Source organism: Notamacropus eugenii, chromosome 3 (assembly GCF_028372415.1).
Source record: "Notamacropus eugenii isolate mMacEug1 chromosome 3, mMacEug1.pri_v2, whole genome shotgun sequence".
NCBI classification, from domain to species: domain Eukaryota; kingdom Metazoa; phylum Chordata; class Mammalia; order Diprotodontia; family Macropodidae; genus Notamacropus; species Notamacropus eugenii.
In genome coordinates this window covers 450,229,644-450,518,001 of record NC_092874.1, presented here as the reverse complement: position 1 = coordinate 450,518,001, position 288,358 = coordinate 450,229,644, and the positions used below count along the sequence as shown (strand labels likewise).

Genomic DNA, 288,358 nt, shown 5'->3' with positions numbered 1-288,358 from the left:
ATCTCCCTATTCAACCAATTGCAGTGACTCTCTGTCACCTCCAGGCTCAAATATAAAACCTTCTGGTTGGCTTTTAAAGGCCCCTATAACCTGACTCCTTCCTGCCTCTCCAGGTTTCTTACTTCCACTACACCCAAGTGCTCTGCACTCCAGAGACACTGATCTCCTTGCTGACCCTTGGACAAGACACTGTCTCTAGATTCTGGGTATTTTCACAGGTTCTCCTCCATACCTACAATGCTTTTCCTCCTCATCTCACCTCTTGGCTTCCCTGGCTTTCTTCAAGTCTCAGCCCAAATCCCATCTTCTGAAAGAGGCTTTTTCCTATCCCCCTTGGTCCTAAATGTCTTCTCTCTACTAATTATTTCCAATTTATCCTGCATAGAACTTACCTGCACACAGGCTTTTGCATGGCTTCTCCCCTATTGGATCATGAGCTCCTTGAGAGCTGGGACTATCTTGCCTTTCTCTGTATTCTCATCTCTTAGCACACTGTCTGACATACAGTAAGTCCTTAATAAATACTTAATAAATTCCTTCCAGGCCCTCCACATGGGGCATAGTAGCACTACTTAATGAATGTTCTTAGGGGCCTTTTTCATTCTGGTGTAACTCAAGTTCAAGCCTGGAGGATTTGCATAGAACTCTCATTGGCAGAGAGGAAGATGATTCAGTGTTGCAGGCCTGCTGGGAGGGCAGCGCTGGAGTGAGAACATTTGAGAGGCCATTGGTCTTCCTCCAGGCTTCAAGAAAGAATACACACAGTTCCAGACTCTCTCCAGGGTCAGAGAGACACAGAAGGACTGGAGGTGGGAGGATAGACTTTGGAAAGGCGAGCAGAGGATACAGGAAGAAACCAACTCCTCAATAAGCCAACTCTCTCTCTCTCTCTCTCTCTCTCACTCACTCTATTTGGGTGTCTGTCTCTCAGTCCTTTTGTCTCTGTGTCTCTGTCCTCTGTCTCTTGGTCTCTGACTCTCTGTCTCTCTCTGGCTCTCTATGTATATATCTCTGTGTCTCATTCTCTCTCTCTGTCTCTCTGTCTCTGTGTGTGTGTATCTCTCTCTCCTCTACCTCCTTATCTCCCTCCCTCTCTCTGTCTCTCCATCTCTGTCTCTGTGTCTTTTCTCTCTCTCCTTCTGCTTCTGTGTCTCTCTATCTGTCTCTCTCTTTCTCTCTCTCTCTGGCTCTCTGACTCTATGGCACTGGTTCTCTGTGTGTCTGTGTATCTGTGTCTCTCTCCCCCTTCCTTTATTATCCCCTCCCTCTTTCTGTCTTTCCATCTCTCTGTCTCTCTGTCTCTGTCTGTGTGTATGTGTCTCACCTCCCCCTTATCTTCCTCTCCGTCTCTCTGTTTCTCCATCTCAGTCTCTACTTTCCCTCATCCCTTGGTTGACATAAGATAACTCCCTTCCACTAGGAGAGTTCATTCACTTTGTATATAGTCTCCTGTGTTCTAATCTGTATAACTTCTCTGATCTCTAGTTGGCTATCTACTTAGATAAAAGGGTTTACTAGCTATTCATTATTCATGAAAGTTTTTTGTGTAACTGTGGCATTAGGTGAGAAGGGGCTGAACTTTTCAGATATAAGCTTGGGACACCCCTTCCTCTTCAAGGGATATCAATCAGGAAAGAGACTTGAGCCTAGAAAAAGAAATCATTCCGAGACTAGCAATATTAAGGGTGGGGGGAAATAAATATAACTTTAGTCCATTACCCTTCTCTCTTAGAGAAAAACAGCATAGTCAGCCTCATGGCCCCTTTCCCTGCTCCCCTCTGGATATAAATCAGTCTCCCTTGCAAAGGTATGGGAAAGATTCTCAAGGTATCAGGGAGTCCTGGGAACCAAATTTAGACCAAGTCATGTGAACATGAATATATATAACCTATGGGCAACACACACACATGCACACACACACGCACATACACCCTCTGCTGGCTTCCTGTGTCCTGAGTGAGGAAGCCTATGGCTCTTCCCTTGGAGATGATGTCATCAGCTCCTGGTCCCCACTATTCAGAAAGCATGATCTGTTTAGGCAAAGACATCCTGTTTAGTCAGCAGACCTACTGGAACTGTCTCTGAGAAACAGACTAACGTTTTTAGGAGAAAAATACAGAGATCCTATAATGACTAAAATAACCTTCCTGGGTTCCTTTCATGCTTCTTTATTCTCCATTCTCTCAGATGATGAGGACAGTGGCTAGACTCTTCCTGGCTTGGATCCCAGAAGGTCTTCTCCATGTCACCACAGACGCATCCTCAGAAGATAAGGGCTGCTTCTCCTTCCCTGAGTTCTAAGTTGGTTGGACTCTTTTCTATGCTTTTGTCTACTATTCCAGCACTCTTAATTCGTTCAAAGAAACATCAGAACTGTGGTTTCAGTTCCCTAACTGTGTTCTGCTCTGCAGAAGGACCTTGATTTATTTCATGTTCCCAGAGTGTTTTCTCTTTTATTTTTAATTCCTTTATTTCTTGTGTAAATCAGCACGGTCAAATTAAGTCTTTAGATAGAAAAGGGACAAAAAAGAACTCCCATCTGAGCTTGGGTTTATGCTGCTGGGAGGATCAGTCAATGGGAAGTCCTCAAGGAAATGTAAGGTTTATTCTGTCTTCTCATCACTTAAAATCCGTTCCCCTTTTTCTTTTTCCCTCCCACAGGGATATTTATTGAGGCATTTAAGAGATCTCCCTTCACTGGGCTATTCCAATGTCTTTGAATTGTTTCCAAAGACTAGATTGCTGTTCTCAACTTGAGTCCCAGGCAAGTGGCAGGATCTCTACTATTAGTCCTGGTTTGGGGATCTCAGAGTTAGCTTAGGTACTAATGGGATAACGCAGAACATCGGTTTGAGTTACCCTTTCCTAGAAATCATCTAGGCCTACCCCTCTTATTTCACAAATGAGAAAACTGAGATTCAAAGGGGAAATGACTTATTCAAAATCACACAGTAGGCAGCAAAGTTGTGAATGAGACACAGGTTCCCTGACTCCTAATCCAGTACTCCTTTACCTATGTGATAATTCCTCTAAAACAGTGCAGAAATTAAACATGGAGGTAACTTGCCCCCCTCCCCCAAAAATGAGGATCCCCTGAAAAATGTGCCAGATTCAAGGCATGCTTTGAGTCAGCATCTATTCAGAACCATATCATCAGCGCCTGTTAGCTAACAAGCACTGTACTCAGCCGGGAAATAGAAAGAAAGGCAAAAACAAAAACAAAACAGTCCCTAACTTCAAGGATCTTATAACCTAATGAGGGAGAGAAAGGCAAATAACTATGAACATACAAGAAATATATACCATGTAAATGGAAGGTAAGATCAGAGGATCAGGAAAACCTCTTCTAGGAGGTGGGGTTTGAGGTGAGTCTTGATGAGACAGGGAAGTTCAAAGGGAAAGGTCCAGGAGGAAAAGTATCCTAGGCATGGAGAACAGCTGGTACCAAGATTGAGTCAGGAGGTGAAAGAGTGAATGGGAATGATAACCACAAGCATAGCTAGATTATATAAAACGTAGAGGATAATAGATGAGAAAACTGGAAAGGCAATGTAACTCGGGTCTCAAGCCTAGGTAATTGTATAAGACACTCTTCACTGGTGAAGGGGATGATCATTTGAAGCTCTTTGCCTGTGCAAGCAATAGAGTTGGCAAGATCTTGAGAGAGAATTGTTCTGACTTTTGGCTCCTCTTTGAGAGAAGGAATACACAGTTCAAGATTGTCCTTGATGAGAGATTCCTGAAGGGAGAAAAAAAAGGACATACTGATGGCCCTATCTAATCTCTATGGTGATTTCTTCCTGAGTCTTTCCCTCCAGGACATCTCCCTGAAGAGAACCTGGAATCACTTGTCCTCTCTTGAAGAGAAAGGTAGAAGCCAGAAAGATGAGTCTCTTCTAAGCCCTTGCCAACTCCACCAACTCTGCCCCTCACTCAGGCACAGAGCTTTGAGTAATCATTCTCTCCACCCATTACGAGATTCTTAGATATGTAGGTTTGAGCACTGGGTTACACTAGGAAGGGTCTGGTTGTGAAGGGCTTTCAGTGCCAAACAGAACATTTGCATTTGAGTTGCTTTTGTGTAAGGGAGAAACAGTTGAGTGAGACCTGAAAGCTGTGGCAATAGTCTATGCCCAGGATGAGGAGGAGTACCTGTGCCAGGGGAAACCATGTCTATCTGAGTGTAGAGAAGGGAACACAGAGGAGAGAAATGATAAGATCGGACAACAAATTGGACAGGCATGACTGAAAAGATGATGATGTCACTAAGGTTTCAAGCCTGTGTCACTAGGACACTAGTGGTGGCCTTGAGAGTAAAAGTTCAGAAAAGGGGAAAGTTTGGGGGAAGTAATGGTGATTTCTGCTTTGAATATTTGAGTTTGAAATGCTTGTGGGAAGTTTAGTTTGAGATGTCCAGAAATGGGGCTTTGTGCATGCCTACATCTCCTAAAATGGAGGAACCTATGAGGGAGACAGCAGAGACCTGCTTCTGGGAAAAGGCATTCTAGGAGGAATAGCTGTAATAGGCTGTATCTTAAAACTACGAACTTGGGACTGTCTCTCTTTCCAGCTATATTCAGCAGTTGAAGGTCCTATTCATCCTTACTATGGGTACCAAAAACCAAGCTGCATATAGGGGGAAGGGCTACCACCCCTACTCCATTAGACCCTCTGGCCCAAAGAAATGGGCTTGGGGTTTTGGTCTGTTTTGTTTGTGCTCTTCAGTTCTAGGCACAGGTGGTGGAGTCCTAGACCTGGGGGTTCAAGCCATGCCAGCTTGGGAGGTGAAATTCCAAGCTGGATTTTGCCACCAGCCCAGCAGGATAGCCTTGATAAGCCAGGGGGTTGGGATTCAAGGGAAGAAGGAAGCTTTGGACTTGCAACTTGGTGGGACTGAATTAAGGGGTGAACCTAATTGTCTTCTCCAGAGAAGAGAATTCATAAGAGAGGATTATGCCCCCCAGATGTTCAGGAGAGAGTATTTGTATTTTCTTACTATGTCTGTGAAGTAAATATTCCCTTGTAAAATCTAATCTGGTAAATAATGACATGGAACCGCCACTGGGGGCTCCTAAAAATTGGGGAACACCATTGGCTTAAGCCAATGGCAGAAACTAAACCCTCCTAAACCCCCCTTAAGGGAGGTTTTAAGGGTACCCCTGGGGAGGAGTGAAATATAACATACCTGGCCATTAGGCAGCAGAGGCCAAGAGAGTCACTGTTAATAGTTGGAAAGGCAATGGATGATGGGATTGGACTTTAGGAGAGAGACTTGGGTTGAATATATAGACTCAGAAGGTATCTGCAAGGAGATGATCATCAAATCCTTGTGAGTTGATGGGGTCACCAAGAAAGACAAGTAGATCAGGCTAACCTGGTATCCATAAATCTGATTGCAAGGGTTCTAGAAACTCAAATGGAAGGGGAAAAAACTCAAAGCTTTATTTTCACTGTATGTATTCCTATTCCATTTTATTCCTTTAAAAAGTGCTCTGAGAAAGAGTCCATCGGCCTCTCCAGACCGTCAAAGGGATTCAGGACATAGAAAAGAAGCCAAGGACTCTGGGTATAGAGGGAGAGGAGAAGAGATCCCAGAACAGACCCTTGGAGGACAGTAACCACACCAACCAAAAAACACAAATCAAAATACACTCAAATTACAAATAGTAAAATAAATAACAAAGAAGGTGCTTCCCAGAAAGCCAGGCCCCATATTCTCCTACAGATAATTCCTCAAGCCTGCCAGTAAATAAAGAAATAGCAAATGATGACCACCACAAAGGAAGAAGGGATCAAGCATTCATTAAGTATCTACTCCAGGTGCCTCCATGGGCCAGGCATCGTGCTGAATTGTGTTGTGTTTTTACAAATATCTTACTTGATGATCACAACACTGTGAGGTAGGTGCTATTATTATCCCCATTTAACAACTGAGGAAACTGAGGCATTCGGAAATGACTTGCCCAGGGTCATATAACTAGAAAATGCCTGAGGCAAGATTTGAATTCAGGTTTTCCTGACTCCAGGCGGGCATTCTATCCACTGGGCCACCCAGCTGCCAAAAAGACAGGTTTTAGAGGTTGCCACTCTTCCCTATCTGCACCAACTCTAAGGCCTCCTAAAGCTATTCAGAGCTTTATCTGTACCTCCTAAACAAGAGACGGGGGACAAATACACCATTATAAATTCTCTTGATGCTGTAAGTAAAATATTCCTTTGAAATGCTTGATATAATGCTACATTTTAGAAACCTAGGAGAGCACACAAGAGAGGAAAAACATCATTCTATTTCAAATGAATTAGGGATGAAGCTTTGGGGGAGGGGAAAGATTTTTGTCCTTTTAGAAGGACTGGTAAATTCTGGCATTCACCCATGGTTCTGTATAGCCACCCTCAGCAGGGAGCTATCCCAGATTTCCCTCAGTAATATGGTTATTATGGCCACACCTCTTCTCCCTGACAAGCCAACTCTCAGGCTTTCCTAAACCACTTGTAAAAAAAAAAAAACAACCTCTCTAATGCCAGTTCCCAAGGTGCTGTCCACCTCAGGCAAAGGTAAATATTGACTGATAAAAGACATTATAATTTTGTGTTGCTTGGACTCCAAGGGGTGGAGTCAAGATTAGATTCTATAAATCCTGGAACTCAGGCAGGTCTCCGAAGCAGTTGGAACCAGTAAATTCCTAGGAGTGCTTTAAGAAACAAGGAGAGCTTAAAAAATCTCTTAAATGTCTTTTTTTTAAGGGATAGGGGAATACATAACACTTTTTTAAAAAAGAAAAATGGTTTTATTTATGCCTTCTGTTTCTTATATCAATCATTTTCTGATATCCCACACATATCTAATCCTCCTTCTTAATAAGCAGCTAAGCAAAAACAATTGATAAAGTCAGTCATCAACGAGCATTTATTAAGTGCTTACTATGTGCTGCAAGGGATAGAGTGCTGGGCCTGGAGTCAGGAAGACCTAAGTTCAGATCTGACCTCAGACATTTACCAGTCATGTGACCCTGGGCAAGTCACTTAACCCTGTTCATCTCAGTTCCTCATCTGTAAAAGGAGCTGGAGAAGGACATGGCAAACCTCTCCAGTATCGTTGTTAGGAAAATAGAGTTGGAGTCTAATGAAAATGACTGAACAACAAAAAAAGCACCAGGCTCTGCGCTAAAGCTGGGGACTTAAAGAAAAGCAAACAATTTTGTCCCTTATCTCACTGAAAGGAATGAAAACGGGAATAACTAAATACACAGTGTGGGTGAAATTCTACTCCCACAGATCGCCCACTTTCCTGCCAAGAGGAGGGTCATGCTTTTCATCAGCTACGCTCTAAGATCAAGATTAGTCATGGTAATTAACCTAAGGTAATTGATCAAAGGCCTTTTAGTGTTTTAGTTATTGCAGTCATTGTATATACTCATATTTCTTTCCCCAGGAATAAAAGTTTCTTGAGGGCAGGGACTGTGAATCTGTACATTTACCACAATGCCCAGCACCTAGTAAGTTCCAAATAGATGCTTGTTGACTAGTTGATTCAATAAATTCAATTTATTAAGTTCCTACAATGTGCCAGCCACTGTGCTAAGAAATAAGAAAAAGCATCCCTGTAATCAAGGAACTTACAATCTAATAGAGGATGATAAAACCCAGAAAGAAGCTGGAAGTGGGGCAGGGGAGGGACACCAGGGGATACCTGGAGTCAGGGCATCTTATTCCTTGGAGTTGAAAGCAGGAAGAGCCAAAGATACAAAGTGGAGTGATTGGTTGAGTGATAGCACCTTTTCCTGTGTTCCCTCGCCAAATGGTTGGTAAGATTTTAAAAGGCAGGGATGCTGTTTTCTCTCTTTTGAATTCTGACCCTGTCTCCCCTCATCCTCTCAACAGTGCTCTGCCCACAAAAGACACTCGTAAAGGGCTTGATGATGACTCTTGGATCACATCTAGACATATGGCATGGCTGGCGGCAAGGAAAATCAATTTGTGGGTTTCCCACATGGATAGCACTTCTATATAGCCCTCAACAACCAACCAGTTGATCACAAATGGTTGAACTTATTTGTCGGTATGACCAACAATGACCTGGTCTAATTTTTCAGTGTTAACACCCTGAGGAGATGGATCATTTGTAATCCAATACTTTACTCAACCATTAACTGGGGGGGGGGGGAGGAGGGAAAATTAATCCAGCCATAAATATAGATCAACTTCTGCCAAATATGAGTCATGCTCAAAAAACATAATATGTTTATGAAAAGATTTTCTGTTTAGCTAGAACACCAACTGGAAACCACTCCAAGAAAGCAGATCTCTTTTCCAGAGGAAAAGACAGACAGCCTGTAATTACTTGAAGAATCCATCCAGACCACACTAGGCTTGCCACCTGCTTAGGTTTCACCCATATGGTCTGTGGAGATGGTTGGGCTCTTCCCAACCTGGGCATGAGATGCTTTACCGCATGTCACCATAGGCAAATTTGAGTCCCCTGATGGTCATCCTGAAAGGCCATCTGGGGCGCAGCTTGTCTCCCTTCTACTGTCATTGAAGTCAATCCATTAGCCTCAGACACTCAATCTAGAGTCAAGTGGCCAAGATTCTCTCTGTAGGTGCAATGAAAGGAAAGGAGAAATATTGCCCTTGGTACCATCCAGTTGGATGGTTAATGTTCCCTCTTGCCAAAGAGATAACAAGCAGGGAGAAGACATTCCAGCAAAAACTGTATCTTGGGTTCCAGTCTTTCAGTTCAGTTCAGTAATTCAGTTAACATTTAAATGACTCCTACATATGAATACCCAAATGAAAGCTCTCTGCCCTCAAAAAGCTTACTGTTCTGAGGTGAAAGAAGGTGAAAGGGATATGAAATATATCCAGATAGTAAAGGATATATAGAAAGTAACTCAAAAGAGCTTCAAAAGATTCAGTGCTAACAACTCAGGGGACCAGAAAAGGACTCACAAATGGGATGGCAGCTGATATTTTCTTTGGGAAAAAAAATAGGGATGTTAAGAGGCAGTGGTGAGGAGTGAGGCCGTATCAAGCATATCAAAGACACAGTGGTAGGAAGTGGATTATCATGGACAGTGACCCACCATCAAGTCAATGTGATTAGAATGGGGAATGTCTAAAGGGAAGCAATATAAAATGATTGTGAATGTAGGTGGAGAACAAGATTTTGGAAGGTTTTAACTGCCAGTCTAGATCCCAAAGACAAAGGGGAAGTCATCTCACTGGTTTTTTCACTAATTCTCTGCCTAGTTCACTGTAATCCAGCACACAGAAATGGTTTGGTCCATAGCTGACTTTAACTTCGCTATGAGGGAATTTTATTTATAAATTATTTACAATGCTAGTGTCACAGATAGAATTCAGCCTTTTTCAGTCTCCTTCAAAGTTCTAAGTGACTGCTTCCACATTATCATGTTTTAATTTACCTTTTAATCCTTGAACGCCAGGTCCATCCTTGGGCTCCTTTTCAAAAACCACATTTATACAAACCCCACCTTCACCATTAGGTAGAATTGTAACTAGGGTAAGGCAACTGGGGTTTTGTCTCGATTTTCCAAGATTCGGAGGGGTGCTACCAGCACTTTCAGTCATTCTGCAACATAGAAATAACTGAGGTTAGCCCCTATTTGGCAAGAATAATTAACATGGTGTAATAGGGGAATAACTAGCCAGAGATGGCTCAGACCTTAGACCACACAGATACTCTTTCTAATAGGCCATATAGACATAAGCAATATTCCTTGAGTAGTCTCAGTCCAGCATGTAGAGGCGTGGTGAGCCTCCTTCTGGCCACGAACAATTAAGGGACTTGGTACAGTGGTGATGAAGATTCTTGTTATTGTCTGAGGAGCCAAAACAGAGTGTACTACAAAAGGATCACACATATTCTTTCCCTCTCTCCCTCTCCCTCTCCCTCTCCCTCTCCCTCTCCCTCTCCCTCTCCCTCTCCCTCTCCCTCTCTCTCTCTCTCTCTCTCTCTTTCTCTCTGTGTGTTTCTGTCTCTATATGCCTCTGTCTCTACCTCTGTCTCTCTCTATATGGCTCTTTTTGCATCTGTTTTTTTTCCTCTCCCTTTCTCTTTGGGTGTTTCTCTCTATTTATGTCTCTATCTTTGTCTCTTTTTTCTCTTTTTGTGTCTCTGTTTCTCTGTCTCTTTCTGTCTCAGTCTCTATATCTCTGTCTCTTTCTCTTCTTTCACCTCTGTCTCTCTAGATTCCTTGGTGGCTTTTTTAAGTGAGGAAGACCACTATAAGCTTCTGGTTAAGGGAGGGAGGGGTAGTATCAAGCCACCAGATGTCTGTGAATGCCACGTTGCTTATGTATCTTTTGTCTCTTTTGTATTTATTCTCCCCTGATCCTAGGTGAATGAGAATCTGTGGATGGAACTGATCTGACTGGGACCTTGTACTCTTCAAAAGGTTGAAAAATCCATCTGAGATTCCTACAGCTGGCAACAGGGTAGCAGCAGCAGTGAAGTTGGGGAGAAGACAGAACAAAAGTTGAGCAAGTTGCTTCCCCCTTCCCAGAGGTGTAGCAATTCCTCAGATGAGACACCAAGACCTAGAAGTGGCTAGCCAAGCTCAGCAAGGAGGATGACTCCTCCATTACCAACATGATGCCCTGAAACAAACTTGGCCAGGTCACCAACAATGAAGACAAGACCTTTGGGAGCTATTATTAGCTTTGAGTACCCCTTAACCCCACATCTTCCTTCCATGTGTGTCTTACTATGTTAGGGCCTCATCCACTCTCCCCAGGTCCCTTATCTGTCAAAGAGAAGGATATATTCCCAATCTGAGGTGGGTTTTGTAACTTCTGCCTTTTTCAATGGACATTTCTTTTTAAAAACTTCCTAATAACAACTGGTTGATTAAAGATCACACTGTATGGGGGATTGTGAGCAGCTGTATTAGAAGTCATATCAAGAACTGGAAATCAAGGGAATACCCATCAATTAGGAAACAGCTGAATAAGTTATAGTGTATGAATGTAATGGATTACTATTTTGCTATAAGAAATGACAAACAGGCGGATTTCAGAAAAACCTGGAAAGACTTCTATGAACTAATGCTGAGTGAAATGAGCAGAACCAGGAGAACACTGCACACAGTAACAGCCACAGTGTGTGAGGACTGTTTCTGATAGACTTAGACCTTCACAGCAATGCAAGGACCTAAAACATTCCCAAAGGACTCGATGCAAAATGCCATCCACATTCAGAGAAAGAATTATGAAATTGGAACTCAGAATGAAGTAGACTATTTTCTCTTGTGTTAATGTTTGTTTTCTTTTGTTTTTTTCATGGTTTCTCCCATTCATTTCAATTCTTCTATGTAACATGACTAATGTGAAAATGAGTTTAATAAGAATGTATATGTAGAACCCATATCAAATTGCATGCTGTCTTGAGGAGGAAGGGGGAGAAAATTTAAACTTTATGGAAGTGATTGTTGAAAACTAAAAACAAATTAATTTTAAAAAAAGAAAAGATAAAAAAAGAGAAAAGTATTATTTCAAGGAATTTGTGATTTCATGAATGAATTAATGAGTAAATTGAATGATAGATAAATAAATGATGCATTTAATAAAAAGAAGGAGGAGGAGGAGGAAGAGGAGGAGAAGGAGGAGAAGGAGAAGAAGAAGAAGAAGAAAAAGAAGAAGAAGAAGAAGAAGAAGAAGAAGAAGAAGAAGAAGAAGAAGAAGCAGCAGCCACAACCTCTCTGGGTTATCCCATCCTCTGGGAACCTAAACTGCCAGTGCCAGTGGAAGGTGGGAGAGTGAGCCCAGTAAGGTGCTATATAATGAGAAGCTACCGATTGGTGGCCTGACCCCAGATGCCTACTCCCCACACCCACACCGACTCCTCTGACTGTACCACAGGTGAACACCCCCCACCCCCCCAGTAAGCAGCCTCACCATGTCCCAGGGGCTCTGTCAACTAACATTTTGCTAAGCATCTACTACATGCTAGGAACTATATACCAAGTGCTGGGAATATGAAGGAAAGCAAAAAACTATCCCTCAGCTTAAAGAGTTCACAGTTTAATGGGGGAAACAGCATGCCAACAAGTGGACAAACAAGCTAAAAAAAGGATGAACTGGGAATAGTCTCCAAGGGAAGGCAATAAGTAAGACTAGAGGGTGTGGGAAAGGCCTCTCCTGGCCAAATCCTCCTCCTTCCCTTTCCCAACAAATGAAGCTGAGGCTCATTTTGGTCATCTTGCTTTGTATCTGACCACAAGGTGTGTCTGCCCCTTTAGCCCTGGCTCTGGGGATATCAGTTGGAGAATTTTTGAGTTAGAAGAGACCTCAGACGTCCTCTAGTCAGATCCACTTAATATACGGATAGGGATGATGAAGTCCAAGGCCACAGAGGCAATCACTGTTGGTGCTCCCCACTATAGTGAGTTCAGGTTGCCCAAGTCTCTCAGTCTCCAACTCTTTCAATTACTACCATACCATGCTCACCTCTGTGTTCTATTAATAATTCAATCCCATTTAATATAATTCAACATACAGATATTAAATAATGTGGAAAGCAGTGTGCCCTAGAGGTGTTGGAGGACGTACAAAGTTTAAATAAAACACGTTCATAGACTCAAAGATTTGGGGCTGCACAGGCCCTCAAAGGCTATTCAAACCAACACCCTCATTTTATAGGCGGGGAAATTGAAGCCCAGAGAGATTAAACAACTTGTCCAATTTCAAATCAATTGTGTTGGGGTGGGATCTTAACCCAGGCCCTCAGAACATTGTACCACAGTCTTGGCAGGTAGGGTGAGGGAGCTCAGACTATAAGACACACATAGATAACTGTATTATGCAATATTACATGATAAATGTTAGGGGAGGGGTGGCTAAAACCAAACACTTTGTGAGGACTGTGGGGTGAAAAGTCTTCACCGGTAGGGGGTGGCAATCAGGAGATCTTTCAGAGACCAAGCGACGTTTGAATTGGGTCATAAAAGATGGATAGGAATTCAAGAAGAGGCAATGTGTCCTAAGAGGTAGTGTGACCTTGAAATCAGGAAAATCCGGGTTCAAGTCTAGCCTCTGACATGTGTTGGCTGTGTGACCCTGGGTGAGTCACTCAATCTCTGAGTACATCAGGCAATTTTCTAAGACGATCCCTGCTGTAGAGCAGTTGCCAGCCTGTGTTAGTAAAGTGCCTCATTAAGAGATTATGCAAAAATGCTAAGATGGAGTCAGGCTATGGAGAGCTTTGAATGCCAAGCAAAGAACTTAAGCCTTATTCAATAGACTATAGGAGCACCCAAGGGTTGTTTGCTTTTGATTTGGTTTGGTTTGGGATTTTTGGACTAGGGATAGAAATTGCTCCTGTGATTGCATTGGTATAGGAAATTCCCTGGTAGAGCAATCCTCCCTATAACTCAGTTCAGGTTGGCATCTTTTCTGCAAGTTATAATCTAACAGAATTATCTCTAAATCATGGACACTTGCCCAAAATCGCAAACCAGGATGTGTCAGAGACAGGACTTGGATCCAGGTCTTGCTGGCTCTGAGGTCAATCCTTTATCCGTTCTACCATTCTGCTTCTCTATTTTTAAACACAAAAATGAAATAACTAGACATAAGGAATATTAATCTAGCAGTGACCTAAAGAATGGATTCAAGTTAGGAGAGAAGGAAGTTAGAGAAGTTAGGGGCTACTACAATAATAATCCAAGATGGTGGCAATGAAAGCCTGTATGGATATGGCAGCAGTCAGAAAATAAAGAAGAAGGCAGATGTAAGAAATATTAGGATTAGACTTGATGACTGAGGAAAAGGGATTGGCAGTGCCAATGGAGGAAAAAGTAATGTCAGAAGGAGGAAGACGTTTTGGTGGAAAGATAAATGGTTCAGTGTTGGACACATCTGAAGTCTTTGGGAGACATCTAAGTGAAGGTGTCTTGTAGGTGCTTTGAAATGCAGGTCTAAAGCTCGGAAAACAAATCCTGGCTAATAGCATGAATTTAGCAGTCATCCATGCAGAAGTGATGGCAGAAGCTACAAGAATGAATGAATATGCCGAAGGAAAGAACATGGAAGAAAGAGGATCAAGGACAGTCTTGGCGATCAAATAGCTTAAAAAGTTGGGAATAAGAAGGAAAGGAGACAGAGAAGGAGTAATTGGAGAGGTAGGAGAAGAACCAGAAAGATTTGTCTCCAGAGTCAGGGAAGGACAGAGTATCCAGGCGGTCAACAGCCTCAAGTGGTATAGAACAAATGGAGAGAGCAGTGTGGTACAATGAAAAGAGCTGGGGATTTTCATCCAGAGGATTGAGGTTCAAAGACTGCCTCTTCCATTTACTGCCTGTGTGAACCTGAATGAGGATTTTCACTTTGGAGTCTGTTTTCTCATCTGTTAAAATAAGGGGGTTGGCTAGCAGATCTCTGAAGCCATTTACAGCTCTAAACCTTGGGACTGTCTCTAAGGGAAGGCATGAAGTATAGACCAAATGATCTTCTTTCTACCTGTCTTAAATGACATACATGATTAGCACAGTCCATTGGCCCTTCGAGGTAGTCAGGAGCAGAGACAGTGTTTGAAACTTAGTCTCTCAGGTAAAGGGTCAGTGGGCATGCCTGCTGAGTGAGCTGTCACCACCAACCTGCTGTCTACACAGGTATGTATCATGCAGACTGTTACTTTTCTTACGTTTCAACTCATCTTTCTGATCTTCTCTGCCTTTGTCCCTTCTGAGGCTCTCTGTCTCCTGTTTCACCATTCTAGATGGTCTCTCTTGTCTCCTCTATGTTGCAGTCCTCCCTTCTGTTCCTTTTCTCATTTGGTTGGCCTTTCATGGACCCTCTAGCTTTTTCTTCCTATTTCCCCAGTGCTTCAGATATCACTCTTCTTAATTTTCTAACTTCTTTCAGACTTGAATAACATCATCTCCGTTGATAGACAACTTGGCCCAGTCTTTTCAAAATGACTCCCCCAAATTTCAATTTGAATCTTAAATCTGAAAGTCCCACCCTGATATTGAAACACAAACAACTCTGGCCCCTTTTCTGAGATGTCTCCCAAAAGTTCTACAGTCCTCTAGGGGCAGGGCACTTTTCATTCAATCTCTGGGAAACTCTGAAAAGAATTTTGGATGCAATCTCTTTTTGTGGGGAGTGGACCTCAGGAGACAGTATTGTCCTTATCTGATTTTTGTCTGACACTAAGTATGGAGCAGTAACAGGACTTTGCCAACAGATGCTAACATTTGGGAAGGGGCGGGGTGGTGCCTCCCAAAGGAGAGTGCGCTTCCTCTCCATAGCAACCACTAACTTAACTCCTTATCTCTTTGGCTGAAGTTGTCCCAACTGCCATCACTCACAGGGCCCCCTTGTCACGGTAACCCTTCTCTCAGGGCCCACAGTCCCACTCCAATCCCTACAGAAACCAAGGGCTGGCTCTCTGGAGGACTCATCACCCTTCTCTCCCCATGGCTGCACCCTTCTTCAGTCTAAGTGATCTCTTGAGCTTGGTTTTTTGTCGTTTTTGCTTTTGTTTTTTACTCTAAGTGAAAAAAGTCCTTCTTGAGGCTTTAGGTCTGGAGTTTTTCATCTGAAATCTGTAAACTTTTTTTAAAAAATCATCACTGTATTTCAACATAATTAGTTTCTCTTGTAATTTTTTGCCTTTTTTGCCTGTATTTTATGCCTTTACAGACATTATTCAGAAAAGGGATCCATGGGCTTCAACAGAAGGCCAAAAGACATTAAAAAAAAGGCTGAGTCCTATTATACATAAATGGATCCAGTGTACCTTTTGTAATTGAAAAAAAAAAGAATATACTGAAATAAAGTTGTTTTGTTTTGTTTTTTAAATGGGCCATTGATTAGATCTTCAGGTGATTTTCCTACAGTGCTACAAAAGCTCCAAAATAGGGATTCCAGCCCCAGTGGTCACTTAGTATGCAGAACCACCAGTTCTTTCCCATCTTAATTTTCCCCCCTTTTGTGATGGGTGGAAAGGCCAGGTCTGCCCTTTGTAATTACTTTAGACCATCTAAGTGAGGCTGTCTTTAATCTAATCACTCTAATGGATAAGTAATAGCAGAGTTTGATGGTTAAACTGACTGTCCCCTTCTGGAGTAGAGCAGCCTCCCACTCTCCTTGCAACTAAATCACTTTAGATTTGCATGAACCTTGAAGTCGCATCTGTCAAAGTGTATCAAGAGAATAATTAGGCATCTATATCCAGTCCCATGCACAGTATGAAATAAGACTCGGAGACTCCTCCAGTGTCTGGGCCAAGCCTTGCAGAGAACTGAGAGAAATGACTGGAATCGAAGTCCTCTCCATGTCAGCAATGACTTCAAGCACTTCAGTTTAGCCTTATTCGGTTTACTAAATGTTCTGGAGCCCAGGCTGCATACAAAGTGCTTTCTCCTCCACCAGCTGTGAACAGCTGTATCTGTTTCTCCAGCCAGCAATGGCTAATTCCTGGATTACATTTTCTAAATTGATGTAATGTAATCCGCAGAGTGTAAAAAAGACATTCCACTTTCTCCCAGCAGAAAAACATAGGGAAAAATCCCTGGGGGCAGAGGATCATATTTATATCATATTAGAGCATATCCCACCCTGCTAAATTCTTTACATGATATACAGCACCATGAAAGGTGAGTGGAAATTCAGTGCACGAAGCTGAACTTTATCGGAAAGGTTTTTCTCCTTCTGAGGATTCTAAAAACCATTTCTCTGAGTCACTGCTTCAATCCATTAATGTAGCACCCCTCTGGGGCTGTCCCCCCTTACTAGGAAAGGTTCAGCCCATTCTTCTGAGGGCTTCAGCCCCAGAGTATATTAAGGGGAGGAGACCTGAGGTTCAAGGAAAGTAGACAAGACCAGCAACATGAGGAAAAGAGAGTGTCCCATTTCCCTTGTGGCTCAACACTCAATATTAAATGCCTCATTCTACAGGCAAGACTTTTCTTCAGACAAAACTTTTTAAATCATATTTTTCCTTTTTTTAAGAGAAGCAATAGTATTTCTTTCTTTTTTAATTTAATGAACACTTAGAAAGGAAGAGAACATTTCCATAAGTAATGATGCTATGGACTAAGACTGTAATAGCTAAGTTGACTATATCTTTCCTGGGAGGGTAGAACACCAGTCTTATTATAATGTTGTTGGTTCAAGACCCTATTTTGGTGTATTCCCTTAGCTGTTAGCAGTAATTAACACCCCAGTTCCATTGAACTAACATCAATTAGATTTTGTAGTTGTTCAGTTATTTCTGTTGTGTCTGACTCTTTGTGACCCCATTTGGGGTTTTCTTGGTAAAGAAAATGGTTTGCCATTTCCTTCTCCAGTTCATTTTACAGATGAGGAAATTGAGGCAAACAAGGTTAAGTGACTTGTCCAGGGTCACACAACTTAATAACTTTTATAAAGGGATATTTATTGAGAAGATATAGCAAAAGCAGAAGTATACATACCTATCTCCCAAAACCTGGGGAGACACATTCTCCCTTTAAAAAGTTCAAGAGACATAATTTCCAAGTAATTCAATCATTTTATTCATAATGTATTAGCATACTTATTAATAAAAGGATAGTCATTTGGCTCTCTCTCTTAGAGTAAAAACAATCATGGCAAGCTGGGCTGAGGCTTCTCAGGCTCCAGCTCATATACCCATTGGAAGAGGGATGTTCCCAAGGATAGCAATCAACTCTGATTGGTTAACAATTAACAAGAGAATGAATATGACAATGAGGGGTCAAACCTATTCAAATGAACTTTGAGTATGTCATTGACTTCCATGTTACCCCCAGCCTTGGGCAATCTGTTCAAAGAATTTATCCCCACCCAAATCTGAATGGAGCACTCTGACTTTCCCACTAATGCCCTTTAAGAGACTGAACTTTTAAAATCAGGACTTTAGAAAAAGGGGGAGTTCAGGATCCCCCGAGATCATTGGTTATTAATAATCATTTCTCTCTCTCCTTCATGACCTTGGTCCCTGAGGACAGACCTAATACCATTTCTACATAACATTCACCCCACCAAACATTGCCTGACTGATGGATGGATAAGTCTGCATCTCTGCTACTGCCAGAAAGGTAAGTCACCTGGGACTTTGCTCTACACCAACTGGGATAGCCCCAATCTCCTTCAGGATTATTCAAGCAGAAAGACTAGATATAACAGAGAGGGAAATAATAGCAGGGCCATGTCCTCACAGGACACATTCCCCAGTGGGAAGAGAAAGGCCTGAGGCCTCACTCCCAACTAAAGGCTAAGTGTAAAGCCTCTCTAATGCCAGTCAGTTTAAGAGGAGGCAGAGAAGAGATTGGCCCTGGATAAATGTACCCCAGTTCCCAGCTATGGCCTCCTTATCACGTAGTCAGCAGACTTGAACAAGCTACAGAAGGTCTGGGTATGCATCAGATTGGAGAGCAGGATACTTCCATTGGATGTCATTGTGCTCTTTGCTTTCTGGCCTCTTCCCTGTAGGAATTGCATTCACCCTATTCTTCCCCCATTTTACATATACAAATTAGAAGAAAAAATAGAGTATTGTTGGTGAAACTACAAATACCTAAATGGTTTAATTTTTATTAAAAACATATAATAAATTTAACATTAAATTCAAAGTTGTCCTGCTTGTCTATTTCTCTCTGAAATTTTTTCTCTTTTGTGCATTAAAAAAATACTTTAATGATCTTTTGTTTCTTTTCTTTTTCCTTCTTCATCTCTTCCTCCCCAGAGCCTCCTCAGAAAGAAAAATAATACAGTCCTTGTAATAAATAAGCATAGTCTAGCAAAAGAAATTTATGTATTTGACATGTCCAAAAATGTACATCTCAATCTACCCCTTGCATCCATTGCCTCTCTGACAGGAAGTGGCTGGCTTGTTTCAGTGATGGTGTTTTTCAAGATCATAAGTGAACAGTGTCATGGGAAAGAAAAGGCAATGAATTTCTATTTGGGAAGTCTGGGCTCTAATCCCAGCTTACTGACACTAGCTGTGTGACCTTGAGTAAGCAACATCGTTTCTGTTACACCCATTTTCCTTCTCTATAAAATCCAAAAATTACACTATGTGATTTTAAGGCATCAAATGTGTTTTGTTTTTTAAATTCCAAATCCAGTGCTCTTTCCACAACACCATTGAAGTAAGCTAAGTACTGCTCCTGTCCTATCCCTCTGTTCTACTGTGATTTCCATAGGGCAGGGATCGCAGTTTTTCCTCATGCTCAGGAACTCAATTCAATTCAATCCAACTGGCAACTATGAAGTGCATCCCAGGTGTCACTAAAGATACAAAGACCAGCACACTCATTTTGGTATGAAAACGTATCTTACAATACAGGAAAGTGGGGAAGAAGGGGATAAACAGGGTGGGGGGGGGGGGATGATGGAAGGGAGGGCAATGGGAGGAGGGAGTAATTTGAAGTCAACACTCTTGGGGAGGGACAGGATCAAAAGAGAGAATAGAAGCAATGGGGGGCAGGATAGGATGGAGGGAAATACAGTTAGTCTTACACAACACGACTATTATGGAAGTCATTTGCAAAACTACACAGATATTGAATTGCTTTACCTTCCAAAGGGAGGGGGTGGGGAGGGAGGGATGAAGAGATGTTGGAACTCAAAGTTCTAGGAACAACTGTCGAGTACTGTTCTTGCTACTAGGAAATAAGAAATACAGGTAATGGGTATAGAAAGTTATCTGGCCCTACAGGACAAAAGAGAAGATGGGGACAAGGGAAGGGAGGGATGATAGAAGAGAAGGCAGATTGGTGATAGGGGCAATTAGAATGCTCAGTGTTTTGGGGTGGGGGGAGGGGACAAATGGGAAGAAAATTTGGAACCCAAAATTTCGTGAAAATGAATGTTAAAAGTTAAATAAATTAATTTTAAAAAATAAAAAATAAACTAAAAACAAAATAAAAAAAAAGATACAAAGACCAGAATGAAACGGAATTGTACTTCTAATGGTTTATGATGTAAGAGATGTAACTTGTCTATAGAGAATATAGGTATATAAAACTAATCTTTTCTGCAAAGTCTAAGTCTATCAATCAGGCATATGCCAGCGCCACACAGCACATTATTACACGGAATATATGTGTGTGTTTGTATACATCTACATACATATATGTATACAAATCATTCAGCATTGAAATATAACTAAAGCACTAGATATAACACAGGTAAGTGATTCTGTGCCCTAGTGTGAGAAAGGGATTTAATTTCAGCAAATTTGGCAGGTAGAGCAAGGAAGGGAACTGGACTAATGTCATAATGCTTACAAGTTTAATGGTAAATACGATAAATCTCATACTTATCTCATGGGTGTAGCCTAAGAAAGAAGGATGCATTGCCAGGCCTAGAGGCCTGAGGGCTACCCGAGTCTTACCTTACCTGTCCCAGGTCTTCGATTGGCCAAACCGGATAAACGTATGAGAGAAGAGACTTTCCGGAGTCGAACAAGGGTTAGGCTTTATTCAGGGTCCTGGTTACATGTGCAGGGGGAACTCTTCCTTAGGAGGGAGAGAGAAATCTCCCAAGGAGGCAAAGATCTTACAGTAAGAGATTGGAAGCAGAAGTGGAAGTGGGGAGAGAGGGGGAGGGGAGAGTGAAGAGAGGAAAAGGGAAGAGGCGCCTTCTGTCCTGTAAGGGCCCCTCCCGCGCTAAGAGCGCCTTCAGGCTTTCCTGACCCTAATTAAGCTCTCCTGCCTCGTAGTTTGCACCTGAATACCGTGCCTGTTAGATAATAATAGGTGTGCCCAGATCCGGGTCAGTCTCGAGGGCGGGGATGCTCCTCCCATCACCTTTCTCACGGGAAGAGGCGGAAATACACGAGATAGCTCGGTCTCACTCCTCGATTCCCTGCTGTTTTCTGGGGGGCCTCATGAGAACTCTAAGATTTAGAAGTTCCCACCTTTACCCGCCCGAGACTGTCCACATGGAATTGAGCTTCCACCCCCAACAATGCATTATTTAGGTACTTCCCTGAGAGTCAAGGTTCAAGAAGAGGGCAGAGGTAGGACAAAGTTGGGTTGTGAAGGGCTTTAAAAGTCAAACAGGATTTTCTCTTTCTACCTGGAGGCCATAGGGAGCCAGAGCTGCCCTTTAGAAAGATGCATTTGACAGCTATGAGGACAATGGACTGGACACTTGGTACAGAGACCAAGCTGCCAGCTATCACAATAGTCCAGGTGCAAGATGATAAGAGCCTGAACCAGGGTGGGGGCATATCAGAGGAGAGAATGTTATCAAGGCAGAATGGACAGGATTTCACAGCAAATTGGATATGAGGGTAAAAGAGAGTATACATACATGTGCACTCACCCTTCCCCTCCTCCAAATACAGTCGCACATGCCTATACACTCTTATTGTCATTGACACACACGTATCTATGTAGATCTCAACATATATGTATGTGTATTATATGTACATGTGTATGTATATGAAAATATACAAATATATACACATACATGCATGTATATATATATGATATATACATATATGCAATTGTATATATGTGTGTGTGTGTATGTATGTGTGTATGTATGTGTGTGTGTATATATATATATATCCCACCCCTCTCTCCAGCTCCTTAGTCTTCCTCTTCCAAAAACATTAGAGGAAGGCATTCTCAGTTTAACATCTTTAAAGTCCAAGTTTTCCCTAAAGGATGGGTCTGACTGTGTCACTCTCTGCCCCCATACACACACACACACACACACACACACACACTCACACACACACATTCACACACACACACATACACACATTCATTAACCTCCAGTGACTCCCTATTACCTCTAGGATCAAATATAATATCCTCTGGTTGGCACTTAAAGATCTTCACCACCTGACCCCTTCCTACCTTTCTAGCTCTATTGTACACAGCTCCCTTCCATGCACTCGATGGTTTAGCCAAACTGCCCATCTTCCTGTTCCCTGCACATCTCAGCCTTTGCTTTGGGGGACATTTTACTGGAAGTTCCTCAAGCCTGAAATTGGCTCCCTTTTCCTTCCCTCCTGTTTCATGGAAACCCAGATTTCCCTCCAGTCTCATCTCAAAGACCCCAAGAGGTCTTTCATGGTCCCCACCCCAACCCCAATGCTAACATGTCTCCCTCTATGATTACCTTGTATTTGTTTTACCTGAGTTTTGTATTCCCCTATCAATGTGCATGTAGCGTCCCTTATTAGAATATAAGCTTCTTAGGGCAAGAATCATTCCTGTATGTACCCTGCCTCTATAGCACACTGCCTGGCCCAGAGTAGAAGTGAAGTGAAACAAAAAATGGAGCTCAGGAAGATTAGTGGAAAGTACGTTGGATTTGGAGGTAGAGGGCCAGGGCTCAAGTCCATGGCTCATCTGATTATTAACCGTGTGGCCTTGGGCAAGTTAATTTCCAATGAGAAAAAGGAAGCTGAGTCTCACTTTCCTCATCTGTCAAATTAGCAGGTTGGATGAGATGAGTTTTAAGGTCCCTTCCAGCATTAAAACCCACAGTAAAGGGACCTGTCTTGGTAGCAATTAAGTCAGGGAATGGTATTGGAGGACCCAGATTTAAAGCATGTACAAATTTATACAATATCCTATAAGTTGCTAAACAGCATCCTTTCTGTCACAACATAGATCTTTCCTAACCAAGTCCCCTCTACCTATTTGTACAGCCGCCACCTTCCCTGAGGTTCTCATCACTTTTACCCTGAACCAGTGCAAAGATTTCCTAATTGGACCTTCTGCCGCAAGTCCAATACCAAAGTGATTTTCCTTAAGGGCAGGTCAAAATATGGCACTACTTACTCATAGGATCTCCAAATTTCAGAGGTGGGATAAACCTCTGGGACCATCCTGTCCAACCGAGAGAGAGAGAGAGAGAGAGAGAGAGAGAGAGAGAGAGAGAAAGGAAGGAAGGAAGGAAGGAAGGAAGGAAGAAAGAAAGAAAAGGAATCCTAACTATAACAATAAGGGCATTTAGGTAGCACCATAGTGCACAGAACGCCAGGCCTGGAAGTAGGAAGACTCATCTTCATGAGTTCAGTTCCAGCCTCAGATACTTACTACCTGTGGGAACCTGGGTAAGTCACTCAAGCCCTGTTTGCCTCAGTTTCCTCATTTGTAAAATGAGCAAGAAAAGGAAATGACAAACCACTCCAGCATCCTTGCTAAGAAAACTTCAAACAGGATCATGAAGCATCAGACATGATTAAACAACAACTATAACTCACCAAGTGGTTTGGACAAGTCAATCTGGCTTCTGTTTGAAGACTTTCTTTAAAAATAAATTTTTATTGATGCATTTTGGGTTTTTTACATCATCAAAATTTGCCTTCAGTGTCTCTCCCCCTCTTTCCCTCTCAGAAAACCACTCCATGATTCAAATAAAATTTTAAATAGGAAAAAAACTGATTGATATATCAAAAACATCTGAAAATATGTATAATATACCATAGTCATGAACCTCTCACCTCTTGTAAAGGGGTAGGGGTGGAGGTATCACTTGAAGAAATTCAAAGAAAGGCCAGCTAAGTGATACAGGGGATAGAGTACCTGGGTCTGGAGTCAGGAAGACTAGAGACACTTCCTAGCTGTGTGACCCTGGGCAAGTCTTTGCCTTAGTGTCCTCATCTATAAAATGATGATAGTACCTACCTGGCAGGGCTATTGTAAATATCAAATGAGATCATTGTAAAATACTTAGCACAGTGCTTGGCACATAGTAAGTACTATAGAAATGTTGGTTATTGTTACTCACAACATGTTGAGGTAGCCCATTTCATTTTTGCATAGCTTTATTATGAAATTTTGTTCAATAAATTCCAGTTTATTTATCCCTATTACCTTGTCTAAGATGGGTTATGCACCCCTCAATTTGGCTTTCATAACCTTTCACAAGCCCCAGCCTAGCTTTTCAGCTTTGTCCCCTTCCCTTATTCTACAGGAGTAAGCCCAGAGAACCCACTCTTTCTCTGTTCTTCACCTCCATCTTTCCATCTCAGTCCTCCAAGTCTTTGCCTCAGCTGTCCTCCATTCTGGTAATACATTGCCTCTCTGAACCCACTTCTTAGCAGTCACTCACTCTTTCAGAACTTGACTTAAGCACATACACTTTCTGGAATCCCCTCAGATGTGAGTTCCGTCTCACCATAACTACCTTGAATCTATTTCATATTTGTCCTGCTTAGGCACATGTCATCACTCCTGATACAATACAAGTTTCTGCAGAGATGGTTGTTTCAGTTTTGGACTTTGTATCTCCATCACCTAGCACATAGTAGGTGTTTAATAAATACTTATTATTGTTTGATTGATCGACAGCAAGGACCATTTTTTGTTCTTCAATTTGTGTCATCTGCATCTGGTTTAGTAGACATAGTAGGTGCTTATTACGTGCTCACTACTTGCATAATATTTTTTAAATCACATCTTAGTGGGAGGGGTGGGAATTAGGTGAGTGAAAACTGTTGAAACTTTTTATAATTGACCATCTCTTGACTGTTTTATGTTACTCAATTTAACAAATCACACAGGATTAAAAGTACTTGGGAAGGCTCCATGTTATGTCAGATAATGAAGGACAATATGACCAGGAATCCACAGGTTCATATGGCTGCCTTCTAGAGCAGAGAGACATATTGTAAAAGTTGCTCACGGTACCACAGATTCATTTTTTTCTAGATATCTTTCTCATTTCTGCCCAAGTTCCCATTTTCTCAATGTTTTTGAATAGTATTTGTGAGGAAATTAGGCCTTAAGGGTGGACAGATGGAGAAAAATCTCCTTTTCCATCAGAACTGATCACACTAATCTTTCATCTCCCTTAGGACATCCCCAAGCTACTAGCAGTGGGGTAGTGTTATTTCAACATTTGGCTTCGGAAGGCCTTTTTTCAGAAAACTGGTATGTTCCAGGTAGGCAGAGCCAAGTAACATCTTTATCCATTGCATCCAATAATATAGGCCCCAAGGGAAGGATCTGGGTGGGGCCTTGAGGATTATATTAGAGGTCCAGGAAGCTTAAACATGGGACCATAGATCAATAGATCTATCTATCTATCTATCTGTCTAACTATCTATCTATCTATCTATTTTTCTATCTATCTATCTATCTATCTATCTATCTATCTATCTATCTATCTCTGTCCATCCATTTATTTGTTTATTTCTTTATTAATTTCAACATTTTAAAAAATGTACTATTTTTAACATTCCTCTTTTTCATTTTGAGTTCCAGATTCTCTCCCTCTCACCCCTGCCCCTCTAGAAGGCAAACAATATGTCAATTATACATGTGAAATCCTGTAAAACACATTTCCATATTTGTCATATTGCAAAAAGAAAAAAGAAAGAAAGCGAGAAAATTACACTTCAGTGTACACTCAGAATTCATTAGTTCTCTCTCCAGAGATGGATTGCATTTTTCATCATGGGTCTTTTGGAATTGTTTTGGATCATTGTATTGATCAGAGTAGCTGAGTCTCATGATTACAGTATTGATGATCTCCTGGTTCTTCTCACTTCACTTTGCATCAGTTCATATAGGTCTTGCCATGTTTTTCTGAAACCATCATTCTTATCATTTCTATTATCACACTAGCATTCCATCACCCCATCACTCCATAGTTACGGATGTTGAAGGGACCCAAGAGGCCAGCCTAGTCCAACTCCTTTATTTTATAGAAAACTAAAGTCCAGAGGGGTCAAGCACCTTACCCATGGTCACAAGGGCATTCTCAGGGGCAGGATTTGAAACCAAGTCCTCTGACTCCAAATTCAATGAGGCAACTAGATGCTGCAGTGGACAGAGCACTATCCCTGGACATGGGAAGACAATTTCAAATTTGGCCCCAGACACTAGCTGTGTGACCCTGGGCAAGTCACTTAACCTCGGTCAAATGGGGACATTAAGATCTGCAGTACCTGCCTCCCAAGACTGTTGTGAGACTTAAATGTCATAAGATAACAAATGTGGAACAGTTACGTGAAGCAGTGGATAGAGTACCACCCCTGGAGTCAAAAGGACTTGAGTTCAAATCCAGCCACAGATACTTGGCACATACTAGCTGGGTGACCCTGGGCAAGTCATTTAACCCTGATTGCCTAGCAAAAAAGAAGTAGAAGATAATGAATGTAAAGTGCTTTTTACCAACTTAAAAGCACTATCTACAAATATATATATAGACACACATACATATATGTGTGTGTCTATACATATATAGACACACACACTTATACACACATATACACACACACACACACACACACACACACACACACAAACACAGGGTCTTTGATCTTGTCATCAGGAACTCCCTGAATGAGAATTACCTCTACCTGGGCATAGATCAATCTTCTCCATGACGTGGATCTATCTGTGACTTACAAAGATTAAGTTACTTGTCCAGGGTCTCTCTAGGTGTCAGAGGTGAGTTATGAACCCAGGTCTTCCTGACTCCAAGTTCAGTACTTTTTCTACTCAGTGCCATAAACAGAAAGGGAGGAAGAATGAACAGATGAGATCACCAGCCATCAGTGTAGACACCCAAAACCCTCCCAAAAATGGTAACAGGTAACCATTTGTCATTTCTGATAAGGCTGGTCCCTGGCAGCTTCCCAGTTGGCCCAATGGTGATCTGAGGCATTCAAAGACCACCTGAGATGGTGTCTCTCCATGTGGAGAGTCTGGGAGTTGCTTCTAGGAGAATTACGGCATGTATATTCTGCCCAGGTCTACCGTATGGTTGGGAGGAACCTTTTCCCATTGGCTGGGTAGCCAGAACAGTTAGCATCTCCAAAACTGCCAAATTTAGCACCCGCCACGGCTTGGTTACATGCATGATTAGGGGAGTGAGGTGACTGCACTGCTCACAGCAGTGATACCAGTGGAGTGACAAGGCAAGAGAGGACCGTAAAGCCTCCACCCCCCCCAACCCCCAAGGCCATACGCTTCCCTGAGAAATGGACCTGTGTCCTTGACCCTTTTATTTGTTCTTAAAGAGTGGCGTCTCCAGGCTAGGCTGGGAACATGAGCCATGGAAATCTGAGAGTTCAGGAATCCAGGCCAGGTGTTACAGCTAGCCAAGCATCTCCACCCTGAGAAGCAATGGTTCTGGACTCCAGCCCAAAAGAAGCTAGCAGTGATGCTGATGCTGGCTCTATTGTGAGTCTAATCTCCCCTAGAAACTGAGGGGGATTATGCTCCTGAAATGTTGAGGGAATATTTATATGTGTGGTCGTTTCTGCACCTGGGACAAAAATTACCCTTTGTAAAAGTCAATTGATATTTAAATGGAACAGGGGTGTGAGTTATTGGCCCCTCACTGCCAGTGGGGGCTCGAGCTGATGACAGACAGAAAGGAAAACCACAACCCTTTTTGGGGTACCTGAGAATCCCAGGGAGAAAATGGAACAGGCCTGGTCTTGAGAGAGTGGGCTCAGTCAGCCAGTTTACAGATTTTTTTTAAAAAGTTCTGAGTTGATGGAAAATATTATCCACATCCAGAGAAAGAACGGTGGAGTGTGAATGCAGATGGAAGCATACTATTTTCTCTTTTTTGCTATTGTTTTCTTCTTTCTTGTGGTTTTTATCTTTTGTTCTGATTCTTCTTTCTTGACATGACTAATGTGGAAATGTTGAATACAATTGTACATGTGTAACTTAAATTGCTTACTGTCGTGGTGAGGGGGGAGGTGAGGGAGGGAGAAAAAAATCTTATAACCTTATATATATTATATAATCTTATATAATCAAAATCTTATAAAAGTGAATGTTAAAAACTATCTTTACAGGTAATTGGAAAAAATAAAATACTATTAAGTGGAGGGGAAAAGTTCTGAGTTAGCTCAATTCTGCAAATTAGGAGGAAACCATGATAGTGCCAAAAGATTAATGGATTTGGACTAAAAAAACCTCTAAATCTACAGTTGTCTGATCCAAGAGTAAAAAGAGTTATTTACCAAGTGGTATCTTAAATAGTTTCTTACGCTGAAAATTAATAGGGAAATAATGCCAGGGCTGATCTCTAGCATTTGTAAGTAAGTTTAAAAAAAAAAAAAGAGCTGATATTGGGGCTTTTTGGTTTGGATTACGTTCTATTGTAGTGTTAGTGAGGGAACATTTTTCATAAATACTAAGCAGAAACTGGACTTTAAAGATATCCCACTTCAAGAATACCTCTATGATGAGAGCATCTTCTATTTGAAGAGAACTTTGAGGTCATCTGGTTTAACTCCTTCATTTAGAGTAGGAAACTGAGGCCCAGGAAAGGTTTAATATTTGCTCAAGATTGTATATAGACAGGAAGGAGGCCAAGGCAGGACACAAACCCAGGTCTCACGACTCTAAATTCCAATGTTCTTACCGCTCTCCCAGGCTGCCTCCTTTCCTACCCAAAGGACCTCTCCCCAGCTCTTACTGTGAAACAAGATTGATAATAATGATTTTCATGAAGAAACTGCAAAAAGCAGGGAAAACCCCAAAGTAACTGAATAGTATTCAGGCTAGATCCAAAGTATTTCTTTTTAAAATGACCATTTAGTAATTCAATGACATGAAATTGATCAGGTTAAAGGAGAAATAATTGGGGCTGGTTTAGTCTTCCCCTGCCCAATTCCCATCAGTAGACTTGGAAAGTCTTGGGAGGAGAGCTAATTGCCTGCTTTTGCATTTTTATAGAGTTAAGCCAGACACTCAAATGCCTCAATAAACCCAACAAAGATTAGAATCCAGTGCATCCAGTGGTAACCATGTAGAGAACATCATGCCCTCAGTGGTAACCCGGCAGAAAACATTTTACTTTATGAACACATCTAAGCTGTTATTGCGAATATGGGTCTCACAACATAGCACAAGGATAAGCTTGCATTTATCTAGTCCTTTAAGGCTTATAAAGCATTTTACAAACAGGATCTCAGTGGAACCCTGGGTAGGAATACCAATCCATTCAACTTCTGTGTATCAGATACCATACCAGGTCCTGGGGCAATACAAAGACAGAACCAGAAATAGTCCCTGTTCTCAACCAGTCAACAAGCATTTAGAAGTATCCACTATGTGCCAAGTCTGCAATAACCCCATAGAAAGGATCCTATCCAACCTCCTTATTTTACACATATGGTAAACTGAGGCTAGAGATTAAGTGATTTGTCCAGTGTCTGTTGTTTCCCTGAATTAGAGTGGGGATCCTTGAGAGCAGAGACTGTGAGGTTTTTCTATTTGTATCCCTGGGAATTAGCACAACGCCTGGAATATAGTAAATGCTTAAGTGCTATCATTCAGGCGCTGTGCTAGGCACAGAAAATAAAAGAAAAAAATTAAACAGTCTGCCCTCAAGAACCTTACACGTTTCCGTGGAAGGCACCATTTATTTATAAAAGTCTATACAACGAATATCTAGCAGAGACGTGTCCTACTGGAACTCCCAGGGGTTGGTGACCTGCCCCCCTCCCCAGTCCTGGCCAGCCATTCCTGTTTGCCAAGATTCAGCTCTGGGGAGCTTTATTCTAATTAGAGAGATCAGAGACCCCAGTCTTATACTCATTGGATTAGCTAATGACCTCCACCCACCCAGCCAGCGTTTCTGGCACTAGGCTAATTATAAGTTTGAGTTACGGTTCCTATCTGGTTCTCCTCTAAGAAGAAAATAAAACAAAATATATACCCCATGTACTATGAATGGGGTATGAAACAGCCACATGCAGGCCAGGTGGAGAAAGGGGACCAGCTGCCTCTCCCCCACTGGCAAGCAGTTCAAAGCAGGTCTCTTCAAAGCCAAAAAGAGAGAGAAGGAGGAATCAGGCGCTCTTTTTGCATGCCTGCTCCAGCCTGGGTCAGTAGCCACCCACTCAGGTAACTGTAACCAGGCAGGCTACATGGTGAGTCACAGTTGTCGAGACTAAGGCTCCCCCAATTTCCACAGTGTCTTCAGGAAGGCAAATGACATGCAAACCCACTATTGGCCGCTCTTCCCCAGTTAGAACTTTGTTGTCTTTAGAAAACGGGTTGAGAAATCATACATTTTATTGGCCATCTCCCCAATCCAGGAAAGTTCTGTGGAATCCCACAGATTTTCAAGCATTGTCTTTTCAGGGTTTTTTCTCCAGTTCCTTGAATTAAAGAGTCTTGAAACAATCTGTCGGGCACAGATCTTACCTAAAACTTACAGTTAGGCAAATTGAACAAAGGATATTTTACGAAGCTTATCAGAGTTTAGTGCTCGTTTAGTATTTAAAAGAGGCTTGAACAACCCAAGAAAATAGATAAAATGATAAAAATGTGGAAGTTAGGATAAAACAACTAACAAAAAGGGGAAAAACGGAAAAAAAGGGGGAAAAACCCCAAGCTTCCCCTCTCAGAGAAACTGTAGTTTCACTGAGTTCCCAGAACACACGGCATGTGGCAGTGGGGGAATAAGCATTTAGATAGCACCAACTGTATGCTAAGAGCTTTTGACAAATGTTATCTCATCTACTCCTCACAACAACTCTGCAACTAAGTGCTATTATTACCCCATTTTACAATTTGGAGAAACTGAGGCAGAGTTTAAATGACTTGACCCGGGTCACATAGTAGTGTCTGAGGTCACATTTGAACTCAGATCTCCCTGACTCCAGATCCAGAATTCTATCTAGTGCATCACAAGTTGCCTCTAACATAGGGTTTTCTTCCCATAGGAAATTAGGGACCTGGGACCTTCTGGAAGTCACCCCCTCACTCTTAGGTGAGGAAAAAATATATTGGGGAAAAATTATCCAATGATTCCCTGCAGCAGAAAAGGCATTCAACTGGAGGTTTATAATTCTTTCATTTCGCTGCATTTCTCCTCCTTTACCCACTCAGCTTATCCCATTTTGGGATTGCTTTAACTGAAAATTTCCCCTTGTTTTAGTTATTCAGTCATTTTTCAATTATGTCCAACTCTTCATAACCTGGTTTAGGGTTTTCTTGGCAAAGATACTGGAGTGGTTTGCCTTTTCCTTCTCCAGCTCATTTTACAGATGAGAAAACTGAGGCAAATAGGGTGAAGTGACTTACCCAGGTTCACACAGCTAATAAGTGTCTGAGGCCAGATCTGAATTTGGGTTTTCCTTACTCTAGGCATAGCAGTCTATCCACTGTGCCACCTAGCTGCCCAGTTCTCCCTTATCCTGAGCTAAAATAAACCTCCCTATGACTTCTATGGACTGGTCCCAGTTGCACTTTTTAGAGTCACAGGAGATATAACACAATGTTGAAAAGAGAGCACTGGAATCAGAAACTGTTCAAATCCTGCTATGTGACCACAGGCAATTCTTTGAACCTCAGTTTCCTCAGCTGTAAAATGGGGAAGTGTTACCTATAATACCGGCCACACAGGGATTTGGAGAGGCTTAAATAAAATGATATATGTAAGGTGATTTGCAGGATGCAACTCGATGTCAGTTATCATACAAGATAAATCTATTGTTTTATCTATATGACACCCCTTCAATATTATAGGATGCTGTGGTACTACCCTTCCCACACCCCCTACTTCACCCCATCCCTGCCACCCAAATGTGAAAAGATTTTTGTTAACATTTTTAAAAATTCTTAATAGATTTCCTAATCACAGTCTGACCATTTATATAGTAAAAATTAGGCACCAAAAGACAGAGTTGGATGTACTAAGGCTGCTAGGACTACTGAGGAAAGCCCTAGTCACCTCTGAGAGGGAGAGTAAGGAGAGCCCTGAAAGGGAAGACAGACAAGAAAAATAACTAGGGCAGGGCTACCAGGGCTTTGCACCAAGGCACCAAACTTTCAGCAGGGATGACAACACTGGAGCATAACTTCAACAACTTTAGCAGTATAGAGACAAAAAGTTTCTTAGGAAGCTATCAGATGGTACAAGGATGGCCACACCTCAGCTGAGCTCCCTCAGCTGAGTGTATCCCTTGCTAAAGTAGCTCCTCAGCAATACGGGAGAGCTGATTTGGGACTTTGTGCCCCCAGGGGAGTTGCATGCTGAGGGTCCCAGGCAAGGCTTGTTTTTCTGGCCCCAACTCCCAGAGGCAGTTCTTCTGTCTCTGAAAAGCACAGAATTTTAGAGGTGGACTTGGGTTCGGGGTTGGAAAGGTAAGAGAGGCATATTTATGAACATGTTCCTGTATAATGCATATAGACAAGAGTTCCAACAAAATTCACCTACACAGATACAAACCCTGAGTAATTCTCATTATAAAATTTACTAAAGAAAACCAGGAAATGAAATCTTATAAATAAAGCATAGATCAAAGAGCATGGGATTTGGAATGAAAGGGGGATGGGTCTAAGTCCTATCTCTGACATTCAGGTGTGTGAGACCCTATATGGCCTCACTGTACCACAAAAAGTTGACTGGATTTGGAACCAAAAGACTTCAGGTCAAATTCCAGCCCAGCTTCTTCTCGTCCATAAGATCTTGGGCCTCAGTTTCCCCACTGGAAAATGAAAGGGTTGGACCAAGTCACTTCTTGAGGCGTCTTCTAACTCTAAATCTGTGAATACTTACTTCATGAGGTTATTGTCGAGATTAAATGAGATAATGTATAGTACTGTGTACAAGTTAAGGCACTATATTTAACCTGTGGTCTGAATTCACAATACTTACTAGAAACAGCTTCAATTTTTGAGGCAGTACCAAAATATAAAAATAAAATAAAAAATAACCACTGTCTTGTTTTGATCTCATTCAGAATTGCCTCTAGGAAATCTCAGAACATAATTTATGAGTAAAGGGGCCCTAGCTCCTATGCAAGCACTCAAAGTAACAATGCAAATATAGTAAAGACAACTTTTATTTCACCCTATAAAATACATAAAGGACACACAGTACCCCCTAAATAGTTGATCCCGTTCTCCATTCTGCCCCCCACCCTCTAATTCTTTTCAGTGAGTTCTACTTCCCTCCTTAGGGAGCTATACAATCCTCCAGACTGATAGCACCACCTTGTGGTTTAGACTCCCTTCAGAAGAGAAAGGAACTGAGGATTGCTAGAAAGGCAACCTTCCACATTCCAGTGAGTCCCACTTTCACTCTGGAAACTCATCTAGGTCTCCAACCCTACAACACTAAGAGTTTGGGCTTTCCCCACCCAAAAAAATCAGTCAGGTCTGCTAGAGAGGTAACTTCCACTGTACTGTCAAATGACTCATGGCAATAACGGAGGGTAAAATGAGTCTTTTGCTCCCCTATATTGTGACTTAGCCCTTTGTTGCTCCTCAAACTTTGGGTCCATATATTTGATCTTCTTATCCTCAAGAGGCTAGTGCTGCCCAGCACCTCTGCCTTCTACAAGACTGGGTCCCTGACCTCTCCCAGGGTTCTCCAGTAAGTCTCCAATAAGCCAGGACCTCCCAACACTTGGCATATGATTTCCCTTCTTCTGAGGTCATGTGGCTGACAGGTTTTGCCACTACCTCTTGCTGCCATCTTTTGGGGTATGTGGGTAAGAGCAATGTGTCCCATATTCCACTCCAGGACCCACATCCATTCTTAGGACTGAAGCTTCCTGGTCTACAGAGGAAAAAGGTCAAGCCTAGCACAAAAGAATGACCCCAACCTACAACAGCTAATCAATTTATCTCCAGTTTATTCACAAGTATCTTAGTCCATTTTTCAGGTTACCTATGGGTTCCCCATCAGTCTGGTTTCCATCTTTCTCAAAGGCTGAAATTTCTACTTTGATGAGTGTCATCTAGTGAATGTAGGTGAACCCCAGAGACTGAGGATCCTACAGGACCTCATAGATAGCTGTACTCCTCCTCAGTACACCTCCATTCCATTTCTGTCACCCGCAGAGATGGTCATGCCCTTGACCTTCCCATCACCCACAAATCTAGCTTTACAGGCAGGGAAACTGAGGAACAGCAAGATTAAGTATGTTGCCCAAGATAAACCTGTTCTTGATGCCACAGCTGGGACTGGAACCCATGACTACTGACCTCAGATCGGGTGCTCTTTCCATTATAACACAATGCATCCCACATTACACTTACAGAGATGGCCATGACGATGAAACAGAAGCCATCCCTGTGTGTCAACCAGTTCTCCTTTGTGCCTGCTATCCATTCCTTTTCTCCTTTTGGTGAAATATAAATAGCTAAGCTGTAACATTGCTAGGTGCATAATTTCATTAGTCTTATTGTGCTTAATTAAAAGGATACTGAGCCTGTGTTGGTAATGAACTCTTCCCTCAGCTCCCTTATTTTCTTATTACTGTAACTTGTTTCTGCGCTCCATGTACAAACACAGGACAACAATGTTTTTAAGGTGGCACTGGTTTTTCCACCCGCATATTTGCTCTTCAGTGAGGCTTAGCTTACTTTGGAGATAGGTTTTAAACGTTGAATCTTGGAAACTAAAAACAAGTAAAATGAGTTTGCTTACTGAGTTTGGGGAACACTCCATCAACAAGAATTTATTAAGTGTCTACTCCTCTATGCCAGATACTCTGCTACATGCTGGGGCTTACAAACATGAAAAAGGTCCTGCCCTCAAGGATCTTATATAAGATGTGGGAGAAGCAGAGCTGGCAACCTGTAGTCCAGCAGGGAAAAAAGTTGGATCTCAATGTGAGGATCTTCCTTTCCTCCTGTCTCTTCTTATTACCTGGGTAACTTTGATCAAATAGCTTAACCTCTGTAAGCTATCTGTAAAATGGGTAGGGATGTGCTAACTGACCTCTTCTTGGATCCCTGTCCCCTTGAAGTCCTAGGATCAGATTGGCCCAGAGCACAATGTGCTGAGTGGCAAGTGACATCATCTGCCCTTCTCTGTGTTTTTAGAGAAAGGGAGAGGGAACCGAGAGCCCTAGAAACAGTGCCTAATGGTCTGGCACTGGGAGAGTCTGGTTCCCTGTCTGGAGGCACTTCTCCCCTATGCCAGGGCCGAGAGCCAGGCTAGTGGCATGGGCAGAAAGCCCGATGCCTACTCTACTTTCTCTCCTAAGCTGCCTCCCTGGGGAAGGATAGCAAGGAGAAAGGTCAGCCTCTGTGTCTCTCTAGGAGTCCATTCAAATAAGACTGGCCACATCCTGAAGCTAAAAATAATCACAATCCTCAACCTATCTCTGGGAAAATTAGGCCAACTCAGGATTTGCCAGATACCACAAGAGCCCTAACGCCGCTCATTAAAGGCAGGGGCTATCTGTTAGGATGTCACGTAAGGGAGGAAGTGCCCAGTCCATTTCTGTTTCACTTCATAGGGGCCTAGGTCTAGAGGCTGATGGGATGTAAAGAACCATCTAGACCAGGGATTCTTCACCTTCATCATGTCACAGCCCCCTCTGGCAGTGTCAGAGGAAGCCTGGGGACTCCCCAGAATGAGGTTTTCAAATATACTACATAGGATTACAATTGTTAGAAGTGAGCCCCTCTAACAAGCCCTCAACAGTGAGAAGCACGCTCACCTTAGATAAAGAACAATACCTGTTGTGAAATCAGGAAAGCTTTTACTAATCTTTACATCCATTCCCCCTGAATGGATGGGTAGCCTCCCCAGTAAGGTTACAGGAAGACTACAACAGGCGCAGGAAGATGGGGCTTCTTATACTGTTTTCTGAACTTTGGATCTCCCGTGACACCATCCCCTGGCTATATGACTCCATGTTCTCCTCTCTGATAGGCCCTTCCTCACACAGTTCCTTGCGCCTGAGCATTAGTTTCTGACCTCTAACTTGTCTATGCTAGGTCACAAGCTTTATCACCTAGGAATGTGGACAACAGAACTTTCTTATTTCCCTCAAAATCCCCCCTCTTTTTCTTTATTAAAATTTCTGTTTCCACACCTCAATCCAATAAATATCTCCTCAAATTCTTTCCCCTGTGAATTCTTCCCTTCATCTATCCCCCTTTATATGAATATGGGAAGGGTGTAAAATTGACCAATGCATTGACAAATTATAAGAGGGCAGTCCCCTTGTTATAAGGACAGATACAGAGATTCAAAATACAAAGGTAGATCAATGAATTGCCCATTCAGAGGTTCCATCTCATACAGCAGTCTGGGGAGGAACATCATCTGATGCAGTTTTCTGGTCTGGATGCTCCTTTAGGCCATCTCCAGCAGAGCATCTTTGCATCTTCTTCTCTTTATCTTCTTGTAGAAATTCAGATGTCCACTCTGCTACAAAACTGATCTTAATTGCTACAAAACTGATCTTAACTGCTACAAAACTGATCAAAACTGATCCATTTTAGATGACCATTCCTAAACTTTATACACTTATCACTCTTACAAAATCAAAATTGGGACTCTGGTCAACTGTATGTTTAAGAAATTTGCATTAGAACCCAATTTTTACATTTTACATCAATTCACTATTCATTTCCCCCATCAGGAGGATGAGATTTCACTAAGGAATCAATAACAGGCTCCAGTACTTACATAAATGCAATAAAGTCGCATCAGGAATACCACAGTTCAGAATTAGGTACACTTGGTGTGTGTGTGTGTGTGTGTGTGTGTGTGTGTGTGTGTGTGTGTGTGTGTGTGTGTTCATCCTTCATTGACGAAGAAGACCATGCCATCAGAGAAATGATGACATGACTTGCACTTGACTTTGTTTTGAATGAGGGAGGGCTGTGCAGGTCACCAGCCTCACTTCTCCTCCAGAGCCATCTGAATCCAGTGACCAGATATTCATCAGGATGACTGGAGATAACCCAGGATGAAGCAATTGGGGTTAAATGACTTGCCCAAGGTCACACAGCTAGTGAGTGTCAAGTGTCTGAGATGAGATTTGAATTCAGGTCCTCCTGACTCCTGCACTGGATTCAGACTGCTCTGGAGGAGAAGAGAGGCTGGAGACCTGCACAGCCCTCCTTCACTCAAAACAAAGTCAAGTGCAAGTCATGTCATCATTTCTCTGATGGCATGGTCTTCTTTGGCAACAAAGGACAAACATGATCCTGTAAGTAGATGCAGCTGACTGAATGCTAGCTGGGTATCTCACCTCCTCCTCTCCTGTCTGCCTCTCCCTCCCCTTCCTTCTCCTCTCCAAAGAAAGGTAAATTTGGATGACCAAAAGTTGCCCAGTTTACCTGGCTTTTACTGCCTCCTTTCCCTTCCCTTTCCCCTTTCCTTTTCTCCCTCTCCTCTCCTCTCCTCTCCTTCCCTCCCCTCTCCTCTCCTCCCCTCTCTTCTCCTTTCCCTTGTCCCCTCTCAAAACCCCTACTACACTCTGAAACTGGGACTCCGATGGGCCCCTGCCAAGGGCTCCTGTACCCCACTAACTTTACAGTGATTATCAACAGTAACTGTTGCTGTTTCCCACCCAGCCTGATGTCTTTGTTTTCTTGACCTCATTAAAGGGAAAATGCCCTGGCTACTTCTTAAACAGGCCTATTTAATGAATGGGCATTGCCTCACCCTAAGTGACTTCCTGCAAAGACCTTGGCCTAAAGGCCCCAAGGTCTCGCAGTGCATCCTGGGCCATCTCTAGTCATCATGCTTCTTTTAAAGCATTTACAATATAGACCACAAACCAATTTTCTTTTATCATTAACCAACTGAGACAAAAATAATAATACTATGTATGCTAGCCTCACAAACCCTTGACCTGATTGTCTCCACACTATTACCAAGAATTAAAGGACCCTAACTTACTATTGTTGAGTCTGAAAGCCTAAGCCTAATTGTTTAATTTTAGACAACTTCAGATGTTCCCCTACTAACAACTATTATTTAATAGATCTAGTATTAAGTTCACAAAACTTTTGATTATGGGAAATTGCCACTAAGGGTAGGGACATTTCAAGGAAACAACATCTCCCTTGATTCATGTCAATTCCAGGCAGGAATAGATTGTCAACTGACATTCAACCAGGCTTAAAGTCTTCCAGGTATTAGTGGGGAAATTAAGTCAGGATAATCCTACCTCAGCCCAGGCTGAACAGTCACTCTCCCAACCTTCCCATGAGATCACCTTTTTGCAGTTCATGCCAGCATCTCACAGGCTGACTGGCATCATGGATCAGTGGCTCAGACCACCTCTCTTGCTATCCATACCTGGAGTTAGACTCAGAAGAACAGTCAGTTAAAGTCCCACAAAAATCTTAAAATAGCAAGCTCCAATAATCAGTTTCAGATATGATTATAATTTCACATTGACTAAGGAACATTTTTTGAAGCAAGTCTTAAGTAACTTACATGCCTTTCTATACATGTTCTAGTTCCTGATTAAATAACAGTCTTAAAATCAAATTTACCACTAAAACCACAAAGTTATTGCTCTAATAGATTTACATTTGTTTCCCAAACTACTCTATCCCTTTCTAACCATGCTCAACCTAAAAGAATGAGCTACATGAACGACAAGTTCAAACACTTTTGTTCATAAAATGAATTCATATCAAAACAAAAACATTTAACTTTTCCATTAATGCAAAATATTATCTGCCTCTAAGAAACTACACAAATTCTTTTCACCCAGCTAAAGATGTCTTTGATTTAGTCTCAGTAATTAATTCAGCCAATTGTTTTTACCCAATTGGTCTTTGTAACATGTAAAAACTGTATTCCAATTTGGGATCTTTGTCCATTACCCCAAAAGAGTTTTAGTCCCATTTGTCTAAAAGGGCTCTGGAAAACCTCACCTGGTCCCACATGAACTGGATGTCTAGAGGCCCAAAAGCTTTTCCTTATCACTATGCCCTACAAATCCAAATCTCCAGGTTACTGGCCACTCCCATCAAGACCATTCCTGGAATCCCCAGACCTCCTAGGGCCACCAAGGACTCCTTCCTCAGTTCCTCCGTAGATAAGATCCGATTTCAGTTAACTTTAAGTCTCAATCTTGTTCTATGGAACAATGATACAACATCATACTTATACAATGGTTTCCTTTCCTTTATATAATTATTCCCATAAAATTCAGCAAAAATGTTCTCAGGGATTTTATCTTTCATGAGACCATACCAGAGTGCCCATTTACCCAATTAATTGAAAATAGCAAGATCCCACTACTTGCATTGTGCTTATATTTTAAATTATCTGCTTTGATTATAGAAACATGCCATATAGGTGAAAAGCAAAGACCTAATTAGATATTCTTTCCACCTTATAATCAGACTCAGAAATAGCCAAGGGGGAAAACATCCCTTTTCAAAGGAACACAATGGGGAAACTGAGCCAGAAGGATCCCATCCCAGGCTGAGGACACAATTGTCCCCTGAGGTATATTTCTGTAACAGTCACATTTCTCTCTGAGTAGTAGGACACAATAAGGAATGGTCCCAGAGGTTTTTACCAAATAGCAAGTTTCACTAATCAAAAATTTTACCAGGACTCACATCTTAAATCTTAAGTTTGTCCTAAAAACCAATCGCTAGAGATTATTTATCACCATCACAAATTCTTTGTTGAGGAACTCCATATACAAACAGTTTACACTTTACAGAAGAGATTACAACTTTAACAAAGTGAGGGGCCACACCACTTGTGTGATCATTTTAGACTCTCCGAATCTTAAGGGCTGGTGCCCCTGGGTGGGGCTGGTGTCAATCCTCTCCTTCAAACAATAGGAAATAGTTAACATCTCTTCTCTGAACATCTCTAGTTGAGATTAGATCTTAAGAAGTCCTTCTATAATGACTGGACTTCAAAAGGAAAGGGGGATGGGGCCAAGAGGCTTTTTGTCTTAAAATTATCACAGAGCTTCCTGGAGCCATAATATTCTTGGTCTCCCTTATCTTGTTCCTTATCTTCCAACTCCCCCCCCCCATAAAACCTGAAGTTATTAGAACAAATTAGCTTACAAATATAAATTTGGTAGGCAGGCCTTTCAAAAATAATACAAAAGATTTTATAAAACATTTCTTCATACAACAAATATTTTCCTCTTTTAAGAACAATTTACAATTTATCACAAAACCCTCATGAACCTAACTGGCAAAAATTACAAGATCTAAAACCCAAGGCCTTTTCACATTTGTTCATATGCTTCCTTTTACAAACATACTTCTGTAAATGCTTGATTCATAGCAAAAACAATTTTAGTTAAAACTTTCTTATTAGCAACGGAAATAAACTTTTAACATACTTAATACATCCTTAGATAGAACAGGCTTGAAAATCACACCTACATACAAAAATATATGAATTTTTTCTTAAGGATTCTCATTCTCTCAGCAGGAATTCTACAACACAGAAACTCTTTATACAGAATTCATAACAGTTTTTTTTTTAACTAATTCATCATTAATTTAACCATGCAATTCCTAATATAATAACATTTAGATTTACTTAAAAATTTAAACTTAAATTCACTTAAAACTTAAAATAAGCCATTAATGCATTCAGCTGAATGCATTTCCATGTCACCTTGCATAGTATTTCATCTCCTTACCATCACATGGACACACTCTATCACCTGATCAGATAGAGTCAGCTCAAATTTGATTGAGTTATTAATTATCAAATCAAGTTACATCATTTTTTTTATCTTCTTAAAATACTTCCTCACACCCTCACTCCTTACTGAAACCATCTGAAACTAACTCATCCAGAACTATTCAAACCTTATTCATCCTTCCAAGTCTCTCAATCCCATTACTCAGATTATCCAGTTCTTCCCCATCTTAACTATAACTGTCTACACTGGATTTTCACTCTAGCTTAAACAAAGTAAAAGTTAGCTCTACCATTATATAGCAAACATCAGCATTTTCACTTCTTATTTATAACCAAATATAAATTTCAAATTATCAAATTTCTATCACAACCTTTTAAAACCCCAATCTATAACAAACTCCAAATGTAAAAATTGTGTAATGTTGTATCTAACATATACCCAATCCTTACATTAAGCACTTTATAATCACAAATGCCAAATAACAATATCTTTTTACTGAATTCTGATAGGAAGAGCATTCTCAGAGACTGCTCTGCATTCCTTCAGGATAGATTTTAACTTGATTAGTACCAAACCTGGATTTATAATCACTAATGATAAACATTTTAGCCCTCCCTTTTTTTAATCAAATACTTTTGCTGCTTAAAAGAAAACTTAATCTATAACTTCCCATAATCTCTTTTTACTCTACTTCCTTAAAGAGCTGAAATGCTATCTTCCAGCTCCCCTGCCCCCTCAAAGGTCCACCAAACCAGGAGCTTTCCCAATTAACTCAGGTTAGGAGGGGATAACCTCCCCCTTGCTCCCCCTTGTCCACATGGTCTGAGCACATGGACAGAGTTAACACTTCTAAAAGAAACCACTGAAATTCTAAAGCAAATTCGCAATTTTAACACATTGTCCTTTGGTATCAGATACATTGACCCAATTCAAACCTAAAGTACAGATTTTAGCTTAGAGATCTCATCAAATTAAAACTCAACTTTTCACTCCATACTGCCTGTCTTTTACTCTGCTAATTTCCATTACAAAAGAGATCCTCCTTTAGGTGAGGTCTGCCACTCCCCAGAGGGAGACTTTCCCAGATTCAAAAAGTTTTGAACCATATTAATTAAAAAAAAAACAAACACCTCCTTGCCCAGGCAAAAGGGCCTAAATAATTTAATACTGACAAAGTATGACTTCCAAACATGAAGCCTGGGAGCTTAATAACTAATAGTAATAATTACAAATCACAATAAACAATTTTTAAATTTTTAAATCCAATAACCTTCCATAACTTTGTTTATTGGTTTCGCAGTCAGGCTATATATTTTCTTAAGTGGGATGGGGAAGGAGGAAGGGAGTACAAGGTCCAAGCACATGGAATACTCCACCATTCTACCCATATCCTCCCCTTCAAATAAACCAAATACTGACCATTTCTTCCAGTTTCTTTGTTCCTTAAAAAGAAACTTAGAGGTTAAGAGCGTAACAATTTAACTTATCAATAGAGCCACATTTTTTTTAAGTTGAATACTCTGCAAAGAGCAAAAACTTTTCTTTTTCACCTTCACAGAACCTGGCCAGGGTTCTAGAATGCAGAAAGAAAGATTTTTTTAAATAACTTCTTAAAAGTGTTCACACTTTCTATTAACACCATTATCAAGCCAAACAATATAACATCTTTCTCTTTCTCTCTCTCTCTCCAGTCCACGCACTCCTCTGAGGCTGCTGTAATCAGGTAGGGAAGGAGAAGGGGAGATTAAGACATAGCAGAATTCCAAGGGCAAGTCCAGCCACAGCCCTTGCTACTCAGGTTGGCTGCATGGCTGCATACAATTTAACAAAACACTTCACAAACACACAGATAAACACAGATCAGATAGAGCAATATCTCTATTCAATTTCTCTTTTTAGGAAATAAGCTAATTTTAGATTAGACTGGTCAAAATTCAAGTATTCATATCAATTTACTGACTGATTCCAAGCCAATTTCAAAAGAATCCTTCCCAGAATCTAGATTCTCCCTCCCTCCTCTTTCTCTCTGCTCTCTCTCTCCAAAGCAGAGAAAGGAAGGAACATAGCCAGCGGGCTTCATACGGGCTTCCAAAGGAATAACCAGAGGATTATTTATCTCCTCTCTGGTACCATTGTTTTAAGAGTGTTCACTCCTCATCTTAGGACTTATACTCTGAAAGTCCCTGAAGGACTGATTGTGCCTAAGATCCCGAAGCACACAAGGCAGTACTTAGCCACTAATTTTCCGTCTGTTGCTCAGGTCCCTGACTTACACTGCCTCCGGCATTCAATCCATTGTTTTAGCTGTATTCCTGAGTTCACAACAATTCCAAACAGTCCTGAAGAAGTTAGCAGTCAAAAGAGGGGAACCAAACCTGTGGGTGTCTGGGCCACTGAAAAATCAATGGACATGCTCCCATTCCCAACCAGCAAGATTCCTTCCTAACCTTTCTCGTGCTAAAGATCTAGCAGTGAGCTAGAATTGTTAGAAGTGAGCCCCTCTAACAAGCCCCCATCAGTGAGAAACATGCTCACCTTAAAAAAAGAACAATATCTGTTGTGAAATCAGGAAAGCTTTTATTAATCTTTACGTCCATTCCCTCTGAACGGACGGGTAGTCTCCCCCAGTAAGGTTACAGGAAGACTACAACATGTGCAAGAAGAGGGGGCTTCTTATACTGTTTTCTGAACTTTGGATCTCCCATGACACTGTCCCCTGGTCATGTGACTCCATGACCTCTGATACATCCTCTCTGATAGGCCTTTCCTCACATAGCTCCTTGGGCCTGAGCATTAGTTTCTGACCTCTAACCTGGTCATGCTACGTCACAAGCCTTATCACCTAGGAATGTGGACAACAGAACTTTCTTACTTCCCACACAATTCCAATTATATTGGAATTTGGCCATCCAAATACAGGGGGTCTCAAAAGGTGTGGTGAAGTTCTAAGCTATTTTAAGTTTTAAACTATTAAGAAAAATAAATTCATGGACCCCGGATTAATAACTTCAGTCTAGTACAACTCTCTTGTTTAGCAATATCAGGAAATTAAAGCCCAGAGAGGTGGATTCACCCCAAGGTCACAGTGGTCTATAATTAGCAAAGTCAAGGTTTGAACCCAGGTTCTCTGCTCCAAATTCAGGGCCGCTTTTGCTTTCTAGTGTGCTGCTGCTTCATTCATTTCAACAAATATTTATCAATCATTTAACAGTTAATATTTCTTGAACATTTATTCATCTTTTTATGCAGAGGCACTGGAGGAAGATAAAAAGAGAATTGAAACTGTGTCTCTGCCCTCATGGAATCTGTAATCTGGCAAAGAAACAACACGTACAAAAACAGGAACAAAAGCAAATAGAGTCTCATGAAAATATCAGAGAAATATGAAGTGGGACAGGTCACACATGAGCTAGTTCTTGAAAGCTGAGGAGGATGTCAACAGGCAATGAGCAAAAATATGTCTCCTCTCCCTCCTGCTCCAAACCCTGCCAACCAATTAAGAGGAAAAGAAAAAATAAACCCCCTGTTACAAGTGCATGTAGGCAAGCAAAACAAATGTCTGTGTTCACTGTCATACACACATGCATGTGTCATGAATGTGTGTATACATACATATATACACACATAGACGTGTGTGTGTGTATGTGTGTGTATCTCCTACACTCTTACTCCTTCCCCTCTGGCTCAAGAAGTAGTCAGTCCATGTTTTACTAGCCTACAACTGATAGGCTTTTCCCAGATCTTTTAGAAAAAGCCTGAAAACCAGTAAAAAACCTCCTTGAAGGTTCTCCTGTCTAGTTACTCAAGAGTCTTTGTCTATCATTATTCAATTGTGTCTGACTCTTCATGACCCCATTTGGGGTTTTCTTAGCAAAGGTACTGGAATGGTCTGTCATTTTCTTCTACAGCTCATTTTACAGATGAGGAAACTGAGGCAAACAGGGTTAAAGAACTTGCCCAGGGTCACAAAGCTAGTAAGTATCTAAGAATAGATTTGAACTTAGGAAGATGAGTCTTGCTGACTCCAGACCCAGCACTCCATCCATTCCACCACCTAGCTATCTTTGATTATTGGAACTTCCCATCTCCCCAGAAGGAGATTCTGAACCCCAGGTGCAGGGGCTCTTCCTCATTAGAGGAAAGAACAGGGAATTCCTGATGCCCTCAGGTTTAACTTTTAATGACACTTGTTGCTCCAGAAGTCTGAATCTCTCTATTATCCTAGTTTATAATGATCTTTTTATATATTCAGTCAGTCAACAAACATCGATCAAGTACCTTTTAGGCACTGTGCTAAGTGCTGGGAAGATAAAGAAGGGAAAAAGACAATCTCTGCGCTCCAGGAGCTCACTGTCTGATGGGGAAGAATGCATTCCCAACTTTAATTCCTGAGGGCTAGACTATAACCCATGTAATTGATATCTTTCCAATAGCTATCAAACAACTCTAGAATTTAGGGTCCCCCAGTTTCTGAAATCTAAGTACTGTGTGTTCTCTCATGCTTATAAATGTGCAAAGGAAAACTGCAAAGAAAAGCCATCTCCGGAGTCTACTTTCCTAACCATAATCCTGGCCTTTTGCTATGGAGATAGAGTAAACCCAAAGTTAGAAAATCCTGGAGCCCACTAGAGAGAGCTGGTCAGTTTTCAGTGTGAGCATTTACACCTTGGAAATTGACAAATGCTACAAATCAGAGATCAATTTGTTTTGATAATTGTCTAGACTTAAGAAAGTGATAAAAATGTTACTAATTCAGATTAAACATAAAAGTGTATCTTGTGTGCTTTTTTTTTTCAGAGATCTAAGTGTTAAACATTTACTAGTTTACACCTCTTGGCTCAACGGGCTTTGAGACACACCCTTATATAACAAGCTAATTGCTGATCAAAGGAACCTGAGTTAGTATCCTCTCAAGACAAAAGGCAAGAAGACTGCTAGAAAGAAAAAGCCTTCAGATTGAGTTGCCAGCGTGTGCTGAGAATCAGTGCTAGAAGCCAATAAGAACATTGAGGATTGTGCTTATATCAAGTATGGATGGCGAGAGGAATTTCACAACCTGTAGAGTGCAGTATAGATGCTTTTCTATCAGTGATGCGTTAACAGCTGGACATACATTGCATATATAAAATCTAGGTGGGCTCCCTATGAGAGGAAAAGGTAAAAGCTGGAAGAAAAGCTCTCAATCCTCTAGGTTATTAGGGAAAAATGAAATCTTCCTTGAAAGACTGAAAAAAAAAATACTTCAGAGAAAAAGAGGCTAGAGAAGAAAAGGAGAATCCTTGCCTGAGTATGGAGCCTGGAGGCTCAATAATATATTGGAGAGAGTAAAGGGAACCCTGGACGTACAGAGGGGCTTGAGGCTCTTCCAAGAGATGGTGGAGCTAGATGATCTAAGGAGGAATTTGCTTCTTATGCTCCAAGGAAAAATGATGTGACTCCACAGCTATGAGGCACTCAATAAGCATTTATTAAGTACCACTATGTGCCATGTCCTGTGCTAGGCATTGGGATTTAAGAAGAAAATCTAAAAATAGTCCTTGCTCTCAAGGAGTTCACAGTCTAATGGGGAGACAACCATGCACAAAAATGCTACATACAGGATAAACTAGAAATAATCATCAGAGTAAAGGGACTAGCATTGAGGGGTATTGGGAAAGGCTTCCTGCAGAAGGTAGGATTTTGCTTGGAAGAAGTTAGGGAAGCCAGGAGGTAGAGACAAGAAGGGAGTGAATTCTGGGCACAGGGGACATTGGGTGAAAATGCCCAGAGGTGAGAGATAGAGTCATGTTGCTGTGTTTGTTGTGTTTGTCCTTCGTACTTCAAGAGGACCATGACATCAAGATGATGACAAGACTTGCAGTTGACTTTGACTTGAGCGAGGGAGGGTTGGGCAAGGTCACCAACCTCACTTTCTTCTCCTGAGCCATCTGGGTCCAGGGACGTGATATTCATCAGGACAACTAGAGATGGACTAGGATGCATTGTGGGAGGAGGTGATTGTCACTGGATCACAGAGAATTTGGAAAAGGAGAGGGTTTGATATGTAAGACTACTGGAGAAAAAGCACAAGTTATGAAGGGCTTTGAATGCCACACAGAGGATCTTATATTTGATCCTGGAGGTAATAGGGAGCCACTAGAGTTTATTCAATTGGCAATGGAGAGATATTGTGGGGGAAACATATCATAATCAACTACATGTAAGGAAGATTAATTTAACAGCTGAGTAGAGAATGATTGGAGTAGGGAAAGACTTGTAGAGAGATCAACCAAAAATCTGCAAGAAGATCTAGCAGTAGAACGGATATGGGAAGTGAGAGAATGTGAAGATTCAAGGGTAACATCCAGGTTTTAAGACTGGGTGACTGGAAGGACAGTAATGGCTGCCAATTGTAATAAGGGAGTTCCAAATGGGGGAAGGGGGAGAGAGAAATAATGAGTTCAGTTCTGGACATGTTGGGTTTACGGTATTTATGGGACATCCAGTCTTGAGATGTTCAAAAGGCAATTGAATATTTGAGCCTGGAGTTTAGGAAAGAGGTCAGGGCTGGAGAAGAGGGTCTGAGAATCATCACTACAGAGATGATAATTGAATCATTGGGAGCTACTGAGATCACCAACTAAAGTGGTATGGGGAGGGGAGAGGAGGAGAGGGTCCTGGATAAAGAAATCATTAGTGGCATGATTAGGAGAGATGATGGAAAAAAAGAGGCAAAATGAGTAATGGTAGGAGTTGATTCTCTTGATGAAGACTGGCAAAATAGTCATTTGTCCACTTGATGACAGAGAAATTGGCTATCATCCCATGTATCTGATACATAGCAAAGAGCCTCCTGGAACTTGACAAATGTGAGGACCACTATGCAATTCATGTGAGGGACAAATAACCCATGCCATCAGAAGGAAATTAGAAATCATTGCATAGGGCTATGAAGTTGTAGGCAAGATACCAAAGACCTAAGGGGTACAGGTGATTTTTAAAAATCACTTCTGCAAAATGACAGCAAGGGTTCCAGCAGAGAGAACAGATTTGGGAAATGAACAACTGATTATAAAACAGTATCTGAAAAAGACAAGGACTTCTGAGAGAGGAAGGAGGGAATCCCAGGGTATAGATCAGGGTTGGAGTGTATCAAAAGAGGGCTGGTAAAAAAAAAAAAACAACCATATTTGTCTGGAGGCTTAGAAATCTAAGGAAAAGGACTTTCATCTAAAAATGAAGGGAGGAAAAAACCGCCCACAAATACCTATCTGCCAAGTTGGATACCACAGAAAGTTGTCCGAACAACACAAGAAGAATCAATACAGAGAAGACTAGTATTTCACAGAAAACAATATCAAGAGGACAGACAACAGTAAAACCCAATGTTTTAGATGTCTATACACCAAGACAAAATATAAATAACAAAAAAGATGATTTAGAGACCGTAATGGAAAGAAGGTGAGAAGTCAGCCAAAAAGAAGCAACTCCAAAGAGCTAAGTTTTGAAGACACAAAGAAAATCCATTCTGATAAGGATGAGATCAGTGGGGATGGATAAAGGACTCATCCACTGACTTAGATTTTATAAAGACCTATACAGAAGACGAGGGTATAACGGTAGGAGGCAACTGGCCATTAAGGGTCCAGTCCATGTGAAGATGCACAGCATGATTCTTTACTTGGAACCTGGGGGTTATTTTGCCTCCAGAAGTTCATAATGTCATGGAATAGAAGCTCCCCACTTCAGGCCACATGCAGGTATTTTCTAACTGCACAGCAAAGAAAAACTTTAATTGGCTGTTGGGCCCAACTTGGAGTAGTCAGAAGGCACTACCCAGCCATGCCAGATCAATCTCCCTGGCTTCATTAAAGTAAGGAGGATGAACACTATAAGCCTCCAGGTGGGCACTCATTGGTCAGTCCCCCCATTACAGAGACCAGAACAGGTAACAGAATGAATGCAAAAATGTGGCAAGGTACTGTAAGAACAGGGGTAGGGAATGCTAAAGCTCAGAATATGAGGCTGGTGAGGAAAGCTGAAGGGGGAAAAGGGTGGATTTTTTTTAAGCTTCATTGGAGAAAAGAGAAAGCCTGAGGAAGATGTGGGATGCTGCTCAACCTGAAAAAGATGATGGATGAAAACTGGCAACAGCAGGTGAGTAGAGTCGCTCAATTCTCATTTTGCTTCTTTTTTTCTCTGCCAAGAAGAATGACCTTTGGACTGGAAAGAACCGAACAGAAAGATCTAATAGGGAGTGAAAAATCAAGATAAGTAGGGAGCCAGTCAGAGAGCACCAACTGTCCTTGCTGGGTTCAGGGCCCAGATGAACTATATTATAGGATACTGACAAAATTGACAGGTGTGATTGCTGAACCTCTCTCAGGGATCTTTGACAGAAGAGAAGAGCAGCAGGATTAGGGGAGGGCAAATGATGTTCTCATTTTTTCTTAAGCGAACAGAATGGAAGCTGCAAATGATAAGGCACTGAGCTTGACATGGATTCCTGGCAGAATTCTAAATGTATTCCTAAGAAATGGGAAGAGAAATAGCGATCTCAAAGGTTTGTTAACTACCGGTCACACCAGATTAACTCATTCCTTTTTGGACAGAGGAATTAGATAAGTAGATCACAAGAACTCTGGTATCTATCCGTGCCTAGATTTCAATGAAACATTTGCAAAAGGCTCTCATGTTATTTTTGTAGGAAAGAAGGAAAGATGTGTGGTAGACAAATGCAATATTAGATGGACCCAGAAACAGTGGAATGTCCAGATCCCCAAAATTGTCCTTAAGGGTTCAATTGGAGAGAGGTCTCCAGTAGAGTGTTCCAGAGATTTGTACTGTGCTGTTTAAAATGTTTATATCAACTACTTGGCAAAGACCTAGGGGCTGTGTTTATCAGACTTGCAGATGACATGAAGTTTGAAGAAATAACTAACTGGTATATGACACTGAAAGGCATCAAGGTGGTGCAATGGATAGAACCCTGGGCTTGGAATGAAGATTCATCTTCCAGCTTCAGACACTAATTGTATAACCCTGGGTAAGTCACTTAACCTGTTTTCCTCACGTATTAAATGAGCTGAAGAAGGAAATGGAAAACCATTCCAGTATCTTTGCTAAGAAAACCCCAAAATGGGGTCATGAAGAGTCAGACATGATTCAACCACCACAGTAACAGCATGCTATCTAAAAGAATCTCAAGAGTTTAGAAAGATGAGCTGAATCTACCATGATGGCTCTGTGATCTCACTGTTATGGCGACCTTCTCCAAGGCTGCACTGTAACCCATCCAACACCTTCTCATGCTGAGTGAGTCTTATCCTTGGACTCAAGTAAATACACTACATCAAGTTCATTCAGTGATATAATTCACAAGTAAAACCATATGGTCTGGGGGTGGGTTCAGACTACATATACTAAAATAGATGTTTATTAGTATTTTTTGTTTTCACATCACCTAAGTCCCCCTGTATCCCTCCTTCTCCACCAGACAGCAAGCCTATATAACAAAGACTTTTCTTTAAGTCTAGTCTACAAGCATTCTTTTAGCACTTACTAAGTACTTAGCGCTGTCCTAAGTGCTAACTCCAAATACAAGCAGAAAGACAATTCTTGCCCTAAAGGACCTCACATTCTAATGGAGAAAAATAATATGTTAAAAGAAGTGAAAAGCTGGAAGGGAAAGGAGAATCAAGGTAGAGAAAGACTGGAGAACTGGGAGTTTGTTTTTTTTTAAAAAAAGGAAAAGGAAAAAAGTTAGCAAAACAGATCAATACATTGCAAAAAATCTGCTATATGAATGCTGCACAATCATGGATTCCCACTCCTCCTACCCTCACCACATCTGCAAAGAAGTTATGGGAGTTGTCTTCTCATGTCTCTTCTCTGGGACCAGGCTGGCAGGTTCCTTATAATTTTGTAGCATTGATTTTCAAACGATTTATTTGTTGTTCTTTCCATTTACAGTGTTGCAGTCATGTTGTGTCTGTTGTTTTTCCTGGTTCTGCTTACTTCGCTTTATTAACGTAAGTGTCCCATGCTTCTCAGAATTACCACTTTTGTCTTTCTTATAGCACACGATTACAGTCCCATACCACAATTTGTTCAACCATTCCCCAACGTAGGGACATCTACTCTGTTTCTAGTTCTTTCCACAAAAAGTGATGCTATAGGTATCTTGTTGTATATGGAGCTTTCTTTTTGTCAGTGACCTCGCTGGGGCATTGTATGTAGTAGCAGAATCTTTGGGTAAGAGTACATAGTTGTTTTAATGACTTTACATAATTTCAAAATGCTTTCCAAAATGATTGCACTAATTCATAACTCCAGCAACAGTTAGTGCATTAGCATTCTTGTTAGACCACATCTTTAGAGAGATGTAGAAAAGATGTAACAGCTGCAGGGTTTATTGAAGAAAGAAAAAAAGAAAGAAGGAAGGAAGGAAGAAAGGAAAGAAGGAGGGAAGGAAGAAGGAAGGAAGAAAGGAGGGAAGAGAAGGAAGAAGGAAGGAAGAAAAAGGAAGGAAGGGAAGGAAAGAAAAAGAAAGACATATAGATGTGGTCTTCTGTAAACTCTCATTCTCAAAAGTCACTTCTTATCAATCTTATCCTTTCATCAAGGATCCTCTTTTTACATTCTAAAACAGTACTTCCCTTAATTTCCATATCTCTCTCCTTGGAAAAGAGATTAAATATTTGCTTGCTGAAACAATTTCTAGGCCCTTTTTTTTTGGATGATTGACTGACTTTACTTAAACTTTTTAGGAAATGGTAATCATACTTGGTGTCTCCTCCTTTACCTGTTTTCCATGTTTCAGCCTCGATAGTTTGTTTAGATGAGTCTTGTTGGAGCTGCTTTAATGGCACATCATATCATCTCAGCTTTATTCTTCTTTCTAATTTTATGTTGACTTTGGGGTTTTGCTCTAACATGTCAGTAGTTTAACTATACCCAGAGAGACAGTCCAGAAATGACTCTTACAATGGTGACCAGTTTCTTCCTGTCTGTTGAGATATCAACTTCAATGCTTTCTGTATTTGCTTTAGCTGGTTTTAATGAACAGGATACCAAGACCCCAATCTTGATATGAATGTGCATAAAACACAGAGATGAATACTGCTTTCCCTTCAGGAACATTTAAAATAAGCAATACACTGAAAGGGAAAGTTTTCGTTAAATGAATGACTAAATTCTTTTCTAAAATAAAAGTGTTGATTTGCCTTCAGCATGATATGAAAAAGGGAAATCATCATTACTAACATACTTGTTTATCTGAAAAAAAAAAATTGAAATTGTTTATTCCAGGTTTGTGTTGCTCCCAAATTTTCCAGGTAATTGAACTTTCAAATGAGCTATATATCACAATCTTTTTGTAAATCTTAATTTTTTTTAAAAAAGCTGTAATTTAACATGACCAGTGCACCAGTGTTTTTGGATACACAATTAAATCAATTCTGTAACTCCTTTATTTTCCTCTCTAAGAAGGACTTGGGAGTCATTCTTTCATTTAGCTGCAAATTCCTCCTGTCTGGTGGTTTGCTTTATAGGAAAAAATCTTGAAGTGACTCAGTTCTGTCATATTATCATATTATGTAAAAATTATTATTATATTTTCATAGGATTATAGATTTAGGGCTGAAAGGGATTGTAGAGGTCATCTCATCCAACCCCCTCATTTTCCAGGTGAAGAAAATCAAGACCAGAGAGTTAAGTGATTTGACTGTGGTCAAACAGTTCATAAATGTCAGAAGTAGGATTTGAACCCAGATCTTCCTGGCTCTTCCTGGTCTTCAGACTTGGGCCCAGTGGACCAGGCTCTCATATGTGTAGGACTAATAGTAAAATTTCTATTTATAGTTGATGTAAAAACTGTTTGATTCTTAGTATGTGTGATTTCGATTTCTTTTCTATCTCTCTGTCACTGTCAATGAATGACCAGAAGGTGTAGACTATAAGAAGTTCTGTGGCCTTCTGCCCTACTCAACAAAGAAGCCAGAAGACGCTCAAATCCTCTGAGTCACCCTGTCAAAATATGGACTGCAGAAACTTCCCAGTGGCAAAGAGTTTGAACACCAACTAGTCATCAATTGTCCAGACATCCTCCCCATCATGAGTTAGCAATGGTCCCAGATCTTGACCTACCCAACAGGTCTGCGCTCCTCCATCCCTTTTCCTGATGCCTGGTCATGTTTGAAGCAGATAAGTAACCTTATAAAAACTCACCCTGCTTTTTTGGTTTGGGACTCCTATTTCTACCCAAAAGTCCATCAGAGCTGACCTGTGTCCATCCTCTCTGACTGCTTCCTATCTTATTATATTTCCCCCTAATAAAATTTGCTTCGTTCCCCTTAATAAAATTCTCTCTGCCTGCTCCCATGTTGGGTTATGTTTTCCTTTGTGGTACACAAATTTTGCATGCTACATGCCATGCAAATTTTCTCTTTAAAAGCATCAGCTGTTGACCAGCAGGGCTGGGAATAACAGTCTTGGTGGCCACCCTACGACTTGAGCCACAATTCAGAGAATGTGAAGTGCAAAGGAGGGTTTAGGAGCTTCATGAGCAGATGGTAGGGCCTCCTCCCTTTTCCCTGACCCTGGGGGCTGTAACTAGACACCCACCCCAACCACCTGCCCCTTGGGTATTTCCACTGCCACCATACTTTGTGCTGCCCTTTGGAATCTCAAGCCTTACTCAAACTACATTAAGACAAAAACTAAAGACCATTTTATATACATATATATGTATATGTATATATGTGTGCATGTGTGTATATATTGTATGTATACACACATACATACATGTATGTATACATACATACATGTATGTATACATACATATATACACATACATACATACATATATACCTTTGTTGATGTTGTTTAACGGGAAAGCAAGGCCAAAGAATGTATCCCCAAATGGCCAACCTAGTGTTGATGAGCCCCCTCTGTACTTAGCCAAACTGGTCCTTGGGAAAAAGGATACAGTCTCTTGCCAGAACCCTGATCAACATCTTTCTGGAATAGCAGAATCTGCCAAACCTTGTGTTTTGCTAGTATAGTCGTAGCTATTTCAGGGTCTCTACCATGCCACAATGAGGCATCAGAGAAGGATTGCCATGGAGAGCTGAATCTAAAAAGATGAAATTTAACAGGAATCAGTAAAGTCAATTGCACAATTACAGGAGGGTGGAGTGGTGTCTAGATCTCAATGAGTCAGCACTCTGACACCCAGCACTTTTTCTTTTTAAAAAGTGATCTTGGGTTTCATTAATTAAGGTACATTGTCCAGAACAAGAGAGGTGATAATCCCACTTTACCCTGCCCTAGTCAGATTACATCCAAAGCATTGTGTTCTGTTCTGGGAGCTACACATTAGTTAGGCGCTTACAAGCTGACAATCTTGCTAGAGGAGGGGCAGTTAAAGGAACTAGGGTTTGGGGTTTGGGGGCCTCAGGAGTAAGGAAGAGGAATAAGTTTTATTTAGGGCCTACTATGTTCAAAGCATGATGCTAAACTCTACAAATATCCTATTTGATCTTCACATCCACCTTGGGAAGTAGGTGTCATTATTATCTCCATTTTGCAGTTGAGGAAACTGAGGCATCCAAAAGTTAAGTGACTTGCCCAGGGTCATATTGCTAATAAGTCTCTCAGGCTGGATTTGAACTTAGGTCTTCCTGATTCTAGTCCCAGCACTTCCCCCATTGTACCTAATTAGCCTAGAGAAGAAAAGATATAGGAAGGAGATGATAACAGTCTTTAAGTATTTAAAGTACTATCCCATGGAATAGGGATTATTTATTTTGCTAATTCTCATGGAACATAACTAGCAGAACCTGTAGAGGTGATGAGAATTTTTTTCCTTTTTTGTGATAGCAAACAAGATAGAAACAAAGTGACTGCCCACTGATTGGGGAAAGGCTAAACAAAACAAGACAACTTGCATGTAACAAAATATTACTACATTGGAAGAAACCACAAAGAAGAAAAATTCAGAGAAGTTTGAGAAAAGTCTTATGAACTGATTCAATGAAGTAAATGGAACTAGAAAAACAACGTATACAACGACTACAGCAATGTAAATGGTAAGAATGATAAAAAGAAACCAAATTCTTTATGGTTATAATGACCAAGTTTGGCCCTGAGACTGAGTAAAGAAAATGTTCTTCCCTCCTTTCTTTGCACAGGTAAAAGACCACAGGTGCAGACTGTTGCACATGCTACTGAAATCTGTTGACACATTGGTTTTGCTGAACTGTTCTCCTCCTGTCTTACTTTTTAAAATCTCTGTTATTAGCATTGGATTGTTCAATAGGATAGTTGAAGAAATACATTCAGAAATGAATGTGGTGTAATGACAAAAATGCGTTCATAATTATTTTTAAATGTAGTGTGTATAGAGGGAGTGACATCAATCTTCAATACTATTTAGGTTCTCATACTTTTAGGTAGAGGTGATTCTTCAAAAGGAGTAGCCATGTGACTACAACTCATTTTCATGATCCCAGAGGTAACTCGGGTATGGGGAGAGGCAGATGAGAGAATATATATCTATTACTGTAGTAGCTCTGAGCCGCCATTGGTAGTCTTTTCATTTATGTAAATGAATTGCAATGACAATATTAACTCCTAAACATGAAACATTAAATAAGAAACATTTATTTAAACAAGAATAATCATAACATTTATCAAACAGAAGGCAAAAATGGAAATAATCAAAATATAATAATCCATAAATATGCCTGGGCCCTAATCTCCTACCAATTCACACAGTGTCCATGGGGGAACAATGAACTCAGTCTTCAAAAACATAGCAATGATCCCTACAAACATAGAAACCCACATGTCTGGGGACAACTCAAAATCATGTCCTGTCCCTTTATTAGTTGGTACTCTGGGTATCTGGAATGCCATGGAAAATCTGAGTGAGTAATTTACAGGAAAGGATATGAATGGGGGAAAGTATGTCCATTCTGGGACTTGGTGTAGTGCCAATGCAATGTTCACAGCACCTACAGTGGCCATGAATACCCTGGTGCATTTCTAAATCACAAAATACCACAGATTCTCCTCATAGAAGACAGAACCAAAACATTTATTCAGACAGCAGTAAGCCAAATCGATCATAGTAACAAAATTCTGTACATAACAACAATGTAGAGGACAAAACTATCCCCAAGCCTTTCTCCTGCTAGGCTTCCCACAAACCAGCTCCATTAAACTAATCACAGGTGGGCCCTCTTAAACAAAATCACAATCACAAAATCACTCATGCTACCCAGGAGCCTGCATCCTTCCTAGCTATGACTGCTTTCAAAACTAACTTCCTCTCAGCACTGCTCTCTAACTCTGCCTCTTCCTGCTCCACCCTGCTGAGACCTATTGTTGGTCAATCAATGAAAGCCTGGGTGATTTGGCTTTAAGGCATGGTTCTTAAGAATGAAATGTAGCCCATGAATCCAAAGACATCTTTGGGAGTTTCAGCAATCAAAATTTACATTCCTTTGGCAGAGCACTACAGGTAAGAGTATGATACCCTATGTGAATAGAGGGAGAGGAAGGAGGAAAGAAAGGCAAAGCAAGGGAAGTGGAGGGGATAGAAGAGACGGTGAGAGGAGGGGAAGAGAGGAGAGGGGAGAGAAGAAGGAAGGGAGGAAGGAAGGAAGGGAGGAAGAAAGGAAGAAAACATACTATAAACCAAAAATTATCTATTCCTTAATTTTGGCTAGATGTCCTAATTCAAATCTTACTTAAAGAGTAACTTCCCAAAGCCTAGGCAGGCTCTATCAATGTGATCCTACAGTTAAGCCTAAGCATGATACTGATGGGGTGCTTAGATGCCTATGCTTGGACCCCAATTCTAAAATCACATTTCTCTCTAAAAATAACATTTATCCCTAGCCTCAAAACACTATCTTAGACAGTTTCTCCTCAGCCCAAGGAAAGTCTGCCCAAGCAACAACCATTATCTCCCTTCCTGATACAGTAGCCATCCCCACCTATAGAATTGATCAGTCTGAACCAGCTGTGTACTGGATGAACTGGCTATGCACTGGGTCATAACAACATTTACTACTCACTGACCAATCATATGTATCCTAGACTTAGACATATGTATACTCCCTTACATTTATCTTGTCTAACAAGACATTGATGAGAACAGCCTAGTATTGCTTAGTCAGTTCTGACTGTTAGTTGACTAAGTAATGTTTCAGGCCTAAAACCACACCTCAATGTAGCCCCAACCTATTTCCTCATGAACTCTTGGTAAAATACCTGCACAGTAGATACCAAAAGTGCATGTTCCTTTAAGAACTAACCACTTCTTATTAATATAGTATTATTATTATTATATTATTCTCAATCAGGGAGTGGTTACTCCCTAATCCTTCCCTGAATCACCTAGTTAGCATATTTAGCACATGTTTTACTACAAAATATCCTATATAAACTGTACCTGCACCCCATTCAAATCACAGGTTCCCTAAGAACTCTTGCCCACTGAAAAGCATAATAAACCTTTACCTTGACCTCAAGAGTGCTTGAGTCTGCAACTTCAGTCCAGGTGACCTGCCCCTGTACTCTGGTCTTTTCAGGGGTGCCAGGCCTAGAGGCCTGTGTGGGCTACCCGAGTCTTTCTTACCTCACCTCCGAGGTCTTCGGCTGGCCATGCCGGATGCACATATGAGAGAAAGGACGTTCCAGAGTCGAACAAGGGTTGAGCTTTATTTCAGGGTCTAGTTACAAGTGCAGGGGGTCTTCCTTAGGAGGAAGAGGGGGAGATTTCCTAAGGAGGCTAAGATCTTAAGGGATTGGAAGTAGGCGGGGAGAGAGGGGGAGGGGAGAGAGGAAAGAAGAAAGCGGAGCCTACTGTCCTCTTGGCTCCTTACGTGCTAAGAGAGCTTTCAGCCTTCCTCAATACTACTTAACCTTCAGCCACACAGTTTGCATCTCAGTACCGTGCTGTTAGATAACAATAGTGTGCCCAGATCCGGGACCATCTCGAGGGCGGGGAGATCTCTCTCCCATCACGTTTCTCACGGGAAGAGGCGGAATTACTTGAGATAGCTCAGTTCACCTCTATTCCCTGCCATTTCCTGGGAGGGTCTCGTGAGAGCTCTAAGATTTAGAAGCTCCCACCTTTACCCGCCCGAGACTGTCCACACGGAATTGAGCTTCCAATCCCAACATCTCCCCTTCTTTGTTTTGCGCAGAGCGCACCTGGCTCTAGAGCAAACAGTGGCTGGAGGCTGAGTGGATTAAGAAGGCCTTTAGCATATGAGTACCCTACAACAAGACTTCATTCACACAGAAATCTGCAGCTAGCACAACTGACAAAGGGAGGCATCAAATAAAACAAAGATGAAACTAAATGGCTGAGTTACAACAGGGGAAGTGCAATCAACTAATCCCAAAGCATATTTTAAGAGGAGCAGCTGGTGTAGGCGCCTTACACATCACAACCCCCCTTAATCTTGCAAATGGATCTATACAGGTGGAAAATTGGTCACCCCTTCCCCCCCCAATGTCCTGGGTTTGTGATATCAAAGTCCTCCTTCAGCCGCTGAAAAAGATGCCTAGATGGGAAGCTGTCAGCAGCAGTGTCTGCGGTTGTGATGAGTGCTGCCTCCTCTCTGGGCAGCAAGGTTAAAGCTGTCAGCAGCAGGCTCAGGTGGTGTATGATCCTTCTCCGGGGTCTCCGGGCTCTCCTGCGTCTCCGCCGTCTCCGACATCGGTTCCCACTTACGGATCCTTCTAATGGGAATCCACGCATCACCTTTTCCTGTGGAGACACAAACATACCCTGGACCCCATATTAGTATCTTATACGGACCTTTCCATTTCCCTGAAGCCATATCCTTTACCATGGCCCATGTGTCTTTATATCCAGCCTGGGTATTACTTTCCTTGCGGGGTTGTCTTGGAAAAGTCACAAAATGTCTCATAGCTGGAGTAGTATGTGAATTTCTTGAGATATGCAAAAAATTGTGTGTATGCACAGCTGTATCAAGCTCTGATTGTGTTAGGCGACCTTTGATGTTGGGATTGGAAGCTCAATTCCGTGTGGACAGTCTCGGGCGGGTAAAGGTGGGAGCTTCTAAATCTTAGAGCTCTCACGAGACCCTCCCAGGAAACGGCAGGGAATAGAGGTGAACTGAGCTATCTCGAGTAATTCCGCCTCTTCCCGTGAGAAACGTGATGGGAGAGAGATCTCCCCGCCCTCGAGATGGTCCCGGATCTGGGCACACTATTGTTATCTAACAGCACGGTACTGAGATGCAAACTGTGTGGCTGAAGGTTAAGTAGTATTGAGGAAGGCTGAAAGCTCTCTTAGCACGTAAGGAGCCAAGAGGACAGTAGGCTCCGCTTTCTTCTTTCCTCTCTCCCCTCCCCCTCTCTCCCCGCCTACTTCCAATCCCTTAAGATCTTAGCCTCCTTAGGAAATCTCCCCCTCTTCCTCCTAAGGAAGACCCCCTGCACTTGTAACTAGACCCTGAAATAAAGCTCAACCCTTGTTCGACTCTGGAACGTCCTTTCTCTCATATGTGCATCCGGCATGGCCAGCCGAAGACCTCGGAGGTGAGGTAAGAAAGACTCGGGTAGCCCACACAGGCCTCTAGGCCTGGCACAGGGGTATCACCCGCCCCCTCTCCAGCCCTCATCAATACCAGGCAGTTGGTTGGCAGGGAACAAGAGAAGGGTGACCTAAGGAGATTCTTTACCAAGAGGTAGCATGGAGGAAATAGTAACCTGTACCAAGCACTTCTAAGTACTTCTCTTCTAGTTCTCTATTTAGCCCAGGATAATCCTGTCTTGGTTATCCCAGCTGTCCTGTCCTTTTCCATGGTGCCAGGAATGTTACATCCAAAGCTCCCCAATTAATACAGGCCATTTCAAGATTTCTCTGAATGGTTGACTTTTAATTCATATTCAGTAAATAATGAAAATGGATTTTCAAACATTTGAAAAAGCACTTGAAAAGGATGGCCTGTTCTCTGACATTTTGTAAAGTCAATGAGCACTTCTGCCCAGTGGCAGCTTGGTACATACTTTTGTCCATATTGAGCTTTCCTGGTGAGACCCAGGAGAAAAGAAAAGCTTTCTAAAATATTTTAATTGTAAGAGGAGTTCATTAGAGTAGATCTCATTACAATAAATTATCATTCACTGCTCTAAACCCTAACAAAATGGACACTGCTATCATTATAGTCTGTGGATGTTTGCAGGCGGACCCTATAATAAGCTGATCATAGATGACAAAGCCTGGCAATTTGTCCTCAGCCAAACCAGTTATTTCTCCCAAGGGGTAAATATCCTACCATTTGAAGGCTACAAAATTAAACTAACAACTCAGGTATAAAAAGTACAAATTCTGACTAGGAAACAGGTATATTTCCTTCTATCCATGATATTCCAATCCCGTGTTTTCACTTTTAGTCTGCTCCAAAAAAATCCTTTCTCCTGCTGGACACCAATTCCAAGTCAAGCTTTCCCTATTAGAACTATGACAGATTGCAGAGAGACACAATGGGATGATTGAAGACTGGTACTAATCACACCAATTGATATCAATTACTATGTCAGCTGTAGCATGCACAAGTCTGTAGGATTTACACCTCATTAGCTCAGCAGTGCTAAATGAATCAACAGAGTTCAGTGGTACCATTTTTAATTAATTGTTCCTGTAACAAGGCAAAAAAAAATTGCTAGCAGTAACTGAAAAGTGGCATCAAAACTTTCAGTGAACCAAAAAAGCACTTGGAGGAAGGGGAAACAACAATAATTAAATAATTTTTTTCTGATTTGAGTCAACACATTATACCTCTGTCAAACCCTCGGTGAGAGAATTATTCCAGGCAGGTGATTTAGCATGTGGATGGGCAAAAGCCAAGGAAACCTGAGACCTAATGAGCCTGTTTTCCTCCAGGCTTTTGGTAGGGTGGGAGTGGGAGTAAGAGGAAGGGGGTGTGGGGGATGGTAAATTGTGAAGGGATTCTTACTCATTGTTAGCTCTAAGTCCTCCCAAGAGGAATCAGCTCAGGGCCAGGGGAGCTCATTCTTTACCCAAACACCATTCAGGTAACCTCAAATCTGAAGCATAAACATAAGTCAAGAAGTTGGTACTTACTCAGGGAGAGAGGGCATAGGCAGAGGGTTGCCTAAAAATGAATAACAATTGGCCCTCCAAGGGAAAAAGTGTACATGGGACACATTTTTCAATTTAACCTGCATTATTAACATTTTCTCAATTACTTTGTTAAGTTTAGACAATTGACAGAACAATTAATTCAGCTCTGATTTGTAGCTTTTGCCGATATTTGATTTCTAAATGCTTACAATGAAAATTTAACAATCAAGTCTTGCAAAGAAGCTGGTATGAACTGGCTCCAGCACACCCCTGACTATAGGAAAAAGAAGGGAGAAAGCAGGGATGTAAAAAAAAAAAAAAAGTGCCTGGACAACTGAACTCAAAGTACTTGTAAGTGTCTTCAGTCCCAATCTCCAGCAGTTCAAAGACCATCAGCATCCCTTACTACATAATACACTTGACACTTGGTCATCCAGCATTTGCTTGAGGATCTCCACTGAGGGGGAAGCATCCTGTGATACAGCACATTCCCCTTTTTGATAACTGATAATTGTCAGGAAGTTTCTTCTGATATTCAGCTTAAATCGGTCTCTTTACAGCTTCCCTTAGTTCTGACCTTTGGAATCATGTAGAAAAAGTCTAACCCCTCTTCCCTGAGCCAGCACTTGAAATACTTCAAAGAGTACTTAAAGAAAGCTACCTTTCCCTTTACAACTTCACTTTTCCAGGATAAATACCCCCAATTTCTCCCATCAGTTCTCCTACAAGCCATTCACCATCTCAGTTACCCTGCTCTCCAGCCTCTCCAACTTCTCAACAATGGCTTTCCTCAAATATGTCACCTGGTACTGAGCACAATACTTGACACAGCAAAGCTCACTTCCCTGGTACTGGACAAATTGCCCCTCGAAGATTGTATTAGCATTTTTGACCACCAAATCATACTGCTGAATATTCTTGGGTTTTGCAATCCACTAAGATCCTGAACTCTTTTGCAAATGAATTCCTGTCTAGACATACCTTCTTCATCTTATACCCACGAGGTTGATTTTACTTTTTTCCCCAACTGAAGGCTTTACTTTTGTCCTTATTAAATTTCTTATTAGATTATATCCAATATTCTAGTCTGTTTAGATCTTTCTGGATTCTCACTCCTTCAATCAACGTGTTAACTATACCTCCGAACCATCTGAAAATCTGATAACCTTGCCACCAATGCCTTCACAGCAAACAACACAAGACCAAGCACATATCTCTTGAGACAGCTACCTGGAGACTTCCTACTAAGTTAACAATTCAATCCAATCCAATAAATAACTTTTAAGAACCTGCTATGTGCCAGGCACTGTGCTAAGCACTGGGTATAATTAATAAAAAGACAGTCCCTGCCCCCAAGGAGTTTATAATCTAATGAGGGAAACAACACACAAAAAGGGAAATTTAACATTAAACCAAGGAATGAAGGAAACATTTATTATGCACTTACCATGTTCAAAGAGCTATGCTAAGCACTGGGCACTACCTATAAAGACTGGGCTGGAAGCAGTGCCATTGGTCTGGGAGATACTGCCACTCCCAGGGCTCTGGCACCAATTTGAGTACCATTGGCAACTGATCCACAATTGTTACTAGTGTGATGAGAAATTGGGGCCCCTCTCTTCGATAATTTCTCTTTTCAATGATGGGTGTAGGAGCTAGGCATGAAGTAGGTCTGGTGGTTTGGGGAGTACTACCATTTCCAAGGCTCTTGGGCTTGGGATCCTGGGGTATGTCCATCAGGGTCTGAGGGGAAAAGGAGGTCAAGGTGCTGGTGGCAATTTGACATGGCTGGCATGGATACATTTATCAATCACATTAGTCAATTCTTTTGGGACCCAAAGATGTAATCTGGGTCTGATGATTTGAAGACTCATTAGTGGCAACTAGGTACTCCCTTATAGCTCCCTACTTATCGTGGATATTAACTCCCCATTATTGATTTGTTTTCTGTCCTTTCTAACCTAAAGATCCTTCTCTTTTTCAGGCAAAATGGAAGCAAAATAGGGGTTCAGCAGTCCTACATTGTCTCCATTGTCCTTTAGCACCACCTCAAGCAGTGGGTCTATCTTTCTTTTTTCCAGGATAGCTAAAAAACAAAACAATGCAACCCCCTTTTTTGTTTTCCTTAGTTTTCCTTGCTCATCTCAGCTCATTCTAAGCTTCAATGTTTCTAACACCATTATTTTTATCCATCTTCTATATAAGTTTTTATAAAAGCTGTTAATTACCCTATGCATTTACATCACTCTTTAGAACACTTCCCTTTTTCCTTCTCATTGGAGTAGTTTCTCTTTGTGTCTTCAGCATTTCATTTTTGAGATTTTCTCATCTCTCATTGGTTTATTTCCTCTGTAAAATTTTCAGACATGGGACCCTAGGTATCCTTTCTGCACTCTTAAAATCTGTGATGACAATAATGATAGGCAATGCATTCTCCCCCTTGGTGGCTCTGGAGGGGGGCCAGTTAGCTTCATTTGTCAGTGTTATCAGAGATACTGCCAAAATAGTCCATTAATCTCCTTCTGAGTTTCAACAGTCCCCCCTCCCAAATCCAGATTTCCCTCTTGACCAATCCCCCCCAAAGAGATTATTTCTAACATTAAAACAGGGTTTTAATGTTGTCTAGACATAGACTCAGGGCTCTAAAATTAAACACAGAACCCCAAGTTTCTTGACTTATTTGTCCTGAAATGCATGCTGTTGTTCAATTCATTAAATAAAATGTTAATGTGGCCAGAGCTAGGATACCTAATATCAACTGACATCTCACATAATGGTAGCAGTGCCAAGGACCCATCTGCTCAAAGATCTTCCCATGTCCTACACAATGGAAGTACTGGCCCAGAGAAGCCCTAAATAAATACTTAAGAATGAATGAGAGAATGAATGAATGAATGATAATCTTTTAAGAGATCATCTTGCAAAAGGGCTACTTTATAGACACATTCATCATATTGCAAATTCAAAATTTTCCTACCTGAAGGTACAGGATTAAAAATTTATCATCAATGCTGTAGAGAAGTATAAATTATTCCAAGGATGGCATTTCAGCAAACTGGGAGGAAAATGGTAAGTTCAATCTGCTGAAAACAAGATTCTTCCTGATTGTACACCCTTCACTGTCCTCCCCACCGAGGACTTCAGATATACATCCACCACCTGTTTCCTTCATAGATTTCAAGAAGGTCTTTTTTATTCAGAACTAAGAAGTGACTTTTTTTGTCATTGTCTTTACTGTTGCTCCATCTGAAATCTGCCTTCCTTCCCTTCTGGGCAGACAAATGCAATCCTCCTTAAGTACAAAATTGTGTATCTGCTGCATCAGCTCCTTAGAGGCCTGCGTCACTTGGGAAGCCCCTGAATGCCCAACATTAATTGTCAACATGATGGCTAAGAGTGGTCCACGGGCAAGTCAAGTAAGGAAGGGGAAGCTGAATGGCCCCTTCTTTGCCAGAAAAGTCACTTCATGTCCTCAATCACAGCTTCTGTTAACCACTTCAGATCTTAAGTATAATGTTTTCTCTGCTGAGAGGATACCATTAGCACATTAAGCAGTTAGACGGTGAACTGAATAGCACCAGGGGAAATCACCTCAAAGTGGGAACCTCTTAGACTTTTGGTTTCAGACCACTTTAAGAAAGAAATTGGTTCGGAACCATTTTTGATCTCATCATCCTTACTATTAAGGAGAAGTGCAGAACATAAATACATCTTTATTTTAAATATATATGTACATATACATGTGCATATAGAGAGAGGTAGAAAGATAGATGAACAGAGTGAGAGAGTGACAGACAGATAGACGGATATTTTTAGAAAAAAGAGCTGGAGGTCTCCTCCATATCATCCCTCAAGGAGGCCTACCTCTGCTTCTTGGAGACAGTAGTACAGCACTGGATGTGGAGATGAATAATTCAGAAAGCTTTAGCAAAGCTTTAAACAAAGGATGGATGTTATCCATGTCTTTACCCTATCCCCAGACTGCTGGAGGGGTCACTAAAGGTAAGGAACTTCAAAGCTTACCTCACTTGAAAGCTGGAAGAGAGGAAGGAGAAAGACCACATGGTACAATGGAAAGAGCATTTGTAGTCAGTCAGTCTGAATTTGTAGTCAGAGGCCAAGAGTTCAAAGTCCACTTTTCTCAATTACTGTTTCCTCACCTATAAAGTGAGAGGGTTGGACTAGATCAGGAGTGAGGGAATCTGTGGCCTTGAGGCCACATGTGGCTCTCTTGGTCCTCAAGTGTGGCCCTTTGACTGAATCCAAACTCCCCAGGACAAATATTCATTGTTTATATGTTTTCAAAGAAGACTGATAACACCACAGTGTTGGAGTTAGGGTACAGTAGGTTTGGCAGTGGCTGATCAGTCCAAAATGAGTTCAGAAGGCAACACCATAGATTGGGCACAAGTGGTCCATTAGAACATTTAGAGTGAAAGTGGCTCTAGATTTGTGCAGCTCACATCTCCTTTGTGCTTCTTGATTCTGCTTTGCTCATGGAGCACAACGCCCGCTTTGAGGTAGGCATACCATGCTGGACAGCGCTGTGCTGGTATTTCCCATGTCTCACAGTCAATACTAAAGTTCTTCAGATAAACCTTGAAAATGTCCTTGTATCACTACTTCTGACCACCATGTGAACATTTACCTTGTACAAGTTTTTGGTAAAATAGTCTTTTAGGTAAGTGTATGTTTGGCACTCAGGCTATGTGGCCAACCCATCAGAGTCGCACTCTTTGCAGTAGAGTTTGAACGCGTTACAGATCAGCTCTAGAGAGGATCTCAGTGCTTATTACCTACCTTGCCAGGTGATCTTCAGGATCTTCCTGAGACAATTCAAGTGTAAGCAATTCATTTTTCTGGCATGGCACTGACAGACTGTCTAGGTTTCACAGGCATATAGTCAGCATTTTGGCTCTGTAGACCTTCAGTTTGGTAAGCAGTCTGATACCTCTTCTCTTCCCAAACACTGAGCTAGCTCTGGCAATGCATGTGTCTATCTATGCGGACTGTCCTGGAATGGATATTGCCAAAGTAAGAGAACTTATTTATCCACAGCATTCAAAATTCAAAACCTATTTACTCTCACTAATGGTTCCACATATGGACGTTGTGGGACTGGTTGGTGGAGCACCTATGTTTTCTTAGTGTTAACTGTTAGGCCAAAATTAACATACATGGCAGAAGAATGATTCATACTTTGTTGCATCCCCATCTCAGAGGCTGCATTTAGTGTACAATTATCTGCAAATAAAAAATTGCACATCAGCTCTCCCTGCACTTTAGTCTTGGCTTGTAGCCTTTTCAAGTGAAATAGTTTATCATCATTGCAGTAGCTGGTCTTGAAGCCATTTTCCTCCTCATCAAAGGCATCTGACAGCATTGAGGAAAACATCATGTAGAGTATGGGAGCAAGAACACAACTCTGCTTCCTTCACTGGTGACGGGGAAAGCATGAGAGCATTCATCACCCAGAACCTGAGCAAGCATGCCATCATAAAATTGTCATTTAAGTAGCTAGGTACCTACAAGATATATACACAGTAGATGACAGTAATCTCAGAGGGCAAAGCACTAACAGATGGGGGAACAGAAAAGGACTTTTGCAGAAAGTGGGATTTGAGATTAGTCTTGAAAGAAGCCAGGGAAACTCAGAGGCCTAAGAAAGAAGGGAGAACATGAGGGACATAGACATGAGGGACAGTGAGTGGCAAGGGCATGGAGGAAAGAGATTCCATACTGGGAGTAAGGAACAGCAAATAGACCAGTTCAGCTGGATCTGAGAGAGCAGGGAGGGGATTAAAGTATAAGAAGACAGGAAAGGTACAGAGATTCCTGGGTAGGAAGAGTTTTAATTACTAAACAGAGGAATTTGCATCTGATCCTGGAGATAATGAGATAATAAGGAGCCACTGGTGTTTACTGAATGGGAGAGGGAAGGGCAGTTGGTCAGATCCAGGCTTTAGGAAGATCACTTAGGCAAATGAGTGGAGGATGGATTGGAGCTGGGAGAGATTCAAGGCAGTGAAACGAATTAGAAGCTTATTATAATAGTCCAGGTGAAAGGTAATGAAGTATTGAACCTAAATATTAGCTGTGCAAGTGGAGGTGAGGAGGGGACATATACAAGAGATGCTGCAAAGGAAGAAATGACAATGTTTGACAATGGAGTTGAGAATGATGCTAAGGTTGTGAGTCTGTGTGGTTGGGGGAGTGGTGGTGTCCTAACACCAAGAGGGAAAGGGGGAGATTTGAGGGAGAAATATAATAAGTTCTGTTTTGGACAGGTTGAGTCTGAGATGTCTAGGGTACATCTAGTTGAAATGTCCAAAAGGCAGTTAGCAATGCTGGACTCCAGTTTGGTTGAGAGACCAGGGCAGGATGTATAGACCTGGGAGTCTTCTCTATAAAGAGAAGTGATAACTGAATCCACAGGAGCTGATGAAGTCACCAAATGGGAGAGCATAGAGAGAAAACAGGGCCTTGGTAAACACCCAAAATTAGTGGACATGACATGGATGAAGAATCAGCAAAGGAGACCAAGAAGTACAGATAAATAGAGACAGTGTCAGAAAAACCTAGAGAGGAGAGGATATCCAGGAGCAGATGGTGATGAATCATACCAAATGCTGAAGTCAAGAGGGATGCGGCTGGAGAAAAGGCCATTAGATGTGGCAATTTAGAGATCGTTATGAGATCATTGGTAACTTTGGAGAGAGCAGTTTCGGTTAATGATGGGGTTAGAAGTCAGATTGCCAGGGAGTTAGAAGGCAATGAAATTAGAGAAAGCGGAGGCACCAAGTCCAGACAGCTTTCTCAAGGAGTTTAGCCAAGACTAGCAAAGAGATAGCATCGAGAAAGGATGTTTGAGGGAGGGAAATCAACAGTGGGGAGGCCCAGTCAGTTGCTAGGAGATAACAGAACACAGGCCAGAGAGGTATCTACTCCATAGCAACCTTTCTTCACTATGCCCTGTACATAAGTTTACCTCAGAGTTGTGCACTTCCCCACAGCCATGGAGATTTGTGGCCAACTGTCTACAGCGTAGACCAACCTAAATCCTAACGTGGAGTCCCTGAAGATCCGAGAAAGGTGGCAAAGGTATGAGAGAGAGAGACAAGCTTTTTCATATTCTTTTTTTTGTTGTTGTTGATGTTTCTTTTCTGTGGAAACAACATAATTTGAAAACATTCAAAATAAGTCCCTTAATTGTATAATTCTCAAGGGTTTCCAGGGCCTGAACATACCAAATAAACTTATGGTACAAATTGCAAAACAATTGACAATAATTATCTATTGAACAATTTTAAAGGCAAGAGCCTACAAAGAGATAGTGAATGCCATTTAAATAGTGCTTTAAGATCTGTAAAGTGCTTCACATATATTAACTCATGGGATGTTCACAGTAATCATGTACACTACTAGCCCCATTTTACAGATGAGGTCACAGAGGCCTGTGATGCCATTCCTCTTGAGGTGGAATTCAGATGCCTGTTTGTTTTTAGCTCCAGCAGGAGTCAACCAGAAGTTTCCCCTCTAGCACACTGACTCTCAATGAGAAAGGGAGAGAGACTTGATGTTGGATGCCAATGGCACTGGGAGCTCCCAGGGGGGATACTTCCTCTACCAATGAAAGTTGGCATCATCTCAGCAAACTGTGTAGACTTAGAGAGCTGCCTAGATCACTGACTTGCCCAGGGTCACACAGCCTGAATGAATCGTTCGGTTCAGGTCTTCTTGACTGTATCATGGGCTTTCCATCCATCATGTTACCATTGTCTCTCAGTGGGCAATGATAAAATCCATTCATGCCACCCTCCAGGGCCCTGCCTTGCTCCTACACAGTCCCAGAAGGCTTCTCAGAGAGGAGTTAACAGAAATGCAGGGTAACTTCAAGGTTACCTTCACAGGTTACTCCCAGATGGTGCTCAGACTCTGGTGTCTCACTTTCTCACCAAATAACACCCTGTGAGAGGAACCCGCTTCCGCTGGTCACTTCAGGAACCTGCATCCAACATAGCTGGGCTGCCCTGCCTTCTTGTCTTCTTTTATTCCATAAATGGCATTTTAACAGCACAGTCTCACAAAGAGATATTTAACAACCCCTCTATGAGGAAGGAAAAGAATCAGCTACATTCCTTGGTACCACCAACTAAAATTCCTGCCCTCCCACCCCTGGAGCCTGGAGTGTGTTGGTAAATGCTTAACAACCAGCTCTCCAGAAAACAAACCAACTTGTACCTACAACATACTTTTAAGTTTAATTTGCATTAATAACATTTTTTCCATCATTTTCTTTACTCTAGACAATCAACAAAACAATAAATCTGAGTTGTAGCCTTTGCCCATTTCCAAGGTGTAGATGCTCATACCGAAAACTTCACAATAGATCACCACTTCAAGCTACTTCAGCACATCCCTGTCCCATATCCACCTGCCCCACTTTCTATATTAAAAAGTCAACCCTAGTCAATATATTTGTTGTTCAGTTATGTCCGACTCTTGGTGATCCCATCTGGCATTTTCTTGGCAAAGATACTGGAGTGGTTTCCCATTTCCTTCTCCAGCTCATTTTACAGCTGAAAGTAAACAGGGATCAATGACTTACCCAGAGTCACACAGCTAGTAAGTGTCTAAGGTCAGATTTGAACTCAGGAAGAAGTCATCCTAATTCCAAGCCCAGCACTCTATCCACTGTGCCACCTACTTGCCCTCAATACACATATTAAAGTCAATAGTTCTTGGTCCCCTGGTCTCCAGAAGCTTAGCTAATCACTCTAAAAAGAGTTTGAAGTAAATACTTAATGTTTTTCAGGTGCCAGAGTCACGTCAGATTTTACCTTCAGACCTGGGCCCCTCACTCCCAAGCTCTAAAGATTTCAAAGCCTTTGAGCCTCAAGTCTATGATTCAGCTTGCCAAAGAATATGTTTTGGTGCAATCCTACAACGGTTGTGTTTATGAAATAAAGATCAGACTCTGGCAGTGACAACGAATTTAATCAGTGCCCAGTGGGCTCTGATTTTCAAAGAGAAGAAAACCACTCTCCTCCAAGTGATTGTTTTCAGATGTCACTCCAGGGTGAGTCACCCACCCTCTCTCGGTCAGTCAGTGACAGGCTCAGGCCTTTGCAGCAAAGCAGCTGCTTTGTTCATAACTTCATCTAAAATGACATCATGAAATTAAAAAAAAAATCCACCAACAAACCAGAGCCCTCTGTATTTATGTATAACAGGCTGGGCACAATCCCCAGCAGCACCTGGCATTGGGATTTTTTCTTGGATGGCACCTGCACTCAATTCTTTCATTCTCAAATAAACATATACTCATACACACACACACACACACACACACACGCACACACGCGCGCACACACACACACACACACACACACACGCACGTGTGCACGGCCCTCCTCCCTTCTCCCTTCAGCGCCAGAGGAACAGATGGACCGATCATCTTCCTTATTCTGCCGTAAGGACCCCTGCTGCTGCAGGAGAAGGATGCAGTTGTAATACGTGTAATTAGGCAAGACGAAGGACAGTGAAGTCTGTTAAAGGGGCCAGGCTGAGATAAAGCCTGTGGATTATAGGTGGTCTCTTTCCATGGACCGCCCCCCAAATCTGGAGGATGACCAGACTGAGTGGGGGCTGGGGGCTTTCTGCCCCTCCAATAAGGGCTGTTGGTGTTGGTTTCTTCTGCACTAAGGCAAGTTTATTTTTATATTCTGCTGCCACAGTGATTTATGCTGTGGAACACCTCTCATTAATGTTGATAAGTTGCCTGTCTAAATCTCTATCTGTGTATTGACATGGCGGCACCCTCCCTCCCTTTGTCTCTATGCCTGAATGGCCATGTTCATCACTAGATCAGTCTTCTGCCCAAAGGGAAGACAAATCCATCTCATCACCCCAGTGGTGAGATGGACCAGGGACAGGCAGAGTAGACTACTCAACAAGGTACAGGATGGGGGCAAATCAAATCCTTCCTACTGAGTACTCATGTAACTTTGTCTCTCCCTCCCTCCCTCCTTTTCTCTCTCTCTCTCTCTCTCTCTCTCTCTCTCTCTCTCTCTCTCTCTCTCTCTCTCTCTCTCTCTCTCTCTCTCTCTCTCTCTCTCTCCTTGCTATCAAAGAGGTTGCATTCTACTGGGGGAGACAACATATCCACAGGTAAGTACAAAGTCATTTCTGTGAGGAGGAGAACATCCATCACCAGGGGAATCAGGAGAGGCCTCTCCTAAAGGGTAGCACTTGAATCAAGCCTTGAAGACAGCTGGAGATTCCCGCAGGCACAGGAGAGAATAGGCCCATTCTAGCCATGTGCATTGCCTGTTTGGAGACAAAGACCAGGATATGGAATAATAGCATATCTGGGAAATATAAGTCTGTTTGGCGGAGCCTGTGAAGGGAGTGATCTGAAATAAGTCTGTTAAGAAATATTGGAGCCAGATGGTAACAGGCTTAAAATGTCAGCAGAAGAGATTGTATCTGATCCTAGAGGCAGCAGAAAGTGAGGAGAGCTTCTTGAGGAGGGGGGTGACACAGTCAGACCCATGCTTGAGTGATGGGGAAGAGAATTTGGAGAGGGGTGAGACTGGAGGATGGGAGACCCTTTAGAATAAAAATCTGAACTGGGTTGTATAATCAGAAGAAAGGGGCCATATGCCAGAGATACTGTGAAAGTATCAATGGAAAACTGACTGGATATGTGGGGTGAGAACGAGTGCAGTCCAGGATGTCTCTAAGGTGATGAACCTGAGTGACTGGAAATATAGTAACAATATTAATAATTAGGAGAATTTATAGTGTTGACTACCTTCTCTCGTTTGATCCTCACAATAACCCTGCAAGGTAGGTTCTATTATTATCCCCATTTTACAGATGAGGAAATTGAGGCAGAGGTGAAGTGACTTGCCAGGGTCACCTCGCTAGGAAGTATCTGTCATTTCATGAGGTCCTGTTCCTCCCCTTCTGTATGACTTGGTCCCATCCGATCTTTCCAATTTTATTGCATATTCTTCCTCTTCATACACTCTGTGGTGCAAACATTTTTATCACTCGTTCCCTTGTCTACCCACCTTCCCCTCTTGAAATCCTCAGCTTTCCTCAACACTCAGTTCAAGAACCCATTGTGCAGGAGATGGTGCCCTCAGTGACTGACACCTTACCTCCTAGAAGGTTCCCTTGTTTAGTCTATACCTCTATTTGTCCTGTCGTCTATTCCTGTGAAGACTTTATCAGGACAGGGGACAAGTGGGATCCCCATCTGTATCACTGAATGGAAGCTCCTAGGGGCAGGAGCACTTTTCCTTTTGCTTAGTACAGTGTCTGGAACAGCGCAGGTATTTAAATAAATGCTTTTTGATTGACTGAAGGACACAAACCAAGCTGGGACAATGTGGCTGATACTGACCTGGAGTCCACACAGTCTAAGACCCCACTTAGTTCAACCCATCAAGTTTAGGTTGCTGTTGTTATTTTTACTCGTTTGTATTACACCCCATAAATCAAATCCTGAGCATAGTTCTGTTGATGAAGGCTGGCAAACCGGCCCCTGGCAACCCCAGATTAAAATGTAATTGGGAAATACTTAACAAAATAAATAAAAGTACAATACAACACAGACGATGTTAGTATGTGGTTCTCTTAAGTCAGTGTGCAGCCTGTAGGGATTTTATGTATGGTTTAATGGCCTCCATGATATCTGAGTTTGGCACCACTGCCCTAGACCACCACCAGTCAATCAGTTAAGTGAGTCAGTCAATATACATTTAATTAAGTGCTTGCTACAACTATGTGCTAAGCACTGGGGCAGCAAAGAAAGGTGAAAAATAATCCCTTACTTAAAGGAATTTACAGACTAATGGAAAAGACAACATAAATAACCATGGATAAATAAGACAGGAAAGCTTTTCCCTATATAATCAAATCGATGGGATCCTGGCTGAAGTCCATCAGCCCTCTCTTGAAGAGAAGAGCTTTGGGAGCCTCCAAATAAGTCCCTGATGTATTTGATCTGGTCCTGCCAATAAACTACTTCAAAATCCTCTGAAGGCATTTGAATTAAGTCAAGGTACTCCCTGGCTTCCTTTAAGTCCCAACTAAAATCCCACCTTCTACAGTCATGACCAAGTCTCTGTGACTCCATGTACAGTTTTCTTTAGCAAAGATACTACAGTGGTTTGCCATTTCTTTCTCCAGCTCATTTTACTGATGAAGAAACTGAAACAGAATTAGTGACTTTCCCAGGGTCACACAGCTATTAAGCATCTGATGCCAGATTGGAATCCAGGCATTCCTGACTTCAAGTCCGGTACTGTATCCACAGAACCATGTCTTAAAAAACAAGGTATGCCAGTGCAAATACACTGAGAATACTCAGGGTGTGGTCAGTCTTAAAAGGATAAGTGCTTTTGGTTTCTGAAAATTGTGTCCATTGTAAAGAGCATTCTTGCCAAGGTTTTCGGTTTTGCTTGAATGGGTTGTATTTATACAAGGTAGGCCTCTGAAGGATTTCAGAATATTTAGCCAAATCCAATAAGGTGAAACCACCAGGTGACAGAGTCAGGACCCAAAAAGATCTTGATTGTCTAGAACAGTGGTCGGTTATATCAAGATGAAATTAGAGATAGTGGTGAAGTCGGGCAACCAATACACAGTTATTAAGCATCAGACACTCTGCTAAGGGCTGAGCATACAAAGAAAGGGAAACGATAGTTCCTACTCTCAAGGATCTCATAGTCTAAAAGAAGTCTTAAAAAAACAAAGCAAAGCCAACCCAAACCACAATTTCACAAATACAAGGTAGGCTACACAGCAGTTAATCCAAAAACATTCTTGCAAACTACAAGCTCAAAATGGCATCAGTTCAACACGACAGAAAAAAAAAAACCTAATACGACACCAGAGTATATATCACAAGAGATATAACTCAGTATTAGGGAGGTGATAGTTACTCTTTGTGCCAGCGATTGGGTAATGAATGGGGGTTTCATATAAGAATCAGACAGGTCAGTAGGTAAACGCAAGGGTCTTTTATTAAGGCATGCTTTAACTCATACACGGGAAGGTTTCAAGGTCTGAAATGAAAGAATTGCGGACAAGGACAAAAGAACATAAGAAACAAGCCATGAGTACACCCAGGGGAGCTTCAAACAGGGTAGCTCAGGGACAAAGGTAATGGCATGTAAGGTTTATTTCTGGAGAGAAAAATGGGGAATGACAGTATTTTCATTCAAGAGCATCTGGTTGATTTTCCATCTCTGATAACAGAGGTTGGGAGATGATTGGCTAGCTACACAGCTATGGGATATAGCACTTTCCAGAAAAGACCAACAGAAGCTGAGATAGCCAAATTGTAAGTGAGACCTATGAGTCAAAGAGAGGCCTATCAAACCTGGTCAGACTACATCAAGAGTATCATGTTTGGTTTTGGGCACCATATTTGACAAAGGTCATTAATAAGCTGGTGAACAGAATACCAGCCTTGGAGACCTGGGATAAAATTTTGCCTCAAACATTGAGTATGTGATCTTTGGCAAGGCTGACCTGAGTCTCAACTGTTATCTTCTCCCACTGGTGAGTTCCTTCCAAAACCTCTTTTGAGGAACCAGACCAGACAACCTCCATTCTCCAAACTCTGCCACCATGTGGGTATCTCCTCCTGTCCCTTTTTATGTATTATCTTCTCCAATTAAAATGTAAATTCCATGAAGGCAAAGATTGTCTCCCTTTTTTCTTGTATTTATATCCTTAGTGTAAGTAGAGCTCAGGCACAGAGTAAGCATTTAAAAATGTGTTTTGAGTTGAACTGAAAGATCTTGAGGTAAACTAGGTCTTGTGATGATCATTTGAAGAAACAGGAGATGTTTATTTAGCCTCAAAGATAAGGAGGATCTGGAGGGAACAGGATCAGTATTTTCTCATACTATTTAATAAATTAGGTCATATTCTGTTTGAGCCCTAGAGAACAAGAAACTAGCAGAAGTTACAAAGAAGCAAATTTAGATTTTATATAGCAAAAAAATCTTCCTAACAATTAGAGTTGTCCAAATATGGGTTGGGCTGATTTGGGAGGGCCCCCTCCATTGGAGGGTTTTGAGCAAAGGCTGAGATGATCACTTGTTGGGTATATTTTATAGGGTATCCTTATTCAGGGTATGGCTTGACTACATGGCCTCTGAGCTCCTATCCAACTTGGAAATTCTATGTACTTTTTAAAACCTTTCCTCTATAAATTAGGCAAGATTCTTTCCAACCCATCAGTAAATGGAGCCACGGTGGAAAGAATCTAAGAAAGACCCCTCTATATGTGCTTCTGTAAACGAGCCAGTTAGTGGTTGGCTGTATAACAGTAGTACATCTCTCACTTTTCTCATTAACTTGAGTTTAGAAGGCAGATTTCATCTTCTGAGATGTTTTAGAGAACTTTGCTTGTTTTTTTCCTCAGGCCAACTCATATGAGTAGCTTCTATTTTAAGTCAATAAATCCTCTAATCCCATGGATCCAACTACCAGACTCCATTAACAAGATGGATAACTTTGAAAGAAGGAACACACTACTCTAAACTAGAAAGCACAGCCTCTATCCCTTCATTGCAAAGAAGGGGACTATGGATATGGCATACTGCCTATATTGCCAAGCTTACTTTTGCTGAATATTGTTTTTCTCTTTTTAAATCAATGACCTCAGAAATGAATTGGATCTGTTAAAAAATCAATAAAAATTCAATTAAATTTAAAAAATCCATAAGGCACAGAACTTACATGGGAAACTAGCAGATCATGGCATATTTTAAGAAAAACAACTACAGATATACATTGCAAGATCCCTTTTGGGGCTAAGTCCCTTTCTCAAGAGCTCAGGTAGCTGAATAACCTAAGAATTTCATATTCATCCTTCTGTCCTAGCTTATCTTTTCACATCTTTGGAGAGCAGCTTTCCTTATCTAAGAAACAAATGGCCTCTATAGAGAGCTCTGAACAGCAAAGTAATTTATCTGCTTGACATGTGTTTCCCTGTTTGTTTTCTCCAGCCTTGAGACACTAGTGGTGTCCGCTCTGGATGGCTATACCCCTAGTCACTCCAGAGGCATGAATCAATTTCTCAGCCACATTATCACTTGCTGCCTTAAATCTAGTCTAATCAAGGCTTCTCCTGCTTGATAGGGATTAAAACCTACATATAAAGGATTTTTTTATGGGTGAAAGGGAGAAGAGGATGACAGTAACAGTTTGGGGATTTGGAAGTCTTAAAAAATAACTGGCAACAATTTTGTTTTTAGAAATGGAGGCATATAACAAACCAAATCATGGAAATGAGTTTGGGTAGAAGTTGCTGTAGTAGCTTTACTCTCTACAAGTTACTGTTGTTCAGCTATTTCAATCATGTCCAACTCTTTGCGACCCCGTTTAGGGATTTCTTGGCAAAGATACTGGAGTGGTTTGCCATTTCCTTCTCCAGCTCATTTTACAGATGAGGAAACTGAGGCCAACAGAGTTCAGTGACTTATCCAAGGACACACAGCTTGCAAAAATCTAAGGCCAGACTTGAATTCTGGAAGACTCATCCTCCTGACTCTAGGCAACAACACTCTATCTACTACACCACCTAGAAGGAAGAGAGAGAATTAATTATTGGGAATGCAAATAAACAGAAGTATAGGACACTATGGAAGGAGAGGCAAAAAACATGATTTCCACATAAGTAAAACACATTAATCTTGAAATTGCTGAGGGAGCCAATTAGAGGTTGGACACTAGCCTTCTCTGCTATTAATCCACTAAGGTTTTACCTTATTAGAGTTCTTGGTATCCTAGACCAATGGTATCAAACTCAAATAGCACCAGGGCCATTAAATGAAACATAAGGATCCTGATTTTCACTACGGAGTAAGCATCAGAGGCAAAATTTGAACCCAGGTTCTTTGATAGGACCAGGGCCATGGTTTTATCTGCCACATATTTCTAGCCCTTCACATTTCTCTACAAGGCTAAAAGGGAAATAAACTTGTCTAAGATCGACTCTCAGAGAACAAGGCCAAATAAGTTAGGGCTAAGAATCCAGACACTCATTCAATTTATTTTTCTCTGTAAATTGACTCCAGTGATCAACATGGTTATTAGAGATCTCTGAAGCAGCCTCACCAGTTGTCCATATGCAAAGAACACGGGGTCTTTCTTTTGATGTGTTTTGGATTATTGACATATTGTATTTTTAACCCACTGGAAACAAAGTCAGGGTTAAATATGATGCTTTAAGCTTATTCTGAACTGAGAGGGCAAAGAGAACATTGTGGATACTTATGACTCAATTTAAAGAGCTCCATCACTCTGATTTCTTATACCTCTCTGAGCTGTTTTATGAGTTTCTTTGTCTTAAGGATGTCAAGGAAGGATTGAGTTATTAACTTATTCTTTGTATGAAGAGAGGAACAGTTTTTCAGTCAAAGACAACGGAACCATTCCAAAGTGGGCAGTCAAGCCACCAGCTGAATATGGAAGGACAAAAGCTTCTGGAAGGAAAGAACCTTTGTAGTTTTGAAGCCATTAGGTAAGCGAGCAAGTCTGAAAAAAGAAATGAAGCAAATGATGATGTGTCATGAAGTGGCTGCCAGTATGAAGTTTCTGGGAAGAAATGAATTTGAAATGGCCATTGGAATTTTGCAGCTCTCCAGGGCTCCAAGAAAAATCTACAGGATTCTTTGCAAATGGAAGTATTCTCCAGTATTCATCTGCTGCAGATGAGATACCCACTCCTTCAACTAGCTGACCACTTCTGGAATACAAACAGTTGGAGACTGGAAGGGCAGGGGGTCTCGACTGCCCCTCCTCCAGTGAGTGAGTATAGGAGATCATCATAGTCATGGATTTATAGGTACAGACCTCATATTCAGGGGAGAAAGGGGGAGGGAACTGCAATAAGTAACAATGCCACACTGGGCAGATGCCAACAAGGAACAGCACGGGGGTGCTCCTTCCACTGTCCCTAGCTCCATAGGTAGGCTAATGCCTGTGACATGCAAAAAGATGCTCACTCTGGCCCCAACCACTCAGGGCTTAAACTTAATGTGGCATTAGTAGAAGTCTGGCCCATCACCCGTGGGGCAAGGCAATGGTATAATCAAAAAGAACAAAGTATATGTGAGTTGCCTAACAAGGAATTAGGAATAAGGGGCAGGAACTCAGGAAATTTAGCTCTGTGCCACATCAGGCAAGTGTCTAAGAAATGGGGAAATACTTCGTCTTTGGGTCAGCTGAGCCTTTATATACATGCATCCTGGGTCAGGGGTCAGAACCACACTAGTCAAACCAGTTTTCACTAGTGCATAATACGATCCGACTCTTTTAAAGATGAAGAAACAGGCTCAGAGAGGAGATACCCTGACCAAGGTCACAGCTAATAAGTGGCAGTCAGAAATAGAGTCTAAACTGAAGGTTCCTTCCACTCTACCAGATGTTTCCTGGAAGCCCGAACCTTCTCTCTTCTAATGGGTACAGCGTTCCTCCAGAATAATCTCCATCCCAGGTACATCCTGTAACGTGATCACATCAACCTCCTATTGGAAATAAGGTTCTTCAGGAGAGGTTTACCATGGTAGCAGCAAAGGGGACACGTTTCTCTCCAAATCAAGTATTTTTTTTCCCATCTGCTGGGGTTGATGGAACATGTCGCACTACTATTGTTCAATATCACAGAGATATACTGGATAGGCCCTCAAATGTAACAGAGTTAGGATTGACACCTTTCTTGTGTAGCCTACATTGGGTAATCACCCTCACTTCTGGTTTATGCTTTCACTCATCCTCATCCTGGATTCTAAGACAATCGTAGAGTATTACTGTATTTACTCATAAATGACAAATTTTAAAATCTCATTAGTCAATTAGCTCTGAGCTCCCACACTATTAAATATCATTTATTAAACTGGAGAAACATCTTTTCTCCTAACTTTTTGCTCATCTCTCTAATCCAACTACCTAATATCCTATGCCTAAATAAATATCAAGATTAGTGCTATAAAATTTATTAAGTGTAACAACAAAACAAATACAAGTAATTACTTGAAACATGTTAACTGTAAAAAAGAAGAAAGTGTCATAGGTCAACATTAGTCAAATGGGGAAGGTATAAATGAATCCTCAACCCTTACACATCACCAACCAGGACTACTTCAAGCAAAGTTGTGGGGCTTGGGGCACTTTGGGTTAACTTTGCTCCCAAGTAGAACTGATATGGGATGGGAGTGGAGAGAGAATAAAAAGAGTTCTTTGGACTTTGGCAAGGAACTCCTGAGACCCCAGAGAGACTTCTTACTATTTGTTTTTTAACATTCCTCATGGTGGTTTTTATCTCCCTGAACTGCTTTCACGGGAGGGCATTGGAATCCAGTTTTTAGTAAAAGACTGCCTGAGTCCTCAGTGTCAGGTGAGATTTACTCCATCAGATGTGGAACTCAAGACACACAGCTTGAGTTTCCTCTTAGTATCACTACCACCATTTACTTCCTCGGTTCTGGAGACAGTGTCACCAATCTGCCATCTCAGAATACCAATTAAAATTAAAATTTTCAAGATTTCTCTTTATAGAGAATTATACCTCTTCATAAGAGTCAAAACAGTTCTCAAGAGAGTTGTCCTAAGTCTCTCTACACTTCAGTCACTCAATTTCTATCAGAATTAACAGATTATTCTGAATGAGTAAAACTGCTGTGTCTCAAGATTCCACTGCCTCTTAAAGATACAGTAATAGTATCCCATGTCCATGGGATGGGATATTGAAACTGGTGTTGCATTTCTAATATGTAGCAGGCAGTAAAGTTTATTTCCACCTTTCCACCAAGATCTTAATAGCCATACTTTCCTGTTCTCCATAGCAACATACTATATTGTGATTCAACATAAAACTATGTTTTAATGCTTTTAGTTCCTAATCAATATACCATTATTTAGGAGCAGGAGTTTTCAAGGAGGAAAAAGCATGATTTAAATAATTCTGGGAAATATGCTCAAGATATTTTAATCTCTCTACAGATAATTATATGTATGTCACTTTAAAGTTTGCAAAGAACTTTACCTAAAATCATCTAATTTGATCTTCACAGCAACCAGGCGCAACAGACGGCTGCTATTATTATCACCATTTTACAGAGGAGGAAACTAAGTCTGAGAGAGGCTAAGCAACTTATCTGAGGTCCTACAGCTAGCAAGTGTTTGGGGCAGGATTCAAACCCTGGTCTTCTCAACTTCCAATGCTATGCTCTATCCACTAGGACATTTGGTTGCCCATAATGTATTCCATAGCAACATATTTCAAGACCTCAATTGCTCTCTACTACAAACTTATTGAGAACAAATATCCATAGCTACCACAATGTAATCACACTGCTCTGTCCACATTATTCTGAATTTAAAAAAAGAAGACCAGCTATTCAGAATATGTATGTGCTGAAGGAATCATGTTAGAGACTTGGCTCTACAGGTAATGAGGTTAGAAAGAATAAACAAGTCAAAGTTTCAGGGATCTAAAACCCTACGATTGTGTATTTAATTACAGGCATTCATGGCGGCACATCTTCTACTACAAATTCTGCTTGTAACTGTTAGCCAGTGACAGCCTTTCTTCATGGTTCGTACGTAAAACTAAGGATTCTGATTCTCTGCCTTACATTTTCCTCTCTCTCTCTGGCCTGTAAAGCTGGTTAAGCTCTTCTTATGCTCTGTTGGATTTTGCTCATCTTGTTTTCTATTCTCATGGAAAGTTCCCCTTGAGGCCCCCTATTTCTTGGCACCCCATTCTACCCTTGACAACCCCCATGCAATGGCTGTAACATGAACTTTGGTCCACTGCTTGTCAAACAACTGTTTTTATCAAAATACTATAACTTTATGTGGCCAATGGGATAGACCAACAAAAAAATGACAATTTATGCAAATATTTTGAAAAACAAAGGACAGGTACTTTTTTTTATCTTCTGAAATAAAGATCCTCCTGAAGAGACCAATAATTACTCAATTTCTCCAAAAGCAAATGTTTATTATTGAATTTGTTCTTGAAATATTCACATCTTAGATTCATTTAACAAACATTTATTAAAAGTCTACTTTGCACCAGGCACTTGCACTATGTGCTGAGGTTACAAAGACAAAAACAAAACTGTCTCTGCCCTCAAAGAGCTTACAATCTGCTAGAACACTCATTTTTGTTATGCTGCCATAATACTTGAAAAATTTACTTTTAAACTTGAAACAATGCTACAAATACTAAACAAGAAAACACACCATGACAGACTGATAATAGATTTTTATTTAGTAGAAACAACAAGGGAGTAAGAAATCTGCTGCCATTCTCAATAATAAAGTCTTGAGTGATACAGTGGTGTTTACAAGTTAGGTGGGCTGCTTGTCTTCATCCACTGGTGAAGTTTCACGCTGTTGAGAAGGCCGAGGTTCAGTTTCCATTTCTTCTTCCAATTCTATGATGAGTGGAGCAGAAACCCTGGGAGACTCTGAAGAACTGACAGGCTTTTCTTGACCAACATCACATGTCCAGATGCTGGGTTTCGTGCAAAGTTCAAGAAAATCCGTATTTGGGGTAGTGTTTTCTTCCAAAGAATCTATTTTCCCACTCTCACAATCTGCAGGCTTTGCTCTGTCTACACTCAAGTCTTCTGTCTTAGATGATGAAATCCCGCCTGACTTGGCAGGGTCCCCTATGAGTTGCTGACTGCGAAGTGACTGGGGCACTTCTGACTCAATTTCTTCTCCCTGCACAAGAAGCGCGGCTGTTTCCAGCTCTTCTATTTCTAATCCCAGTTGACCCTTTGTAACGTAGGTTCTCTGTAGAGTTTCAGCAAGACTAGCCAACTTTTTGGACCTTAAATAAACAAAATTAAAGACATATTAGACAACCCACAAAAAGTGCTTTTTTTCCCTTGGATGAGAATCATGGCTTACACATTTTGAGGTGGCTCCTCTCCTGAATCACTTAGATTAAAAACACTGAATAAATGCATTATTAAGATGGAACTTTTTTTAAAATGCAAAATGTAGATATAAAGTACATAGTCATACAGCATGCTCTCCACCCTTGACAAAAATCTTGACTCCATCCTTCAGAGAAAAATTTCAGGCAGTGGCCTCAGCAAATGGATGATGTTTCAAAGCTGGGAAATGTGGTGCAATATATAAACATACAACATATCCAAAATGAATCAGAGCTATCCAGGGTTAATCTTCATTTGTGAAAATACAAACATGGTCATATAGTAATATTTCTACAACAAGCTTTGGCTGTTTGGTACAGTGCAATGCTATGCAGTTCTGAAGGCGAGTCACACTTTTAATGGTATGAACCAGCCAGAATAAGGGTGTTAATAATGGGACTGATGTTCTCACAGGCCAAGTTAACCCTGTGCTTGAGCACAAAAATTTCCAGAGAGCCTAAGAAACAGAGGAGATAAGCTTGGTAGAGACAAAGAAGACTGTGAGATCAGTTGGAGTGAATTACCAATTTCTCAAAGGGTTGTAAAATCTCTTTTGCCCAACAATTCATAACAGTATGAAGCATTCTTTAAAGTGCAGAACTTGGTTTATTTAACATGACTGTGTTCACATGAAGTTGTACATGGCACCACAGTCAGATTTAAAACGTGGCACAGAAGACCAGTGGAAATCTAGATTACATACACACTCATTCTACAAGACCTCAGGGCCCAGATTCAATCCTCCACTACTAATAATAGCACTAACTCAAGTGTAGAGAATACAAACAACCAGAGAAGTGGGAAATGGACACCTTAAGAAAGGAGTCAGTGTAAATGCCTGAAATGAGCACGGTAATATCAGTGAGCAGGTCTGAAGAGCACAGAGTTTTGACTTCCTGAACTATTAAAGAAACTGTTAAGTCCATTTTTACTGCAATCCTTTTACAACGTGGGCTTCACTCATATCCAAAATGAAATGCCTCACTGCATATGGCCCTTCTGCAGGCCCCGCAGGGAGGCTGAGAGATGGACCACTGCTGTTACCTGTAGCCTAGAAGTCACAGTTCAACATGAGAACTGCTCATCAAAATGGCATGTCTGCAAGGAGATTAAGGGTATCAGGAAGGAGGCTGCTGGGATAAAATGGGATTTTCTGAATGCATAGACTAGGTGTTATCTGATGATAAAGATGGGGGGCAGGTCCTTAACTTTTAGCCTGCCATGAACTGCCCTCTCTCCCCCCCACCCCCAACTCTCTGATGAAGCCTACAGATCCCTTCTCGAAATAACTTCTATAAATGCATTAAATAAAACAGATTATGATTACAAATGAAACCAATTATACTGAAATAGTTATTAAAATGTTTTTCTTTCAAGTTAATGAGCTTCAAGTTAAGAACCCCTGATACAACACGAACAAGCATGAGCTTGTGTTAATTGGTGTGAAGAGCTCATTTGGTGGAAAAAGATTGCTGGGTGGTGACAACTAATAGAGGTCAGGGAGCAGAGAGCAGCGGTAGAACCGTATTGGTCCTGGGTCTCCACCCCGCCCCCCCCCCAATATCATCATTGTAGAGTTTAACAGGGGAGGTACACAGATGTCTAGTGAGCCAGTCATTCCTTATGTTGCCACTCAGCCTACTACACAATGCACACCATGGGAATCAGTGGTAAGAAGCAGAGACATTTATGTGGTAAAGTTTCCGATTCTTTGCATAAATTACTTTATTTCCCCCTTGTAGCAATCTTATGAATTAGGTAATACATATCTCTTAGAGATGAGATGGAGGCTAAGAAGTTGACTTGCCCATGCTCACAGATTTAAACCCAGCTTTCTCCTGAATTCTGGATCCAAATTTTTTTTTTTCATGACACCATGCTGGATCCTCATCATCACTCACTTTATCAGCTGTCTTGTTTGAATTTTATCGGCTAAGATTTACTCCCAATTATGATTCGTAGCCGAGGAACTTCACTGGGGCAGTTGAACCAAACGTAACAAAACCACAAGTTTTAATTTTATATGCAAACGTTCTTTTCAAATCAAACCTGATTTAACGAAATCGAGTTATTCAACATATCAGACAAAAAGACGGACATTTTAGATGGACATTTAGACGGACAAAAAGATGCCATTTTAGTTGGGAGTCCCAAGTTACAGCGAGGTCCGTATCTTAATTACTCCTTACTTTCACATACTCTTTACTGTGATTTCTTTTTCCTACGTAACACCTCCAAGATTCCCAAACCATTTAGCTCTAACCTTGGTCCCCAGACCCTGGATTGCCTTATCAGGTGAACTAGAAGTGACAAGCATAAATATGGCATTAATCCAAACCTCCTGGACTCCGGAAAGGCAGATCAGGCTGTAGCTCCCCAAGTCCTCCTGTTATAGCAGCTGATGGAACCTAAATGTTACCATTACACTTTAAACACAACATAACATGACATGGCCGAAGGTACCATACTATATGGTGATAAAAACAGGAACCTGGTTTCTATTTCCATTTCTGCTGCTTAAGAGCTCTGAGACCTCTAGGCAAATCAACTCGCTTTTCTGTCTCATTATCCTGCATCTGTAAAATGAGGGTGACAAGCTCCTAATTCAGTCAGATGTTTTGATTGCAGATAGACACACACAGGATGCATTTCACACTCCTTAGAAATGGTGCTTCGAAAAAGATGCTTTACAAACATTTAGAGTACCACTGCTATAGGACAGAAGTCCACTGGCTTTTTAGTTTGATTCGATCCCTCAATAGATGACTCTCCCCTTTCCCACCCAAGGAATCATCCCTTATAACAAAGAATAAAAGAGGGAAAAATAAAACAAAAGGGAGAGAAAAGCAGTTTAAGAAAAAGGAACAGATGAATCAAGGCTAACACAATACCTATCACCCCCAAACTCTAAAAAGAAGGGAGTGAAGAAGGTATAGTCTCATGTGTCCTTAGGGGCAAAGTCTGGCCGTTATATTCACAGATTCAATTTGCTGTTGTCATTTTTTTTCCATTTACAAGGCTGTAGAAAATGTGTCCACTGTTCTCCTGGTTCTTCCTGTTTCATTTTGTACCATCTAAATTTTCCACACTTTTGGGAATTCTATATATTCGTCATTTCTTGCTAAACAGTAATCACTCAGGTACCACCCATTCCCAACGTCTCAGAAACTCTTCAATGGGTGGACAGCTAGGTTGCTTCCAGTTCTTTACTAATATGAAAAAGAAAAGTGCTACCATACTCTCTGTCTCATTGGGGTACATGCCTCAGTATGGGATCTCTAGGTCAAAAGGTATAAACAGTGTTACTTTCTAACCATAGTTCCAAATAGTTTTCCAAAATAGTTGGAGCAATTTAAAGTTCCACCAACAGTGGCTTAGCATCTTTCCACAACCTCTCCAACACTAGTACAAAGACCACAGGGGCAGGACATGAAATGAAACAGCTGATTTATTCTGACTGAAAGAAAAAGTGAAGGGCAATGATAAAGAAGAATCCTGCACAGATGTCGGGGAGTCACATTATGAAGGATCGAAAGGCTTCACTAAAGATTTTGTGTTTGATCGTAAAGGCAACAGGGAATCAATGAAGACTGTTGAGTGGAGAGAATGATGTGGTCAGAGGTGAATGTGAAGAACACCAATTTGTCAGCTGGGGGAGAACGGAAGTAAGGAGATTAATTAAGACACTATTACTGACAGTCAAGGTTTGAGGTCTTGTGGACCTGGCTCAACAAGGCTGAGCAGCTCATTGGATACAGGGGTGGGAAGGGGAGGGAGAGGAGAAGAGAGAGAACTGAGAACAACAGGTTGTAAAGCTGGCTAACTGGAAAGATGGTGGTGCCTGACACAGAAATGGGGAAAATTTGATGGAGGATGGGCTTAGGAGAAAACACAATGAGTTCTGTTTTGAACAGGTTGATTTTAAAATGCATATAGGCCACAGCCACTTAAGTGCTGGTAATGTGAATAATGCTGGAAAGAGATGAGAGAGCTGGAACACAGACATGGGAGTCTTCTGCATAGCAATAAGACTGAACTCATGGGAACTGATGGATCGCCAAGGAACTGGTGAGTGAGAATAAAACTCAAGACTGAAGCATTATGGTGAGGGGTGGGGAGAGAAGGTCAGGTTTCATTTGATCCTCACAAAAACCCTGAGAGGAAGGTACTATTACTACCTTCACTTTACAGATGAGGAAACTGAGGCCTACAGAGGTGATGTGATGATGCAGGATCATGCACAGCTGGCAGATGTTGGAAGCAGGATTTGACCTCGGATCACCCTAATTTCAAGTCCAACATTCTCCAGTGAGGGTCCCCCCCACCTCGGCTGCTCTGTTTAGCAATTCCCTGTTAGAGGTCTGTGCCATATTATCTTTGCATTCACCTTGACTAATACAGTGCCTTTCTCACAGCTGACACTTAAAAATGTCAAATTGAGAAGTTGATGGGATTATGGCTAAATTTGAGTTATTACTGTTTTTAGAGTATGAAAACAGCCTCCAATTATACTTTGCGAATACTTTGGGAGGTTAAAAAAAAACAACCACCACAAACCATATGGATCCAACTTTTGCAGCACACCCTTAACATAGCTGTGTTGATATCTATTTATTGCCATTGTTTTAAATTTGGTGTAGTTTACAAGAAAATTGGACCACAGATTTATTTATTGATAAACAGCCAAACCATAGTACAAGTGGAACAAAGAAATGTAGGAAGAGAAAACTAGGTAAAAATAGAAAGCATGCATCCTGTTTCTTGCTTGAGAGTTTTGCCTCAGACCATCAATCAACTTTTCACCACTTCCTGCAACAGCAGGTTTACTATAAATCCTGCAACAACTGACGAGGCTTCACTTCCTCTGCCAAAAGTGGCTAACCTACAAGGCAGACACAGTGAGACGGGAGCAAGCCACTGATAACCGAAGACATGGCTCCTACAAGGCCCAAGTGTGAACTGCTTGTCTCTGCTCAGTGATGTTAAAGATCTTTATATTCTATTTCCTGGCATCATTCGTAACACAGAAGTGGGGGGGGGGGGAGGGCAATTATATTTATTAAGCATGGAGTAGAAAAAGCAACGAGTGTGCATTCTTGAAACTGTCAAACAGGATGGAGACATACCGTCCAACCTGCCCCACTCAGCTTAAAGTGTCTTTAGCACCTTAGGAAAGTATTTTGTGTTTGCTCAGAACTCAGCTGAGTCCTCTGAAAAATCTACAGCGCTATACAGATGTTAGCTAGTATCTGAGTGGTATATGTCCTTTTAAAAAACATTTTTTTAATACATAATGAAGCCAGTCACAGTGGCACATGTCTATATCCCAATTACAAGGGAGGTTGTCTCTTGAGCAAGGGAATTCTGAGCTGCACAGTGGGCTATGCCAACTGGTTTGCATAGGTTTAGCATCAATATGGTGCCACCCCCAGAGAATGAGGGGCTCCTACACTTCAAGCCTGGTGGAAAAAGACAGGGAAACCCAGGATTCTTTTTAAATGCATGACAACACATGGATCATCTTTTAATTTTTCTATGGAAAACACATCTAAAATGTCACCAACAGTTCCACACAATGCTACAGAATGAAGCATATGCCTACATGTTTTCCCCTAAGCTGTAAAGATGAGCAAAGTAAAGCATGATCAGAAGCTGCACCAATGCTCATTCTCTCTCATGGTATGTTCTGTGCTCTGAGGGCTGCCATCGGTAAGTTCTGGTTGGTGCTCAGGTGACCAGGTATGTTTTCTGGTAAGACAACAAAAGACGTCATGGTGGGAGCCTTCACTTGGCTGGGATGGACAAGGCATTTACTATTCATTCAGTCATCAGCAGGGCCTATTTCAGAAAAATTTATCATTGCATATAGGAAAAGAATCCATTGCAAAAATAGTTGTACTGGTAACAGTAATAATAACAAGTATCATGGTGTAAAGATGAGCAGGACTCTACAAACTCTAGCTGGACCTCACAGTGATAAGTCTACAATGTAGAAAACAAGACAGCTCACAAAGAGCATATGGATTCTATGACCACTAAAGGAGATTTCTTTAATGAATACCCTACAGCATTCACTAATGAAGACAGCTCGCTCGTTCCCAGAGTGAAAGCTCCAAAGCTGAAAGGTCTAGGGGGAAGTGCTCCAAGTGAGGAGAAGCAGGTCTGACAAGAGGCAACAGGGTACACAACTTATGAAATGTGGATGTCTCTGAAGAAGTGAAGGCTCTTAAACTTGAATGCTTAGAATCCAAAAGACAACCTTCTACTCTTGTGCCGCGATGTGGCATGAGGTTTTAGACAGGGAGCATACTTGTAAATGTCTGAGGGAGGGATCCCATGCATGATACATTTTTAAGTTTAATCTGCAACGTTAACCTTTTATCCATCAATTTCTTAACTTCAGACCACCAACAAAACAAAAACTCAAGCCTTGATTTGTAGCATTTGCTAATTTCTGAGACATAAATGTCCATAATGAAAATTTCAGGATCTAGTTTCACAAACTAATACGAGTGGGTTTCAGCAGCCTCCTAAGTTATGAAAGACTATGTCAGCAAATACAAACTCTTGCAGGTCCTATCATATCAGCCTGTGAAACTTTCTAGGGTGGTCCTGATAAGAGTAGCTATACCTGCTATGGAAAGCCCAGCCCCGCTCAGGAAGCAAGGTTCATTGCCACAGGTGGGGCCGCGCAGTATGGTATTTTGGCTACAGAATCTGGTGTGGCCCTAAGGCGTGTGGGAACTGCCTTTCTGCTTCCAAAGTGATGGCTGCAGAGGGATGAAAAAGAGAGTAGAAGGTATGAAGAATATCACCAAGTTTACATCCTCTAGACAAATCAGTTTAGGTGCTCATACTCTAAACGTGAGATCTTTGCTCAGTAACTAACAAGCCCATACATAATTGGAAAAATTAAACCACATACATATAAGTATTCTCAATTTAAGTGCAAACAGAAGAAATAAAGATGTTGCAGCTAAATATGAGCCCAAATGAAACAAGAAACCTCTATTCATGGAATGCTAGGTTGTGATCCTGATAAGCACAGGCAGGTGAAACACTGAACACAGCTGCACATTATGTGTCAATATCTGCTGTAGGCAGCTGGCAGCACCATAGGGCACTGGGTCAGGCCTGGAATCTGGACCCGAATTCAAATCCTATCTCAGACATTCACTAGATATGTAATCCCAGGCAAGACATTGAACCTCTGTCAGCTACCATTTCTGTAAAATGGGGATCAAAACAGCACCTACTTCCCAGGGTTGTTGTGGGGATCAAATCAGAAAAATTTAGCACAGTACCTGGCTCATGGTGTTATGTTAATGCTTATGCCAATTCCCTACCTACCCCCCAAGAGGAATACAATAAAGAAATTCTATGAATAACTTAACAAGATACTCCAAGTGATACTCAATGACCTTCAATGCCACTTCAAAGATGGGCATGGGGTAGACAAGAAAAGCTATGTTGGAAAAAGAGTTTGGAATTGAGAAATGTAAAGGTCCAAAGAAGCCCCATGGCTGCTTACCATGAATATTTTCTTAAATACAACTATGTAGGGGAGGAGGGTTTGAACACAGAATTATTTTTAAAAATATAACTGATTACATCCTAACAGTAAACAACTGGCTGCTGACCTGGCAGTTTTATTTTAGAATGAGCTATTGGTACACAGTCAGAACATCAAATGGTTAGGGCAAAGGTCAAAATTAACATCAAATCAGGATGAAGATAAAAAGACAACACTGTGTAATTACAAAAGCTCTAAACTGACCTATTCAAATAAATTACTGACAATGAAAAATAAGATGTATAAAACATAAAGACACCGACTTTGGCTACCCCCATTTCTCAGAGTAATTTAAAGGATACAAACAAAAATTATCATTACCAGGAGGCGAAAGAACTCAGGAACTGCCTCGGCCCAAAGAGACCTGACCTCACCAAGGAGAAAGGAGGAAAGCCAAGGACAACACTGGTTCAGCATTTATGCTCAACTGCAAAGCATTAGGGAGCAGGGTAACCACAGATAACAATTAACATAGCCAAAAGTATCTGCAAAAGGCTTGGCATACAAACGCAGGTAAGAGTCGATAAAACCTCTCCGGTTTTGGGGTCACCCACCACCCCTCCTTTCCTCTTCTTTCTCTGAGCCTCAATGGCTGATCTAGGTATAGATCTTTATCGTTCCTTGAAAAGCAGGCAGTTGCTTCCTCCTCGAATATCAACGTCCTCCCTTTCCAGGAAGTGACTCAAATTGGTTTACTGGCTCTTAAGTATTTGGCAATCTTCCTTTATCCCTTCCTCCTCTGTGTGACATACCTCTACCCTTAACCTCCAAAGACAGGTCATCAATTAGTTTTCCTTCTTTTCATGCTGAAACCCTTCTGTCTTAAAAGGGTCATGTCATTATCCTTGATAATCTGGTCCATGGAAGGGTCTTCTAAGAGCCCTTTTAGGAAGGAAACCAACCAACACTTCTGAATGAAGCCATCACTGTGAACATACCTTTCTTTTTATGATGTTCACTAACCATCTGTTTAATAATATATTCCAGAATTTTGTGCAGAAATGAAATCAAGTTTCATGTCTCAGAATTTACAGATATCATTTTCCGCCCCTCTCACTCTGTGGTGCACTCCTCATGTTCCATTATCTTTCAAATAACACTAGCAATGGCAAGAATGGCACAGGATAAGGAGGCACAAATGGGTCACGGTCTGAACCAGCGGAGAGAACTAACAAACCAACGAGATCATGCAACTACCAAAGAGCAAAAGTTGCTTTTTAAAAATGTAGTCAAATCATGAAGACCTCGTAATTCTAAAGCACAAAAAAATGAAGAATGACACTGCATTAAAATCACTAGATATTTGAATATGGATTGAGAGAGTAGACAGAAATAAATGACAGGGAAATCATATACCTTCATGAATATGATGAAAGAATCAACCATTTTTTGAAATACCAAATGCAGAGGTACACCATATGCGTGACGGAGAATCATAGAATGAGAGCTGAAAGGGGCTTCGGAAACAAATGAATCCAAACCACACAAGAATCCTTTCTACAACAAAGGATCAGAGACCACACAGGTCCATCCAATCCAATCCACTCATTTTACAAAAATAAGAAAAATTAGGCCCTGAAAGTCTAAACAACTAGTCTCAATTCACAAAGAAAGTTGATGGAGGAGAGGAGCGGAGCCAAGATGGCAGAGTGACAGGACATGCTTTGTACAGCATTGCCCCCAAGCCCAGCCACGTGCCTGTAACAAATGGCTCTAAACACATTCTAGGGCTGCAGAACCTACAGAACGATGGAGTCCAAGACAGCCTGCAAAGTCATTGAGATGTGTCTATCGTGCCACACAGGGGGCAGGGCACAGTCCAGCGTGGGCTGCACCAGCACACACAAGACTTGAGCAGGCCTTGGGGAGACTGAATCTCTCGCACCTGTGGCAGCTTCCAGACTTCAGGACCCCAAAACTGAAGACAAATTGGAAGGTCAGTGGAAAAAGCCTGTGGGACCAGTGTGGGAGAGTGTAGTAGTCTGGCCCCAGACCCAGGGTGGCAGAGGAACCCACAGCAGCCACAGCAGCAGGGGCAAAGACTATTTCTGAGACGGGGCAGTATCTGTTTCTGGAGCTCTAGGCCCACAGATTGTGGGGAATCGAGCAGCTGACAGTACACTCCCCACCCCAACGGTAAGCAGAGATCTACCTTGATCAAGAGCTCAAAAGTCAAGTACATGGCTCGGGAAATGAGCACAAATTGAAAAAAGAAACAGACTATAGAATCTTATTCCGGCAACAAGGAAGACCAAAACAGGCAAATAGAAGACAACTGAAGTCAAAGCTCTTCCATCCAAAACCTCCAAGAAAAATATGAATTGGTCTCAGGCCAGCTTAAATAGGATTAAAATCAAGTAAGAGAAGCAGAGCAAAAATTGGGAAGAGAAATGAGAGTTATGCAAGTAAATCATGAAAAACAAGTCAACTGCTTGCTAAAGGAGATCTAAAAAAAATGCTGAAGAAAATAACTGTAAAAAATAGACTAACCCAAATGAAAAAAGAGATCCAAAAAGTCAATGAAGAAAAGAATGCCCTAAAAACCAGAATTGGCCAGATGGAAAAGGAAGTCCAAAAGCTCACTGAAGAAAATAATTCCTTAAAGATTAGAATGGAGCAGATGAAAGCTAAAGAGTTTATGAAAAGTCAAGAAATTATAAAATAAAACCAAAGGAATGGAAAAATAGCAGACATGAAATATCTCATTGGAAAAACAATTGACCTGAAAAATAGATCCAGAAGAGACAATTTAAAAATTATGGGACTACCTGAAAGCCATGATCCAAAAAAATGAACCTAGACATCATCTTTCAAGAAATTATCAAGAAAAATTGCCCTGATATTCAAGAACCACAGGGTAAAATAAATGTTGAAAGAATTCACCAACTGCCTCCTGAAAGGGATCCCAAAAGGAAAAATCCTAGGAATATTACAAGCCAAATTCCAGAGCTCCCAGGTCAAGAAGAAAATATTGCAAGCAGCCAGAAAGAAACAATTCAAGTATTGTGGAAACACAATCAGAATAACACAAAATCTTGCAGCTTCTACATTAAGGAATCGAAGGGTTTGGAATATGACATTCCAGAAGTCAAAGGAACTAGGATTAAGACCAAGAATCACCTACTTAGCAAAACTGAGTATAATACTTCAGGGGGAAAAATGGTCATTTAATGAAATACAGCACTTTTAAGCACTCTTGATGAAAAGACCAGAGCTGAAAAGAAAATCTGACTTTCAAACACAAGAATCAAGAGAAGCATGAAAATGTAAATAGGAAAGAGAAGTCATAAAGGACTTACTAAATGAAAAGACAATATTTACAACTCTTGAGACTTTTCTCAGTACTTGGGTAGCTGGAAGGATTATATACATATATATATATATAGACAGAGGGCACAGGGTGAGTTGAATAGGAAGGGATGATATCCAAATAAATAAAATTAAGGGGTGAGAGAGGAACACATTGGGAGGAGAAAGGGAGAAAAGGAATGGGGTAAATTATCTCTCATAAAAGAGGCAGGAAAAACTTTTTCAATAAAGGGGAAAAGGTGGGAGGTAAGAGGGAAACTTACTCTCATCACATTTGGCTTAATGAGGGAATAACATGCACACTGAATTTGGTATGAAAATCTATCTTACACTACAGGAAGGTAGAGGAGGAGGGGACAAGTGGGGTGCGTGGGGGAAAATGATAGAAGGGAGGGAAAATGGGAGAAGGGAGTAATTAATAGTAAACACTTTTGGGGAGGGACAAGATCAAAAAAGAGAATAGAATAAATGAGGGGCAGGAAAGAATGGAGGGAAATATAGTTAGTCTTACACAACATGACTTTTACAGAAGACTTTTGCATAACTACACATATATAGCCTATATTGAATTGCTGCCTTCTCAGTGGACATGGGTGGGGAGGGAGGAAGAGAGAGAAGTTGGAACTCATAGTTTTAGGAACAAATGTTAAGAACTGTTTTTGCATGCAACTGGGAAATAAGAAATACAGGTGATGGGGTATAGAAATTTATCTTACCCTACAAAAAAAGAGAGAAGATGGGGATAAGGGAAGGGAGGGGTGTGATAGAAGGGAGGGCAGATTAGGGGAAAGGGTAATCAGAATGCAAGGCGTTATGGGGCGGGGGGAGGGGAGAGATGGGGAGAAAATTTAGAACTCAAAATCTTGTGGAAATGAATGTTGAAAACTAAAAATTAATCAATTAATTAAAAAAAAAAACAAAAACAAAGATCATCACCAAAATGGGAGATCCCTATTACGACAACAACTTGCCTCAATTGTGGCTTGTTCTTGTATTGGCTGATTTGTTTTCTTTTGGTGTAGCTTTCTGCATTTCTGATTTGTCTGTATCCAGAAGTGACAGCTGGGTGTGAGACTACAAATGTGCACTTAACACTTGTAGATTTAACCATATTAGCAGAATCTCTTCACTGACTCATTACCCAGAGAGGTGGCCAGTGGCATGTGAAAAGAATGTCCAGAATGGAGAAGAGTCCACCCACAAAAAATGGCTCCAGAAAATACTTGCAGTATTTCATGCGAAAGAGTGACAGTAATGAATTCAGTAGCCTTGTGTAGAAAGTTTTAGAAGGCACTCAGGGTAATTTTCTAAGCCTGGGAAGATATAAAGAGTAGACAGGAAATTAAAATACTTGATTTCCATTTTTAGTTAAGTTATTTCACTGTAGAACAATTCCATTTTCTCTATTTCTCAATTAATCAAGGTACTGAAAAACTCAACAAAACCACTCTAACCCAAGCCAAAACCTCAAAGGTTATTAGTATTTCATATAAGGTCAACATGGCATTAAAAGTCCACAGTGCTGGATGAAGGGAAAACATTCTGACTGTAAAATAACTCATTAATCTTAAAAGAAAAAAGCAACTCTCATGCAACTTCCTGTGGAGTCAACACTCCATTGGTCATCCAGCCTTGACATGAAGACTTCTGGTAAGGAAGAACTCATTCTCTCTCTCAAGATAGCTCATTCTGGTTTTGCAAAGTGCTGTCTGTCAGATTTTGTTATTCTCAAACCAGAATATGCCCCTTGGAAACTTTTCCCACTACTCTGAATGTGATCTCTTGGGCAAAACAGAGCCATCCTTCAACATGGCAGCCTTTCTAACACATCTGACAGGGACACTATTCCCTAGGTCTTTGCATCTCCAGCTCCTTCTGTTACATCCTCATATGGACAGGTTGTAAATACTTGTTATGGTAACACTCTCTCTAGAAGCTCTCCAGCTTGTCAATGCCATTCCTAAATTCTGGAGCCCAGAACTGAATACACTGTCTGACCCAGGACAGGGTTTGGAGGAGTATCATCTCTCATGTTCTGGACACAGCTCACCAAATGCATATACACCTACAAAAGGTTGCCACATTGCCATCAAATTATTTATGGGGTAACTACTAATCCCGATAATCGAGTGTTATAGAAAAGAAAAAAGATGACCATGTAATATCCAGACTACTCATAAGGTTATTTTGTTCTTCAGTATATATGGGAGGCACAATATTAAGAGGACTGCTGTAACTGTGGGTGGGAGGATGGAGAACTGGGTGGAGTCAAGGGATGTTAGAATGAGCCAAATTTAAGAGCAAAAGATAGGACAGGTACAAACAGACAGCTTGCAGGGAGGAAGAGTGGGGGAATTTGGTAGACTGTGGAAGCTCAATTTAAGTAGCCACAAAAAGTGAATGCTCCATTAGGTCACACGGAGAGGCAGCCAGAACCCTCTGAATGCTGCCTCAGCCAGGCTACACAGTTAAGGAATGACACTGACAAGCTAGAAAACTTCTAGAGATGGGCCCGAGACCAGAGCTTATAAGGTTTAACAAAAAGAGCTAAGGATATTTAGCCTGAAGGAGGCCCCGCACACAGAACAGAAATGGAAACTGTTCCACTCTGCCCAAGACATGACATAATCTCATATGTATACCAATGGTTGACCTAGAACACATACCTAGGAGAAAAGTTCTTCAACTTTTAAATGAATAAAAGAATTAAGAGGAAAAGGAAAATGTTACTTTAATTCCTGCAAAGGAAAGTTAACTCTAGATCATGATAAAATCAGGGGAAAAAATATTGTAGCTAACAATACAAGCTCAAAAACAAAGTGCGCTTTTCAGGACTGTCACAGGCAGTGTTTCATAAAAGTCCCTGTCAGAAATCACAATCTATAATTTTCCAAAAAACTCTAAAGAGTATTAAGATAAAAAAAATTACTCATTCCTGTGATGGAACTAAAGTACTTATGAGTATTCTAATAAGATGCAAAAAGTTCTCTTAGAGGCAAGAACTTCATTCACTTTACTACTATACAATCGTCCATTTCTCTGATTAAGCTTTTTATGGGCTCTATCTACTGTCAGTTTGAAGTGAAGGAAGCAAAAATTACCATTCACTTTTCATTAATTTCCCACTAATATAAGTCATGTATATTTGATACATGGAAATGGAGAGGATATTCTTCATATGTCATTTTAATACTGTAGTTGTTACAACTGTGATTACAATGTCAGAAACTTATCCAAGGCTATTTCAAGTTGGGGTGAATGCAGGATTATCAAAACTGGGCTAGGTTAAAAACTGCATAATTATCAACACCTGCATATAGACCAATTTTGAGAAGCAGAAAGAGATTACAAAATAAGAAGAAAACCCAGTAGGGTAATAGAGAGGAGGCAGAGTAAAAATATGTATCAACAGTAACAAAAACATCTTCCATTTTAAAATTTCATACCAAGAGTTAGCTCATAACTCAAAGAATGGATCATTTTGGATATACAGTCAATACCAAATATTAGCACATTTAACTTCTGCAGCTTCAAGCATTTCACAAAATTTCGTTAGTAATCTCATTTTCACTTCAGGGTTAGCAACCATGCACATTTGCAGCTATACACAGTGGAGAAAAAGTGAGAGGAATGATACATACCAGTCTGTGAAGTGGCTGGTATCCTACTAGGGGCTTCAATGGTCTTGTTCACCCTAGAGTTGTAAAAAGCTTCCCATGCATTTGCTGCATATTTTCATCATTTGCCATTAAAACTAATTTTTGTGTTACAATTACACCCTCAAAGAGCATTCCAAATCCTTTGGGCTTTAAGCCCAAGCAATGTCAGTGGGGCAACTTTGTGAGAAAATAAAGGGGTTAGATAAACTTCAATCCTTGCCTATCTGCAGCCTCAGTCAGCTTAACTGACTGACTGGTTAGAGAAATTGAGGCTGCTGATCTGTTGATCTCATTATCCACTGTGCCCTCAAGGTTAAACATCAGCATCAGTCATGCTCCTGTACTCCAAGACACTTACAGATCTCAAATGGCACACTAAGCAGATGATGCTGACAGATTATTTCAAGTTGGTACGTCCTTCATGATCTCCAAAGCCATCCACCAGCCATGAAGGACAGAGTATTGGAGGAGACAGAGAGACCTCATCAATCTTGGCACCTTCCAATGGCAGCAACTAAAATCCCAGCAACTTCTCCCTTGCTTTTAGAAGGTAGTCAAGATAAAGAGATGTTTACAGCAGTATAGTGCAGAGTACAATATCCTCACACTGCCATCTGACATAGTGGAAACTAATAGTCAGGTTAAAAAATGCTTTAGTTTCAAGAACTTTTTTTGCTGTATAGTACTGTAAATTTTTTGTTATGAACACTGAATATTGTCTGAAATCAATGTCTTGGGTTTTTTGAGATGTTAGCACAAAGGTCACAGAATTCTGGGGAATTACTAAGTGAGAAAAAATGTTTTGCATGTTACCAATTTTATTTTGTAAACTGCATTTTATGGATTATTTCATGGTTTCTTTGTTAGGAAAAGCTCCTATTATCAGAATGAATGTTTTGTTATAAAGAACTGCATGCAGAAAAGTAAATTTTCAGCAATTTCTCGTGAAAAATTAGTTTCTTATGATCACAGGAACCTAACTCCCTATTTCCCACATGTTCAATGTATCAACATTGATGTTTTTGAATTTCATACCATTTTCTAAGAATCTTCAACAAAAGTTGAAGTATAACAATTTGGATTCAAAACATTTGTCTCTAACATTTCCCATAATCTATAGCAAATAGATTTTGCAGCCTAGTATCATCATAGTCTCAGAAGGAGTCAAGTAAGACAGGTCTTAGAACCAGTTTTGTTATGCTTTTAATGATCTTAAAAATGGAAATTGAAGAGAAATGCAGTGAGGGACTCTGTGACATGGAGTAGAAGGAAGCCCAGTTGTACTGGGCTGTACCAGTAGAGGCGATGCAAATAAGGAAGAAGGGTTTGGAGAGCTGAAGACTCCTGAATCTTACTTTCATTTGAACTGGAAAAATAGCACACACAGACACACACAGACACACAGACACACACTCACACCGTTGAGGGCAAAAAATACATTTCACTCAACAGGAAAACAACAGGGAAGGGGAGTGGGGAAAACAAGTGGGAGGACAGATTGACAGTAATTAGTCATAAGCAAAACAAACTCTAATCCTCAGGGGTGGGTTGCATTTACAAGTGAACTCTATCAAGCATTCAAAGAACAATTAATTCCTATATTACTCAAACTGTAATGTCATCAAAAGAAGGAATCCTACCAAATTCTTTCTATGACATAAATATAGTGTAGACCTGAAGTCAAAACAAATTAAACTAACTTAGCTGTGACTGGCCATTCATTCTAGAGTGATTCAGACCTGTGCTCAAAGTCACTAAATTGTACATACCATTAGGCACTATCCTAGAAAAGATCAAAGAAAGAAGAGGATCCATATGTACAAAACTGTTTATAGCAACTCTTTCTGTAGTGGCAAAAATATGAAAATTCAGGGAGAACACATCAGCCAGGAGCCAGTTAATCCATATCTGTGAATATATCGGATGACTTGTTACTACACCCTAAGAAATGAAGAGGGGGGGCGGAGCCAAGATGGCGGAGTAGAAAGACGCACATACACATAGCTCCGAACCCACAACCCATAGAACATCTACAAAGAAGTAACTCACGGTGAATTCTGCACCCAGAGGCCACAGAACATTGGAGCGAGGGAGATTTCTGCTCCGGAGAGGCCTGCAAACCTCTCGCAAAAGGTCCTACGCACCGCGGACTGGGCGCCGGGACTAGGAGCTGAGTACAGCCCTGCCGCGGCCGCGGCACCAAGAGGAAAAGATCCGAGCGGGCTTCAGGGACGGGATCTCCAATGGCCATGCGGGTCCCTCCACCCACAGAGGGACCTGCAAACCTCTCGCAAAAGGTCCGTCGCACTGCAGACACGGAGCCCAGCCCAGACCTGCCGTGGCCGCGGCACTGAGAGGAACAGATCTGAGCAGGCTTCAGGGACGGGATCTCCAGCGGCCGCACAAGTCCCTCCACCCACAGGTGACGGGGGTCGGTGAGAGAGTCTCTTTGGCGGGTCGAGGGGGGAGTGGGGTGCCCCCATGGCTCGGGCCCCCTCGGGAGGCAGAAGTTGAGGGGTGGCTGCAGACCCAAGCAGGTAGGAGCCTGGATCCATTGTTGAAGGTCTCTGCATAAACTCCCAGAGGGAACTGAGCCTGGGAGGCGGCCCTGCCCCAACTTGAGCACCTGAACTTAATCTCACACTGAATAGCAGCCCTGCCCCCGCCCAAAGCCCTGAGGCTGGAAGCAGCATTTGAATCTCAGACCCCAAGCGCTGGCTGGGAGGATCAGGAGGCGAGGTGGGTGTGAGGAGAATATTCAGAGGTCAAGTCACTGGCTGGGAAAATGCCCAGAAAAGGGAAAAGAAATAAGACTATAGAAGGTTACTTTCTTGGTGAACAGGCATTTCCTCCCTTCCTTTCTGATGAGGAAGAACAATGCTTACCATCAGGCAAAGACACAGAAGGCAAAGCTTCTGTGTCCCAGCCCACCTAATGGGCTCAGGCCACGGAATAACTCAAAAAGAACTTTGAAAATCAAGTTAGAGAGGTGGAGGAAAAGCTGGGAAGAGAAATGAGAGACATGAAGTCAAAGTATGAACAACAAATCAGCACCCTGCTAAAGGAGACCCAAAAAAATGTTGAAGAAAATAACACCTTGAAAAACAGGCTAACTCAATTGGCAAAAGAGGTTCAAGAAGCCAATGAGGAGAAGAATGCTTTCAAAAGCAGAATTAGCCAGATGGAAAAGGAGATTCAAAAGCTCACTGAAGAAAATAGTTCTTTCAAAATTAGAATGGCACAGATGGAGGCTAAGGACTTTATGAGAAAGCAAGAAATCACAGAACAAAACCAGAAGAATGGAAAATTGGAAGATAATGTGAAATATCTCATTGGAAAAACAACTGACCTGGAAAATAGATCCAGGAGAGACAATTTAAAAATTATGGGACTACCTGAAAGCCATGATCAAAAGAAGAGCCTAGACATCATCTTTCATGAAATTATCAAGGAAAACTGCCCTGAGATTCTAGAACCAGAGGGCAAAATAAATATTCAAGGAATCCACAGAACACCGCCTGAAAGAGATCCAAAAAGAGAAACTCCTAGGAACATTGTGGCCAAATTCCAGAGTTCCCAGGTCAAGGAGAAAATATTGCAAGCAGCTAAAAAGAAACAATTCAAGTATTGTGGAAATACAATCAGGATAACACAAGATCTAGCAGCCTCTACATTAAGGGATCGAAGGGCATGGAATAGGATATTCCAGAAGTCAAAGGAACTAGGACTAAAACCAAGAATCACCTACTCAGCAAAACTGAGTATAATACTTCAGGGGAAAAATTGGTCTTTAAATGAAATAGAGGACTTTCAAGCATTCTTGATGAAAAGACCAGAGCTGAAAAGAAAATTTGACTTTCAAACACAAGAATGAAGAGAACCATGAAAAGGTGAACAACAAAGAGAAGTCATAAGGGACTTACTAAAGTTGAACTGTTTACATTCCTACATGGAAAGACAATATTTGTAACTCTTGAAACATTTCAGTATCTGGGTACTGGGTGGGATTACACACACACACATGCACACACACACACATACATAGAGACAGAGTGCACAGAGTGAATTGAAGAGGATGGGATCATATTTTTAAAAAAAATGAAATCAAGCAGTGAGAGAGAAATATATTGGGAGGAGAAAGGGAGAAATTGAATGGGGCAAATTATCTCTCATAAAAGAGGCAAGCAAAAGACTCATTAGTGGAGGGATAAAGAGGGGAGGTGAGAGAAAAACATGAAGTCTACTCTCATCACATTCCACTAAAGGAAGGAATAAAATGCACACTCATTTTGGTATGAAAACCTATCTTACAATACAGGAAAGTGGGGGATAAGGGGATAAGCAGGGTGGGGGGGATGATAGAAGGGAGGGCATGGAGAGGAGAGTGCAATTTGAGGTCGACACTCATGGGGAGGGATAGGATCAAAAGAGAATAGAAGTAATGGGGGACAGGATAGGATGGAGGGAAATATAGTTAGTCTTATACAACACAACTATTATGGAAGTCATTTGCAAAACTACACAGATTTGGCCTATATTGAATTTCTTGCCTTCCAAAGGGAAGGGGTGGAGAGGGAGGGAGGTAAAGAAGTTGGAACTCAAAGTGTTAGGATCAACTGTTGAGTAATGTTCTTGCCACTAGGAAATAAGAAATACAGGTAAAGGGGTATAGAAAGTTATCTGGCCCTACAGGACAAAAGAGAAGACGGAGACAAGGGCAGAGAGGGATGATAGAAGAGAGAGCAGATTGGTCATAGGGGCAATTAGAATGCTTGGTGTTTGGAGGGGGGGAGGGGATAAAAGGGGAGAAAATTTGTAACCCAAAATTTTGTGAAAATGAATGTTAAAAGTTAAATAAATTAAAAAAAAAATGAAGAGAATCACTTCAGAGAACTTGGAAAGACTTGTATGAACTGATACAGAAATGAGTAAACAGAGCCAGGAGATTAATTTATACAATACTGGTCAACAACACTGTAAAGAAAACTGTCATAATTCCAGTATCTCAGAACTGGATGGCAGTCACTCTGAGTACTAGAAAGCAGTCAACGGGAGCAGAGGCTCTGGTAGGTCCTACCAAACTGGTAAAAAATAGGTATAGGCCTATGAATACATATGTCTGCTGTCAAAGCATCATCCTAAATTCAAAGCTGCTCTTCTCCAGAGGGGTGGCTGGAAGGTCATGAAAACCTTAGAATTCAATAACGTATCAATGGAAAGAGAACCAACAACGCTCTTAAATCGCTGAAGCAAAAAAGGGTATTTGGGATATTTCATAATGAGTATTAAAGATAAAGTTTTTATATTAACACATTACTTTTATTATTTGGTCTTCCCAATAATGGGAAAAAAAGTATACCTATCAGCTATTAAAAAAAATTCTTTTTGAGACCTCACTATAATGTGATCCTTAAAGACTATGCCACTGAACCAAAATGTCCCAATCAGACTCAAATCATAATCTAAGAAAAGTACTGATTATTCCTGAAAATATAAATGAAAAAGTCATTAGATTAATTTACTAGAAATCAGAACACAGAATAAAATATTCTAAATGAGATGAATAACAAACATTTCATGTAACAACAACTTGATGCAAAAAGCCCAATTACAGTCTGATTGCAAATCAGGTTATCAGAATCCTTCATGCACGCTGTGGAAAATCTGGGTGCTCAGTCCTTTTCCATTCTGCCGTTTCTCAATGAACATGGGTGAGTTTCAGTGGAATTACTTCACTACAGAGAGAAACAACAGGAGGAAGACATGGAAATACGGGCAGCAGGAGTGCTGGGTTTGCTTTTGATCACAGCTACACAACTACACCTGTTTAAAAAGGCAGCAAGTCCACTGCTTTTCATTTCTTTACTCAAAAGAAATCGGGAGAGCTGAGCTGACAGAGGAAATATTACACAAATCACTGACCCCACTGCAGGTAGGCAGGAGCTGCTTCCTCAAAGCTTTGATTTTCCAAAGCCTGAGCCTGAGGGGAAAGACATCGGCTTTCTTCTCCTTTATCTCTCCGTAAGGCAAAGCCCATTTGGACACAGCCTAGAGGAATATCAACTGCAGAATAAAGGAAAATGAATAAATAAACAAAAGGGGGAGAACACTGCAAAACCACCCAGGAAACCAGCCACCAGCAGTTAGGATGGGTGAGAGTGAAAGCACTGCATGTTTACAGGCTTTGCTGAACCAAACACTTTGCACAATGGATCCTACCTGGGCTTTTTCCTCTTTTTCTGCTACTGGCTTTTGGGTTAGACAATGAAGTCAGTTGGGTTGCTATCTATCCATGTGTCCAGATGAGGGTTGCTGAAAAAGCAGCATCTATCTGATTCGTCTTCCTTTCTATATTGCAAATATCTGGGCATTGCCTTTGGTTTTAAATAACTATGAGTAGAGCTCTGTCTTGTGTGATCTCCTGGCCTGTGTTCAGAATAAATCTACCCAGCCGTGCAGAGTGCACGCCAGGGTATTGGTGGTCATCGTTGCTTCCCTGTCAGGGGGTCATCACTCTGCTACATCTTCCAGAGTTGTCCCATACAACTGAGTCCATCTCTCTGACTTTCTCTTCATGGTCAAATTCAACAAATATGAAATGCCTACTTTGTGGAAGACAATGGACGAGTACTGGGGATATGATGTGACGGAGGGCCTTTTGGTTACCAATAAATACTGAAGGGCCACTAGTCAACACAGAATCTTTGAGATTTCCATCATGAGAATGAGCACCAGGGCTCCGGAAGGAAGAACTCAGCTGAGAGCAACATTGAGATCTGACAGTTACAAAGTCAGATGCTCCCGAGGGTGATTTCCCAACCACCACACAAGCTGGCAGGCACTTCATACACAATTTCTCTACTTTTTAAAGCCATTCTTAATTCCTGATTTTTAAAAACATGAACATCATAACTTCAAGTGGGGGACTGCAAAGGAAGGCAGTAACAAATGGCTGGGATTTAGTAGAGGGAGAGGAAGACAGAGGTCTGGCCCCTCTGTCATAAATAGCTATGGTTTCTATTCCTAGTTTGGGGGCTATGAAGTGATCATGATAGAATCATATGGTCTGGATCTTTTTATTAAGAGCCTTCATCAGGCTCTTAATAAAATCAGGCTCCAATCCTCAACAGCAAAGAAAGATAAACTACTGAAGCCAACAATTCCCCTGAGTCATAAGTAAACCAATTCAGATGGTACAGTTCAAGCTTAGGAACTGTCCCAGAAATGACAGCAGAGGAGGAACTTTGCCTGTGATACGTGTCTGTATCATCAAAATCTATTTATCTGAATCTGAGGCAAACAGGGTTGAGTGACTTACCCAGGGACACACCATCTGTCTATCTGTCTGTCTGCCTGTCTCTCTCTGTGGCTGAGGCCAGACTGAACTGAGATGAGTGTTCCTGACTCCAGGCCTAGCACACTCTATCCACTGCACCACTTACCTGCCCCTGACTTCTTAGGGACTATTAGAACAATCCACAAGAGGACTGTCTACCCCAAGAGCAGGGGCATTGGACTAAGGAAGAGTCAGGTCTACTGGGCTAGGTCTCAAATCTAGGTGGAGGATCCCGGTTCAGGAGACAGGAAAAAACCAATGGTAGCGCTGGATTTTTATTTTGTAGACTGTGACTTTTTAAGCGTGATGTCATACTTTAATTTTTTTTTTTTAGAGGGGAGAATAATTTTATTCAGATGCTTCTAACTAACAAAGTCTTAACTGATGTACCCTTAAAAGGCAGAACTCATTAACAAAGTGGACAGTACACATGCTTATACTTGTAAATTTAAAACTCTTTGGTAAGGAAAAAAATACTAACATCTCGAAGAAACATTATTTTTGAGGCATGTAAACTAAAATAGTTAGCATGGTTTTTCTTTTTCCCTGAAGTGGGACAAGAAGAACCCTTGTAACAGAAAATAGAAGGTGTGGGATTTCCCCCCTCTACCTCTCAAGAAAAAGGGAAAAAAAAACTTTTTCAGTTCTAGCAGGTTGTCTCACATGATGGTTTATTTGTTCGTTGAGGGGAGGAGAGTTTCAGAAAATAAGGTGGTTATAGCAGTGCGTTCCAAACTTCACTTTGTCACTTAAAACACACCACCATGTAATTATAAATCTGTGTTGTAAAATGATATAGCCTTCGCTACAATTAAAAGAACAGGGCAAAAAAAAAACAAACCCCACAACAAAAAGCAAAGGCAGTATTACATTACAGGTGTGCATGGCTGTAGCCTAGCTTATTTTAAAACTCTTAGAAGAATCTACATTTAAAGATAACTAATGTTTCTTTTTTACATCCTTTAATTTGGTTAAAACTAAAATCAGAGCATCAAAACACAAGGAAAAACATAGACAAATATAATTCTGAGAAAGGTCAGTGCATTTCACCAGATTATCCAAGGTGTTCACAACACAAAAAATAGTTTAAAATGCCTTCTGTATAGAAACCATTTCATCTGCATCATCAAATGAAAATTTCACAACTTTTTAAACACTTTAAAGCCATTACTCTCTTTGAAAACAACAAAAAAAAACTGAAATTACATATGTGCTTTTGATATATTATCCATGGAGGTGGTATGATCATAAAAAATACTTTGTATTGATGGCTACGAATCAACATAGTACTAACTCCACACCAAAAAGCAGAGTTTATACATATCCTTCTCTCTCTGTAACTACGTAATCAGTCAAATGTCATATGGAGTGGTTAGCTGTCTTCACCACACAATTTGGAACTCTGTTATATTAGTAAAAGGTGCCAGTTTATTAACTATAACTTCTTTCTCCCAAATGGAATGTAGCCAAGGATTGTCAAGTGAAGTCAACAAGCATTTGATCACACTTACTGTGTGCACTGAGGATATGCAGAAAGGACCTCACAACCCTATGGAAGACAACATGCCAACAGCTACATACAAACAAGATACAGACAGCATAACCTGCAGCTAATCTCAGAGGAGAGGCAGGAGCATTGAAGGAGATGGGGAAAGGCTTCTTGCAAAAGGTGAGATTTTAGTTGAAACTGGAAGGAAGCATGGAAACCAGGAGGTGAGAGTGCTCTGGACATGGGAGAAAGCTACTGAAAATGCCTGAAGTCAAGAGATGGAGGGGGGTGTACCAAGGAAAGGACGCCAGTGCCACTGGATCACAGAGTACATGGGAATAAGATATAAGAAGACATGAAAGGTAGAGAGGATCAGGTTATAAAACAAAAAATTTTACATTTCATCCTGGAGGCAATAGGAAGCCACTGGAATTTAATGGGAAAGGCAGAAGAATGAGAAGAGGAGGTCTTTAGAAAGATCAATTTGACAGCTGAGGGAAGAATGGACTACAGAGAGAAGAGACTCAAGGCAGGGAAAATCAACCAGCAGATTATTGCAAAAAGGCAATGAGGGCCAGAACCCGAGTAGGGGCAGGGCCAGAGAAAAAGAGCATCGATAAGAAATGTTATAGAGGTAGAATGGACATGACTTGGGAACTGACTGAATAGGAGAGCAAATGAAGATGCCAAGTCATTTGAGTACATAAGAGGAGGATGGTATTCTCAATAATAATAAATCTGGGAGAGGGGAGGTTATTTGGCGAAAGATAAATGAGTTCAATTTTAGACATGTTGATTTTAAGATGTCTACAAGACATACATATTGAGATGCCTAATAGGCATTGGGAGACATAAGGTTGGGAGAAAGATTAGGGCTAGATAAACAAATCTGAGATCCACTGCATAGAGATTATATTTCAATCTAGAAAGGCTGATGAGATCACCAAGGGAAATAGGACAGACTGAGAAGAGAAGACTGTTCAGGACAAAGCCTTGGGGGATATCCACCATTAACAGGCATGACTTAGATGAAGATCCAGCAAAGGAGAGTGCGAAGTAAAGGTCAGACAGAAGAGGGTCACAAAAACAGAGAGAGCACCAAGGAGAAGTGGGTGATTGACACTGTTAAGGGAAGCAAAGCAGTCAAGAAGGTTGAGGATAGAGAAAAGGCCATTAGATTTTGGCAAATAAAAGATCACGGGTTAAAACAATGTTAAGGAAAAACTAACCACACACCAAAATACAAGTAAACGTAACAAAATTATAACCATCAAGTAGGACATGACGAGATATGAGAGGATACCCCAACTCACCCTTGTGTGAAGGTGGGAGAGCCACAGATATGACATAATCAGTTGCGTTGATTTTTTTTTGTCTCTAAAAAAATACTCTTTATTATATGATCTGGTTCTCTGGAAAGGGGAGGGGATCATTATGATGATATAAGAAACAGAAGACACCAATAAAAATGTATAAGCTAAAGCTATCACTGGTAACTTTGGACAGAGCAGTTTCAGTTGAATGGTGAGGTTAGAAGTCAGATTGTAGATACCTTTCTCAGGAAGTTTAGGAAGGAGAAGCATATAATGATAGTGGGGCTGAATGGATCAACTGAGAGTTTCTGACAATGGGGGAGATACGGGTACCTTTTATTTTTTTTGTAGTCCCATTGTAATTACCTGTAATAACAGGCCTCAATAAATAAAAAATTCTTAATTACTTCTGTCCCTTCTCTTCTGAAAAATACTAAGGCCAACTTGTTAGGATCCAGTACCCAGTAACACCAAATATTACATTCAAGAGGTTAACATGAAAATATTTTCACAACATGAAATATCTTGAGATACTTTGATGAATCTACAGTCTTATCAAAGTGGTTATTTCTTTCCTTGATAAAGACTGCTAAGCCTCCATGTCTTCTCATATTGGATAATTACTGTACATAACTTTTTGTAGAAGAAATTTATTCTTTTGGTCACACCAATTTAGCACTCAGGCTGTCCCTCTGCAGCATCTCTTCTCACTACACATCTAGGCCATTTTCTCCCCATTCTTTTATACCAGACTATTGAGGGTGGAGTGCTGTAACAGCAAGCACCCTAGCATACCCAGGATGACCTGCTAGTACAGGTTCTTGGATCTGCTTTTCTTACTTAAAGGAAAGCAACTTTTCAGGTTTTTTTCTTACTATAATTAGAGAGAAAGAAATGAGTATAGAAAATACAAGCAGAAATTACAAAGAGAAAATAGCATAAAGACCAACAGACAGGATTTCTGTCTGACCATAAGCAAAACATACATCATAGATCAACAGACAGATCCAACTATCTGACCATTACATACATACATACATAGTTGCCAGAGAGAGAGAGAGAGAAAAAAGCACCAACATTGGGGTCTTCAAAGGGGAGGGGGAGGGCAGGCCCTCCTTAGGTTACCCAGAGTCTCACTTGGCCAAATCACTTGAACCTTATTCCAATGAGAGCACCCCAAAGCAAAATCTCACCTCAGAGTATATATAGAACCAGAAGGCACCACAACTCCCAAGCTTCAGTGCCTAATTACCAAGAGGTGTGAAAGCCTTCAAGCAAGCAAACCTCCCCTAAGCAAGCTTCCCGTAATGGGCTTCATGTGAGGCCTATTAGTGTGGGGGGGAAAGGCGGAGGGAGAGACATCTTAAATCTCATTAACATTACAAGTGTCTAGTAGGAGCCTGAGAAAATCTGCCCTTTGGTGGGCTGAACCCATGAGCTAACACATGCGAAGTATTTTGCAAACCTTGAAGCAATACATAAATGCTAGTAATTATCATCATTATTACTAACCAGAGCAGATTCTGTTTATTAGGGCCTGGTTACAAAATGCTAAATGTCAAAAAAGGCAGATGAACTCAATATAGAGAGAAAAGGCAAGAACCCAGCCAAAAATAAGCCATGCCCCAAAGCCCACACACAGTCAACATGAACAGTAAGTAAACTGTGATGAGGATTGGCTGTAAGAGCTGCTAACAGCAACCACAAAGGACTGAGGGGAACAAGGACGGTCGGCAAAGTTAAGTGACTAATGACTCGCTAAAGAGGGCACATCTGCTTTTCCACTAGGACCAAGCAACAACTATCCATTCACAGTGTTAAGTAAAGGGCTATATGAAGGTTTTTTTCTACAATTGAGTTTCTCAAGGAAGAAATCTTCCTTGAAATAATAAAGATAAGCTTAAGTAAGAAAGAAAAACGACAAGGCAGAGGAAGGAGCCTCTTGTGGTCAGAGATCAACTAGTGATGGTCAAAGGAAAAGGTGAAAAGAAGTGTCTCCTGCCTCCTGTTTTAAGGAAACCGAGGCTGCTTTTTGCCAGCTTGACATAAATGAAAGAAATGTCTGCTGTCTTCCCAAAGGCACTTATCCTGGACATGACTGAGAACACACAAGAGTTTCTCAGACCTGATGAAAATTAACCCCCAAATGGTAATTCGTGTGGAGAAATATGATATTCCCCTGAAGCATTAGAATATTAGCATTAGAGCTAGAAAGCACTGCTAAAGATTATGAAAGCCTAGTCAAAACACTGAAAACTTCAGGGATACAAGTAGTGCTTTAGTCACACCTGCTGACCGAAGTTAGGGACTTCTGGAGTGAAAGAAGAATTTAGAAAGTGAGCAGCTAATTAATAAGATTGCCTTTCTGTTTTGGGCCACAGATTAAAATTCAGAAATAATGACTGGCTCTCGGCACCTAACAACAGTTTAGTTAAAAAAAATACACACATACAATAGCTGCTTGGAGTTTTAGGAATTTAAACAAGAGGTCTTTTAATCTTCAAGGGGAAGGGGAGTCAAAAACCACCTACATATACCTGGCCAAGCAAGATACTACAGAGTACAGCAGGTACAACACAGGAGAAAAAAGAGCAGAAGAAGGGGCCAGACTTAGGGATCACACTCAAGTACAGCAATAAAAGCCACTGCTTTAGATTTCGACATACAGATACACAAAGTAAAGGGAATAAAACGGGGAAATTTGAGATCCTAATACAAGAAGGAAGAAAAGGCCTCATATGTACCTAATGCTCTCTAGAGAAGACACATATTTAAATGCTTGCTGAATCAAAGTGACCTCAAGGGAAATAATGTGTCAGTGGTCTGTGATTAGGATGCATGGAGATGGACTGGCCTGGGGTCCAAGCAGGGAAAGAACTGGTTTCATGTAAAATTACTTGCAGAATTGGATTTAGTGATACGTGTTAGCAAACACCTTTGTAAATTATATACTGTATATGTATATATATATATATATATATATATATGCACACATATACACATTTCTTTAACATAATAATGAAATCATAAAATTATTCTGCCTTAGGTTAACTGAAAATATCTTCCAAAAGTTACCAACCTTCCACAAAATAAGTACATATTTTTGCTTTTACGTTTAAGTGAATACAGAAAATCATGAAGGATATTGTATGGCCAGAAAAGGAGACAGTGCTTATCATATAAGAAGAATAAGAAACATTAACAAGGTGTCCTGAGTGCTATGTTTGTAACCTGAAGATAGAAGGGAATGACACTGACAAAACTTTCCACCATGCTGAGATCGAAGTTTCACCTAAGCAAAGATCTCCAAACCAGGAGATAACAGAAGGGTGGGAACATTTAATAACATTAACAGTAACTGAAAGTAAAATCATATGCCCCACTCTACTTTGGTAGTATGGATAATTTTCTCAGTGTAGAAGCACATTAAAACCTTTCTAGTTCTACTAAAAATATAAAGAAACAAATACTTCTCCAGTCTGAAGTCTCTTCCAGACCTTTCTCTCTGGCCCAATTCCAAAATCCAAGGCCCTGGAATTAAGGGCAGTAACCAAATTTAGAATGAAAAATATCTCATATCTAGTTCCCCCACCTTTGAAGGGTTTACTTATGAGCCATCTAAGGGTACTTCCCCCTTTCCTTATTTTCTAAAAAGAGTGGGATACTGATCAGGAGGTCCTTTTGACTGTTTTTGGTGACCAGTAACCTCTAACCAGCTAGAGGACAAAGTCCAAGTGGTCAAAGAGGAATTACCTCCCCCTAATCTAGTAACCACTATTCTACTAAAAGAGGCAGAATGTTAGCCCAAACTGAGATCTATTATCCGGAGACCCTTTTCTTCATTCAAGATTCCTATAAATATGACTTCAAATCATCTGCTAGAGATGTCTAAAGGCACAGAGGAGGAGCGCTATCATTTTTAGACATATCTCTCTTTAAGAGAGAAATAAGTGGATCAGAATAACGACAAACGAACAAAAATTGTTTCTGGAAGACAAGCTGATAAGGCAGAGTATGGTATTAATATTTTTTCTTGGACACCAGTAAAAGACCCACGGTATAAAGGAATAAATGTGTTATTTAAAATACATGGCTTTGGAGTTTACAGACAGCTAAGTACTCCTGAAAGAAAGGCATCTCAAGGACAATAATTTTTAAGAGACAGGACAGACTGTGAATATCTCCACTTATTTTAGAACACTATAATATGCTGCTTCTCAAGTGTCAAGTAAACTAATAAACTGGAGCTCCTTTAAGAACAGAAAAGATAACTTATTTTAGCTTCAAACTTTCTAGATGGCTTCATGTAACAAAGAAAATAACATCGAAGGACTAATTTTGATAAAGGATCATGTGCTATGCATGCATTAAAGTGTAACTGACAATTTCTGTCCCCAACCATTCGTCACTAATGATGTACAACACCCTTTTCTAAGGTCTTATTTTCCTTGAATTATTGGCAGCATTTGATGCTGCTGCTCATGCCCCTTTGCTTCTGGAATGCTGCCCTCTCCTCATTCTTTCACTGCTTTTTCCAGCCTCATTTCATTCTGATAGAGCTTCTGTTATCACTCTTAAGTGGCTGTTCCCTGTCTAAATGTTCCTTTCTACATCTCACCTCTCTCTGCCTCCACATGGCCTTCTTTATGAATCTCCACTTCCTCATCACTAGATGAAGGGCTGACACTAGATGATCTCTAAGACTCTAAACCCTGTGTCCTGTTGACCATCTCCATCTGAATGGTGCACTGGCACCTCAAACTCAACGAGTTCAAATACAAAATCAAAAATTTCCCACCCAAATCTGTGCGTCTTCTTCTGAATTTCGATACGTGTTATTGACACCACGATTTTGTCTATTTTTTTTAAAAGGCACTACATTCCCCTACTCAAAGTCCTGTTTGGTATTTGAAGTCTTTTACACCTTCCTGCCTCACTGGACATCATCTCCTTCATGTGATCAATAATCTGGCCAGGCCAGCCTTCTCACTGTCCCACAAACACAACAATCTGTCTTTCCTATTTCGGAGCTTCTTGTTGGTAGTCCTCCATACTTGCAATTGGCTTCTTGCTCATACTGACCTCCCAGAACACCCAAGTTTCTTCTGTGCCTCAGCTTAGGAGGCAGCTTTTTCCAATCCCCCATCTTCCCCAAATTACTTGGTATCTAGAGGCTGCCTCTGTCACCTGACAGAATGTAATCTCTTGAAGATCAAAAACTGCTTCCCTTTTTGACCATATTGGCCCCAAATCTTTCCCACTCTTCAAGGCTGAACTCAAAAGTTGCCTCATCTATGTAATACTTGTAATTCACTCCCAACTTGCTTCTCAATCGGTCATAAGTAATCCCCTTATTTTGAAGCTTCATAACATCTATCTCATACATTTTCATAGGCTCTCCATTATAGCTATTTGACTCAATTTAGCAAGTATTTATCAGGGGCCTACTATGTGCTACTGTGAACATAGTATTATATACCGAGATCACAAAGATGAACTCAGACACAATTCTTGCCTTCGAGGAGTTTATAATTTAAGTCACATTTTAGCCTATTTGTTCTCCTCCCTGGACCTCCAAACACATCATAAATTCCTCAAGGACATAAACTAAGTCTAATTCATCTTTATATCCTTCTCAGTGCCTTCCACACAGCAGCTGGTCAAAGAACCATCATTAAAATGCTGAATGAAATTTTAAGATATCACTTCTGGAAAGTTACATATCTGAATGTGTCTCAAATATGAATGTGTTTCAACTATTTAAAATGTCGGTTACTTCACTCTCCCTTCCAAATAAATAAATGTCCTAGATTTTATCATTTGGCTAACTTCTAATTACCACAAAAAGAGTTAATTCAAAAATCCTAGAAGAGAAAAGAAAAAGAAATCACAATCTCTTCACCTTCATGCCATAATGTGAATGTAATTAATCGTGTTTATTTAGACACGTCTCATATTAAAAAACAAACTCTCTAATGATTTTAGTTGATGTAATTAAGATACAAAATGGATTGACTTTCAATCTCAACTAGCAGAAGAAACAGAAAATTCTATTAGAATGCTTGTTAATTTAGGGAAAAAAGCTTACTTTTGACTCCACTCAATGACTCACCAGACAAAGCTATATCAAACACATTAGTCTGAGTGTGATGCACAAAGGCTATGGTATTCAAGGATTCAAAGCCTCTTAACCCAAGTATGATGTTAAAAACAATCCCAAATACTTTGAAAATGTATGTAAAAAACCTTCTAGTATGGCTTCAAAAAACTGGAATTAATCAAAATCACCACCCATACTGAATTTATTCAAGGTAAAGGTGAACACCTTTTTAGGATACAAAAAGATTTAAGAGCAAAAGAAGGTAAGAGAGCCTGAGTAACAAGTTGTTCACTCAAAAGACAATCAAATGGGAGATGGGGGGGAGAAGGGAGAGAGATGAGGAAAACAAATCCAACAAGCAAAATCACCAAGCCCAGAAATCAGCTACTCCAATGCTCAGATTTGATGCCAGAAGTATTACTAAAATAAAAAAAACCATTCAATACCTGGGTTGTGATTTTGGCAACTCACTGATCTAAAAAGCTAAAAGGCATAAACTAAAAAAGAGCTTATAAAATTCAAAATTGTTTCTTGGGTAAAACCACAGTACTTTAAGTTCAAGAAACATGTTCATTTCTCACCAATCTATTCTGAAAATATATATCTAACCTTTATAAATATATGAAATTCAAAATTTTTCCTCCTTTTCCAAAATAAAAGTATTCAAATTCAAAAATCTGTTAAGTAATTTTTTCATTAGCACCCTCTACATTTGTTAATTTCATAGTGATATATCTAATAATACAATTAGTGACAATATCATTTATATATTTTAAATTTTTAATATAAATCCTCAAATGCCCCAACCATATTTTGATCAGGCTTCAGGATTTGAGATAATTTTTCTGGTTGTGGGCTTTTAAGCTCTTCAAAACATACTGTAAAACTCAAAGAAATTTTTATTACACAATTAAATTGTTTTACTCTATTCCTGTAGAGAAACAGAAAGCGCATCCTTTTTATTCAAAACAGCTCAGAGAATAAGGACTGCTGAATTATGCTGCGATTCTTAGCAACACATCTTAACATTCAGAGGAATAATTCTTTTGCTAGGTTTCCCAATCAGAATATTTAATGGATAGTATTCATGTCTTTACAGAGGGTTACCTAACATTTATAATCCTATGAATTACTGGCATATATCTAATAAGCAAAGTCTAATAAAGAGCAACAAAGCCCTGTGGACAATGCTGAACCACTGCACAGGTAAAAAGGGAAAGAGCCATCAGGTAAAGCCTTTCTATGTGAAACCACAATGAACAGATATCACTGAATGTATATTGGCATGTATTAATCTTTCTTATGGTAAAGAAACAAAATCCTTCCATTCAGGACAAATTTATGAATTTAATGAAAAAGAAACATGAAAGTGAAGTTCCAATTAATACAACAGTTTAAATCTCCTACAAGAATATCAATTCAAATTACATTTAACTTTCAAAAATCTAACATTCATAGCATAAAATGAATGACAGTGTATCCTTTTTGTCAATATTTTACCATTGCTAGTATTTGTACAGCATTTTAAGGTTTCTAAAGTACTTTACAAATATTATCTCATTTTACCCTTGCAACAACCAAAGGAAGATGCTATTATTATCCACATTTTACAAACGAGGAAGAGACAGAGGTTAAGTGACTTGTCTAGGCTCACATAACCAGTAAATACGTGAGGCTGGATTTGTACTGAATAATAAACTATTTAACTTCATATTACAGAAAAAAGATCTGACAATTTTAGACTTTGAAAAGAATGTGCTTTAATTTCACATATATAATAGTACCATACTGCTTGGTTTCTCAGTAGTAGGTGGGGGAGGTGTGGGAGGGAGGAAGATAATTTAGAACTCAAAATTTAAAAATGAATGCTAAAAAATTAACAGAAAGAAAGGTAGATAGATACACAATAAACAAGTGAAAAGAGCATGCCTGACGTGACCCAGCTCAGCTATTAGTCTCAGGGATCTCACTGAATGCCCTGATGGAAGCAAAGCCAGATTCCTCTCCAAAAAGGGAAATTCACCCAGAAGGGGCTGAGGTAAGTAATCTTAGGTACAGGGAAGGCCTGGCTCACCCCTTTTCTAGAAATGATGGAGGAAAACAGCAAGAACTGCAGGAGAGAGAACCGGAACTTTGGAGGTAACGTGGGAATTGTAGAGCAAGTTCTGGCACCAAATTGTTCTGCCGCCTCAGGTACGTCACAGACACGCAGTTATCACAGTTATATGACAGGGAGCCAGTGACATAAACTAGGATCCACAAACAAGAAATATGTAGTCTCTTGGCCTAGAACTTCAGTCCCTTTTATACAATTTAAAATCGAATAATAACTTTTTTTAAAAGGAAAAGACTCATTTTCTCCACTATAATTTGAGGTCATCTACATTCATGAAATTTTATTTTTTTTCTATAATTAAAAGGAAAGTCATGAATAAATAAAGCAATTAGTTTAAACAAAATACAGGTATATTTCTGAGAGCTGCCCTTAAAAGTCTATAACATCCTTGACCTGAAATACTAACAAAACGAAAATCCTGCACAAACAAATTAAATTTCATTTTATTACAAAAATGAAAGTATTAACAGGAAAAGACAGCAAGGTGTTTGATAAGCTCAATTAGTAGAAGGATCAAGTGAGGTGACGACATGCCATTATGACCTCAGGGGTTAAAGATGTAATTTTCCATCTGACTGAATCTGGATTTTCAACACAAACACTGAGACCACCTGCTGTACGTTAATATGAGTTGTCTTCAGCAATTTCTCAGTATTTTCAGAGGTTAACCTAATTATGTCTTTATTTCTTTAAGTTGTTAAAAAATGACCACTTCCCATAATCAAAATTTAAAAATAAAAAGCCACTTGTGACAATTCTATACCAAGATATAATCATATTAGGTATTTAAAAACCATCTCCAAAAGACATACCAATTTTTCTAAGAAAATATGCCTGTGAATTTGAAAAAAAAATCAGAACAAATACTGCCACATTATTTTTGAACAGGCATTCCAGTAAAAACATGGAATTATCTAAACAGAGTGAGAAGGAAGTCTTAGTCCAGCCTCTTTCTGAAGGCTGACTCCCTATTCTCCAGCATTTCTGACAAATTACATCCTCAAACTGTGAGTGACCAGCAGCTGTCAAGACCACCACACACGAAGGTTAAAACTAACCATGAACTCAGGGAAACAACTGAGGACCTCGCCGGCAATCCCCACATTGTTGATCAAACCATTCTATCGTAATCCCTGAAAAACTCAAAGTGTCCTAACAGACAGATTGGAGGAGGAGATGAGAGAGGTCTTCTTCCAAGCTCCCAGTAAGGCCTCCAGCACAATGTCACACTTCATTTACACATGTGGAGAGGAGGCATATATAGGCCTGGTCTGTCATGTTCTACTCCAGCCATTTGGAGCTTCTGACAACTGCGTGTCACCAGAATAGCTCCAGTGATGGGCAACCTATGATTGTCAGAATAATTTCCACTGTGGATAATTGTAATTGTTGAGGATTTCTTATTTAAAACGTAAAGAACAACAAAAGAGAACACTTTCTAATTATAATGGCCAAACTTGGCTCCAAACAGATACAAATTCATCACTCCCCATTTCTTTGCAGAGGTAGAGGATGAGTATAAAATATGGCCCAGAACACCTGACTTTTTCTTTTCTTTTTTCCTCTTTTTAAAAAATTCTTTATTATAAAGATGGCTTTCTGGGAAGGAAGGGGTTAGGGAAAGAACATTGGAAAATGGGGTAATAAAAAAACAAGATACCAATAAAAATTATTTCTAAAAAAAAGAATTTTTTTTTTGTACTTATTCTGGGTCAAAATCCACCTCCTTATAACTTACACCCACTGGTCATAGTTCTATTCTATAAAACTAAACATAAATCAATTTTTAAAACATTTGTTAGGTGCCTCCTATGAAGCAAATCATTATAGTAAAACTTCCAAAAGTGTATTTGTCCTTCATTGCTGAAAAAGACCATGCCATCAGAGAAAGGATGACATGACTTGCACTTGACTTTGTTTTGAGTGAGGGAGGGCTGTGCAGGTCACCAGCCTCACTTCTCCAGAGCCATCTGAATCCAGTGACCAGATATTCATCAGGATGACTGGAGATGACCCAGGATGAGGCAATTGGGCTTAAGTGACTCGCCCAAGGTCACACAGCTAGTGAGTGTCAAGTGTCTGAGGTGAGATTTGAAATCACTGGTGCTCTATCCACTGCACCACTTAGCTGCCCCTAGTAAAACTTCCAACTAAGATAACAAATGGAAAGTTGTAGAAAAGCCCAGCTCTCCCACTTATACCACTGCAAATATCAGAAAAAGATGCCAGAAAATCGAAAATAAAGAGAGCAAAAGAAAAACAGAAGTCCTTCTGTCCAGTCCAGAAGTGTTCAAGGACAAAAGGCGGAGGATTAATACCATGAAAGCAAGCCTGATTTGGGGTAAATGGAGAAGCTGGGGGGCTGGTGAGAAGAATTAGGAGAGCCAGAGAAGTCAGGCTCAGCTCAGGCAAACTAGCAGCAGTCCTCACAAAGGTCCTGATAAGCCAGTGCTTTGAGCCCCAGTAAGAGGGGCCCTGGGTCCAGGGCCTTCCTTGTCACAGCAGCGTCAGGGACAACCCCAGTTTCCTTGGCTCACTAGGAAGGCAGATCTCATTGAAAAGACTAGAAGAAGCAGCAGGTTGTTGTTGTTCAGTTGTTTCAGCTGTGACTGACTCTCTGGGACCCCCTTTGGGGTTTTCTTGGCAGAGACACTAGAGGGGTTTGCCATTTCCTTCTCCAGCTCATTTTACAGATGAAGAAACTGAGGTGAACAGGATAAAGGGACTTGCCCAGGGTCACACAAGCTATTAAGTGTCTGAAGCCAGATTTGAATATGAAAATGAGTCTTCCTGATTCCAGGCCTGGTGCAATATCCACTGCATCACCTAGCTGGGCACCACTGCGGGGACAGGGAGGACTAAGAAGGAGACCTAAGACCAGCATAATCTATAACCCACTGGGGCCTTTCATGGACACACTAGGGAATGGAACTTCCAGTTGGGGACCATGCAAAAGCAGACAAAGGCCAGCTAAGGCCAAAATACACAGTGTCTCCGGCTACTAGGAGACTGGAACAGAAGTCAGAAAGGCAGAGGGTGGGTCGTAATATCAATTATGTGAGTGAAATCAATGGCCACAGCAGAATCTAGACTATAAAGGAGACAAGACCAAAAAAACTGTAGCCAGCCCTGTAAAGTCTGTCAAAGAGGACTGGCCTGAACACAAAAATCGAGGCTGAAAACATGAGCTTACAGAAGAAAACACTAAACACAATAAAGAAATACCATGGGTCAAGAGAAGCTCACAAAGTAAAACCTACAAGAGAATAACCCATAATAGGCAGAAACTCAGAGAAAAAGATGGGTTAGCCAAAAAGTACTTTGATAGGGACTGGAAGAAATGTTGCAAGGGATAAAAGTAAAATTATAAAAGAAGAATTTGGGGTAAAAAAAATTGAAAGGAGAATAAATAGCTTAAAACAAAAGATGGAAGACCTTACCCAAGTAGTAGAACAATAAGAATTCAATGATTCCCTAACACAAGAAACATCAGAGCAAAGTTTAGAAAGGTGGGGAGTAAGGAAATAGGGGGAAGGAAAGTTCTTAAAAAAAATAAATAAAACACCAACCAAATGCATACAGAAGGAGAAGCAGAAAAGCTCAGAAGGAGACACAGACAAGTAGCGTAATGCTGGAAATAACCTGCTAAATCTGAAATGTACAATAAGCTAAGTGCTGGTGACACAAATAAGGCAGTTTTTACCTTCAGACAGCTTACATTATACTGGGGGGAAAGAAAAAGAGATCCAGCATCTACACAAAGAAGTAAGCAGCAAGGCAGCCCTGAGGCTAAGGTTGAAGGAAGCCAGGCAGGACATTCCAGATACTGTAAAGGCCCTAGTCACAGTCACAGAGGCAAAAGGTGGATACATCAAATCTCTCTTCCATAGGGTAGGCATTCAAGTGTTTGAAAACAATTGTCATTTACCTTTTCCAGGGTAAATATCACCTATTCTTTCAACAGGCCCTTACATGAGAACCTCACACGTCCTTAGTTAACAGAGCTCCTAAAACAGAAGGCTTTAAAATTTGTGAAAAGGAGTCAGGTGATACATAGAAAAGAACATTGGATTGAACATCACAAAGATATGGGATCAAATCTGGACTCTGGTCCTTATTACCTGCAGAGACTTGGGCAAGTTACTTAACATCTCTGGGTCTCAGTTTCCTCATCTGTAAAGAGGGGTTGGACTCATTGACAAAGTTGCTTCCAACTATAAACCTATGCTTTCATGAATCCTTTAAATCCATGATCCATGGAAAAAATAATCCAGATTCTCAACCAAATTCAACTTTGTTGTATCTTTAGACATACTTCTTATTTCTTACATAAAATGGAACCCATAAAACTCACAAAAGGCCAGATTTCCATTTGTGACTAATTGTTCTACACACTATAAGTTACATGTGTTTTTAAGAATTACCCCCAACATTTGCTAAGTGTCCTAACAGAATGCTGGCTCAGACTTTTCTCAAATCTGTATTAGGGGTGTGATCCTCAGCAACGTAGAATGGAGATAATGACAACACCTATACCCCAGGGTTTTTGTGAGGATTAAATGAAATATATCTAAGAGAACTTTGCTATCCTTAAAATACCATATAAAATACCATATAAATGCAGCTATCATGACTGTATTCTAAAGCCTCTGGATGACGGACAATTTGTGCAGTCAGCACAGTGGGCCAGATCTTTTAGCTATTAGCATACCCCTTAATATTAATAGTGAAAGAAATGCTGAACAAGACGCATGTTCTGAAATGGAAAATCTGAACAGTAAGAACAACAGTACTGGACAGACACGATCATCAGCTGTACTATACAATGCACAGGCATTAAAATTTTAAATTCAACCAACAATTCAAAACTAATTTGATTAACTAAAGAGTTAAAGGGTAGTTCCTACATCTCTCTCTATGCAAATACAGTTCATCTTTACTGACCTTTTCATTTTTAGGTATTGTTAGATTTAAGTTTCCATATTTCCATGAGAAGTAAGTCCTTCAGATTATTTCATTTTTAGCTCTAAGATGTTCAGAAAATAGGCTATCTTCCAACACTTTAACACATGTATATTCATAAGCTTAGTAACATGACTGTCAAAATATTTGAGACACCCTGTTTCCCAGAGCTAAGGCCAAGCAAGCAGGCTGTGCCCTGAGCTTGGCATAACAACAATCCTTTGCACTCTGGATCATCTCACCTTCTGGCAAAATGTTTGCTTTGACCAGCACCAGGTGTTCATTCAGGGATTTATAGCTGAGCTCCCCCTACTTCCCAGGGACCCAAGAGCCAACATATATCACATCTCTTGACATGCTTACAATCCCTGTTCCTTGTAACTGCCAAGGGAACCAAACCAGGTACCATACTCCTATTCCCACTGGTTCTGTACCCTGATGTGAGACAATCAACTTGGAGACTGTTCCCATAGGACACAGGAATGCCTGGATTGTCCACACACGAGCCTGCTGTGGGAAAATTCTACTCATCATGGTGCAGCCCTCTTGCGGTTTTGTGTGCCTTGCCCTAGCAGGTTAAGCCTTCCTCCTTAAGGGGATGGGGAGGTTCCATCTGCAAGCATCACCTTCCTCAATCTGGAATTCCAGTTGTTTGTGTCCTGACCTTCCTGTCTTGAGCCTGCTTTGTGCAGCCCTGGCCACCCCCAGGTCAGAGGCCAGTCCCAGTCCAGCCAACATAACGTACTTGACTTTCTGAATCCAGATGCAGTAGTCTGCGATGTAGAGATCATTTAGAATATAGGCCGGGTCATTTTCTTGGAAAATTTTGTGAATATCCAAAAGACACTTCAGAATAGCACTTCTTCCTGGAAGAGTGTAGAAAACCCAAAATAACAACATTATTTCAAAAAGGCCAGAGAGAACATCCAATTATTCTTATACTAAAGACCCACACCTACAACATATTCACTCCTCAATTCCACCTTTTCCTTTAAGAGGCAGAAGGCAAGCACCACCCACCTGACTTCGTGTTTATCCTCTTTTTATTTGTTCAACATACATATATATGTACACACACACACAGACACACACACACACACACAGAGCAAGCATTTATAAATGCTTGCTAATTGACTGAAATATGAGCACTGAAATAAATCCTTGTCACTACGCAGGAAAAACTAAATCTTTATCTTCAGTAATTTTCATATAGATAATGGCCTACATAAACCAACATAGTTTATAACATCATTAACACATGACAGAACCCCACTATAATGTTGTATGCATTTTAAATTGCTTCACATGGACACAGCAACTTCAACATTACCACGACTTCGAGAGAAATGGTTCTATCATGTAGTCACTCCTTCCACTGACAAAGCACCTCCATTCTCTAGTAGACTGTTTGGTGAACTGCTGTGGTAGCCAGTCTCCCGATAATGAGTTTCTCCAAACCTAGGCTGATCCCTCAGATGACAGATACTCAGTCTCTGCTCATGTATTTGAAGCTTTTCCAGTCTGGTAAGATTTGTGGGAACTTGTAGTCAGCCAAAATACCCTTTGAGAATCCAGCATCACCTCCTCTCCATAAGATATCAGAGTAAGGTTTTAGCAGATATTGGACAATTTTAAAAGTAAGCAAATGCTACAATTCAAAAGAATTCTCCATATTCTAAAGTTCATGAGATTGCTTTAAAATTATGTGGCAAATGACTACATCTGCAGCACAACTACTTCTTTTCATCTGTAAAAGAGTTTTGCTTAATGGTGATAAAACATGATAAAACACAAAGTGCAGATAAATTTCAGGATGATACTAAATAATCCCATGAACACTGCCAGTCATAATAAGCTGGCTATCAAGAATGAAGAATCCCAACTCACTACCACTAAACGCAGGAAACAAGCAAAATAGGAAGCACACCAAGTTTCTCTGTTTCTGATGACAAAAAGTGAGGGGAAAAAAAAACCAAGCCACCACCTCACTGGTAACTGAGTGAAAGAAATTATTCTGAAACACACTGAAAATCATTAACACAAAAGAAGGAAATTTTATTATAACTCTGGAAAAGACAAAACAAAAAGAACCTACAGGATTGAAGAAAAAATGACTTTTCATTGATAGAACATTCTTTATTAATAGAATTTCTTCAACATTTTCTACCCTATGCTTCTCAATGAGTTTCTTCCTCCTTTCTCTCTACTTCTCTGTCAGGAAACTATAATACTTCCACTTAGCCAGGAACAAAACTTTGGAGTCACCTTTGAATTCTCCCCTCTTACACAATGCCATGCAGTCTCTTATTGAGTCCCAATCATTTTTCTTTCAAAGGGATCTTCATGCCTCGTGTAGGAGGCAGTATGGTGGGGATGGTAGAAGGAAACTAACACTGCTACCAAGTAACTGATACCATGACTCTTGGTTTTGTGATTCTGCATACATCATTTGCCACCACTCCAAAACAGGCAGATATTCACTGAGTCATACCTAGATTGGGACTCACTAGTAAGAGCATTCTGGCCAGTCTCCTTGACTTCAGGCTATCCTCTCTTCCAACGTACATGGCACACCTACTACTAGAAATATTTTGTTTTCATCATTTCATCATCTCTAACTAAAATGTTTAAGTTTAAAGGGATTTAGAATAAGCACGATATGGTTTTAAAGAAAGAATCACAAAGTAAGTGGTAGAAAGAAACTTAGAGGTCATAGTCTAACCCACTCATTTTTACAGTTGAGGAAAGGGAGGCCAAGTGAAAGTCAATGGCTTGCCCAAGTTCATACAGAAGTCTAGGGATTCAAACCCAGCTTCTCTAACTGTGGATCCCACACTCTCTCCACTGAGACATAATCCTCTGTAGAATCTAAGGTTATAAAAGGATAGCTAAGCAGGAAAGATGAGTAGGCAGTCAGAAATATGGAACTAAAACCAATATTATGGGGACTAGAAATTTAAATCATAGTTATCCTTACAAAAAAGTGGGAACTGAAAACATGAGAATGGATTGGGATGGTAAATTTTCATTCTCTGTCCTTCCTCAGCATCCATCTATACAACTGGAACAAATTTCCTGTTTGGATGTTTCTCTTTCGCCCAATATAACTTTTTTTTAAAAAACCCTATTTGGTTGATCTTAATTCTCTGCCATCTTCAGTGTGTTCTGACACTTGTCACAGAATTAGTTACATGTCTTTGTTTAAATGCCTTTCTAAAATTCAGGTTGGCCAATGACTTCCTTGTGCATCCACACTGATCTCTTTAGAGGCCTTTTCTATCTTCAAAATTTCATCTTGAAGAGCTTTCCATCTCCCCTGACTTGGCTTTCCCTGAGGAACTTTAGTCCATGGGATCCTGCCTATCCTTTCTCTGACCTCCTGAAATCTGCCATTTCTAGCCTTTCTTCTTTCTCCATGATAAATTCTAAGATAAGTGATTTCTTTCCCCAAGCTTTCCTATCATTCTTCTCTAAATAACTATATCCTACTTGATGATCATTCCCAACTTTGGAGACAGCAGCTTCAGCAGTGAGGAATCAAAAAATCAGATCAAGTGAAGTTGTGGATAGCATCTGCAATGAGGCAAGGAATTCAGGATACTCCTTTTAAAAATATAATAGAAAAATGAAAGAGAAAAATATGCCAGAACCACAAATGGCATAGAAAGAGAGTTCAGGCTTGCTCTGTTTTAAGACAAAGGTCCCCTCTTCCAGGAACTGAACTTCCTTGAATTGTGTCTATGATGGACCCCACATTAAGCAGGTGTCCCTCTGGAAGATTACTCTGCCCCCAGAAGGCCCCTCCTGGAGCCTCCATTTTTGAGGACGTGCCCAGGTTGGCCATTCTTTCCTGGCTCCCCCTCCCAACTCTCTAGATGTCAACACTGTACCTTTGGCCAGGTATCCTTTCTTTTCCCCTTCCTCCCACTTCCAGTCCCCTTTTGTTTGTTGTCATTGTGGTTTTTCAGTTGTGTCCAACTCTACATGACCTCATTTAGAGTTTTCTTGGCCAAGATGCTGGAATTCAAAATTCCTTCTCCAGCTCAATTTACAGATGAGGAAGCTGAGACCAACAGAGTTAAGTGACTTGCCCAGTAACACAACTAGTAAGTTCTTGAGGCTGGAGTTGAATTTGTGAAAATGAGCCTTCCTGATTCCAAGCCCAGTGCTCCATCCACTGCACCATGCAGCTGCTCCTTCCCACCCCCCTTGCCCCTTTTTGCTTGTAGTCCTCCTGTATTAGAAGGGTAACACCTTGAGGACAGGGACTGTCTTTCTTTCTGCTTATATCTGTATACCCAGCACTTGGTCTAATGTCTGGCACAAAGTAAGAGATTAATAAATGACTATTTCACGTCAGTAAAACTTGGACAATAACCAAGGTAACTGGGTTAATGTCTTCATGATGGAGGAGCCAAGATGGCTGAGTAGAAAGACACACATATGCTAGCTCCTAACTCACAGCCCATAAAATACCTGTAAAGAAGAACTCTCAACAAATTCTGGAGCAGAAGAAGCCACACAACAACGGAGTGGAGGAGATTTCTGTTCCAAAGAAGCCCGAAAAACCGACATGAACCGTCTGTCGCCCACCAGAGGGGAGCCCAGCCCTGCCTTGGCCGCGTGGCACCGAGAGGAGCAGATCCGAGAGGTCTTCAGGGACAGAATCTCCAGCGGCCCGCACAGATCCCTCAACCCACAAACACCAAAGGTCAGTGAGAGGGTCTTTCTGGCTGGCCGAGAGGGGAGTGTCCCCATAACTCAGACCCCCCCTTGGGAGGTAGCAGCGGAGACGGCAGCGGTCAAGGGCTCCGTAAGCAGGCAGGAGCCCGGATCCATTGTCAAAGGTCTCCCCATAAAACCCTGAAGGGAACTGAGCCCCTTGAGGCAGCCCTGCCCCCACTGGAGCACCAGATCTTAATCTCATGCTGAATAGCAGCCCCACCCCGCTGAAAGCCCTGAGGCTGGGAAGCAGCATTTGAATCTCAGACCCCAAGCGCTAGCTAGGCGGATCTGGAGGGATCTGGAGGGTGGATCTGCGAGGTGGCTGTGGAGAGGAAACTCAGAAGTCAAGTAACTGGCTGGGAAAATGGCCAGAAAAGGGAAAAAAAATAAGACCACAGAAGGTTACTTTCCTGGGGAACAGGTGTCTCCCCCCACCCCTTCTGATGAGGAAGAACAAGGCATACTGCCAGAGGAAGTCAGGACCCTCCCCTCCAAAGGGAACTTGAACTGGGCTCAGGAAATAGAAGACCTTAAAAAACAAGTTAGCAGCTTACTAAAGGAGAGTCAAAAAAAACGCTGAGGAAAATAGCAGCTTTAAAAAGAGGCTAACTCAATTGGAAAAAGAACTCCAAAAAGCCAACGAGGAGAAGGAGGGTTTAAAAAGCAGAATTAGCCAAATGGAGGAAAAAGGTTCAAAAGCTCACTGAACGAAATAATTCATTGAAAGAGAGAATTGAGTTCAGGGAAACAAATGACTTTGAGTTAAACCAAGCAGTTAGTAAACAAAACCAAAAATTTGAAAAAAAAAATAAAAGACAATGTGAAAGAACTCACCAGAAAAACAGCTGACCTAGAAAATAGATCCAGGAGAAATAATTTAAAAATTATTGGCCTACCTGAAAGCCATGATCAAAAAAGGAGCCTAGACACTATCTTCCATGAAATTATTAAGGAAAACTGTTATAGAATCAGAGGGCAAAATGGATATTGAAAAAATTCATCTATCACCCCCTGAAAGAAACCCGATCAGAGAAACTCCTAGGAATATTGTGGCCAAATTTCAGAGTTCCCAGATCAAGGAGAAAATACTGCAAGCAGCTAGAAAGAAACAATTTGAGTACTGTGGAAATACAATCAGGATAATACAGGATCTGGCAGCTTCAAAATTAAGGGATCAAAGGGCTTGGAGTAAGATATTTCAGAAGTCAAAGGAACTGGGATTGAAGCCAAGAATCACCTACCCAGCATATCTGAATATAACACTTCAAGGGAAAAAATGGACATTCAGTGATAGAGACAAATTTGAAGATTTCATGCTGAGGAAAAGACCAGATCTGTATTTAGAATTTTGACTTCCCAAGACAAGAATCAAGAGAAGCATGAAAAAGTAAACAGGGGGAAAAAAATCATAAAAGAATCTCTAAAGCTGAACTGTTTACATTACTACATGGAAAGAAAATATTTTTAACTCTTGAATCTTTTCTCAGTATTTGGGTAGTTGGAGGGATTGTACACACACACTCACACATAGACAGATAGAGAGTATAGGGAGTGTTATATCAGAAGAGATAATATCTACATACACACACACACACACACACACACACAAATAAAATAAAATAAAACAAAACAAAATAAAAATTAAGGGTGAAGGAGGAAAATTCCGGGAAGAGAAAGGGAGGAATAGAATGAGGCAGGCTATAACTCATAAAAGAGATAGGAAAAATCTTATTCAATGGAGGAGATAAGGGAGAAGGGGGGGGGGAGGGGAAGAATAAAGCTACTCTCCCCACATGTGGCTGAAGGAAGGAACAACATGCTCACTAAATTTGATAGGAAAATGTATATCACACCACAGGAAAGCAGGAGAGGAGGCAACAAGTGGAGTGAAGAGAATGTTAGAAGGGAGGGCAAATGGGAGAAGGGAGTCACTAGAAATAAACACTTTTGAGAAGGGACAAGGTCAATTTTAGGGGGGAAAAATAAGGGGGATAGGGTAGGTCCGAGGGCAATAAAATTAGTATTACACAACATGATTACTATGGAAGTCTTTTGCAAAACAACACATTTAGCCTGTATTGAACTGCTTCCCTTCTTAGTGGGGCTGGAGGGTGGGGGGGAGGGAAAGACGTTGGAATTCAAAGTAGTAGAAATGAATGTTGAGAATTTTTACTGCTTATAATCGGGAAATAAGAATTACAGGGATAGGGGTATGGAAATTCATCTTGCCCTGCAAGAAAAGAAGGAAGATGGGGATAGGACAGGGGTGGAGTGTGATGGAGGGGAGGGTACATTGAGGGAAGGAGCAACCAGAATGCAAGGTACTAGGAAGTGGGGGGAGGGGGGCGATGGGGAGAAAAATTGGTCATGTTACAAAGTGAGGTAAAGGCAATTAGTATTAAAACAACAGACTGAATTAATTACTGGGAATAAATCAATGACATCTTTAGTTTGGAGAAAAGAATTTCAGTCTAACTTTCCAAGAGGAAGGTGACCTCAGATAAAATTTGGCATTGATGAAAAAGTCAACGTTTTAATGGTAAATTAGATTTTATGATTGCCATTTTATCAGGAACTAGAACATGTATAGAAAGGCATGTAAGCCACTTAAGACTTGCCTAAAAGTGTTCCTTAGCCAAAGTGAAACTATAATCATATTTTAAACCCGGTTATAGGAACTTGCCATTTTTAGATGATGTGGGACTATTAAGTGACTGTTCTTCTGAGTCTAACTCCAGGTATGGGAAGCAAGAAAGGTGATCCAAGCCTCCATTACATGATGCCAGTATGCTCATGAGATGCTGGTATGAACTGCATAGGTGATCTCAAGGGAAGAGTGGAAGAGCAGCTGTCCAGCATGGGCTGAGGTGGGATTCTCCTGACTCAATTTCCCCAATGACACCTGGCAGACTTTAAGCCTGACTGAATGCAAGTGGACAATCTACTCCTGCCTGGAACTGACATGAAGTTGGGGAGATATTGTTTCCCTTCAATGTCCCTACTCTTGATGGCAATTCCCTATAGTCAAAAGGTTTGTAAGCTTAATACCAGATCTATTCAATTATAGATTATGGGTAGAGGAACATCTGAGGCTGTCTAAAATTAAGCTATTAGGCATAGGACTCTAGACCAACAACATTAAGTTAGGGTCTTTTTATTCTGAGGAGACAATTAGATCAAGAGATTGTGAAGTTAGCAACATAAATGTTATCTGTGTCTCAGCTGGCTTATGTTTAAAAAACAAAATTTTTTTTGTGGTCCATATTGTAAATGCTTTAAAAAGCTGTATCACCTGACCAAAAGTTCGAATTGCTTTATCTGTTATAAACTGTGTTAAAAATTTTTAAAAAATGTCTTCATGATAAGATGTTCCAGAATCCATCAACTAACATGCAAAGGATGCCAACTCATTTGATTGTTCTTACCTTAAGTTAACTTTGTCCACAGAAAGAAAATATTCATAGGCAGTATGAACATTTTACTTTACGAAGAATTAAGAGTTCTTAAAGTTAGAGGCACATAGTATTTATGAAAATACATCACTTCTACCACATCACAAGTTGCGTGGTTAATAATTCCTCTGGTTACTTAATGTCTACTCCCTGACGAGCTTTTCCTAATATAGGAAGGTGTTCGAGAAAAGGAGATTTTTTTCAGTTTCCAACAGATATAATTATTCCCTGGGTTAATTTCTTTCAGTCTTACAGTCTCACTGTGAAAGTAAGACAAGTTCAGACTGTTCTAAATTAGGTCAAATTGGTTGCTGGAATTGTGCATTATTAACAGACTTGTTTGTGAGACAATGTGTATAGTCACAATGACCAACAAGAAATCTATGAAGTCTTTTAACTCCAGGCAATTAAAAATTATCTAGGTCCTAAACGCGGGCATGCTTCTGTGGGATTTTAACTCTATCAATTAAGTAGGCAAGCATCAATCAAACACCTGTTGGATACCAGGCACTGTCCCAGCTACAAACTAAACTTCCTAGTCTCTACCTCTATTTCCCATTACTTACACTGCATAGCTTACTTCATGTGCGTTGACCGTGTGCCCAGATCCTGCCCTCTAGAGACCCTAACAACGCAGGACAGTGAGCGCTCCCTGACGTTGAGTAAGGGCTGGGTCACTACTGCTGATCTGGCTGGTAGTTTATGGGTCAGACCTTTAGAGACAAAGACGCTCTTCCAGCTATTTTAGATTAATTACGGTTGTGTCGGCGTAGTGTGCATTCCAGAAATATGTTTGGGTGGTAATGATGGCTGGACACACTATAAATTATTTTAACCTCAATCTTAGTGGTAGTCTCATTTCTAGCAAAAGATCACAGATCAAAAAAGACCTCTTAGTTTGTAGGAGATCTGTGAAATTATTTTCCTGCTAGTTTAAAGAATGCTTTTCTATATCCTCTGATGAATCCTCTGAAAAGAACTGAAAGACTATCTAATTATAATCTGAATAAATACCCAAAAAGAGGGTTAGGGGGATTAAAAACTTCGGCAAATTAATCAAAGTTAAAAAAAGGCAAGTGTGATAATTTCCTTCAATTCAGGGCACTGCTAAGAAATTACACATGTCAAATCACTAACAATAAAACATGCACAATAAAGTATGATGAGTTTCTAAACACATGCAGTTACAATTTTAAGTCTTTATAAAATTTTACGATATATTATGCAACAAGCTTTTATTACGAGTCCTCTACATGTGAGGCATGTGCTAGCCTTTGGGAATAGAAAGGCCCAAACAAAACAGTCCCATGCTAAAGAATACCCTTTTTCTGAGAAACTACACATACAACAACAACAGAGAGATAAATGCCAGCTAATCTGAGGAGGAAAAGAGAACTGAAAAGGGAGAGAAACAATAAAAACCTGGGATAGGAGGGGAATCTGAGCTGAGCTGGCATGGCTTCTAGGTTTTGGGGGCCAGCTCCTGTGAAGGTACAGATGTAAGTACAATGTGTGAAACAATAATATGGGACTTGAGGCAAGAAAGGTCCCTTGGGGTCAGACTGCAGAAAAACCTTAAAAGCCAGATGGAGAATTAGTACTTTTTTCTAGAGGAAACAGGGAGATGCTCTTAGGACGATAATAGAAAAATAGGAAGATGAAAAGACTGGGATGATCATGAGGCTGTTACAAGAGTCAATCCATCAATCAATAAGCATTTATTGAGAACCTACTATGTGCCACACACTATTTTAGGCACTGAGAAAACCAAGACAAACAGTCCGTGACCTGAAGCAACTTACATTTCAGCTGCAGGAGACAATCTGTCCATACAGGTGTGTTTAAAGGAGACCCAAGGTGATTTAGGGATGGAGCAAGAAGATGGAAATTGAGCTAAGCCTTGGAAGAAACTAGTCCAGGTGACAGGTGACAAGGGCCTAACCTAGGCTGGTGGCTGTGTGAGCAGAGAGAAAGAGAAAGCTCCAGGAATGACTGTGCCGGTGCAAGTGACAAGCACTGGCAGAGGATTAAATACAAGTGCAGTAAAGGAAAAGGAAAAGCTGAGCATGGAAACAATGAGGTTGCAAATCCGGATGAAGGAAATAAGGATGTTTGGTTAAGTCTGAGATGTCTAGGAGAAGGTAAGCTATCTAGGTGAAGATATCCAGCAGACCTCTAGAAACACACAAGTGGAGTTCTGGAAATATTAGGGGCTAGACAGATACAGATGCCATGAAAGCAGAGGAGAATACCAAGGAAGAAACTGAAGACAGATAAGGACAGAGGCTTGAGATACTCAGGCGCAGGGGATAAAAGACAGACAACGATGTAGCAAAGAAGATCTTGGTAGACAGGTAGGGAACCAGAACAGAGCATACCAGAGAGGCTCAGGGGAGAGAGAGACTATCCACAAGGTAGGGGTCAGCAGCATGAAAACACAGCACAAAGGAAAATAAGGACTGGGAAAAGGTCATAAAAGACAAAATAATATGTAAAATCATTTATAGAAGGAAAAAAACCTATCAGCACAAATCTCCTTTTACATGAATCCTACAAAAGATTTTTTTTTATATACACATCAATACTAGAGAAAAGGTAATTATAAAATAGATCACAAACTATTTTATCAGATTTTAACTGGGTATTATTTTGATTAAATTCTAAGTTTCTCACTTTAAAAATTTTAGATGATCTCTCTCTCTCTCTCTCATATGCAGGGGCTACACATTGCCTGATCCTACAATTGTCAGGGACCTGGGTCACTTTATCCCTCCTTAAGTAACCAGCTGGTTCCCATTTTCCTGGGGCTCACCAGACTGATGCCAAACTTAGTTTACACACCAAATCTGCATAGCCCACTGAAGCTCAGAACTCTTAATTTCCAGAGATCTAATAGCCTCAGGTTTCCCAGCAGCTGGTTTTATTAAGGGTAAGCCACCACACCCACTTTTTTTTTCTTTTTCTCACTGAATCAGCCACAATATAAATGAAAATTGTTTTTTGGGTATCCTGACTGTATTACTATTAATTCATTTTCACATTCCTAAAATGATCGGCATAATGAAATTACCCAAAACTATATAATAGTCATCATTTAGCAAAATGTAATGGAGAGTTACATAGACATACACACTAATTTTTAAAGCTTTCATTATTAAAAAACTATATGAAAGAAAGAACATAAGAATTTAAGTTGGTTGTTTACAACCTGAAAACAAATTTCAGTCAAATAACGTAAGGAGGAGAGGAAGTGGAAAAAGCAACAAGGAAGGGAGAGATGGGAAAGAGTGAGAGAGGGAAGGGAGAGAGGATAGGGAAGGGAGGACAGTCCAATACTTTTGTGAATTTTAACCATAAACTTTTACCTTTAGTTCTCTCATAAACTACACAGCTGGGTGGAAAAGATATTTCCTATTTCATGAGAAAGTACTATGAGCAAACCAATCTGAGATGACCTTGTATTTTCACTTATATCTTCAACGCACAATTTTTCACATTTCCTCCTCCATTAGAACATTAGCTCCTGGAAGGCAAGCAGGCTGTCTGGTCTTCCTTTGTATTCCCAGCACCATGCACAATCCCCAGGACTCTAAGCACTTAAAATGTTGTTGACAAAAGACTAAGTCTACACCTTCAAGATTAGCATCAGGCAAGTACATAAATCAAGCACACAAGATAACTCCGAGGCACATCATAAAGTGTCACTGGAGATACAAAGTGCTTCAGGAGATCCAAGGATAGAGAAATCGTAACCAGGAGATTCACAAAGCCTTCATAGAGATGGCACTGGAAGTGGGCCTTGAAAAATAAGAAGGATATCCAGGAGGGAACACCTATGGAAGGGGGAAAAGGGCATTCCAGGGAGAGTAAATAGGAAAAAGTTTCAGCAGCAGTAGTCAAATTCAGCTATGGTACAGGCAGTCTGACTACATTTTCTCAAGCCCAAATCAGGATATGTACTCTGATAAAGCACGTTCTGATTTGTAAATCAATGACTCATAAAAATATACTAATGACAGTACTGTCACTACCACACAGCCCACACTTATCCCACCTGTACAGAGACTACATAAGAGCCAAAGGCATACAGCAGATGGGCTAGCACACACACTTTTAATGAGTAAGTACCACTAACAGAATGTGATTCTCCATCTTTCATGAAAATATTTAATTAAAATGTTTCCTTACTTCATTTTGCTACCAGGTGCTGAAATACTGTGATTCAGGGAATAGCTGGGTAAAACAGAAAAGGAATATTTTAAATTGTGACTGTTCTGGATAATCTTAGTAAGTGTAAGAACAGGGAGCAGGCAACCAGTAGCTGGAGATAAAATGTGGGATCAGAACCTAGAGGGCTCTCAAAAGGAGGGTAAGGAATCTGGGCTTTATGACAATGGGGAGCCATTTTAACCCTAGAGTGTCACGATTACAGCTAGATATTAGGGAGATTACTCTGGTAGTTTGTGAAATATGGGTTGGGGAGATGGATTCAACTCTTAAGCTGCATCTATTACTAGCTCTGTGACTCTAGTTACAAAGCGTTATATGAATTCTGTTTAGCTGGTGGGAAAGACACCAGTTAGGCTACTGTCAAAGTTTCAGTTCCTTTATTGTTACCATTGCTGGATGACAAGGGAGTAGGGCCATCCTGTCCTGCAAAGAACCAGTTATTATTACTATGATTTACATGGCATTCTAAGAGTACAATTAGGAATAGCAAACTATTTTAATTAACATAGACAGCTGATAAACATTTATTAAGCACTTACTACATGCCAGCACCAGGGATACAAAAAGAGGCAAGAGAGTCCATGCTCTTAAGGAGCTCACAATCTAATGAAGGAAACAAGAAGCAAACATACATGGAAAACAAGCCAGATGTGGGATAAACAGGCTACAACCAAGAGGGAAGGCACCAGAATTCATAGGGGTCCGGGAACAAGGAATAATAAGCAGTAACAAGACTGGAAAGCGGAGGGAGGGGAGATGGTCCTAGATTATAAAGGATTCTAAATACCAAAAGGAGGATTTTGTATTTTATCCCAGAGGTGACAGGAAGCCCCTGGAGTTGAATGAGTAGAGGGGTAACATGGTCAGACTTACAACTGAAGAAAATCACTTTAGTGGCTGAATGGAGAAAGGACAGGAGTGGAGGGAGATGAGACAGGCAGACCCCCAGCAAGCCCCTACAATAGTCCAGGTGTGAAAGGATGAGGGCCTACACTAGAGTGTGCCAGGGTCAAAGGAGAGAAGGTGGCAGATGTTGCAAAAACAAAATGGACAGACCCCAGTCATAGATAGGATTGGGGTGGTCACAGATTGGACTGGAGTGGTAGAAGAGTGAAGAACCCAGAATAACTCCTGGTTTTCTGGCTTGAGAGGATGATATTGCCCACAGCAGGAATAAGTAATTTAGGAGGTGGGGAGGGATGGGGGGAAGATAAGTTGATTTTTGGATTGGATATGTTTGACTGGATATGCCAAAATCAAGCATAAAGAAGTTTATTATACTCAAGATGTTTCACTTTAAATAAATTACTAAATGTTTTTTTTTATAATTTCTATTTTTCTAATGATTAATTTAGTTTTTAAAAAGGAAACATTAAACATGTAAATATAATTTGAACAAGTTTTTCAGGTAACATTTGCTTTTTTTCAATCTATTAAAATAATCTCTAGGCAACAATTATTTTTCACCTCTAATACGAGCTTTAGTTTTTAATGTCAGAGTCTGTCTCTCCCAATTTCCTGTGTGTATTTAATTTATATCCATGCTTATAGAGAACACAAGAAGGTTATATATCTAGAATCTGACAATATCCTTTAAATTTTACTAGAGGAAAAACAGCAATGGAATTCCTACCAGTCATGGCAATACACTATGTATCAATGTCTCGTGTTTTATGGGACATTAAAGTAAACAATCTGGGTACCTAAAACAAGACCACTAAAATAACATGAAGCAAAAGGCGTGTGTGTATTGAAAGTGGATAAGAAGTGACTATCAGAGAGAGGTTGATTTTGAAAATCACTTAAACTTTAAAAGCAGCCTGAAGTGTTCTAGGCAAGAACACTCCATATAATCTAGTTCCCAAAATATAGTAATACGGTTTGTAGGCTTTTAAGTCATTAAGCTAATTAATCACTGGTTCTGCTGAAAAAAGGAAAAATCTCCAAGTAAACCAAACAGTGTGTGCTGCCCCCTAGAGCCTGTGCGAGAGAATCAGGAGGATTTAAGGCCCTTCCCATTCAGCTCCAGGCTACTGGTCCCACTCCTCATTTTACAGGGAAAGGCCTAGAACTTCTCCACAAATACAAAAGGCTCTCTCATGTCAGCTGCTACCAACAGGTGTGAAACAGAACGGAGTTCATCATCGAGAAACATGGCACAATCCCAAAGCTCATACTCTAAAACCTGCAGAGGACATGTGTGTTCCTAGAGGCCTAAGGGGGTGAACAATTAAGTCCACTTGGCTTCTGGTTCCCCAGAAACCTAAAAGGAGCTAGCCAGGACATACAACTGTAGTAAAGCAAAATGGTTCCCTCAACTAGGGCGATGCTTTTAACTGGCAATCCTGTTATGAGGTCTGGTTTTACAAATCAATTTATGTGGGTTGTTCCTGTAAACCACCGGCCCCACTACAGTGCCCCAAGTGGATGTTGTGAATTTCTTGAGGGCAGGGCCTGATTTCTGCCTGCCTCTGTACCCCTACCACTTAAGCACGTACTTAATAAATGTCTACTAAGAACTGATTGATCATTGTACCCAGGGAGGAGAGTAGTCAACCTGAAAGTCATTTAACTACTGTTGTGACCCTGAACTTAGAACCTGACCTCTCTATTTTAGTAAAAGTAAAAATGAATAAAGGAAAGAGCTTCCTGAAAAATAAAACTGCACAAGTGTTTTCTTATCATCAACAGGTTTCCTAAAAAAGCTCTACAAAGATGCACACATCAGCCTCCAAGAATGATGCATGGTCGATAAGGCCAGGAATGCTTTGTTACAAGGCGTAATCTTAGCCTCTAGAGAGAACAAATGTGAAGAAAGAAGACAGCAAGCTGGTCTGGGAGAAACAACACAGACTCTGGCTCCCAGAGTAGGAAGGAAGGAAGGACTGGAAGGAAGTTATCTATCACTCAGTGAGCTAGGGCGGCCCAGGCTGGAACACTCTGCTGGCCTGCATTCAGCAAGGGAGTTTTCTCCTTTTCATCCACACAATACTGCTCAGCACTGCTCATCCTGTTTTTCAGAGATACCTTGGGCTGTCCCTCTAATGCTGATTTCTTTTTAGGAGTAGTTTTTATGTAAATGAATGCATAAGGATGTGTGTATACACACATTAAATGTGATATGTGTACACCAACAAATTAAATATGATCTACATGTATATGACAGAGGCATATCTAACAGTATTTCCAATTGACTTGAATTACCACAGTCAATGTAAACTTCCCCCAAAGCGCTACTTTTCATTAGTTCATAGAAATATCTAAATATAGTAGTCATTCTGCAATGAGAAATGGAATCCCACATGGAAGAGGAAAGATACAAGACTTGTTTAGAATTGTAAGAGGGTATGAGAAATAAGAGAGCAAGAATTATCTTCTCTGGGTATTTTATTAAAATGAAAGAAATAGTTATGTTCATCTTATTCATGACTTAGATATCTCAGGCTGGAAAAATAGATTCAATTTTGCATTAAAAAATTGTATGGGAAACCCAAGAGCCAGTTACCACATCAATATGAACAATTTAAAATCACAACAGTTGTATGCTTTATACTAAAGGGTAGGCATGAAAAGGTCTACTGCAATTCTTACTTTCACACTAATTTGTGTTTGATTTTTTTTTCAGTTTTTCTTAAGAGTGAGAAGAATTGTAAAATGTTAGAACTTGGAAGACCTTGGAAATGATCAGACCAACTCAATTCAATAAGCATTTAATAATGCTCCTAGATGCAAGACATTGTGCTAAGCACTGGAGATCTTTAAAAAAGGATAACAAAAAATCCCTGCCCTCAAGGAGTTTTGCAGTCTATCTACTGGTCTAACTCTTTCAATGTAGACATAAACTGATCCCATGGAGGTGAAGGTCACAGTGAAAACCAGTGACAGAACTAAACCACAACCCAAGTCTCCTGACTCTTGAGGCAATGTGTTTCCACAAAAAAAAAAAAAAAAAAAAGATAACTTCTGTGAATTATGGCAAAGGTAGGGAAATGGACAGCACTGGAACACAACACTTTTGCTCCAGTGGGTTTTACAACTTTTTTGGTACAAAATTGTTTTACAACTTTTTTTAATCAAAACTTTGAATCTGCCAAAAGTATTGATATAAAAGAATTTACAAACCCAGAATGAAGCAGACTATTTTCTCTTATGTTATGTTTTGTTTTGGTTTTTCTCATGATTTATCCCATTCGTTTTAATTCTTCTATGCAACACGACTAATGTGCAAATGTGTTTAGTAAGAATGTATGTATAAAATCCATGTAAGTGCATGCTATCTATGGGAGGAAGGGGAGAGGGAGGGGAAGAAAATTTAAGATTTATGGAAGTGACTGTTGAAAATTGAGAACAAGTAAAGTAAAATTTTAAAAAAGAAAGAATTTACAACAACCAGGATTTATAAAATGTAAAGATTATTTTTTCAAGGTTTATTAAAAGTTTATAGAGTTCCAGAAATAAGTTTATCCTTTCTGGGGGGGAGAAGAGGGAATATTCCATCCAAAAGTCCTCTCTCTGTCAGCTGCTGAATCCAATGGCCTTTTCTCAGTGCTCATTCTTGACCTCTCTGTGGACTCCGACGTTCGTTGATCTCTCTCTCCTCTCCAGATTTTCCAGTCACCACTCTCTTCTGGTATGCCTCCTATCTATCTGACCACTCCTCTGTCTGTCTAGTTTGCTGGATCTTTCTCTAGATCGCATCCTCTAACTACAGCTGTCCCCCAGGTTTCCATATTGGGTTCTCTTCTCTTCTCCCACTCTATTACTTGGTGATCCCATTAGCTCCCATGGATTTAATTATCATCTCTATGCTGATGATTTCAGATCTACTTTTCTTGACCCTTTTCTGTCAGCCTTCCAATCAGGTATCTCCAACTGCCTTTCAAGGTATCTCAACTTGAATGTCCAGTAAACATCTTAAACTCAGTATGTCCAAAACAGAATTCATTTTTTCCCTCTAAACCCACCTCCCTCCCTCTTACTTTCCATATTATGACAGAGGACAATATCATTCTCTCAGTCACTCTGACTCACTCATAACCTAGGAGGTATCCTGGACTCTTCACTTAAAGATTTTGTTGCCAAGGCTTGTCCATTTCACCCTTGGCAACATCCCTTAAATATTCTCCCTTCTCTCCTCTGACGCTGCCCCCACTCTGGTGCAGGCCCTTATCACTCACACCTGTTCTACTGCAGTAGCCTGATGGAGGGGGTCTGCCTGCCCCTACTCCAATCTAAAAGTGATTTTCCTGAAGCATAAGTCTGACCATGTCACCCCCTAATCAATAAATTCCAGTGGTTTCCTGTCACCGCTAGAATAAAATAAACATGCTCTCCTTAGCCTTCAAAGCCCTTCATAACCTAGCTCTCGCTTACACTGGACGTAGTCAGTCCAGTGACGCTGGCCTCCTGACCTCCTTGTTGTTCCAAAAATAAGATTTCCATCTCCTGGCTTTGGGCATTCTCTCTGGCCTCTGCTCCCACTACTGATCTCCCTCCTCCCTGGCTTCCTTTAAGTTCCAATTAAATCCTATCTCCTACCAGAAGCCTTCTACAACTAGTCTTAATTCCAGTGCTTTCTCTCAATTATTTCCTGTTTATCCTTTACAGATCTTGTTTTGTATATATTTGTTTGCATGTTGTCTCCCTTATCAGATGGTAAGCTCCTTGAAGGCCAGGAATTGTCCTTTCCATCTTTTTGCATCCCCAGAGATTATCAGTTCAGTGCCTGGCACACAGTAGGAGCTTAATAAATGTTTACTGAATTGAACTGAGCCTTCATACAATTTCATATATTAATGCACTCAATTTATAAAAGAGGAAAACTATCGCATTTACTGAATAGTTTGGAAAAGGAGTAGTCTCTATAAAACTGGTTATTAACCCACGTAATGACTGATCTTTTAGACTGCTAATTGTCTAAAGTAAAAAATGACAAACCAGTTTTTATTTGGTGACAGTCTCCTGAACGTGTGTTCTCAAGCTTCCCTGTGTGAAGCTCTGCTACGCAGAAGGTTAATGCATTAGCCTTCATAAAATGTCTCTAGTACAAAGCAATTTCTAGTATCCTCAAGATCTCTCTCAAACGTATGTGCATTTTTAAACAGAAAATTTAATTTAAACAGAAAAATACTACTGTCAGAGCAAAAATGAAATTTTCATATATATATAATGACCAGAAAAATAAATATAGCAGAATACTTAAAGTGCTTTAATAATGCAGGCATTTTTAGAAGTGGTATGTGCTGAAATATATGTACTAGAAGGGACTAAGGTATATCTTAAATTGTATTATTAAACTGCAAAATTTTTATGGGCCTAGGGTGAGGGTAATACCATTTCAAACTATAATGAAATGTAAATATTAATACAAAAAAGGAATTAGGATTAACTGGTACATAAATCACATAATAATGTAGTTTGAAAGTGTCACCCAGAACCTAATACACAGAATAAGAATTAAAATTACAAAGCTACTTAGAGGACCATCTCCCTTTCTGCCCTTTATCCTCTATTTTCAAATGTCTAAGAGAAGATAAGCCATTTCCAAAGAGGTCTGTGCCAGGTCTGTCGGAGTAAGTGGCAAGAGGACATGGAAGAGGAAGAACAGCTGCCACAAGCGGCGCCGCTGACGTCACCCCTCAGACACCCCAACAGCACGAAGCCCTCTCCTAGCACACCCACCAATGGCTATGGACCCAACAAACCTCACAGCACATCTCAGCTGCTTTCTGGAAGGCTAGATTCTCAAGGTCACTATATGTAAATGCACATGTGTTAATCAGCCCTGTAGCTGAGTGTGAGCTCACCTGCTACTGAGCCAGCGGACCTAGAACTAGCAAGGGCCACGATCAAATACATAATTCTGTCAACAAAAAGAACTGCCATTGCCTTCCCCAGTGGGAAAGCTCCATTAAGGGACAAGCAAGGAAGTGTTCCCTCTGCCTGTGTTCTGATACATAACAGAATGACAACAACAACAAAACCACAAGCAAAACAGAGAGGTTCATTCAGCCATACTGGCTGACGTTCACTTAACATTAAATCGCTCAGCACACTTCCCCAAAACAACCACCCTATGAGGCTGACTGCAAAGTGGTTGCCGATTTTACAAATGGGCAAACTCTGGCTCTGAGTAGTTCAAAGACTGGCCAACGGCCACTTAGCAAAGAAAAGGTTGGAAGAGGAAACTGAACTGGGTCCTCAGGAGAGCAGTCTGATTTCCAACACACCACAATGCCTTTCAAGCTGAATGACTAAAGTGTGCATCTGTGTGTTTGTGTGCGTGTGCGCATGTATGTAATTCTGAATGTGTGACTTCCCTCTACCAAGGCAGCATCTGATGCACACTCTGGAGCCTTCAAGAACTGCCAATGAAGCTTGCCCAGCATCACTGAGCTGATGGATATGAGACACAAAAAGCCAGCTTGAAGCCCATAGGCAATAAGAAAGGGGGCTACTGGCAAACAAGACCACAGCCCCCCAAGAAAGGCCAGAGAAAGCAAGAGTGAAGCCTTTTGCGCCACTCCCCAGCATCAATGAAAACTTCAGACTGGGCAGAGCTCTAGTAAGAAGGCCTCTGAGGCCCTGGGGCACAAGATCAATCAGTGTAGTACTGCAGTACTCACACCAGGACCGCCCAGATGCTCTAAGGTCTTACAAGAGCAAGGACCCAGGGCATACACAGGAGGGTGTGCTGTACAGGTTCTTAGATCTGCTTTTCTAAAAAGAAAGCAACTTTTGAGGTGTCAACAATCTACTTTAATCAAGCACATATGTCATTCACTTAGTTCAAGGGAAAAAGTCAGTACCCTGAACTTCAGAGAAAATACAAACAGAGAAATCAAGACCAACAGTAAGGACTTCCAACTGTCTGACCATTACATATGTACATAACTACCAGAGAGAGAAGCACCAACATCTGGGCTTTCAAAGCGTGGGGGCTCCTTAGTGGCTATCCAGAGTCTCCTTTGGCACACAAAACCAGATTTTCTTCTAAAAACTAAGCCCCAAAGTAAAACCTCATCTTAGAGTATTTATACACTTCTCAGAGCTGGAGAGTAGGACCTTCTGACCCAGTGCCTCAAAAGAAATTAACAAAAGGTATTGAAGCCTATTAATGAGTGGGGAAGATCTTTAACTCCGCCCCCCCACCCCCCTTCCACCCCATTAACATTAAATTACCATCACAAGTCTCTAAGACTGTCCAATAGACTCAATCGAGAGCTATGGAGATCTCTGGCTCTAACAATCTTAAGATCTAAGGACTGACTTCAGGAGGCAGAGGTCAGTGTAGGAACTCAAGGCAAGGTCAAGGAGGGCCACCCATGTCACTCACAGTAGAAAGAATAGCCCCATTCTGAAACTAAAGCTAGAGAGATGAAAAAACCTGACACAAGTCAGTATAAAGTATAAAGATCCCCAGAAAGGAAGGGCAAGTAACACTATAACAACTGCAAGCAGAGACTCAAAGGAAAAAAATAAATTTTTTCACAAGGACTACGTAAATAGAAGAAAGAGGGGGCGGAGCCAAGATGGCGAAGTAGAAAGACGCACATACACATAACTCTGAACACACAAACCACAGAACGGCTAGAGGGGACCAAGCCAGGGCGAATTCTGCACCCAGAGACCACGGAGTATTGGAGCGAGGGAGATTTCTGCTCCGGAGAGACCTGCGGACCTCTCGTGGGGGGTCCTTCGCACTGTGGACTGGGTGCGGGGACTGGGAGCGGAGTGCGGCCCTGCCGCGGCCACGACACCGTGAGGAAAAGATCCGAGCGGGCTTCAGGGACGGGATTTCCAGGGGCCACGCGGGTCCCCCCACCCACAAAGGGACCTGCAAACCTCTCGCAAAAGGTCCGTCACGCTGCAGACGCGGAGCCCAGCCCGAACCTGCGGTGGCGGTGGCGGCGGCCACGGCTCCGAGAGGCACAGATCTGAGAGGGCTCCAGAGGCAGGATCTTCAGCAGCGGCATGGGCCCCCCCACCAACAGGTGACTGACGGGGGTGGGTGAGAGAGTCTCTTTGGTGGGCTGAGAGGGGAGTGGGGTGCCCCCAAGGCTCGGCCCCGCCCCGGAGGTGGGGGCTGAGAGGCGGCTGCGGATGGGGGGCTCCCCAAACGGGCAGGAGCCTGGATCCATTGTGGAAGGTCTGTGCATAAACCCCCAGAGGGAACTATGCCTGAGAGGCGGCCCTGCCCCTGACCACCTAAACTTAATTCTCACACTGAATAGCAGCCCTGCCCCCGCCAAAAATCCTAAGGCGGGAAGCAGCATTTGAATCTCAGTCCCCAAACGCTGGCTGGGAGGACCAGGAGGTGAGGTGGGTGTGAGGAGAACATTCAGAGGTCAGGCCACTGGTTGGAGAAAATGCCAAGAAAAGGGAAAAGAAATAAAACTATTGAAGGGTACTTTATCGGAGAAAAGACACCTCCTCCCTTCCTTTCTGATGGGGAGGAACAATGCTTGCCATCAGGCAAAGACACAGAAATCGAGGATTCTGTGTCCCAGCCCACCCAATGGGCTCGGGCCATGGAAGAGCTCAAGAGGAATTTTGAAAATCAAGTTAGAGAGGTGGAGGAAAGACTGGGAAGGGAAATGAGAGGGATGAGGGAGAAGCATGAAAAGCAGATCAGCTCCCTGCTAAAGGAGAACCAAAAAAATCTTGAAGAAATTGGCACCTTGAGAACTAGCCTAACTCAGCTGGCAAGGGAGGTGCAAGGGGCCAATGAGGAGAAGAATGCTTTCAAAAGCAGAATTAACCAAATGGAAAAGGAGATTCAAAAGCTCACTGAAGAAAATAGATCTTTCAAAACTGGAATGGTACGGATGGACGCTAAGGACTTTTCGAGAAAGACAGATATCTCAGAACATACCGCGCAGATTCAAAAAATGGAAGATAATGTGAAATATCTTATTGGAAAAACAACTGACCTGGAAAATAGAATCAGGAGAGACAATATAAAAATTCTGGGACTACCTGAAAACCATGATCAAAAGAAGAGCCTAGACATCATCTTCCATGAAATTATCAAGGAAAACTGCCCTGAGATTCTAGAACCAGAAGGCAAAATAAATATTCAAGGAATCCGCAGAACACCGCATGAAAGAGATCCAAAAAGAGAAACTCCTAGAAGCATTGTGGCCAAATTCCAGAATTCCCAGGTGAAAGAGAAAATATTGCAAGCAGCTAGAAAGAAACAATTCAAGTATTGTGGAAATACAATCAGGATAGCACAAGATCTGGCACCCTCTACATTGAGGGATAGAAGGGAATGGAATAGGATATTCCAGAAGTCAAAGGAACTAGGACTGAAGCCAAGAATCACCTACCCAGCAAAACTGAGTATAATACTTCAGGAGAAAAAATGGTCTTTCAATGAAATAGAAGACTTTCAAATTTTCCTGATGAAAAGACCAGAGCTGGAAAGAAAATTTGACTTTCTAACACAAGAATGAAGAGAACCATGAAAAGGTGAACAGCAAAGAGAAATCATAAGGGACTTACTAAAGTTGAACTGTTTACATTCCTACATGGAAAGACAATATTTATAACTCTTGAAACATTTCAATATCTGGGCACTGGGTGGGAGTACACACACACACATGCACACACGCACACATACATAGAGACAGAGTGCACAGAGTGAATTGAAGAGGATGGGATCATATATTAAAAAAAAAAAATGAAATCAAGCAGTGAGAGAGAAATATTGGGAGGAGAAAGGGAGAAGTTATATGGGGCAAATTATCTCTCATAAAAGAGGCAAGCAAAAGACTTATTAGTGGTGGGACAAAGAGGGGAGGCAAGAGAAAAACATGAGGTCTACTCTCATCACATTCCACTAAAGGAAAGAATATAATGCACACTCATTTTGATAGGAAAACCTATCTCATAATACAGGAGAGTGGGGGACAGGGGCACAGCAGGGTGATGGGGAGGATGGAGGGGAGGGCATGGGGAGGAGAATGCAATACGAGGTCGACACTCATGGGGACGGAAAGGACCATAAGAAAATAGAAGTAAAGGGGGACAGGATAGGATGGAGGGAAATATAATTAGTCCTATACAACACAACTAGTATGGAAATCATTTGCAAAACTAAACAGATATGGCCTATATTGAATTGCCTGTCTTTCAAGGGGAAGGGGTGGAGAGGGAGGGAGCTAAGGAGGTTAGAACTCAAAGTGTTAGGACCAAATGTAATGTTCTTACCACTGGGTAACAAGAAATACAGGTTAAGGGGTCAAGAAAGCTATCTGGTCCTACAGGACAAAAGAGAAGACGGAGACAAGGGCAGGGAGGGAGGATAGAGGAGAGAGCAGATAGGTCACAGGGGCAATTAGAAAGCTCGGGTTTGGGGGGGTGGGAGGGGATAAAAGGGGAGAAAATTTGTAACCCAAAATTGTGTGAAAATAAATGTTAAAAATTAATAAAAAAAAATAGAAGAAAGAGGAAAAAAGCAAGAGATTTGAAAAAGAAAAGAAAAAAGCTCTGGAAGAATTAGAGAAGAAATAATTTCAAAAGGTAATAAAATTTCACTCATTAACAGATTCCCTAAAAACCATAAAAGATCAAACAGAAATCAATGACTTCATGAAATAAAAATATTAAAATAATATTAAAATACTGATAAAAGAGAAAAAATATAAGATATCTGACATGAGAAACCACTGACCTGGAAAACAAGTCAAGGGGAAACAATTTAAGAATCACTCACTCTGAAAACAATAATTAAAAAGCCTCCACAATATTCAAGGATTCATAAATGAAAATTACCCAAAACTATTACAACCACAAGACAAAGTGAAAAAAGAAATCATCTAGGTGAACTCCTCAAAAGAATTCCCAAAACAAAAACCCTAGGAATGTCATAACCAAAATCCATAATTTTTATATCACAGCTGAAGTACCAAGGAGCCACAGTAAGGAGCACAGCTTCCACTACAAAGGGGAGAAGATTCTGAAATACAATATTCCAACAAAAGCTACAGGTTTACAACCCAGAATAGTTTACTCTCCAAAGTTGCATTTATCATCCAACAGATGAAGAAACAGGCCTTCAGTGGAATAGAGGACTTTCAAGCATTTCTACTGAAAATACTGAAGCTGAACAGGAACTGCAAAAAATATAAACATGAGTGTCCAGAGAAACAAAGAAAAGAAAATTTATTTGGGCAACTAGAAAAAGATGTACAATGATGTAATGCTAACATTCTAAGAGAGGTAGAAGAAGCTTTCAGAATGTTCATTCAGTATTCTAAGGGTAATGAGGGAATCCTGAGGATAGACTGATTCTGTTATGAGGGTTTGAAGAGGAAAAAGGGAATGGAAGTTTAAGGAATACACCAGCTTAGAACAGAGAAGGAAGCAGGAAAAACCCACTGTTCTTTCTAATTGGGGTGCATGAGAAGCACATACAAACACTGATGAAGGAGCAGGAGGACTGGGCATCAGAAAAAGTTCTTATCTCAAACAGACAAAGGAGGGTTGAACAGAAACACCGACTCAGAGTCTGAACATCAAAGTCATCAGGGAAACAAGCAAGGATACGGAGGAGGGATAAGAAGGAAGATGAAAAAGGGAGCAAACACTTTAGTTCCAAAAAAAGGAATTAAAGGAAGTCAAAACAAACAAAAAAAACAAATAAATGAGCTAGAAATTAAGGGTGGCATGCTTTAGATTTTTTTCTTAGAAAAATGGAGAACACCTGAACAAACTGTGATATAAGAAATATTATTGTGCCATGAGAAATGGTAAAAGAGATGATTTCAGTGAACACTAAGTCGTAAGGATTTATGCAGAGCAAAGTGAGCCCAATTTAAAGGAAAAATCAAGTCTGATCCCCAAAATGAAACACACACAATAACAGCAAAGATTACAAATGAAAATCCTATCACTTTATTCAAGGCCTTCCCTGAGATTTGGAAGAATAAAAAAGCAATCATATTGTGGGTCAGTTTTAGGGTTAAAGTTTGTACAAAAGTCTGGTGTCTGGCTTCTATGAAGCTTCAGATTATGCACATGTACACATGAATGTGTACAGGATGCACATGTGTGTGTTTGTTTTAAATCTTAGGGTTCTGATGGTGACTTACTCCCTTTGGAGGACGATAGTTTATTATGTGAACAAGAATAATGAGAATAATTACCTCCATCTGTACACGACTGAATTTCAACAATGAAATTAAGCTTTAAACATTTAATTATAAGGACATTTTATCATGCCAATTCATATACTACAGTCAATTACAGTTACAAATTATTCTTAAAATGAAAAGAAGTCCTAAGCAAAACAGACCCTAAAGATATACCAAAAATATGTATGGCTCTTTTTTGAGGAAGCAAAGAGTGGGAATCTGAAGGGAAAGCCATCAATTAGAGAATGGTCACGTAAGTTATGGTATGTGAATGTGATGGAAGCCTACTGTGCTGTAAGAAATGAGGGACACAGCCTGAAAGACTACATACAGAGTGAAGTGAACACAGCCAGAACCATTTACAGAAAGAAAGCACGGTAAAGATTCTAAAGACAAACAACAAAAACTTTGGAACATTCTAACTCTATTCATTGTTACTGAAAGCTATTAAGTTCCAGAAAATATTACAATAAAAATCCTTAAACAAATGGCATGACTTTCAATAAAAGAATCTAAAACATGAGCATTACCCCCAAACCACATACACATTGATCAGTGTAATGCCTGTGATCCTGGAAGACTAATGATGAACCATGCTACCTCCCTACTGACAGAGGTGAAAGACTCAGAGCACAGAATGAGACATGTTTTTTTGGACATAGCCAACGTATGTATGTATGTCTGTTCACATTTTTACATATACCCCAATGGGCTCAGGTCATCTGGCCCAGATTATATTTAAAAGGCATATATTTTGTACAGAAGATTAAAGAAGTAATTTCCGAGCCACTTTCAAGGATCTCTGAAAGACTGTGGAGCAGTATTGTTAGGACTAGAGAACTTTTGTTTATAAATCAATAATAGAATCCTGATTCAGAAGATCATGACAGGCTAGAACATAAAGATAATGCCTTACACTTGTAGTCAAAAAAATCATATTTCATTGGAACTCTATAAAGAATTTAAGGATGTGTAGTGTGTGTGTATACACATGCATATATGCACAGAAGTTAGCAGAATATAAAGTGGGTTACTATCACTGTTGTTAAATAACCCTATTTATTTACCAGTCTCCAAAGCAAGAGGTACAACTGATGCTGATGCTGCCTCATCATCATTGGGCAGAGACCCTGGATTCTCAAAGGCTGTGCCAGTGAAGCCTAAACTTAAAGCCAACAGGTGCAGCAATGAACCAAGGTTTGGTTCCCTGCGATCAGTGTAGCTAAGTATCATCACATCGGCTACCGGGCAATGTATTTTTCATTGACCCTCTTCTTAAAAAATGTTTACAAACTCATTGAGGAATTGTGACATGCAGGGTGTTAAAGAGAATGCCAAATGATGGAACCACAAATACTTGAAGTGTCACTTAAGTATAAACCCACTAAATAGGCAACAAGAGGAATAAATATACAAATGAGTTACATGCAAATGAAAAAGTTATATACAAATGAGTTCTACAAAGAAGTCATACCACTTAACTAGAAAAGAAGTGACTAAGCAAAGCACTATACAAGAACAAATAACACAATATGTATTATTATTTACAAGAGCAACTTACCTGCCTTCTCAAGAAGTAGAGGTTTAGAATTCTCCTACTTTACTGGAAGATGGGAGAATTTCTCCCATTCTATCATGCAGAAAAAAGCATCTTACCTAATTGCAATATCTTTACTGTATCAACGTGGGCTTTTGTCACCAGCTTGAAATGTCGATAAAGTGGGTAACATAAAACTCTTCTTCCAAAAGAAACCAGGATTTCATGAACATTATTCCAACTCTGTTAACAATTATCATTGAAATTTATGAAGTTGCAGAAAATATTACATGAAGAAAAACCTTACACAAATGGTATGATTTTCAATTAAAGAATCTAAAAACACAAGCATTACTACCAAACCAAGAAGACAGAAAATACTAGTTTTGTAATTGAGAATATTTTAACAAGTACATATTTTATTGTAAAGCTATCTGTATTATTCTTCTCATTAAATCAATATATCATATCTGTTCTTTGCAATGCATAATGAAGTCATAAGCAGACTTTAAAAATAATATAAAGACATTTAAAACATATGTCATTAGAGAACACATATGTATATGGCCTCTATTAAAATAATTTATATTTAATACGTCCGCCGTCCCGGAAAGTTTTAGATAATGTAGACGGGTTCATGATCTCTCCCTTATGCCTTGATAAAGAAAAGGGCAGCTAAGTAGTAGAGTAGAGTAGTAGAGCACTGGTCCTCAAATCAGGAAAATCTGGGTTGAAATTCAACTTCTGATATTTAGGAGAGAGAGGGAGGGAAGAGAGAGAGGACAGAGAAAGAGGGAGAGGGGGAGAGGGAGAGAGAGAGACAGAGAGACAGAGAGAGAGGGAGAGAGGACAGAAGAAAGGGAGAGAGGGAGAGAGAGAGAAGAGAGAGAGAGAGGAGAGAGGAGAGAGAGGGGAGAGAAAGGAGAGAGAGGAAGAGAGAGAGAGAGAGAGAGGGAGAGAGGAGAGAGGAGAGAAGGAGAGAGAGAGGAGAGAAGGAGAGAGAAGAGATAGGGAGAGAGAGAGGAGAGAGAGGGGAGAGAAAGGAGAGAGAGGAAGAGAGAGAGAGAGAGAGAGGGAGAGGGAGAGAGGGAGAGAGAGAGAGAGGGAGAGAGGAGAGAGAGAGAAGGGAGAAAGAGGAGAGGGAAAGAGAGAGAGAGGGAGAGAGAGGAGAGAAGAGAGGGAGAGAGAGAGGGAGAGAGGAGAGAAAGGGAGAGAGAGAGAGGAGAGAGGGAGAGAGAGAGAGGGGAGAGAAAAGAGAGAGAGGAAGAGAGAGGGAGAGAGAGAGGGAGAAAGGAGAGAGAGAGAGGAGAGAAAGGAGAGATAGGGAGAGAGAGAGAGGGGAGAGAGAGAGGGAGAGAAGAGAGACAGACAGAGAGAGGAGAGAAAGAGAGAGAGGAGAGATAGGGGAGAGAGAGAGGGGAGAGAGAGAGAGAGGAGAGGAGAGAGAGGAGAGAGAGGGAGAGGGAGAGAGAGGGAGAGAGGAGAGAGAGACAGAGAGAGGAGAGAGGAGAGATGGGGGAGAGAGAGGGGGGACAGAGAGGGGGGAGAGAGGGAAGAGAGAGAGGAGAGAGAAGAGAGAGGGAGAGGGAGAGAGGAGAGACAGAGAGAGAGAGAGAGAGAGACAGACAGACAGAGACAGAGAGACAGAGAGAGACAGAGACAGAGAGAGAAAGAGAGAGAGAGAGAGAGAGAGAATGTACCAGATTCCAAAAGTCGGTGATACATTGTATCTTTGAAACTGGACAAGAAAATTAAAGTACAGATTCACCCCACCTCCTGCACTCTCATAGCTATCATCCCAAATCCAGGATGTCACTCAGGTTTAGTCTACAATAGCTCCTCTGTCAAGTTCTCGGTCTTCCCATTCAATAACTGTATTTTGCATACAAAGCAAGAATGGTTTTCTCAACCTTTTCTGAACATGATTATTTACTGAATCAAATTAAAGCTTCTTATTAAGTAGACCTTAAAAGGCCCCATAATTTCCTACAAACCTACCTGTCCACATCTCCCAAAATAATGGAAAAGTGCTTTAGAAAGGATAACGTGCTATTCTAACATGTTAGAGTTACAGCACAGTTTGTACAGTCTACTCCAGACGTACAAACACGGCTTCCTATCCTGTGTACGTTCGCCCTCTCTCACCTCTGGACATCATACATACCCTTATCTCACCATCAGGACTTCTGCTCCCCTAATGCTCTCTTCCTCAAAACTCATTTCAACAAATAATCCTACCTGGTTTCAGTCACTTCCATTACCTCAAATAATCTTACTTCCTCAGACTCCATAACTTATAAGATGCAGGTCACTGAACTAGGTGCTTCTCATAATGAATTCCTGCTTAAATGTTAATGAATTATTGGTACCAAAATGTGGCACAGATATATTAAGAGAACTTGCAAAATGCAATTTCCATGAAAAAAAGATAAAGAATCCATCAAATTCTCTAGAAAGAACTAAACATAGAAATATAAGCTTTAAAGCATCAGAAAATCTTACCTCAAACCAGGACAACGTTCCACTTAGTTTTCTGATATTCCACGGAGATTCAACCTTTATTTGGTTAAGAAAGAAAATTGTATTGGTCTCACATCAAATCTTTTAAAAATAAGGCAAATACATATCCAAATGGATGACAGCAGCAGAATACTGAGTTTTTAAGTCCGTAACTGAGTCATAGTGATATACTTTTTGGAAAACCCAAGAATGAACAAGTACTCATTGTCTACAGAATAAAAAGACAGCTATGTCACTGTGCAGCAGGTGTAGACCCATTCTTTGATCGATAAATTGCCTGCATTATAAATTTTTGAAAAAAAAACTTTATTATCACTTTTACTTTCAATTAGGAAAGAAAATTTTTATTATAACAAAGAAATCTCTTCATCAACTCTTCAAAGATAACAAGGATTTCCTCACTTTTTTTTTGTTCAGTATACTAAGCACTAATATTGTCACACTGGAATAAGTTCCCAGTAACCACTTCAGAACAAAACTTTCACGATAAGAACTTCACATTCCAACCTAATTCTTTCCAAAGGCAAGACACTGATGTTCTCCCAGGAATGAGTCCATTTTGTTGGCAACCAGACTGATCTAAGATTTAGTAAGGAATGGGGTTAAGGGCAGCAATTAGCTCTCACTGCATCTCTGTATCAAACTAGACAATCTTGACAAAAAGGAAGCTTCCAATGGTTCATTACTACAAGGACTTCAGAGTCACTGCCCAATCGGGCACCACCACCACCCCTCTAACACAGTTAATTCTTAGATGTTAGTGAATCAGTTTATTGATACTGTTCTAAGTATTTGGTTTTTAATTTAAGGCATTATGCCATGCTTCCATTTTTTAAAAGACACAGGGTTATTTTTTGTTATTTAATGCCAATTGGCAAAACCTAGATTTAACAAACTTTGCCTCATCAACTAACTGTTCTTCATTCACTAATTGCTTGAAATAAATTCAGTAACAGGTACAATACTGGGAACCAAATTTCTACTTCATTTATGGAAAGGATGAAGGAATAATAAATTTTTCTGTTGCTAAGTATAACAAAACATAATAGATGACCTAATACTTTAGAAGTCATAATTAAAATTAAAGTGCTTACTCAGTCTTTGTCCTTTTGAAGTTACTGGAGCCTGTAAAAGCAACATCTCTCATCACAGAAACCATCATAGTTTTTTCCAACCATTATCATTATTTTTTGTTCAAGTGCTGTTTCTAACTCTAAAGTACTTTCTACAGCTGAGATCTGAGAGTACTGTAGATTCTACAAATCTCAAATCACATTATTATACCTTTAAATATGGAAACTTGAAATCCAAAGTGGTAGCGAAATAAAATATTGTAAAGTCCTAACCTGTCATTTTTTTCAAACAAAATCATAGCATGAATTTTTAAAGGGTAAAAAATTTTTCCTATTCATAAATTAATGAAGTCAACTGAGCCATGCTATTCTATTAACGTACTTTGACACATAAACCTTATTCACTACAGGGAAAAAAAACCAGAAATCTGAAAAAGGGACCTTTGTTACTGTAAAATAGAAATCCTTTAAAAATGATAAAAAATTATGACATGTCACATTCAAACTCTATCACAGTATTCAAGAAAAATAATCACGATATGCTTTTCCAAAGAGGTGACCAAAATTTAATTTGGAAGTCTGCTTCTGTTTCTCCCAGAATTTTTTAATCTACCATAAATATATCCATTCAGGTTTCTGACATGGGTTCAAAGACTTACTGCCTCTGATACTAGGGTGACCCTGGGAAAATCACTTCTTTGAGGCTCAGTTTCCTGCTCTACAAAATGAGGATAATAATAACACATACCCAGAATTCTTGTAAGACTCGAATGAGGTAATACATAAAGGGCACTCTGAAAACCGAAAAGTTATATATATAAAGTTTAGCTATTGTTACTACTGCTGTTGCTACTGAATTATTGTTGTGTGGGAGCCCTACCTGAAACAACCAGATAAATTTCAAAATCTTAGTTTTCAAAAAATTAGGCAAATATTCATCTTAACACAAGGATTCATCACAGCATTCTTATATACAATAAGCTGAATACTCTAGAACATGACTTGATGTGTAAAAATGTAATTGGGACACTCCGCCTAAGTTAGAGTACATAGAATCACAGAACCTCAAGGTTAGAAGGAATCTCTACCTGAAAACACTCCCCTCTACAACACATTTGGAAGTGATCATCCAACCTACACTTTAAGTTTTTAAGAGAGAAGTAACTTTTAAAAAATAGAAGTTATTTTCTCCTTTAACATTTATTAGATCATTCTCATATTTTCCCTAGGATCAAGCCTAGAACAGCCTCTCAGTTACTTCTACAAAATGCTCTGAGTTCAGCCCTCCAGGGACCAAGGGAAACAATGCTAATCCCTCTACTACATAACCCCCAGTTCAATGAGGTGAAGTCAGGTCCCTGGTGCCAAACATTCTGCCCCCTCCTCCCCAACAGTCTCCTCTTCCTCAAGGAGAAAACCCCTACTTTGCATGAATGTGCACATCCTTTGTTTTGATGTGCTTGTGCATGTAATCTATCTGCCCTCAGCCCCACCCTTACCAACAGAAGGTAAATTCTGTGAGGGCGGGGACTGTTCCCCTTTGGTCTCTTCCCAGCATCTGACCTCGAGACAGTCTAGCAGAAAGCACTGAAAAAAATCAATGTTGGCCAAATCAGTCACCATGCCTCTTTGACTGTCATGTTCCAGTGGAGAGGATGAGTCAAGCCAGAATGCATCCAATACTGTGCTACTACAGTAAGCCCTTTAAATTCCTGCATCTAATCGAGCGCTGATGGCTGAGAATGGCCGCTGGGCACCAACTTCATGCTGCCTTTTTAAAGAACCACATTCAAACAGTTGGCTTCAGGTTGTGCTCCCAGGCAGCTGGCTTCTACAGAAGTAACCCACACTTACATTGCTCTCTCCTTCAGTCACGCGGACTTCATAGCAGTAAGCCAAGAGAACGTCAATCAATCCGTAGTACACGTAATACTGAGCTCTTTTATCCAGAAGATAAGATTTATTGGTGAATTTTAGCAGCTGATAGTTCTCTTCTTTAGAAAAAGAAACTAGAATGGAAAAAAAGAGATTTTGAAAGGCAAACCATTAAAGAAAAACAGTGTCTCCCCCCCCCCCCCCCCCCCCCGCCCCAGTAATACATCCTGATTTGTCAGAATTAAAGTAGAATGTCAAGTCCTACATCTCTGGTGAAAAAAAGATCTGAACCACACATTACCCTTTAGGAATTTCAACAGTCTTCAATAAGGACTTTATACTTCTGTCAATATATAGTTACTCTACTAAAGCATCTGAGTAAAGAAGAAACTAGAAGAGCAAGAATTTTAACCTTTTCTGTACCGTGGATCTCTTAGATGGTCTGGTGACATCTACCAACCCTTTTTCAGAATGGTGTATTTAAATGCTTAACATAAAATGCATAAGATTACAAAGAAAATCAGTCATAAAGAAGTAATTTTTTCCATCCAAATTCATGGATCCCTTGAAAACCATCCACTGACGCCCAGGGGTCTATGGACCCCAGGTTAACTAAATGGAACTAAAAGGTTAGTTATTTTTTCCCATTGCTGTAATATTTTTTAAAAGATCACTTCCAAACCTCTACCTATTTCTAAAATAAAGCCATTGGTTCAAATGCTTCTAATGCCAGTTTTTTAATTTAATGATGAAAAAAATTTTGCTGACAATATTTTACCAGCTATTTTAAGTGAGATCCTTTCCAAGCAAGGGGCATTGATATCTAGTCAAAACAAGCATTAAATATATACCTAATCACCAGCAGAATCATGTAACATTGGGAAAATAATCTCATGATTAAGATAAAATGAAAGGACTAATTAGTTATTAATTTTTGTATCATCATACAAAGCATTCAGATTGTTTCATATATTATTTATTCTTCACTGAGCTACTTCTAAAATCTGTTGGGGAAACATATAAGGTTCCATTCTTCTATTCTTACAACATCTTTATGTAGATTACTGCCTCAATTATGCAGAGAGAAAAATGAGTCACAGAGGAATTAAATAAATTCTCTAGGATGATATTACAAACTAGTTAACTGAAAGAACAAGATGAGAAGAGGTTCTCTGGATTCCTTGTACAGCACCCTACCCAGTAAACTACATAACTTGTATAAGAACTAAGTTTTATGAGCTGGGTGCAGGCTGTAATGACAAGTAATACCATGCCATGTCCTTCTGCTTTTGATTCTTCACCTGGAAAACGGGAACATCTATTCCATGTTATCTGCTATGACAATATTACAAACAGATCAGATACAAAATGCTGGTAAAATACTTTAAACTTTCTGAAGGAAAGTGATAGTGAAACTGAGAATGAAAAATTTCTACTCAAAGAGCCACAGGAACATGCTTTGCTTTTCCCAACACAGAGGATCTGATATAAAATCCTAGCAGTTGCTCCAATGGACCAATATTCTAACAGAAACAAATGCTCCCTGCCGAGACTCCTGCCAGTAGCCTTGCAAACAGGGAAGAGAAAACGAGAGGGACAAAGATGACTTGTTATAGAATGCTCAGTGGGCAGATCATTTCTAATACCTGATGAGAACATTCTTTATAAGCAAGATTTGCTTTTTTGTGCCCTCATTTTAAAAACTTTATCTTTTTACTGGTGCCTTTTGTTTTTTCATCTAATTCACTTCTCAATATATTCTTCAAATGGCCAGAGAACCAGCCCTTATAAATAAAAAAAAAAAAAAGCATTTCAGTAAAGCTAACTGGGGTATTAACTATGGACTTAATCAACACCCTGACTGAGAACAAAATGATGTTCTGCGCAGTCGCCTACCTTGGTAATGAAAGGAGGGAGAACTGAGAGAACAGGAATTATTTCGCAGTGTGGTATTAATGTTACAAGCTGGGCTGGGAGAAAAGTAAGAGGGAAATCTCAATCAAAAAGAATTTATCGAGTGTTTATTATGTGCCAGGAATTATATTCAGGCCTGATTCAAAGAAAGAGAAAAAGTCTCTCTGCCCTCAAGAAACTCCATTCTAATGGGGTAGACAACAACAAATAAGGTACCGGAGTCACAGAGAGAGTAGATGGGAGACAATCTCAGAGGAAAGAGTAGGATTCACACTGTGGCTTCACGGAAGCCAGGCAAAGAGGCCCAGGAGACACCCCCACAAAAGCCCAGATTGGGGATGAGGATCATGGGCAAAGAACAAGCAGCAGGCTGGTGCAACTGAACCCCAGAGGGCAGGGAAGGGAGTGAAATACAAGAAGACTGGAGTCATGTGAAAGGGCTGATACACATGTTTGACTTTAAATCGGAGCTCACTGAAGGAATGCAGGTCACGCGGGCAGGGCTCCCTTTGGCAGCTGAGTGGAGGAAGGACCATGCAAAAGGCAAGACAGAGGTGGCTGAGCAAGGGGAAAAGGCCTAGATGAAAGATGCTAAGAAGGAAGGAACAGATACTGGGGTGAGGGAGAGGAAATCACAGGGGAGGATTCCAAAGTTCAGTGGCTGGGGATCTGGGAGAGCCAGGGAACTCTGGGGAAAGGGCAATGAGATTTACTTGGGGCATATTAGGTTTGAGATGTCTAAGCGCATTTGAAAAATCTGAAGGGCAGCTGTTGATGACATGGAGTTGTAGCTCAGGAGACTGAAAACTGAACCCAGAGAATTGATAAGATCACCAAGTGAGAAAGGATGGAGGGGTCAAGAGCCTTGAGAACACTCAATGCAGCTCAGCAATCCTTCTAGAGAACTCACTAGCCCCATGTCCCATCTCTCAGATGCATTCCTCTGCCCTGTATCCACCTTCACCCCAGTCTCATCAGCTCCCAAAGATTTAATTACCACTCATCTCTATGCTGATGATTCTCAAATCACCCTATTCTGCCCTAACTTCACTACAATTCTGCATCTCTCACCACCTTTAAGCCATCTCTGACTGGATGTCCAGTAGACATTTCAAACTCAACATGCCCAAAACAAAATTCAAATGATCTTTCCCCCAAGCCCTCCCTCTCTAACTTCCATATTTACTGTAGAGGGCAACATCATCCTCCCAGTCCCTCAGCTCCTCTCACTCCCCACATCCAAGCTGTTGCCAAGGCTTTTTTAACCCTACAACTTCCCTCATATGCACTTCGCCCCAACTCTGACACTGACGTCCCTCTGGGAAAGACCCTCATCATCCTCATTTCTGAACTACTGAAGTAGCCTGCCTCAAGTCTGTCCCCACTCCAATTCATCCTCATCACCAAAGTGATTTTCTGAAGCTCCCCTACTCAATAAACTAGAGTGGATCCCCACTGCCTCTATGGCAACCAATACCACATGCTCTATTTAGTCTCCAAAGCTCTTCCCAACCTAGGCCCCCCCCCTCCCCCACCTCTGCAGTCTTCTTACACCTTACTTCCCTCCCCACACTCTTGATCCAGTAACACTGGCCTCCTGTTTCTTGGCTCTGAGCAGTCTTTCTCTGGCTGTCCCTCTTTCACAAGAAATCTTTCCCAACTCCTCTTAGTTCTCTTTTAACGACATAGCCTATTTGTATATATTTGCTGGTTGTCCTCCACATTAGACTGTGAGTTCCTTGAAGGCAGGAACTGCCTTCTGCCTCTCTTGCATCCCCAGCACTTAGTACAGTACCCAGAACACAGTAGGTACTTCATAAATAAATGCTTATTGATTGACCAAGTAACAACTGACAAGAATGACATTGAAGATCTGTTCACACAAGGAGAAAGACAATCAGAAGAGATCAGTGTCATGAAAACCTAGCAGAGGGAGTGTCCAGGAGAAGGTGAGCAACAGTGTCAAATATGCTGCCAAAAGTCAAGAATGATGGGGATTTGAAGTGGCCATTAGATGTGGAAATCAGGTTAAGGTTCACTGCTAATGCTGAAGAGGTCACTCAGCTGAATGACAAAAGCAGCAGCAAGATGAAGAGGGGTTAGATAGAAGCCAAAGGACACATGGAGACACCAGGAGCAGATGGAGCTTCTCAAGGAGTTCATACAGCAGTGGCCAGGGATTCAGAATCACTGGGATGGGGAGTATATAACAAGATAAGAGAATGCTGACTAACCAAAAAGAGCAAGTCCAAGGAGAGTTAGTGAGGTGGTAAATAGAGTCTTCTGAGGAAAGGTACTTCCAATGACATATGTCCCATGAGGTCTGAGGGAAAGGGGGGGAGATGTCACCTCACAGAAGACAGGAGCCCAATCAGGAGGTAGAAAAGCCAACAATGCCCAGGAGAAGGTCCTGTCCTGGGTGTGGGGATGTGGAGGAGATCTGGTACAGGCCAGCACTGGAGAAGGCCATGGAAACTGAGTCTTGTCTGGGGCTAGCCACCTGGTAGATCTCACACTGGAGAAAGTCCTGGGCAGGGTGTATAATAGAAGCTGAGAGAGCCTGTGAATTCTGCCCCAGAATGGAAAAGTGATAACATAGGCATAAATAGGTATCCGAGCAAGGAGTGGGGCTAGATAAGGCCCCAGAATAGGACTGAGAAAGTGGGAAGCAAGTACAGAATCTCTGATGCTGATGGAATCTATTCCCCATTCAATCAATAAACATTTAATAAGTATCTACTAGGAGTCAGGCATTGTGCCTCAGAAGGAATTTTCTTAAAACAATAACCTCAAAGAAGATTATTAGCAATTGGTAACAGGCTAGAGCTAAATAAATGGAAAAAACCAAACAAAAACAAAAACTTGGTCTCTACTAAAACTCAATTCTAAAAATATTGTTATCATTACTAGGTAACATTATATATTGCTTTAAAGTTTTTTAAATATTTCATATGCACTATCTCAACTGAGCCTCAACTAATACACAGCTGTGAAGGACATTCTAAAAGAACATGGTAAGTCTCAGGGTAAACTGTGCAAAGGACTGGTGAAAATGTTCTTACATAGTAAAAAGATCTGCAAGCTAAAAAAACATTTAGAACTTACCTAAAAGAATCCCATAATGGATCTCAGATAAGCTATATCATTTTAATTTTTTTTCTAGAGGCAACGGAACAGTTTATGTTAAACTGCTTGAACACTTTAAAAAAATTTTTTTACTTCAACTGTTTGACAAAAACTGTTGGTAAAACTGGAAAATAGGGTGGTAGAAATTGAGCACAGACCAACATATGACACTGTATACTAGAATAAAGTTCAAATGGATACATAACCTAGGTATAAAGGCTGATACTATAAACAAATTAGGGGAGCAAGGAATAAGTTTATCCATCAGATTTATGGAAAATGGAGGAATTTGTGACCAAACAAGAGACAGAGAACATTACGAAATGCAAAATGGATAATTGTGATTACATTAAATTGAAAAGGTTTTGTACAAAGCCAACACAACCAAGATTAGGAGGGAAGCAGAAAATTGGGAAAGAACTTTTACAACGAGTGTCTCTGATAAAGGCCTCATTTCTAAAACATATACAGAACTGAGTCAAATTTACAAGAACACAAGTCATTCCTCAATTAATAAATGGTTAAAGGATATGAACAAGTAATTTTCAGAGGGAGAAATTAAAGCTGCCTATAATCATATGAAAAAAGGCTCTGAATCACTATTAATTAGAGAAATGCAAATCAAAAGAACTCTGAGGTACCACAACATATCTATCACGTTGATGAACATGACAAAACAGTAAAATGATATGTGTTGGAGAAGATGTGGGAAAGTTGGAACACTAATTCATTGCTGGTGAAGCTGTAAGCTGATCCAACCATTCCGGAGAGCAATTTGGAACTATGCCTTAAGGGCTACACAAATGTACATACCCTCTGACTCCAGCAAAATCCCTTCTAGGGCTTTATCCCAGAGATCATAAAGATGGGGGAAAGACCTACATGTACAAAAATATTTATAGCAGCTCTTTTTGTGGTGGCCTAGAACTAGAAATCAAGAGGATGCCCGTTAACTGGGAAAAGATTGAACAAGTTGTGGTATATGAACATAATGGAATACTCCTGTGCTAAAAGAAATGATGAGCAGGTAGATCTTGGGAAAACCTGGAAAGACTTATATGAACTGCAGCTGAGTGAAGTGAGCAGAACCAGGAGAATATTATACACAGTAACAGTCACAGTGTGTGAGAACTGATTTTGATAGACTTAGCACTTCTCAGCAATGCAAGAACCTGAAACATTTCCAAAGGACTGATGATACAAAATGTCATCTACATCTAGAAAAAGAACTATGGAGTCGGAATGCAGAATGAAGCAAAGTATTTTCTTTTTTGTTGTGTTCCTTGTGTTTTGTTTTTCTCATGGTTTCTCCCATTTGTTATATTTCTTCTATGCAACATGACTGGTATGTAAATGCACTAAACAGGAGTGTATGTGTAGAGACCATATAAGATTACATGCATCTGGGGGAGGAAGGGGTAGAAAATTTAAAGATTATGGAAGTGAATGATGAAAATTGAAAACACAGAAATTAATAAATTTGAAAAAAATTTTAAAAATTATTTATTTCAAAGAAGATAAAATACTATTATCTGCATTGTGCAAAATAAGAATGATCCAAAATATGTTCAAAGAGAATGCACAGGGTATTTTCTCAAGCTCACCAAAATTAGACAAAAACAAAAAAAAAGTTATTTCAATGCCTTTTACTAAGAAGAGAATACTTTTATATGAATTATTTTTTTAAAAAAAATTTAATATTTTTAAAAGATCCACACTTCATTAGTGTGAATAGACTTCTCCAATGTAAATGAGAACTCCTTCATTTCTTACTAGAACACTTCTTAAACTGTGGGTCGCTGAAGAGGTCACAAGTGGAAAAAGTTTAAGCAGCCCAGTTTAGACACTGCATTAAATCCAAACTTCTTTTGTAAAATATGATTACCACCTACTGGCTTCTCTGGCTTCCTTTAAGTCCCAGCTGTCCTGAAGCATATGCAGCAGGCCAAGGCTACAACAGTCAACTCCTCAGGACTATTAGCCAACACATGGGATGAAGAACACAATTAAAAACTTCTAAAACTTAGGAAAACAACACACAAACCCTGCCTCTCTACCAATAGCCTTAAATACTTAGGGCTACTGCCACAAAGCATCTGCTGGGTACTACAGACAGGAAGCCAAGCCAAAAAACACTCTCTCCCCGCAAGGGGTTTAGATTCTACTGGGGAAGTAACATTCAACCTTATTTCCGATATTACCATTAGTGACATTAGAAGTTTCAGTTCCTCAATATCAGTCATGAAAAGAGGCAGTGTCCAAATCATGCACATCTGATTTCATTCAGACAGACCAAGTACATTAATCAAAAGTCAGAGCCCCAACACCATGTGAGTCTGACTGACTGTAAAGAGATGCTTACAAACTGCTACTGATAATGGACCAATTGACAAATCTGAATTAGCAGAGAACGCACATCCGAGTTTTACTTCCTCTTAGGTGTTATTCTTGAACCTCAGGCACATCACCACAAAAGTAAACACAGTGTTTAGATTATAGTCACAGGGTCCAAACAGAAGGAATGACGGATATAAATAAACAGGAAATATGATTTAATTCCCTTTTTCCCTTTTCCATTCAATTATCCATTTTCTATGAGATAATAAGCTTAGCTCATAGGATCATGGCAGGAACTAGAAGGGACCTTAGAGGTTATCTACTGCAGCCCCCTCATTTTACAGAAGAGGAAAATAAGGCCTAGAGAGGATAAGTTACACAGTTCTAGGATTCAGATCCAGGTCCTCTGACTTCATGTCACCAAATTAACAATGCAATAACATGTAACTGCTAATTCTATAAAGTGATACAACTTTTGTACAAGATATAGAGAGATACACACACACATCTATATGAAGAGAATTCAGCTAAGTACCTTCTCATTAATCTTCAATTATTATGATCAAACTCTCATTTTACCTCCCAGGTCTACAGGAAAAATTCATCACATTCACCTTATTTTATGTTAAAAGTCTGTTGGGATACACACACTCAAAGGGGTCACAATTCTAGTGCTTCTTAGCAATTTGGTGTCAAGAAGCCATTAAGCACCTACTATGTGCCAGGATCTGACCTGAGTATTGTTCAGGGAATACAAAGAAAAAAGTAAGACTTTTTGAGACACTTGAGACACTTCCATTTTTTATCCTTTCATAAGAAAAGGTCAACTACCTCATCAGTAAAAAGCAATTGTAAATTGCCCAAGTCATTCCCTTCTATTTCTTTGCCCAAGGGCAAGAAACTCAATTTTCTTTCACACAGCTAAGCAAAATCTAGCACAGAGAAAAATTCATGATGATCCTTCTCTAATCAAACTGGAATAATTCTCTTCTCTCAGATCAGATTTTTGAAAATAACATTATTCTGTTATCTCTACAGACTTTCCAGCTTGGCCTATGATACAGACTTTTAAGACAACCATTCTTAAAAGATATTATACTTCTCCCCTGCCATGCCCTCTAACAACATATTTTTAACATACACACAGATGTATTTCAATAGATACGTAGTGATGTCTCTCACAAACTTTAAGTTCAATATCTGTGATAAAAGCAATTCCATAAATACTATTTATATGAGAAACTATGTCCAAAATATGTACAGTGATATAATCATTTTGCAAGCCATCAAGTTAGGGAAATTCTTATTAAAAGTTAAAAATTATATAGGTTTTTATCAAACTATTCTACTTCAACTAAAACAAATGTTGTTCATCCTTCATTTTCAAGAGGACCAACGACACAATGACACAAATGTGCCTCCTTTAAAAAGGCCTAAGATGGAAACCCAAGTCAAGGCAGCAGACTGAAAGATGGCAATTATTAGAAGCTATTTTGCCCAATATATGTCAATAAAACTGACAATATAAAAGAAATACACGAATACTTACAAAAATAGAAATTGCCCATATTAATCCTATCTAAGAAAGACAAATTAAACAAGATATAAATGAACTCTCAAAAGAAAAGGATCCCCAAACTAGACGGATTTATAAGTGAATTCTACCAAGCATTTAAAGTTCATTCCAACATTACATAAACTTTTTGGAAAAAATAGGTAAAGAAGAACAGCTACAAAATTCCTTCTATGTCACAAATACGGTCTTGATTCCTTAACCAGGCCAAGTCTAAACACAGAAAAACTACAGAACAGTTTCCCTCGTGAACACTGATGCAAAAATTTTAAATAAAACACTAGCAAGGAGATTACAGAAATGTCACAACAATCAGTCATTTTAACCAGAGTGGATTTATATCAGAAATGAAGAGTTAGCTCAGTATTAGGAAACCTGTAAGTATAATTGACTATATTAATAACATGAACAACAAAAATCATAGGATTATTTTAAAAGATGCAGAAAAATGCTTTCAACAAAATATAGTACTTATTCCTGTTAAAAAGCACTAGAAAGCACAGGAATAAATGGAGTTTTCCTCAGAATGAAAAGTAATATTTAAAAGTATTACCTGCAATGGGAACAAGCTAGAAGCTTTTAAGATCAGGGGTGAAGCAAGGATGTCCATTATCACCATTACTACTCAATACTGCACTAGAAATGCTAGCAATAGTAAGACAAAAAAGAAAAAGAAATTAAAGGAATAAGCACAGGCCAAGAGGAAATAAAACTATCACTTTTTGATTATGATAGTATGATTTTTATTTAGAGAATTTTAGCAAGTTAGCTCAAAAACTTTGATACAATTCACAATCTCAGCAAAGTTTTATCATATAAAATAATCAACGCAAGTCATCTGTATTTCTCTATATTATCAGCAGGAAGAGACACAAAGAGAAATTCCATTTAAAATACCTACAGATAATTACAGGGACTTTATGGATACAATTCCAAAAAACTTTTTACATAAATAAAGGCAGATTTAAATAACCGAGGAAATATTAATTGTTCAGTGATATGCTGAGTCAATATAATAAAAATAACAATGCCACCTAAATTAATTTACTTATTCAGTGCCATATCAATCAAATTATCAAAGGACTACTTCATAGAGCAAGAAAAAATAATAAATTTCATCTGAAGGAAAAAAAAAAGGTCAAGAATATCAAGAGAATCAATGAAAAAGAAAATGGGGTAAAAGGAAGCATAGCATTACCTAAGCTCAAACTATACTACAAAGTAGTAATTTTCAAAACAATTTCAAACCAGACAAGAAGCAGAGTGGTTGATCAATGGAAAAGACTAAGTACACAATATATACAAGCAAATTAGCACAATAACTTCAGGGTCCGATAAACTCAAAGATCATATTGGGGGGGGCAAGAAATCACAATTCAACAAATACTATTGGGAAAACTGGAAAACAATCTGGAAAAAATATGTGTAGACCTGCATCTTCCACTGTATGCTAAAATAAGCTCAAAATAGGTACGTGATTTAGATACAGAGTGACATCATAAGCAAATTTGAGAATTGTGGAAGAAAATATTGGTCAGATTCATAGACAGGGAAGAATTCATGGCTAAACAAGAGACTGAAGCTCACAAGAAGTAAAACGGACAATTCTGAGAACAAAAAAATAAAAAAATTTTTGGACAAATAAAGCCAGTACACCAACTAAAATCAGAAGAGAAGCAGGAAATCTGGGAGAAATATATATAAGCAAGTTTTTCTGACAAATTCTTTCTTCTAAGATATATTGGGACCAGGAGTCATTTCCCAATTGATAAATGGTCAAAGAATATGAACAGGAGTTTCTCCAGAGAAAGAAACTGAAGCTACCAATAGCCATATTAAAAAATATTCTAAATGACATGTCAAACTTATGGGCCACATACAGACCACTGACCCAGACTGAAATGTAACTGGGAAATGTTTAATAAAGAAAAATCCAACAAAACACAAATAATGTGCTGTAAGAAATGATGAAGGGGGTTGTTTCAGAAAAACTTGGGAAGACTTACGTAAACTGATATAGAGTGAAATGAGCAGAACCAGGAAAACAACTCATACAATAACAAGAGTCTAAGGACAATCAGCCCTGAAAGACTTGGGCACTCTGGTCAACACAATGGCCAGTCACAATTCCAAAGGACTCAGGATGAAACATGCTGCCCATCTCCAGATAAAAAAGTGATGAATTCAGAGTACAGACTGAAGTATATATTCTTTTCCTTTTTTTTAAAGCTATGGCTAATGCAGGAACTTGTTTAGCATGACTATGCAAAATGAGCTTTGTTTTCTTGCCTTTTCAATGAGTAGGAAAGGGAAGAGAGAGGGAGAGAATTTGGAACTGAAAATAAAATTGGGGGGAAAAGTTTTAATTAAAATTAAAAAGAACTGACAAAAAAGTGCTGAGAAATTCTAATCAATTAAAAGATAATGAAGTTTAAAGCTTTCCTCTACAAAGAAATCAATAAATAATTCCTATCTAAAATATGATTAGAAACTACATCCATAAAATATAATTTCACGTAGATGAAACTTTTTAGGTATGCAAATAATAAAGTCAAGTCTATCTACATAGAGAAAAAGTTCAGTAATAAGATCTCTGACAGTCTATTCCCCCAGGAAAGGTCCTAATCTACACAGTGTCTATGCAGTTTTACAATTCTAACACTTCCACAAATACAAATCATGCTCCTTTAAGCTGCTCTTTATCAAGGACAACAGAGCAGGAGCCCAATGCAAAAGGACCTCTTTCCCAGATGTTTAATGCCCACACGACTCTTCTTGGGGGCAACAATAGGGGGCTGACATCAAGTTCCATTCTGGCAAACTTCCTACACTAACAGGACACACTTCAACTTGACAGAACAAGCCCAAAAAAGGAGGATGAAGGAGGCAACTCAAAATAAAACGGGGAGGAACTAAACGTTTGAACTCCCTGATGGCTGCCTCATTAGGACTCGGAGGGGGGAGGATGGGGGGGGGGGAGCCTTTGCACACAATTCAGATCTAATCAAGCATCAGCACTAGAAATAGCTACAAAGACAAGGCCTACCAGAGTTGGATAATTGCCACCACGAGTAACATTCGTCATGCATTTCTATGACTTAGCTAATCTACAAAGCTGCGTTCCTACATCTTTCACATTTCTTGTTAATTATACTTCTAAAAATAATCCACAGCAGAAGACAGAACGTGCCTACTGCTATGCTGTTACCTCTGAATTCAAAAAAGGAAGTGAGAATGACTCTAGTGAGAATGAAAAACCCTGATCCTTTCAGGAGGCCTCCCCTCACAAGGGATTTATGTCTCTGGAGCTTTTCTCAACATTTTCCCCCATTTGCTTTTATATTTTATATCTGAGGGAGCTGGGTGGTGTGCTAAATAAAGCAGTAGGCCCGAAGTAAAAAAATCTTGAGTTCAAATCAGACCTTGAACACTTACTAGCTATATGTCCCTAGATGAGTCTCCTCTATCTGTCTCAATTTCCTCAACTGTAAAATGAGGATGATAATAATAGCACTTACCTCCTTGTTGTAAGGATCAAAGGAGACAAGACTGATAAACACTTAGCACGGTACTAAGAACTAAACATTGTATAAGCACTTACTTTGTGCAAAGCACTGTACTAACTACTGGGGTTACAAAAAGAAAAGTAAGACATTCTCTGCTCTCAAGAAGCTTATACTCTGATGGTGGAAACACCCTCAAATCAGAAAGATCCCATGGTCCTTAGGGTGCAGCAGCAAAGGAGAGACTCATCTCTCTCCTTTCAAGTCATTTCCACTGTTAAAATCCCATCAGTTTCCAATGAATTACTAGACAGAGCCAAGGAATTTGTAGAGAGCACTGGCTTTTCTGAGTCCTCAGAGGTCAGCCTACATCTCCATTGGGGCACCTTCCCAGGATGGCGGCTGTGGACACTGAACCAGGAAAACCTGAGTTCAAGTCTTGTCTCTGATTCATTCTGGTGACAATGGGCCTAGACAAGTCACTTCTCCAATCTGGGATTTGGTTTCTTCATCTTCATCTGGAAATCCTTCCTCAGAGAAACCAAGAAAATAGGAAGGTAGCCAAGGGAGCAGGAGACAGGAATAAAAAGGGGCAGCCACTAGAACAGCCCATTAACTGGCCCCCTTTTTACCCAGGGGCCAGATGATACTTCCAAGCTCAAGTGGTCCACAATCCCTTTCACACAGAGGCAGAAACGAATACCTCCAAAGGAGGACTAGAGAGGACAAACCAGGATTCTGGCAGGAAGCCTCTGGCACAACGGCATAAATTTCTATACTACTTTAACATTTATACAGTACTTCCACACTTACCACACAGTGAGGCAGACAGTTCAGATGACACAATCCCTATTTTAGAAATGAAATCCTGTTGCCTGGGAGCAGTGCCTTCAGCCACAGGACAGAGGGAGTGGAGGATTATGCAAGGCTCTCTGGCCTACAGTTCAGAGGAGCACAGGCCACGTTGGGCTCAGGGAAGCAAGCTTGTGGAGGTTTAACTTCCTCCTCTGTTAAACAGGGATCATAATGCTTGGTCTACCTATCTCACAGGGTAGTTAATATGAAAAGCACTTTGTAAATGGCACCTAAAATGTCAAAGAAATGGGAAATGGTTACTACATTGTACCAGAGGCTCCCTGCCAGCACCTCTGGTCTTATCCTTTCCCATCCCCCACTCATCTTGTTTTGGGGTGTCATGGTGTCAGTCTATCCTGAATTAGCCTAGAAACACCACTCTCCCCTGACTGGGCTCCATATATCCTGAGGGTCACAACCCATCAAGTCCCCATGAGGAAGCTGAGACACACTACAGTGCTGCTAGCCTGGCTCTGAATCCTGGTCTGAAATTTATCATCTCCTCCTGACTCAAGTGCCAAGTGGGGTTCCACATGCCTCCTTGGACACGGCAAGATGGGCAGCTGAGAGCTGTGCCAAAGTCTGCTTTCACCAACATACCTCACTATTACTCTGCCTGGACCCCTTCTCTAATGGCTGGCAGACACACTCCCATCTCTTTCTAGTGCCCTCAATCCAGGGACACCAAGTGCCCCCAATGCCGGACCTACCCACCCCTCCTGCCCAACCCTAGCTCTTCATCAACCTCAACCCCACATGCCTCTCCAATATCTTACTCCATCCCTGCTCACCCCTTCCTTTGGAAGAGAGAAGGGAACAAAGGAACAAGCATTTATTAAGCACCTACTATGTACCAGGTATTGTGCTAAGTACATTACAAATACTAATTCATATTCCTTATATTCTTCTGGAATGCTTACTCCAAAATTAACAAATTTCCTCTCATAGGATACTTCCTCTCTGATTCTGGGAGAGCTGGTTCCATCTGGATAACACTGGATCTCTAGTGAGCCCTTCCAGGAACTTAGAATAGTCCATTTTCCCCCCACTGCCACTTCCAAACTCTCTCTCACACACAACTATTTAACAACCTGTACTCCTCTGAGGTTCATGCAATCCAAATTCTAGTAATTGTTCTCTTATCTCCCCTCCCCTCAAAATTTCTCAATGAGTTCAATATCAGATTCACAGTCTTCCTCTCTACCCTGCTCTCATTACAGGAATTCCAACACAAATGCTAATGCTGACCCTAATTTACAGTGACCTTAATTTCTTAGCTCCTTAATGTACTCACCTCTGTGACCACTCCACCTTTGCCAGCACATACCTGGTCACATTCTTATCTTGCATTAAGTCACAAATGTTCTGCTTCCAAGTTCAACTCTAAATTTCCTTTTTCCCATCATAATTTATTTTTTCTCTCTCTCTGTGCCTTACTCCTCCTAACTCTAGTTTGCATTTACCATGACCTGTAACACCTCTATCCCTTGTTATTTTTCAAGCCATCACACTTACTCTGGATATATTCTCCTCTCACCCCCATGAAGAATGAGTTCAGCCCTGCACTCAGAAAGGCCAAGAAGCCTTAGAAACAAAGACTTTTTCAGGCAATACTCTTTATCATCAAACAACTCACTGAAAGGGGTACTACAGTGCTACAACTAAAGGTTTTCTTGCCTAGCTGATGGATGATTCCCTCTTAATTCACAGGAGCTAAACAGGACATCCTTGACAGGAAGTACACTGACAATAAACTCCTTAGACTAAAATTAACCACTCAAAGACAGAAGAAGCAAGGCAAAGTCATCTTCAAGAAATCAGATCATCAACAAAACATCGAACATAGCCATTTCAAAGTCTTTGGGGGAAGAAACACAGATAACTTCAAAGATAATTACTTTAATAATAGCCACAGTATCACATTTGGCTACAAAATTAGAACAAACTACCTAAAAAGGCAAAGCACTTCAGACAACTATAACTCAATTTTGCATATTCGGGTTAAGATCTCTTTCATGGAATAATCAAAACTTTAAAATCACTTGCGTTGAGGAAGAAGGGGAGAAAAGGAGGAAAGGGAGATGCAAAAAGCCATACCCTTCTGCTACAAAGAATGAGAAGACTCCCAGGAAGGAAAAGGAGGAGAAAAAGAAGTAACCATAACAATCTCCAAGAGTGTAGGTACGTGCCATTTTCTCACAATTCTGTCTTTCCTTAGGCAAGAATCAAAAATTTTGACTTAAGAATTACCTCTTCTTTGGAGACCCTTTTCTTTCAGCCCATATTTTATCCCAGTTAAGGAGAAAATGAACTGGTTCCATGATGAGAGCAAGGAATAACAGGTGGACAGCCAGACTACTCCACAAGTAACTTCCCAATGTCAGAAGAAAGCAGAGATTAGAACAGGTTGAGCAGATGTGAATGGGTCACAATCTATATCACTGGAGAGAATTTCCAAATAAATGAGACTGCAAAACCATCTGAGTATCTATTATATGCAACATTTTTTAAAGTTTTACTTTCCATGACTCAATTATTTGTCTCAAAAATTAAGAAAAATCCCATTATTTAAAAATATACAGTCTCTATATGTAGAAAGATAACACAAACCATCATTTTACATAAAAAGAATACATTTCTTACTCACTGAAACTAGGGAACCCTTCAAAGATTCAGGAGCATCACATTGGTTTACAACATATCTCAAGACAGTCTACCTTGCTTCATATGTTCTTACTTACAAATAACCTACTTTTAAAATGACAAATCCTAGCAGGAACATGGAAAAACTGGGACACAATGCACTGTAGTTGGGGTTGTGAACTGATCCAACCATTCCACAAAACAATTTGCAACTATGAACTATGAAAGGGCTATAAAACCATGTACACCCTTTAACCCAGCAATATCACTATATACGCCAAAAACGTCAAAGAAAAGGACTTATATGCACAAAAATATTTACAGCAGCTCTTCTTGTAGTGGCAAAGAAATGGAAATGGAAGGGATGCCCATCAATTGAGGAATGGCTGAAAAAACTTGTCTTTTTTTGTTTTTAATTGTGATGGAATACCATTGTGCTATAAGCAATGACAAAGGGAGATGGCTTCAGAAAAAGCTGGAAGATTTATATGAACTGATGCACAAAATACGCAGAACCAGAAAACAATGTACATAGTAACAGCAATGGTGTAATGATGACTTCACTATTCTGATCAATACAACACAATCCAAAAAGGATTCACCTCCACAGAAATGATGAATCCTGAGCACAGATTGAAGTAGACTTTTTCACTTTACTTTTCTTGCCTTTAATTTTTACAACATGGTTAATATAGAAATGTTCTGCATGACTTCACATATATGTTTATCATATTGCTTGCCTTCTCAATGGGTGAGCGAGGGACTGGAGGAAGCAGGGAATTTAGATCTCAAAATTTTAATGAATGTTTTATAAAAAATCTACCTTTTCCACTGCTAATATTTACACTGAATTAGATACAAAATACCAGCAGCTTGAGTATGTAAAATGGCTAGAAGATGGAAGATAGGCAAGAGTTCAAAGAACATCAAAAGTGAATTCATCCTCTTAATGATATCATACATTAAGTATTATAATTGCCACATTCTACCAGAGAAAAATATAATAATTTAAATAAAAGAAAATGGCCCATTGCGAATTTGCGGTAACCAGAGCTCAAACTTATTTAAGGAAATTACAAATAGGAGACTGAAATTTTTCTGCATGCCACTTGTTTAATTTGATATGTTTAAAATATAAGAATTAGCACTCCCTAGTTAATATTCAAAATGTTTCTAGTATGTCTAAATTTGCTAAAAGGTCTAGGAGGCATTAAGCCTTTCAATTATATAGCTGACTTGTTATGTCTATCAAACCTATATAAAATTTATCCAACTTTTGAAAAATGTCATTTTCCAAATCAACTCAAATGCAGACTCCAGATGATGGTGAGATAAACATATGAATTTTTATCAAGTAGTCACTACAGATGAGCTCTGATTACTATACGGACCCAACTCCTAGTTTTCTAGACCATGATAATTTTTCTAAAATGATACAAACTTCATCCAAACCAATTGGTCTTTCCTCCTTCTCTGCAGCCTTAGAACCTCACCATATGCTTAAGTATTTAAGGCAATGAGACAGAGCGCATTAACGCACTGCAAACTTAGAGAACAGTACTTCTTTTGGGGCATGTAAGTCAAACTATTTTCAGGTTACACTTCAAAAATGAACACCATCTTAATATTCCAAGGAACGTTACAAAAAGATTAGTTAAATGGGAGAAAAAAACCATTTGCCGGTTGGATTCAATTTTTAAATAACGATATGGCAAGTACTGGTGCCTCCCAGAAGCCCCCTGCCATTAGCTATCTTTGATACGTTGGACAGGTGGTCCATCTGGTGTTTATAACCTGCAGATACAGCAATAAATGATGCCTGTTGCCTCACAGAATCACCTGACCAATGTTAAGGAAACATGCTCATTCATTTAACAGCCTGAGGCATAGAGACATCTTGCTGCTGTCCTTCCAACAGTGACTTTCAGAGCCCCAAAGAGATAATCAACTTAACATATTAAGATACTAATTTCTTTGAACGTAGAAACAAGTGAACCTTAAAAAGCAAAAGAAAAAATTTCAAAAGAGGTGTTTTCTAAGAGAAAATAAATGTCCTTCACTCAATTCAATGTAGCAAAAATTTATTAAATGTCTACTATGTGCATAGCACTGTGCTAGGCCCTGGAGATGTAAGACAAAAATCAAACAGTCCCCAACCACAAGGAGTTAACATTGTAATGGACAGATACAACATGTACACAGATAAGCAAATACAACATTTTGGCGGGGGGAGGCTGGGAGAGAGAGAAGAGAGCACTAAGAACTGGGCTAATCCACTATCACAAGGCCTATGACCCAAAGAGGTCAAAGAAAAAGTCAAAGGTTTCAGATGGTGACACAGAAACATAATGGAATACTACTAGTCATAAGAAATGCTATAAGGATAGTTCCAGAGGAATCTGGGAATAATGTTATGAAGTAATTCAGAGTAAAATGAGCAGACCAGGTGAACAATTTATGTAATAACAAGAAGCAAACAAACAACTTTGAAAGCTGTAAGAATTATACCACAATTATACCTTGATTCCGGAGGTCCAATGATAAAACATGTTACTCACCTCCTGACAAAGAAATGATAAGACTCAGAGGGCAGAATGAAACCTATTTTTTGGACATGGACAATTCAGAGATTTGTTCTGCTTAACTATGCATAACTGTTATAAATGGCTTTGGGGGGTGGGGTGGGGTTAATGGTAAGATGGTAGGAAAGAAAAATAAATTTTTCATTAAAAATTTTAAAAAAACTTAATTTCAGGTCTGCACTGTGTACAAGAATATATTCTTCAGAATTAAAAAACAATTAAAGATTATTTTAATTCTTGGGGATAAAAAGTACCAGGCTGATCAGGAAAATCTTCCTGTAGTAGCTGAGCTGAACCTTGAAGGAAGTAAAGGTTCCTAAGAAGTAGAAATGAGGGCCATGTGCATTCCAGGAATGGGAAATGTTAAGAGCCCTTTGGAAAACAGACAGTAGGCTAGCTTGGGATAGTCTGTAAGGGGCTTCCAATGCAAGGCAAAAGAGTCTATTTTATCCCAGAGGCAATAGTCACTAAAGAGTTTTAAACAGGTAAGTTAAACATGTTTCCAAACATTATCTTGGAAAGATTAATTCAGTGCCAGATAAAAGCTGGCCTGAAGTAGAAGAATGGCTACCAGGAGTTATTGCAAGAATCCAGGTGAGGAATGAAAACGGCTTCTGTTAGACTGGCAGCTTCATGAGTGGAAGGAAGGGAAAAGACCCAAGACGAGGAGGAAATACAACCAAGACTTGACAATGACTGACTGTGGAGAGAGCTGGAGGGAAAGGAAGAACCACGAATCAATCCAGAGTTTTGAACCTCGATGGTCGGGTTGGTAGTAGGGCTTTCACCAGAAACAGGGAGGTGGGGATCAGGAATGGATTTGGGAAAAGAGAAAACAATCTACTCTATTTTGGACATGTTGAATTTGAGACACTGCAGGGCAAACCTCGAGGTGGAGATGTGCAAGAGAAAACTAGAAAGGAGATATTATGGTTCAGAAACAAGATTAGGGCTGGACGTAGGGATTCAGCTCTCATGGAAGTAGATGAGATTGTCTAGAGAGAAAAATCTAGAAGAGGATTGAAGGCAGAGTTTTAGAGAACACACTCCTGTTTAGTGGGAAGGAGGCGATGATCACAAAACAAAGTACTGAGATGTCAAACACTTCCGACCGGAAACAACAGAAAGCAATGTCATGGAAGTCAAAGGAAGAGAGGGGGGAACCAGGAGCAGGGCTGCTCAACAGCGTCAAAAGCAACAGTTTAAGAGAAAAATGATATACATATAAAATCAAAAGGTATTCATGCCCCAAGAGGTAAGTATTCAAAGGATATGCACAGATAATTTTCAAAAAAATAATTGCAAATAATTAACAACTATATGAAAGAATGCTTCAAGTCACAAATAATAAGAGAAATGCAGAGAAATTCTGGCAATGTGAAAACAAAAGACAGCAATAAAAGTTTAATTTTAAAAAACTGGCAATCTTGGATAAGGGAGTGAGCAGTGTGATCACACAGCAGGTTGGAAAGGGATAAGAAGTGATTGAAGGTGGAAAGCCAGAGCGAACAAGTGCAAATGGCTTTCTCTAGGAGTTTGCCTGTATAAAAGAGAAAAAGGTACAAGATAACTGCATGAGGAAATGGCCATGTGAGTGAGTGTTGTTCAAGGAAGGATTATAGAGGCCTGGCCCATGTCTGTAGGTAGCCAATGGTAAAAAGAGACTGAAGATGGGGAGAAATGAGACAAGCTCCCACAAGTTGTTCTAGGTAAGAAGAAAGGTCACCCGTTATTCAGAGACTGGAGCAGAGGAAGAGACAGGCCTGGACTTGAAGCCTCCTCTCCAGCTCTGAAGGACCTCCCCATAGTATGGACCCTGTTGGCAAAGCCTTGGAAAACCCGGGATCCCTTTGGATGAGAAGACTGGAAGAGGATTTAGGAGATTTCTTGGCACCATAGGCCAGTCAGAAAGTTAGTAGACGGGGATAAATACCATCAAACTGGACACCTAATGAGAACAAACCAAAACAACCAAACTGAATGAATTGAGGGTTTACCCTGAAATGCTTCTTGGCTACTCTGCTCCTGATTCCTTTCTGGAGAGGCCATCACTTTTGCAAACACTACAGTCCACCAAGGCTTATACTTCAAAACTTTCCGAATAGCTTCATCTTCAAAATAATCCGCTCTAGAAAGACAGGGAATGTGGTTATTATAATAAATTGTCACATCTTTTTTTATTTTCAATCTTTCTTTCAATAAACCACTTTAAATTGAATATACATATCCGAGAAGAAACTGGGCAGCTAGTGGATAGAATGCCAGACCTGGAGTCAAGGAAGACTCATCTTCCTGAGTTCAAACCTGGTCTCAGATGCTTACGAGCTTTGTGATCCTCAGGAAGTCACTTAACCTTGCTTGCCTTAGTTTCCTCACCTGTAAAATGATCTGGAGAAGGAAATGGCAACCCATTCCATTGTCTTTACCAAGAAAAAATGGGGTCACAAAGGGTAGCACACAACTGAAAAGGTCTGAACAACAATCGTAGAAGGATTATATGTCTAATACGTACTCATAGTAATTTCCAATTAAACTTAACTTTTTCTTAGTTGCTAATTACCATATAATCAAAGAAAAGCACACATTACAAAAGAGGCCTCCTACGTTCAAAATATCTTCAAAAAGTAAAAGCACACAACACACACCATGCTCCTATCACAAGTACTCCACAGTGGAGCTGTGTAACATGATGAAATACTAGATCTGGTAGCATACAAATGCCTGACATTACTCCACACAGCACGCTTTGGTAAGGCCATTATAAGCAGAAAGGTTTTTCAATCAAAAAGGGAAGAAACACAAAGGCTAGGGCAGTCCCCAAACCTACACAGACAACCACCCGCCACCTCCTGATGGAGCCTTTTCCTTTTTTCCAAAGCAGTCTAAAACAGTTCCTAATACAAAGAAGGTGATGCACAGAGATGCTCAGCAAATTAATTAATTTCAGTTAGTGGAACTACTGACAAGCAGGCAGACAAAAGGGAAAAATGGAAAGTTAGATTCATCTCTTTCCCACTGGGTTGGTTCTTCCATTGGGTGGTTCCTGCTTCTTTCTACCCCCACTTGTATATGCTTTTTACACTCCTAGCAGAAGAATATGGCATGGCATCAGGAGAAACTACAAGAACGGAACACTCCCTGGAAGGGAATTTCTTTCACATTCTCATTAATCATTCAACTTAAAAGTCTTAGTTATCACTTCAAAGAAAGCAGAAAATTCTTTATGCTAGAGAGACAAAATGGTACTTAAGAGAATTGCTGTAGTAGCTTCATGTCAATCCCAAAGTTATGGTACTGACCACTACTTGTAGTCCAAATTGAAAAGAAGGACTCAGTAGAGAGGATAGCTACAGAGGCCATTTAAAAAATGGTGAAGACAGGGGAGAGAAAGACTGGAAGAAAAATTCAAGGCATGTAAATGAAGTCCTAATAACCTGTTCTAATTTGAGTTTTACTTAAAGAGTACCAGATTCTAAGTCAGGAAGACCTGAGTACTGAAATGTGAAATCTGGCCTCTGGTATTTTCTAGTTGTGCACCTTTGGGCAAGTAAGCGCTGTCTGCCTCAGTTTCCCCTACTGTAAGATGGGGCTAATAATAGAACCTAACTCAAAGAATTGTTATAAAGATCAAATAAAATGAGAAAATATATGTAAAGTTCTTTACAAATCTTAAAACACGATCTAAACATTAGCCATCACTTTTTATTATTATCAATACCAATATCAATACTGACCATCTCAAGATCAAATATACAATAACTTGGTAAGCCGATTACATGTAGTATTTGCAGTGGCTTCTGACTTTCTTTGAAATTACTTTTACAACTGTTCAAATGCTTAGTCAGTGACATTCAAGATGACTTTAAAAATGCAACATCAGTGGTACTTAAGATTTTAGCAGGGGAAACCACTATATCTACCAAAAAATGCTTTAATGAGAATGTAATAGAAAATACTAAAAACAGTATTACCAAGAGGTCCCACAGGTATTCTTCATAAAATATAATTAAAGCATATGCCTGTTCCTTGGTTACCAGGAACATTTCAGATAAATACCAAATTCTATTCATAATTTTAACTAGAAAATCACCAGCACATTGCAAGTGTCCCTAACACTCTGACGACACACTTTCTGACGATTTCACCCAATAAAATTCACAGTTAAAAATCCAATCCATTAAGGTCAAATCCCTTATTCTTTCAAATTCTATTATTCCAAAATGTACTTGTTCACTTTCATGCTCTGGAAGCAAAGGATACTGAACAGATTTTATACTTTCTTTGATGACTCCACTCAAAATTCTGACACACAAGCCCCATTTTATAGGAATAACCCAAATACTACTTCCTTAATTGGTGATTTTTCACAAGATTATCCTTTTTAAGCAAATGTTACCACTACATTATGAAATCCTATCCTAATGGTTTGGGGTCCATCATCAAACACACAAATTATGTGGTCAATTTCTTACTTTACAATAGTGAGGAATCTGAGAGGTACCTATTTCTCTACATCTCTATTCCTCTCTCTGATGCTACTGAGTCGAGTCCTATCTTACCCCACTACTGCTCCTTTGTCTTGTGCCCACCTCATCCCTAACCCTCTCTTCCTCCCTTCTCCCCACCTGGGGTTCAGGGCTTCTTTTTCTATCAAGCTAAAAGGAGACCAAATCCCCAGTCTTTCTTGGTGACTCCAGCATCTCTCCGCAGACTACAAAAGGACTAGGTGAGAGTTCAGTCTGGCACTTCAATTTAGGAAAATGAGTCTCAGATCTCTTTAAAGACCCTTTAGATATATGGACATGTATGTGAACTTGTACAGCTGGACATGTTCTTTTGTAATCAATTTTGTCCTCCCCCAGGAACTTCTCTTTCATTTCTAACAACAGTCTTACTGAACTATCTGTAACTTTGTTTCTTCTAACATTCGGTTTCACAGAACTAATTAATGACTCTAAGCAGGGTGTGCCTACATAATAATTCAGAAGCAAATGTAGTAAGATAGGAGCTTAAGGTGAATTTATATTAACTGCAATAATTATATATGTCACAAATGGAGAATGGCTAAACAAGCTGCGGAATATGAATGTGACTGAATGTTCTAGCACTGTAAGAAATGACAAAATCACCGATTTCAGGGAACCTGGGGAGTATGAACTGATTCAGGGAGAAATGGACAGAAAGAGAACTTTGCAGAGAAGGGTAGCAACATTATTATAGTTCTTTAAAAAGGAATTTACATATTTCATCCCGTTCACTAATTCAGATTATTCTAATTACTTTGAACTGAGAGAATTTTGCCTATAACCATTTCCCCAAATCTAATATATTAAAGAGGATAATAATACCTTGACAGTTTCTCATTTCTGTAAATCACCTCTTTTATTTCTAGGATCTCCAAGACAATAAACTGAAGACAAATAGGAGGGACAAATTTTTTCTAAACTACAATTTTTCTGAGTTTACAAACCAGTTGAGAGTGAAAATAATCTGTTTGCACAAGAAGTTATTAGGCTAGTCTCAAAATACATGAAATAAATAATTCACATGCAGATAATCAACAAGTGTACATTTGATTTAGCAGCTAACATACAATCATCTGTAAAACTCTGTAAAGATGGCTAATGTTTGAAACTCTGAATATCCTAGGACACCAAATGGGAAAAGAACACACCTTCCATTCTTCCATTTGCCTTTTTTTGGCATCTTAATTGAAAATATTCTTTTCAGAGATTATGATAAAAAAGCTATTATTTGTTAATAAAAAAAGATTAGTTCTTGAATACCAATTAAAGTAATGAAGTTCTGGATAAAAGGAAAAAAGACAGAGAAAAATACAATTCTCATACAAAACTTCTGACTACAATACCAAATTTCATAATGTCCTTAGCCCAAGGAATTATTTTTCTGTTCCTTTTTACAAGCGCTAGGCTGATGTTCTAATTAAGCTCCCTCCCTCTCAGAAATGTTCGTGATGCCCTCAACCTCGCCTGAGAAATTTGCTGACAATGAAGATTCCATTTTAAATATTCAGCATGAATTTAAATGTGCTTCTTCAAATTGCTCTTCAGCAGACCTTTAAAACCACCAACGGATGAGATAAATATAATTAGAAATGGCAACACAAAGGGGGAGAACCTCTGATGTCCTCTAAGACAGAAAAGGTGCCCAGTCTTGCCATCCCTTAAAATGTCCCAAAGTCTTGCTTCTTATCACTGTATCATACAGTATATGACATTTGCACAGAAGATATACTTTATTTCAATTAGCCTCATATGGTGACAGGAGATAAAATATTAATTAGTAGAGTAAGAGCAAGCACTCACAGATCATACATTACAAGGAATTGGGGGAAAATGGCAACTTCTTTCTCTAATTTTAATAGTAGATCCCAACTGTCAAAACCGTGTTTCTGCAATAAGGGCCCCTCTGGCTCTTTGGGAGCTTATGTTTAGAATATAATCTGGGAAAGCTTTTGCAAGGAAATGACAAGTCAAAATGGTAAATTCAGAAAAGCGCTTCAAAATATATTTACAATCAGTACTTTGGCACTATCAAAAACTGGCAAATGTCTGAATAATCCCAGGAAATTCAACAAATACAAACATACAAAGTTGTATACACCCAAAGGTATTTAATGATTTGAGGAACAAACTTAACTACACATATCAAAACCTGTTATTACAATGATTTAAATCAAGCAGGGCTACCAGATCACCTTATGATGTTTAACCAAAGAACAGACAAGAACTGTAGTCAACGTGACAAAATAATAACTGATATTAATGAAGCACTTTATGGTTTGCAAAGTTTTACACACATTCTTTCACTTGAGTGTCACCAACAAGCCTTAGTAAAGACAGTACAGAATCAGTACTATCCCCTCATATTAGACACAAGGAAACTGAGGTTAGGGGTGAATTATTCATGAATAAAAGGCAGGATTTAAAACCATGCCTTCCTGTCTCCAAGTCTGACACTTTATCCACTATGCCATGTTGTTCCTCTTGATTCCAGAACTCAGCTCTGACCTTTACTAAAGAACTATTTAACTATGTCTTGACAAGAAGACTTAGAAAATGCAAAATTGGAATGTTATGGGCAGACTACAGCTAACAGAAGCAGGAGGAAATGTGTTTTTAAATATGTACATTAGCATTCTATTTATACTTCTGTGATGAAGAGTTGTTCATCAGTTGAAGACAGGATTTAGTACATGAAAGTATTGGCTAAGCATGGACCCTTGCTATATCATGCAAAGAAGGTAAAAATTGAACTATACTTATGAAAATTCAAATAGTTTCATTTACTCATGGCTTTGATCATTTTATTTTAAAACAAACTAAATGATAAGCCTTGACAATAGAAATGTCAAAAATATCCTTATTGCCTAAATTTAGTACTCTATTTTACCCTGGACAAACAGAGCCTGAAGTATCTATTCAAAGCTTTTGCCATTGTCTAGGAAACGCCACTTTACCCATCTATTTACATTTATGCATATTTATTTCATAGAGACATTGCCCTCATAGCTTAGCTCAATGGACAGCAAAGCTAGAAGCAGCACTTTGGGCCAATATCGCAGAAAAAAGACTAGCTGGATGTGGAGGCAGGGACCTCAATTCACACTCGGGCTGTTACATACAACCTGTGTAATTTGGGCAATAAGTGTCTCTCTGGGCTGCAGTTTTCTCACGTATAAAATAAGAGAGTGGGCCCAGATGATCTAGAAGGTCCCTCCCAGTGTGAGATCTAAAGGTCTCCAGGAAATTTTAAAAATCACTATTTCCCCCAAAAATATCAATTTTTAAAATTTTCTTCTCAAAACTGGGACTAGGGTAGGAGCAAGGAAGAAATATGTTTGATGACTTTATTTTTCCCACCTGAAACTCAAAAGAGCATGAAGAACTTAACACTGTACTCACAGGTAATGATCAGGATCAAATTTTGCATGTTCGGCAGCGAGGCGCTGCTGCCTTCGCTCGGCTGGGGGTGTGGCGTCTGGCTCTTTAACATCAATAACATCACTTAATTCATCCTAGAAGTAGTAATTAAAAAAGAAGAAAGTGAACCATGTCACCTCAATGATATATGTCAGCCTCAAGACAGAATTCAGACAAAACATTCAACACAAGAAGTCTGGTTTACCATACGTTGATTCTTTAAGAGATGTATGGTACCTGATCCTATCAGTAAAAAGGAAATAAACAGCTTCCTTTGAAGATACATGAGTAAACTGATGTTTTCTACTGAATTAAATGTCAATTCAATATATCAAACTGAATAAACTTATTATGCTACCTTATATTCACAACTTTTGAAAATTCTCACTAGAAATGTTTGAATTTTCCACTTAGAAAGCTAAAGAAAACTACACATAAAAGCGTTTTCAAGAAATTCATGTCTACAATAAAATTATTTCCACCTACACACATTTTCCCAATCCAAACAGGAATATACTAGGGAGATTGCTTAGATGGCCATTTCTCTTTAGACCCTACTTATGAGGACAACAAGCCTTCACCAATATCCCCAAACGGCTACAAATCAAAACAAAATAGGTAAAGTTAAAGGAAACCATAAGAGCCTACATTTATATACGGCAGCACCTGATGGTTTACAAAGGGTTCTCCTCAAAGCTTTGTGAGGTTAAGGAGCATATGTCAAGGTCAAACCTTAATACTCAAACAGAAGTCTCCTTGCTACAGTAAGTACACTACTTACTAGGAACAAACAGTTCAATCCTTCCAGCAGCTCACTGTGTGATGAAATCTGCACATGTAACTACCACAAGAGATACTGTTACAGACTGGTTATTATTACAAGCAGGCAAAATCCTAATTATATGCCAAGAAAGAAGTGAAGAAGACCTCTAACAAGTCGAACAGCCAAGCAGCACAAAGCAGATCCAATATAAAACAAACCACCTTCTCATTTGAAACAACTCCAAACTCCTTCCAGAGTCCACTCATTTCAAGCAGCAGTCACTAGAGTGAGGGACATTTCAGTACAAGTCATGACCACAGCTGTGGCTACAAAGTTCAACATGACACATGCAATTTGTACAGAAATTCCCAAAAGGCTTTAATATTCCCATGTATCAATAGTACATGGCCAAAATGAACGACTGTGTTACATGCAGTTATAATGGGAAAGGAATGAGGAGAATGTGAATAGACTACACACACTCCCAAGACACCAGCTGAGGGTGTTGTGAGCATGGAACTTGGAGTGCACTTTGTCCCCAGGTGGACCCCTGCTGCAGGTCAGACAAGCTAAATGTGGCTTCTGAGATTTTTAAAGGAAGCCCTTTGCTGACTGCTCTTTAATCTTCTGTTTGGTGGCTCAATCATTTTATCCTTAGGCCTGCTTTTAAACATCTCTCAGAGAGTATTGGAATAGGATTTCAGAAAAATGACTGTTAAAACCCTCTACCTCTGAATAACCCACTGCACCGAATGCAGGACAGTAAGCCAGAGATACACAGATACAGTATTGTGCACCTAATTTTTCATTGTCTTCTCCCTGATATTTCCATTCTAAAAGAGGGAAGTGGAGAGAAAGGAGCACAGACTCAGGGGAGCACCCAGAAGTCTCAGGCACCTGGCAGCCTTCCCTGTGCAATCCTCCTCCTCCTCCAGCTGCTAGCAGCAACAGACCTCAGGAGTCACAGGCCACAGAAGCCCTCAAGCCCTACCATCCTCATGTCAGGGACATGACCTGCCGAAGGCTACATGGATAGTAAGCCCTGGAGGTGGGATTAAAACTCAGGTCTGCCTCAAAAGTCAAAATAACTTCAGGAATTTATCTTGTCCAAAGGCAGCAAACATTTTAAATGTGAAAGCAGTATTTTGGAGCATGTTAAAGTTGACTTTAAATCTACAATTTTAAATTAGTAGCAATTTCCTCAAAGCTATTATTCATGCAGCAATTATTTCAATTTCTTCTAACAGCATTACTGGCATGAATTATTAAAAGGGTCATATTTTTAGTCTAAAGCTATAAATCTGTTTTAATCACATGGAATGATTATCATAAGTAGAGTACATAAAATTACACAGGAAATGCATATAAACCCAACTATGTAAGTTTTTTTGGAAATTTCTGGACTCAAACCCATAAAATACAGCTTAATGACATGTTAATATTCACCCCAAAAAGTATTCTTTAGTATGACATCTCAGTTTGCAAGCATTTGTGGGAAGTCTAGTGATTTCTTAATGTTCATGAACATAATGGGTTAAAATCTATGCAAAAGGAAAAAATATAAGCTTACAGAATCTCAGAACTAGAAAGGACAAAAGAGGTCACACATCTAATATAATCTCTATCTTGAATATATAATATATCTTGAAAGAAAACACTTATGAAAGACAAAACAGATTGATCAGGTGGTTTTACTCGACTACTAATTATTTCTCCTTTTATATGATGGGAGAAAACTTTAAATGACATTCTATTAATATATTTATTTTTCCATGAACATATTTTAGTACAAGTACAGAATAGTACTGATCCAACACAGAATAAATCCTGTATTATATAGGCATTAGGGAGAGGACTGAAAGAACATTACATTGAGGCATTCCTGATTTAATCAGTAACCTGTTGGGAAATCGTTAATCCCTTATTTAACTACCTAAGGAAAGTCTCCTGAAGGTACAAGTAAATCAGTGTTTCCATGTTTGTACCTGTGTGATGTCATCAGACCCTCATACAATAATAAAAGTGAAGCTCAGAAGAATTAAATACCAGGTCCAGAACACACAGCAGAGCTCTGCAGGAACCAAGCTTCCCCGCCCCGAGGACTGCACCTGTTCTCACAGGTTACTTCAACAGACTAACATCCAATAAACTAATGCACAGGGTGTCTCCAAACTCTTAGTGCAGCTTTAGGCTATTCAAACTGCACAAAGTGTCTTGGGACACACTGGATCTAATAAGCTGCTAAGAAATGTTACTTTAAAAAAAAAGACTAAGACAGTAGCTCTCAAATACTGTCATCCTTCAATATCCCTTGGGAAAATCACTTAAAGTTTCTTTCCCTTTTCTCACTGATCCTCCTAGAATGTAGCATAATGTTCCTGCTGTAAGGGGAAATGAAAACAATATCTCTCCTTTGCTGTGACGCATCCTTCTTTTCATCCATATAGATGGCTTATTATCTTTACCATTAACAAACATCGTGCCTACTGAGTAGTAACAGTCATAATATTGGCATTTATATGGCACTATGTGCTAAGCCCTTTACAATTATTATCTCATTTGATCCCGAGAAGTAGGAGCTATTATCTTTATTTTACAGATGAAGGAACTAAGGCAAACAAAGGGTAAGTGACTTGCCCAAGATCACACAGTCAGTGTCTCTTAGGTTTCCCCCTAACTCCAGGCCCAACATTCTGTGCACTATGGCTCCCCACAGCTGTACCCCAGTCACTAGGAGCTTAGAATAATAACAAAAATAGTCAATAAACATTGAATAATAACTCACATTTTTATCATCAAACACAATGAAATGTTGTGACTAAGAGTTTGACAAACACTGATTTCAAATATAAGAAAAAAGTCCTACACAATCTTCAGAGGAAAACAACAAACCTGTAATCTTTTAAACACTCCTGTGCGTAAATTTCCAAATCCATAATGACACTGTGAATTCAAGTCATTTTCTGTTAATTCTTCATAAGGAGACTGTTCAATTTCCCAATCAAAGTCTTCCTCATCTTCGTTAGACTCTACAGGATACTCAGAAGAACCTAAATATGTTGGATAGTATGAAGGAAACGGGATTATTTTCATTATATTATGGAAATGACTTTATTATCAGAAATTGATTAACATGGTGGTTGAAAGTCAAGTTCATTAAGTTTTTCATAGTTCTGGAAAGATTTTACCTTACACTTCGAAATTTTCTTCTAATTAATTATGAAGGGTTTTTGTGTTTCTTTTTAAAAAACATGGCAAAATAATAACAACAGCAGCTAGTACTGACACAGCACTTACTTTACATGCCAGATGTGGTGCTAAACACTTTATGAATATCTCATCTAATTGTCACAACAACCCTAGAAGGCAGGTGCTATTATTATCCCCATTTTACAGATAAGAAAACTGAGGCAAACACAGGTTAAATGACTACTAGCCACTCTGCTGCATGAGGGCTTTGTGGAGATGCTGAACTCTGACCACTAGAATGACACACAGAGCCACCTCAGCATGGACTGTGTGAATTTATGGGGGGGAAAAGGCGATCTTCTGATGCCACTTCCCCATGGCTGTGGTTATTCTTTTTTAATAATCATTTTTCTCAACATATTTTGATCCCCCAGTTAGTGTCTGAGGGCAAATTTGAACTTGGGTCTCCCTAACTCCAGGCCCAGAAACATGAAAAACTCTCCTTTAGGCAAATAAGAACATATTTTGTAATAATCTCTGAAATGAGGAGAAAACCATAAAAATAACTATAAGCAACATTTATTTCTGAGGAATTCCAGTATGTTTTATAAACATAAGTCACATGCTTTTTCTTCCCTTCCACAAACTTATTCCTATTTCCTCATCTGACCTGCTCTTCCACACAGCACTAATGATGTCTAACCTCCTGTTATTCAAACCATTCCAAGTTTTCCTCTTCTTAATGAAAATGAACATACCTGTCACTTCCACAAGTGGCTTTGCAGATCTGGACTTTTTTGATGCCAGGAGTGATGTCAGCATATTCAGTCCCTCAAAATGCTGACCAGGAGTTTCTTTTGACATTCGAAGAGTGAAGATTCCTTGAAGATAAAACAATTTTTGAATCTAAAGGATTTACAATTTAGCACATTTTACACAATTAAGCAGGTAGGATAAAATTTTCAAATATTTCAAAATTATTCCTAAAAAGTATATATAACAGTGAATTAGAAATACCTGAACTGAAAACTCTGCCAATCCTTTATGTGAAAATAAACCCTATCATTTTCGTCTCCTCCTACAAACCTATTCTTCATCCTAATGGAGATTTCCAGTCTCTCCACTTCTCAGCAACTTCTCAGGCCATGAGCCTTGCTCTCACTTCACTTTCCTCCTTTGCAGATCTCCATCCTACAGTTTAGTTCCCATAGGACTAATTACCACCTCTGTTCAGATGACCCACAAATCTATAAATCTGGTCCCAGTCTTTACATTGAGCTTCAACCCCGAACTAACAATTACCAATCATACATTTCAAGTTGAATGGCCTAGGGAGACCTCAAATTCAGCATGTCCCATGTTAAATTCATTGTTTTTCACCCTCAACCCACTCCTTCCTCATCCAAACTTTCCAATTTCTGTAGAAGGTACCACCATTCTCCCAGCATCCCAAGCTGGTAACCTCAACATTATCCTTGCCACCCCAAGTCCTCCCCCTCCCCACAAAGTCAATCATTTGTGAATCTCGGATGTTTTTCACTTCAAGTTTCCAATTCCTTCCTGCTCCTCGTCTGGATTACACCATTCCCCTACCTGGTCTCTCTGCTGCTGTATATCTCTGCCATCTATGGCACAGCCTACACACATCACAACCAAAGCAATATTCCTTAAGTGAAACTCTGACCATGTGGTTGCCATCCTCAGTCAAACTCTGTGGCTCCCTACTGCCTCCAGCTATCTAAAGCTGTTTATAACCTCAGCCGCTACAACTGCTCTACACTCTAAGATCCAGCCACAGCAGCCTTCTCTCAAGGTTCCTCAAACTTGTTCCATCTCCCATCCACATGCCTGCAATGCACTTCCTTCTTTCTGAAACTTCAAACAGTCCCATCTTCTACAAGAAGGCTTTTCTAATCCTGCAAGTCCTAGTGCCCTTTCTCCTAAACTACTTTTCTCTATAACTGTATACATGTAATTATGCTGTTTCTACGTGTATGTGGCATTTCCATTAGAATATGTGCTCCTCCTGAGTAGGGAATCCCATTTTTCTCCAGCAGCTGGCATGGTGTTGGGCACATTGTAGGTGCTTTAAAAATGATAGTTGCTGGATAACTAATGGAGAAAGATGGGTTCAAAAAAGTACTTTGTAACCAGACTGCAGAGGGTCAGGTTAAAGAGACTGGATGAGGAGTTAACATAAAATTTTGAGCTAAGAAATGTCAAAGCTATAGTCAAAGCTATGAGTAAGGAAGATTATCCTAGCAGCAATGGAGGGAACAAATTAGCAAGAAAAATATATCTGTTAGGAGTCTAGGCCTTGAAATAGGGTATTAGCAAGGGGAAAATAAAGTGAACAAAAGGAGTATATGTTACTAGACAAACTAAGACAAGTGAAGTTCACATAAACTAAGTAAAGAAAATTTGACCTGTCTTTGAATGTCATTCTTAACCATTTCTGCAATACCAGCAAGCTAGGCTATTAAAGTTTATGTTTTCACTTTAAAGTTGTACAAGAACAAGGTTAAGATACTGGGATGTCGCCTCCATAACAAAGGCCCATCAAGGACCGCACTGAGAACTGGCTGCACATACTTTTCGACATGTCTCTCAATAACTCAAAAAAGGCCAAGGACAGAACAGCCGCCACCACAGCTGACAGGCTCCCGTTAAAGCTCCCAAAGCACTTTTTACTATTCCACTTCACACAGAATAGGAAATTGCAGAACTCTGAAGCTGTGAGTGAGCTCAGAGATCATCTAGCTCAGCCCCCGTGTTTTACAGATAAGATACATTACAGTAAAATAAAACAGATTAAAATTACAATGGCAAATAAAAGCATTAAAATAAAATGTCAAACATGCTATGTTAAGGGATAAACAAAAAGTGATGGCACGTGTTATTAGACTGATTCTATTTCCACCCAGAGATCCTCGAGTTACAATTATGGGGTTACTTCTGGCATAAAGAACCCAACGGTGTACCTTTATCCACATCATAGGAACCATCTTCGGCTCCATTTTCCACAATTCTTCCAGGAAGAGTTAATCTGTGGAGGTGAAAAAGACTTTATTAAGCACTTAACTCAAAGAGCAGTGTGTTTGAGCTATTTAGTGACAGTACAAAAACCACAGTAAAAAGGGACTTACCTTAAAAAAGCCCAATAAAATGAACAAAATCACATTTGAAAAAATTACTCTGCAAGTTAATCTTTTTTCCCTTTGAGGAAGCAGGACTGTGGACCTATGAATTTGTTGATATGGAATCTCCACCCACAAACCCAGGTAACTAACTCTAATACAAATCTGACTTAACTGCAGTAAACTCCCACATCCCTATGAACTAAAAGTTGCCTGAGCTGCCTGAGGGTTTAAGAAGTTAAGGGACTAGTGTAGGGTCACTCGGCCAGTTTTTGTTCAAGGCAGGACTTGAAACCAAGTCTTCTGACTAACACTGACCCTTTATTTAGGCAATGCTATCTTTCATTAGTAGTTTACTAATCAGGATTATATAGTAAACTGACAGCTGAGTAGCCAAGAATCCTGGACATGACATCAAAAAGACCTCTTTTCCAATCCTCCTTCAGATACTTAATAGCTGTGTGACCTTGGGACAGTCACAGAGTCCATCTCAGTCTCAATGTCCTCACCAGTAAAATGGTGACAACAGAACCTACCTCACAGGGTAGCTGTGAGAATCAAGTGAGCTACTACATGTAAAGCACCTGACAATCCCTAATGTGCCATACAAAAGTTAAGTTGTTGTCAAGTCATATTCCTTTTCTACTTATCTGAGACTCCTCAGCCTACTTTACAATGTCACCATCTAGATCCCAGCCCACCCATGCTGTATGGATACACCTCGAATATCTGGTCTGGGTCCTCTCCTGTCTATACTCTTTACTGGTAATCTTATCAGCTCCCTTGGATCCAAATTACCTCTCTTGGAAGACAATTCCCCAATCTACACACTCAGCCTTCCTCTCTATTTGAGCTCCAGTCTATTTCTCCAACCACCTGGTGGACATCTCCACCTGGATACTCCGGTAGCAAAACAAACTTGACAAGTCCAATAAGAAACTCATCATCTTTCCTTCTAAATCCACCTGTCCTCTCAACGTTCCTGTTTCTGTCAAGGATGTCCTTTTTCCAGTCACTCAACTCATCTCCCTCTTCAACATCTTTACCAGGACATCCCATCGGTATCTCAAATTTAACATGCCTTGGAACCGACTCATGATCTTTACCCATAACCTCTTCCCTTTTCCCAACTCCCCTATTACTGTTAAGGGCAATACCATACTTGCAAGAGGCCAAGGCTCTCTTTCTAAGCAGCATCCTCCATTCCTCTCTCACAGTCCCTCCACAAATCCAATCTGTTGCTAATCCTGTCCTTTCAACCTTCAAATGTCTCCTGTGGCTGGTTTCCCTGCCTCTAAAACCTCCCCCACACCAGTCCTCCACTTCACAGCCAATGTGATCTTCCTACAGTGTCAGGTGACCACAACCCACCTCTCTACTCAGTAAACTGTCCATGAACTCCAGGATCAAATAGAAATAGTCCTTTGGCTTTTAAAGCCCTTTACAGCCTGGCCCCTTCCTTCCACATCTTCTTTCACTTTGGCACCTTCTACAAGCTCCAGGTCCCATCAACACAGGCCTCCTTGTTGTTCCTCACTCAATGAATTTTTTCAGCTCCATGCCTGAGCACTGGCACTCCACACCTCCAATCCTCTTTCTAAGGCATCTCTAAGAATTAAAAGGGATTTTTTTGTTGTTGTTCTTCAGTCACGTCCAACTCTTCAGGACTCCATCTGGGGTTTTTTAGGCAAAGACACTGGAATGGTTTGTCATTTCCTTCTCTAGCTCATGTTACAGATGAGGAAACTGATGCAAACAGGGTTAATTGACTTACCAAGGGTTCACATATCTATTAAGTGTCTGAGTCCAGATATGAACTCACAAAGATGAGTTTTCCTGATTCCACACTCTCTCCACCTAGCTCCTACTCCTACAAGGGAATGGGAAAGGCTTTTTTCTGTAAAAGACGGGATTTTAGTTATGACTTTAAGGAAGTGTCCCCCATTAGAACAGGAATTTTTTAATGGCAGAAACTTTTTTTTAGTTTCTTTACACCCCAAGCACTTACTACAGTGCCTGGCCCATCATAAGTACTGAGTAAAAGTCTGTTACTTACTCGACTCACAGCACAATCAAACAACTGGGTTCAGGTCCTCTCATCAGACCTACTACAATAGCCAAGGACTGGTTTTCCTACATCTGTTTAATTCCCTCTATTATCTACCCTCCAGTCAGACAATCAACCAAGAGGCATTTATTAAGGACCTACTACATGCCAGCACTGTGCTAAGCACTGAGAAAACAAAGAAAGACCAAACACAGTTCCTGTTCTCAAGAAATATGGATAAGATAAAGTAGAGGCAACCTTGGAGGTAAAATGCTAGTTTTAAGGGGGCCCAAAAAGGCTTTCTGGATTTTAGGAAGTCAGGAGGCAGAGATGAGGAGGAGAGTATTACTGGCATAGGAAAAACAACCAGAGTGGAAATGGAGCACTAAGACCAAAAAAACAGCAGAAGCCAGAGTCACTGGATGGCAGAGTTAGGGGAGCAGGGAGGAAGAGGAGAGTATGGTATAGGAAGATTGGGAAGGTAAGAGGGGGTCAGATCATAAAGGACTTGGAATGCCAGAAAAAGAATTTTTATATTTGATAGGGAGTTAATTAGAACTGATTAAACAGGAGGGTGACCTGTTTGTGCTTTAGGAGGACCAATCTGACAACCAAGTGACAGAGACCCAAGGTAGGACAGTGCAGTCCAGCTTCTGGTGTTGAGGGCATGTCAAAGAAAGAAAAGTGGTGTACTCCAGGGATATTCTACCCCTAGTACACCCCTACTTCCCCTTTCCAGCATTCTTTTACCCGTTGTCTGTAAGCTCCTTTTAGGCAAGGATTGTCTTTCTTTTTGCATCCTCAGAGCTTAGCCTGGCACAGAGAAGGCACTCAGTAAATATTTACTAAATTAAAATGAAATTATAAAGGTAAAATCGCCAGGCCTCCTCAACAGATTAGACTGGGGAAATGGGGGGAAAGGGAATGTTAAGAGAAAGTGAGAAATCAAGGATGACACCTGAAGGTTGTAAGCCTAAATGACTGCCAAGCTGGTGGTGCCTTGGATGTAGGAGAATAATCAGCATAGAGATCACTGAAACCTTGGAAGTTATGAGACTACCAAATGAAATGGTATAGATGAAGAAGAGGGCTCAGCAGAGAACCAAAATCATTATTTGACTGATGGAAGTTTTCTCAGATTAAAACCTGATGCTTGAACCCATTCCACAAAAATGAATACGCTCTACAGAGAGCCAGAAAAAGATGTGTAGATGCATGGGTTATGAGGGAATACTCACACCAATTCAATTAGTCTCAACAAGCATTATTAACTAATGCAACAATGTAACTGAGCTATAAAGACACAAACTAACCAGACAAGGAGATCCCTGGGATGTCTGAATATTTTGCAATTACTGGAAACTGACCAGTTGGCATTTTATTTCCTCTATCAAGACCATAGGTCGGGAGCTGGAAAGGACCTTAGATGTCTAAAACAAACACTTCATTTTACAAAGAAGAAAACTGAGAAACAAAGTGAATTTGCACCAAGTCACACAGAAACAAGAGTTGAGGTGTGAAACCAAGTCCTCCAGATTTTGGCACTAAAGAGTCAGGATGTCAGACTTCTTCCACCAGTGGGTTAGTTTTTCCCAACCTTTTTTTCTTCTTGTTTTGTTCTTTCTCTTCTTTTCTTTTTTTAGGGGGAGGCTGCAAGGAGGTTTAGGACAATTTTAAATTGAATAAATATTTATAGTCATGTGCCAGGCACAGCGCTAAACCCCGGGGACACAAAAAGGGCAAAGCAGGGGAGGAATAAGGAACAAAAGGCGATGAAAATGGATTTTTTACAAAGACATCAACAAAAAGGGCTCTGGACACCTGGAAGAACAGAAAAGTGGCAGAGCCGACAGGCTGGACCGCCCGGCGTGGGGCTTTCTTTCTTCCGAGGAAATGGCTTCGTCCCTTCCACTTCGGGGTGCCTGGTTAAGTTTGGGGGTTGGTTTGTTTTTTTTAATTGGTGCTCCAACCTCATCCAAGTGCCCACGACCCCGACGATAGGAAGCCTGCCTGCGTTTACCACACCACTCGCTCCCACGCGTGCTCTCCGCCCTCGCGCACTGTGCCCCTGCCGCTCTCCCAGCGGGGGGTAGGCTCGCCGCCCCGCTCGGCCCCGCCCGCACTCGCCTGAGGAAGTACGGCTTGGCGTAGAACTTGAAATCGACGCCCTCGAAGTAGACCTCGAACTCAGAAACGCGCGCGTACGGCACGCGGATGGCAATCGTCAGCGACTCGGCGTCCTGGCTCAACTCGAACGCGGGCGTGATCATGACGCGGCGAGGGCGCGATCGACGGCTCAGGGATGGATTGGTCGGGCAGCGGGACCTCCCCCCCGAACACGGCACGCACGAGGAAGCCACAGGCTGAGGGGGCGATGATGGATAAATCCGCTACCGGAAACCTGTCCCCATGGAAGAGGTGCTCCCTTCGAGGATGCTGGCCGACGCAAGCGCTAAAGTTTCTCGCCCCGAGCCGAGGAATGGACGAAAGCACGCCGAGGTCGTCAGGACAACGCCGCATGCGCTCCTTCCTTCCCAGGCTTAGCGGTGGACTTCCGGGTCCCGGCGGAAACGGCGGTAGCGCAGACAGGAAGTCCCTCCTCCGGTTGCCGTGGGGACGCCGCCGGAGTCTGCGCCAGCGGCTGGCGTGGGGAGGAGATAAAGGTGGGCGGAGCTGAGACCCGAGAGGAGGAGGTGGCGCCGCCCGCGGTCTTCTTGCGCCCGGCAGCCTTTCCTTCCTGTCGGGGCGCTCTGGGCCTGGCCTTCTCCGGAGGTTAGTAAGAGCCTCGGGCTGGTGGCCTGTGAGGAGCCGTTCTAGCGCGGGGTCCGCGGCCATCCTCCTTGGTCCCTGCCCCCTCTCCTCTACCCTGCCAGTTACACCTTCTGTTTGTTCCCCCAAGCCCTGAGGCTTTCCCCTGATATAAATGCGTCCTTGGGGTTCGCTCTCTCCTTCAATTATCCTCCTGTTAAATTAAAGGTAGATGTCTAACAGAATATTCCGCCTGAATATTGCTAGCCCTGTTCTCATTCTCTCTTGTGTTTGTCAGATTTCTAGAAGAAACGAAACTGGGAGCTAAGGCCGGGGTGTTGGTGGGAGAGTTCCATCCACAGAACAATTTCATTAGGTCAGATTAATAAAATTTAATGCAAAGAAACGTTTGTGCGATGAGGTTCAGAAAAATCAACTGCTTATCAGATATATGTAATGAAGCAAAGATAGAGGCCTTTCCAGTAAAATCAGGGCTAAAGCAAAGGATGCCCATGAGTGTCATTACTAATTAGAATGATTTTACAATTAATGCTGGAAATGCTAGTTTACAACCATAAGACAAGAGAAAAACCATATACAGCAAAGCAATAATCCTCAAAACAACTTGATGCTAATTTTAGAAGGGATCAATCACTGAACAGATCATGTATGCAACATAAAGAAGCAGACAGACATAGCAGCGTGGTGTTCAGGAAACCCAGACTCTGGGTGCTGAGGTAAGGATTCAGTATTTAACAGGAACTGTTGGAAAATGTAGCAGCAGCCTAGCAGAAATATGGTGTAAGACTGCAGAGTAATATCTCAGAGCACATACCAAGATAAACTCCAGGATAAGTACTTAGTCATAAAGAGTATCACTCATCTCACTTCACATTCATAATAATTCATATTACAGGAATCTCTGTTTTATAGATGAGGAAAGGCAAGTTCAGAGAGATTGACTTGCCCGTGACCTCAAAAGTCAGTATTAGAAGTAGGATTTGAACCTAGGTTTCTCCTGACTAGTTTTAGTGCTCTTTACCAAACTGCCTCCAAGCGGAGAAGAGAAACATATCCAAGGAAACAGCTTTTCTCATGTGCAATCCATATCCACAGGATGCCTGCAAAATAAAACAATTCTTAGATGAATTCTGTGGTATAATCCGCACTGATTGTTAAAAGCTGATAGATGAAACCACATGGTTTGCTTTGTTATCAGTGTTGATAACCAGAATAAACAAAGCTTATCCTTATATTTAATTTTCTGGCTTTAGTTGTTAAGTAACTGTATGTGGAAATGGATATGACACTAACTAAAAAAATGAGAAGGAGCTTCAGGTGTTAAAAGCTCTTATCTGGTTATTAGGGCCTTCCTTTTATACAAATTCCTTAGGGCATGACCAAGTGTCTCACATAATGACTTTGACTGATTTAAGGTCTATTCACACATGATTTTGATTGATTGATTCAGGAAGTATTCTTAACTAGCAAAGGTTTTAAGTGCATTATTCTTCTAAGCCTCAGTTCATTTTTCCATCTTGGATAAAGGTTGGTTCTAGGATTGTCAGTTGGTGCTAACTTGAGAAATAACTATGGTCAATCAAACGGGTGCTTGCCCTTGAAAGAGAGCAAAAAAATATTCATGGTCTGCCACCATCTTTGTGTGGCTGTCTCTCCAGTCCTTACCACTCTTTTTAGATATCCACTTGGAACTCACTTATACACAGAATTATTGTTATAATTTAAGTATGTCCTTTATGGGTACTTTAGTAAGTAGCCTGCTAATGACAAACAGCAATGGAAAGATGTAAGTTAGCATAAAACACATTGAATATTTTACCATTGGTGACTGATAGAAAACAAGAGAATATGTAACTGGTAGAATACAAGATCATCCATGTGAACAAAATAGGATGTAGGCTGGTCATGTGGTAAGAGCATGTGTGAAAAGTCTGAATTCTATGACAGTATTCAGAGGAAGGCCTCCAGTACACTGAATATATTCTCTATAGGGAACATATGGGAAGGCATAGAAAAGAATTGCATAGATTAAGAAAATGTGGATGAGTTGTGATCTGCATCTTTTGAGGAAGTACATTTGGGAGTTATATGAAATCCTAACCTCTTTAAAATGTGCGTAATCTCAATCCTTTTCAAGTTATCAAAGAAACATAAAATGCTATGGTTGCAAGGTGCTTTTTAGTATATAAATTTTATTGATATATAAAATCAGTATTTCCAAACAAATTTTGCTATGCTAATTAAATTCCAGGAAAACAGTTAAGCAAAACTTGCGAACTATTTTAGAAGTCATTAGTTCAACCTCCTCTTTCTATAGATGGGGAAACAGGATCACAAATGTGAAATGATTCCCCTAAGGCCAAGAGTAAAAACTAGAACCCAAGTTTTCTGATTCCTAGTCTAGGATCTTTCTTTCTATATCAAAAACCCCTACCCTCTGAATGTCCTATTTCTACACTCCCTTGCTGCTCTTATGTTTCTTGTTTTCCTTTTTTTATTATTTTTCTTTCTGAATAGACAAGTCACTCTATAATTTGATGTAGTTTTTTTCTCTTTGCCTACTAATTTATTCAGTATATGTTTACTTATGTCAAAGACGTGAGAATCAGCATAATGTGTAAAGATAGTCAGCTTGAAACCAACAGGACCTATCCTGTTGGGTAGGACCTATCCCAGTCCTAAGACCTGAGTTCAAATATGACCTCAGACATTTACAAGTGTAACTTTGGGCAGGTCACTTAACTCTGTTTGCCTCAACTTCCACATCTGTAAAATGAACAGGAGAAGGAAATGGCAAACCAGTTATCTCTGCCAAGAAAACCCCAAATAGGGTCACAAAGAATCTGACACAACTGAAATGACTGAAGAACAATAAATTCCAGTCCTGCATTTGACTTATGCTACCTTGGAGATGCTGGGTGAATTACTTAACTTCTCAGTGCACTGGGAAATTCTCTAAGATGTTAAGTTACAAGGGTTGGTAGAGGGAATTTCCTCACCTCAGAGTTCCCCATACCAATGAAATCGTAGGTCTAACCCCCATCCTTATGTAAATTCCAAATCATACTTGTTAGCTTGAAAATATTTTTAAGCAAATCACTTCACTTTCTGCCTTATGAAAATTTCTATGCTAGAGATATTTCTGATAATGAGATACTGTTTGTTTCCAGAAGGTGGCAGGCCTACAGGATATCAGTGGCAAAGGATTATTCCTAGAGGTTTAGGTTTTTAGCCGCTTTGAAAATAATTTGCTGAATGAATGAGCTGTGGCTCATTTTCCATGATAGTGCTTTTTTCCATGATAGCATCATAATCACAGTCTTCTACAGAATAAAATTACTTGAGTAGCAAAGCAGGCTTTCATAAAATTCAGTGATAGACTCAATAATTGATATAATAATTTCCAATTAGATAAAAGTTGGAGGAAAGGGAAAAGGTCTTCATCAGTTTGACAAAAATACAAGTAGAGATCAATGAAAAACAATCATCTCTGTGTAATTAAACTAATTACGTGTACATTTCCTTAAATTACAGTACTTTTCCCCCTCCATATGAGCTAACATCAATTTTACTAAAGAAAGAGAAGTACTCAGAAAGATACAATAACATTTACACATGTTGATAGCAATTTTGCTCCTGTTTTCTAGCAAACATGACCAAGATTTCAAGTTTAGACTTTTTCCTTTTATATTGAATTTTTAAAATTTTATTCTCTCCATACTGTTTTGCTTCCTTTTGCACTGGTACATGTATGTTCTCTGTGTTGCCTTTTTGTCAGAGGGCTTTATAACACAAAAGCCTCAAGTTAGCTTTGGGAATTTTTTTTTAATTTACCTTTATTCAGGAATTTTACATACACACAAAGCATTTCCATATACAGAGTAGAACACAAAAAAGGGGTTTCATATGAAAACATGATCTTCATTTTATGCTACTTGTTTTTTAAAGTATATAATAAATTCTGTTATAAAAAATAAAAACATTACTTTCAAAATTGACAAACTTGTTGGTTCTTCCTTCTGTTCTCTTCTGTGCATTAAAAAAAAAAACTTAATGACCCTCTTCTGGGGGTGTTACTATTGCTAATCTCTCCTTTTCCCTTAAAAAACCAAGAGAGAAAAAAAGAAAATGCCTTTAACAAATAGGCACTCTCAAGCCGAATGAATCCATGTAATCACCATGTCCAAAAATAAATGTCTCTTTCTTTACCTTAAGTTCACCAACTCTGTCAGGAGATAGGTAATCTGCTTTATCACAGGTCCATCATAGACGTGATCGGACATTGATGAAAATTCTGAAGTCTTTCAACACTATTTGTTTTTACAATGTTGTTATCTTTGTATAACTGTGTTCTCTGGTGCTTTTTACTTCACCCTTCAATATTTCATATGACTTAAGATTCTCTGAAATTGATAACTTCTTACAGCACAATAATATGCCCTAATTTATGGCATATTAATTAATTCAGCTGTTCCCCAGTTGATTGGCATTCCTCTGGGGGATTTATTTTTCCCACTTACTTGGATCAAAACCCAACCCAGAATCCCAAGTTAATATTTCTGCTGGAGAGTCAGAAAATCTGTGATAATTCTGCATTTGTACAGTATGCTGACAACCATATAAAAAGGCAAATTTTATAGGAGTTACTACAGGAAATGCCAAGTAACTTGAAATCAGAAGGTTGTTCTTAGCAACTGTATCCTGGCACAAGACTTACTAATGGAACTCTCCTTTGCAGCCTCAGCTATGATAACAGAACTAATGCTTCCTTATCAACTCATCTGGTTCTTGTTGATTATCATATTCAGGACACCAAGAGGATAATGGTACTGTTATAAAAAAAAAAAGAATGAAATGAAGGGAGAGAGAAAGAATGGAAGAAAGGAAAGAGAGAGGAAGGAAGGAAGGGAGGGAGGAGTGAAAGAAAGAGAGGGAGGGAGAGAACGCAGAAGGGAAGAAAGGGAGAAAGGAAGAAAGGAAAAAGAAAACTTCAAATTAGGTAATTACTAGCCTGTATGTCACGTAACCAAGTCTCTTCTGGATTTCTCTTGTGGATACCTGTCTGTTCCATACTAACTCTATTCTACCACTGAATAAAAATATTTTATTGTGAACTCTGCCTCATCACAGCCCAGTGAGTCTTCCAACTCACCTGAAAAAAAACACCTAAGTACTTGAGGGCTTACCAGGTTGTAACTGTCCTAAATCAACTTGTACTAGAATACATTATAAAGCGTGTAGAAACAGAAGCCAACAATCTCCATGGATTACATTTGTAATTGTGTACTATTTTATGTGCTTTTATGTAGCAAATACTCTCTAGGCTCAATATCCTAGTGCCAGGCAAGCTGTGTGGATCTTTTCTCAGAGGGATTTAGGACCTGGGGTTAACTAGAAGTCATATCACCACCCTCAGGTGAGAAATCAAACTGCCCTGGATGAAAACTCTTCCATGAGTCTCTAATAACATCCTGCCTACAGATGAATCAATGTTTTGGGGGGACCAAATTACAGAATGGGAGAATGCATGAAAAGGGGAGGGGAGAAGAAGACGGGAATATGATGTACCTTAATCAAGTGAAAGATTAACAATGAAGGAAAACAATGTAGTCCCAAAGAAGAGCGTCTACAGATTGAGCAAGGCAGAAAAGAGAAGGATTCACAAGGGGCAGGAGAATGTGGGGTGAGGAGAAGAAGAGGGTAAGGAGGAAATCTTGCTTCCACAATAGGAAGATACACCACTGGTGAATGCCCCTATGACAGAAAAGAAGAGATGGGGATCTTTCAGTGAGTACCATCTGCAATGATTTGATACTTAGAACACTCATACTATATCAGGAAAAGGGAAACAAAGATCCAGGGGCAAATGACTCAGAAGAGTGAAAGAACATGGACCTTGAGAAGAAATTTTGAGAACAGTGTTGGGCAGGGAGAATCACCAAAGAGAAAGCAAAAAAAAATTACAGACTTCATAATCAGGCATGATAAAGGAAGATTACTACCATGGGGCAATATTCTTTCTATCACCTGAAGGAATTTGTATTTCTAAGAGTGAGGCATACCAGAAAAAAGGGGCGCTGTGGGACAAGATCTACAAGGCAATAACAAACTTTCAAAAAGTGAACACAAAATAGGTACCTCAAAAATTTTAATTCCATGAGAAATGTAGTGAATGAAGAAGAAATAAGTATGAAGACCATGAATCAAAGAAGAAAAGTCTAAGATAAATATAAAGGAAAGCTACATTACCCAGAGATTCCATTAATGGACTTATACCCCAAGGAGGTCATTGGTAAAAAGAAAGTCCCCAAATTCACCAAAATACTTAAAGCAGTACTTTTTGTGATAACAAAGAATTAGAGACAAAGGAGGTGCTCGTCAGTTGGAGAATGGCTAAAAATTTGTGGTTCACGAATGTAATGGAATATTACTTGACTGGAAGAAATGGTGAATGTAATGAATTCAGAGAAGACTGGGAAGATCTACATGCACTGATGCAGAGTGAAGTGAGAATAATCTAGAAAATAACATGCATTTGTCATTTTCTACAAACTGTGACATTTATAGACTACTATGGCAATCTAAGTGGAAAAACAACTACATACGTACACACACATATCAAAAGTGAATGTTATAATATTATAAGGAGCAAGCACAGCTCCAAAGAAGAGAAAGAAGATACTCTCAACCTGTCCCTTTGCAGAGGTACAAAGTTCAAAAATGTTACACATTGCACATATTTTCAGGCTTTTTCAATATATTAATCATTTATGCTGATTGTTTCCTTTTTTCTTTTTTGTCTTAAATATAATGTTATATAAAATGGATCTCTGAGGGGGTAGAGGAAGGGATACTATAATTATGTAGAAATAAATAAAACTTATTTTAAAAATTATTCATAAGTTCAGAGACAAAAGTTTCAGTTGAATGATGAGGTCAGAATGCAGATTATAGAGGGTTTACGATCATATGAAGAGAGGGTGGACAGGTGGGGAATGTGGCAAGAGGTAGTTCTTCTTGCTGCATTAGAATCAATTGGGTAGAATATAGTGTAGAGTAAAATCAAATGGTGTCTTGAGGCAATAAAAAAATCTAATGCTGTTATCTGGAATATATCATGCTCAATTTCAACTGTTCTGCTTTAGCAAGGTCATTGACAAGCTGACTCACTGGAGACAATCAAAAGTGGTAAAGGTACTGGAGACTATCCCATATCAACTGAAAGAACTAGGGGTGTTTAGACTAGAGAAGCAAAGAGAAGGGAACATGAAGGTAATCTTCAGTTATTTGAAGGGATTCAATGTGGAAAACAAATCAGACTTTTTTTACATTGGCCTGAGAAGATAACCCTAAGAGTTCTAACATTTAGAGCCCCCTACAAGTGAATTGGCTTGCCTCTCAAAGAAATGAGTTCCTCATTACTAGAAATCCTTAGAGTCTGGATGAGTACTTATGGATGATTTATTAAAAGCAGTTTTTAGTCAAGCATAAATGGCCTTTGATATGATTTTCAACTCTGAGATTCTTCTAAGAAGGTTGTGAATGTCTTAGCTGAGCTTATCCCCTGCCCTCCAAACCCATGGGTACTTTAAACATTTAAATGCCTACTACATTCCAGGCCCTGTACTAAACATTTAACATCTCATATGATCCTCACAACAACCCTGTGAGGCAGGTGCTATTATTAGTCCCATTTTACAGTTGAGGAAACTGAGGCAGACAGAGGATTGAATGATTTGTCCAGTCACAGAGCTAATAAGTGTCTGAGGCTCTATTTGAACTCAAATCTTCCTGACTACAGGACTAATGCTCTCTCCACTGCACCACCTAGCTACTACAAGGCCCTCATCATCACCTCTCACTTGGACTATTGTAATAGTCTGCTGGTGAATCTGCCTACCTCAAGTCTATCCCCACTCATCCTCCTTTCAGATACCAAAGTGAGTTTCTTCAAGCACAGATACAACCATATTATTTCCCTACTCAATGGCTCTCTATTGCCTCCAAGATCAAATACAAAATGTTCTGTTGGGTATAACATTTCATATCTTTCCAGTCTTCTTACACTTTTTCTTGTTGGTTAGTCATTTCAGTCATGTCTGGCTCTTCCTGACCCCATCTGGGGTTTTCTTGGCAAAGATACAGAGGTGATTTGTCATTTCCTTCTCTAGTTCTAACATATTAGCCCCTGCCCCATGAGCTCTTTTGATACAGTGACACTGAACTCTTGGTTTTTTTCATGAACAAGACACTCCATTTCTGGGCTCTCAGCCTGTCCTCCATGCCTGGAATGTTCTTCCTCATCTCCACCTTCTGGTTTCCTTTAAGTCCCAATTAAAATCCCATCTTCTACAGGAAGCCTTTCCCAAGCCCTCTTAATTCTAGTGCTTTCCTTCTATCAACTCTTATTTATCCTGTATATATTTTCCATATAGTCACATGTTGTTTTCACCTTTTGCTTATAAACTTCTTGAGGGCAGGGACTGCCTTTTGCTTCTTTTGTATCCCCAGCCCTTAGCACAATGCCTGACACGTAGTAGGTGCTAATAATGTTTATTGATTGATTAAGTGAATGACTACTTGTTATATCTTGAAGTCATTCCTATCTCTCAAATTTACATTAGGAAAAAATATTTAAATGTATAACATACTATATACAATTATATGGTAACATGAACAAGTGAATGTCATAGTATAGTTATTCTGATTCTTAGGAACCATTCAGAAAAATAGCCTATGAAATTTATGTCAGTGCCCTTAAAGGATTATCTGTAAAGGAGTGTTTCTTCATCTAAACTTATTTTACAGGTCACTGATTTAATTTCTTTGGACTTTACAGTCTTTGGTAGTCCCAGTGATAGCAGCACTATAAACTTGAGTAGAGGTTTTTGTCTTTGTGTTGATGTTTTTTAAATACAATTTTGAGCTAGCTCTGCTTCTTTACCACCCACTCATTCTTCTGCCCCAGAAACCTAGCTTCTGTCGTTTCCCTCTCCCTGACTCCAGTCAAACCTTTTCCCCCAAAGTCACTAATGATATTCATTGCTTGATCCAATGAGTGCTGTTTTCACTCTTCCTCTTCCTAGACCTTTCTGGAATATTGAACTGATTCTATTCTTCTTGATACTCTGTCCTACCTTGGTTTCCATGACACTGCTCTTTCTGTGTTTTCCTTCTGCCTCTTTGGTTATTCCTTTTTAAATAAGTGACTCACCCAGGGTATGTAATATTCTTGTTATCATTACTTCTGCCGGATAACACTGGGCAAGTCACTTAACCTAAGAAACCTGGCAGAATGCTGTTGCTGGCTTAGAGGGTATACATACATAGCTTTATATCCCTAATGGGCTATCTTGTTCTCCAGAATGATTGGAACAGTTCACAACTCCACCAACAATGAATTAGTGTCCCAATTTTCCCACATCTGCTACAGCACCTGTCATTTTCCTATTCTGTCATGTTAACCAATCTGATGGGTGTGAAGTGATCCCTGAGAATTGTTTTAATTTCCATTTCTTTAATCAGTAGTGATTTGGAGCATCTTTTTTTTCATGACTATAGATAGCTTTGGTTTCTTCTTCCAAAAACTGCCTGTCCATATCTTGATCATTTACCAACTGGGAAATGACTTATAGGCATAGCTGATTAAAGTGTTGGACTTGGAGTAAGGAAGACATGGGTTTAAAACACACTTCAGCAATTATGAATGACTCAGCTGTTCTCAACAATACAGTGATCCAAGATAAGTACAAAGGATTCATGAAAGAAAATGCTGTCCATATCCAGATAAAGAACTGATGGACTCTGAATGCAAATTGAACCATATTTTTTCATTTATTTTATTCTTTCTCGTGTTTTTCCCCCTTTTGATCTGCTTCTTTCATAACTGTGACTAAAATGATAATATTTTTACATGATAGTACATGTATAAACTATACCAAACTGCCTACCATTTTCAGAAAAGGAGAGAGAGGGAGAAAAAATTGAAACTCAAAATCTTGTAAAAATGAATACTAAAATTTTTCTTGACATGTAACTGGGGAGAGGGGGAATAAAATACTATTAAATTTAAAAAAAAACTCTTCAGATACTTACTAGCTGGATAATCCTGGACAAGTTCCTTAATCTCTCTAAGGTTCAGGTTTCTTATCTATAAAATGGAAATAACAATTTCAGCTGCCTCTCAGGATTGCAAAGAAATCAAATACTTTAATATATGTAAATGCAAACTACAAAATATTTTATAAATGTCGATTGTTACTTAGTCTCATTTTGTATGGAACTATAATAAGTTGATCTGGCTTCCCAACCCACAGTAGAAATGAAATAATAAATTGGATGGGGTAGGAGTGCATGTACATGTGTGTATTGTACTTTACTATGTGCAGTAGGCATGAGTAAGAGAGGTGGGAAATATTGCTAGAGGCACACCTACACATCCTGGGCAAATCACTTACCCACGAAAGAGCAGTTAAAGGGACAGGAAGAAAACAAAGTGATTTCTTGTAAGTGCAAACATGACCACATGGTTTTCTCAGTGAACTACAGTGACTTCTTTTGCTTCTAGGATAAAACATCAACTCCTAAGCCCATCATAGCATGGTCATACCAGTTTTTCCAATTTCACTGGATATTTTTGCCCCCCCCAAACCTACACACACACACACATGCGCGCGCACACATTCTGTGATACAGCCAGACTAGCTTTTTTCTCTATTCTTGCTACATGACATTCCATCACCCATCTCAATGACTTTACACCGATAATCTGCCATGTTCGGAATGAACTCTCCCTCCTTACCTCTATTACATAGAATCATTCTCTTCCTTTAATACATAGCTCAAGTATCATCTTCTGCATGATCCCTCACAAACTATGTATTATGCACACACACACATGCATAGAGAGTACTTACTTTATGTTTATGTATATGCATATATAATATGTACTTGTCTGCTCTGTTAGAATGTAAACTTCTTGCAAGTAGAAATTATTTTATTCTTTTGTACCTGTATCCCCAGTACCTAGCACAATGATGATCACCTAAGAGGCTTCTAATAAATGATTTTTTTACTATTGATTAATCATGCAGAAGAAGCCCACTAGCATTTCATCTGAAGATCTGTGCCTATGAGTAGAAAGCAAATTCAATATTATTCACCTGTGTGATATAGACAAGAAATGTTGTGGTGTATAAGGAAAAGTCTAGCCTCCTAAAGTAGCACTTATGTAGTATCCAATACATAGCACTGTTCCTGGCACATAGAAGGCACTTAATAAATGTTTATTGACTAACTGACTGAATAAGAAAGTGATTGTCCTGTCTTCTCATCTTACAACTGTAATAATGTATTCAGTTCTAGATGTTACATTGTATGGTAGAATGAAAGTTCTGTTGAGGACAAGCACTATTTTCATTTTTGTAATCCCAGCAATTGGCACAGTGCATTACGTGGTGTCTAATAAATGCTTGTCAAATTAATGAATGATTTAATGAATGAAAAAGTCATTGATAAGAATACAGATATCCAGAGGAATGTAATGAGAATGGTGATGGGTCTTGATTTCATGGGATATGGGAATCATTTGAAGAAAATTGGTTCTTGGTGTTTGTCCTTTATTCTTAAAGAGGACCAATGACATATTATAATGATGATCAATTTTGAAAGACTTGGCTACTCTGATCAAAACAATCATCCAAGACAATTCCAAAGGACTCATGATGAAAAAATGCTATCCACCTCCAGAGAGAGAACAGAAGAATTTTGAATGCAAACTGAAGTATAATTTTCTCACTTTCCTTGTTTTTCTTGCTTTTTTAGAAATATGACTAATATGGAAATATGTTTTGCATGATTTCACACATCTAATTGATATCATATTGGTTGCCTTGTCAGTGGGTGGGGGAGGGGGTGGAAGAGATGGAGAGAATTTGAAATGCAAAATTGAATAAGAAAAGAATGTTTAAAAAATCATAACTTTTTTAAAAAATAGAGAGTAGAGTAGAGTACATCTAAAAACATCTATACTTCAGTGGTGGTGATTGTTCAGTTGTGTCAGTCGTATCCTACTCTCTGTGACACCAGATGCTGGAGTGGTTTACCTTCTCCAGCTCATTTTACAGAGGAGAAAACTGATGTAAACAGGGTGAAGTGACTCACCCAGGGTCACACAAATAGAAGGTATCTGAGGTCAGATTTGAGCTCAGGTCTTCATGACCCAGCACTTTAAAAAACAAAATAAAACCTCTGTAGTGGAGGGGATTGGTCAATGAGCCCAGTCACAAGCATTGGACAGATTGCTTCTAGTGAAACCCCAAAGGAGATCCCACGGGATCCCAGCCCTTCTGTCTCAGAGCAAGGCTGCCAATATCTCCCCCTCTGGATTCTAGAGGTGCTCTTAAAGACTGAAATATCTTTCCTCCAATGCTACAGGTTTAAGCTCTCATTCCAGTGTGGTCTTCCTAGACTATTAGACACCAGTGGCTACCATCCTAATTTCATTTTGCAAAGGGGGAAGGAAATAAGCATTTAGAAAGTGCCTAATATGTGCCACGTACTGTCCTAAGTGCTTTTACAAATATTGTCTTATTTGACTTGATCTTCAAAACAATCCTGTGAGGTAAGTGCTATTATAATCCTCATTTTACAGTTGAGGATCCTGAGGCAGACAGAGATTAAGTGACTTTCTCAAGGTCACACAGTTGGTAAATATTTGAAACTATATTTAAACTCAGGTTTTAATGACTCCAGATCCAGGGTTTTATTCACTGTACCACCTAGCGGCCTCTTCCATTTAAAAAATTAACATTGGTTAGGTTTCATAAAGCAATATTTATTTAGAGAATATAGCAAGAATTTCATTCTCCCCCCACCAAACCTCTGTGGTATACTGTTACCTAGGCCATCCTGGTCTCTAGGTAGAGTGGACTCCAATTTAGCACAATTTCTACATAGCATTCATCCAACCAAGTTCACACCCACATGTGGCTTTGGTAGCAAACCTTGTCTCAAGTAGCTCTGAACTGGATCCCAAAGGTTGCTCCTCTGGGTGTTGATGCAAGCTTGGCCACAAATCCCAGAATATTCTTCACACCTGGAATCCTTGCCTTCTGGTGGTTCACTCTCTTGATCTTTAAAAACTCACAAGTTTATAGGCTCCAAATTAATCTCTTCCACCTAAAACCAAAGGAGTAAACACCAAGGCTGTCAGAGGTGGGCATGGTATAAGCACCATGTTAGGCCAGATTCAGTTTGGGGATGAAATGAGGTTTTCGTAAGTTATTGAACAGTTAACAAAAAGAGACTTCCTTAGCCCTAATCATAACAAAAATATGCAACAAGGATACATTAGCTTCTTTAGATGAAGTCTCCCTCGATCCTAGGGTAGGGTGCGTGGACTTCAGGACTCTTCAGAACACCATCAAGTTGGAGGGGCCCCAGAGCCACATGGGTGAGACTTTTCATGTCCTTAGATGACCAGGAAACTGTATCAAGGGAGGCAGGGGAATGCCTCCTTTTACAGGAAAGGAATCTTTTTTTGAGGGGGAGGGCAGCACGTGCAGACAGGGATCACTGTGTGAAACCTGGTAGATATTCGTCCTTTCACAGAGGCAAAAAATCCTAAAAGACCTATATTCATGGGCCACATTGTTGGCCAGTGCCTTTCCCTTTACAACATTGTTTATCACCAGACTCCATGGTCAGAAATAAGTCATACAAGGAGAAGAGATCAAACCAGAAGAGAAGGGGGGAGGTTGACCAGTGCCTTTTTTTAATGCCCCCTCAATTCTAACAACATAATCACTCAAAGACGGTTCTCCTCACCACGTAGTTACCAGGCCAAAAACAATTGCAGAATATCGGTGCAGGCTCCAAAGTCTGTCCAAACACTTCCATTGTATAACTTCCCAGTTCTTTTGTATGTGGGCTCCCCAGCCTCTTCCAAGTGGGGAGAGCACTCCATGCATGCTCCTAACTACGAGATTCATTAAACAATTTCTGTTACATCTCAGAAGAAGGAAATGTATTTACAAATCAGGAATAATTAAAGCTGAATTCATAAAAAAAAGACAAAAATGGCATGTACATGACAAATCTCATTGAATAATACCAGAGAAAACTTAAATACATAAAACTCCCACATCTAACCACCCCATCTTCCAGTCAGACAGCATAGGCTTATGTTTTATCATCTGGCTATGGAGAATCCTACCTGGTTTCCCCACAGCACTGACTCAGTTTAATCTCCCATACCCTTTCCACCAGGGGCCAGAAATGTTGACTCAGTAACCATACAAAACAAAAGGGGGTTCAGTTTTGGGGGAAGGATAGCATGTGGAAGACATGGCAGCATAGCTGATTAGAATGAAGGAGTTTCTGTGTCCAAAGGAAAGGGGATTAGAAAAGTAGGTCTTGTCATACCTCTTCATATAGAGTTTATGAATTCCAAGACATATAGTGTGTATATTTGAGAATTCTAATACTAAACAAAAAAATCTGCAAGCAACTTGGAGAAGGACTCTCAAGTATGAAGAAAAATTGATTGAAATAAGTCAGGATTACTCTGCAGGTATAATAAATCAGAGGAAAGAATGGAATGAGATATTTCAAAAGCAAAGGAGTTTAGGTTTTAATCCAAAAAATAATATATCCTGTAAAGATGGATCTAATCATACTTTTAAAAAATTTAGATCTTCAACAAAAAGGTCATCATTTGAGACATTCCTCAAAAACCACAACAGCAATCAGAGGTGAGCAGTACATTCAATTTATAAATACCTTAAACTAAAGAAAAACATTAAAGGCAAAAAGTACAACAGTTAACAAAAGAACAAACAATAAAATGAATTTTTCAAAATCATAAACTATTTTTAAAAATTACATCAAGACTAAAAGAACAAAGAGGCATAGCAAAAGGCAAAAATTATCTAACATGCTAAAGATTTAAGAGGAATATAAAATGAATAAAGGGAAAGAAGGTCTCATAGACTAAAGATTTTTAGTCTATAGACTTTTAAAGCCTATGTTCCCCTGTAAATGAATTAATAGCTTTAATGGGGAAGGGTGAGCATAGAATAGGAAGTCATTCAATCAAGGAGAGTTGAAGGAAGAACAGAGCGAGGGGCTAGATTTATGCCCTCCCTCTCCATCCCCCCCTCCCACATACATACCCAGCCTAGAGGTGATCGGAGAAGGCATTTCTGTCCAAGAATGGGCTTAGGGGGCTGTGGGAGGCTGTGTTGAAATGAAAGGATGCCATAAAAGAATGTTTCAGTGAGTATGTAGTAAATATCTGTGAAGAGAGAGGGCTGATAATGACTTTTATCTGGGTGAAATAGACATAATAACAGACCATATTCTAGGAGTGCATTCCTAGTTAGGAGGGATGAGTGATCAGGATGCAGAAAAGATATAGGAGGAGATTTAATGACTTTATGTGCTATATGATCTCCTACCGCACAACATTGCTTCCTTTGATAACTTCCTTTGAAACTGATATTTCTAAGGGCCAGACATGACAGAAAGGCTCACCAAAAATAAATAAATAAATATGCAAGGGGAAAGAGAATAGGATTGAATCTACAAATGAAATAATATATAACTGGGATAGAGAAGGCGGCTCAAACTTGGTGCTATAGAAGCTCTACCCTTTAGGGACAAAAAAGACAACAAAGAATAAACAAGTAAGAGAATAGTCCATGAATGATAGAATAAAATTCAGAATAGATTAGAAAAGAAATTTAAATAAGAAACAGGACAAGGTAGATAAAAACATCTTGGAAAAAGGCACCACAAAGTAATGTTACTTAAGCTAAGAAATTGGAAGGAAGAATGAAGATTTTGATCCTCATGTTTATCTGAATGGAAAAGGAAACTCAAATGATAGAGGAACAGAGGACAGATGAACAAATGAAAAGAAAGTGAAATTTACAACCCAAATTGATGGAATTTAGGACAAGGCAGGTAAATAGGAAGGTGGGAAAGCCCTTGTGGGAACAATAGAATCAAAGTAATATAAACAGAATAGTAGGGACGGAGTACTAGCTTAATTAAAACAACAGGATAAGTGAATGCAAAAGTACTAAATGGAGGAAAACACAAACCTGGCAATCAAGGCCTTCAATATGAATGGATTCATATTGCATGAAAAAAGTAGAAGAATGGATATGGAAACAACTTTCCAGAGATTAGAAACATATCTAAAAATCAAGGCATATACAGAATGAAAATGAGAGTCAGGAACATAATTTACTACATGTCAGGACAGCTGGGTGGTGTAGTGGATAGAGTGTCCAGTTTTGAGCCAGGAGGACCTGAGTTTAAATCCCTGTGTGACTGAGCAAGTCACAACACTGATTCCCTCCAAATTTTTTACCATGCGTCGTGTAATACCTCCAAAGTAGGAGTTACATTCATGCTATCAGAAAAAGCAAAAATAAGAATTCTCAGGTATTTGAAGGACTCTCATCACCTAGAAGAGGGATTAGGATTGTTTTGCTTGATGTCAGAGGGTTGAAGAGGGTTCAAAGAAGCAAGTTGAAGTTCAATGTCAAGAAATCATTTCTAACAATTAGAGCTGTCCCAAAATGGAATGGGCTTCCTCGAAAGGGATGGGTTTCCCCTAACAAGAGCTCTTCAACAAGGAGTGGATGACTACACTTGCTTATGTTGAGCAGGTATGGGTCAAAAGAGAGATTCCTTTCAATGATAAGATTCTGTGATTATGTAAAATCACTTCTGTCTGGGAAGATTCACTCACCATCAAGTACCCTACTTGTCTCATTCTCAGACACTAGTGTTCTCCATCCTCCCTCCCCCTTAACTTACAGCAGCAAAGTTATTTTCCATAGGAATATAAATTTATGGCTACAAGGGCCCTTAGGGGTTATCTAGTCCAACTCCTCCACTTTACAAATAAAGAAACTGAGACAAGAAATTAACTTGTTCAAGGTCGCTTAGGTAAAACGTGACAGCTGTTTGTTGTCCTTTTTTTAAGGGAATTAAATTACTCAATAAAACTGATTGCCTAAGTGGAGCACTCTTTTGCTCAGAAAGACTCATTTATGCATTACTGTCACTTTGTTTCATTCAATTTATTTTTAGATTTCTGCGATCCTAGTTTAGATGATGAATGTTACAAAGCCATATGGATAAATTGAATGGGTGATATGAGAAGAGGCCTTTTTTTTGGATAGCGGAAACTAATCTCATCCTGCAATCATCATACACATGATATTCTGAATGCCAATAACTGAATTCAGAACAATTTACAAAAGTGTTCAGTTAAGCTCTGCATCATGCCCGTGAGTCAGCCAGTAAGGTAAAATCCTCTATTTTAGAAATGGGAAAAAATAGACATAAGATATTTTTCACTAATCCAGTGTCAAAATAGAATAAACCTATTATCCCCCATTTTGGTACTTTAGTCATAAAAGCAGGGATAAGGAACTATTAATTTTAGATCGGAAGAGACAGAACTAGAGAGAGACCATTAATGTTAGCTATGTGGGGTGTCCCTCTGACAAATTACCCCTCCAGGAATCCCCTACCCTGTGTGAGTATGCATATATATATGGGCTGTTTTTTTAATGACTCAGTAAATTGCATTTTTCTCATGAAGCATTGCCTGTTGAGGCTTCCATATGTAAGATACATCGTAGAGGAGGAAGGGTTGTTTCCCCTTGTAACTTTTTGTGAGGGTTCCTTTAAGGGTAACCACAGTAACACATCTATCTCCATTTCCTAGTCTTGTCCTTTCATTTGGTTTAGCAGCAGCATTCCTCCAAAGTCTCAAAAAGAAGGAATGGAGAGTAGGTACACAGGTATCAGAGATGCTCAACCTTGCTTCCTTGCATGGCTATAACATAGAAGATGGTCAGGCATGGTGGCAAAAGTCTGCAAACCCTGCTACTGAGGAAGGCTAAGTAAGGCTGGTAAATTCCATGAACTCAGGAGTTCTGAGCTTATCTGGCATCCATATTAAATCCAGTTGGTTGGTTGGGTTTCCTTCATTCTCAAAGAGGACCAAAATGACATCACTATGTTGGGGCCAAGGTATAGTGTGTCAGACTGAGGCTGATCAGAGGAACGTGAGCTTGGAAGCCTCTACCACAGGTTGGGCACAAGTAGTCCATGTGAACATTTGGAATGGAGATGTTTCTAAAGTTGTGCATCTGATGTTTCTTTAGAGCTACTGCAATTCTGCTTCACTCATAGAACACAGTGTCTTCTCTGATTCGGGTACACCATGCTGGGCAGTCCTGTGCCAGTTTCTCCCATGTCTCATAAGTGATCACAGAGTTCTTCAGAGAGACCTTGAGAGTGTCTTCGTATCTCTTCTTCTAACTTCCATGTGAGTGCTTGCCTTGTGTATGTTCCCTGTAAGACAGTCTTTTAAGCAAATGTAGGTTTAGGCATTTGAACAACATGACCAGCATGTCAGAGTTGTGCTCTCTATAGCAGAGTTTGAATGGTTGGTAGTTTCGCTTGAGATAGGACCTTAGTGTCTAATACCTTATCTTCTCAGGTCAGAATCTTCTTCAGATAATTCAAATAAGTCCAGTACCCAATATTGTGAGTCATTGGTGGGGGGTGGAGAGAAGGGGGATGGGATCATTAGAATGCCTAAGGTGGGGTGGAATGATGGCTTAGGTTGGAAATAGAGCAGGTTAAATCTTTTATACTAATCAGCAGTGGGGCTGGGTGGTGGTGGGGTAAGAAGCATTTATATAGCACCTTCTGTCTGCTAGGCACTATACTAAGCACTTTACAAATACCTCATTTGATCCTCACAGCAACCCTCAGTTGAGAAAACTGAGGCAGAGTTTAAGTGACTTGCCCAGGATCACACAGTTAGTAAATATCAGAGGTCAAATTTGAATTCAGGAACTTGAGTCTGCCCATGAGTGAAATGGAAAGATCCAGTCTCAAATAATTAAATAAATAAATAATGAATATTTAAAAATAAAATAAAATGAAAGATGAACTCCCCCTTACCTGTTCCCCCAACTTGTTCTTTTTCAGAATTCTCTGAAAAACAAAGTTCTAGAAATCCAAGTTCAAATGTTAACAACTGGTGAACACTGGGATAGTGGCTGCTTGAGTTTTTTTCCTCCATAACAACTCTTGAAACACAGTCCATTATATACAGTATACAGTTGCTCCAGGATTGGAAATAAGCACTATAGTCCCAACTTTCCAAAGGGAAATGGGTAGAATCTCATTTTGCTCCCTAGAAATAACCACAGAATATGCTTGTAGTTGGATTGGAGTATTCCTCATGGAGCATAGTTTTCAACGACCATACAGTAGAGCATGCACTGAGTTTCCCTGACAACTGCTGGGGACACGTGTGGCTCAGAATTAAAGGAATTGTACCTGGAGATGACAAAAGAATCCTTTTATTAGCCACTAAGCCTAAGAGCTGCTGATTCAGTAGACCTTAGAAGGAAATGATTTTGTCCTATCTGGCTACTTCCTCCTTTCTGCCAAGTGGGACAGGAGTCTTCAAGCTCTTCTCCCACCTTAGCAAAAAATGATGAATTTCTCACACATAGCAGCCAACTCATGTGCTGGCCTAAGTGAAATTAAGATGGAATCATATCACTAGCTGCCTTTTCTGCTTTGTGTTTTTGTCCTGAGTAGGGGTAAATGAGCACTGATCCTGAGACACATAGTTTCCAGTCTTGAAGGCAACTTTTTCTAAGGGAGAGAAGTTACAGGTCTTGGGTCCTAGGTGGGTGCCAGCTACATTGTAGAAATTACCTTTGACACCTTCTGAAGAACTTCTTAGAGAAAAGGATGGCCATCAACAGTAGGAGGCACTTGACCTCTGACTTAGCTTGCCAGAAGATGTGGTTATCAAGGGAAACAAAAGTGCAGAAATCAGAAGAAAGGAAATCTATTCAGCAGTCCTGAAAATTCTTCATATTTTGATATTTTATTCATCAACCACCTGCAAGAGCATAGCAATAGTTGTGTTAATGTTACCTGTTTGTTTTTTTTTATCAGTGTATGCTTATAAATTTTTTGCATTTTTTTGGTGAGTAAATAAATAGCTGCCCTATACATGACTTACATCATACACTGAGTGCCCCTCTATTTTTCTCATAGACAGTAGGGCACGCAAAGGACTGTTGAAATCTAGACTTTAAGTGATTTTAGAGGCCAGGCTTCCCAAAGACCTGGTCCATATGCTAAGAGGGGTCCCTTAGTGGAGAAGGATCCTTATTTCTCTGGGTAGAACAAGAATTATTATTGATATGTCCCTATTAAAATGATGGTTTTGTGAGATTTAGAAAGGAAAGAAGCTTTGATCTAAGAGCCAAAATGGTCATTTTTTTATAACTTCATAAAAACAGGTCAGGACAGACTAATTGTCTTTTCCAACAAGCATTTATTAAACACCTGTTATGTTCTAGGCATTATTTTAGGCTGCCCTCAAGATTACAATCTGCAGAAGAAAAGTTCTTGAATGAGACTGGTAGATAAGGGGTATGCTATAGGATAGAATGTACATGCCTAGATAACAGTTACTGTGGAAAACATTGAGAGAGTTTACTGGAATGCAAACTCAATATAAGTTAACAATGAGACATACAAAGGATATAAACAGGCAGTTTTCAGACAAAGAAAGCAAAATTATCTATGGTCATATAAAAAAATGCTCTAAATTACTATAGATCAGAGAAATGTAAATTAAAACAACTCTGAGGTACCACCTCATACCTGAGTGGCTAACACAACAAAAAAGGAAAACGTTGGATATTGCAGGGGATGCAGAAAAACTGGGACATTAATACATTGTTGGTGGAGTTGTGAACTGATCCAGCCTTTCTGGAGAGCAATTTGGAAGCATGCCCAAAGGCTTATAAAACTGTGCATACCCTTGGATGCAGCAATGCCACTGCTAGGTCTATATCCAAAAGACATCCACAAAAAGGAAAAAGGACCTATTCATACAAAAATATTTATAGCATCTCTTTTTGAGTTGGAAATTAAAGGGATGTCCATCAGTTGGGGAATGGCCAAACAAGCTATGGTGTATGATTGTAATGGAATATTATCTTGCTATAAGAAATGACAAGCAGAATGATTTCAGGAAACCTGGAAAGACTTACATGAACAGATGCATAATGAAGTGAACAGATTCAGGAGACTGTTGCTCACAGTAACAGCAATATTATATACTGAAGAACTGTGAGTGATTTAGCTCTTCTCAGCAATGCAGTGATCCAAGGCAATCCCAAAGGACTAATGTCTTTTAAAGGACTATCTGCCTCCAGAGAAAGAACTGATATTGATTGAATACAGACTGAAGCATGCTATTTTTCACTTTCTTTCATTTTTTTCTTTTATTCCAGTCTTCTTGTACAAAATGACTAATATGAAAATATTTTACATAATTGCACATGTATAACCTATATCTGATTAATTGCCAGCTCAGGGATGGGAGAAGGGAGGGAGGCAGAAAGGGATACAATTTAGAACTCAAAATTTTAAGTAGAAATTTTAAAAAATTTTTAAAAGCTCAATGAAACATAAATTTCAATGGATCTGTGATCTTATTGATTCTGGAGGTTCCTCTAGAGATACAGATGGCAGCCCACTGATTCCGGCTCATCTTGTCCATGTTCTCCCAAAATTTGCAACAAGGGATCCAATAACAGGCAAAAAAAATCCAATAAAACCTTAAGTTTTGTTTAAAGAGGCACAGTTTACCCAGTGAAGTTTGGAATACTCTTACCTGTTTATGCTACACACCCTGGCCCTTCCTACCTTCTTGGCTTTCTTATTTTTTATTGTTTTCTACACACTCCATGTTGCAGCTGCACTCAGTGACTTGCTATCTGTTACAATCCCTGCAACATACGCTGGCTGTTCCCATGCCTCAGATGCTTTGCTTCCCAACCTCTGACTCAGTTTCTATTAATTCCTTCAAGATTAAGCTCAAATCCCACCTACTATAGGAGGCCTTTCCCTGTCAGACTATCTTCTATTTACTCTTTGTGGTATTAGTTACTTACCTGTTGTCTTTCCCATTAGAATGTAAACTCCTTGAAGTCAGGGCCAATGTTCTCTTTTTTTATATCCTCAGTTTATCACGGTGCCTGACACTCAGGAAGCATTCAACTAAATACTTTTTGACTGCTGTATCCTGTCCCTACTTGCCTGAACTGCCCAAACTGGCTATTTTAAGGGCAGGGGTAATTAAAGATCTCAGGGACATGAACAATTTTCATCCTCTTCTGACTCAGAGAGAAGCATTCATATTTAGTAAAGAGATCACCTGATGTTTACACTATGTTATCACATCAACACCTCACCACCTGTGAGGAAATCCTGAGACAAGTACCCATCAAGTACTTGAACAAGAACATCACAGGCATCAAGAGATGAGCAGCATGTTTCATCCTAAATCCTTTAGAACTTTGCTTTTCTCAATGTTAGGTATATAGTAGGTACTTATTGTTTGATTGATGGTCTTCATGTTGATCAGAGTTCCTACGTTATTTGAGACATTCATGACCAATATGGGAATTCATTTTGCTTGACTGCATATTTCGAAACACTTTCTCCCACCTTTTCCCCTTTAAAAATATTTTATTGATAATTTCTGTTTTCTTAGGTCACTATAGTTATCCCATGTATCCGTCCATCTCCCCTTCCCTGAGAGCCTTCTCTTATGACAAGTAGTATTTTTTTAAGAGAATAAAATAAAGTTAGCACAACTGATTGATACCCCAAAAAAGTTCAAAAACATGTAAACAAAAAAGTCCAATAACATGTAAACAATGTGTAACACCCATGGACCTCCCACTGAGTGTCCTCTCATACCTCTTCATTCGAGTCCTGTTTGATATTTATAATTTTATTTATTTTTGAATTTTCGGCGTGTGGTTGTTCTTTGCAATTTATGTTGCTGTAGTTACTGTATACATTGTTTTCTTGGCTCTGCTAATTTCACCTGCATCAGATCACATAGGTCTTTCCAAGCTTTTCTGTATCATCACCCGCATTTCTTACAACGCAGACATGTTCCATTATAATCGTGTCAAAAATTTTTTAGCTCTTCCCCAATTGGCTCTCTCCTCTTTTTTTCACAGGGGGAGGTGGGAGGAAGAGAAAAGAAAACAATGGAAAAAGTGAAGTTCCTTCCAGTTCTAAGGCTATGACCTCTTCAAAACGCAGCCCTCTTAAAAAGAGCCTAATTAAGTCCTTTTTTATTCATTCATTATTACTTCTGCACCGACTACTTGGTGGATATCCCAACTGTTGGCTTAAGTACACGATGGCATGCAGTGTGTTGTGCACTCAGTACACACCAGGGTGGACAGGGGGGAGGCATACGCACCTGAGCTCCTGAGGCCAGCAAACAGCCTGTCCCTCCTGGCCCCCTCCAGCTCCCTGGCCAGAGAGCGGCTATTCTATACAGTACGGTAGTGGCTCGCAGCCCCTCCCCCGAGGCCCCCACCTCCCCTGGCTCTCTCCCCTCCTCCTCTTCCAGCCGAGCCCCGCGGCTGGCCCGAGGAGCCGCGTTGGCGCGCGCGCCGCCTGGCTGCCCCCCTCGCCCGCGGCCGCGGCGGCCGAAGCAGCCTGTCCGGGCGCTCCCTTGCGCTGCGATGAGCAGTGGGGCGGCCGCGGCGCGCCCGGGCTGCTCCGCCGCACCATGAGACTCTCCTGCAAGGTCGTGGCGGTCCTGCTGTGCCTGGCCAGTCTGCTGCTTCTTTATCTGCTCGGGGGCAGCGCGGACGAAGCGCCCCGCAAAGCGCCTCTGGGCAAGAGTTGGCTGCGCGCTGCGCTCTCCGGCCCCGGGGGAGCCAGCGCGCCCTCTCCCTTCGCCCTGGTCAGACCCTTGGGAGCGGCTCAAGTTTCTAAGCGGCTCAGGCAGCCACGTCTCCACTCGAAGCCAGGCAGGAGGAGCGCGGGGAGGCAAGACAAGTTTGCCGGCGTTAGGTAAGCCCTTCCAGGCAGACGGGGAGAGATCGAGGCAGGGGGGAGACGTCGGCAGGAGGCTGTCCTGCTGTGGAAGGGCTCCGGGTGGTCGCGGCCGCCCTGAGCCCAGGTTTCCCGCCCCCCACCCCCATCTTCCTTTCCCCGACCGGTTTGCCCGGGGCGACAGCCCTGGAATCCGAGCCTTGCGATGAAATGGACCGAGAATGTTGTCAGTGTCTACCCAGGGACTCGGATGAAGCCCTTCTCTAGATCCCCCCCCCCCCCCCCCGTACGTTTGTGGTTTCAGGTTTTACCCAGCTGGCAGCCCCTTTTTCTTATTGCACAGAACCATTTGTATTTGTTCTTGCAGTTCTAATTATCAATCTGTAGTTTAGTAAATGTGTTTACTTTAGGGGGAGTGGTGGCAAGGAAGAGAGAGAAAGCTCCTGTTTAAAAAATATTCTTGAAAGGTCCCGGGGCTGGCAATTTTGTATCGCAAGATGCCGTGGTTACTTTTAAATCTGTGTGTTTTTCTGGATGCCAGATATAAATGTTGTGGGTATTCATCAAAGGTTTCTTTCTGTCCCTGACCTTAACCGTGCTTTCCTATTCTCTTGCAGTTTAGGGATTTGTGTTCATTTCCTTTGTTGTGAACAGCTTTTTACAGTCTCCTGTCAGTTGGACCTTTTCCTTTTAGTCTGATTAAAGCTTTTGATGTTTCTAACTTGCCGCACTTCAGATGTAATACACACATTTGTTGGAGTCTTTAATAGCTTGCAAATAATTGAAGAACTTTTTTCCCCAGCTGAAACTACTAAATCTGTTCTAGCGTTTTGGCAGAAACTAACTGAAGATAAATGGAATGCAGCCAGGTGTAGAGAAAAAGCACTAGGCTTGGAGTCAGAAAATCAGAGGACTGTTATCTGGCTCGTTGGATGACCTTGAGCCGCTCATGGAGGCTCTCAGAGCCTCACTGCTTATCTTTAAAATGGGAATAACAGCTCGTGCTCTGCCTCCCTCATAGCCCGTCTCACGAGGATCAAATATATGAGGAAAAGGACTTTGTAGAATGTTTGATACTTTGTAAATATGAGGTATTATTATGAAGTAAAAGAAAGTAAATCTTGATGATTCTGACTTTACTGCCTTTATTTACACTTGCCATTCATTCAGTAAGCACTTAGGAATATAATGACAGAGAGAGAGAGAGAGAGAGAGAGAGAGAGAGAGAGAGAGAGAGAGAGAGAGAGAGAGAGAGAGAGAGAGAGAGAGAAAGAGAAGGAACCCAGTGCTTTCCCTCAAGGAACATACATTCCATCAATATTTTATGGGTTTTAGTTAGCTGGATGGGGCTGAAGAATTGCACAGCACAATAGATTAGAAAGTGCCCAGGTTTTCATGTTAGAGGACTTGGGTTTGCATATGTCCAGTGGGCCATCTGTAAAATGAGAGGATTGGTTTATTTCTGAGGTTTCCTTTTTTTTTTTTTTTTGAACCTTGGAGAGGGCTGTAGTGGTATTGTAAGTATAACTAAGCATCTTTACCTCTTCTGACAATGGCCTCCAAAGTTAGGAGGCATTAAGATTTTTTTTTAAAAAAAACAGATATTTCTATTAGAAAATTATGCAGATTTCAGAAAATATATCCCCTGATTCCTCAAATTTCCTATGTTGGGCTCAAATGCAAGCTCATTAGTATTTGGGAAATTTAAAAACCTACACCCATTTCAAAGTAGCAGACATGGTATTTAGTTATGCTTAATGTGTAAACTCACACACCAGACACCCAAGTATTTTAAGCGTTTCTCCTTGATCACATTCCATTGATTGAACAGAATAAATTAACACACAAACAGCACTACTCATCATTTTACAGAGATTTTTGTAATGAAAATAATGTGGTGAGAGCTCTAAGGGACTTTCAAACTTGGTTAAAAAAAAACATTTAGGAAACACATTTGGGTGGCATCTTATTGCCTAGCTGGCCAGGTTTGCTCTGACAGGGAGCCGGTCATGGGCAGAATATAAATGGATGTTTTAAAGTAGGATTACTTTCATGAACAACAATGCCTCCCCAAGTCATTTTTCTTTTGAACATATCGATTAGATTATCATGGAAATCGTGACCAACACTGGAGAAATAAGGAATAAAATGAGAAAACTTTGCACAGGGTAAATAAGCCCCAGAAAGTCTCTTACTCAAATGAATAAAGATGAAATTCATTTTCATATGCTTTGGAAAAGTTGACAGTTTTTAGAACCTTATGTATTCATTTTTTTCTTGAGCCACTTTGATGGGCATGGTACCAAATTCAGCCTAGTCAAGGACCACTGCACTGAAGTCCTTTTCCCTTTTCCTGACCAGATTACATTGTTATATTTAAGTAAGAATTTCACCTTGGGGAGGGTAAAAGGCTAGATGTGTTTTGGAATACAAATGCTTCAGTCCCTTTAAGTGGCTGGAACCCAAAAGAGATGTGGAGCAATATGGGTGACTTCATCATTTCTGGTCTAAGGAAGGTCAGACTTGTGGTTATGGTGAGCAAAAAGAAGTTTGGAGTTGGATAAGATGCAGATGACCACCTGCCTACCATCCGAGATGCAGCGGGCTGTTCCCTGGGGATACTGAGGGGAGGTGGAGTCCTGCCACGTTGATTCATGAAACACAATGCTCTTTTTCTTCCAACATCTTGTTTTCATTTTACTTAAGTTTCCAGGGATTTGCTTAGGCTCATCCAGACCCTACAATTTTGCAACTGGTCATTTGATTACAATGTTGCTCTCAATAGGCGTAGACTCTATAAAAAAAAAAGGAGCTGGGCCCTTGGAGAAAGCATTCCCTTTCTTGGTGGGGTCTGTGAAAGGAGACCACAATGTCATTACGTGCAAGAAAATGAATACTTAATGTCAAAGCTAAAAGTAGAAGTCTGTGTGGCTGCAAAGACAGGCAGCAGAACTATGGAATGGACTGAGTAATGCATTACAAGTCAGGAGGTCTGGGGTCTGGTTCCAAATCTTCCACTGTACTTTCCCCAGGCTCAGTTTCCTTGTTTGTTCAACGAGGAGATTGGACTAAATATGGACCATCAAGCATTCTTGTGGTTAGTCAAGGGGTGGGTGAACAGGGATTGGGGAAAAAAATTACACCTTTATTTTCACTAACTTTTAACTGAAATTTAGCATTTCCTTCAATTATCCAAAAGCATTCTTATGATAAGGGGCCCATAGTCTTACCTGGACTGCCTAAGGTTTCTAGGACACACACATGAAAAAGACTGAGCGATTTCAAGTTTGCATCTAGCTCTGCAGTTCTTCTGGTGTTTCTCTGATAGTGAGATAGTGAGGACTGGTTCTAACCTCAGCACTCTAATCAATGATGGGAAAATACAAACTCTTGTTCTAGCTTCCAGCTCCTTTATGCAGACCATGGTGCCAACCAAGAGTTCTTGCTGTATTTTGTCTCTTCTCCTAGTTTCATAATGGGTTAAGCGTTTTCACTTAAACCTTCTCAGAGCTTCCGCTGCCTCCTCTACCTGTTATACCTAGGGGCAACTAGGTGGTGCACTGGATAAAGACTGCCTGGTCTAGAGTCAGGAGGACCTTTGTTCAAATATGGTGTCAGACTCTTAGTAGCTCTGTGACCTTGACCAAGTCACTTAATCTTGTTTGCTTAAGTCAACTCCTTGGTAAAATGAGCAGGAAAAGGAAATAGCAAATCACTCCAGTATCTTTCCTGAGAAAACCTTTAGTTGGGCATGACTAAAAAATGAATGAACAGCAATAGTACCTACCTCCCAGGGTGGTTGTTTTTATTTTGTTGTAAGTTGTGTAGTGCTTAATTAGGAACTAAAATAGAAGGTCTCTCTTGTGCAACACAGGTAATAGTTTACTATGCTGGAGATTTATTATATTCTGAAATAGATCATTTGTAAGTGCAATTTTCATTATTAAAATACTCCCACCCTTTTTGTTTGTTTACAAGTTGTAAACCTATTCTGAAGGCTGAATAGATGTTCAAGAGTACAGATTTAGAATAAGGTAAATGCTTTACAGGTTGTATTTGAAGGACCATCTGCCATCATGACTTTACATCCATCATTGCTTTTTAAAATCATAAGATATTTTGATATTAGCCTTTCTTTCTTCATCGTCCTAAACAAGAAAGCATTTTAAAATGAGTTGAAATTAAGAAAGCATTACACCTACTAGAAAAAAAGAGACATGAGGATCACCTGATCATGAGAGCCCTTGTTTTTAGACCTGTCCCTTGATTTCATGTGAGCTCCCAATGAGGAGATGCCCTTTGCCAACATAGATCATCACTTGCTTTGCAATCTGTAGCTGGAGAGAGTTTCCTGGAGTACTGAGAGACTAACTGGGTTTTCCAAGGGTCATGTGGTCAGTACATGTCAGGGTGGTATTTGAATCCCCAGTCTCTGCTCTCTGTTCACTGTAAGGCAGCAGTTGGGTCACAGAGTGGATAGACTCAGGAAGACCTGAGTTCAGATTCTTTCTCAACCACTTGACAACTTCATAACTCAGTCCCCCAGGCAATTCTTTAAATTTTTAGGCCTCTTGAAGTCCTTTAGGTCTAAGATCTTTTAGCCTCAGTTCTTGCATCCATAAAAAGGGGATGGTAATAATAGCACTGAACTCACAGGGTTGTTTTGAGGATCAATCGAGATAACACACATTGAGCATTAAAGTGTTATAGAAATGCTAGCTATTATTACCATCATCACCTTCATTTTCATCGCCATCCTCATCCTCATCATTATCATCTTCCCTCCATGCTTCCTCTCTTGTTATTACTGTTACTTCCTGGAGCTACCCATTACACTCTCTCCCTCCCTCTACTTTCTCACTCTTACTGGCTAATCTCCACATTTCATTTTGGGTTCTGAGCAAGGTCTTCACAGAAGCCTCCTAGCTGTTTTATTGTCACTACAAACAGTGCCCCAGTAGACAAAATGGTGGTGGAATGAGTGTCTTATATGATCTATCGGTTTTCAGAAGATGTCAGCTTAGATTTCCGTTGCATAGTCACCAAAAAGATGGCATTTCTTGGCTTTCAGTCCCCAGATTTAGGAAATGAGTTTTGTAGATTTTGAAATCTTTTGATTCAAAAAGATGAAGTGTATCCATGTAATCTTTCATAAGAAAATAAGCACAGTAGATCTGTAGGACCTGAGAGTTGATAGAAATCTTGGAGATCATCTAATCTAACCCTCTTGGAAATGGAATCTTAAGTACAGCCAGTCTGATAGAGTGGAAAGAGAACTGGATTTGCAGTCAGAGGACCTGCATTCAAATCCTGACTGCCCTCTCTTTCCTAATGAACCTGAGGAAACTGAGGCCCAAGTGGCTGACTGATCCATCTGTGATTGAGGAGGTTGGACTAGATTGCCTTCTAAGGTCCCTTCCTGCTCTAAACCTATGATCCCAAGACTTGATAAGGAGACTATCTAGTGAACCACCTTGAGGGCGAGGACCTTTTGCCTTTCTTTGAACCTATCCCCACGATTTAGCACAGCACAGTACCAGACGTATAGTTAGCACTTAATAAATATTTGTATGCTGACTGAGAACTATGTGACCTTGATCAAGTTACTTGTAGGTTCAGTCAATCCATCAGCATCTAGTAAGTGCCTATTATGTGCCAAGCACCCAGCTGACGGTACAAAAAGAGGGAAGACAGGCCCTGCCCTCACGGAGCTTACAATTTAATGGGGGAGATAACATGCAAGCATAGATTTAGAGCTGGAAGGAGCCATATAGATTATTTAATCCAGCCCTCTACTTTTACAGAAAAGTCATGAGACTTGCTCAAAGTCACATGGGGAGTAAGAGATAGATCTGGGATTTGAACCAAGGACCTCTGGCTCTTTCTGCCACACCAAGCTCCCATTCCACTTGGTCTCTTTCTCCCATAATCCCTTTTCCTTCCAAGTTAGAAATCTTCAAGCTATGAGGCAATAAGAAAAGGTCCTGGAAAGGACCTGGAAAAGAGTCAAGAGAGGGGGAAAAGGGGAATGAAATGGGGAATGCGATGGACAAATGCACTAAAAATCATGCAGTATTTTGTTTCATGATTTAAGACTTGAAAAAGTGACTAGAACCTTTGGGCTTCAGTACAAGGTTTGGATATTTATTGAATTGGAATCTTATCCCTCCATCAAATTTTTAGTTTTGCCGCCTGCCCAGCAGCCAAAAGCTAGGATTGCCCAGCTTGGGAAAGCATGGAGTAAGTTTAGAGTTTCCTGTGAGTCATGAGTTTTCCCAAGAAATCAAATTCATGCTCTCCCAAAGACCCTGCTAATTTTGGGGCCTGAGTCTTTTGGCTTTGTCACTCCTGGAGGCTTAGCTTTGGCTTCATGTTTTCATGTTTCCAGTTGTATGTTGTGTGTCTAAATGAAAAAATTAACAGAACTTTGGTTGTGTGGCTACTTAAAATGATAGGTTTTGAGCCAGAGGGACCTAAGAAGGGTCATCTAGTTCCACTCTACATTTTACAGTTGAGGAAACTGAGGGTCAGGGAAATTAAGAACCCAGGGTCACACACAAATAGGATTTAAACCCAATTCTTCCTGATTCTAAGTTCAGCACACTGTCTGTGATTTACTTGCCCAAGATCACATAGACAATACATAGCAGAGATAGAATTCAAACCCAGGTTCTCTGGTTCTCCAAATTTAATGCTTCCTTTCCTAGACTACACTTCTTTTTTCTTGGGGGAAGCATTGCAGATTTACAGTGAACAGAGGAAGTGTGCAGACTGATTGTATTTGAGATGCCCTATGGTATTTTAAATGAATACAAGCTACTCTCTGATGCACAATCTCATCTTTTTAGCAGCAATATTTTTCTGGCAATGCCATATGACTACAAATAATGGAATCCTGCAATCTGTGGAAGTATGAAGCTCATAACCATTTACTCTCCAGGGATGGGGTCATGGGAACTGATAACAAAGTCTCTTGGATCTTAAGGTTGCTCTTTTGGGCATAGATGTACCAGGTTCACTCCTGGAGACTTTGCTTATGCCAGGGGAAGTTTCTAAGTCATTTTAAGTTCTACTCTTGGAGATTAAAACTGTGAATAGCTTGAAACTTTGTGATCTAATTCATGCCATTAAGTCCTTAATGGAATCCCTTTGAAATAGATCCCCTTAATAAAGTTTCCATCTTTGAGATTCAGGTAGATGTAATTTTGTTGAAAACATAGTTTTTCCTCTCCTCCTATTGCCATCCCTATATACCTGAGCTATGCTTAGGAAGAGAAAATACACATTCTGTCTATTTACAGGTTGTATGGAGTCACAGAATTTTAGAGCAAGGAGAGAAAATAGTCGATTCTTTTTCTTAATAGGTCAACATCTAATTATTTCTAACATACTGTTGGTTCATATTTCACATCTCCATGAAATCCGATGGTAGGCTAAGGAGGGAGGGATGAAATAGGCATGAATCGAATGAAATTATAAATGATAGATCCAAGTGGTCAGACAAAAGATATGAGAAGTGATCTCCCTCATTCTTTTGAAGAGATAGGAGATTATGGGAATGGAACACTGAATATAACATCAGATTTATTTCATGTGTTGGTTAGTTTCACTTATTTGGATTTTTTCCCCCATTTTATTCTGTTATAAGGAACTGCTCTTGGATAGGAAGAGGGATTACACTTGGAAATGTGGCTGATATAAAAACAAAAGATATCGTAAGACATTATAAGATATAAAAAGAAAAGTTATCACTAAAGGTTATTTTTTAAAAGATGAAACAAAAACAACGGGTCACTTACAACATGAATTAATTACGACACATTTTTTGGAATCAGCCTCTTTTTCATTATCACCATTGTCACCATTGAACATTTATTGAATGCCTATTGTTTAGGAGGCCTAGGCATCATATGTAACGTAGTTATTTTTTTACCTTAAAGTTTATGAACCAAATTCAGTATGATGAATTGATTTATATTGCTTCCTCTACTATTTACAAAAGAGACATTTTGACTTTACCCTTGAGTAGTTTCAGACGTCTGACTCCTCTTGGCATGGTACTTGCAGATCAGAGTCAGCTATCAGATTTCCCATCAGTCAGGCCAAGCCAATTACACTTTATGTAACTGCAGAGGCCTAAACATTGGCTACCACAACAGATTTAACCAATTAGTAAAGCCCTGAGTGCCTTCACTCAACAATCCATCCTCCTTTGATGTTCCAGGCATCCAGTTATATCACCCTGGATGCATCCTTGCTGGTTGCCATCTGTCAGCCTCCAGGAAGCTCTTGTCACCTTTTTCAATAACTTTCTCACCTGGCTGTCAGTCTTCCCTTCTACCTAGCTTCTGATGTCATTTTGATGACTTTTTTCTTTATATTCATTACCCTTCAGTTTCCATGACCTGTACTTCCTACTCCCCACTCTACTTCAGACACGTACATGAATGTGGACACAGCGTGGAGTAAGAACTGCCCCATGTCCAGGATCTTGGATTCTGAAATCTTCTCTGATAAGTCCCCTAGCCTGCTTTTTGCCCATTGCTCTTCCACTCCCCAACCTGACCTTTGCTTTCCCTCATTATGACCTGCAGTCCCTTGTTTGTTCCCTGTCCTCTCAGGGAGAGAATATCACCCTCACTCTGGCTTTGGAGGCTCACAATCTCAAAGTTAGAAGTGACCTAAAAGGCAATTCCTTCTGAAAAAAAATCTGCTCCCTAATAACTCCAGCAATAGTCATCTAGCCACAGTTTAAATTAATCCCCTGAGGTTATGAGTTCATTAAAAAAATGAAAGAAAAAGACTCCCTTGTAACAAATAAATGTAGTGGAGCAAAATGAATCCACACAGTAGCCACATCCAAAAATGTCTCTTTCTTCATTACCTCAGTGTCAGGAGATGGTAATGGTGCTTCGTCCTAGGCACTCTAGAGACATATAGTGACCTAAGTTTGGAAGTCTTTCAAAGTTATTTTTCATTACAATGTTATTGTCCTTGTAAAATTAATTGTTCACTTGGTTCTGGTCACTTCACTCTGCATCCATTCACATTACCCAAGATTCTCTGAAGTTGTCTTTCTTCAAGTCTTACAGACCAATAACATTCCATTCCATTCATATACCACAGTTTGTTGACCTAATTGTCTAAGAGGTGTCTAAGGCACCTTCTTAGATTCTAATTAGTTTTTTTCTCCCTTTTTTAACCCCCCCTTTTAGGATTAGGAAATTTGTTTTGAATGAATCCAAAATAATTTTTTAAAAAGACAGAAACAAAGGCATATAACGGAGGATGAATATAAAAACATTATGATCCAGCAAGAATACTGTCATGAATACAAAATTCAGAGTTGAAGCTGGTGGAGAAAGATAAGGATAACAAAAACTTCATTCTCAATAGCTATAGTAATAGCTTTATTGTTTCAGAATGAACTAAGGTTCATTTGATGTAGGTGCCCCTCACCCTTCTTCCATGTGCTATGTGATACTGGGCAAGTCAGTCAATCCTCCTTGCCTCAATTTCCTCATGTATAAAATGAGCTGGAGAAGGAAATGGCAAACCACTCCAGTGTCTTTACCAAGAAAACCCCAAATGGGGGTCACAGAAAGTCAGTCGTGCCTGATTCACAGTGGTCTTCTTTTCAGATACCCCAATTAGCAAGTGGTACCCTTTTCTTCTTCCTTTCTACACTAGTATATTTCTTCTTTTTCCTCCCCTTTTAATCCTCAGAATGAGCAATCTGCCCCCTTAAACTTCTGTTTTCCTTATTTCACTCCATCGGTAGCCTTTGAAGATACTAAGATTTTTAAGGGGCATCTGTTTCTTCTCCCCCGTTAAATGGTAGTGCTGTATCATTATACTGTTCCTTCTAATTACGTAAATACACTTATCTTTTAGGTTTCTCTGGTTTCTTATGTTTGTATTTCAAAGTTCCTCCTCAGCTCTGGTTTTTTCATCAGAAATGCTTGAAAGTTGTCTCTTCCATTAAAGGGTCATCCTCCCTCCCCCGCTGAATGATACTCAGCTTTGCAGGGTAAATTATTCTTGGTTGCCAGCCTATTTCTTTTGCCTTTTGGAATATTGTAATTCAGACTCTCCTTGTTTCTAGTGTAAGTTCTCAGATCTTATATGAGCTTTACTGTGTGGCTCCCTGGGAGCTTGACTTTTTTCTAGACACTTACAATCCTTTTTTTTTCCCCTTTGACATGGGAGCTTTGGATATTCTTGGGATTTTTATTTTAGGGCTTTCTTTCAGAAAAGGATGGCTTCTTTCTGTCTTTGCTTTCTGGTTCTAATAAATATGGACAATTTCAATGTATAATTTCTTAAAATATAGTTTCCAAGTTGTTTTTTTTAATCATAGTTTTCAAGGATATCAGTGATTCTTAGATTATTTCAGTAGACTGTGAATTCCTTGAGAGCAGGTACCAGGTTTTTTGTTTGTTTGTTTTTTACCATTTCTATCCCCAGGAGCTTAATAGACTCTTTGATGACTAACCATCCCTCTGTGTGGTGAGGGAAAAATGGTCTGGGGACAGGATTTTCCTCCTCCAAAAAGGAAAAACAAATGGAAGGAAGACCCGAAAGAATCAGAGACAAGCGGGGCAATTTTGAAAGTTACATATTGAATTTTTATATATTGGCCAATGAGAGCCTGGTCCTTTTGAGCATGCATAGTAGGCTCTGTCTGATGCTGTTTCTTACATAGACTTCAGAGTCTTATAGCACTCCTTGCCCCACTTGCCACCAGGAAAGAGGGCTTTCTTTGGCCTTTCTGAATAAACACTCAGTTCCAGCTCAACAGTCAGCCACAAGGCCTTTTCTTCACCACATGCTAAGCAGACAGGAAAACAGTAATACAATATCTTCATGTGTTCTGAAGTCCACACATGGGATTGCATAAAACCGAGTTCGCTGTATATGATTAAAAGGGTTGGGCTTTCATTGGCCAGTCCCCCTTACTTTTATTTAAAAAGAAAATGAGCTCTGTATAATACAGTTTTTCAGTTTCATGTATAAACCTCTTCTGTACTACAGCATATATTGAAATGGTCATTTTATTTATTGTTTAGGTTCAAAAATTGTTTTTAATGGAAAAAAAAGGTAGCCCTTCCATGGTCATATTCCTGTCATGAATCTCATTCCACCAAGTTTCAGTAATATCTATGAAGTTAAATTTTCCTCCTTGTTTTGGTATTTCTGTTTCATCTTGCTTGTTATCCATACTCTGTGTATATCTGTAGAAATAGGATGCCTTGGTGTTTTATATTATTTTTTCCTGCCTCCTTTTTGTATTTGTCACCTCTGAATTTCTAAGGATCTTTAGGGTTGTTTTTTGTTTGTTTGTTTTGTTTTGTAGTAAATCTATAGTATCCACTAAACTTGATGATCTTTTCACATAATGGATGCAAGAAAGAAGGTAGATATCACTGTAAATTCCAGGTGGAGAAACAGCTGCCATGGTCCCTATCAGCAAGGGGACACCAACTTCCACCACTGTGTTCCTCTTTGACCCTGACTGGGTCTCACACCTGACAGCACCTGTACATTTATGTCATTAATTGCCTCTCCCCCCCCCCCCCCATACACATACTCCAATATATCCTATAATCAGCTGTGAAAATTATTTTCCTAAAGTGGTGATCTGACCATCTTACCCTCCTACTCAGTAAAAACTAGTGGCTCCCTATTGCCTCCAAGACCAAATATAAAATCCTCTGTTAGACATTTACAGTTCTTCATACCCTGACCCCTTCCTACCTTTCCAGGATTCTTACACTTTCCTCCCCTCCTCGCGATACTGTTTTACCTGCAGTTAAACATGGTGCTTCGTCTTCTGTCTCCCTGCTTTGTTACTGTCTTTCATCATTCCTCTTCACCTCTTAGTTTTCCTGACTTCATTGCAGATCTCACATAAAGTGAGATCTGGTACATAAAGCCTCTGCCAATCCCCTCAGCCACTGAGGTCTTCCATTCTGAGATTATCTCCCATCTATTTTGCATATATCTCATAGTTACCTACACTCTGTCTTCCCCATTTTATGTATGGTGAAAGCTTGATCATTTACCTTTCATTAATATGAGCCCTATGAGGGAAGAGGTCTTTTTGCCTTTCTTTATATCTTCAGAATTTAGCACAGTACTTGGTACATAGCAAGGACTTAATAAATGCTTATTAACTGATGGACCAAGGGGCCAACTTTCCCCTCTTTTAGAAGAACCTATTATCTGCCCATTAACTCCAAGTGTTTAGTGTTTCTTCTGCCCCTTCTCTGTGTAATGTTCTCCTACCTTCCATTCCTGATGTGGATTCAGATTACTCCCTGCCTCTTCAACCCTAAATCTCTTTGGTTTTAAAACAAACCAAAAAACACCATTATTGCCTCCAATAAATTAGACCATGGAGAGGTGGGCTTTGAAGTGTGTTGATTCCCCTTTTCTAGAAAGAAGACAACTTATAGTGGGAGTGGACAGTAGATAACCATTCCTTGACTTTGACTGAAAGGTATTCAGTTGCTCACTGTGAAATTCCCTTGGTTCTCCATTTTTTTGTGGAAGCAAGAGCTCCATTTCTGTGTAGTTCTAATAGTTCTTCTGACCAATATGGAGAATTCTCCATCTTGTTAGCATTCTTTCTTCCCACCAATGTGGAAATAGAATGGGATTATCTGTTGTCTATTCTCCGTACCCCATACCTGAAATACACTCTACTGTTGAAATCCTCTACCTCCTAGGCCAAGCTTAGGTGGAGCATCCTTCACAAAGCCTTCTCCAACACCTTCCCTTCACCCAGAAGAAAGTCATCTCTGCCAACTCAGAATTACTTAGAGCATTTTTTTCCTGGATATTCTCTTGTCCTTGTTACATTTTTTCAAGTATCATATTTATTTGTGTCATGTGCTTTTACTCAAACTTCCTGCAACCTCCCAATCTTCACTTTAGATGGTAAGCTTTTTGAGGGCAGAGACTATTAAAAAAAATTTTTGAATCTCCATATGCCTTAAGTGCTTAAAAACATTTTTGTAAAATAAATTTTAACATCACTTTCATTTCCAAATATATACCTTTCTCCTCTCCTCCAGAAGACCACCTTTCATAAGAATAAAAAAGAGGCCCCACAAAGCAGTTTAGCAAAATTAACCAAACACATAAATTGGGTCATTCATTGTTCAGTGTTCCACTCCCAGAGCCCCCCAAATTCTACTAGAAGGAAGGGAAGGGAGTTTCTTGTGTAGGACCAACCTTGGTCACTCTCTCTGGACTTTGCCAAAATCTTTCAACCCACTTGTCTCTCTACCCCAACAGCCCCATTCTCCCACTGGTAAGTTCTAGAAGGGCCTAGAGCAGCGCTGCTTCTCTTTCTCTGGATCTTGCCACTGTCCCCTCTATGAGCATATCACCCTGGTTTTTCATCCCTCTTTTACGTGTTCTTTCTCCTGTTAGGGTATAAACTCCTTATGGATATAGACCATCCATTTGCTTGCTTTTGTATCACCAGGGCCAGTCAGCTAATAAGGATTTCTTTTTTAATAGTATTTTATTTTTTCAGTTACATATAAAAACAATTTTCAACTTTCATTTTTATAAGATTTTGAATTCCAAACTTTTCTCCCTCTCCTCCTCCCTTAGACAGCAAGCAATCTGTTAATAAGCATTTATTAAACACCTACTATGTGCTATGGGCACTGTGCTCATTGCTGGAGGCAGAGAGAGGCAAAAACAGCCCCTTCAGGGAGCTCACAGTCTTAAAGGAGGAGACAACAAGCAACAAGAGCTTAGTACAGTGCCTGGCACATAGTAGGTCCTTAATAAGTGCTTACTGACTTGACTATAATTATACAATATTCAGTTTCCTTGTTTTTATTCTTCCCACACATATTAAGACCCTTAATAAATGGTTGTTTTATTTCACCGAATTGCCATGCCTGGAATTGGTGTGTTCTACATTTCTTTGTAGCAGAGACTCCAGACTCTGACTCCAGGATTGAAAACTCATCTAAGAAAAATAAATGTAAGGGCAGCTAGGATAGATCACTGACCCTGAAGTCTGGAGGACCTGAGTTCAGATCTGGCCTCAGACACTTGACACTTACTTAGCTATGTGACCTTGGGCAAGTCACTTAACCCTGATTGCTCAGAAAAAAAACAAAACAAAACAAAAAAAAGAAAAATAAATGTGGCCCTAATTAGCCATTCTGAATTACCCCTAGGAATTAAAGGGAAGAATTTTTCACATCCCAGCTAACAAAAGCTGGGCGATGACCTGTCAGGTATATGGTAGGAACGATTCTTATCCTGGTCTGTGTTGGACCAGGTGACCTCCAAGAACCCTTCTAGCTCTGTGATTCTGTGATTCTAGAATGGCCAGATCATACATTTAGAGCCAAAAGTGTCTCAGAGGCCTGCAGATCCAACCCCCTCATTTTATATGCGATGCTTAGTGGTAGTAGATACTGCCGTTTTGGTAAGGTAAGATAATATGTCCTAAATAGAGATCATTATGATGTCACCTTAAAGGAAATTCAACTGAGGAGAAAAAGAGAGGCTCATGTAATATTCCTTTAAGTTGAGTACACCATCTTTTAAGCTGGACGCATCTATTCCCCTTGTCTGATATCTTTCAGTTGTGGAGTTATTTTCCTCTGACTAGTTAGGGACAACCTTGGTTTGGGTCTTATTTTAGGTGCTGGCTGCTTTCCTAATAATAAGATCTAGTGTTTTTTAGAGCACTTTAAGGTTTTTGCAAGGTACTTTGCCTATGCTATCTCATTTGATCCCCACAACAACCCCATGAGGTAGGTGCTATTATTATTCCCATTTTACAGATGAGGCAATTGAGGCCAACAGAGGTTAAGTAACCTGTCCAGGATTACCCAGTTAGGAAGTATCTGGAATGGGATTTGAACTCAGGACTTCTGACTCCAAGTTCATTATTCTATCCATTATGCCACCCAACTGCAGTCCTAAAAGCTTAGTCACTATCCAGTAGCAAAGTCTCACATTTATGCACAAACAAGCTCCTTGAAGGTTTTGGCTTTGTATACCCAGTCCGCTGCCTTGCACGTAGTAGGTACCATGAGATAAATGATTGTAGAATTGGATTGGATGAAGGAATTTAGCTCATCACTTGAGAGAGTGCAATAAGAAGAGAGGTAGAAGACAAGAGGAAAGACTTGCTGTGTGTAGAGTCAATTATTCACTTTAATAATTCAGTGTTTTTTGCACTAATGGGCTGGAAAGTAAATACCACTTCACATAAATGCTGTATTTCATTATTTATAATCTCTAGAAATTGAGGTTTAATTAACTCTAACGCCTGAGACTTTTAAGCTATTAAGAAAATGTTACATCTCAGGCAGCCAGAAAAACAAGCAGCACCAATTTTTCAGATACTCTGGAATTTTTAGATTAATTTTTTTTCAAAGTTGGGAGGGACCTTAACCCTTGTTTTACAAATGAGGAGATTGAGTACCAGTGAAGGGGTAGGGCGTGCCTGAGATCATGTATCGATTTAGGAGCAGAACCCAAGTTTCCTGACTCCCTCTAAAGCACTCCTGTCATTACATCATGCTGAATATGAGAGTTTCTGTCCCAAATATAATTTTTTGGGGGGTTCTTGGGAGCAGAGGGTCTGAGTCAGAGTAGATGTAATTTGCTGTTTTCTTCTGGATCTATCTAAAAGCATGTCTTTTCTTGTCTCCAAAGCCAACTCCATACATAGCTTTGTAAGTGTCTTCTTTTAATCTGTTAGCTTCCTGAAGGACTTCTCCCTGGTACTTACAATGGTATTCTTCAAGTGGTCCCCAGACCATGTGAATCATTATTCTAGACAACTTTGTAAGAATTATATGTTACAGAAAAGGTGCTGACCTGCGGTGATAGAGGACATTTCTTCACCTGGGAAATCATGTCTATCCCAATTTTAAAAATGCTTATATATGTGCATGTCATCTTCTCCAATAGAAAGAGCTTAATGGTCTTTCATTTATTTCTCTTTGTCTTCAGTGCCTGGCACATAGCATACATTTAATAAAAGCTTGACTGATTGATTTTTGTGGTAAATTAAATGAACTTGTTTCAGAATTGCTCCTTTTTGAAATCCCAGAATTATAGAATTTGGAGTAGGGTGGAACCTTTCTCTTAGAATCAATGGACAGTTTTCCACTGAATCCCTTCTATCTGACATAATTGAAAGGTTACTGAGTGAGGAGTCAGGACATCTGGGTCCTAATCCTGACTCTGCCACTAACAATCTGCATGGAAGAATCCTTTAATCTCTGTGTCTCAGTTTCTTTACATCAGTTTTGTTTTGTTAACATGTAAAGGGTGATAAGGTCTGGGGATGAGTACTGGTTATTTAAAAGGAGAATGGGACAGGCTTGAAACACTTGCTGGGGAATCGTGCAGCAGACAAAGGAATGCATTACCCAGCAAAATCCAAGGCCCTGAACTCCATTTTTTTCCTCCAGATGTGTTCCAGATGTCTTCTGACTTTGTTCCCATGTGAACCAGTAGAATTCAGTAAGATCCATAGGGTTTTGTGCTATTACATCTTGGATACATAAGAAACACACTTCTCAGTATTTCTTTTTTAGAAATGGTTGTTCTTTTTGAATAGAAGGTTGCCATAGGATCATGAATTTGGAGCTGAAAGGGCCTGTGAAAGCTAAATCCAACACCAATATTTGTGTAGACAAGAAAACAGAGGCCCAGTGAGGTTAAGTGATCCTAACTGGGGTCACATAGCTGGTGTCTGAGGCAAGATGTGGTCTAGCACTCCATCTATGATACCACTTTAGACTGAGTTTTAGTCTACTAGTATATACCCTAACATCTTTAATTGCTTCCATTTGGCAAAGTTCAGTTTCAGAGGGATAATTAAATCTGTAGGTACAGTGGTATAAATGGCCAGTTTTGGTTACCCACATCTTTGAGTAGCCAGAATTAGCATGGCAAAAGCTTTTTAAAGGCCTTTATGGAGATCTGCAGTTATAATAAGAAATCAGAGTGCTGAGGCTGAGCTGAGCAGAGCCTACACTGGCAGGGTGCCCTGAGCTGGGCTGAGCTGCCCCAGGAAAATGTGGGGCAGAATTCTGGGGCAGCTGCTGCCAGCTGTGAAAATATCCAGCCTTTCAGGAGCAAAAGGAAGACGCTTCTGCCTTTTGAAAGGAAGACTTTTGGTTATTGGTTTCCTGCATTTCTTTACCTTGGCAGGAAGGAAGCCCTGAACCTGGGGTTGGGGACCATAGAAGCAGCTGCAGAGCAGTTATAAATTCCTTCCAAACCCCTGGAGTTGGTGACAGGGTGGATCAAGGTCTGAGGAAAGAGGAGGAGGAGGAGGGAAGAGGAAAAGAAGGAAAAACAAGGAGCCAGTTCTCTCTGCCCTACACCATGCTGACTAGCACATAGTAGGTATTTTGTGAATGCTTGTTGAATTGAATTGTAATGTGACTTCTTAAAAGTTTGTGCTTCACATGGTGCACACAGTGGATGCTGCAGTTAGGAGTGGGTATTAATCCTAGAGTAAAAAAGCCAAAAGTATGAAATTTAAATTCACAATTTCATTTAGAATCCCCGTTTATGCTCTGTTGTGTGTACAGAAATGTGTTATATAAAAACAAATTGCATACCAATGATGTTTGGCACAAGGTCACGGAGCTTCATGACTTGCCTTTTATATTCTCTCTTTAGGTGAATGTGCATTTATTACATTATAGATTTCTAGGCAGTCACTCTGGGTAGAATTGGTTCAGCAACTGAACTCCACCTACCAACAGTGGGTTAATAAATATGGTGATACTCATAATAAGCATATTGAAAACGGCATATGAAGGTACAAGTGGTTCACTAGTGATGCCTCTGGTCAGTGTTTTCACAGTAAGAGTCCCCTATCCTTTGGATGAGAATCATTGTAAAAAAATGTCTTTGCTTTCATATTTCTTGGTCCTAAATTCAACCCGTGCTTGAGATGATTAATGAATAACTCAAACAGTGGAGCTCTGGCAGGAAGGGAGGAGGCTGATGGCCTTCTTGCCCTGGGCCTGCCCCTGCCCTATCCCTATAGCTGGAGGGGGTCTCACAGTGGAAATGGAAAGAAAGGATAAATGGGAAACTTTTATGGGAGGGAACTGTCTAAGAATTGGAGTACGTCAGTCCTGTTTGAAAACGACACACTGTCTCTTTGCAAAGAGTGTTTGCAAGCCTTAGGGGGATAAATTAGGTTATAAAGTGTTGTTGTTTTGACTCTTTGTGACTCCATTTAGGGTTTTTTTTAGCACAGATATTGGAGTGGTTGGCCATTTCCTTCTCCAGCTGAGACAAACACGATTGAGTGACTTGCCCAAGGTCTCATGGCTGGTGAGTGTCTGAGGCCAGATTTGAAGTTAGGAAGATGAGTCTTTCTGACTTTGGGTCTGGCACGCTATACACTGTACCACCTAACTACCCTATAAAGTCTTGAAGACCTTGCTTTTCTGATATATCCACAGGGTACTGGAACTTTTTAACTTCCAGTAACAATGTGCCACAATGAGGGGCCTGGATCAGAGGAACAGATGGGGCCCTTCTGGGAGTGCCCTTGCTGAGAAGAGGAGGATAGAAAGGTTTGCTGGAATTCTGGTAGAATGGATGAGGACCCCATGAAAAAAAAAGACAAGAGCAAATCTGAATGAGTGGTGTTTGCTGTCCAAGTGTCTGGAGTGAGCTATATGATCCCAAGGCTGTGAAAATGATGGTCTTGCTGTATCATAATAGAGGTATATATTGGAAGGGTGAATTCTATGTCTTGTAGATGCTAGATAATATTTTGTAGAATTGAATCGCTCAGTTTTGGAGGGTGCTGTGGTAAAAACAATGTAGTTGAACAATGGGCTAATCATCCTTGGAACTGAAAAGGACCTCAGAAGTCATCCAATCTAACCAAGACCCTGAGGTATAAAGCAACTTACCCAGGGACATATATCCAGTAAGTAAGTATATGAGGCAGGATTTGAACCAGTGTCTTCCCAACTCCCAAGTCCTCTGCTCTATCCACTATACCCTGCTGCCCAGGAATAAGGAGGTCTCTGGTTCAAATGCTAGTTCTGCTACTTGCAGAGTATGTGGCCTTGGGTAAATCATCAGAACCTCAGTTTCCCCATTTGAAAAATATGGAAAGTGGATTAGATGTTCTCTAAAATCCCACATGGCTGCAAAAATTTCCAATTCTAGCTGATCACATCTTGTGGCATATAACAGGAGGACTGGGAAACATGGATGTGAGAATTGTCTTCAAGCTGTAGTGATTGCTTATACATGGAGGCAAAGGGGGGGGAAGAGAAAAGAAGAGACAAAAGGGGGGATACTAGAAACAACCTCTGAGTCTCATCTAATAGAGGAAAAAAATAATTAAATGGTCAAAACAATGAAGTATATCTCTTCCCAAAGACTATAGATCTGAGGGGGTAAAGGGCTCCAGCTTTTACAGCCAGATTCTCTGCCATCATTAAATAGCACTGGCCAGTAAGTGATAGCCAGCTAAGTTTGCCTTTAATAGAGGATTGGGAAAGGTGCCCACTTGAGTGACCTAAAGCTTTATCATCCATTGAGCTTGCACAAGACCAATTCATTACCTGAAGCCTGAGATGACTAGCGTAACATGAGAGGTAGACAGAGGGGTGCTGCTGTGTCTCCAGGGCTTTTATTCCTTCTGGCCGCTGTGGATTTATAAAAAGTGTTTGTCACCGGACACCAAGATAGACGGCAATCCCTGGCTCAGTGCTTTCTGTCGTGCTTGGCTGAAAGGGTAGGGAACAGCTGAAGAGACCAATTGACTCCTAATTCTGACCCAAGAGAAATAAGTGGCATCGCTTCCCCAAGCACATGCAGAGCTATGGAAACCCCAGGTTAATTGCAGAGGAGCTTGCAGCAGCTGGCATGTAGAAGATGGGCAGGGCAAGATAGAATAGTGGAAAGAACTTGCTAAGGTCCCCGTAGACAAAGAAGAAATGGATTCAGTGCCATCTGCTGATGGACTTTCTAGCTCTGTGAACAACACTAAGTCACTTGGACTCGCTGACAACAGCCTCAGTTTCCGTATCTGTAAAATGGGAATAACAGCTATAAAGGTTGTGAGGACTAGATGAGAACATGTCTATGAAGTGCTCTGTGTGTCTTAAAGGGCTATATAAACATCAGCCATATTTATTAACTGATTATTGTTATGACAGGCAAAAAGACCAAGAAGACATAATAGAGGTGGGTGAGGGAGAGAGATCCAGGAAGAGACAGATGTTAGGGTTTGGGGAAAAGTGGTAAGTTGTCCTCATTGCTATGCAATATTAATTTTTAGGTGCACCGTTAGAAAAATGTGGTCTCAAAAGGAAATGGGATGAAGGTTATTCTAGGATATATTGACTTAGTGTTTAGAGTTTCTGAGCAGGGTTTTACTTGTACCAGTTACAGTCTGAGATAATCAAATTGCAAAGCTTGCCAAATGACCCCACCCAGATCTTCAACTTTTGTGATTGTGAAGGAAGCCAAGAGCAAGCCCTCTATTAGCTGAATAAGTGGAATGCCGATTTGCCTGTGCACTTTTGGAAAGCAGGTGGGAAGGAGGCATCCAATTCTCAAATTAATTTCAGTTGTCTCAAAGTGCCTCTTACTGCCCTCCTCCACTCTCTTGAAAACTCTCCTCAGCATTCAGCGTGTTTGAGAATTGGCTTCTTCTCCTTGTTTGGAACAGATCTTTTATAGGGAGGAAATGTCTGTTCGGCAACTGAATTAGGATTCTGGCTTCAACAATGGTGTTCCCAGTCCAGTGGCTGACTCAGTACTTGATACATTGGTGATGCAGATCACCTACCCTCACTCTGCCTCTGTTTCTCCTCTGTGCTGAACTTAATACATAAACATCAGCTCACTGAGCCTGCAGTGAGGCATGACTAGTATTAAATTTGTGTTCATCGAGGCTCTTGCTGGGCATAGAAATCTAGACATTTTGTCCTCACTTCCTCCCTTTCTCTCTGACTTGCACATTCTCCTTTTATGCTGTGGTCATGCATTCCACTCTTAAAATGAAAACATCCCAGTGGGGGGTGGGAAATATTGTGTTGCTCATATTACGTGGGAAAAGTTGTGGATGGTCCTGCACTGACTTCTTATAGGGCTGATGCCCAAATCGGATTTCCATGGCCCGTGCAAATAGAAAGCCTCTTCATCCTTCAGGAAGATGGGGTCAGTTTGGAAAATCAGCAGTATTATTTCAAAATAGTCTGGATGAAATTCATACCTATAGTTGGGGAGACCTTCCCTTAGCAGGGATAGAAGCAGTTAAAATGCCCTTAACAATCCAAGTGATTTATCTGCTGCTACTGGTACGTATATATGTTTGTATACACACAGAGGCATATGTACACCCATATATGCATACTATATATACATACATGTATACACGCAATATATAATATTGTTTAGTTGTTCAGTTATGTCTAACTGTTCATGACCCTGTGACTACATTGTCCATGTAGTTTTTGTGGCAAAGATATTGCCACAAGTAGTTGTCTATTTCCTTCTCCAGTGGGTTAAGGCAAACAGAGGTTAAATGACTTACCCAGGGTCACACAGCTAGTGCATGTCTGAGGTCAGATTTGAACTCAGATCTTTCTGACTCTAGGGTCAGTGCTCTAGCCATAGAGCTGCCTAGTTGCCTCAAATATATCATATATGCACATATGCATATTTATAAATATAAATATATATTATATATGTATATATACATGTTTGCATATAGATTATATATTAAATTCCATCATATATATGAAACTCTATCTCTTGCATCTGTTCCCTTGTCCAGAATATTCTCCCTCCTCAACCTTCCACCCCCTTAGAATCTCTTAATTTCATTGAAATCACAACCCAAGTATCTTTCTTTGTGAGATCTTTCTTGTTTCCCCTTCAAATCACAGGGCTCAATCCTTCTTGAAATAACGTATTTTTTCATGTACCTATTTATGTACATGTTTTATGACCCCAATAAATATCAGCGACTTGAGGGGCAGCAAGGGTTTTGAGAACTGTTTTTGTATCCCCAGAACCTAGCACAGTACCTGGTATGTAGGATTTGTTTAATATGTGCATGTTGAATTGAGTGGAATAAATATGGATCTAAATAAACAGAATTGTCAAAATGTTTATCACGTCACAAAATATAACAGATTTTGTCTGTTGATGGGTTTTTTAATTGGAGATAACTTAGCACTTAAATGCTTGTTGACTGACTGATCCCAGAAGTTTTGGGATGTTTTCATGCATTTTACCCGATCATGTTTTTATTTTCTCCTTCCAGAAAGCACGAGGAGCCAAAACGCTCCCCAGCCCTGCCAGCGGAACAATGGATGCACCTGGCTGTTGTGGCATGTGGGGACCGTCTGGAAGAGACACTCATTATGCTCAAGTCAGCCATCCTCTTCAGCTATCGGAAGATTCGATTTCACATCTTTGCTGAGGATTCACTGAAGCTTGAGTTTGATAAGAAGGTGAATTTACAGGAAACTGTAGTAGGCCCAGGCTAAATAAGGCCTGAACTTGGGCAGAATTGTCTTTGAGAGTTGTCTGTTTCCTGAGGATGAGGAGAGTCTTCTCTCTGTCTTAGTTCCGTGCATCAACCATGGAGAGCATTGCTTTATCCTGTGATCAATTCTGTTTATAGATACTTTATTTTCTCCCTTTTCATTTCTTCTTAATTTGACAAGTCCTGAGGTTTTTCACTTGGGGAAGAACAAAGAACCTTTCTTAATTTCTACCTATCTTCTCTATCCCCTGTCCTCCATCGTGCCTCTAGGCAAGTTATAGTAATGAGAAATACCTAAGAGGAGTAGGTTGGGTAGAAGGTTAATGATAAGAAAGCTAGGAAATATTACATTTTCTGAGCAAAAAAAAAAAAAATGGGTTTAATGGCTTCATCAAGAGCAGCCTGAGGAATATTTTGAATAAATTGGGATCATAAATTGGCTTGAAAATGCCAGAGGAAGAGGAATCAACAGGGAAGGGGAGAAGGGAAAGGGGTGACCTACAGTCAATATCTTTCAGTTAATTTAAGCATCAACAGTATTGTTGTTGTGGGGTTTTTTTAGTTTTGTTGGCCCTTTTTGTTTTTACACCAGTTATTTCCCCTTAATTTCCCCCTAACCCTAATTGAGCCCTTCTTCATAACAAAAAAACCCCAAAACATTTGAATAGAGCCCACGACACTGTCAGTCTACAGGCATTTGGTGTGTTCTGTGTACCAAGCACTGTGTACTAAGCCACTATGGTGGCGATACAAAGAAAGGCAAAACCTATATTAATCCTAATTACACTGGAGTTAGTCCTAAGGGGAAGACTCTAACCTTGCGGATGGACCAGCAGGGTATAGAAAAGGCTTCTTATAGAAACTGGGGTTTGAGCTGAGTTTTGAAGAAGCCAGGCAAACCAGAGGCAGAGACAAGGAGAGAGAGCATTCCTTATTCCATATTGGTAGTTTCCTACTTCTCTACTGAGAGGCGGGAGGGATGTTTTCATGATCAGTACTGTGGAGGGACTGATATTGGTCATTTCAGTTAATAAGAACTTGACTAACTTTTATATTGTTTTCACTAATAGTATTATAACTATGTCTTTTAGGGGCAGGTAGGTGATGCAGTGGATAGGTAGAGTGCCCCACCTGGAGTCAGAAAGACTTTTTTTAAATATGGCCTCAGACACTTACTAGCTATGTGACGCTGGGCAAGTCACTTAACCCTGTTTTCTTTAGTTTCCTCATCTGTAAAATGAGCTGGAGAAGGAAATGGCAAACACTCCAGTATCTTTGCCAAGAAAACTCCAAAATGGGATCATCAAGTCAAACATGACTGAGCAACAGCAAAAACTGTGTGTTTTATCTGGTTTTGCTTCATTCCTCATCAGTTTGGACAAATTTTTCCATAGTTCTTTAATACTTTCCTATTACTATGGAGGGTACCACCATCCTCCTAGTCAGCCAGGCTTATGACTGAAGGGTAATCCTGGATTCCTCACTCTCCCACTCAGTGGCCAAGCCCTGTCATTTCTACCCTTGTCCCATCTCTCCTTTAGAAGCCACTTTCTTTCCTCTGACAGGACCATCACTCTGGTGCAGACCCTTTTCACTTCACACCTGGGCTATTGAAATCACCTGTGATTGGTCTACATGTCTCAAATTGCTTCCTACTCTGGGCCATCTTCCACTCAGATGTCAAATCGATCAGGTCTGACCATGTTACGTCCAGTGACCCTACTTCCAGATCAAATGTAAAAAACTCTGACTTTTAAAGTCCTTCACAACTTGGCCCCTTCTTGTTTTCCCAGTACCTTACCCTATTCTCCATACTCTTTGATCCATTGACATATAATACTCCTTGTCTTGGCTCTAGACTTGGATCTTACTAGATGTCAATCCCCATCCTAGCTTCCTTCTAGCTTCCCTGAAGTCTCAGCTAAAGTCCCACCTTCTGAAAGAATCCTTTTGCATTCTTCCTTAATCTTAATGCCTTCCCTCTGAGGTTATTTCCAATTTATCAGTCAGTTAGCAAGCATTGATTAAACACCTGCTGTGTGTAAGTCTTGGGAATACAAAAAGAGTCAAAAGATGGTCCCTGCCCTCAAAGAGTCAGAGTCTAATGTGGGAGACAATATAAAAACAATTATTTATGAGGAAACTATACGAGGGATAGAAGGGAGATCATCAAAGGAGGAAAGGCCGTAGCATCAAAGGGGATCTTTGTAGAAGATGAGATTTTAGCAAGGAAGCCCCAGGACGCAGAGATGAAGGGGAAGATTTCAGACATGGAGGATGTATCTGGTTTGTTTATAGCTTTGGCATTGTCTCTCCCATCATACTGTGCTCCCCTAGGGAGCAGGGACTGTTTTTGCCTTTCCTTGTTGCCCCAGCATTTAGAACAGAACCTGGCACATGGTAGGCACATTGTAAAGGCTTCTTGGCATCTTCATAGTCATCATTTCTTAGAGTATAATAATATGCCATTGCCTTTGTATCTCAATTTATTCAGCTCTTCCCCAATCTACTGGCACCCACTTTGTTAGCGGGGGGGTTTGCTACCCCCCACAAAAGTCATCATCTGTGTTTTACTCTGTTGAGTTTAAGGGGGAAGGTACTGGGGCAGGGGAGAGTAAAAGATCAAGACACATGTTATGTGCTGTCAGTGATGCTTTCGTCTTCATTCTGCTCCCCAGAAGCCTAAAGGGTGTGGAGGGAACAGGACAAGGTTTCGTAGGCTGGCACTGCTGGCACCATTTACCTTTGGCATCATGCTTTGAATTCCCCTTGCTCAGACTTTCTGACAACCTTCTGCTCTGTCAGAGCTTCTGTGTTCTAGGTCTTGTTCCATTATTACCTTGCTAACTCAAGTAACAAAGGAATTTAGAAAAAGGCCTTACTGCCTAATAAGGGTTTTTATCATAGAATATTGTGTGCTGTATCACAGGATAATGAATGAATTAGTGAAAAAACATTAAATAAGGGTTTACTATGGGCCAAGCACTGGGCAAAGCACTAAGGATACAAATAGAAAAAAAGGGGGGAGCATTCCTTCCCTGAAGGAGCCCATACGCCATTTGGGGGAGACCACACATAGCAAAGAATTCAACTGTAGGTGGATAGAAAGGTTCAGAAATCCTAAGGATGCAGCGTCAAGGTGGGTGGCAAAGCCTGTGAGTTTTTAGGGGATACAGAAATCTAGCGAATAATGATGATGAGAATGATAACAGTAACAGTAACTGACATTTACATAATTGGCTACCTTTGTACACATAGTATCTCCCTGAACCCCCCCCAACAACCTTTTCAAGTAAGTGCTATTGTTTCCATTTTACAGTTGAGGAAACTGAGGCCCAGAGAGGTTCTGTGATTTGCCCAGAGTCACACAGCTATCTTAAGTAGGATTTGAATCCAGGATTTTTTTTTTCCAAGTCCAACATTCTAGATACTAATATAGGATTGTGGATCTAGAGCTTGGAGTCTCAGAGACCATCTGTTCCAACACCCTCATTTTATAGACCCAAATCGGGTAAGTGATTTATTTAGGATAATATGGATCCAGCTTCTCTGACCCCAGAGCTCTTCCAAATAATGTTTGCAGTTTTTAACTGGAGGAGCAAATAATGGGGGGATTTCAGGCACTGTCTTTGAGCAGGTTATGGGAAATGTATAAGTGTGTGCCGCTCTTTTGATGATTACATCTAGTAGGATTAACTGTGTATAAATCTCCCCCAACAGATACCTGCTGGTGATGGTGGTGGCAAACCTCCAGCCAGATATTAATATCAGGGGTCGAGCGTACCATCTTATGGCTTACCTGTTAAACTTCCTTCCTCCTGCACTTAACAGCATCGCAGGTCATGTCACTCTTTTGTCGGTTCTAATCTCCCCTCTCTTGCTTCCCTGTCTTTCAGTTGCGACAGTGGCCTTCCTCATACACAAAGAAGTTTGAACACAGCATCTACCCGATCACATTTTCTGTTGGAAATGCTCAAGAGTGGAAGAAGCTATTCAAGCCTTGCGCTGCTCAGAGGCTCTTTCTTCCGGTAGGGACACCTGGTTTTCATTAAAGACAGTTTGGCAATGGAGTACTTTTGGAAGTGGGACTAAGTTGGTCCAAGCGTATTTGGAGATCATTGTCTTAGCACTAAAAATGCTGTCGTTTTGGGTTTTCTTGTAAAAAATACATTGGGGAAAAGAATATACAAGATTCTCATTAGAATAAATGGACCTTATCCTTTCAGGTTGGCCTGTCCATGATTAGGATGCTTTCTGCTTCTATTCTGCAATATTCTTCACAATCCAAATGGGAGGCAGTTAATTTGTTTTTTTTATTTAAAAAAATTTGTTTTGATTAAAGGGAGCTAGGTGAGAGCAAGTCAGTCTTTTAACAGTGTTATTAAACACCTGCTTTGCCAGGCATTAGGGATACAGAGACATTGGTGAAAGAACTCTTGCCCTTGGAGACTTCACATTCCAGCGGGAAAGACAACATGTACATACAGCAATTAATCAGTCAGAAAACATGGCTTATTATGCTGGGTGCTATACTAAATGCTAGGGATATATAATACACATACCTACAGACACACACACACACACACACACACACACACACACACACACACACTGCAAAAACCCACCTAGCTCTGGAAGAGCTTACATTTTAATGGAAAATGAGTAGTTGGTCTCATACAAGAGGCAGTGTTTGGATGACACCTAGAGAAACTTTCAAAGGAAGTAATTATCCTTGGCCATAACTGAGTTCCCTTAACCCAATTAACTCAATACATATTAAATACCTTCCATCTGCAAGGCACTGTGCTGATATTCCCCTCCCCCTAACCCCTTTCTCCTCCACTCTGCTCCACCCCATCAATATTGATATTTATTTTGTAGACTTAATCTCAGTCTTAAAGACACTGTGGTGTAGTGGGTAACGAGTTGGCCTCCGAACCAGAAAACCTGGATTCAAATTCTGACTCTGCTGCTTCCTGGCTGTGTGGTCCTGGACAAGTCACTTGATTTCTTAGTTCTCTTGGCAGCTCTCTGCCGATATCACAGAGCAAATGCCCACCTTCCTCAGTAGAGGACATTTCCTTATTTGGGAGTTCCCTGCATACGTGAAATCATAGGTTTGGTTTCCGTCCATAATCTGCAACGTCTCCAAGTGACTATAAGATCCTCGCTTAAAGAAAAGCCCTTATAACTGTAGTACACATGGATGGAGCCATAGGGATGGACCAAATACATATTTATATACATGTGTATATGGTGTGTATATATATATATGTGTGTGTGTGTGTGTGTGTGTGTGTGTGTGTAGGTATATGTATATATAGGCATACACATACAAAATATGCCAAATACCAAATATATGGAAAACCCTTAAATATAAGAGCAATATCTTCTTTGCTGTGTGTATACATACATATGTATATATGTGTATATATACACAATGAGTACATGTATGTATACACACACCAAAGAAGAATGTCATTTTTTGTTCTCTCAAATCAATGGAAGCTGCATGTGATCATACCCTGATCTAGAATAGTGATTTCTTTCCCACCACTGAAACAACAAAACCCATTGCTGTTGGTTTCCATTCATTCTCTGCTGACTGAATGTTCCCTTTTGAATGACAAATGGATGCTGCCATTACTTATCTTCTGTTGATAATAGAAACCAGCTCTTACTTCAAACAATAAAGGTCGATTATAGTTGGCAGTGCATTTACCTTTCTTTCAGTAGTATATCATGGCATCAGCTTCTAAACTTGACATTTCAGAGGCATAGTAGAGATGTATTGAGCCTTGAGGTAATTTAAAATCAAGTCTAGGTGGAATTTTCCCTTGTAATCCATCTCCTTAAAAACCAAGTCAGTTATGCTGCTGAGGTATACAGCACAGAAAATGGGAATCTTAAAATATAAGCATCCACATGGAGTTGATTGGGAAAGAACCACATTGAACTATTCTTAATCACCAGGTAAGGAATCACACCAGACTAGTGCCTAAAACAGAACCAGAACAGAGCTTTGGTGTGCAGCATTCAGAATCATAGGATTTAGGGGTTGGAAGGGACCTTATTGGCCATCTAGTCCACTCCATACACAAAAGGCATCGTCAGTGTAGCAGATCTGACAGGAGGTCACCCAGTCTTTGCTTGAAGGCCTCAAAAGAGAGGAGTCCACCACCTCTTCATATAGCCCATTGAACTCTTGGACAGCTTTAACTGTTAAGTTTTTCTTTATGTCCTGCCTAAATCTGTCTCTTTGCAACTTACCAGCCCTCTGGGGCCACCAAGAATAAGTCTAAACCTTCCTTCCAAGGACAGCCTCTCAAATACGTAAAGAGGGCTATTATATCGCCCTTAAGTCTTCTTTCTTTAGGCTAAACTTGCACAGTTCTTTCAAACAGTTCTCATATGACTTAGACTCCCAGCCCCTCACTGTCCTGGTGGCCCTCCTCTGGTCAGGCAGGCAGCAAGCATTGATGAAGCATGGACTGCATGCCAGATACTGTGCTTCTTCCAGCTTGTCAGTAATTTTCTTAAACCTCTTTTTATGCTCCGTGAATAGATTATTATCATTGCCATAAAATGACAACAGAAAATTTCACAATATAGGATTATTTCATTCTTAGGTATAATCATCTTTCATTCTAGTTCCACTAATTTGACCTTCATGACATCTAGGGATAGAGCTGAAGTTTCCTTTTGAATTTATAAGCTCCTCACCAGTCTTTGGATCCAAGGAAACCAAAAGGTCTCATGAAATCCAAGGCTAGTATATGCCAAAGTAAAATAAGAATTACAGAATTTTCCCTCAGCTAAATCATGACTTGGGATTTGGGAACTAGTCAGACAAATTAATGTTATACATTTCTCTTAAATCTTCTCCTCTTTTAACTGGCTCATATGGACTGATCCCAAGATATTCAGACTGTGGTCAAGGTTGGATACCCTTATGGATTTGAATAAATCTACCAGCTGGTCTAAGACTTTGGAAATGGAGCACTAGAATGCAAGCATCATTTGCACCTGATCTTGGCAAAAAGAGTGGGAAAAAATCTGGATCCAGGATTAGGCATTCCTGAAAACCCATCAGCTAGAATTACAACTTTAACTCCAAGTTTGGTACCTGAAATAGTCATCAGACTGCAAACCAAGTAGAACAAGGATGATTTTAACACTCCATAAACATTAGGTGAATTTAGTGCCAACCTAAGTCATAGAGTTAATGAGAAAAACAGTTGGACTTGATATTATTCACTGGCGGCAGATTTCTTCCAACAGTTTTTTTGGGGGGGAGGGGAACGGTAAGAGATTTTTGCATCTTTTAGTAACTTTCAACTTCTAGAAAAACTGATTTTGGCAACAAGTCTATCCTAGTTTGAAAAACACTTAGCTACCTCAATGACATAATATATCCCAGGAGATTTTGCCCAACTGACATTTACCAAGGATACTTATGTTCAGGTCAAACCAATCAAACCATAAGTGACAGATTTTCATTGACAACCTCCTCCAAAAGCTAATTAGAAATTAAATCCTTAGAATCAGATTTTGTACCCTAAAGAGATTTTTTTTAAAAGAAGAAAAGTACCGATATGAACAAAAACATTTATAGCAGCTCTTTGTGGTGGCAAAAAACTGGAAACTAAAGTGCTGCCCATCAATTAAGGAACGGCAGGACAAATGATGGTATATGAGTGTGATGGAATACTATAGGGCTGTACAAAATGATGAAGGAGATTGTTTCAGAGAAACCTGGGAAGACTTGTATGAACTGATATAGGGTGAAGCCAGCAGAACCAGAATAATTTATATAATAGTAACATTTTTGTACAGACAAACAACTTGAAAGTACTTAAGAGCTCCCTTCTGATCAGTGACCAACCACAATTCCAGAGGAGCCATGAGGAAGCATACTAGCTACCTCCTGACAGAGATGGTAGACTCAGGGTGAAGAGCCAGATGTATATTTTTTGGATGTAGCCAGTGGACAAACTTGTTTTGCTTGACTATGCGTATTTGTTATAAGAGTTTTGTTTTGTTTTCTTTTTTTAAAATCCAATGTAGGGGAAGGAAGCAAGAGGGATAGGAAATACATTTTTGTTAAGCCTAAGTTTAAAAAAACCTCACCTGAATTGACTTGGAGGGGCAGGTGTATATATGTGTGTGGGGGGGGGGGGTGACTTTACTGTGTGATAATTTCTTTTAAAACGTAAAAAAGAAAGAGAAAATCAGGACTGGAAACAACGTCCTTTGAAAGGTTGCCCCCTCAGGGTTGTCTGGCAGCTAATCTAGATACATTCTGATGCACTGATTCTGCCATATTCCTCTTTATAACAGGTTATGTGTACATAGGATGGAATCCATCTACTGAAGAAACTGGATTCTGATTTGCATGAATTGTCATGAAAAAAGCTAAAGTCAATATAAAAAAGTTGCATATGTTTCCTGGATGGTATTGTAACACCTGATTAAAGGTGGGGGATAAAGAGAGAGGGAGACAGACCAAAGGAAGAATCAAAACAGGTGGAAGAATGTTTGCTAGCTATTATCTGAACACACAGAAACCAGGTGCCTTCAAATGTAAGAATCTTAAATGTGGTATTGTGTCTTTGGATCATGGTTGGCATCATGGTTAAGACGGTGGAATCAAACATTAAACTTATCAAATTGTCTACTCAGAAATGTAGGAAGACCATTCTGTATAAGCCAGGATGCATTGACCAACCTGTTCCAGTCTGGCAAGGGCAACATGATCAAACATGTCTGCTGTCTGAGCCACGGAGATGTGGAGATAGTCACAGATAGAATCTAACCTTCTTTGTAGACTCCTGGAGAAGACCTGTGTAGAAATTAAAGTTATAAAAGTTGTAAAAGAAAATAGTTAAAGTTATAAAAGAAAAAAGTCGTAAGAGAAAATTATGACTTTCCATGTATGTCACTTGGAAAAATTGTTGTAAACACACATCACCAACGGTAGAATAAAGCAGTGTGGTGTGCATATATATATGTATATGTATGTGTGTGTGTGTATACGTCTCTCTCTCTCTCTGTCTCTCTGTCTCTCTCTTTCTCACACACACACACACACACACACACACACACACACACACACACACACACACACACACACACACACACACCACCAGCACCACCACCACCACTGCTACCACCACCAATCTAAACAGGTTAAGCTCTCTTATATAGCAATTCAAATACTCTACAAATTTGCTCCAGTGGATTCTAGGGGATAGAAATTGATGTTTCCTTGGTTTAGTGGAAACACCAAAGTTCACATCTTGACTTTCCCCACTTGTAAGCTGTGTGACTGGGAGCAAATGACTTAACCTCTATGTCCTCATCAGTAAAATGAAAGAGTTGGATTAAATGTGCTGTAGGGTCCCTTCTACTTCTCAGTCCATTTTACTAGAAGTATTCCCTTGTGCTGCAAAAAGGGCTAGAGTAAATCCCTGCTCAAATTATGAATGTGGAGTTCCACAAGGGGGCACAGTTGAAGCAAAAATAAAAATTAAATACATACATTTCCCAGCTGTTTTACTGACTACACAGCAAAACGTTTTGGAATTACAGAATTAAAATCACAAAGTCAGCTTATGATTTGAAAAAACCCCATACTAATGGAGATTTTTGTTAAAGAATTTCCTACTGTACTTTTTCTATTAAAAAAGCATGGTATGAAGACAATTCTCATGTATTTGGGAGTGTGTCTTCCTATTTCTTTAAAATACTTCCCATATTTTCAAAGGGTTTCTCCCATGTGAATACATTTAATATAGGACAGGAAGTCCTTTGTTCATTTTACAGTTGAAATATAAGGAAAATAATTTAAATTAGACCCCTGGGACAAATATTTTGAATGTTTATTTTGTACATATAGTATGTCTATGAACACTTACACATAGTTCTGTCTATACCCAGAAATCATAGAGTGAAATAGTGATTTCAGTGTCTCTTTCCATGTCTGTGTAGATCACATTCTCGCCTGATTTTCTGTCTTTGAATGTAAGTGTATTTTGTTGTCATTGTTTGAGAGCCGTGATCTCATCAGTGTGAGGGTCTCCCTGTGTGGAAACTCCATCTTCCCATGCAAGACTCATCAACTTTTGGTTTAAAAGTTAACTAGGTCACTGGAAGGTAAAGACCTTGGCCATGGACTCCATGCCAGTATGTCGGAGGTAGAACTTGAATCCAGGTCTTCTTCCTTCTAATATTAGCCATCTGCGTGCTTTCCTGTACTGCCTCTTGTACATTAGATAATAATGGAAATTATTATAACAACTATTGCCATAGTCGCTTTCATCCAGCGTATTAGCTGCCTCTCCTAACCTTGTGTTATTCAATTAATTTCGACAGATTGCTTCTTGACCTTCTGTGTACCAAGCACTTTGCTAGGCTCTGGTGATACATAGACAACAGAAACAATCCTGCCTTTAAGGAGCTTACATGTTATCTTGTATCCGTTTGTCTGAGTACATATTGTATCTGCCTTCCCCCCCAGCAGAATTTAAATTTCTTGAGGGCAAAGACCATAGTGCCTTACACATAGTAGGTAATTAATATATGTTTGTTGAATTAAATTGAAGGTGATTTGAGGAATAAGAAAGTACTAGCAACTGGAAGGATTGGAGAGGGATTCCTAAGCTCCTTAAGATCAGAGATAGTCTTTTGCCTTTACTTTTTGTATCCCTAGCACTTAGCAGAATGCCTGGCACATAATAGGTGCTTAATAAATATTTACTGATTGATTGAAAGAGGAGGTGGCTTTTCAGGTGAGTCTTAAAGGAAAGATAAAATTCCCGGAGACAGAGTTAGCATAGGTGATAGCTTGTAGAAAATTGGAATGCTGCATTAAGGGTACAGTCAGGAGTCCTTCCCTTTTGGCAGGGATACAGAATATCTGAAGGAAAGTAATGTGGGAAAAAGCTAAGAAAGGTAGGTAGGAGTGAGCTAGATTGTGGAGAGTCTTGGTTGCCAGGCTACCGAATTTATCCTTGACCCTAGAGCCTAGGAAGCCAGTGTCGGTTTTTAGACTGGAGAATGACATGGCCAGATCTATGCTGTTGGAAGGTGGTTTTAGTAGCTCTGTTGATGATGGAGTCCCAGAGGGAGAGACTGGAAATGCTAAGGCCACTAAGGAGACTAATTCAGTCATCTTAGTGAGACTGGTTGGAAGGCCATCACAGTCCCTCAGTTCTTTCAGGACCATGAAATGGAATCTTTCTGGGACTGATCACTTGAACTCTGAGGGCAGCCAGGTTCTCTCTAAAGGTCACTTATGGTTGTTCCATCTTTCTTGGTGCAGAATTCATTCTCTTTAACAGAGAAAAGCAAAATAGAAATGGGATTTGAGTACTTCTGCTTTTTCCTTCCCATCCTATATTTAATTCTCCTTTTAAATAAATGCATTCATCACTAACGTCAATTCCTTCTGGACTTTAGCAATCTTAGATTTATTCCTACAGGATGATGCCACCCATTTGCTTTCATCTGTTCTTCACTGTCTCAGCTTCTGTCTTCTAGATGTTATTTTCTTTTTTAAAAAAGGACACTTTTTAGCTATCCACATCCAGAGAAAAGAACTATGGAGTCTGAAGGTAGATCGAAGAATACTGTTTGCTCTTTTTTAATTGTTGTTTTTTCTTTCTCATGGTTTTTCCCTTTTCCTCTGATTCTTCTTTCACAATATGCCTAAAGCAGAAATATGCTTAATATGATTGTACATGTATAGCCTATATCAGATTGCATGCCATCTTGGGAAGGAAGAGAGGAAAAATTTAGAACTCAAAATCTTATAAGAGTGAATGCTGAAAACTATAAATAAATAAATTTTTTTAGGAAATTTGGAAATGGACATATTTTGTTTTGAAAAAACAGATGCTTCTCAGCAAACTCCCAGATACCACCTCCCCCAAGAAGTATGCTACCCAAAACAATGAAGTTACCTGTGGATGACAACATAAAAGAAGGAGATGTGGCTAACTTTGATAATTTGGTACCAACATTGTCCATTGTATTTGACATGAGTTTTTTGTATTGCCCTCATTTGTGCTGTTATTGTCATTGTATGTAGATTTCAATTTGTAAGGGACTTAGAAGGTCATTGAGTTTAATCCTGTTATTTTATAGATGAGGAAACCAAGTGATTTGCTTAGGGTCACACAGCTAGTTAAGTGTCTTGGGTAAGATTTGAACTCAGATCTTCCTGACTTTCAGTTCAACACTCTTCCAGACTACATCATCTAGTTTCTTTCCAAAGTGATCACGGTGGTCATGGAGTGACAGAGGTTCTACAAAGTCCAGATGAAAGAGGAATTCCATAAAGATAGTGAAGTTTCCTGATGTTCACGTTTGCAGATGACATCAGGATGATTGCTTTGAGCCTCTGTTCTTCTTTGGACTTTCCGTTTGTTCTCGTTCAGTCATGTCCAACTCTTCGTGATCTCGTTTTGGGGTTTGCTTGGAAAGATACTGGAGCAGTTTGTCATTTCCTTCTCCAGCTCATTTTATAATGAAGAAACTGAGGCAAACAGGATTAAGTGACTCACTCTCCCAGGTCACACAGCTAGTAAGTGTCGGAAGCCAGATTTGAACTCATGAAGATGAGTCTTCCTGACTTTAGACCTGGCCCTGTCTCTCTACTGTGCCATCTAGCTGTCTTTATTTGCATTACATTCATGTACCACAATTGGTTCAGCCATACCTCTGGCATGTTGTGTTTGTAGATTTTTGTCTGTCTGTACAGTTAAAGCTGCTATTCATACTCTTCTGCATATGGGTCTTTTCTTGGTGTCATTAAATTTCTTGGGATATAACCTCAGTTAGCAATATCTCAGAAAAAATAGTATGGTATAATGGGTAGTCAAGTCTACAAGTATCAGCTAAGTGCTTATGTGCTCGACACTGTGTTAAGGGGTAGAGATTACAAAGAAAGGAAAAAACAACCTCTGCCCTCAAGAAGCTCATCATCTAAGGATAGAATGCTGAACTTGGACTCAAGAGTAGGATTCAAATTCTGCCAAATTCTGCCTCCACCAAAGTCATTTAAACTTTAGCAGCCTCAGTTTCCTCATCAGTAAAATGAGGATAATCATGCTTATACCTGCTTCACTGGGTTATCGAGGGGCAAATGAAATACTATTGATAAAGTGCTTGGTGAACCTTAAAGTGCCATATGAATTTCAGTTGTTATCAACGACTTAGTAACTTTTTCCTCACATGATTCCAGATTATCTTCTAGAAGAGTCAAATCCATTCATAGGTCCATCAGCAGAGTAGATTACCATTCCCATTCTCCCATAACCTTTCCAACATCACCATTGATGCCAATTTGATGGGCATGAGGTGATACTTCAAAGTTGCCTTAATTTGGTGTCTGTGACTGTAGCAGAGACTTGAAGGAAACCAGAATAAATATCAGGAAAAAAATTGTTTAAACTACTAATAATCACAGATATCAAATTAAAAATTTTTTTTCTGGTATTTATTCTGACTTCCTTCAAGTCTTCCTTAAGTCTCCATCCTCCTTAATCTTAGTGCCTTCCCTCTACTGATTACCTCCAATTAATCTGCATAAATCTTGTTTGTATATAGCTGTTTGCATGTTGTTTCCCCCAGTTGATTGTATGCTCCTTGAGGACAGGAACTGTCTTTTGCCTTTCTTTTTATCCCTCACACTTAGCACAGTGTCTGACACATAATAAGTAGATGCATGATGCTAGTTGACTGACTAACCAGTGCGCATTTCTTCCTTGGGGCATTTGTTCACATGAAATTAGGAGTTCTTAAACTGGGATTTCAGGAGTTCTGTGAACTTGGATGGGAAAAAAATACGTCTTTATTTTCACTAATATTTAACTGGGATTTAGCTTTTCCTTCAATTATTTTATTCTGAGAAGTGATCCATGGGCTTCACCAGACTGTCAGAGGGGTCCATAACCCAAAAAAAGGCTAAGCAAGATGGGCCCTGATATAATTTAAATACTTTCCTGTTGGGGATTAGGTTTATGTCAATTCCCTATAGATTTTATGTGTACTTGTCATCTTAAAATTGAAGTTGTTAAATTACTTTCTTGCACTTTCATAATGAGGTGTCTGGGCAACTCCCCATTTCTTTCCTCCTTAGAGTCACTGTTGTCTGCATCTTCAGAATTTCTCTGAGAGATTTTGGGCCAGCTTCTCCTTGTTGAATTTTAGCCAGAGCTGCTACACTATTTTTCCTTGGAACAGCTTGAAATTCGCTCTTCTCTACAATGGTTCCTATTAGACTATTTCTAGATTTTCTCTTCTCTATCATAAATTCCAGTGTGGAATAGTCACTCCTCAGCTGCCCCCATTCTCTTCCCAAAGTTCTTACCATTTCTGCCCCAGCAAATGGTTCTTAATTGTTAATCAGAATCAAGTCAAGAATATCATTTCCCCTTGTCATCTCTTTTACCTTGTGAAGAATGAAATTATCTTAAGGCAAGTAAAGAATTTATCAGCCCTTTTGCTTTTGGCAGAGAAAAGAAAGTTCCAGTGAATGTTTGGATAATTAAAGCTCTCCATCCTTGTTATAGCATGCCTTCCTGTCTGTTTGTGCCCCAAACTTCTCATCTCCTCCCTCCCCATGCCCAGGTGGTCTCCCATATACGCTAATGACAGTCTTGTTTCTGTTTCTTAAGCCATTGATTCTCATCCAAATATTTTCTATTTGGTACCTGATGTAGTTCCCTGAAATTCCTCACATGAAAATATATATATATATATGTGTATATATATATACACATATATATATATTGTTCATATGCATTGCTATTCTGATCCATAACCTCTTACTTCTACTTCTTTTCCATAAGGTGTAACCATCTTAGGCTGTATTCCATTACTGAATCTCAACCTAACAAGTCTCAATACCTGAATGATGCATATATTTTAGAACATGGCCAGTGTGGAAATTTGCTTGGCTTACATATTTGTTATGAGGGTCTTTTTTTTTTAATTGATAGGAGAAACAGGAAGTAGAGACAAATAAGTACTTGATAATTGAAAAAATTAAAGGAAAACAAAAAATCTCAATACCTGTGAAAATGGATTTTCCTGTTGCCTTTTAAAATTTCTGTTGGTTTGCTTATTTTATTTCTGTTGGTTTATTTCTTTATTTCATTTCTGTTGGTTATCTTTTTGGATTTTGCATCTAGTAAATTACAATACCTTTGTATGTCTATTCTTCATATGCCCTTCTTGCTTTTCTCTTTATCTGTCTCTCTCCTTCTTCCTCACCCCGTCTGTCCTCCCTCTCTCCCTCTCTCTCTGTGCATATTGTACATATATATGTGCATATATACATATTCATATAGTTTTTTCTTTCTCTTTCCCCTTTCAGTTTAAAGCACTGTTTATCAGATTTGCAGTAATTAATTTTTGAACAAGGTCAGTGTGGGATTTGGCCATGCACCTTTGTTGCAAGGCTTTTATTTTTCTTCTTTTCTTTAATTGGGGGAGGGAGAGAGAAGAGGGAAAGAAAATAAATTCTTGTTAATTGAACACAAAATCTTAAAAAAAACTATGCAAAATAAAACAAAAAAGATTTGTAATAGTAATCCTGGGGAATATATTTTTACCATTCTTCATTTGATATACTTCATTTGTGGCCAAGAGCTCATCATTCCTGTTTTTTAACTGTGTTGCAAAATTCCAAATCCCATTCTCACACCTTTTTCTTAATTAGCTAGTCACTCCCCAGATTTGTTTTTCTCTTTTGAATCTTCTATCTTCAATCAGAAGCATTGGTTAAAAAAATACCAAACATGTCCATTATATCCATTCAAAATATGTCTCAGGTTCCTTCTGATGGTATCGCATACTCACCCCATGAATGATAAGAATTGGGTAGTGTTTGTCAGGTTTGCCAATTCTTGGCCAGTTTCTTTGTGGTTAATGCCAGCATGATAAACAATTACCTCAGCTTGGTGACTTAGAGAATAAAAAAAGGGTGGGCTTGGAGTCAGGAAGACCAGAGTTCAAATCCTTGCTTAGCTATTTACCAGTTCTTGGACCTTTGTTGAGTAACTTTATCTCTCTGTGGCTTAGTTTTGTTTTGAAATCTGTAATATGAGGGGGTTGGACTCAGTGGCCCCCAGAGACCCTTCCAAGTCTCATCTGGGAATCGCCAGTCACTATCTCCCATCTCTTCTTCCTCTTCCTCTTCCTCATCCTAGAAGTCAGCTGTAGGTTCAAGCTATTGTTCATTGGTTCCCAAGACACTGAAGAGCTCTGGTAGTCTTTATCAGCAGAGCCTCATCATTAGCACTTAGCTTAAAGTTGTTTTAGCAGCTTCTTTCCTTCCTCCTCTGCTGCAATTTTTTCAACCTGTAACTCCTTTGCTAGGTCAGGTTTCTATTCTCTTTTGCCTGATCTTTCTCTTTCTTTGTCATTTTTACCCAGTGTGGTGGAGTGTTCCTTCTGTTCATTTAGGTAACGTTTTTCATTCCCCTGATAAATAACCTCGAAGGTGGAGAGATCTCTGTTCTCCCCTCCTTTTCTTTTTTTAAACCTTCTGAAAGAGGGAGACTAACCTGAACTTTTTACGTACATTACTGTTACTTGGTGCTTGAAAAACAGATAACTGTAGCCACATTTGCTACAAATCAATGCAAAATTCTCCTGGTTGAAGTATTCATCAATTTGAGAATGACTGAACAGATTATGGTGTGTGACGGTAAGATTTTTTTTCTGTAAAAAATAACAAAAGGGATAGTTTCAGAGAAACCTGGGAAGATTTGTATGAACTTAGGTGGAGTGAAGCAGACAGAACCAGCAGAACAGTTTATTTAATAACAGCATTATAAAACAATCAACAGCTAGCATTCATGTAGTGCTTTACACATCTTTGAAAGATTAAGAACTTGATAAAGTGCTTGGTGATCAATGCACTGACCAGCCATGATTCTAGAGGAATGATAGTGAAGAATGCTTCCTTTAGAGAGGTGATGGTGGGCTCAAGGTGCAGAAGGAGATAGACGTTTTGGACATGGCCAGTGTGGCAAATTGCATTATTTGGCTGTCTATATTTGTTACAAGGTTTGGGATTTTTTGTTTGTTTGTTTTCAAAGAGAGGGGGAGATAGGAAGGAGAGAAAACAAATATTATCAATTGAAAGAAATAAAATAGAGAAAAAATTCTCCTTGTCTTTATGTTGTTTAGTAGTGTCCAACTCTTTGTGACTCCATTTGGGGTTTTCTTGGTAAAGGTACTGGAGTGTTTTGCTATTTCCTTCTCTAGCCCATTTTACAGGTGAGGAAATTGAGGCAAGTAGGTAGTTACGTGACTTGCCCAGGGTCACACAGGTAGTGTCTTATGTTTGTCCATTTTCTAAGAGGGACCATGACATCAGGGAAATGATGTCATGACTTGCAGTTGACTTTGATTTGAATGAGGGAGGGCAGTGCAAGGTTACCAGCTCACTTTCTCCTCCTGAGCCTGGATCCAGTGACCAGATATTCATCAGGATGACTGGAGATGGCCCAGGATGCAATGGGAGATTCTTACCCTTTTAGGCTAAGTCCTTTTGAGGTACTCACTTAAAGTGAGGTAATGCCCTCTGCAAGTGTCTGAGGCCAGATTTGAAATGACTCCAGGGCTGGCAGACTATCCACCATTCCACCTAGCTGCCATTGGCTAAAATACAGATCCTTAGTCATTAGAAATTTTTGTGGCTAACTCTTAGGTTAATCTTGCCATGGCAACCTCCTGGTTTACCTTACTGAAGACATAGTCACTGGAATCTCCTGACAAATCTTATGGCAGTCTTTCCTTCCTTTTCTCACTGGCTTGCTCAACTGCTTTTGATTGACAGTACACAGTTTCTTGCCAAAATTCCCATGCAAACAGAAGGCTGCGTCCAGCTGTTGGCTTTTCAATTATGAGCCATTTCATGGTTCTCCCTCTGTTCTCTCCTCCCCTGCTGAGCATATTTTAGAGGTCCTCTTCCGTCTTGACCATTTTTTTTTTTTTGCTTCTGCTGCTCATTTCAGTTATGGTTCAGCATTTTCTGTAATTCATCACAGTTTTATCCATTTCCCTCAGATTTTTTTGAACAGGAATGCAACATTTGAGTCTGGGACCACGATTATCTTTATTAAGATTCATTCATCTTTGAACTCTTTGTTCTCACAGCAATGAGCTGGAGTTTGATTGGCGTTTACTTTGACCTTTAATTATTCAGTGATCGGAATACCAAGATAGCAGGTTCTGAAATGACTCCTACAGTTGTTTCCTGTCTGTTTCTATTTCATCAAGTTTGTTGTTTGATTTTTGGCACCTGCGATGTCTAGTATCTTCCCACTCAGTTGCTAAAGAATGCCTTCTTGTGGTCTAGTATAAGGCTTCTGAGCAATCTACCCACCTTGACCTCTTTGGTTTACAAATATGAAAACCACATAAATATTTTCAGCTTGTCTCTATTTTCCAATTTAGTTTCCACTGCCTTCCTTTCTGTTGAAATCACCAGTGATCAAGGTACATGTTAACCTTGTTTGGAGAAAATTGTCAACTTCTTTGGAGAATTTCTCTATTTCATTCTTCAGAACAGATGTTAGTATATAAGCTACAATTATCTTTATGTTGGACTCTCTGCTATACTCATGGTAATCACAAGCAATTGTCCCATGAAACATTTCCTATTGTCTCTGTGCCCTTCACTAAACCATATACACCAACTTTTTAAATTTGCCTTTCTGAAGAAGCTCCTTTTAACTGCAGTTTATATTTTCTTATTTCTTTGATGGCTAGAATGTCCCTGAATCACAGAATATGAGAACTAGAAAGGATAGAGCTGGGGGTGTGGGGCTGGGGGTGGTGTGGTGGAGCAGTTTGTTCCAATCTACATCTGACCAAGAAGTCCTTCTCTTATGTCTCCAATAAATGTCTCTAGCATCATCTTGACCTACTCACTGCCTCCCAAGGCAGAAGCTCATTCACTTTTACACAACATTTCTTGTTAAGAAGTTTTTCCTCAAGTCAACCGGAATCTGCCTCTGTAACTTCCTAATTGCTCCTAATTCTTCCCTGGAGCCAAACAGAACACTTTGAATTCATCTTCCCCCTGACAGCCTTTCAAATACTTGATGACAACTCACATCTCCCTCCTTTCCCCCACCCTAAGTCTTGTCTGAGCTAAGATAAATACTCTCCACTTTCCTCAACCAATTCTCATAAGGCATGAACTCAAGACCATTTGCCATGAACTCAAGGTCATTCACCATTCTGCTTGCTTCTCTCTTCTGTGTGGTCTCTGGCTTATCCATGCCCTTCTTAAAAATGGGTTGCCCAGAACTGAACACAACGGGGAGGGAGAGGTCTAACCAGAGGAGAAAGTAGCCAGACTTTCCTCTCCTTATTCCTAGCTTACTGTGCTTCTGTCAATATACAGCCTGAGATATTGTGAGCTCTCTTAGCTACCAAAGCAAATGAGATAATGATGGTAAAGGACATAGCGAACATTAAAGGGAACGTGAACTGTTACTACTGTGGAGAGGTAGCCTGGCCTAATGGATAGAAAACCAGCCTCAGAATCAAGAAGGCCAGGGTTCAAGGACCACCTTTTGGCAAATACTACTTGTATGATCATCAGTTAACCTCTCAGTCCCCCCAGGTTAACTTTCTTGGACTGGATACTTAAACTGGGGTTTATAAACTGGAATGGAGAAAAAAAAAATCACATCTTGATGACAGTCTAATTAGTTTCCTTTGTAATCCTTTGTATTTTATTTTAAAACATGGTTCTGAGAAGGGCTCCCTGACCTTCACCAGACTGCCAGAGGGGCCTATGACCTAAGAAAAGTTAAACCCCCCTGCCCTAAGATGATACTTTAAAAGTATGTGCCAAACTGCAGTTGTTAGGGTTTTTCATCATCATCATCATCATTGTCATCATCATCATCATCCTGTTTTGATTCATCATGATAAGGATTAAGGGCCACTATATGGTCAATGGTTACTAAATTGACATATCAGGAGGATGCAATAGATAACATTTCTTCAGATTTAAGCAGGATTTTTTATAAAGTCTTTCAAGTTATTCTTGTGGGAAAAAATGGAGTGATATGGGGTAGATGATCATATCATTAGAAGAATTTAAAACTGGCCAAATGGCTAGATGCAGATCTGGCTGCATGTCCACTTGGAGGTCTCTAGTAAGGTGGCCCGGGGATCTGCGCTCAGCTCTGGTGTAACACTTTAACCTGTTATGTGGAGCTTCTATTACACTATTATATGAGTACAGATGGCTACCTAAGTCTCTGGGTGAGTCAGGCTCACTGGTAAAGGAAAGAGGGTTGTCTTCATTGTGTATGGACTCATGTGGGAATCCTTTGCACTTTGCATTTTGTTAGGTGACAAGACAGCTTGTTTTATATTTAGGTATTGTTGACTCAAGTCCTTATATAGATGATGATGGGTCTAACTGTTGTTGGTGTTGCTTTCTTTTTTGTGTTTATTTTAGAGACAGGTTTGGAATTTCCAAATTTCCATACTTGGAAACCCTTGGTGGGGGCATGAACCAAAAAGCATCATTTGTAGAGAGCCTCCAAAATCAAACCTATTTTTTGCAAGCCCAGCGCTGGCTTCTAGGCTGTAGGTTACATGTATGCAATTACATGTATACAACTGAAAAATGTTGCTTGTGTTTAGGATTTTTTTTTTCCTTTCAGGTTTTGGCTTTAAGACTTAAGGACTTAAATACGTTTTCAGTCCAAGACAGACATAGCTTGAGTAATGTTGGACAGGGGGCGTTGAAGAGGTGTGAATTTCAGAGTCAATGAAATCTTGAAGGATGATGAGTTTGTGAAGATTGTGAAGTCCAGGAGAGGAGCCAAACATTTGCCTTCAGCTTGGAGCCGTCATTCACCCCTTACCTGCACCCCCTCCCCCCCACTTCACCCTGCCCTCCCCCCCATCCAATCTGAGAGTATTAGTTGAAGGAGGAGCAAAGGAGGGCACCAGTTTGTTACAAGAGGATGTCAGTTCTAGAGAGAGGCAAGAGAATGATCCTATCTAGAAATAATTGTCAATAAAAAACAAAAAGTTTCAATCGACATGCATTTATTAAATGCCTGCTTTGTTCCAGGAACTGTTCCAGGTGCTGGGGACATAGATAAAGAATGAAAGATTCCCTGTTCTCAAGGACTTTATTTTCTATAAGACTTTTTTGCATTTGAACAGTTATTCATCCTCTCCTCTCTTAGTGCCATGGTTTAGAATCTCTAGCTTCCCTAAGAGTACAACTTGCATGTTGTACTCAAGTACACCCTTATTGTACTTATCATATACACCCTTATTGCCCCCCTCTCCACTCCATCCCCAAGTTGTTGGGCAGCTAGATGGTGCAGTGGATAGACAGATAGAGCGCTGGACCTGGAGTCAGGAAGACTTATCTTCCTGAGTTCAAATCTGGCCTCAGATGCTTACTAGCTGTGTGACCCTGAGCAAGTCACTTAAACTTGTTTGCCTCAGTTCCTCATCTGTAAAATGAACTAAAGAAGGAAATGGCAGACACTCCAGTATCTTTACCAAGAAATGGGGTCAAGAAGAGTCAGAAAAACTGAAAAACAACTGAACAACCCCAACCCCTGTTATTAGTGCTGTCTCCCAACTAAAATTTGTATTATTGTTGACATAAATTGACCATAAAGAAGATATATATGTAAAGATACCCTTCCCACTAACCCTCATTCTTTAGCAGGGGCTGGGTTCTGCATAGAATGTAAGGGGTTTTTAACGTGGTAAACACGTCTGTGGAATTGTTTTCTCTTTGTTTTCTTTTTAAAAAGTATTATAAGGGAGGTGGGAAAGATATGAATAAAATCTGGACTATGTAAAAATAATATATTCATTAAAATCTTTTTAAAATTTATATACATTTTTAATTTTAAAAATCAATTTATATTTAAATTTAAAATATAGCTATATAAATTCAATTATATTTAAATATTTTTAAAATACACACACATACCTCCTGGATGAAGATAAGCTCCCTGATGGTGATAATTGTTTCATTTTTGTCTCATTCCAGTCTTTATTACTAAAACACCCATGACATCAGTGGTATTTGCCTTGTCTATAAAAGACCTTTCATATTTTTATTTACACACAGACTTTACAGTTTAGCAGTAAAAAGTGAATAGTGTGTTTTATAATGATATTTTTATCCCTCTTTTTTTTAATGGCTCATTCCCCAAGGTGATTTTAAAGGATGTGGACTCACTTCTCTATGTAGACACAGATGTTCTCTTCCTTCGACCCATTGATGACATTTGGAGCCTTCTCAAGCAATTTAATTCTACCCAGCTTGCAGCCATGGCCCCTGAGCATGAGATCCCCAAGATCGGATGGTACAGTCGTTTTGCTCGTCACCCTTACTATGGAATGACTGGAGTCAATTCAGGAGTGATGCTAATGAATTTAACTCGAATAAGAAATACACAGTTCAAGGTAAGATAATCTAGCATTATAAACAAAAACTCTCCTACCACCCCCTGTCCCCCCAAAAATCACTTTTTAGGAAATTGGATTGACTTTCATATTTCTACAGTGGCATTTCCTTGGATGAATAATGTATTAGTTCCATGAGCTGGGTAAGGGTGTTGGGTGAAGAAAGGAGCCTTATTGCTTGAATTTGCAGTCTGTGCTGTTACTGAGTTAAGAGCATAATCATTGTTGTTATTCAGAAATATCAGGGTTCATTTTTAAAACCTTTAGTCATACTTGATTAGAGGCAGTGCAGCATGGTGGACAGTGCTGGGCCTGGAGTTGGGAAATTTGTGGTTGAAATATTGATTCTGACACTAGCTTGGTGACCCTGGGCAAGTCATTTAACCTTTCCTTCACTCAGTGCCCTAGTACTGTGCACGATGGCAGAGATGGATTATGATCTGTGGTTGGGTTGGTGAAGGAAATTTCCGCAATGGAGGTTTTTCTGCTCTCCAAGATCACAGATAATAGCAACAATAATAACACTGGTCATTTGCACAGAGCTTTGAGGTTTGCAAAGTGTTTCACATGGATCATCTCATGTACAACAGCCTGGGATGTAGGAACTATAGATATTTTCCCCTTTTTACAGATAGAGGAACTGAGGCATGGAGGTAATGGACTAGATCTTTAATGTATTCAAAAATTTAATTTAGGACTAGAATCTTGTTTCTTTGAATCAGATTGCTCCAGCTGCAGGTTCTCAAGAGTTCAGCAAGAAATGACTATGTTTCTTCTGTTTCTATTTTAATTTTTTGTATTACCATTTTTAATGTCAAGAGCTATCTTTGTAATGGAAAACAGATTATGATTAAGAGAAGCCATGGGCCATGATATAACAGTAGCATCTGCTATGACTGCTGACATAAGACCCAGTAAAGTTTTCATTGTTTCTTCTGTAAAACCCCCCTCCTCATGGGCCAGTTTTGTATCATGTGCTGAGGTTAACAGAGCTCTTATCTTTGTGATATGGATTTCTTTGACTATCTCATGAATAAATTCTCTCAAATTCCCAGGGGAAAAAATACATAGGATTACAAAGGAAACCAACTATACTGAATTACAGTTATTGAAATATCTTTAAATACTGAGACACCTTGGTGGCACAGTGGACAGAGCACTGGAAATGGAGTCAAAAAGACTCGAGTTCAGATCGTGCCTCAGACACTCACTAACTGTGTGATCCTGGGCAAGTCATTAACCTCTCAGTTTTCTCTTCGGTAAAATGGAGATATGAACACCACCTACTTCACAGGGTTGTTGTGAGAACCAAAAGGAATTAACATTTAGGATCTTTTGCAACTTTAAAATGCCGTGTAAATGCTTATTATTTTTGTCATTTTTTTAAAAAAGACAAGTTAATGGACTCTAGAATAAGAACCCCTAGATAAGAAGAATCTCTGCAGTACTGTATTTATCTCATATCCTTTAAGACATGAAAATGACCCCTCTATATTTTCTGTTAATAGGGGAGACCTTTGATCCATCATTCCTGTGCTTTTTCTCACCTACAGAATAGCATGATTCCAACGGGCTTGGCTTGGGAGGACATGCTGTACCCTCTGTACCAGAAGTACAAGAATTACATCACGTGGGGAGACCAGGATTTACTGAATATTATTTTTTATTTTAACCCAGGTAGGTCACCCATTGGGAAGGCTGTGTGTGTAGGAGGATTCCCACATGAACCCCAAAGAGCACATTCCAAAGCTTGGCTCCATCGCTGAATAGGTCAGATTGTACACAGTGGCAGTCTGTGTATCCCTGGCAAATGTCACTTCTCCCTCCTTCTTTCCCCTTACCCCCAACCAGTGTAGGCGTGTCCTTGTTCCTGCCAGCACAAAAGGCAAAATACTGAAGAATCCATTGCTGGACTAATTTTTGAGATAATCTCTTTCCAAATATGTAACACTTTACATACAGGAATTTTACTTAAAATTGATTTGGATTACAAACCAAATTTATAGAAATGCTGGGTTGATGGGATTTGATTCTTGGGATTTTTGAGTCTATAAATTCCTATAAACAAAGTGTTTGTTTGTTTAAAGACTGGGTGCCCCTTTTCACCCAAGATGGAAAGACAGGGACCACTAGTAGGGCAGATCCGACTTCTGAGTGGCAAGGAAGCTTTGACTTGCTCTGTTTCTGACCTAAGCAGGTTTGCCCCTTCTTAGGAAACTTCAGTGAGCCTCCCTGGAACTCATTGTATTACTGATGGACTTACTGCAGACACCCAATCCTCATAGTTCACTTAAAGATCCACCAACATCAGCATCCCCAGTAACTGGGTTTATAGGCATGTGTCATCATGGCTGGTCTCATTTAGAATTTTAAAAAACCCACAATAAAAAACCTAGTAGAGAAACCAAATCTAATTCTGTGCTTTCACACAGCTTTCACGCAGGTGCAGGCCTTATTGCCTCCCTCCTGGACTACTGCAATAGCCTTTGGGTAGGTCTCCCTCACTCAAATCCCCCTCCTCCAATCCGTGTCATCCCCTTACTCATTGAACTCCAACGGTTCCCTATGACCTCCAACATCAAATATAAATTCCTTTATTGGGCATTTAAACCTCTTTGTAACTTAGGGAGACATTAAACATAAGACTCTTCATAACTCATTAAAACTCTTCTTTACTTAATAAATTTTTACTTCTCCTCTTACACGAACCTTCTTGCTATTCCTTGAAAAAAATACTGTCTCCAACTCTACCTTTTCATGGCCTGTCCCCTCTCCCTCCATGTCGTAGGATTCCCCTTCCCTGTCTTGGCCTCTTGACTTTCCTGACCTCCTTAAAGTCTCTGTTCAAATACCATCATCTCAAGAGGACTTCCCCTTTCCCCCTTAGTGCCTTCTTCCTCAGATTACCCTGAGTGTAAACTTGCTTGTATGTGGTTATTTGCCTATTCTTTCCTTTATTAGTAAGTGAACTTCTTGAAGTCAGAAGACATCTCTTTGCCTCCGTATCCTCAGCGAGTGTCTACCCCAGTGCTTCTCACATAAGCACTTAGTAAATGCTTGTAGTCTGGATTCTGGACTCAGAAATTCTGACCATTAGAATTAGATGCATATAGAGGGATGGAAAGCTTATCACATGTGCACAAAAAGTGCTGAACCAGCTGAAAATAATAATTGTAAAAACCCATATTTATACAAACTTAGTAATCATCGACAAAAATGACCCAGTAGACATATGTAATGAGGAATAATGAAACCCTCAGCACTTAAAGCAGAAAAAAACAGTTTAGAAACAAAGAAAAAAAATGCAATTGTTCCAGATCCCCTTCTAAGTCTATCTGAACTTTTGTTATTTTGGGCTTTTAAAAAAACAAACAAAAATGAGATAATGTTTCCTAAGGTTAAATGTAAAGTCCTAACTTTGGGCTCCAAAAAATTAATGGTGTTTTATTTGTAGGTACATGCTATGTGTTCAATACCAGTTAAAAGTGATATGTGATAATCAAAAAAACTAATGTGGTTTTAGGCTACATTAAAAATGTGTACATAGCAAGGGAGGTGAGATTTCTGCTGCATTTGAGACATCTGGATGGTGCAGTGGCTACGACGTGGTCTTGGGCATCAGGAACAGCCCACCTCAACTCCTTTCTCACATACCTTTGTGATCCAGGACAGATCTTTTGACTCAGTTTCTTCATCTGTAAAATGGAGAAAATAATACACCTTCCTTTCTGGGTTGTTGTAAGGCTCCAATGAGATAATATATGTAGGATGCTTTGTAAACCTGAAAAGGCCATATAAATGCTAGCTTTTATTGTTGGTAGAGAGGGAGTGCAGCAGATAGTGCCTGGTGTCTGGAGTCAGGAAGACCTGAGTTCAAGTGTGGTTTCAGACACATTAGCTCTATGGCCCTGGGCAAGTCACTTAACCTCTGTGGACCTGAGTTTCTTCAATTATAAAATAGAGATGATAACAACACCTTCCTCCCAGTGTAGTTGTGAGGATCAAATGAGATAATATTTATTAAATATTTGTGCACAATACCTGGCACATAGAGCAGTTCATTTCTTTATATGAACCTACCAATTATGTATGTGTATCTGTACATACATGTGTGTATATATGCATAGATACATATGTGTGTGTATATAAAGCACATTTATTCTTTTTCCTTCCCTTCCCTTCCACCTTTCTCATTATTATCTGGCTCAGGTCAGACCACGTCTGAAGTGTCATGTCCAGTTTGGGATGCCATAGTTTAGAAGGGACATTAATAAATTGGAGCATCTCCACAGGATGTGTAACTGGTTTAGTAAAGAGAAACTAGAAATTTACGAGTGCCATGCCCTGATTGGTGAAGGAATCCCCTACATCCCCAAGTTCATTAATAATGAAAACATATCCAAGCCAAGTTCTATAAGAAGATGGACTCACATGAGGACTGATTGTGGGATCCAGGAATGTTTAGTCTAGATAAGGGAAAAGTTAAGGGTGCGGGCATGAGAGTGGCATTCAGACATTTAAGAGGTTGTCAGGTTAAAGAGAATTAACCTTTCTCTGTTTGGCCCTGGAGGGCAGTGCTAGGTCTAGTGTATGAACCTGACAAGAAGACAGTTTGGGGTTAGATAAGGACCAAACCAAAAATGGAGTGGCTGCCTCAGGGCAGAGGGTCCTCTTTTCCTGAGGGGTCTTCTGGCTGAGACTGGAGAAGCCTTTCTCAGGGGTGTTATAAATGGGATTCATGCAGTGTGTGGGAGGAGAAAAGTTCCTTCCTTCCCTGTAATCCATGGTTTTCTGATCATCCACTTTCCCCCCTCATCATCTAGGGCAAAAGAATGCACAAGGCAAAGAGAACTCTTTATTTGCATTCAAGACAATGCTTTGAGAAAATGAAAACAATTAGAATTTTAGGATGCAAGTTATTATCAGATTCACACATGAAGCTAATGAATTTTCCTTCCCTTTGTTTTACTCACATCTGCTAAGTGAGCCCCTAATCTTTATTTAGTATCAGCATCAGCATGTGTATACGCACGCACACACACACACACACACATTTTCTCTTTCAGAAAGCTCTGTTTACCAAGAACCACTTTTTCCAGTTTCATTTTTGAAAGTTTGGGTTCTATAGCCTCTGTTTTATGTTAGTATCCTTGGGCCAGAAAATATACTTTATCCAGATGATCAGTGCCCCTTGGAGTAAAACTCTAGGATGACTTTATCTTAGTTGACTTCAGAAGAATGCAAAATCCTCTAAGCCAGATAGGCAATCTGATATACAGCTTTTTGGAAGTGTTCGTACTTTTAACTCAATTAAGTGGTAAAGTCCTTGAGGTCAGGGAATGTCTTTTGCCTCTTTTGGGGGAGGGGGTATCTCCAAAGATTATCACTGGTCCTGGCACATAGTAGGTGCTTAATAAATGTTTACTGAATGAATAAATTTGGGTGTAGATTAGGGATGCCTTCCCCACTTAGGAGGGTGTGCTTTTAAAGCCTGACTAGGACTAGAGATTTAAGAGCTGGAAGACCCTCATAAATCTTCTAATTCAGTTCCCTAAATTTTACAGATAGAGTGAACCCAGAGAGGTTAAATAATTTGCGCAAGGTCACGTGACTGAATGACTGAGCCTGCATTCAATTCAACGAAATTCAATAAGCGTTTGTTAATTATTATTTTATGTCAAGCCATGGGAATGCAATGACAAAAACCAGAATACTTCCTCTCCTCAAAGAGCTTTCATTCTGCCAGCAGATCAAACCACATGTGACCAGATAAATACAAAATATTGGGAAAGTAGACACAGCATGATTAATATAGAGAAGACGAGAGAGAATGAATGGGAGCAAGGAGGAGAATCAGCTAGAGACATTGTGTAGGAGGCAACACCCACAAGACTGAGCAAGGCTGGAGAGAAGGGATTCCAGGCATGGACGTTGCCTCCACAAAGGCGGGGCAGTGGAAGATGGGATGTTAGTTATGTGTGGGGAAACAGAAAGTAAGTGGGTTTGGAGGAAATGTGGAATGCAAGAGGGACAGTCTTGTGTAATTGGTAGGAAACAAAATCAGTTGGAGCCAGATGGTGAAGGGTGTTAAACACCAATCTGTATTTTATTCTCGAGAATGTAGGGAATCATTGACTTCTTGAACAGGCGAGTGTCATGATGAAACCTGAACTAATTTTCCATTTAGGGAATTCACTTCAATTCAGTAAACATTTATTAAGCACCTACTATGTGCCAAGCCCTGGGGATACAAAAAGAAGCAAAAGACAGTCCCTGTCCTCAAGGAGCTTACAATGTAGTAGGGGAGACAACATACAGACAAATAGATACAAAGCAAATCTTGTATAGGAGAAATAAAGAATGATTAAAAGAGAGAAAACCCTGGAATTAAGAGGGGTTAGAGACTTAAAGGAGTTTCAGTTGGGACTTAAAGGAGGCCAGGGAGGTCTTGGCCTCAGTTTCTTCATGTTATAAAATGAGGTGTTGGAATAGCTGACCTCTGAGGTCCTTTAGTGACTTACTGAGAACTCCAGGGGAGTTAGTATTCTGCTGATAATTCTCCACAGAAATTTCTTTGTCACAAGGTATGAGATTGTTGGCTTGACAGTCATCTGAAGACAGTTCAGAACAGTGGAGATGAACTTCTTGCTGGGGTCTCTGTCACTATTAGAATGGAGACTGCTGATTTTCTACACCTAAGCTATAGAACTCAACCTTCCTTGAACTGTTAGCCATGTTTGACTCTGCTTTATTGTATCCAGGTGTTTGCTGTAAATTATTTTGAAAGAATTATGCAGTAATTCAAAGAACTGATTCCTAGCAGCATTAAATAACTGACAGTTTTTTCTTTTAAAATCATTAGATATTTCTTTGATCATTATATAGTCTGTATTTGGCATATGAGATAATGGTGTCAAATTCCAGTGACTTTAAATGTTTTCACTCCTTTCCTTGTTGTCTAGTAGAATGCAAACTCCTGAGGGCAGTGACTGTTTCCCTTGGGTTCATCTGTCCTTTCTTCCTTCCATCTTCCATCCCTCCCTCCCTTCCTTCCTTCTTTTCTTCCTTCCTTCTTTTCTTCCTTCTTTCCTTCCTTTTTTCTTCCTTCTTTCCTTCCTTCTTTTCCTTCCTTCCTTCCTTTTTTCCTTCCTTCCTTCCTTCCTTCCTTCCTTCCTTCCTTCCTTCCTTCCTTCCTTCCTTCCTTCCTTCCTTCCTCCCTTCTTTCTTTCCTTCCTTCTTCCTTCCTTCCTTCCTTCCTTCCTTCTTTTTTTCTTTTCTCCTTCCCTCCCTCCTTCCTTTCTTTCTTCCCTTACCCCTAGCAATTAGTTATTCAGTCAGTAAACATTTTTTAAGGCTCATTATGTGCCAGGCCCTATGCTGAGCTTCAAAAATAGAAAGAAAAGTAAAAAACAATCCCTGCTCTCAAGGAGCTTGTAGTCTGATGAGTGTAAGCAAGTATGTACAAGCAAACTATAGATAGCATAAATTAGAGATAATAAAGGGGAGGGCACTAGCATGAAGGGGGATTAGGAAAAGCTTCCTATAGATGGGGGATTTTTACTAAATGTTTGTTGAATTAAATTAATGTTAACTGTAGCTGGAACCATTTTCTATAAAAGAATAATTTGCTTTTGAATAAAAGTAAGATCTTTATTATAGAAAAAACATTTCTAGGCTTCTCAGAAGCTCTAAGGTAGTCTCATTGGTAAGACAGATAGATATGATTGTTTTTCTTGACCAGTGATTATTGTTGGGGTCAGGGTTAAATAGTTAATGGAATACTTAGCTTAGAATAAGACCTAGTGTCAAATTCTGCCTCCCACACTTCCTACCTGTGGGACCTTGGGTTAGTCCTTTAATCTTTCTATGCCTCAAGCAACTGTTTAAATCTTACCTACTAAATCATAAATGATTGGAAATTGGCATTAGTGAAGTGAATTCTCTTATTAGGAGTTTCCCCATAATGGAAAAAATCACAGATCCTGCATGGCATACTCTATCTATTCTTATAAATGATATCAGAGGCAAATTTTGAGAGTGGAGTTCTAAAACACTGCCCCAAATAAACAAGGGACAGGTTGTAATTTAAACAGAGATTTTCAAACTTTCCCTTAACTTCTTGCCATACCATGTGTACCCCATATCAGTTTCCATTGCCCTTCAAATAAAAAGAAAAATGGTTGAATCTCTCTATTGTACAGAAGAGTACAGTGATGATAATGATGGCCAAAGAAAGAAGTGTCTGGAGAGTCCTAGGAATGAGGAGTCCAAAAGACATTTCATTTTCTACTCTTCCAGGGAAAATGTTTATATCAATTTGTTTACTGAGCCCAGAGGGGTAATGAATAAATGAATGAGGCTTTGTTAAGGGCTTGCTGTGCCAAGCATGATGCTGTTTGTATCCCTGGTGATACACGTAGAAAAAGCAAGACAATCCCTGTCCTTAAGGAGCTTATCTTGTAGAGATAGCATATATATATAGAAATTTTGACCAAGGAGGAATATTTTGGACAGAAAAACCAGTGGAAATGGTGTTTGGAAGAAAGAGAAGGATGGATTGCCTGGGCCCAGCTGCTTAGAGGGGACTAAAGCAGAAGAAAGCAGCTCCCCCAGGGACCAGGGGCATTTTTTCTAACTCCTAACCAGATCAGATTCCTGGAATTGTATGGAAGTAAAAGGATAACTAATTGGATAGGGCAAGTGAGGGAAAGACAATTTAGGGATCCAGGAAGGGGACTGAGTCAACTGGTGCTCTTGACAGAAACAGGAACTCTGAAGAAGAAGGCGGGGGTGGAGTGTTCTTATTTTGGAAGAAAGATGACAAGTTTGATTTCAAACATCATGTTCCATGTACCCCCAGAACACCTAAGTGGAGGTGTTTAGTAGGCAGTGGGAACTGCCTGCCTAGAGGATGGGTGTCAACAGGAGCTCATTAATGCATCTGTGAATGAGTGAGTCAGGAAGTTCTCTTAACAGAATGCCCTGTTCCCAAAGCTGTATCTAAACCAAGTAGAAATAGATTATTTTTTTTCTAAAGTGCCTACTATGTCCCCAGGATTGAGATAAAATAGTAGTAAGAAGGCTTATGTTTCAGCTTTTGTCTGTTGATCCAATAGAAATATGATTCAATGTTTAGTGCTCCCTCCCTATGGTTTCGTCTGCCTTAGACACTCATAAACATTTTATATATGTCTTCTTCTAAACTTCTCTGGTCTTCCCTGTTCATAAAAGTGGCCTGTCCTTCCCTTCAGCTGTGCTAATTATTGTCTACATAATTCTTGTGCTGCCATGTGACAGCTATTATTTGTTGAGCTACAATTCAAATCTCAAAGACATAAATATCTTTTTCCCCAAACAGATCATAAACCCCTGAAGGGCAGGGCCATGGCTAATGTTGCTTTGTACCCTGCATATAGTAGGCCTTTAATAAAAAATGTCTTGATCCTAAAAGAACTAAGGGAATAAACACCTTTTATAATTCTGTACATTTTGGACTTTCAATAAAAGTTCAATGAGGATTGACTGTTAAAGAAGAAATCCCCTTTATTTTTACCATCAGTCTTCTGTGTTGCTATTCATGTGTTTGGAACAAAGCTCCAGGGAGTCACAGAACCTTGCTGATTGTATTGCTATCAATTTGATTTAACTTCTTGGCCTTTGGGCAAAGGTCAAGTACAGATATGTAATCCCAAGTGGGCCCTCACTACAGCAAGGCGATCCTTTTATTCTTCCATATTGATTCTATTACACTCCCCATAATAACTTCCAGATTTTCTCATTTTTCCTAAAGCCTCCCAAAGTAATTCTCTCCTACTCCCTTTCAAAAGACAAACTTGATTCCTGTTTCACTGTCACAAGACGCCATTTATTGTGAACTTCACCAGTCCTCTAATCTTCACCTCAGAACCCTTCAACATTGCCTCCTGTTGTCCAGTTCAGAAGGTAGGCCTTCTCTCACTAAGGCCAACCTCTCTACTAGTGCCTTTGCTCTCATCAATCATTGAGCATTTATTAAGGGATCACTATATTCCAGCCACTGTGCTAAGTACTGGGGTTACAAAGGAAAGGAAAAGCAAGTCCTTGCCCTCAATATTTTCCTTCTCTCCCCTTTGACCTCTCAGTCTCCTCCTCTTTCTTTCTGCTCTCCCTTCTCTGTCTCTCTCTGTTTCTCTTATTTGATCTCTGTCTCCTCCTCTTTTCCTTATTCCTTCTCTTCTTCTCCTTGAAGCCTTTCTAGATTTCCATAGTCATTAGATTATCACCTCTTTACAGGTTGTATCCCTCTAGAAGAATTAAGATCTATAAAGGCAGGGACCATTCTTCATTTTGTCTTTGTATTTTTTTGTTGTTCTGTCGTTTTCAGTCTTGTCTGACTTTTTGTGATACTGTTCAGGGTTTTCTTGGCCAAGATACTGGAGTGGTTTGCCATTTTCTTTTCCAGCTCATTTTACTGATGGGGAAACTGAGACAAATTAGGTTAAGTAGATTGCCCAGGGTAAGTGTCTTGAGGCCAGTTTTGAACTCAGGTATTCCCAACTCTAGTCTCAGGGTTCTGTCCACTTTACCACTTAGCTGCTCCTTGCCTTTATATCCCTAGCACTCAACTCAGGACCTTGCTTAGAGCAGGGGTGAGTCTGCCTAGAAATGGTGATGGGGGTAAGGTAACTCTTAAACTGCCTTAAAAAAAAAACCCAAACCTTCCTTTTTTGTAAAAATAAAAGTGTGTTTTGTTTGATGTGTCTGAATAAAAATGAAAACGTTATATTAGTGATCTATGGGGGGTAAAATGAGTTCCTAAAGAGGCTTCAGGTTACTGGCCAGCATAGTTCCTAAATGTTCCATGTTGGAGATCAAGCAATGAGACAGTGTGGAAAAGCTTGTTACACTGAGCCAGAGGGAACAGAGCATGACAGAAGTCAATCAGGCTTCCCCCTGCCCTGGGCTTATCGTAAATACCATCAGATTGTAATATCTATTATTATCCAGAGTGGTTCCACAGGACTGCTGCTTTTCAAGTAATCCTTGCCTCATGGAGCCAAAAGCATTCATTTGAATGTGATTTTAAAAGCATGTTAAAAATCCTCTTTTAGAAGCTCAGCATAAAAAAACAGAACATCCTGTAACCCACTTTATGGTAGCTGCAGAGTAGGGATTTATCATCTTTTTACATTTGCAGTACCCCTCCAGCGAGGGCTCTACCTGGTGTCTGAGGACAGTGGCTAGTAGGCATGATAATAACGAGGAAAGAAACAAGCATTTAATGAGTGCCTACTATGTGCCAGGCACTGTGCTAAGCTTTGTCAGTATCCCGTTTGATCCTCAGAATAACCCTGGAAAATAGGTTCTATTATGATCCTCATTTTACAAATAAGGAAATTGAGGCAGACAAAGGTTAAATGTTTTGCCCAAGGTCACATAGCTATTAAGTGTCTAGGCTGGAATTGAACTTGTCTTTTGACTTCAGACCCAAGTTTCTATTTATTGCACCACCTAGCTGCTAATAGTAATAATACCATAGTTTACATATATTATCTCAATTGATCCTCACAACATCCCTGTGAGATATGTACAGCTGTTATCCCCATTTTACAAGTGAGGAAACTGAGGTTGAATGAAGTGACTTTTCTAGGATCACATAGGAGATAAGTGTCTAAAGCAAGATTTGAATCCTGGTCTTTGTCTCCAAGTCTCTATCCACTCTATCCACTATGCCAAGCTTCCTTTTCACAGTCAGGGACAAAGGGAGGGAAAAGGAAATGGGAGAAAGCAGATGTAAAAAGAAAAGAGTGAGCAAAGTCAATGGTCAGTAAACATTTAGTAAGTACCTACTATGTGCCAGGCACTGCACTAAACATTAAAGATACAAATAAGAAAAAGACAGTGCTTGCCCTCCAAGAGCCTCTAATTTAATGGAAGTCAACACACAAAAACAAGCTGTGAAGGGTGGGAGAGGAAGACAGCAGGAGTGGGCATGGTGGACACAGAGAGGGCTGAAATGGTGGCAGCTGGGTGGCAGATGAGGAGCTGTTGGTCCTTAGATGGAGGAGTTCATGGGGCTAGTTGGAGGGGCAGAGGGTAACAAGACTGGTTAGATATTGCAAGATGATGAGATGTCCCAATGATGAGTTCCCTGGGGACATGGTGGAGAAGGCAGAGGAAGTCCACATTGAGGGCAGCAGGGTGGAAATGAGATTCAGAGGAAAGGAAGAGATAAAGGGAAAAAAGGGGAAAAAAAATCTCTCCTTGGTTCACTGATTTCTGGTGATCCCCTATTACATCCAGGATCAAATATTTTCTCATCCTTGTTTCTTCCTGTCTTTGTAGCTTTCAAATATTTGGCAGTCCAGCCGAACTGGTCTTCCTATGACTCATTAAGATATTTCTTCTACTACCTTCATGCCTTTTCATAAGCTGCCCCTTCCCCCTGGAACATACTATTCTCACGTCTGCATCTTAGAATCCCAAGAGTCCTTGAAGACACAACTCAGGTGCCATTGTCTGTTGTTCAGTTGTATCCAACTCTCCATTTGGAGTTTTTTTGGCAAAGATACTGGAGTGGTTTGCCATTTCCTTCTCCAGCTCATTTTGCAGATGAGGAAATGGAGGCAAACAGGGTGAGTCACTTGCCCAGGGTCACATAGCTAGTAAGTGTCTAAGGCTGGATGTAAACTCAGTTCTTCCTGATTCCAGACTAGCCAATCTATCCACTGCGCCACTCAATTGCCACTATCTACAAGAAGCCTTTCTTGATTCTCTCAGCTGCTAGGGACTTCTCCAAAAGAATTTTGCCCTTTTCTTTTCTCACTTGACCAGCACTCTCCTCACCTGAATTACACTTCTGGAATCCTTGGGTCCCTGTTGAAATTAATCCACTCATCTTTGGCTGTTCCACAGGCCTCCCTTCCTGATTGGTGACTGAATGAATCATATTTGCCTTTTGTCTGTTAAGCAGATAGAAGTTAGGCTCAGTGGTTAATGTCCCAGTACAAACTGGATTTATTAGCTGACCCAGACCCCAGACATTGCTTCAATTTCAAATTCTAGTTAGCCATCTACCTAGACCATTTAGCCGTCGGTCTGTTTCTACGTATGTGTCCCCTTTTTGGCCATCCTCATTTCTCTCCCCACTTCCCACCTCATACCATGAACACAGTATTCAAATCAATGGGATCACTGCTCCTAGAAAGGGCATGTCTATCTACTCTCTTATATGGCATTCTATCACCCTTGTGGCTCCCCATAAGTACTAAGGCTCCCTTCCCTGGCTGACACTCCCCTCTATGTTTTGTTTTTCCCTACCTAGAATTTAAACTCTTTTAGGATCATAAATTTAGAGCTGTAAGGTACCTTAGAAGTCATTGAGTCTAACCTTCCTCATTTTACTGATGGGTAAAGTAAGACCCAGAGGAGGGATAAGTGACTAGGGCAGGATTCTACCCGGGTCTTCCTGCCTCTGTCTGTTATACCGCTGGGTTTGGAGAGCATTTCATCTTTGTGGTTTTTGTATTTCCAGTGTTTTAACATAGTAAGTGTTGGAGACATACTTTTTCTTTCTCTCATACATATACATACACACATATATAGCCTATGATTACATATGTATTCGTTGTCTCCCTTTATAGAATGTAAGTTTCTTAAGGTCACTTTTGTCCTTATATCCCCAGCTTTTAGTACATGCCTAGCACACAGTAGTTTCTTACTAAAGGCTTGTTGATTGAAGAAGAGAACCTCATTACTTCAGATGCTCCTTGAGGTGACTGATACCCCAGGTGACTCACCTCTGACATATGTAGCCCAACGTCACTACCTGTATGACCTTGGACAGGTCTCTTGATGTCTCTGAAGCTCAGATTCCCTACCTGTAAAATGGGGATAATAGTTCTGACACTAGAATAGCTCACAGAGTCATGCATAGTAGGGAAGGCTTCCTTTGTGAGCACCAACGCACTCCATAAATATGAATCATTGTTGTTTTTATTGTGAGTCCTTAGGGAGGAGAATGAAAAGCAGTCTAAGGGAGGTGAAGTCCCAGAATGAGTCAGTTTCCAAAATTATTACCAGAGTAGTGGAAAACCTTTGTTGCTGACAACTCATTAACTCATTCTGCCTTGTTCCATGGGGAGGGTGTTAGATGAGGGATAGAACCGATCTGCTATAAACAGATTACAAAAACTGGAGAACATAAATGGAAAAAGAATCCATTCTCAAAGCATTCGGTAAGTGCTCAAGATGCTTTGGAAATTAATATGGAGCTTTCCAGGAAAACCTAAGGTCCGCAGGAAAGTCAGTTAATGAATGAATGAGTGAGAAATGAATCAATAAGTATTCATTAAATACTTTCTGTGTTCCAGGCAAGAAGGGCCTCTACTTCTGCAAATTATGGAGTGAATTAGGGACAGAAATTCAAAAGACAATGTTATCTGAAAGTCATTTTTTTTTAAATTATGGCAATTTTGAGCTAAAATGTCAAAACTGGATGTCGTATTGTGATTACCATGAGGGCAGCAAGAACAAGCTGAAAATTTAATAGGATTCAGAGCTATAAGAGGACCTTAAAGATTACTTTGTCTAACTCTTGTCATTTTATGGATGAGAAAAACTAAGGCCCCAACTGGTGAAGGGAATTTAGTGATGTCACCTATGTAGTAAGTCTACCGTGCCATATTTTTAAATGATCATTTGTCCATTTCACATGTTACTTTTCTGCTGAATAAAATTTTTTTTCCTTCATGTTGTGACCACTGGGGAAATGGTGGAATGTGACAATGACTTGGATAAAATTTAGACTTGGGTTCCCAGTGTCCTTTGGCCCAATGTGACATGAACACTTGAACCAGAGTGGAATTTTTGATGACACTTCTAGCCTTTCATTTACCTCCTCCTCTTCATGCACCCTACACTATGTCTAGACTGGAATTATTATGATTATGATTATAGCTAGAATTTATATAGCACCATATGGTTTGCAAAGCACTTTACAAATATCTCATTTTATCCTCAAAACAATTTTGTACTGTTATTATAGGTAGGTACTGTTATTATCCCCATTGTGTAGATGAGGAAACTGAGACAGAAGTTGAGTAACTCGTCCCAAAGTTGAACAACTTACATGTCTAAGGTTGGATATGAATTCAGATCTTCCTGTATCCAGGTCCAGTGTTCTGCCTGCTATACCAATCACTCGCTGTTCTTTGGATGTTGTCTGTGCACCTTCAGGTTTTGGTTTATACTGTAATGTCCTGCCCTACTCCCACTCCCATTTCTGCCTTCTGAAGTCAATCTATCCTCCAAGGTCCATAGAGGTCACCTCTTCTACGAAGCCTTCTTTGAATTCTCCTAGAAGTGAACTCTCTCCTGATTTTCCATAATACTTTGTACCTGTCTTATGGCACATCATAAATCACTTTGGGTGGTAGTTATTTGTGGAATCAAGCCCAGGAACTTGACATCTTAAACCAAGTGGGCTTTATGACCAAAACCACGTTGAGTATCTGTCAAATAAGGTAATATACATAAAGCATTTAGCCAATCTTAAAGTGCTCTCCATAGAAATGCTAACTCTACAGATGTTCCCAGCTGTCTAACGGTGCTTTCTTAAAAGCCCACAGAATTGGAACTCAGAGTGAGTCATCAGGCTTTTTTGTAGAGTCCGTTTTGTTTTTTTTTGAGGGGAACATTAAAGAGAATGAAGTTATTAATCTTGGAAAGAGAATTAGGTTTGGAATCTAAGCTCTTTTATTTACTAAGATTACTGTTAACTGTGTGACCTTGGACAAATAATTTAATCTCTCGAGAACTCAGTTTCTTTATGTGTAAAATGAGTGAGTTGAAAAAGTTGACCTCTGTGGCCCTTTCCTGTATTAAATCAGCTTTTATAAGCCTGTGATTTTTATGAAATAAGCTACATTCCTAAAGGGTATCAAGACATTCCCCCTGCTCCTCCTCCCGTACAATTTTTGGTTCATTCTGTATGTTAAAACAGAATCATGCCTAGTAAAGGTTTGCCAGTGGACCTCCATTCCATCATTTTTAGCAGATTTCAGCGAAATTGGGTTATAAGGGTGTGCATATATTATGGAGATCTTAAAACACATTAAAAGAAATTTGTAGCAGGCAGAACCACTCTTTTAAAATATTAGAAATTGCTACTCAGTCAATTGAATTTATTTATATATGTGTGTGTGTATATGTATATACATAGTATATATACATATATATACATATAAATGCATATATATTTTTTTGCCCCTAGAGTGTCTCTATGTGTTTCCATGCCAGTGGAATTACAGGCCTGACCACTGCATGTATGGCAGTAATTGTAAAGGAGCAGAACAAGAAGGCGTGTCTGTTCTTCATGGCAACCGGGGTGTCTACCATGACGACAAGCAACCGACTTTCAAAGCATTATATGAAGTAATGCGTGATGTAAGTTCTAATTCTGGGGACAAACTTGTTTTCAGGCAAGAAGCATGCTTTGCTTGAACAATCAGACCCAAAAGGTACTGATTAATGGGCTAATTATTTCCTATTTATCCGGTAGATTGTTTTGTGTACATTTGTTTGTGTGTTGTCTTCCCCTTTAGATTATGATCTCCTTGAGGACAGGGACTGTCTTTTGCCTCGTTTTGCATCCTCAGCACTTAGCACAGTGCCTGGTGCATAGTAGGCATTTAATAAATGTTTACTGATTGATTGATACAGTATGGGGCATGATACGTATCATGTTCCACAGTCCAAGAGGCTGAGGAAAGGAGTTTCTGAGGAATCTGTTCATGACTGTTTTTGTTCCTCCATGTTTTCATCAGTGACTTGAGTGAAGTCATAGAAGGCTTTGCTTTTGAGATGACACAGAGTAGAGAAGGGATAGTTATAAAATTGAATAACATAGCCAGGGTAAAAAGAAGAGTTTGATAGGCTGATACATTGGGCCAGATCCACGAAGATGAAATTTCATGGACATCAATGGAAAGTCTAGCACTAGGTTTTAAAAAATAAACTTCCCAAGTACAATGTGGTCATGACTAGAGAGCAGTGAGATTGAGAAAGACCTGGTTCTTTCATTGCACTACAAGTTCAGAATAAGTGAACGGTGGCATGCCAATCAAGAAAGCTAATGCCATCTGAGGCTTTTATTAAGGAAGGCACAATACCAAAGACCACACATGGAGGACAGAATTTAGTTCTTGCCATCATGTGGCAGGAAAGACACTTCTAAGGCCGAAAGATTCCAGGATACTTTCAGAGGATGACTGGGTGACCACGAAGGAAAGAAAGCACATGAATTTATTGAGCGCTTACTGGACTCCAGGTATATTCTAGGTACTGAGGGGTCTTTAATGGCATATCATAGGAAGATTGAAACCACTGGGGAGGTCGGGAGGGACATGATAGCTGTCTTCAGATATTTGAAGGACTGGGAGGGGGAATTGGAATTCATCTCCATGGTCCCACTGGGCTAAACTATCAATGTATAGACGTTGCAGATGATGATTTTAGCTCAATGGAAAGAATAATTTCCTAAGAATGAGAACTATTCCAAAGTGCAATTAGCTCCTTGGGAGGTGATGAATGGCCTCTTTCACTAGAAATATAGGTTGGTTGTTGATTGTGTTCAGTTGTTCAGTCACGTCCAACTCTTTAGTACCCCATGGATAATAACATGCCAGTACTGTCCATGGAGTTCTCTTGATGAAGATACTAGAGTGGTTTGCCATTTTCTTCTCCGGTGGATTAAGGCAAACAGAAGTTAAGTGACTTGCTCACTGTCACAAACTACAAATGTCTGAGGCCATGTTTGTACTCATTTTTCTGATGCCAGTGCTCTATCCACTGAGCCACCCATCTCAACTGGAGGAAACTATAGGCTGGACAAAACAGCAAATTGGTGAGTTGCCTATTTGAAGGCAATAAATACTACTCCCAATTTTATAATGTTTGCAATGCCATAAACATTCCTGAAGCATTAGAATACTGTGCTGAAAACTCCCGGGGGTTATTTCTATTCTATTTGTCACAGAATAAGGAAAGGAAATTTGAAAAGGAAATAATGACACAAATAAGGTTCCTCTGGCACTTGTGCAAAAGCTGGATTTGCTTGATTTCTAGTTGAGTTTAAAACTTGAGTTCTCAGGTAATCTAGTTTTGATGAAGACAAAGCAGAACACATTTTATACACTGTGTGTGCTCCTTTATAATCTCTCTCTCTTAAATATTATTAAATGAGATATTTGTTTTAAAAAAATATTTATCATCATACTTGGCACATAGTAGGTACTATGTAAATACTTATTTCCTTCTCCTTTCCCCTCTGAATATTCTCTTTTCCAGGATTTTCAAAGCCTGGGAAACTGAATTAGGGAAAAGAGGTGGGAAACTTCCGTTTTTGGTAATAATACATTCAGATAACCAAGGGGTGGAGCAAGATACTACTAGAATACACAAGTAAACCAAAGTAAACCAAACTTTGGGTACGTGGAGGCAACTTGTGAGTTTCCTTGGCTAAATGACACTGAGCTGATTTACAGTGCTGAATTACAGTGTCTAGTATGTGAACAAATTGTGTTGCCTTCCTGGTCATGCATCAGACATTTAAGATTGTGCTTGCACTGGTTCTATAGAGACACATTGTTGAGGTGGTTATTCAGCAAAAAAAAAAAGAAAATGCTTGAAAAAAGGACTAATTAAAATGGACTATCCCAAAGGATTTATTTCCCTACCCAACACCTTGTCCATGCCAATGTCTCTCAGCTTACTCTCCCTGCCTCAATTCTAGGATCTATCCCTGGTCTCTGGGAGGGCATTGACTAGATAACCATTACCATATGGAGATAGCTTGTCTGTCACACAGGTAGGTTGGCTGTATTCCAGTAGACCTGCCATCCCAAACCATCTTCGTTGCAGTCTTTGGCATTGTTCCCTGCAACCCAACCAGAGGCTCCCCTGGGAAAATATTAGTGTTAGTGTTATTTCCTCTTCTAAAATATTGAGCAATAAAAATTGCTCATGTTTATGTAATGTATTAAGTTTGGTAAAGTACTTTTCCCATAGTGACCCTACAAAGTAGGGAGAGCAAGTATTATCCTCCTTTTACAGATGAAGAACGGAGTCTCTTATGGATTATAAGACTTGCCCATAGTCGCAAAGTTAATAAGTGTCTGAGCTGAGATTTCATTTCACCTCACTAGATTGCCTCAGACCACCCAGACAAGCATTTTATGGGTTTGGGAAAGATATTTCACTCCCCATAGTTTTCCATGACCAACTTAGTTTGGGAAGTGCTGTAAATAAGCACATTCCACAGGAAAACAGTCCTAGAAAATAAACCACAGCAACAACAGTGCATGTTTCTTTTTTTTTAAAATGTACCCTGACAATAAATAAAAAGTAAGAAGACTAAGAAACTCGATTTTTAAAAAAAATTCCATTGAATACTGGTCAAATGCTTTAATAATGACTGATCTATGGTATGTTTTCTATTTCTGATCTTTCCCATCAGTTATCTTGGGTCCATTTTGCATGGACATGTTGTATCCCATTAGATTGTATGAGCTCCTTAAGAACAAAGACTAGTTTTCCTCTTGTCTTTGTGGCCCAATACCTAGCACATAGTAGGTGCTTACAAAGTGCTTAAAGATTAATTGATACTTGATCCATATAGACACAACTATAAAATCCCTTCATGAAAGACAGTATGGTCCATTGAAAAGTACATTGGCTTTGGAGTCAGAGGATCTGGGTTTCAGTATCAACTCTGCTCTTTTTACTACCCATGTAATCTTGGGCAAGTTACTCCATCTCTTGGAACCTCAGTTTCCTCAGCTACAAAATGAAGGAGAGGAGTTTGACTAGATGACCTCAGGATGACCTCTTAATCTTTAACTCTTTGTATTTCCCTAAGGAATATGCCCCCCCCCCAAAAAAAATCAAAGAAAGATGAAAAAGATCTATTTGTACAAAAAATATTTATAGCATCTCTTCTCATGGCAGTCAGAAATTGGAATCTAAGTGTATGTTGGTATCTGAATGTATTGGATTATTATTGGGCTAGTAAGAAATGACTAAATGTACAATTTTGGAGGAGACTGGGAAGATCATTATGAACCCATGCAGAACAAGGTGAGCAGTTATACTACGGTAACAGTATTAAAAGGAAACTCATTTTGAAAGACCTGAGAACTCAGACAATTTATGTATTACATACAGTCAACTTGGTGGTACTATAGATTGCTACACTTGGAGTCAGAAAGACCTAAGTTCAAAATCTGCTTCACTGGCCTACTAACTGTATGACCCTGGGCAAATCACTTTACTGCTGCCTGACTCAGTTTCCTCATCTGTGAAATGGGAATAATAATATTAATAACACCTACCTCCCAGGATTGTTGTGAAGATAAAATGAGATAATATTTGTAAAGCACTTTACAAACTTTAAAACACCGTATAAATACTAGTTATTATTATATAGACCACGTCCAAAAGAAATGAAGATGAAACTTTCCATTCACCTACCAGAATGATGATGAACTTAAAATGCAGAGATATACATTTTTTGACATGGTTAATGTGGGAATTTATTTTCCAGATTACGTAGATATGTACTGACAGATTTGCTTTTCAGTCTTGTTTGTATTACTTTTCTCGTTGGGGAAAGGTGTCAGTGGGAGGGACAGATTAAATTTTAAAAATGCTTACTATTTGAAAAATTAAAATAATAAACCCCCCAAAAGTTTTCAGAAAAAATGAAGTTCCCTTAAGTACAGTACAGTACAGTATGAGTTAGCATCTTTTCACAGTGCGTGTGTTGGAGTGATGGTGTCAAATTCAAATAGAAACAGTAGTCACTAAACCATACATAAGGATCCCTGTAGGCAACATAATAACTTAGAAAGCCACAGAGTCTATCTAACATTATCTATCTTCTATTGTATTTTTAAATTTATTGTTGAATATTTCCCAATTATATTTTATTTGCCTTCTTTGACATCCCCTTTGTGGAGGACCTTGAAATTAAAATAAGCACCTGCCATGACCTAGGTTCTCTATGCCTTCTACACCCCATTATGTACAGAATTTGTAACAGACTCAAACAAAAATGCCAAAAAAAATAAACTGTGTTTCCACTAAGCAGAAACCTTATTCACTATTTCTTATTCAAACTGAACCCATCTTTGGAAAATCTGAATTTTAGATTTAATTTAAGATTTCTTTGAGATGGTCTAGTACTACTCATTCCTTTTACAGATGAGGAAATCTTAGGCCCGGAAGATAATGGATCTGAGGCCCAGAGAGGTAAATTTACTTCCCTAAGGTTACACAGCTAACAAGCTGTGAATTATGATTCCAAGTCTACCATTTTTAGAGCAGAGCTGGAAATAGAATCCAGGACAAATAAGTCCCTCTCCAGCATTCTTTCGACCACACCATACTTAGAAAACAAGCCTCAAACTGGGTCTCTATATCAAATTTGCCCCTTTTACCATTTATTGAGTGAGTTTCCAGTAAAAATGGTTTGCATTTCTTTGTTTCTTCGAGGTCTTTTTTTCAAATTTAAAAATGTTTTTATTAAGGACTTAAAATGTTAAAAAAATCATTTTCTCAGCCACAGCATAATACAAAAAGATTCTCTATAAAGCTATGAAGCCTCTTACCATTTATGCCTTTCCTGTAAGAATGGTTTGCATTTCTTTCTTCGAATAGCATTTTCAGTTGCCAAAATTAATTTGTTTTCTTTTGTGTTTATGTGTTTTCTGTCTTTCAGTTTCCCTTTCAAGACAATCTTTTTCAATCCATGTATTACCCACTTCAGTTGAAGTTTTTAGAAACTGTACATACTTTATGTGGACGGATTCCGCAGGTTTTTCTGAAGCAGATTGAGAAAACGATGAAGAGAGTGTATGAGAAGCATGTCATTGTCCACCTCAGATCCAACAGGATGTATTATTAAATACATCTTCTGGTCTTTTTTTTTTTTTTAATATTCTAAATTTGGTTTATTGTCGGCAGATCATTGCATCTCTCATGATCAAGGAGATAGAAAAAGCTTGAAGCAGGCTGGATCCTCTTTCACAGTTTCATCATGCTCCCAGACTGTCAGTAAAAATGCTTGTGAAAATTTTGCAATATTGATTTTGCTTCAGTGGAGTATGCTTTTTGTTAAAGGATTTGTTTTAACTCTTTTTTTGGGTAGGTTTTCATGTTATTGCTCATAAAACATTGCTGCAAAAGTATGAACTAGCTGTGAAAAGGAGTCTTTGGGAGCTTTCTGACTCCTATTAGCTGCACAAAATATTAAGGGTCGACTGGCACCTTACTGCCATCCGGACTCCTAAGGGAGACAGTCCCTGTTCAATTGCCTTTTCCATGACAACACATCTGTTAGTGATAGCATAAGTAAACTTGGGCATATATGCCAAAATCATCTATAGTGGCCTTAGAAAAAAAGGGATGATGAATTTTGTGCTTACAGTGTGCCATTTCAAGACTCTTAATAGAACTCCAGAGTGATTTAAGGTTCCCATTAATTAGGTTTTTATGAGGCAGTGTCGTAGGCGATAAGGATTTCTCAAGGTGCTTCTTATGAGAAGTATTTCCACGTCATTTGGAGACTGAACCAGAAGGACTTACTAAGCAACAGTAAACTGAAAAAGGAAATACAGTAACCGTTAAAGCCCCTGAGGAGTTTATTGAGCTATGTGGTGGGGAGATGTATTTACATACACATGGGAGTATCGTCTAGCTTCCATCTTCATGAGTACCAGCCATCAGGTATCTAGTGTCTGAGCTCTTTGGCAAAAGAAAATTGAAAGGCAACACCACCTTGTTGTAATGGACACCAAAGAGTTTAGCCAATTGAATTGGCAGAAAATTTAACTTTCTGTTGGTCACAGAATCTCTCTTGTTTTATACTTTGCTTTAAGTTTATGTATTTGCCAAGAAAATACTAATGTCCTAGGACATGTGTAGAGTAGAGGAAGTTCTCTTCTTACACAGGGTCTCCCTTAATCTCCATTTGGTACCATGAGATTGTAGTCATTTAGGGATGCTGTAGGTCTGTACTTTTCAAAGGGCTTGCTACACATATTTTGAGAGGCAGGCAGTATGTTTCAGTGGAGACACCACTGGATTTGAAGACAGATGTTTAGGATTTAAATCCTGGCTCTCCCATTCTGTTATTTAAGCATTCCTTTCTTTAGCAGTAAAATAAAAGAGTCTCCCCAATTAGATTCTAAGCTCTTGGAGGGCAGGGGCTGACTTTTGGCTTTTTTTGAATCCTCCGTGCTTAACCACAGTGCCTGGCACATATTAGGTATTTAACAAAGATTGATTGATTGATTGACTAAATAATTGGCTTTCCACTGTGCTGCAGAGGCAGTAGAAATGCTGCTGGTTTTGGAGTCTGAGGACCTGAGTTTGAAACAGCTGTGGTACTCACTGCTTGTAGGATCTTGGCTGAGACGCTAAAGTCTTTGGGTCTTACTTTCCCCTCTGTAAAAATAAGATTGGACCAGATAGCTTCTAAGGAACCCTAAACCTGTGGTTTCCCTCGTAGCAGTTCTTTGCGGGGGATAGGGGGAGGTGCTATCCCTATTTAACAGGTAGGAAAGTTAATGTAGAAGAGTCCGTTGCTACTTGCCAAAGGTCTCACATAGGCAGTTGAATAGGGATATCTCTGAAAAAGCCGAAGCTGGAACCCTATTGTCTGCTCATTCATCCAGTATTACTTTCACTGGCTTAGTCTTGCCCCATTGTCTCCACAGACATCCTTTAGAGGTATAGCATTCAGGGTCAAAAAATAAAAATTGTTTCTGAACACTAAATTGGATAACCATATAAAAAACTTCTTTTTTTCCCTATATAACTGTAAAAGCAGTGCCTTTTTATTGTGATGAATATGTTTACAATTAGTTCATAATTTTCGTTGCTTCTCTCCATAAGAGACTTGAACAGCCAAGAAAAGGAAAACCCAGGTTTGGCTGCTGTGGTAGGTAGGATACAAACTGTCCAGGAGTCTAGGACTCCACCCTGTTAAGTCCTGGAAAAAGTATAAAAATGTAAATATTGTGAATCTTTTTGTGATTTTCTGTATCAGAGTACATTTGGTTTTGGCTGTACCTAGGTTTAAAAGTTTTGGTAGCCTCAAAGTGGAAAAGAAACCAAAGGAAAACTTACGAGTATTGAGCATATAAATTTGACCTTATACTATTACAGAGACTTGGTGGGATCAGGAGCAAGACTGGAATGTGATTTTGAAAGGGTATGTTAGGGAGACAGTATGGCATAGTGAGTAGCTGCAGTGGATAGAGGACTGGCCTGGAGTCAGGAAGACCTGAGTTCAAATCCAACCTCAGACACTTAATCACTGTGTAGCCCTGAGCAAGTTACTTAATCCTGCTTGCCTCCATTTCCTCATCTGTAAAAGGAGCTGGAGAAGGAAATGATAAACCACTATTGTTCTTCCTTTGTTGTCAAAAAGGATGTATCATGAGGGTGATACCTTGACTTTCTTAGGAGTTGGATTTAAATAAGGTACAGATGACCAGCCTCACTCTCTCCTCCAGAGTCATTGAAGTCCAGTGGCAAAACAAGTGCCAAGACAACTGGTAAGGCCACCCCCACAGCTCATTTTATAGATGAGGAAACAGAGGCAAACTAGGATAAGAACTTGCCCAGGGACACACAGCTAGTAAGTTATGTGAGGCCAGATTTGAGCTTGAGAAGATGAGATTTCCTGACACCACACCTGGCACTCTATCCATAACCACTTCTCCCTTTCTCTGCCCACACCTAGAAAAAGCTACTTGTATTCTTTATATCCAAGTCCTCACCTCCCATTCTCTTCCCTTTTCCTGGCAACCAGCAATGAAGTATTTGAGCTATCCATTAATTATCTCACACTTTAGCCTTAGGATGTGACACATGAACAAGGATCCCAGAGGATGAAAAGGGATAGAGAACAAGCACAAAGGGTGCTTTAGACTCATAGTCTAAATGTGTCTGTTTTTGTCATATTACACTATAGGGTCATCTTTTTCCAACCAACCCAGCTTGTCTCTTACGGCCAGGAAGTTATCAACAGGCAGTATTTATCCTTTTCCTTACTACCAACCCCATTTAGTGAGATTAGTCTAATTCCAATCGAGCTGCTTCATTATAAAACCCCGGAATCTTAGAACGACAAATGTCCTGTCAGTAATATGCCATCTGAGCTCCCACGGGCTGTCGGTTATTCTAAAGCCACAACTGAGTTTTGATTGAGAAAGAAAATAGTAGAGTGGTGTTTGCTTTTTACGCTGCAAAATATTTGTGACTAATTATTGTTTCATTTGACACCGAAAGAGAGTTGCTATTAAAAAAAACTAGAGGTAACCGGGAATAATGAAAAACAACAAAACAAAACAAAACCCTGAGCTTGACTCTGGCATCTGATCTCTTACATCCTATGTGACCTTGAGCAAGCCTCTTTGAGTCTGTTATTTCTTTAAAAAACAATTAGCAATAACGACAATGAAAAATGAGGGTAATAGGACTGAAGACAGTTTCTGAGTTCCCTAAGAAACTCTAAGCCCGAGCATCCTGAGATAACGATCTGTGCCTTGGTCCTGAGATGGTCACAAATGTTCCTAGAAATCATGGAATCGTCTCTTTAGAGAAAGAAGTGAATTCAAATGCCATCAAATTTAACCACCTCATTTTAGAGATAAGGAAACTGAGGCCCAATTTGAATATTTTTCCAGCAAGGTTCTCTCCCTCTTGCCTCCCCCAACGTTGCGGTTTAAGCAGAAAACTCCAACATTTTAAGACGATGAACAGCTAGAAAGTTAACTTATTTACTGCCATTTCAAAAAAGTTAATGATTTCTATTTTAGTGTGATAGATTTCATTTCTCACTTCAAGTCGTACACATTTCATACTCAATGCACTCATTTCAAGTTGCTTGTAAGTTATCTGGCATTAGTTTTGACAATGGGAATTGTAAGTCATAAATATGTAATTTTTTGTGTTACAGTTAGAGTGTTGGTAACTCAATATATGAATATAATTGTAACCTTGTCATTTACACCATCCTGAAAGAGTGGACGAGAAATGGAATAGCAGCGCCATCCAAACCTCCTTAACTCACATGAAATTATTATATTTGGAAGTAATGACAAAACTGCATGTGTTCAGCCAAAAGGCTGAATGGGATGCATTATTTACATTCATGGGAAATGTTGAACAGTGTGTGTTGGGAGGGAGGGAGGGAATGGATTTACCCTCTGGTTAGAGTGCTAACAGAGGTCAGCAACCTGCAGCATTAATGCCATTCAGTGAGGGCAACCTAGGGGATTGGTATTGGGGTCTCTGGTCCCTTCCCATCTCATGTACACCATTCTCTTTATTTTATCCCCCTCATTCCTTGAGTCAGTTAAAATCAATTCAAGTCAATAGGCATTTATAAAGCACCTTATATATGCCAATCAAATTAAATTAATTTTAAAAATGGAACAGGCCCTGCCCCCAAGGAGCTTATTATTAATCTGCTTCTTTCTGGCAGAGAAGTTTATGGGTGTTGTTCAGTTGGATGCAGTGCAAAAGGGGTTGGTATTAATGCATATTTTCATGTTGTTATGTTGCTAGCAATTTAAAAAAGTTAAAAAAGGAGGAGGGACCTGGAGATCTGAATAAGGCATCATAATTTGATTGCACTCTGTGGAATACGAAAATGTTATGTAGCTAACATTCAGTCCCATGATTTCATAGAACATGTTTCCTTGAAATTAGGCTGGATTTGACGAAGCTTTATGGTAGTTTTTATTTTTTTATAGAGCAAACTGGAAATCACCTTTTGAGTCAGAGAGAGAGAGAGAGAAAGAGTGGGTGTGTGTGTGTGTGTGTGTGTGTGTGTGTGTGTGTGTGTGTGTGTGTGTGTGTGTGTGTGTGTGTGTGTAAAATTCAGGACCCATTACTACATCATTATTTGAAAATATCTCATTTGTTTTCACTTGACAAATGCACCACTTGTTTATCGCTCCCAAGGAGACTGTAACAGTGCATTTTTATGTTTGAAAATTTTTCTGCTTACGTTGTGAATAAATGAACTTTTGAAGGAACTTGCAATGTCTTGGGGTTTTTGTTATTACAGCAAATTGAAAGGGAACATAATTGTTATTAAGCACTACAAAAATAATTAGCATTCTGATGCTCTTTAGATGCTATTTCCTGTTTAAAATTTTTTTAATTTAATTTTTTTATTACCTTTTAAGTTCCAAACTCTCTCCCTTTCTTCCATCCCACCTCATACTAGAGAAGGCCACCATTTGACACAGATTTATAAATATATGTAAGACCATAGAATGCACACTTCTATTTATCAGTCCTTTCTCTGGAGGTAAATAGCACTTCTTTCATAGTTCCTTTGTAGTCAGTTTGAGTATTTATAATACTCAGCATAACTTGGCCATTCACAATTATTCTTTGAGCAGTATTGTTGTTACTATATATAACATTTTCGTGGTTCTGCTCACTTCACTTTTCATTATTTCATGCAAATTTCTCCATGATTTTCTAAAATCAACCATTTCTTACAGCACAGTAGTGTTCCATCACAAGCATATACCTTACGTTTTCCACCATTCTCCAATGGACAGGCATCCCCTTAATTTCCAGTTCTTTGTCACCACAAAGGGAGCTGCCACATATATTTTAGAACATATAGATTCTTTTCCTTTTTCCCTGATCACCTTGGGAAATAGACCTAGTGGTGGTATCTGTTTAAATTGTTATTAAAAGCTTTTGGAAACTCTGTTCTCTGGGATTATTTTGGAAAATTTGAGTTTCTCTCCTTTTATAGCCTTGCAAGCTTTAAAAGGCAAATATAGTCTAATTGAATTTTCATACAGGGTATCCCAAAAGTCTTAATGCATTTTTAAGCTTTATTGCACTAAGAATTTTTGGTACACAATGTACTTTTAGATCAAGTAATTGTTTTGCCCAGCAAGTCACTTTGATTAAAACTCATTTGCTTTATAAAAATGAAGTGTAATTAGTGTAAATTGTATTGCTTAGTTTTTTCTTCCTGTAAAGAGCTTCATTTTTCTGTCCCGTGAGAGGTTACAAAGATGTGCATGGCAGTATTCATTTATGAAATGGCTACCAAACGAACCCCCAGCCAAAGCAGAATGTCTTTATTGCAGGGAGGGAAAAAAGTAACAATACATAACAAAGATACCTAAATCTATATTACTTAGCTGGAATTTAATTGTATTTCAGCAAAAAGAAAAAAAAAAAGGGGGAGGGCTGTCTACAAGCAGAGTATTGTACTAATTAGCCGGGGAAATAATATACATTTATAAAATGCTTTATTGTTTACAAAGCACTTTTCTTTGCAACAACTCTTAGATGGGTAATATAAGTATTATTTCAATTTTACACATAATGGAAATGAGGCTCAGCGGTGAGGTGAATTTGTCCAGGATTACTCAGCTAGAATCAGAGACTTGAAGTTCAGTGCTCTTTCCATTATACTATGTAGAGTGTATATATTCCATTATATTATATATAAACAATATTGCCTCTCAAATAAAACATTTAGATAAGATAGTGTCATTCTCTGCCCTCAAGGAGCATATTAGAGGATTATGGTGCAAACACAAATAATGAATATGAGATAATACGTTAGAGCAGAAGGAAGGTGCAGATAAAGGAGGGAAGTGTTTGGAATCCACAGGGAAGGATTTCTGGAAGAGCTGTCATTTGAATTGGGCTTTAAAAGATACATAGGAAATGAAGAGGCAAGAGAGGGAGGGGAAGAGCATTCCAGTGTGAACAAAAGTAGCTTTGTACTCTTACTAGCTTTTTCTATATTTTGTTCCCTCAACTAGATTATATGCTCTGTGAGGGCAGAGGCATTTATCTTACACTTTTGTGTGTGTTCCTTATAGCACCTAGCACTATCTTGCAAAATTGTAAATAAATATTTGTGGATGATTTTAAAACGTATAGTAATCTCAGGACTGCTATAAATGAGCTTGAAAAGACAAAACTCATCTTGTGTCATTTCAATACTGGTATGAATGAAATTGAAAAGACAAAACTTAGTTCTTGGAGCAGGCATAACATGGACCTGTTTAAAGCTGACTTTTGGTCTACCAAATACAAATGTAACCTAATGCACAAAGGATTTGAGAGTTTAG

At 39.9% G+C, this 288,358-nt stretch overlaps 2 protein-coding genes across 4 annotated transcripts; one reads left to right on the top strand and one right to left on the bottom strand.

Moving 5' to 3' along the window:
* Positions 1 to 80,450: 80,450 nt before the first annotated feature.
* SHQ1 (SHQ1, H/ACA ribonucleoprotein assembly factor) lies at positions 80,451 to 189,714 on the bottom strand. Of its 3 annotated transcripts, none has more exons than XM_072598663.1 (11): positions 189,572 to 189,714; positions 185,242 to 185,306; positions 183,019 to 183,141; positions 181,964 to 182,121; positions 178,291 to 178,403; positions 172,363 to 172,493; positions 151,812 to 151,966; positions 148,867 to 148,920; positions 146,484 to 146,607; positions 119,908 to 120,147; positions 80,451 to 81,315 (listed from the first exon to the last, which is right to left on the bottom strand). In XM_072598663.1, exons 1-11 carry the CDS (start codon positions 189,712 to 189,714, stop codon positions 81,245 to 81,247), a joined length of 1,377 nt encoding a protein of 458 aa, XP_072454764.1. In that variant the 3' UTR covers positions 80,451 to 81,244. The 3 variants fall into 3 exon arrangements, with proteins under 3 accessions (XP_072454764.1, XP_072454762.1, XP_072454763.1); XM_072598661.1 differs by having other exon boundaries at positions 120,027 to 120,147; XM_072598662.1 differs by lacking the exon at positions 189,572 to 189,714 and adding an exon at positions 186,560 to 186,662 and having other exon boundaries at positions 120,027 to 120,147.
* A 24,047-nt stretch (positions 189,715 to 213,761) lies between these two features.
* GXYLT2 (glucoside xylosyltransferase 2) lies at positions 213,762 to 281,413 on the top strand. The gene is made up of 7 exons (XM_072598660.1): positions 213,762 to 214,171; positions 236,475 to 236,664; positions 240,596 to 240,727; positions 258,936 to 259,187; positions 260,741 to 260,864; positions 275,440 to 275,612; positions 280,945 to 281,413. The coding sequence occupies exons 1-7, from the start codon at positions 213,885 to 213,887 to the stop codon at positions 281,128 to 281,130; spliced, it is 1,344 nt and encodes a 447-aa protein (XP_072454761.1). The 5' UTR covers positions 213,762 to 213,884; the 3' UTR covers positions 281,131 to 281,413.
* The last annotated feature ends 6,945 nt before the right edge of the window (positions 281,414 to 288,358 follow it).

Bases quoted from the DNA above. Each gene is read 5' to 3' on its own strand.
- SHQ1 (XM_072598661.1), bottom strand. From the start codon at position 189,714: ATGATCACGCCCGCGTTCGAGTTGAGCCAGGACGCCGAGTCGCTGACG. The intron at 151,967-172,362 runs GTAAACCCTCAA...TTTCCATTCTAG, and splicing joins TAGCCAAGAAGCATTTCAGG to TTTCTTTTTCTAAAGAAGAG. The intron at 120,148-146,483 runs GTAAGATGCTTT...ACACTCTTCCAG, and splicing joins AGTAAAGATATTGCAATTAG to GAAGAAGTGCTATTCTGAAG.
- GXYLT2 (XM_072598660.1), top strand. From the start codon at position 213,885: ATGAGACTCTCCTGCAAGGTCGTGGCGGTCCTGCTGTGCCTGGCCAGT. The intron at 214,172-236,474 runs GTAAGCCCTTCC...TTCTCCTTCCAG, and splicing joins GACAAGTTTGCCGGCGTTAG to AAAGCACGAGGAGCCAAAAC. The intron at 260,865-275,439 runs GTAGGTCACCCA...TTTTGCCCCTAG, and splicing joins TATTTTTTATTTTAACCCAG to AGTGTCTCTATGTGTTTCCA.